Source organism: Schistocerca gregaria, chromosome 1 (genome assembly GCF_023897955.1).
Source record: "Schistocerca gregaria isolate iqSchGreg1 chromosome 1, iqSchGreg1.2, whole genome shotgun sequence".
NCBI lineage: Eukaryota > Metazoa > Arthropoda > Insecta > Orthoptera > Acrididae > Schistocerca > Schistocerca gregaria.
In genome coordinates this window covers 489831634-490119991 of record NC_064920.1, presented here as the reverse complement: position 1 = coordinate 490119991, position 288358 = coordinate 489831634, and the positions used below count along the sequence as shown (strand labels likewise).

Sequence of the window (288358 nt, the reverse complement as noted above, 5' to 3'; positions counted from 1 at the left end):
ACTGGAGCCCTAAATGGTTCACAACCTCACAACAGGCCACAGCGGTCCACCCACCCCACCGCCACCCCACACCGAACCCAGGGTTATTGTGCGATTCAGCCCCCAGCCTAAAAACTATCCACAGGCTGGCCGGCACACTGGACCTAGACACTAATCCACCGGCTGAATTCGTACCGTTCGGGAAGCAGTGCTTTAGATCGTGGAGCTAGCCAGGCAGGCATCAACAACATTAGTACATGAGTGAAATTCCACCTTCTGTGGAAAATGATTTGGGTTTCTAGCACTGACATCCCACTGCTTCAGGAGGTGCACTTGGCTGCCCTGCTGGATTTGTCTGGTTACACCTCTTACGCCTCTCCTGATGTCCACCTTGGTAACAGAGTGGCTATGTGTGTTTATTAGGGTATAGCAGTTGAGGAATTAAGTATCTGCCATCTGTAAGAAATATGGTGCTTACGAGATGGGAACCCACATTATGAACATGTACGCTCTACCCCACCTGGTTCTGGACATAGAAAGACCACAGCTCGAATTTTCTCTGAAGAGATCACTCTGCTCTTTCTTGGCCATGATGGGCATTGCCTGCTTGGTGGAAACTTCGACTGTATTTTACATCAGAAGGACCAACAACCACACGTCAACCCCTGTTAGGAACTATACTTTGTCTTCTGTGACCTTTCCTTCTGTGACACTTGGGAGATTCGATATGGTGATGCACAGGGTTCTCCGTATGAGACAGGCCACTCTGCGAGTAGCCTGGATAGGATTTTTGTCTCCCAGAGGCTCACCAGTGCTATCCAAGATGCAAATCTCTGCCCTGGGCGTTCTTTAAACACTGTAACTACATCAGCACCTTCCTCAACACATGGCAGGCAGTGTGACTCAGTCGTGTGACGTGGAAATTAAACACTGCAGACCTTACTAATCCTGACTGTCAGGTCTGGATGATGTGCGAATGCCTGCGTCTGGTATACATGACAGTGATGGCATGTTAGTTGGAGTGTGCCAAGTCTGCAATACAGTGAGTCTTGATGTAGTTTGACAGGGGGGTATCTGCTTGGAACTGCCATACAACGCACTTCTACTGTGTTGTGCTCTGGGTGACTTTGACATGTAACCACCCACTCCAGCTGCTCAGTTCGACTGGATCAGGATCAAGGTTCAAATAGTGGCGCTGACCCATCACAGATTGCAGGGACTGGTTCTGAGGATATGGTGGCAAGACACAGTGTGGCGGGAAGACCTCACAGTGCACCACATCAAGATTACCAGGAAGCATCGTCTGCAAAAAAAAATTTTGTCAGGGACCACACTCGTGTGGTCATCGGGTTACCATCCAGGCAGATATCGTGGCTGGCTTTGTGGAACACTTTCACCATATCTACCAGTATGAGCAACATGAACTTCATGATTTGAAGCTGATTTTGGCCCATATCACCTGCACCATCTCATGTGTCGAAGCAAAATCTCTGATGGAGCACATCACTTCTCACAACATCAGACATGCAATAGCGAAGGATGCTCCAAACGAGTCGCCTGACTTGCACGGTCTCTCTGTGGAATTTTACAGGGCTCTCCATGAGGTGATGGCGCCAAGGCTGACTGCAATGTGTCCCTTTTGTTGAAGGCATTATCACCTCAGTTCACAAGTCATCACCAGGGCCCACAGTTACCGTTAATGTGACCTAATCTTACTGAACATCAACTAAAAGTTATTTACACTTATTTTGGCGACATGATGCCGTCGGATCCTTCCGAATATAATATTCACCAAAGAAAAGACGCCAGGTGGGCCTGTCAGTGCCCAGACAGCAACTGGTGAAGGTTGTGACATGATTGGTCTAGTGGCTATCTATAATGCCCATGATGCATTGGTGGCTACCAACTTTGACAGCGTTTTTGATCAGGTGCAAGATGGTTACTTCTTCGCCATCATGGAGCAGATGGGCTTTATGGTCCTCGTCACTGGTACCCTAAGACATCTCTATGCCAGCACCTGCTCCCTTATCTAGGCTAATGGTCATATCATCAGACCATTATTGAACCCCTGTTCCTTATGTAAGGGATGCCTACTATCGAAGTTCCTCTATGGTCTCGCCCAGGAGCCACTTATTCGGACTTGCACAGTGCCTTGTCTGGATTCACCCTGTGGCAATACACGTTCTGCTGTCATGCCCAGGCAGATAGCCTGTTACTGCCTGTAAGGTTACAAGAAGAAACCATGTGCATACATGAACTGATCTCCACGTACAGGGATGTGGCATGTAGTGCTTTATGTGTTGCAAAGCTACACTGATTCCAATTGGCTGTGGACTCACATGAGGAGAACTGGCGCCACTACCTTGCGTCCAGAGCTTCCAATACTTTGGCACTGTCTTTACAAGCACCACATGTCGCACTGCAGTGGTCAGCTTCTGGAATGCCCATTAAGTCACCAGCGAGACTGTTCAGCAGCATTATCTACATTACCATGATACTTTGCAACATCGATGTAGTTTCTGAGCTGGTGCACACAGCACAGGTCCTTCCAATGTCGCCAGCAACTGGCCGCATCCTACAACACACGTTGGACTGCTTCCTGATGGCTGGCAACATTTTTAAGGTCAAATATGATATATTCACCCTCCCACAGAAGGCAGGGGGACTTGGACTCACAATCATCCAGCGTCGAGCTGCGTCTTATATCTGAACACCATAAACAAATAGTGGTCCAGCACAGGAACTCAGTCATGTGATAACTCTTGGACATTTACATGTTGAACCTCCATCTCCTCACCTGTGTTAACAGGACATTTTGCGTCTCTATTCATGTATCTGTCTTTTTTATGGACGTTGGCTATGAACAAGTCGGCCTCCCACGTACACACCCCGCACATCCGAATAATTTCTATGTTAAATTACTAAATTCCGTACCTTACAAAAGTATTGAGTTCAGATATCCATTAACGAGGTGGACTGTGATGTGGCGCAACCATCATCAGCCTTACCTCCCGACAACGGTCTGATCGACATGGTATCACGCCACTAACCAGCGTTTACATGTGATTGGTTTGATGGAAACACCTTTATGTTTTTCCTCTGCCACTTAGTGGACGATGATGCCCATCGCCTGACTACACCGATATCCGTGCAATCTGGACACTGGGGCAACAAATGGTCGCCTGTTTCCTCCACACCACTCCAACCATAGTTGAAATGTATACTTTCATTCGTCCAGAGGACGTGTGTTTACCTGCAACTAAGACTCATGCAATAGTCTGGGTCCAAGGATAGGTGATCACCTACTTAATGGAAATGGCTACAAAGCGTTGCTCGATCTTTGGAGCCTCCTACAGAATGAGCATGCGGTGATTGAACAACATCCATGCTACCACACCTCTTTCGCCAATTACCTGTGTGGGATTTTGCGCACTCCCCCACGTAGCTGGATTGTGCCTGGTGTGGTTGGCTCAACTGCTGTCGAGGTCCACTACTAACACTCACCCTAGTTACTTCAAGCCCCCAGCAGGTGCAGTGCCTAACACCACACTTTCCTTGTCTTCCATTTCACTTACCACCATCTACCAAATTGGAAATTTGTGGTAAGTACTATGGGGCCAAACTGCAGAGGTCATCGTCCCTAGGCCTGCACACTATTTAATACAACTTAAACAAACTTACGATAAGGACAACACACACGCTCATGCCCGAGGGAGGACTCGAATCTCCAATGGGGGAAGCAGCGCGAATCGTGACAAGACGCCTCAGACCGCACGGCTACCCTGTGCGGCCCCCTATCTACCACTGGTATGTCACACGGTGAAATTTTATAATTACAATTGAGTATCTTCTTGCTTGACTCTCCCTTCTGGTTGGTCGGTGGAGTTGCGGACTCCATGGCCAGGCACATGTGGTCGACCCCCGCCCACTCCACTCCACATCCTGACATCAAGCCAGAGGTGACTGTAAGTGCTCACCACCCGTCGGCCATACCTTCCATCTGGTTGCAATGGTTGATCACTTTTTCCTTCTTGCAATTTCTGACATTACCTACCTACTGATTTGGTGTACTGGTTTTTGTTTTGGAAATAAAGCTTATATTCTCTCTTCTGTCCCGCTAAAAATAAAAAAGAATAAGATTAAAAACAAAAAAAATTAACTAAATAAAAGATAAAAAATGTTGATAGTGTCATGACTTCTTTGAGTCGTGAAGTTTAAGTTTCACCTATAATGAAAACCTTTTTTCTCGCCTTTTGTTTTCTTTAAAGATTCTAGGTCTTTATCATTCATTTAGTAGAAGCAGTATCTCAAGAATAAATGTTATTCATTATAAATAATGTATTTGCTGGAGTTCCTGTTGCAAATGGCAAAGACTTTGATGCTTTCCCTAGGCCTAAATCTTAACTTTATTGACAGTCTATGTCAGAGTAAACACAAGTTACACGATGGAAGGTTTTACTATAATGAAACTTTCTATGTACTACATGTATCTATCTTCAGGATTATGGATTGGCTTAAGTTTGTATCTTGCCGTTCAATGCCTTTTTCAATGATGGGGAGCAGTTTCGAAAAAATCTCCTCTTGCAATCGAATAAAATTACAAAACGAATCTCGATCTTCAAATATCTGTGATGAAGACATTGTTGCAGAGTGCTGGTAGTCAACGCAACAACGAAAATAACGATATTATATATGCGCAAACTGACACTGGACACCATACCTTAATTGGGCTGAAAATCGGGACTGGGATGAAAATTCAACTGAGTATGTATCTGAGGTCGTTGCGTAGCATCACGTAATGTTCATCTACCAGCGGTTCCCAGTTCACGTCATCGATAAGTTGGTTGGTTGGTTTATTTGAGGATGGGGGGAGGGGGGGAAGGCACCAAACTGCCTGGTCATCGGTCCCCTGCTCCTATTAAAACAACTCCATAAGGGAACGAATAAAACAAACGAGACTTACAGCACAAAACGGGGGGAAAGGAAAAACCACAACAATGACAGAAGGGCAACAAACACTACAGCGGATAAAACAAGACAAGAAAACCACGGAGAGACGGAAGAAAGAGGTAGAAGGGATTAAAACAAAAGAGCAGATGACGGTGGGTGGCTGATCACGAGAATAAAAAGGATAAGCCAGCCACTCTGCAACACATTAAACCTCCAGCCTAAAATCTATAGGGTGAAGAACACAGAGAGGCAAAGGACATGCACTAAAACTTAGATAGAATAATAAATTCCCCCTCATGTATAAAATGTAAAACTAAATCAACCGATGAGGCATTGCCGGCTAAAATTAACTCTAGCGAGTCCAGTAGCCAAAGATTACATCGCAGGGCAGCCTAAGCAGGAAAGCGCAACAGAATGTGGACCACTGTCAACTGGGTGCCTCACCGACACTGAGGCGGGTCTTCACGGTGTAGGAGATAGCCCTGGGTAACCCAAGTGTGGCCAATGCGGAGATGACAGAGAACCAAATTGTCCCTGCGAGAGTCCTGTATGGAGGACTTCCAGACATTCGTAGTCCCCCTAATGGCACACGGAGTTTGTTGTGCATACTGAGAGTATACCATTCAGTCTCCCAAAGCAGAAACACCTTTCGCCGCAATACTGAACACAGTTCAGTTTCAACGATGCCGATGTCCAGAAGCGGTTTTCGCATACCCTGTTTGGCCAGCCTGTCAGCAAGTTCGTTGCCTGGGATTCCGACGTGAGCTTGGGTCCAGACCAACTCCAGTGAACGACTGTACTGTTCCAGGGCATAGACGGACTGCTGGATGGTCGCTCCAAAGAATGACGAGGGCAGCACTGGTCGATTGCTTGCAGGCTGCTCAAGGAATCACTACAGATAAGAAACGACTCACCTGAGCACCAACGGGTATGTGCAAGAGCATGAGATATCGCCACAAGCTCTGCAGTGAAAACACTGCAGCCATCTGACAAGGAGTGCTGTTCAATATGTCCTCTGTGAGCGTAGGCAAAGCCAACATGACAATCAACTATCGAGTCGTCAGTGTAAATTACTTCAGAGCCCCAGGACGCATCAAGAAACGAGAGGAAGTGACAGTGGAGAAACTCGGGAGGAACCAAGTTCTTATGGCTATGAGAAAGCAGCCGCCTATGTACACACCATGGAGGTGTGAGCAAATGGACCCAGAGAAAAGGTTGTAAAGGAAAGGACTCTAGTTCGCACAGAAGGGATTATGCGCGAATCATGATCGCAAGCCCAGACCAACATGGGAGATGAAACATTGTAGCTGGGAAAAGGAAACGGTAATTTGGATGCTCAGGAGAGGTACGAATGTGTGCAGCATAACTGGCGAGCAGTTGTGCATGCCTTATCTGCAATGGAGGGACCCCAGCTTCCACCAGTATCCTGATCATCAAACTTGTCCTAAAAGCGCCCGTCACTAGTCGAATTCCACTGTGGTGCACTGGGCCTATTAATTGCAACGCTGAGGGCGCCACTGAACCATAAACCAGACTCACATAGACAGGGCGGGATTGAACAAGGGCTCTGTAGAGAGGCAGCAGTGTAGAGCGATGTGCACCCCAGGTGGTGTTGCTCACACAGCGGAGAGCATTAAGGTGCTGCCAGCACTTCCGCTTAAGCTGACAAAGATGAGGAACCCAAGTCCTAAGAATCGATGTGTCTCCACTACAACGAGTGGATCTTCATCAAGGTAAAGTTCTGGTTCCAGATGAATGGTACATTGCTGACAGAAGTGCATGACGCACGACTTCGCAGCTGAAAACTGGAAGCCGTAGGCTAGAGCCCATGACTGCCCCTTGTGGTTGGCTCCCTGCAGGCGCCACTCAGCAACACCAGTACTGGTTGAGCAGTAGGAAATGCAAAAGTCATCTGCATACAGAGAAGGTGACAGACAGCCCACAGCTGCTCCAAGACCACTAATAGACACTAAAAATAGAGAGACACTCAATATGGAGCACTATGGGACCACATTCTCCTGAATATGAGGGCAACTATGGGAGGCACAAACTTGGACATGGAAAGTACGAAGTGAAATGAAGGAATGAAGTTTTGGATAAAAATCGGGAGTGGACTCTGGAGACGCCACTCATATAATGTGGCGAGGATATGATGTTGCCAGATTGTGTCAACCTTTCTTTAAATCAAGAAAGATGGCAACTAGATGCTGGCATCTGGAAAAGGCTGTTCAGATGGCAGACTCGAGGGACACTAGAATATCAGCGGTAGAGCATCCCTAGCAGGAAACGGCATGGCATGGGGACAGTAAGGCCCTATGATGCCAGGGGTCAACAAAACTCCCGACTCACCATACATTCTATCTGCTTAGAAAGAACGTTGGTGAGGCTGATAGGTTGATAGCTATCTACATCAAGTGGGTTTTTTACCAGGTCTGAGCACTGGAACGATGGTGCTCTCCTGCCATTGTGACAAGAATACGCCATCGCACCAGATCCGGTTGAAAATTATGAGGATATGTCACTGGTAATCTGGTAAGAGATGTTTAATGACTATGGATCCGATCTGGCCCAGGAGCTGTATTGGGGCAATGAGCAAGGGTGCTAAGGAGCTCCCAATCAGTAAATGGGGCGTTATAGGGTTCACTGTGGCGTGCAAGGAAACAAGAGCAGGTTCCCTTCCATCTGCTGTTTTAGGGTGCAAAAGGCTGGGGGGTTATTCTCTGACGCAGAGTCTCGAGCATAGTGCTTAGCAAAGTGCGCAGCAATTGCGTTTACGTCGGTAGATAACACTCCATTGATATTAAGGTCACGGGCACCTGTCGGGGTCTTATACCCAAAAACATGTCTGATCTTTGTCGAGACTTGTGAAGGCGACGTATAGTACACAATGAGATGCACTTGGCCCAACACTCCCGTTGCGGTCTTTTTATGAGCTGGTCAGCAAGGGCACAGAGTTGTTTAAAGGATATTAGGTGCTCCACGGATGGGTGCCGCTTATGTCACTGTAGAGCCCCCTACGCTCTTTAATGGTCTCAGTGATTTCTGGCGACCACCAAGGTAATGCCTGTCGCTGGGGGCACCCTTAGGAACAAGGCATCGCGTTTCCCGAGGCAGAAACGATCGGTATGGTGATTCAGTCAACCACCAAATCAATGTTACCATGTCGGGGAGACTCAACAGTGATGGCAAAGGTGAAAGCTTCCCAGTCTGCCTTGTTTGAAGCCCATCAGGGTAGGCGTCGGGGGGAATGACCTGGGGGAGTGACAGGTAGAGGGGGAAGTGGTCACTACCACACAAGTCATCGTGGACCCTTCAGTGGATAGATGGGAGATGTCCAGGCTGCAAAGTGATAAATCAATGGCCGAGTAAGTACCATGAGCCAAATTGAAATGTGTGTGTGTGGGAGGGGGCGGGCAGTATTTAAGAGGCAACAGTCAAGTTAAGATAATAAATTTTCAACATCTCTACCTCCGCCAGTAAGAATGGTGCCACCCCACAGCGGTATGGGCATTAAAATCTCCCAGTATAGAAAAGGTTTAGGTAGTTGATTAATCAGTGCAGCCAATATGTTCGTGGGTACTGCACCATCTGGAGGAAGATATACGTTGCAGACAGTTATTTCCTGTGTTGTCCTTATCCTGACAGCCACAGCTTTGAGAGGAGTTTGCAGGGGCATCGGTGCACTACATACCAAGTTCAGGACTTGGACCCATACTGCACCTGACACTCTGTTATTTGGTGATATTCTCTAGAGCCACAAAGAGCAGGGGTCCGCATTGCCAGGAACCAGGTTTCCTGGAGGGAAATGCAGAAAGCATTTGTAAAGCTGAACAGTTGTTGTAGCTCAGTCAGATGGTGGAATATACCACTGAAGGCTGATGTTATCATGAGGCTGGGAAGGCAAGAAGCGCTCAAGGAGGCAGTTTATGTCTCAAGGTCTCCTGCTGCCAGCAGTTGAGTACCTGTGCGATCAATATCCTTGTGTTTGAGGGTCCAGCGAGATTTAGATCCTCAGGGGACGCCAGAATCTCCATCTCATCCTCAGACAGAGAGCTTGTAGGGAGTGGTGGTTTGGGTGCCACAGCAATGTCTTGGTTTTTGGAAGTATTTTTCTTTTTAGATTTCTACCACTGCTCCTTAGGTTTCTGCTGCTGGCAGGGCTTCACTGATTCAGTCTCAGGGACTGGGGAGGGTTGTGAAGCCATACAACCAGCTGGCTGTGGGTGCTTCAGCCACTGGTGGGTGTCTGCTTTCTCACTGGTAGAAACCTGGGAAGGGAGTGACCAAAGAGACCTCATACTAACGAGAGGAACTGAAAAAAACTGACGCTTCTCCAGCTGAGAAGTGGGGACTGATGTTCCCAACAGTTAGGGAGGGGGGCATTGCTCCCAAAATAGGTGGTGCTGGAGCAACAAGGGTAGAAGTGCCCCCTACCATCAAGGGGGCAGGTATAGTTGTACAGCTTTGAGAGCCAGCTATAAATGACGGAACTGATGGGGCTGGAACCATTGTTGGAGGGGCGGCATAAGATGATGCCATACGCACAGGGTGGAGCCATTCAAATTTCCTCTTAGACTCAGTGTACGTCAGTCGGTCCCGGGTCTTGTATTCCATGATTTTCCTTCATTTGTGGAGAACTCTGCATTCAATCGAGCAAGGGGAATGGTACTCTCTGCAGTTAATACAGATGGGAGTCGGTGCACATGGAGTACTGGGATGTGAAGGTAATTCACAATCTCGACATGTGACCTGGGAAGTATAGCGGGAAGACATATGCTCGAACTTCCAGCGCTTAAAGCACTGCATCTGGGAGGGATATATGGCTTTACATCACAGTGGTATACCATCACTTTGATCTTATCGGGTAATGTGTCACCATCAAAGGGCAAGACGAAGGTACTGGTGGCACACTGATTATCCTTTGGACCCATATGGATGTGCCAGAGGAAATGAACACCTTGTTGCTCTAAGCTGGCGCGCAGCTCGTCATCAGACTGCAAAAGAAGGTCCCTCATGAATATAATACCCTGTACCATATTTTCCTTATGAGGTGTGATGGAAACTGAAACATCCCCCAGCTACTCACAGATGAGTAGTGCCTGTGACTGGGCGGGGATGCTGTTTTTATCAGGACTGGCACAGACCGAATATTGGATAGGCCCTCTACCTCCCCAAACTTGTCCTCTAAATACTCCACAAAAAACTGAGGCTTCATCGAGACAAAGGATTTCTCATCAGCTCTCGTAATATGAAGTTTTGGAGCAAATAAGGTTCACTGCCATCCTTAGCCTGGCATTCCTTCCATGGTGTGGCCAGGGAGGGGAACGATTTGAGGTCATACTTCCTTGCATTAAAGTGAGACCTCGAACACTTGGAGACTACTGGTGTTTGACCACCAGGAAGTGATTATGTAGTTTTCTTCACGGCATGTCATTGGCCCTGATGCCTCACACTCCAACCAGATCCCCTCCCCATGGGCACCTCCCAGCCTCAGCAAAGGCCACCTGGCAGGATGGCCTCAGCCTGGAACCCCGATGCCCCTGGGAGATGTGTATCCACGCCTTTTCATACGTGCGGTGTTAATGGCGCAGGCGTCAGCAGTGCGATCCCTGTGTAGTCAGGGGGCTACAACCAAGAGGGTACATGGCAACCCCAACATAACGGACTGGCTACAGAGCTGTATATCAGGTGCAAACAAGCAAACAGGTCATTATCATCGTCGGTCAGAAAACGACACTGCACAGTGGATGGAGGAAAACGCAGCCAGGAGGGTGACCTCGCCCAACAACTGAAGAATGAGTGGGACTGCAGATCCACGAAGACAAAGGATGTGATAGATCTCAGCACACTATGGACACGATGCACCGTGTAAGGCGCCATTTGCCAATTGGTTCGCTCTTCGGAAAAAATTTTGAAGAATGGAGGTCAAACCCTACAGGGGACCATCAGAGAAAGGCCAAAACGCTTGAGACTCCTTTTAGTCTCCTCTTACGACAGGAAGGAATACCTCGGTCGATAACTTCAGAATTTTCTTCGCGACTTTCTCCTCTCTTCTTCGAAAGTAGCTAACCGAGTTAACTCAGCTGTTTTACACGCATCCATTGTCACAAAGAAATTTGTGGTTTGCGAGCCAAATAATGCCGACGACCGCCGCTGGAGAGCGCCGAGAGCGGATGTCAAGTTAACCAGCTCCTTCCATATGTCGATGGCTTTGTCTCTAATGAGGTCGGATGTCCCGTTCCTGCCCACGTCAATGTTAGCTGCCTCGTCCCGTGTGAATAGGTTCGAATGTTATTTGTTACATTACTGTTGTAGGTCGTGAGACTAGACAGTATTATCAAGGCGAATTATTCAGTAATATCTTCAGGTGGGCACTTGTACAGTAAAAAGTACCATAACAACCAACTGAAAGAAAAAAGGAAAAAAATATGGGCACGCAATTTATCTGTGCCTACACTCAACGGTAGAGTTGCAACGTTGTTTAAAACCAGATAGGAGGATTTGGTAAAATGCGACAAAATTGGCTTTAAACCGTTTAAAAGGTGGTGCAGTTGGTGTAATTGGTTAGAATAGCAATATCAATGTATGTAAAGAAAAATAACGCATCAAAAGTGTTACAGTTGGTGTTTAATTTGTAATGGTTCCATAAAACTGCCCTGTAGCACGCCAGAGGTTACTTTAACGTCTGTAGACGTCTCTCCATTTTGTTGCTTTTCTATGAATGCTGTCCTTCACTTTATCTAACCAACTGAAAAACCCTTTTGAGGCTTTCTATAAGAATGCTTGAAAAGTTCAGGACGCACTTTCAGATCTTTCATTACCTCTAATGTGCCATGTTTCTTCCGCTTTTCAGTCTTTGTCTTATGGAGACGAATGTTCTGACCCATTCTATAGCATGGCCGTCCCCCGCCTCTGTCTGACAGAGCCGCTTCAGTGTGAATCGCTCACTTCCCGCTCGCACCTCGCTCCAGACCCGCCAGGCGTCCGAGGCGCGCCGTTTCAGCTTGAATTGCGCCTAGGCGGGTCCGGATTCATTCCGTTCATTCCAATATGATAGCCCCTGATGGCGTTGCGGCACATGCTGTTGTGTGGAGTAGCAGGTTACGTGACAACCGCGGCGAAAAGAACCATTCCTATCATTCTCACAGACTTTTAAATGGTTTAAAACAGTACTCTACAACTGAACTGTATTAAACGGTATTTTTGAAACTCTGTAAGCATGGTGACATCGTTCAGAAGACACGATATGTCGCAAAGCCGACATCTTTCCCTCTTCAACCGTTCCTAATGACCGGCCGGGATGGCCGAGCGGTTCTAGGCGCTACAGTCTGGAACCGCGCGCCACTCCGGTCGCAGGTTCGAATCCTGCCTCGGGCATGGATGTGTGTGATGCCCTTAGGTTAGTTAGGTTTAAGTAGTTCTAAGTTCCAGGGGACTGATGACGACAGATGTTGACCCATAGTGCTCAGAGCCATTTGAACCAGTTTTTTCGTGTCGTAATTCATTTCCCGGCCGTGGGAGGTGCAGTGCTTTGCCACAGCGGACTTATTAGGCTGTTCGTTGTCTGTGTAGTTTCTATGCTCGGTGCGTCTCTTGTGTAGAGACCGATCTGGTCCCTGCACTGGTTGCGGTGCAGCAGACTCTCTGTTTCCAGTGGGTGGAACACGCGCTTGACATTATGTTTCCGGAGTATTCTTCTGTCTTTTGCTGATGTGATCCCACGTATGGGATAATCGCTGTCGCAACGACTTTCTCTTCATTCTCAGCAGGCCGTAGTCTCGTATCGGCTTCTTGAGCCTTAAGGCAAGTGTGTATCCGGTGGTTACTGTAACCATTCGTAGGGAACATTGCCTATAGGTACTGCTAGACTGTCATGGTCCACGATTTCGTGTTCTGTGTGGGCTAGTGTTGTTAGGATATCTTCCCGCTGTGAAGGAGCGTGACACCTTCAGGCATGCAGGTACAAATCTGTAAGTGTTGTTTTACGGTAGCTGCTGTGTCCTATTGTGCCGTGTGGTCTTCGCTTGGTGACAGTGGCGGATACAGAAAAACCTCAAAGAGGTGGCGCTAATGATATCCTGAGCTATCTTTACATTTACCACAGTAAAACAAATAAAAAAAATCAAGTCACATGCAAAGTTTAAGGAAGTTTTATTTAAATTGATTATACATATATACAAGACAATGCCATCTTATGATATAAAAAAGTTACAATTGTGGTTCTCTTGCTTAAATGATGAATTCTATGCGCCTATTCTTCCTGGAAAATTGGTTAATTATATCGTCAATACGACACTCAATGTCAGGGTGAGGGTTCAACAGAGCTTAGCTATTACGTCGACCCTCCTTCATTGTCGACCTAGAAGGTTCTCTGTACAAGAAAACAGTAGAATATTCGCGACTTTTCTTGAACAAATGTCAGACAGAATAACGTATCGAGACTAGAGATGTTCAATGTTCAATGTGTGTGAAATCTTATGGGACTTAACTGGCCAAGGTCATCAGTCCCTAAGCTTACACACTACTTAACCTAAATTATCCTAAAGACAAACACACACACACATGCCCGAGGGAGGACTCGAACCTCCGCCGGGACCAGCCACACAGTGCATGTCTGCAGCGCCTAGACCGCTCGGCTAATCCCGCACTGCGACTAGAGATGGACAAACTCGTTTATCCTTGGGAACTAGTTCACTGGTGATGGCTCTTTTTTGATAACCGTTCATTTTTACTTGTTCACCGTTCACATGTGCTTGTTATACGGTTCTTATGAAAAATTGAAAATTAATAGCATAGGTGACTGAAGATGGAAGACGCCAAGAAGGGCCACTTGCCCTCGTCCTGGAGTAAAGAGTTTTTATTCAAAACAGAATTCTACACACATGAAATTTATGTGATTCTGCAAAAGGTCTCGTTTAGCCAACTGTAGCATTATGTGGCTGATCACAATGAAATAATGTAATGTGACGCACGAAAAACCGGCCCCGAGTACAGACTGTTCGCCAGTTACACAGGATTTGTTGACCGCTACGAGCAGAACAGATAAACATGTAATAACTAGGCGGTGAAGAAATGAGAAATAAGCTAATGCAAGCAACAACTTCTAAACAATAGATGACGAATGGTAGGCGACAATGAGCAGTCTAGTACTCAGGGCCGATTTTTCGTGCGCCACCCTGCACCACTGAAATAATATTGTAGAAGTTGTCATATTACCTTAACAAAATGTGACACCAGACACTATTGTGGTACGAGGACTTCATTCGGTTGTAAGTCGGTCTGCCTTCCATAAGAATGAACATGCTCTTATACATTGGACCAAAAAAAAGACGGAAAACGGCCACTCGTGCGTGCAGTGCCGACTTCCTTTTCATGTGTAATAAAAAAATCTTGCCTTTATATAAACATTTCATCTGCTGATTATCGAAATAGTGAAGTAAGCTGATATGCTGTCTAGTTACCTGAAAAGAGTTTGTATTACATACCACGTAGTTTTATGTAATTTACGTAAATATAAAATACATATTAATCACCGGTCATGGACGCTGAATAGAATACGAAAAGAGCCAGAAGTTCAGAGTCCAAAAAAAGGTTTGAAACAGATCTAGAATGGGCTTGAGCATCGAACGAAACGCACAACTCTATACTGAACTACACTCCCGGAAATTGAAATAAGAACACCGTGAATTCATTGTCCCAGGAAGGGGAAACTTTATTGACACATTCCTGGGGTCAGATACATCACATGATCACACTGACAGAACCACAGGCACATAGACACAGGCAACAGAGCATGCACAATGTCGGCACTAGTACAGTGTATATCCACCTTTCGCAGCAATGCAGGCTGCTATTCTCCCATGGAGACGATCGTAGAGATGCTGGATGTAGTCCTGTGGAACGGCTTGCCATGCCATTTCCACCTGGCGCCTCAGTGGAACCAGCGTTCGTGCTGGACGTGCACACCGCGTGAGACGACGCTTCATCCAGTCCCAAACATGCTCAATGGGGGACAGATCCGGAGATCTTGCTGGCCAGGGTAGTTGACTTACACCTTCTAGATCACGTTGGGCGGCACGGGATACATGCGGACGTGCATTGTCCTGTTGGAACAGCAAGTTCCCTTGCCGGTCTAGGAATGGTAGAACGATGGGTTCGATGACGGTTTGGATGTACCGTGCACTATTCAGTGTCCCCTCGACGATCACCAGAGGTGTACGGCCAGTGTAGGAGATCGCTCCCCACACCATGATGCCGGGTGTTGGCCCTGTGTGCCTCGGTCGTATGCAGTCCTGATTGTGGCGCTCACCTGCACGGCGCCAAACACGCATACGACCATCATTGGCACCAAGGCAGAAGCGACTCTCATCGCTGAAGACGACACGTCTCAATTCGTCCCTCCATTCACGCCTGTCGCGACACCACTGGAGGCTGGCTGCACGATGTTGGGGCGTGAGCGGAAGACGGCCTAACGGTGTGCGGGACCGTAGCCCAGCTTCATGGAGACGGTTGCGAATGGTCCTCGCCGATACCCCAGGAGCAACAGTGTCCCTAATTTGCTGGGAAGTGGCGGTGCGGTCTCCTACGGCACTGCGTAGGATCCTACGGTCTTGGCGTGCATCCGTGCGTCGCTGCGGTCCGGTCCCAGGTCGACAGGCACGTGCACCTTCCGCCGACCACTGGCGACAACATCGATGTACTGTGGAGACCTCAGGCCCCACGTGTTGAGCAATTCGGCGGTACGTCCACCCGGCCTCCCGCATGCCCACTATACGCCCTCGCTCAAAGTCCGTCAACTGCACATACGGTTCACGTCCACGCTGTCGCGGCATGCTACCAGTGTTAAAGACTGCGATGGAGCTCCGTATGCCACGGCAAACTGGCTGACACTGACGGCGGCGGTGCGCAAATGCTGCGCAGCTAGCGCCATTCGAAGGCCAACACCGCGGTTCCTGGTGTGTCCGCTGTGCCGTGCGAATGATCATTGCTTGTACAGCCCTCTCGCAGTGTCCGGAGGAAGTATGGTGGGTCTGACACACCGGTGTCAATGTGTTCTTTTTTCCATTTCGAGGAGTGTATGAGCAGTCGCCAGTGGAACTCCCAGTGGAACGGGACCGAGGCTGGAACGAGACAGACCGTTTCCCGTTCTCGGGAACTATAAGTAGAAAGCCGCTGCCGAAGTGAACTATGAAAGACCGGTCTTTAGAATTCGTTCATCGCTTGTTCCGTTGATCTTGAATCGTTCCTTTGGACCCGTTAGTTCGCGAACTACCCTTATCGAGACCATTGAATGGCAGCGACTTTTCTCTTAGGTATGTTCAAATGTATGTGAAATCTTACGGGACTTAATTGCTAAGGTGATCAGTCCCTAAGCTTACACACTACTTAACCTAAATTATCCTAAGGACAAACACACAAAACCATGCCCGAGGGAAGACTCGAAGCTCCGCCGGGACCAGCCGCTACAGTCCATGACTGCAGCGCCTTAGACCGCTCGGTCTTAGGTATGTGCCAGACAGAAACGTATAAAATACGGTGATGCAGACGCGCGTGCTACACAGGAAAGTTCAGCTACTAGATAACTCGATCAGTCGAGTCAACTGAGGAAAGAAATGAACGAATTGCGTGAGGGCTCACCGGCGGAGCGGCGCGGGTGCCAATGCAGCCGGCCCCGCAAGGGGAGGGGGGGACGCCATTACTTGATGAGCACATACAGAAATGGAAGTTGATTGTTTTCTTCTATTTTCATGGTGAACTTGATGTTTTGGTGCACTGAATTCAGGTGTTCCAGAAAGACTTTATGACCAGTTTACGAATGTATCGTCTACATATCGAAAAAAGCACGATGGCTTATAGACTGCCGACTTCTTCAAATGCGCCGATAAACGTGCCGTCCATGCTAGTGATAGCAGGTAGACCACCGCAACTCCATCTGTTTGTTCAGAGCAATTTCCATCGAGTATTTTCAAATGCGTGTGAAATCTTATGGGACTTGACTCCTAAGGTCATCAGTCCCTAAGCTTACACACTACTTAACTTAAATTATCCTAAGGACAAACACACACACCCATGCCCGAGGGAGAACTCGAACCTCCGCGGAGACCAGCTGTACAGTCCATGACTACAGCGCCTTAGACCCCTGGGCTAATCCCGCGCTCCATCGAGTAGAAAGTAAGTTGACATAAGGACGAGTTTAAACGGTTTCGTTAAAGCTGGCCCGAACGATTCTCTTGTGAGGCTTAGGAAGTCTCTTTGCGGTAGCAGTAGAAAGAGAGATTACCACGTCAAAGCAGACCATGAAGTCTACATGGCCCAGTCAGAAGTTCTTGAGCTGCTGGATGAAATGCACCAAATTCCGAATGTGGTGCTGGATCACTGTCAGATGTTTTGCTAATTCGTTTGTTGGTATTCCAGTGCTGCTAACTATTGGGTAGAGTGGCAGTCCTTCCTTGTGGCCTTTAGTTAGTGAAAGGGAAATGTTTGTGCATGAAGTCTCTTCACCGATGTCTGATCTGGGAATGTGTGCTAGAGAACCATGATGGCCTTGCTCTTCACTCATTTGGTAGGATCGTCTTTTATCTCTCTGTAGGCGTCGTCCGCTAATAGGTCGCACATTTTTTGTTTGTTTGCTTGATGGGGTGCCATATCGAACAGTTCCCTTTTGTCTGCTGCTCAGAATGTTCTCATAGCCACTTAAATGCCTTCCACTCTTGCTTGGCGATGCTTGGCTTCGGTGGAATAGCCATAGTAAGTGTGCTGTTTGTTTCACATCGTATAACCTCTGCAGCTTTCTGCGGAAGTGCAGCAGCAACCTTTTGCACTGTGCTGGTGAATTCTGATGTTGATAGGATCGTCAGTGTCAGTGCGAAATTCGCCCCCTTTTCTAGTGGAGATGCAGTTGTAAGTAGGCTGTTTAGGTTTTTTTTATTGGTAACGCCGCCGCCACGTAGCGCTCTGTATAAAAATCACTGGCTGTGCCGTGTGCAGTCTGTGGCTGGTTTGCATTGTTGTCTGCCATTGTAGTGTTGGGCAGCGGCAGCTGGATGCTAACAGCGCGTAGCATTGGGCAGTTGGAGGTGAGCCACCAGCAGTGGTGGATGTGAGGAGAGAGATGGCGGAGTTTTGAAATTTGTAAGAATGGATGTCATGAACTGATATACATATTATGACTATTAAGGTAAATACATTGTCTGTTCTCTATTAAAATCTTTCACTCGCTAACTATGCCTATCAGTAGTTAGTGCCTTCAGTAGTTTGAATCTTTTATTTAGCTGGCAGTAGTGGCGCTCGCTGTATTGCAGTAGTTCGAGTAATGAAGATTTTTGTGAGGTAAGTGATTTGTGAAACATATAGGTTAATGTTAGTCAGGGCCATTCTCTTGTAGGGATTATTGAAAGTCAGATTGCGTTGCGCTAAAAATATTGTGTGTCAGTTTAAGCACAGTCGTGTATAATTTTTCAAAGGGGACGTTTCATATGTCTATCCTTAGCCGAGGATACCTCACTGGAATCTTCTGATTTTTCTTGTGGTTTGTGTAATTAGTGTAGCTTTTGTTTATTGCTAGCGCGTAATCATAGAGAGAATTTCCTTTGTAGATGCAGTCTTTCATTTTTGTACAGTAAAACAGTTTTGGCATGCATGTAGTTTTGCACGAAGTATTTCGCAGCTGCGCTTGCAATTAACTAGTTATTATCTTGAGTGCTATGTTAATGTGTTTTCTTATTTTGCTCTTCAAATTGTGCTTTTCTGTGTTGTCGTGTGAAATATTGTGACTATAATGGCGTGTGAAAAACGTAATACTAGGCTCCAAAGTAAACTGAGAAATGACAGTGAAGACGAAAGCAGTGTGTTAGCGCCACCATGTAATGAATTAACTAATATTCAAAGTAGTAATTTGGTAATTGTACATAGGGAAATGGAGCGGGCTGCAAACAATGGTGTAGACAGTGAAACAATTAGTGAACAGGGAAGCATTATCGATCGATCGGTTGGCAACCGCTCGCCTCAGGAGTCCGAAATGACAGGACACATTCTTCCAAATACTGTAGATTCAGGTTTTGCGTCCTCACCGGTTTCTCAAATAAGTCAAGACACATTTTCTGTTTTTCAAACTGCGAATATTGCCGGTTCAAATACATTGCCGAAATAGCACTAAGGAACATGTTTCAGACACCAGTGCACTGTTATTACAATTAATGCAACAAATGCGACAAAAGCTTCAAAAGTTAGACACAATGGAACAAAATCAGAGACAAACACACCAAAAGCTTCAAAAGTTAAGACACAATGGAACAAAATCAGAGACAAACACAGAAACAGTTGGACACAATGGAACATAATCTTCAAAAGTTAGACACAATGGAACAAAATCAGAGACAAACACAGCAAAAGCTTCAAAAGTTAAGACACAATGGAACAAAATCTTCGGAAGTTAGACACCACACTTGAACAAACACGTGAAGATTTAACTACTGAGCTACATAACATTGAATCGAAATGTCAAAAAATATGTAATGACGTAAAAACACAAATTTGTGAGCATTTTCAACCTATTTTTTCGCGGCATGAAAACGCATTACAGAATCACGAAGCAGCCATAAAAGAATTGCAAACTGTTGTTCGTGAAAATCACGACACCTTGCAAGCTAAAATGGACTCAGTTGCATCCACCGATTCGGTTACGCAACTTGCAAGAACTCAGGAAAACTTAAAGGACACAGTAGATTCGATTTCAACACAAATGGACACTCTGAAACTTGGTTCAGAAAAACACACTGAGGAAATGTGTTCACTATCGGAGAAAGTAGCCGAACTTTCGGATCAGTTCACTAATTTATCTACGAAGGTAGATGATAATCTGAATGACACAAAACCGGTAGTCTTTAATGACACAGAAGAGTGCGAACAAATTAGGAAATTCAAACAAAGTCTGAATCAAATTAGTACGCAACACCAAAGAGAAATCCGAGAAGTACAAGATCAGCTGACACAGGTAATACAACAATTACGTATTTCAGAGGATACTCGCGCTCCAATACGGGAAGATGGACATAGAAATACGGAACAGCCACAAAATAATAACACAGGGCACTTCGGATATTATGAAAGAAATTGGCAAGGCACACCGAATTTTGAGATGAAACCGCCGAAACGACGTAACAATGACCGACATGCGACTCGCCGACATGATTTTGACTATAAGCTGTTCATTACTACACGTAAATTCAACACATTTAAGAATTCTGGCAACGACATTCATCCACAAGCGTGGCTTCATCAATTCTCTCATTGTTTTCCTCCCAACTGGTCAATAGAACACAGACTAGAATTTATGTGTGGCTACTTGGAGAATGAACCAGCTGTAAGAATGCGATCGGTCATTCACGATTGCCACAGTGAAGGAGAATTTTATCATGCTTTCCTCTCAGTATATTGGTCTCAAGCTACACAAGACCGAGTAAAACATAGCATAATGATGATGAAACACTTTGAACAATCTGAATTTTCCAGTCTTGTCAAATATTTTGAAGACATGTTGCATTAGAACCAATATCTTTCAAACCCATACAGCCCTTCAGAACTCATCCGCATTTGCATAATGAAATTGCCTGAACACTTAAGGAATATTATTTTGGCAGGGCGTTGCAAAGACGACATTGAAGCTTTTCAGGGACTCTTACAAGAATTAGAAATTGACACAGACAGTCGCGGGTTGCGAAAACAGGAAAACAATCACTACAGTTCACATCCGTCACAATTCCGTGACGACAGAAACAATAACTGGACACGACAAGTCTATTCTTACAACGCAAATCGTGACCAAAACAGACACCACCCATATGACAACCACTGGCGGAGTAATAATAGTTACAGAGAAAGATCGCATTTCCGTAGTAATGACTATCACAGAGACAATCAGAGAAACAGACAATATGGAAACCAAAATAATTATTATCAAGGGAGACAGAATAACTTAAGACGCAACGGTCCAGCGCGCAGTTACGATTCAGGGAAAAATTCTCCACCACGTGACCGACAAGAAAGAAACTATGGAATCTACCGACATGACGACAGACGATATGATCGTAACGACAGACCTGAATTGCAGCAGAACTGGCGGGATTCAAACAGAGCAGGGCCCTCTCGACAAGGTGAATTTGTAGTAGTTAAGTCTCCAAATCCCAATAACGACGCGCGCCAACAAAGACACAATAGGCAATGACTCATACCGCTGGCAGCCACAAAACGTACGCATGAAACTGACGACTCAGCTGCCGTAGCTAGTAATTACGTAAAAATGGAAGACATTAGGGACATCTTACTCCAGGAACACGACGTAAAACATAACAACATTGCATATCCTGTGATTACCATTACTGTAAATGACGTAAAATTTACGGCAGTAGTTGACTCAGGCAGTCCCATTTCAGTAATTAGTGAAACAGCATTTAGCAAATGCAATAAATCGATCGATTGCCCCACGCTTCCGTTACGCAAGATTAAATTACAAGGTGCAGTCATTGGAAAAAGTGTAGATGTACGTCAACAAACCAACTTAGAATTCTTTTGTCAAAGTCACAGCTTCCCTATGAACTTTCTTATTGTTCCATTATTGTCGACGGAAATTATACTGGGAGTAGACTTTTTGAATGAATACAAAGCAATCTTAAACTTTCACGATGCTAAAATAAGTTTAGAGAAAGAAGGTAAGTCAATAGCTTTGAAATTTGAAGATTGGCTCTCAAACCATGACGAGGAAATTAATCGGCTTTACCTTCTGTTAGACAACAGTTCGGAATTTTCTACGGAACTAGACACTAATAATCACTCTGCAAGTACTGACAGAGATGATATCGAGGGCAAATTTGAAACTAATGAGTTAATTCAGAATAAAATTCAAACAATTGAGAATTGTAATGACACTGATAGGCAGGACCTTTTTGAGATTTTACAAGCACATTCCACAGTTTTTACACACAATACAGGAACAATCAAGGGATTTCAGTACCAATTTCGTGTTCGTGAACATACTAAATTTTGTGTTAGACCATACGTAACTCCAGCACATTATAGGGACCGTGTTAGAACAGAAATACAATCTATGCTTGACGAGGGCATTATTGAGCCTGCAGTAAGCTCATACAACAATCCATTACATGTTGTTGAGAAGAAAAATGGATCGATCAGGCTTGTATTAGATTCGAGACAAATCAATACTATCATTATTCCTGAAACAGACAGGCCGCAAACGTTGGAAGAACTACTTCAAAACTTTAATGGTGTAAAAGTGTTGTCTTCCATTGATCTCAGATCCAGCTTTTATCAGATCGAACTTCACCCAGAATGTAGAAAATACACAGCTTTCCTTTGTTTCGGTGTTTGTTATCAGTTTCGGAAACTTCCTTTTGGTTTGAACATTTCTTCGGCAGCATTCATTCGCGGGCTAAATTCCATATTACCTGAGGTCTTAAAACGTCACATCACCTTATATGTGGACGATATTCTGATAGCAGAAGCCTCATGGGAACAACATAATCGCGTCCTCAACAGCGTGTTACATATTTTTGCAAATTCTGGAATTACAGTTAACTTGGAAAAGTCTGAATTCGGGAGGACAAAGGTGAAGTTTTTGGGACATATTATTTCTTCTGAAGGCATTCAGCCGGATCCTGAAAAGTTAGAAGCAATCAGAGCCATTCCAGTTCCATCCACAAAAAAACAAGTCCGCAGTTTTCTAGGCCTCGTAAATTTTTACCGTCGTTTTCTGAATATGCAAATTCTAGTTACACCAAAACTTTGTTCTCTCGCTGGAAAAAATACTATTTGGAACTGGGACGAACAAGCACAGTTGGAATTCAACTCTTTGAAAGAATCGCTACTTAACGCGCCAATACTAGCTCATCCAGATCTCTCACAAGATTTTTGCCTTAGCACGGATTCTTCTAAAGTCGGTCTTGGTGCCCATTTATTTCAAGAAGCCACAGAAAATGAAATTACTGTTCAGAAAACCATTGCTTTTGCTAGCCGAGTGCTAACAAAATCTGAAAAAAATTATTCCGTTACTGAATTAGAAGCTTTAGCTATCGTTTGGGCATTTAACAAATTCCGTTCCTTTCTTTATGGTAAGCACGTAAAAGTATACGGTGACCATAGTTCATTACAATTTCTTATGTCTTCAAAATTAAATCATGACAGGTTAAAACGTTGGGTATTGTTTCTGCAAGAATTCCACTTCACAATAGTCTACATTCCCGGCAAGGAGAAAATTGTTGCGGACGCACTGTCACGCGCACCGGCTGGGCTCGAGAAAAGTAACATAGAAAGCAACCTCGATAAAAATTTCAGTATTCTTTACATTCAGAAAGTCGCCTTTGAAAACTTCATCACCACATCTTTAAAGGACATTGCTCATGAACAAGATAAAGATCCGATTTGGAAAGACATCAAAAGTAAATGGCATGAAAAGACACACACACAGATTCGGCATTATTATCTGGTTAGGAACAACATACTGTTCAAACGCTGCACTGTTGATGACAAGCTATGGGTACTTTGCATTCCAGACGATTTCGTTAATAAGCTGATTTGGTACATTCATTTCAGCTATGCACATTTTGGTCCACGAAAATGTTATCATATTCTTCGAACGACTTGTCATTTTAACAATATGGAAAAGAGAATTCGAAGAGTCTTGTCTATTTGTAAACTTTGTCAAAAGGCGAAACCATCTACTGTCTCGCATCGTGCTCCATTGTTTCCTATCATTCCTTCTAAATTAAAAGAATTTGCTGCTGTTGATCTCTTGGGACCACTTGTCAGAACATCGAATGGATTTTCGTACGTTCTAGTCGCTGTTGAACTTACTTCAAAATTTGTTTCTTTCACTCCGTTACGTAAAGCCACTGGACGGTCTATATCCAACGCCTTTGTTAAAAATTTCTTACGTGAAGTTGGACACGTTAGTAAAGTAATTTCAGATAACGGACCGCAATTCAGATCTGCTGTTTGGTCACACATGCTTCGTAACCATAAAATCAAATCTGTTTTTATTTCATTGTACTCAGCACATTGTAACCCGTCTGAACGGATTATGAAAGAAATCAATAAGCTTTGCAGACTTTATTATCACAGAAAGCATCAGCAATGGGACAGATATTTACACTTATTTCAAAACGTGCTGAATGAAATGCCTCATGACTCCACTGCTTTACCACATGTTCTTGTACTGAAGAATAAAGAACCACCGAACAGAATCAGAGAGCTTGTACCTTTTCCGAATACACGTATCCTTCGACACAAAGACATAATTGATTTGGCTATTAAAAATTTAAATTCTGCTGCAGACAAAAGGAGAAAATTACACGGTAAAGCAAATGCAAAGAAATTATATATTGTTCAGAAAGTTCTCATTAAAGCTCATTCATTGTCACATAAGAAGAAACACTTGAGTCACAAATTCTTTCTAGTTTACAATGGACCTTACAGAATTCGACGTATACCACATGATAATTGCGTTGAAGTTGAAACTCTGCGTACTAGGAAGAGTAAAGGTTTACACCACATTTCACATGTAAAACCGTTTATTGAAAGATAATCTGCTTTTTAACTTTGTCTTTGCCATAAAATTTTTCACTTCACGCTACTAGTACAATTTGTCAGACTTAGAATCTGTTAACATGCAACCATGTTTGAAGTTAAATATCCAGTCAAGAACCAAGAGAACTTATTTAAACAGAAATTACGAATGCATTGTTATAGTGAACAGACGTCACAGTGTTATTGTGCATGTACATTCTTGCTTGTTAGTTGCACGATTACGTAACGACTATAAGGCTGACATATTTAGAACAGTTACCAGTACTGCTAATGAGACTTTAATGCAACATTTTGGTTTACTTGAAAATAAATTCTGAATTTAAAGTACTTTCTGTGAGATACCAGATGACTCAGTGGTTAGTTTATGTGACAGCTACACGATTTTATCACGACGCTACTAATGAGTGACAATTTACAATGTTGCTTTTGCACTGTATCTGTTTTATATCTGCACAGTTTTTCTGTATTATTCTGGAAGGTAAAACATGTTTTAGTAGTAACTTTGTGGTATAGCTACAATGAGACAGCCTTTTCTGTAGCACAACAATACGTTACAGTACAGTACTTACTTCATCACGGCAATAAGCGTAGTAACTACGATATCTAGACGCAAAGCATTTCACTTTTTTTTATCGTGAGGTAAGTACATTGACTTCTGTAGAACTTAGCTTTCGGAGGACGATAACTACGACACTCCCACAGAGATTATCTTACAACACGACGCACAGTTTAGCGCTACAGTACGCGTATTTGAGTGACTAACTTTGTACTTAAAACATTTATTTTTAAAGATATTTGAAATACAATGATACAAAGGTTTTCCGTGATACATTTCATTCCATTGCTGTAATCTGTAACACCTGAGGATATAATTACATTAATCCTCAGGGGGGAGGGGGAGGGGGGTACACGCCTACTTTGTGTACCATGTGTTTGGCAAGCACAAGGAGCCCTAGCTAATATGGTATTTGCTTATACAACTTTACACATCGGTACCATATTTCTCTAACACATAAATTACACAGCTATCTGATCATTTAACTGAGAGAGACAAATATTTATTTTACTACATCAGTGACAGATGTTTACATAATTACACCATTGGATAACTTCAAACTAATGAAATTGTATTTTGTCTGTACTTTGTGAAATGTTCATATTTTTTCGGAACCATTGTGATACCATTAGAGCTCTGAATGATGTATTTGGTATGAGATCATGATTTTTAAAGTACGTTTGAGGTAGATGACACTTTTGACATGAGCAGAGAATTTTTTTTTAGGCTTTGAAATAATTGCAGAAAGCTATGACGTTTTTGAGATTTGACTGAGGTGTTATGATGTTATTATTACGATGACTATGTGTATTATGCTGTTGCGGTGTGTTTATGATCAATAAGCTGATGCTATGTGAGTTATTTGATTATGCTACGTATCTGTTTGATGAAATATTGAAGAAGTGTCGACGAATAAGGTAAGGAATAATGAGTAGTGGTTAGGGACTCTGGTTTGTGAAAAAGGTTGTTGGAAACCAAGAATCGTACTTTAAGAGTTATGAAATGTATGTAAATGCGCGAATGTATTACAATGCCGACGAAAATTTTTTGGACACTGTTATATTTATAGGATTTTGTTTCTACAGATTTGTAACCCAAATTCTTGACCTGTGAAATATTTTTATATGAGACTGCCACTGTAGCGGAAACTGGTGTTGTAAATATTTCGATAAGACAGTTAAGTGACCACCTGCACGTAATGCGTCGTGGGCACCCAGCTGCGCGACAACCACCTGACAAAAGAAAGCCATTAGTGTGTGCCTTTCAGAGGCACAGGTAAAAAAAAAAAAGGAGAGCATTATCCTCGTTATTGACATTCCTTTGTAGAAAGCGCCGCAAATACGACACGCTCATTACTGAGAAAGATACTTACATCTGACACCTGATTATAACAAACGTCTTTCTACGAGAGTTGAGAGAATTCTACTAACTTATGAAATGTCACATGACTATTGAATGATATTTTTATGCTTTGTCCATAGTTGCTTATTTCATTTGATATCTGTTTTCCAGCTGTGTTACAGCATTGGTTTTATAAAATAAAATTAAATGCATTTGCTAATGTGAAAACTTTCTGTCAACAGATATGTTAAATAATAATTTTATGATCCACATTCTTCAAAAAAAGGAGCACTTGGAAAGGAAAGAACAATAAGAAGGGAGTAGTAACAGTAACTGCATATATAATTTTCTTTTCCGGTACTTGGTAATTTTTTTAGAATTAGTTTTTGTAGTGTGCCACTTTAATTACATAGAAATTAAGATGTGATTATAACTCTCCCTTGTCTGCATTGTTGTCTTTAGTATACTATTTTTTCTGCTTGTGGGTTTTTTCATGTTTAGATATAAGTTATTACATTTACTGCTGCTTGCTTTGCAAATCTGCATTTTTTTGCGTCATTGCTGTTTGTGTTAATTTGTTTTGTGCTGCTGCATTGCCTCGTCCCTTACTTTAACATCTGAGCTCAGTAGATTTAAGTTAGCTTAAGAGGGAGTAGCCTATATAAAAGAATGATTTGCGATGAATTGGAAGAAATGCACTGAGAGGTTATACAAAAATGTACAGAAAGCAGGTATAGGTAGGATTTTCTTGGAAATAAATGATGAGGTAAGATACTGGAAAATAAATAATGATTTAAGAAATATGTGAACATATAAATACAAAAAGCATGCTTGGATAGGATATTTTGGTGGAAACAAATGTTGAGATAAGACGAAAGATCTACAGAATGACGTTTTGGGTTGGACTGCAGTACCAAATGTTACACTGAAAACAAACCCTGTCCTTTCCTTGTGTTATCCCACTATGTGTTTGTGTACCCTTGTGTATTTATGTTCTTCCGGTCTTTATATGTTTATCTGATAAGATTTATGTTGCAGAATTTTTCTAATACTCAGTTACATGAACTATGATGAGGAATACTGTTATCCTCAAATATAATTTGCATTAATAATATGTTATTTACTTTGTAAAGATATTTAGACATTATTAATTCTGTTCTGTTTTAATGCTCATGTGTGAAGTTTATGTTTCAAAAGTTATTCTGATCTTTATGTATGTACTTATGTCATAATTTTTGCAACACTGATATGCATGTTTATTTCTGTTCTTTTGTAAAGCCTGTTTTACTACAAATGTTATCTGTATTATTATGTTTTAATAATGTATTTTGTACCTTTGTTGTATTCTTGTGTTATAAAATTGTAATTGCTACCAGTTCATCAAATTAAGTAACTTGTAAGCTACATTTCACTGCACATGTTTCTTTTGGTCATAGTATATGGACAATAGGTGAGAAGTAGGGACTGTTAGTGTTTACACGTGTGTTGACAATTCAGCAAGGGACTGTATAACAGCTTTTGGCGGTTCTAAGGACATTTAAAACTAATTTTTTGCGAGTGGACAAGTGGTGGTTTATGGACTTGCTATATTCTCTGCAAGACTCTTCGATGGTGATTGTGCACCTGCACAGTCGCAACAGATGGCTGCTGGCCGTCTCTACAAGGATTACAGTGGGTCAGCACCTTTGATGACCAACCAATACCATTATTTCTACAAGGGCTGCAGTGGGTCTGCACCTGTGATGACCCACCACTACCATGCTCTCTACCAGGACTACAGTGGGTCTACTCTGTGGCGACCTACCTACCAATATTCTTCAAAACTTCGACTGACTCTGCTGTGGGATTGCTCTGTTGTGGCCCATTACCTGTCTGCATGTCAAGAGTCAGCACTGTCTTTCTGTTGGAAGGACAACACTACTTCTTCAAGACTGCATGGAAATCCACTACTTCCGTGTGCATTATCTTTTACTACTCAGACTTTGAGAAAAACACTGCAATATTACTGTGATGAACGATCAGGACTGTCTTTATGGATTGTGAGAAAATTTTAGCTTTTGACCAACATTGTATCAATAAGTATGTGCATTTGATATCTTTGTTATTGTAATTATGAAAAATTTTATCAAATCCTTATTGGCCAGTGCCCAAAACAATTTGTAAAATTTTTTGTGGGGAGCATGGGGGCTATGTAAGTAGGCTGTTAAGTTTTTTTTATTGGTAACGCCGCCGCCACGTAGCGCTCTGTATAAAAATCACTGGCTGTGCCGTGTGCAGTCTGCGGCTGGTTTGCATTGTTGTCTGCCATTGTAGTGTTGGGCAGCGGCAGCTGGATGCTAACAGCGCGTAGCGTTGGGCAGCTGGAGGTGAACCGCCAGCAGTGGTGCACGTGGGGAGAGAGATGGCGGAGTTTTGTAATTTGTAAGACTGGATGTCATGAACTGCTATATATATTATGACTATGAAGGTAAATACATTGTTTGTTCTCTATCAAAATCTTTCATTTGCTAACTATGCCTGTCAGTAGTTAGTGCCTTCAGTAGTTTGAATCTTTTATTTAGCTGGCAGTAGTGGTGCTCGCTGTATTGCAGTAGTTCGAGTAATGAAGATTTTTGTGAGGTAAGTGATTTGTAAAACATATAGGTTAATGTTAGTCAGGGCCATTCTCTTGTAGGGATTATTGAAAGTCAGATTGCGTTGCGCTAAAAATATTGTGTGTCAGTTTAAGCACAGTCGTGTATAATTTTTCAAAGGGGACGTTTCAAAGTAGCATCGTGAATTTTTTTCTCTGTTCAATTCAGTTCTCCGAGGTTCTTCCTGCGGTGGTTTGCGTGCAAGTGAGCGACTGCTTTGTTCTGTTGGCTTCAGACCAACTAACTACGTGTATCTACTCCCATAAATCAGGGGAAACTTTCGACTCCAGCTGCAGGTGGAGCGTGATGAATTCTCTTAAGTTCTCGTCGAGTCTGCGTCCAGTGTATTGGGTCCTCTCCCTGGCAGGGGCCAGGCTGGTTTTTCAGGTGATCCGGTTGATGGTTTTGATTCTGATGATTCGGGCATCTCAGCAGAAGAACAAGGGAGCAGAAGGCGCTCCTTCTCGTTCTAAAACTTGTTAAGTTTTTTACTGTGCATTCCCTCTAATGAGATCTCCTAGAAGACAAAAGGAAATGAATGGTCCTGATAACACACTAAATACACAAGCAAAAACTGTACAGTCTATTAGTAACACAGCCCCTACATGACAACTGAAGACGGTCTTATCAACTGAGTGAAGAGCAACATCTCCTACACACATTCCCAGATAAGAAGGCAGTGAGTAGACCTCGTCACGAATTCCTCTCCTGTGCTAAGCTCTTCATCTCAGAGTAGAACTTGAAACCTACGTCCTCAATTATTTGCTGGATGTGTTCCCCTCTACAGTTTTTGCCCTCTACAGCTCTCTCTAATGCCATGTAAGTCATTCCCTCATGTCTTAACAGATGTCCTATCATTCTGTCCTCCTTATCAGTGTTGTCCACATGTTCCTTTCCTCTCCGATGCTGCACAAAACCTCCTCATTCCTTACCTTATCAGTCCATCTAATTTTCAACATTCGTCTGTAGCACCACATCTCAAATGCTTTGATTCTCTTCTGTTCTGGTTTTCCCACAGTCCATGTTTCACTACCATACAATGCTGTAGTCCAGACATACATTCTCAGAAATTTCTTCCTCAAATTAAGGCCGATGTTTGGTATTAGTAGACTTCTCTTGTCCAGGAATGCCCTTTTTGCTATTGCTAGTCTGCTTTTAATGTCCTCCTTGCTCCGTCTGTCAATGGTTATTTTACTGCCTATGTAGCAGAATTCCTTAACTTCATTGACTTCGTGACCATCAATCCTGATGTTAAGTTTCTCGCTGTTCTCATTTCTACTACTTCTCATTACCTTCGTCTTTCTCCGATTTACTCTCAATCCATACTCTGTTCTCATTAGACTGTTCATTCCGTTCAGCAGATTATGTAATTCTTCTTCATTTTCACTCAGGACAGCGGTGGCATTAGCGGGTCGTGTCATTGATATCCGTTTCCCTTGAATTTTAATTCCACTTCTCAACCTTTCTTTTATTTCCACCATTGCTTCCTCGATGTACAGACTGATCATAGGGGCTAAAGACTACATTAATACGAGCACTTCGTTCTTGGTCGTCCACTCTTATTATTCCCTCCTGGCTGTTGTACATATTGTGTATGACCCACCTCTCCCTAGAGCTTACCCCTACTTTTCTCAGAATTTCAACATCTTGCACCATTTTACATTGTCGAACGCTTTTTCCAGGTCGACAAATTCTATGAACGTGTCATGATTTTTCTTTAGGCTTGCTTTCATTATTAAACGCAATGTCAGAATTGCCTCTATCGTGCCTTCATCTTTCCTAAAGCCAAACTAATCGTCATCTAGCGCATCCTCAATTTTCTTTTCCATTCTTCTGTATATTATCCTTGTAACCAACTTGGATGCAAGAGCTGTTAAGCTGATTGTCCGAAGGTCAGATGTTATGTCGCCAGACTCATACATTCTACACACCAATGTGAATATTCGTTTTATTGCCACTTCCCCAATGATTTTAGAAATTCTGGTGGAATGTTATCTATCCCTTCTGCCTTATTTGAGCTTAAGTCCTCCAAAGCTCTCTTAAATTCTCGTTCTAACAATGGATTCCCCATCTCTTCTAAATCGACTCCTGTTTCTTCTTCTATCACATCAAACAAAACTTCCCACTCATAGAGGCTTTCAATGTATTCTCTCCCTTGCATTTAACAGTGGAATTCCCTTTGCACTCTTGATGTTATCACCGTTGCTTTTAATGTCACCGAAGTTTGTTTTGACTTTCCTGTATGCTGAGTCTGCCCTTCCGACAATCATTTCTTTTTCGATGTCTTCACATTTTTACTGCAACCACTTCGTCTTAGCTTCCCTGCACTATTTATTTCATTTCTCAGCGACTTGTGTTTCTGTATTCCTGAGGTTCCCAGTACATTTTTGCACTTCCTCCTTTCATCGATCAATTGAAGTATTTCTTCTATTACACATGGTTTCTTCACAGTTGCCTTCTTTGTACCTATGTTTTCCTTCCCAACTTCCGTGATGGCCCTTTTTAGAGATGTCCATTCCTCTACAACTATACTGCCTACTGATCTATTCCTTATTGCTGTATCTATAGCCTTAGAGAACTTCAACTGTATCTCGTCATTACTTAGTACTTCCGTATCCCACTTCTTTGCGCATTGGTTCTTCTTCACTAATGTATTAAACTTTAGCCTACTCTTCACCATTACTCTGAGTCTGTATCCGCTCCTGGGTACGCCTTACAGTTTGGTCTCTGATCTCAGAATCCCTGCCTGACCGTTATGTAATCTAACTGGAATCTTCCTGTATGACCCGGCCTTTTCCAAGTATACCGCCTCCTCTTGTGATTCCTGAACAGAGTATTAGCTATTACTAGCTGAAACTTGTTACAGAACTCAATCAGTTTTTCTTCTCTCTTATTTCTTGTCCCAGGCCCATATTCTCCTGTAACCTTTTCTTCTACTTCTTCCCCTACAACTGCATTCCAGTTTCCCATGACTATAATATTTTCAGAGCCCTTACACCTGACTTATCGTTGTCGGTGCTGGTTTGCTACCGATTCTGATAACAACCCCTTACTGAACTGTTCACAGTAACACACACACACTGCCCTACCTCCCTATTCACAACGAATCCTTCTCCCGTTATACCATTTTCTGCTGCTGTTGGTATTATCCTATACTCATCTGACCAGAAATTCTTGTCTTCTTTCCACTTCACTTAACTGACCCCTACTGTATTCAGACTGAGCCTTTGCATTTCCCATTTCACATTTTCCAGTTTCCCTACCAACTTCAACCTTCTGACATTCCACGCCACGACTCGTAGAAAGTTATCCTTTCGTTGATTATTATATCTTTTGCTCATGGTAACCTCCCCCTTGGCAGTCCCCGCAATCTTTTTCAAATGGGGAGATCATCATGACACTTTTCAATTACAGGCCACATGTCCTGTGGATACACATGGGTCACTAGGACACAGCGTCTACCGAAAATCGACACATACAAATTTGTACTTGCATGGCCCTTCACAACGAGAAAATGACCGAAGCACACAGAACACGAAATCTCTAACTACGACAATCAAGCAGCCGAATTGCAGCACCTACATCCTCTGTTGTGTAAGAATGGTTGAAGCAACCACCAGATACAAACATATCTTAAGATTGAAGAATCCGAGACCACAGCCTGCAGAGGACAAACAGTAACTTGTTATGACAGCGATTATCCCATATGCTGGCAACACTACAGAAAAAATCAGAAGAATTCTCTGGAAACGTAACATCAAGAGCGTTTCTGCCCACCAGCCAAGACGAAAACTTTGTTGGGATCAGCCATGGTTGACCTAGGAATCCAGACTGCATTTCCCACGACCATATCATGAATTACGACGGCAATAAGTTGTTTCAACAACTCCTGGGATTGTATTCTGGAAGAAGTTGTAGAGGTCCAACTTCAAGGCGAACTACGAGTAATAAATAAAGACAGTCCTTGAAGCGACCCCTGACGTCGCGCACCAATGCAACAGGCCCACGCCTTGAGCTGGATGACTGTTGGCTGCGGACGGGAGAGAGGGGATATAAAGTCAGGTCCCAGCAGAAAACAGTCATCTGGGCGGCAGTTCTCGTTCAGTACACATCTCCACTGCTGTCACTCTCTAAGAAAAAGCCAAATTTTTGTTCCCAGTGTTAGGGCGAACTAAAGTTTGGCTTAGTAGACTGGACAGCCAGACTTAGAGATTGATAATTAGGGTAAGCAACAGACCAGGGCCTGTCCCGGGGCAGTCAGCCCACATTTGTTGTGGCTAAGGCACAGGAGCGAGGGTCAGAACCAGAAAAAATGAATAGGTTTTGAAGGCTACTGAGTCAACCCATCTACACCATGCAGAATCAATGGCCTACACGCAAAAAAGGACAGATCTGGCACAACCACTCTGACCGAATCCCAACAGTCACCACCCGTCCTCAACAATCTCAGCAACCTTACCAATCTCCGTCCGACTCACAGCCAGATACTCATTACCAAACCAACGAATTTTTTCACGAAACGGCATCTTTTGAACTACGTGGCGACGAAGGTTTTCACATCTTACGCTCTAGGCAAAACTCGAGACGAAATTCCACTGCGTTCACTGAATCCGATGAGAAACCAGCAAATTTTAATTTGAACATCCAACCAAAAATTGCTATCATCGAAAATCTTAACCCCATGGAAAGCGCTAGACCGTTTCATATGACACTAAAACAATTCACCCTTGCACAATTTGTGACTGGTACGAGTTTCAGAAAGAATAGTGTCAAACTTACCATTTACCAAACTGACTGAAACTTAATTCTGAAAAACAATTGGCACCACTTACAAACCAGAAGCAACTACAAAGACAATAAACTCAAGCAATCTGATTGGAAACCACATGGACCCTCCCCAAGTATCGTCATTACTAATGTCGGTCACGACGTCACATATAACACTATTTGTTTATGGTTCATCTAAATTTTTATAAATTTTAGCTTTAAAATTTTCGCATATAGGTACTATATTTTCTGTATGTAAAGTAAAGCATACTGTACTGGAAGCTGAAGTATTTTGAATTATATGTGAGTAATGTATGTAAAATTCTATGTAAACTGTTTATTACTTTAAATAATTTTTTGATGACACTTTGTATTTAAAATATTTGTGTCTATAAACTGTTCATGTCGATGTAAATTGGACGATTGTAAGAAATTGTCGCGCTTAGGAACAATATAAGAAATAGGTGTTGCGCGAGAGCCAGAGTGCTTTTGTCTGAAACGAAAGTGGCTCTGGGAAGTGGGAAAGGTGACTGGCGCGCTACGTAAAGGAAGAGCTGGAAGTAAGTCCCATAGTCTGTAGGCAGTAATGATTGAGGCAACACCTTTGTGGAGCAGTAGGAGCTTTGCCTGTAAATTTGCACAAAAATGCCTTGGATGAAGACTGCAAACGGCTTACGGCATAGCTGCGTTGGGCTACTGTATGTAAAATTGAACGACGCCAAGAAGAGAAATTTATCCCATACAACAAGGTACTTGCAGGCCGTACTATGGGTAGTGTAGCCATCATAACTGTTCGCCACACCCAAGCCTCCAGCCACCAGATAAGATCTTTTTTTTGGTATTTTACTTTTATACACTGTGAACCATTAATTTAACTTTTTTTTAGTGAATAATCATTCTTGAACCTGAAGAAACTGGTTCACCCTGTTATTTCATCCTAATCGTACACCTACATAGGTGTTTGTTTAATCCGTGTATCCTTTTTTATAGACTTATCAAGTGCCAATTTAAATTGTTTTTGTGTAAATAATGAGAAAATTTTCTTAACTATTGCAAAGTGTTATAGTAAGATTTTCCTTACGTAAAATTCAATCAGAGTGAAGTTAAGTTACTAGAATCTGTTAAATGACTATACTGAGTTAGTTCATGGAATAATAGCTGGTGGTGACTTAATTTATCCTCGATATGTTGGCAAAAATACATGTTTAAATCCGGAGGTACGTATAAAATATCATCCGAAATTGTGCTACATGCAATTTGTGAAAATTATTTAGAGCAGTTAGTTCATGAGCCCATACGAATAGTAAACGGTTGTGAAAAAAAACTTCTACTCTTAGCAACAAATAATCCTGAGCTAATAACAAGTATCAAATTGGATACAGGGATCAGTGAACACAGGGTTGTCGTAGCGAGGTTGAATATTATAACCCCCAAATCCTACAAAAATAAACAAAAAATATACCTATTAAAAAAAGTAGATAAAAATTCACTTGAAGCATTCCTGAGAGGCAATCTCCACTCCTTCCAAATTAAAAATGTAACTGTAGACCAGCTGTGGCTTGAATATAAAAAAAATAGTATCGGCAGCAGTTGAGAGACTTGTACCAAACAAATTAACAAACGATGGAGCTGATCCTCCTTGGTACAAAAACGGGTCTGAATAAAAAAAAATGGTTCAAATGGCTCTGAGCACTATGGGACTCAACTGCTGTGGTCATCAGTCCCCTAGAACTTAGAACTACTTAAACCTAACTAACCTAAGGACATCACACACATCCATGCCCGAGGCAGGATTCGAACCTGCGACCGTAGCAGTCGCACGATTCCGGACTGCGCGCCTAGAACCGCGAGACCACCGCGGCCGGCGGGTCTGAATACTTGCATAAACAACGAAGAAAATATGCCAAATTTAAAGAGACGCAAAATACCCTAGATTGGCGGTCTTTTACAGAAGCTCGAAATTTAGCGCGGACTTCAATGCGGGATGCTTATAAACAACGAAACTTTGCCACGAAACCTGCCAGAAAATCCAAAGAGATTCTGGTCGTATGTGAATTTTGCTAGGGGCAAGACACAATCAATGCCTTCTCTGCGCGATAGCAATGGAGGTGCAATCGAAGACAGTTCTGCCATAGCAGCGGTACTAAACACAGTGTTCTGAAATTCCTTCATAAAAGAAGACGAAGTAACTAGTCCAGAATTCGAATCAAGAACAGCTACTAACATGAGTAAAATAGAAGTAAATATCCTCGGAGTAGTGAATCAACTTAAACCATGGTCTACTGACACACAGTCAACATGGGTTTAGGCAACTCGTTCTTGTGAAACGAAATTAGCTTTATATTCGCATGAAATGTTGAGTACTATTGACAAGGGATTTTAGATTGATTCCATATTTCTTGGTTTCCGGAAGGCTTTTGACACTGTACCACACAAGCGGCTTGTTGTGAAAATGCGTGATTAGGAATATCATCTCAGTTATGTGACTGGATTCGTGATTTACTGTCAGAGAGGTCACACTTCGTAGCAATTGACTGGGAAGTCATCGAGTAAAACAGATGAGATTTCTGGCTTTCGCTAAGGTAGTGTTAGAGACCCTTTGCTGTTCCTTATCTACATAAACGATTTGGGAGACAATATGAGCAGCCGTCTTAGGTTGTTTGTAGATGATGTTGTCGTTTATCGACTCGTAAAGTCAACAGAAGATCAAAACAAATTGCAAAACGATCTAGAAAAGATATCTGTATCGTGCAAAAATTGGCAATTGACCCCAAATAACGAAAAGTGGGAGGTCATCCACATGAGTGCTAAAAGGAATCCGTTAAACTTCGATTACATGATAAATCAGTCAAATCTAAAGGCCGTAAATTCAACTAAATGTCTCGGAATTACAGTCACGAATAGCTTAAATTGGAAGGAACACGTAGAAAACGTTGTGGGAAAGCTAAACAAAGACGTCGTTTTATTTGCAGGACACTTAGAAAATGTAACAGATCTACTACACTACGCTTGTCCGCTCTCTTTTAGAATATTGCTGCACGGTGTGGGATCCTTGCCAGATAATATAGGCGTAGTACATCGAGAAAGTTCAAAGAAGGGTAGCACGTTTTGTATTATTGTGAAATAGGAGTTAGGGTTGACGAATAGTTCTCGGGCTGCCAGCCGGGTGGCGGTAACCCGAGAACTCTTAACCAACTGTATACGCCGGGAAAGCATACAATCACAGGAGACAGAGTGTCACTGAAATGATGCAGGTTTCGTGGTGGACGCCATTAAAACAAAGGCGTTTTTCGTTACGGGAGAATCTTCTCACGAAATTTCAGTCACCAATTTTCTCTTCCCCTGCATGGGGAGAAACGATCGTCATAATAAAATAAGGGAAATAAGAGCTCGCACGGAAAGATATAGGTGTTCGTTTACACCGCGTACTGTACAATATTGGATAATAGAATAATTATTGTGAAGGTGGTTAGATGAAACCTCTGCCAGGCACTTATATGTGATTTGCAGAGTCTCCATATAGATGTAGATGTACATAAGCAAGCCGCCAGATTCGTCAGCCCAATTTTGATAATTTTTCTTTGGATTCGCGTCCAGACAGGATACGATTATTAGAACTGCCGGAACCAAATGCTTCGGCAAAGACAAAAGCTTTCTCAACTATGTGTACCAGAGATTAGCCAAACCTAAAACGGGAAGAGGAAGACATGCACAAGGAGGATTCGCCATCTTTCATACATAACAACTGGAAGTTATAACACCCACCAAGCTATTGCCCTAAAAATAGTAGAAGATATAGGAAACCGATCTTACTAGCAACTGTACAGGTAGTTCCTGCGGAAAATCTACCAGTACATCTCCTTGGATATACATCTACAACTGGCCCAGTGGTCATCGCAGGAGACCTTACTGCCAGATATTCTGTTTTTGTGTTTTTGGTGATGTTGATGTGGTCTTCAGTCCTGAGACTGGTTTGATGCAGCTCTCCATGCTACTCTATCCTTCTGAATCTGTTTAGTGTATTCATCTCTTGGTCTCCCTCTACGATTTTTACCCTCCATACTGCCCTCCAATACTAAACTGGTGATCCCTTGATGCCTCAGAATATGCCCCACCAACCGATCCCTTCTTCTGCTCAAGTTGTGCCACAAATTACTCTTCTCTCCAATTCTATTCAATACCACCTCATTAGTTATGTGATCTAGCCATCTAATCTTCAGCATTCTTCTGTAGCACCACATTTCGAAAGCTTCTATTCTCTTCTTGTCTCAACTATTTATCGTCCACGTTTCACTTCCATACATGGTTACACTCCATACAAATAATTTAAGAAACGACTTCCTATCACTTCAACCTATACTCGATGTTAACAAATTTCTCTTCTTCAGAAACGCTTTCCTTGCCATTGCCAGTCTACATTTTATATCCTCTCTACTTCGACTATCATCAGTTATTTTGCTCCCCAAATAGCAAAACTCATTTACTACTTTAAGCCTCTCATTTCCTAATCTAATTCCCGCATCATCACCCCATTTAATTCGACTACATTCCATTATCCTCGTTTTGCTTCTGTTTATGTTCATCTTATATCCTCCTTTCAAGAGGCTGTCTATTCCGCTGTCTATTCCGTTCAGCTGCTCTTCCAGGTCCTTTGCTGTCTCTGACAGAATTACGATGTCATCGGCGAACCTCAAAGTTTTTATTTCTTCTCCATGGATTTTAATTCCTGCTCCGAATTTTTCTTTTGTCTACTTTACTGCTTGCTCAATATACAGATTGAATAACATCGGGCAGAGGCTACAACCCTGTCTCACTCCCTTCCCATCCACTGCTTCCCCTCGACTCATAACTGCCATCTGATTTTTGTACAAATTGTAAATAGCCTTTCGCTCCCTATATTTTACTCCTGCCACCTTCATAAGTCATGCACAAGGAGGATTCGCCATCTTTCATACATAACAACTGGAAGTTATAACACCCACCAAGCTATTTCCCTAAAAATAGTAGAAGATATAGGAAACCGATCTTACTAGCAACTGTACAGGTAGTTCCTGCGGAAAATCTACCAGTACATCTCCTTGGATATACATCTACAACTGGCCCAGTGGTCATCGCAGGAGACCTTACTGCCAGATATTCTGTTTTTGTGTTTTTGGTGATGTTGATGTGGTCTTCAGTCCTGAGACTGGTTTGATGCAGCTCTCCATGCTACTCTATCCTTCTGAATCTGTTTAGTGTATTCATCTCTTGGTCTCCCTCTACGATTTTTACCCTCCATACTGCCCTCCAATACTAAACTGGTGATCCCTTGATGCCTCAGAATATGCCCCACCAACCGATCCCTTCTTCTGGTCAAGTTGTGCCACAAATTACTCTTCTCTCCAATTCTATTCAATACCACCTCATTAGTTATGTGATCTAGCCATCTAATCTTCAGCATTCTTCTGTAGCACCACATTTCGAAAGCTTCTATTCTCTTCTTGTCTCAACTATTTATCGTCCACGTTTCACTTCCATACATGGTTACACTCCATACAAATAATTTAAGAAACGACTTCCTGTCACTTCAACCTATACTCGATGTTAACAAATTTCTCTTCTTCAGAAACGCTTTCCTTGCCATTGCCAGTCTACATTTTATATCCTCTCTACTTCGACTATCATCAGTTATTTTGCTCCCCAAATAGCAAAACTCATTTACTACTTTAAGCCTCTCATTTCCTAATCTAATTCCCGCATCATCACCCCATTTAATTCGACTACATTCCATTATCCTCGTTTTGCTTCTGTTTATGTTCATCTTATATCCTCCTTTCAAGAGGCTGTCTATTCCGCTGTCTATTCCGTTCAGCTGCTCTTCCAGGTCCTTTGCTGTCTCTGACAGAATTACGATGTCATCGGCGAACCTCAAAGTTTTTATTTCTTCTCCATGGATTTTAATTCCTGCTCCGAATTTTTCTTTTGTCTACTTTACTGCTTGCTCAATATACAGATTGAATAACATCGGGCAGAGGCTACAACCCTGTCTCACTCCCTTCCCATCCACTGCTTCCCCTCGACTCATAACTGCCATCTGATTTTTGTACAAATTGTAAATAGCCTTTCGCTCCCTATATTTTACTCCTGCCACCTTCATAATTTGGAAGAGAGTATTCCAGTCAACATTGTCAAAAGCTTTCTCTAAGTCTACAAATGCTAGAAACGTAGGTTTGCCTTTCCTTAATCTATTTTCTAAGATAAGTCGTAGGGTCAGTGTTGCCTCACGTGTTCCAACATTTCTACGGAATCCAAACTGATCTACCCCGAGGTCGGCTTCTACCAGTTTTTCCATTCGTCTGTAAATAATTCGCGTTAGTATTTTGCAGCTGTGACTTATTAAACTGATAGTTCGGTAATTTTCACATCTGTCAACACCTGTTTTCTTTGGGATTGGAATTATTATATTCCTCTTGAAGTCTGGTGGTATTTCGCCTATCTCATACATCTTGCTCACTAGATGGTAGAGTTTTGTTGGGCCTGGCTCTCCCAAGGCTGTTAGTAGTTCTAATGGAATGTTGTCTACTCCTGGGGCCTTGTTTCGACTTAGGTCTTTCAGTGCTCTGTCAAACTCTTCACGCAGTATCATATCTCCTATTTATCTTCATCTACAGTGTCTTCCAGTTCTATAATATTGTCCTCAAGAACATCGCCCTTGTATAGACCCTCTATATAGTCCTTCCACCTTTCTGCTTTCCCTTCTTTTGGTGATAAAACCAACAATAAAAACGGCGATCTTATCATTGCAGCTGTAAACGACTTCTGATTCACCTAGAAAATAAATGAGCTAATTTCATCAATAACGTTGGAACCTCTATAGTCGATTACATTATTTGCAGAACGCAATTGCTCGTCAATGCAGTGAAATGGAAATAGGTGACAGCATCTCCAGCGACCACCTCCCAATAATCATGAAAACAGCGGCTGCACTCAGGTCAAAAACGACAATAGGAAAGGTTTAATCGATTCAAAAAAATTTAATATAGAAAACTTCGGAATAGAATATTTAAACAAAAATCTCAGCACAACAGTCATTAATACTACAGAAGATCTCGACATTTACAGCCAGCTAATCGTCCAAACGATACGATCTGCCGTCATTAACAGTAGACCTAAGAAAACCAACATAAAACACAAGGATAGACTTCCTACTCATATTCTCAACCTGATCAAAGAAAAAAGAAAATTACATAGGCAGATTAAACGACAATCTAATGAAAGGGCTAAAACGGAGTGGAACCGTCTAACCAATAAAGTCAGATCCGCGACTCGTCAATTCAGAGAAAATAGATGGGAACGTGAGTCACAAGGACTTGACCTACGTAACCCCACTTTCTTTTGGGAAAAATTGAAGATAATCATGGGAAAAACTTCGCCAACGAACCGGCTTTAAAAATCGATGTCGACGTCACTGCGGACGAAAGGAAGAAGGCTGAAATATTCCGCGTTTACTAAAAAAAAATCCACGATCACCCACTGCTCCTGGAGTGTCGCCCATGTCTTCCGTTTTTCTGCCGAGAAAACGGTCTGTATTAACTTCTGGCGCTATAAAGAGTTTCTCCCATCGTCCTTACGACTCGGCCCCGTTGCTCTCCCATTCGTGGAGACAACAAAATTTTTAGGTCTTACATTTGACAGGAAACTTAGTTGGTCTCCACATGTGTCATATTTGGCTGCCCGTTGTACCCGTTCTCTAAATGTCCTCCGTGATCTCAGTGGCACGTCGTGGGGAGCGGATCGAACCGTCCTACTTCGCCTATATCGGTCGATCGTCCGCTCCAAGCTGGATTATGGGTGCTTTGTATACTCCTCTGCACGGCCGTCCATCTTACGCCGCCTCAACTCCATACAACATCGGGGTTTACGGCTTGCGATCGGAGCGTTTTATACTAGTCCCGTCGAGAGTCTTCATGCTGAAGCCGGTGAATTGCCACTCACCTACCGGCGCGATATACTGCTTTGTCGTTACGCCTGTCGGCTACTGTCAATGCCCGACCACCCATCGTATCGTTCCTTTTTTGACGACTGTCTCGACCGTCAATACGGGTTGTATGTCTCTGCCCTGCTACCCCCTGGAGTTCGCTTTCGTCGCCTCCTTCAACACCTTGATTTTTCACTCCCTTCAACCTTTAGAGTGGGCGAGAGCCACACGCCACCTTGGCTCCAGGCTCAGGTTCGCGTTCACCTTGACCTTAGCTCGCTCCCAAAGGAGGTTACCCCCGTTTCGGTATACCACTCCCGTTTGGTCGAACTTCGTTCGAAGTTCATTAATATGACCTTCATTTACACAGATGGCTCGAAGACCAATGACGGGGTCGGGTGTTCTTTTATTGTCGGGGCAAAAAGTTTCAAATACCGGCTACATGGCCATTGTTCGGTCTTCACAGCTGAGCTCTTTGCCCTCTACCAGGCTGTTCTTTACGTCTGCCGCCACCGACATTCTGCTTATGTCATCTGCTCCGATTCTCTGAGCGCCATCCAGAGCCTCAGTGATCCGTATCCGGTTCACCCTTTCGCGCACCGGATCCAACGCTCTCTTCAGCAGCTGGCGGACGACGGGTCTCCAGTTAGCTTTATGTGGGTTCCTGGCCATGTCGGTATCCCTGGGATCGAAGCTGCAGATGCCGCGGCCAAGGCTGCGGTCCTCCAGCCTCGGACGGCTTCTTGTTGTGTCCCTTCATCAGATTGTAGCACGGTCATTTGTCGGCGAATTTTATCGCTGTGGCATGCCGATTGGGCTGCACTTACGGACAACAAGTTTCGGGCCTTGAAACCTCTTCCCGCAGCTTGGACGTCCTTCTCACGTCCTTCTCGGCGGGAGGAGGTAGTTTTGGCCCGGGTACGAATTGGACACTGCCGGTTCAGCCATCGCCATCTGCTGATGGCAGCGCCGGCGCCGTTCTGTCCATGGGGGCAATTGCTGACGGTCCGCCACATTTTAACGTCCTGTCCGGATTTTACTACGTTGCGTCTTGATCTTAGCCTGCCATGTACTCTGGATGCCATTTTAGCGGATGACCCAGGAGCTACTGCTCGCGTTCTTCGTTTTATCAACTTGACACACCTGTCTAAGGACGTTTGATTATGCTGTAGTTTTTTAATCCTATGCCTGTTAATACGTCTTTTATAGTGTTGTCCCTTTTAGTTGCTGTTTTAACCTTGTGCCTCGCGGTACATTCCTAACTTAGTCAGGTCGCTAATGACCACTGTAGTTGTGCGACCTAAAACCACAAAAAAAAAAAAAAAACAAATTTGACGACAACCACGAGGAAGGTATTTCTAGGCAACTTCATTCATTGTTACATGAAAATATCATACCAGCCGATCGTCCATTACTGGAAGAAATACACTACTGGCCATTAAAATTGAGACACCAAGAAGAAATGCAGATAATAAACAGGTATTCATTGGACAAATATATATTACTAGAACTGATATGTGGTTACATTTTCACGCAATTTGCGTGCATAGAACCTGAGAAATCAGTACCCAGAACAAAAACGTCTGGTCATAATAACGGCCTAGATACGCCTGGGCATCGAGTCAAACAGAGCTTGGATAGAGATTACAGGTACAGCTGCCCATGCAGCTTCAACACGATACCACAGTTCATCAAGAGTAGTGACTGGCGTATTGTGATGAGCCAGTTGCTCGGACACCATTGACCAGACGTTTTCAATTGGTGAGAGATCTGGAGAATGTGCTGGCCAAGGCAGCAGTCGAACATTTTCTGTATCCAGAAAGGCCCGTACAGGACCTGCAACATGCGGTCGTGCATTATCCCGCTGAAATGTAGGGTTTCGTAGGGATCGAATCAAGGGTAGAGCCACAGGTCGTAACACACCTGAAATGTAACGTCCACTGTTCAAAGTGCCGTGAACGCGAACAAGAGGTGACCGAGACGTGTAGCCAATGACACATCATACCATCACGCTGGGCGATACACAACGATGTCGCCAAACACAGATGCGACCATCATGATGCTGTAAACAGAACCTGGATTCATCCGAACAAATGACGTTTTGCTATTCGTGCACCCAGGTTCATCGTTGAGCACACCATCGCAGGCGCTCCTGTCTGTGATACAGCGTCAAGGCTAACTGCAGCCGTGATCTCCGAGCTGATAGTCCATGCTGCTGCAAACGTCGTCGAACTGTTCGCGCAGGCGGTTGTTGTCTTGCAAACGTCCCCATCTGTTGACTCAGGGATCGAGACGTGGCAGCACGATCCGTTTCAGCCATGTGGATAAGATGCCAGTCATCTCGACTGCTAGTGATACGAGACCGTTGGTATCCAGCACGGCGTTCCGTATTACCCTCCTGAACCCACCGATTCCATATTCTGCTAACAGTCGTTGGATCTCGACCAAAGCGAGCAAAAATTTCGCGATACGATAAACCGCAATCGCGGTAGGCTACAATCCGACCTTTATCAAAGTCGGAAACGTGATGGTACGCATTTCTCCTCCTTACACGAGGCATCACAACAACGTTTCACCAGGCAACACCGGTCAACTGCTGTTTGTGTACGAGAAATCGGTTGGAAACTCTCCTCATGTCAGCACGTTGTAGGTGTCGCCACCGGCGCCAACCTTGTGTGAATGCTCTGAAAAGCTAATCATTTGCATATCAGAGCATCTTCATTCTGTCGGTCAAATTTCGCGTCTGTAGCACGCCATCTTCGTGGTGTAGCAATTTTAATGGCCAGTAGTGTAACTCACTATTAACTCCTCTACTAAGCGGAAAAAATACAGTCATGGAAATGACGGCATTGGACGATTTAATGTCAAGCTACGTCTTCCACAGGGACTTGTTCAAATACTAAAACTTCTATTTACTGCAGCCTTAACTCAAAAAACTGTACCATCCCAATGAAAGCAAACACATATTTGAATGATCCAGAAACCTGGAAAACCCCAATACAACAAAGTCATATGGATCGTCCGCAATACTTGCAGTAATTGGCAAAACCTTTGAAACAATAATTAACAAGAAACTACCACAGCTCGAAAAAGATAACAATATACCACATGAGCAAGCTGGTTTGAAACAATCACCTTACCGTCGGTCCATTATTAAGACTAACTATTAAAGCAGCAGAAGTCTGTAATTTAAGAGATGTGACTTCTCCCCTCTTCCTGGCCATAGAACGCGACTTAGATAGGGTATGGTATGCCGGATTTCTTCACAAAATGCTAAAATACAACGTCCCACGTGAAATAGCACAATTAATAACAAACCTCACTGGAAATAGAAAAGTACAACTACGAGTTGTCTTACTTTATACTCATATCGGGAGTCCCTCAGGGTGCCATCATCTCCCCACTGTTACATACGATATACACACATCCAAAAAAGTTTTGCATCATCCTGGTTCCTAGAACTCCTGACGATAGACGTTTACTGTGGATATTGTATCACAGACACAGCCCCTTGACTGTTCAGAGATGTCACTAAACCCAAGATGTAAACAACCAAGCTTGAGCAGGACCTGTTACACGGCTTGGGTCTGACAGCCGATCAATTCCACTCATTCCACCAGGAAGGAGGTACACAGCTCGTGTTGTCTGTAGTTCAACCATGCCTAGTCGGCCAATAACGCGGTTCGATCGCGTCCACATTGTTACTTTGTGCCAGGAAGGGCTCTCAACGAGGGAGGTGTCCAGACGTCTTGGAGTGAACCAAAGCGATGTTGTTCGGAAATGGAGGAGATACAGAGAGGCAAGAACTTTCGATGACATGCCTCGCTCATGCCGCCCAAGGGCTACTACTGCAGTGGATGACCGTTACCTACGGATTAGGGCTCGGAGGAACCCTGACAGCAACGCCACCATGTTGAATAATGCTTTTCGTGCAGACACAGGACGTGGTGTTACGCTTCAGACTGCGCAATAGACTGCATGATAAGCAACTTCACGTCCATGGTGAGGTCCATCTTTGCAACCACGACACCATGCAGCGCGGTACTGTGGGCCCAGCAACATACCGAATGGGTCGCTCAGCACTGGCATCATGTTCTCTTCACACATGAGCGTCGCATATGCCTTCAACCAGATAATCGTTGGAGACGTGTTTGGAGGCAACTCGGCCAGGCTGAACGCCTTAGACGCACTGTCCAGCGAGTGCAGCAAGGTGGAGGTTCCCAGCTGTGTTGGGGTGGCATTATGTGGGGTCGACGTACGCCGCTGGTAGTTATGGAGGGTGCCGTAATGACTGTACGATACGTGAATGCCATCCTCCAACCGATAGTGCAACGTTATTGGCAGCATATTGACGAAGCATTCGTCTTCATGAACGACAAGTTGCGCCCCCATCGCGCACATCTTGTGAATGACTTCCTTCAGGATAACGACATCGCTCGACTAGAGTGGCCATCATGTTCTCCAGACATGAACCCTTTCGAACATGCCTGGGGTAGATTGAAAAGGGCGGTTTATGGACAAGTGACCTACCAACCACTCTGAGGGATCTACGCCGAATCGCAATTGAGGAGTGGGACAATCTGGACCAACAGTGCCTTGATGAACTTGTAGATAGTATACCACGATGAATACAGGCATGCATTAATGCAAGAGGATGTGCTACTGGGTATTAGAGGTACTGGCGCGTGCAGCAATCTGGACCATCACCTCTGAAGGTCTCGCTGTATGGTGGCACAACGTGCAATGTGCTGTTTTCATGAGCAATAAAAATAGCGGAAATGATGATTATGTTGATCTCTATTCCAATTTTCTGTACAGGTTCCGGAACTCTCGGAAACGAGGTGATGCTAAACGTTTTTCGATGTGTGTATTAGATAACATCTGTGAAGGAAGAAGAATCTATTAGGTGACTCCTGTGACGCATGCCTGTCATAAACGTGTTTGCATTTGAATATTTCTTGGTTGTGCATCCAGAAGACACAACATATCTGAGTCCCGGTTTCTTGTCATCTTCAGGCTTTCGTGAGGAATTTTTTTTTATTTGGTGTAAGTGGGTTCTTATTTCGTTTTATAGGATTTTTAATTGCAGTAGAAGCCCTTGAGCAGCCTGAGTGAGGCATATCACCTACAGTTACTGTCTCTCTGTATTCCTCCATTTTCGAACAACATCGCTTTGGTTCACTCCGAGACGCCTGGTTTTCCCTTGGTGAGAGCCCTTCCTGGCACGAAGTAACAATGCGGACGCGATCGAACGGCGGTATTGACCGTCTAGGCATGGTTGAACTACAGACAACACGAGCCGTGTACCTCCTTCCTGGTGGAATGACTGGAACTGATCGGCTGTCAGACCCCCCTCCGTGTAACAGGCGCTGCTCACGCATGGTTGTTTACATCTTGGGTTTAGTGGCATCTCTGAATAGTCAAAGGGACTATGTCTGTGATACAATATCCACAGTGAACGTCTGTCTTCAGGAGTTCTAGGAACTGGGGTGAGTCTTACTCTGTAAAAGTGATTCAAAAGGCTGGTCATTATCAAAAGAAAAATCTGCTATTCAGCTGCAAAGGACTCCTGATTTATTCTTTTCTCATTCTGTGGATACATGAGAATACTGTTACAGAATAGAATTGTATTAAGGAGAAACAAAACGATCTGAAAATCCTCTTCAGCCAGCATCAAGGCAGCGGAAGCCATGCCAACGCCCCGCTTCGCAATCAAAACGACAAACTGATAGAAAGCCGACATTTGGGAAAACAGAACAAATCCAGAAGAGGGTACCCGACTTCGCACGAGCGAGAAGCTTGAATCGTAAACTCAGCAATATGACCTCAGCGAGGAGAAGACGTCTCGTCATTGTAACAGCACACCTTGATTTCGTAAGAGAGAGTAACAGTACACAATTGCAACTATCAGCATGTTGATACGGCGGGAAAGCATAAAGCTGAATCCTTGAAAGCCATTCTTATGAAACAGAGGGATTGTGATACCGCAGGAAAGAAGGCACAGTCAGTCATGGCAGTCCTGACATAAAGTCACTGTCTCGAACCATTAGTAATAAATACTCTGGCTCTCGAGTCCTTGGATGAATCTTTACGCTGCAACTACGAGGCCAAACCATAGATGAGCTGCTACCGCTCGACAAGATGACTTCCGCCTCTGGAATGCTACCTGTTTGGTCTACCATACTCGGTCATTTGGCCTGCCGACTTTGCAATCACCAGGAGACTTCTACTCACGGGTTACTGAGCTGAACTGACGTTGTTTGCTGCTGTGGCCACCTGTACAGCATTGGGGGCTGCGCTAGCGGCTGCTGCTCCAGGCTGTAAACAGTCATCGATATCCCTGATTTCCCTTAGTGGGAGAGCTATGCTGTGGACCATCTCCACATGCAAAGTTACTGAGAGATTAGCAGAGCACATCCCCTTCAACTTCAACGAGAGTGCTCCAGTAAAACGCAGTGTCTGTCCCAGACTGCCATGCCTGTCGTATGTGCTATGTCACTCGGCTATGACCTGCCTGACACCGTGGTTACGTGAGCTGGAGGCCGAGGACGACGTCCGCTGCAGTCTGCTTATACAGCGCTAGCAAGTACCGAGTCTTTGCGCTGCACTGGCGGTGGCCTGGGCGGTGACGAAAGGAGAATATATGATTGTAAATTTTAATGAAATAAATTCTTATTTCATGCCCAGCGCGAAGACTGGCCTGCGCCTCTACACTCCATGCTATGTCATTCTGACAGCCTTAGAGGTCTCAACCCAGTTTTATACAGCAGAGCTACGCTGTAACAGAACCACGTCTGTAGCACCACTGCTGTCATCATCTGAGTTTTCATCCTGATGCAATGCAGTGGGGAGAGTGAGCATTTTTTTGCGTTGGCCGTTCTGACAGTATTTTTGTTTGTGTCCATATGAAAGCGCAGGAACATTAGTTCCACTCTGAGACCGTCATTTGTGAAACTGCTGGAGCCTGCAGACTTATTGTGTAGTGGAAATACCAGAGAAATGTACTCCACGCCAATGAGTTTCAATTTTTTTAATTTATCAGGCCATGAATTGCCATGCACTAGGTCAGTTCCGTTATATGTGATATTTGTAGAGCGGTTCTAGGCGCTACAGTCTGGAACCGCGCGACCGCTACGGTCGCAGGTTCGAATGCTGCCTCGGGCATAGGTGTGTGACATGTCCTTAGGTTAGTTAGGTTTGCGTAGTTCTAAGTCTAGGGGACTGATGACCTCAGAAGTTCAGTCCCATAGTGCTCAGAGCCATATTTGTAGAAGGTTTGGACACATGGTGCAGGACTGTTCAGAGTCACGTTGGATTATGACCTGGCGTAGGAATTAATTTGTAGTATTGTCGGTCGTAGTATAAATATAGCTTTCGTACATCTTTCTTTTGTAACGGCAGTAACAGAACCCACAAAATGGTGGAAACACGTTCTGCTACTGTGGGTGAAATTGTCATTGCTATAACAGAGCGAGTACAAATGTGTGAACAGGAAAGTGACGATCTATAGAAGCAAGTTGAAATGTTACAAGGTACGGCACAGCAACTGCAGTCAGAATCAGGAGATGTTAAGATAGTGTTCGCGCATCGCGCCCTCCTCTCTATTCGTCAGCAGCAAATTTAATAACCGTCTTTTTCCGGAAAAACAACGAAGGGTGTCACTTTGTTCATTAGAAATGTATTAGCCAACGCTGAGTTGTGCAATTGAACGAATGAAACGTGTTTGCATATTGTTAACTTACGGTTAATGGGTGAAGCTAAAGCATTCGTAATGTATCATGAGGTACTTATCTAGGCAGAATCGTACCTGAATCTAGCTGATGATTTACACAGCACTACCATAGACAAAACTGCCCGACAAGTTTTTGTGAGAAAGTGAATAGTTTAGTGCAGAAAACGATTTAATCTGTGGATTTTTTTTTATAGAATCCTAAGATCAATGCACAAACATACGAGCTTCTGGTAAAGAGCAAGAGCTGACACAATCGCCTTGCATGAAGCTGAAAATATGGCTCTCAATGTTTTTGTAAAGGGTATGTCACCCAAAGTCAGGACGGAGAATCCATCTGACCTGGCAGAAGCTGTTAGTGTCACCGCACAATTGGAGGAAACAGATAACGCTGTGAATGTTAAGCGTTACAGATGGGGACATAAGAACCATCTGCAGAAGCAATGTCGCCAACCAGATTGTTATCGGTATGGTCAAGTCGTTCGTAAGGTGTGAGTTGAAGAAAAAAGAAAAAATGGTTCAAATGTCTCTGAGCACTATGGGACTTAACATCTTAGGTCATCAGTTCCCTAGAACTTAGAACTAGTTAAACCTAACTAACTTAAGGACATCACACACATCCATGCCCGAGGCAGGATTCGAACCTGCGACCGTAGCAGTCGCGCGGTTTCGGACTGCGCGCCTAGAACCGCGAGACCACCGCGGCCGGCGAAGAAAAAAGAAAATAGGAAAGATATTGAGAAAATGTATTCATTAAACACAAACGGGAATGTGTCGCCCGTCGGAAGCCATGCCCTGTAGAACGTTATACTGCACATACGTATGCAGAGATGGATTGCTACATCGTTTTGTACCCAGAAACATAGCTTGGATTAGCAATGTAAATGGAGAGCTTATAGTTCGTGTTAGCCTAGATATTTTTTGCATGGATGAGAAACGGCTGCCAAAGGACTCGATGATTGACAATTTTGATGTTAGGAATGAAGAAGAATTGAGAGGTCATGTAACGACCAGAGCCGCAAGGCAACAGTTAATGGAAATGCAATACGTAAGAAAGTGAATTACTTGCAAGGAAGTGATCGACAAGTGACGGAAGCTTTATTACTATAATTTTTAGATTTGTTTAACACGAACGGTTCTTTACCAGTATAGCCTATTACACAATTTCATATACCCACAGGTAACATCACTCCAGCCTATAGAAAGCCATACCAGGTTTCCAAGCGTTCACAACTATTAATGGAAAAATTTATTGACCAGCAATTGGCAGAGGGAACAATAGAATATAGTCACAGTCCATGGAATGGAAATGTCATCGTCGTGTCAAAAGAGTCATCGGATAGTATAAAGAAGCACAGGTTCTGTTGTGATTACAGATATATGAACGCAAAACCTTTCACCAAAGACTGTTGGATTGCATGCTTCGTGGACTGAAACGTAAAAAAAAACATGTGGTTTATGTACATGACATTGTATTTTCGAGAAACGTGGAAGAACACTTCAAGCATTGGTAGTAGTGTCTAACAGACTACAAACAACATGTGTACCACTTAGCGCCAATAAATGCGATTTTGCACAAACAAACGTGAAATACCTTGGCTATGCAATTAGTGCAGAATGTGCAAAAACTGATCCCTGAGTAATTTTGGCAGTCTGTGACTTTGTAGCACCGCAAAAAACCAAACAACTTCTGTTTTATAGGCCTTCGCAGCTATTATAGGAAATTCATTAACGATTTTTCAAAAATTGCTGAATCATTGAACTGATTGTTACAAAAAGGTGTAAAACTCGAATGTACAACAGGTAAACAAACAAAATTTTTGGCGTTGAAGAAAATATGGACAAGAAACCCAGTACTGATATTCCAAGGTTTCGAAAAATAATTCGTCGTTTCATGTAATACTAGAAATAGTGTGCTAGGGTGCCTTCTCAAACAAAATGCAGAAGATAAAAAAATATCTGTGATCTATGTGTCTTGACAACTCAACAAGGCAGAACTGAATTAATCCATGACAGAAAAATAACTGTTAGTGATCATTTATGGAATTACATATTTCATTGCTACATGTATGGCGAAAAGTTCGAAGCATTAACAGACCATGCATTGTTAAAATGGTTGTTGTCATTAAAGTATCCTTCTAGTAGATTAATGAGATGGGTACTCAAACTGGGTGAATTCGATTATGAAGTAATCCATACACCAAGAAAGAAGTATAAAATTGTGGACACGTTACGCAGAAAAATCGGAGTACTGCAAACAATATGCAAAAGTATAGCTGAATGGCAGAAGGAACAATCAAGTAACATAGAGTGCTAGGCATTTAAATTGCAGCCCTGTTCATGACACTGGACAACTTACTCAGCAGATCGACGAAGGGCAGACCATGAAGACCTAAACCTAAACTTGCAGACCATGAAGACTATCACTGCCCAGGAGTGAAGTTTTACAATAAGCACATGACTGCATGTTAGCAGGTCATGGTGGCTGCAGAATTATGGATAGCAGAAGTGGCGAAAAATACAGGTGCAAAATTAGGAAATGTGATGTGGAAGAGTATGTAAAAAATTATATATCTTAGACACAAAACTCTGATCTTACAAGGGAACCTCCCCATCGCACCCCTCTCAGATTTAGTTATAAGTTGGCACAGTGGATAGGCCTTGGAAAACTGAACACAGATCAATCGGGAAAGCAGGAGGAAGTTGTGTGGAACTATGAAAAAAATAAGCAAAATATACAAACTGCGTAGTCCATGCTCAAGATATGCAACATCAAGGAGAGTGTGAGCTCAGGAGCGCAGTGGTCCCGTGGTTAGCGTGTTTATTTTCAGACAATTATCAAAGTTCAGGTACTCATACGTAATCAGCTTCGCTCTCCAAAATTCCAGGACATGTTCAGATTTGCTTGGACATATGCAGGATTTGACGGTCTACACAAGGACAAATTTTAAAACGTTAAAAACATATGTTTTGACAGAGCACAGGGAAAACTGTATGACTGTGAAACTCTTGCATTCATTTGTTGCAGTTTATGTGACAAACTCTTATGTTTTCATCACTTTTTTGGGAGTGATTATCACATCCACAAGAAAACCTAAATCGGGCAAGGTAGAAGAATCTTTTTACCATTCGTCAAGTGTACAAGTTAGGTGAGTCGACAACATATTCCTGTCATGTGACGCACATGCCGTCACCAGTGTCGTATAGAATATATCAGACGTGTTTTCCTGTGGAGGAATCGGTTGACCTATGACCTTGCGATCAAGTGTTTTCGGTTCCCATTGGCAAGGCACTAAACTTATTACAGTGAACAGAGACGTCAATGAACGAACGGACAGATCATAACTTCGCGAAAACAAAAAATTAAACTTTTCACTCAAGGGAAGACTTGTTCGCAGATGCTCACGCTAACCACGGGACCACGGCGCTCCTGAGCTCACACTCTCTTTGGTGTTGCCTATCTTGCGCATGGACTACTCAATCTGTATATTTTGCTTAATTTTTCACAGTTCCACACAACTTCTAAACATTCATGGTGGTGTCTGATTGTACTATATCGTGTCTCCCTACCACTTTCGCGCAACGACGCTCTGAGCGTGTTTTTTAGGGAACTAACTAGTTTGAACCTGGGACCTGTTGCTGGTAAGGAGACGCCAGACCACACATGACATGTAGAATTCAGAAGAGTTCAGTGAGACTAGCGATGATATAACCAAATACTTAATGATCTCAGCGTCAGCTCCACTGCACTCCCTGTAAAATAATCTTAATACTAACTAAATTTAGTGGAAAGGGATCAAGGCTTTCCTATTTTTAGTTAGCTGGTAAAATAACGTTGAAAAAGCAGTTAAGTTTACCATTGGAAATTTTATTCTACTCACAAAACATCGTTTATAAATTGCACTATTGATAAAAGGAAATGTTTTAATACAGGATGGTAAAAACCAACTGCGTTCAACAAAAATGTGAACGAATATTCCCTAAATGGGTTTCCAAGTTCTACAATCGATCGAAGGATGACCTATGCCATATCACATCTATAATCTAGGTTTAAATTAAGTTTCGCAAAAGAGAAAACTATCAAAATGGTCTACAGTGACCCTCAATTATCTTTAATTACTTATCTAACCTGTAGTAAAATACAGTGGCTGATGTGGCTTCTCAATAACTATAAAATAGAAAAATCATCGCGTTTCAGGTCTTTACTTCAAGTTGCAAATGTGAACACCATGAGTTTTAATTAACGATCGACACTAGTATTACGCAAAAAAGGGGTGTAACAGGTGAGACTTCTGCAGTTCTGAGTGAAGCCTTATGCGCTCAAAAATGCGGCATCGCGTGCGTTCATTACCTTGTCGGTGTTTAGGCAGCTTCAGGGCGACAGCGGCCGGCGCACCAGCCGTCCAGCTCGCCGTCTCGGAACCAACTCTACTCTAACTTCTCGTTACTACAATTTACCGAAGTTGGTTTAAAAAAACTATCTGGCTGTGTTTTCATCTGACCAATCAGGGTCTCAATGTTAACCTTAAGCTCCGCCTACAAAAATTCTGTCTATCCAATGAAAAACGTTATACTTTTCGTGGTGGGGCAATGTTTTTTTTTAAAGTTTGCAACGTAACAGAGACGCTAAAAAGTCTCACGCTAAAACCTGCAGCTGGTGTGGTCCTTTTAGCGTTATCGTGAGATCTATACTGTTCTTCTGGAGGGCTCTATCTTTTAACATGGGCTGGAGGATTTTCCTAATGTAACAGACACGCGAAAAAGTCTCACGCTAAAACTTCCGGGTGGTAGTGGCCCTTTTTGTGTTATCGTAAGATCTATACTGCTTTTCTGGAGGGCTCTAGCTTTTAACATGGGCTGGGGGTGATCCTTGACGTACCTGAGACGCGAAAAAGCCTCACGCTAAAACGTGCGGGTTGTATAGTCGTACAGGTAGGCTCGCGGCGTGGGTGCCCAGCCCCTCCCTTATCTAGCTTAACACGGTTCTGCTCTCGGCTTCTGTCCTCGTTCCTCCCCTCGGAACTGTGTCTGCCTCACGGTGGGAAGGTACGACATGCATTTAGGCATTCTTGTGTTAGTCTGTGGTATTCCATTTGCTCACTCGTTACTCGTATTACTTTGGTTAATTTAATGTCACGATTTATTCGGAGCTATGTGACATACTAGTAGATTTGCTTATTATGTCAGGGTTTTCATGGAAGGTGTTGGATTTGCCTGACACCTTACAAACTTCTTCCTGTTTTCTCGATTGATCTGGGTTCAGTTTTTCAATACCTATCCACTGTGCCAACTTATAACAAAATCTGAGGGGGGTGCGATGGGGAGGTTCCCTTGTTAGTCGCCAAGCAGCTACTGCCAGAAGCTAACAAAGTGTTTGAAAATCTTGTACTGAACGTCCCCTGCAGGAAATACGTATATATTAACAATAACCCGCTGAGGTGACAAAAGTCATGAGATACCTCCTAATACCGTGTCGGCTTCCTTTGAGCTGGCGCAGTGCAGAAGCTCTACGTGGTATGGAGTCAATAAGTCGTTGGGAGACCCGTGAAGAAATATTGAGCTAAGCTGTCTCTATAGCCATCATTTACGTTCCATAAATATTCTATGGCAGTCATGACAGGTGATCTGGGCGGCCAAATCGTTCACTTGGATGGTCAGAATGCTCATCAAACCTGTTGTGAACAATTATAGCTCAGTGACATGGAGTAGTGTCATCCCTAAAATGGATGGCTTGGTCTCCAGGTAGCCGAACATAACTATTTCCAATCAATGATCGATTCACTCGTACCAGAGGACCCAGTCCATTCCATGTAAACATAGCCCAAGTCCATTCCATGTAAACATATCCCACACTATCGTGGAGCCACCACCAGCTTGCACAATACCTTGTTAAGAATTTGACTTCGGGGGGTCTGCACCAAACTCGAACCTACCACAGCTTTTACCAAATGATTCGAGGACTCATCTGACTAGGCCTCAGTTTTCCAGTCATCTGGGGTCCAACCGATATGGTCACAAGGCCAGAAGAGGCGCTGCAGGCGACGTCGAGCTGTTAGCAAAGGCATTCGCGTCCGTCGTCTGCTGCCACAGCTCATTAACGCCATATTTCGCCGCATTGTCCTAATAGATACGTTCGTCTTACGCCCCTCGTTGATTTCTGCGGCTATTTCATGCTGTGTTGCTTGTCTATTAGTATAAGCACCTCTATGCAAACGCAACTGCTTGAAGTTTGGCATCCTCGTCTGTTAATTCCAATAATTACGTTGGAAACGTTTCCACATGAATCACCTGAGTACAATTGATTGCCCCGCCAGTGCACTGCCGTTGTATACCTTGTGTGCGTGATTCTACCACCATTTGTATATGTACATATCGCTATCCCATGACATTTGTCATCTCAGAGTAGATCACTTTCCCCAATACATCAAAAAGGTAGCAATCCCAGACCAACAAGCTGACACAGTAGCACAGGCCTTAGTAAGTAATTGGATCCTAACGTCTGGAGTATCAGATGCCATAACAACAGATCACAGAACAAATTTCATATCAGAGTTGACCAGTTGTGTCGTTTCCTTCACATACGCAACTTAAACAAGAAAGTCCTTTCCATCCACAAAGAAATGGACGAACAGAGAGAGTTCAAAGAATGGTTTCTAAAATGTTTGCTGTCATGTTAACAACCTGTACAATAATTAGGACACGTAACTAGCATTCACAACTTCGTTGCACAGTTCTAAAGTTCACATCAGTACCAATGTTTCACCATACGATGTGATATAGGCAGAAAAATGCCACCTCCTTTTCACATGGTAAAATCCAAGCTTCAAACTAACATCTAGTCAGTAACAGAGTTTGCAAAACGTTTACATGAAGTTTGCCAAGGGGTAAAACGAGCCAACACAAAAGCTTGAAAAAGTCAGAAACAAAGTTTAGGGGAAACTGCCCCAATGCAGAGTTAGTCAGTGGGTACTATTCACCAAGCCATACACACAGAAAGGTGATACCAAAAATTTTTAACTAAGTACTATAGACTGTATGGAGTAGTTGAAACGACGTCACCGGTAAATGTTAAGTTGCAAATTGTCAACTAAAACATCTGTTGTTCACATTATCAGAGTGAAACCATTCAAAGGAGCTGTTCATGTTTTACCAGAAGTTCCATCAGTTGCACCAGTCTCTGAAAAAGCGCCCAAAAACGATAAGAAACGAGAATCTATTAACGATCAAGAGATACACTATATACCTTATGCATTCGGACCGCGAAATGAGACGTTACTGTATATCAGAGTTTTTATATTGTTTTAGAGTTTGCTGTACGTTTATTATCTTTAAGTGTTGCTACGTGTTCATGCACACACAGCCACACATGATATGGTTCAAATGGCTCTGAGCACTATGGGACTTAACATCTATGGTCATCAGTCCCCTAGAACTTAGAACTACTTAAACCTAACTAACCTAAGGACATTACACACATCCATGCCCGAGGCAGGAATCGAACCTGCAACCATAGCAGTCACGCGGTTCCCATGTGCAAAAGAGCTCAGAAATTTTGTATCGATTAGGACAGAGTTTATTTTCTTTTCACGTTTATACATTTCCCGAAAAGGGAAGGAACTGATGAGACATTCGTTTCTCTTAGAAGGCGCACCACTAAGGACCTACAGGAAGGTTATCGTAGCCCTGATAGCACTTCATTTCGTCAAGGAAGGAATACCGAATACAGTTCGGAACCAACCGTTCAATTTTGGAATAGTTCTCCAGACAACCACATGTACTATTAACTAGTCATCGGTGGGCGTTAAGATTAACCTTCGACATATGGGAAATACGAACTGAAGTATGCAGGTTACAGGAGATATTCACGAAATTACACGAAGACGCGCAGAAAGAGAATATTTTGGAGGAAATACAAAATGAGAATCATGATCACAGACTTTCATATGAGAAACTGAGAGCGCAACTAAATCTACTGATAGAAACAGATGTTAACCGGAAAGAAATGAGGACATATGGGTGCAAGGTGGAAGTTACTGAAAACCGTATTCGGCACCTCAGACAATGAAGATGTACAAAATTTAAATAGTACAGTACAACAAATCAGCTGATACCCCTAGAACTGCAGCAAACTGGCGCACTACACAGGTGAATAGATGGGACAGAATGTGCTTAATAAAACGAGAATGATAAGAGGATTGATAACAGAATTGACGAACAAAAGGTGTCATGCGGCCAATGAATAACAACCTGGGAAGAATTCAGGTTCGATTTAGAGCATTAGAAGGGAGAATGAGCATAGCTAGACTGTTGCGTGCCTTAGCGGATAGCTAGAATTACGTGAGGCTAGCCGCAGCAGCGCTGCATGAAGCTGTTTACCATGCCATGCACGGACATCGGGGATCAAACGGTTCAAATGGCTCTGAGCACTATGGGACTTAACAGCTATGGTCATCAGTCCCCTAGAATTTAGAACTACTTAAACCTAACTAACCTAAGGACATCACACAACACCCAGTCATCACGAGGCAGAGAAAATTCCTGTCCCCGCCGGGAATCGAACCCGGGAACCCGGGGAACATCTGGGTTCCACACAGGAATTCCCCGCAGAACTTCAACACGCAGTACCTCTAATCGAAAAACACCTAGTCTTGTTCTGCCACTTAGCATTTGTGTTAAGTTAGTTCAGAAACAGCACAACTAAGTGTGTCCATTCAGTTTCTGGTAGTAGGCATGAATGCACAATGCCAGTGATTTACCATTCACCATTATCCGATAAAATGGGGAACTGTGAACAAATGGACCCAGATACACTACTGTCCATTAAAATTGCCACACCACGAAGATGTCGTGCTACAGACGCGAAATTTGACTGACAGAAAGAAGATGCTCTGATATGCAAATGATTAGCTTTTCAAAGCATTCACACAAAATTGGCGCCGGTGGTGACACCTACAACGTGCTGACATGAGGAGAGCTTCCAACCGATTTCTCATACACAAACAGCAGTTGACCGACGTTGCCTGGTGAAAAGTTGTTGTGATGCCTCGAGTAAGGAGGAGAAATTCGTACCATCACGTATCCGACATTGATAAAGGTCGGATTGTAGCCTATCGCGATTGCAGTTTATCGTATCGCGACATTGCTGCTCGCGTTGGTAGAGATCCAATGACTGTTAGCAGAATATGGAATCGGTGGGTTCAGGAGGGTAATGCGGAACGCCGTGCAGGATCCCAACGGCCTCGTATCACTAGCAGTTGAGATGACTGCCATCTTATCCGCATGGCTCTAACGGATCGTGCAGTCACGTCTCGATCCCTGACACATGGGGACGTTTGCAAGACAACTTCCATGTGCACGAACTGTTCGACGACGTTTGCAGCAGCATGGACTATTAGTTCGGAGACCATGGCTGTAGTTACCCTTGATGCTGCATCACAGACAGGAGCGCCTGCAATCGTGTACTCAACGATGAACCTGGGTGCACGAATGGGAAAACGTCATTTGTTCGGATGAATCCAGGTTCTGTTTACAGCACCATGATGGTCGCATCGGTGTTTGGCGACATCGCGGTGAACGCACATTGGAAGCGTGTATTCGTCATCGCCATACTGGCGTATCACCCGGCGTGATGCTATGCGCTGCCACTGGTTACACGTCTCGGTCATCTCTTGTTTGCATTGACAGCACTTAAAATAGTGGACGTTACATTTCAGATGTGTTACGACCTGTGGCTCTACCCTTGATTCGATCCCTGGGAAACCCTACATTTCAGCAGGATAATGCACGACCGCATGTTGCAGGTCCAGTACGGGCCTTTCTGGATACAGAAAATGTTCGACTGCTGCCCTGGCCAGAACATTCGCCAGATTTCTCACCAACTGAAAACGTCTGGTCAACGGTGGCCAAGCAACTGGCTCGTCACAAAACGCCAGTCACTACTCTTGATGAACTGTGGTATCGTGTTGAAGCTGCATGGGCAGCTGGACCTGTAATCGCCATCCAAGCTCTGCTTGACTCAATGCCCAGGCGTATTAAGGCCGTTATTGCTGCCAAAGGTGGTTTTTTCTGGGTACTGATTTCTTGGGATCTATGCACCCAAATTACGTGAAAATGTAATCACATGTCAGTTCTAGTATAATATATTTGTCCAATGAGTACCTGTTTATCATCTGCATTTCTTCTTAGTGTAGCAATTTTAATGGCCAGTAGTGTACAAGCGTAAAGAAGTATTATTAATTTGAGAACAAAGGGGAGCATACGTCGTCAGGTCATTAGCAGAACTACAACATTGAATAAGCTAAATGATCGCGATTTGTCAATCCAGGGCGATACAGTCTAAGTCTACTATTTTCTTTCCGCGTAACAGCTTCTAAGGACAAAATAAACTCTTGTTTACGAAACGGCAAAATTTGACTCAAAACGTGGCACAGAATGCAGAGTTTATGACACATCTGGTGGTGAATTAACAGAGTCGAGTAATTACAACGGATTAGGAAAAACCGAGTTCTAAAATCAAGATAGTGTACTTCCGGAGAAGAAATTCTCGAAATTTTTAAACAGGCAGTGATGTTAGCTGAGTAATATACTAGAAGGACCAGGAGCTCAAATTTAATTTTGCTCGAAGTTACGTGAGATAGTGGAGACTATGAAACTTAAAAAAGATTCGAAATTAAAATATCCCCATTTCATACAGCAGCCTGAAGAGAATGTATCTGAGAATATCTGTAATATGAATTCTTACGGCACACATTATCCAGGTTTGTTTTACTGAAAACAAAACTATACCAATTCATTTTTACATACTTTAAACTTCATGTATTTTAATTTTTAGTGCCTATACTTGTTTATTTATGCTTTATATATGACTATAGGATGTAGATGCCGTGTGGCGGCAGATAATGGTTGCAGTGATCGGTATACCAAGTAGAAGTCTACAGACACCAGTACTTGAATTCTGGCCCCTATTTTGACCAGATCGAAGGTGGAATCTTCCTACATGTCGATCAGGGGCCTGATGATGGCGTATCAAATCGCCGAAACTGGTAGCCAAACAAAATACGTTTGGAAATTAGACGGCAGAAAGGTGTGTGATTTGACATCCTGTTACAGATATTACGTCACCGTAAGTGAATACACCAGTACTGAACGAATTTGTAGCAAAGCAGAGGACCGATGCGGGTACTACGAAATGAACTGAAAACGAATCGCGACTGGCAAACGAAAGGAGACTGTAAACCTTTATCTTACTCCAAGGACAAATAAGCAATAAATGTGATTTCCAGTTCTTTGTCTTGTTGAACAGGACATGCTTCCTGATATTAAGAAAAAATCAATCTGAAATCACGTCTTCAACCTCGACCATAAAAATATGATGTTACGTCAAAATGTACTGCAACCAACGCTGGACATTAATTTTCAGTGTTGTTGTAGCTGCACAGTTGATCTAAATTGATGAGCAACTGAGCACATTTACTATACTTCCTATGGGCGTTTCGGAATACATGCAGTTTCTTCGAGTATGTAAACGATAGACAAAGATATTCTGGAATTATGGTTATTTTCTTTTGGTTTATTTCTGTGAACCACTGCCTTACCTGCCACTGGAGAGAATGTAGTGCATGTCATACATCACTGAATTATGTAGTGCTAACCCTAGGAGTCTTCTAAAGTGCTTTTGTTATTTAATTATTGGTATGTTGCATTTGTGAATGGAGTTGAATGCTGGGCAGGATCTTTAATCCGACTCATAGTTGTATGCGAGTCAGGTTGTTCACCTTCTTTTCTCGCATGCTAACGCTCAATGTGTTACGGCAGGGGCGTCCAAGATTTCGGTTTGCGAGCCGTGTCGGTCACGAGTGCCAAAGCTCCCTACACATTTCCGTCACTGCCACGCCACAATGTCTGAGCTCGAGGAGGGGGAAAACCGCGAACGCACTGCATTTCAGTGGCAGAGCAGCCACACTATATACGACTTGGTTTTGTATTTCATATGTCAGCAACACAGATCACAAACAGAACAAATTTTCAGTACTACTTAACCATGTTTGGCATGCTGAAGACGTAACATAATTTTTATCTGGTACTCACGGTCGTCATACGGACAAACGCAGACAATTTGACAGAGTCTCGCACTCAAATTACTTTGTAATTGTGACTGTTTGCTTCATAATCGAAAAAAACGTTCTTTCACACAAAATTGTCGTTCGAAATATTGCAGCACTTTTGCAACTTGCAAACTCTACCCGAGGAAAACATTGTAGACGTCCAGAACAGTCTTAGCGTGAAAGGAATTTGCCTTTAAAATGGCAAATATCTTGCAGATCAATCAGCTACATCTGCACATGCACATCTACATCTACGTCTACATCTATGCTACGCAAACCACCGATGTATGGCAGAGGGTACATCGCATTGTACCAGTTATTAGTGTGTCTTCATGTTCCATTCACTTATGTAGCGCGGGAAGAATGATTGCTTGAATGCCTCTGTGCGTGCTGTAATTATTATAGTCTTGTCATCATGATCCGTTTGTGAGCGATGAATTGGGTGTTGTAGTATATTCCTAGAGTAATCATTTAAAGACCATTCTCGAAACTTCGTTAGTAGACTTTCTCGGGATAGTTTACTTCTCTCTTCAAGAGCCTTCCATTTCAAAAAAATGGCTCTGAGCACTATGGGACTTAACTGCAGTGGTCATCAGTCCCCTAGAACTTAGAACTACTTAAACCTGACTAACCTAAGGACATCACACACATCCATGCCCGAGGCAGGATTCGAACCTGCGACCGCAGCGGTCGCGCGGTTCCAGACTGTAGCGCCCAGAACCGCTCGGATACTCCGGCCGGCCTTCCATTTCAGTTTCGTAAGTATCTCTGTTACACTCTCTCACGGATTAAACAAACCTGTCACAATTCGTCTTCATTCTCTGTATATGTTCAATATCCCCTGTTAGTCCTATCTGGTCCAGGTGCCATACACTTGAACAATACTCTAGAACCGGTCCCACGACTGATCGGTAAGCTATCTACGTTGTAGATTGATTGCACACCTCCAGTATTCTACCGATAAGCCATAAGTCTACCTATGTGACTATTCCATTTCATATCCCGTTACAGCCAGATATTTGTACGAGTTGGCCGTTTCCAATAGTGGCTCATTGATATTACAATCATACGACACTACGTTTCTTTTCCTTTTATGAAGTGTACAATTTTACATTGCTGAACACTTAAAGCAAGCTGTCAATCTCTGCACCAGTTTGAAATCTTACCAAGATCTGAGTGAATATTTACGCAGCTTCTTTCAGATAGTACCTCATTGTACACTACTGGCCATTACAATTGCTACACCAAGAAGAAATGCAGATGATAAACGGGTATTCATTGGACAAATATATTATACTAGAACTGACATGTGATTACATTTTCACGTAATTTGGGTGCATAGATCCTGAGAAATCAGTACCCAGAACAACCATCTCTGGCAGCAATAACGGCCTTGATACGCCTGGGCATTGAGTCAAGCAGAGCTTGGATGGCGTGCACAGGTACAGCTGCCCATGCAGCGTCAACACGATACCACAGTTCATCAAGAGTAGTGACTGGCGTATTGTGATGAGCCAGTTGCTCGGACACCATTGACCAGACGTTTTCAAATGGTGAGAGATCTGCCGGCCAGGGCAGTAGTCGAACATTTTCTGTATCCAGAAAGGCCCGTACAGGAACGTGCAACATGCGGTCGAGCATTATCCTGCTGAAATGTAGGGTTTCCCAGGGATCGAATCAAGGGTAGAGCCACAGGTCGTAACACATATGAAATGTAACGTCCACTGTTCAAAGTGCCGCCAATGCGAACAAGAGGTGACCGAGTCGTGTAACCAATGGCATCCCATACCATCACGCCGGGTGATACACCAGTATGGCGATGACGAATACACGCTTCCAATGTGCGTTCACCGCTATTTCGCCAAACACCGATGCGACCATCATGATGCTGTAAACAGAACCTGGATTCATCCGAACAAATGACTTTTTGCCATTCGTGCACCCAGGTTCGTCGTTGAGTACACGATTGCAGGCGCTCCTGTATGTGATGCAGCATCAAGGGTAACTACATCCATGGTCTCCGAGCTAATAGTCCATGCTGCTGCAAACGTCGTCGAACAGTTCGTGCACATGGAAGTTGTCTTGCAAACGTCCCCATGTGTTGACTCAGGGATCGAGACGTGACTGCACGATCCGTTACAGCCATGGGGATAAGATTCCTGTCATCTGTACTGCAAGTGATACGAGCCCGTTGGGATCCAGCACGGCGTACCGCATTACCCTCCTGAATCCATATTCTGCTAACAGTCATTGGATCTCGACCAACGCGAGCAGTAATGTCGCGATACGATAAACTGCAATCGCGATAGGCTGCAATCCGACCTTTATCAAAGTCGGAAACGTGATGGTACGAATTTCTCCTTCTTACACGAGGCATCACAACAACGTTTCACCGGGCAACGCCGGTCAACTGCTGTTTGTGTATGAGAAATCGGTTGGAAACTTTCCTCATGTCAGCACGTTGTAGGTGTCGCCACCGGCGCCAACCTTGTGTGAATGCTCTGAAAAGCTAATCACTTGCATATCGCAGCATCTTCTTCCTGTCGGCTTAATTTCGCGTCTGTAGCACGTCATCTTTGTGGTGTAGCAATTTTAATGGCCAGTTGTGTAGATAACTGCGTCTTCAAAAGCCTATTTTTACTATTGTCTACAAGATCACTGATATATAGCATGAACAGGAAGGATCCCAACACGCTTCACTGGGGCACACTAGAAGTTACTTTTACATCTGACGCTGATTCTTCATTCAAGATAACATGTTGCGTCCTCCATATCAAAAAGTCTTCAGTCCAGTCATAAATTTGACTTGATACTACATATGATCGTACTTTTGATAATACGCATAAGTGTGTCACTGAGTCAAATACTTTTCGGAAATCATGAAATACAGCATCTACCTGACTGCCTTGAACCAAAGCGTTCAGTATGTCATGTGAGAAAAGTACGGTTTGGGTTTCACATGATCGATATTTTCAAAATTCATGTTGGCTGGCATTCAGGAGGTCATTCTGTTCAATATACCTGATTATTTTTAAACTCAGAATATGTTCCAATATTCTATTGCAAATCGATGTCAAGGATATTGGATGGTAGTTTTGTGGATTGCTTCTACCGTCCTTCTTGCAGAGGGGAGTGACCTGTCCCTCTTTCCAAGAACTGGGCACGGTTTTTTGTTGAAGTGGTCTACGTTAGATTATATTTAGAAGAGGAGCCAACTCACCTCAAATTCAGTATAGAATCTGCTATGGATTCCATCGGACCGTGGAGCTTTGTTCACTTTTAATGATTTCAGCTGTTTCCCAACACTGGTGACACTAACACTTATTTCATGCATCTTTCAGTGGAATGAGGATTAAATAGGGGCAAATCTCCTGGGTTTTCCTATGTAAAGGAACATTTGGAAATGGAGTTAAGCATTTCAGCTTTTGTCCTGCTACCCTCAATTTCAGTTCATGTCTCATTCACTAGGGACTGGACACTAACTTTGACGCCACTAGCAGCTTTTACGAATGACCAGAATTTTTTTGGGTTCTGTGGAGGTTCACTTGACAATATTCTGATATGGTAGTCACTGAACGCACCACGCATTGCTGTCTTGACAGCTAGACGCGTTTCATTCAGCACCTCTCTATCTATAGCCCTGCGCTTTATTTTACATCTATTAGGCAGTAATCTTTGTTTCTTTATAAGTTTCTTTACAGTGACTGTATACCATGGACAGTCCCTCCCATAACGAACTGTTCTACTGGCCACATAGGTATCCAGTGCAGAGTTGGTTATTCTTTTAAACTTGAGCCAGTCTACATGTTCGTGCCCTGTGCAGAAAGTTTCAAGTTCCTCACTTAGATATGACACAACTAATTTTTTTATTTAGTTTCCTGAACATATATATTTTTCTCCTTCTATTACTTGTCTTTCGTAGTTTGGTAATCATTGTTGCCACTACCGTGTCTTGGTCACTGATACTAGTTTCGACGTGGACATCCTCAAAAGGTCAGGTCTGTTTGTTGCCATTAGATCCCATATATTTTCATCATTAGCGGATGTCCTAAATATTTGTTCTACGTAGCTTTCAGAAAAGGCATTTAGTAAAGTTTCACAGGATGTCTTATCACTACCACCATTAAAAAAACTTACTTCCTACTCCAAATGTTTCTTTTGTTTCCTTTACTGCTTTCTCAATATATAGATTGAATAACGTCGTAGATAGGCTACAACCCTGTCTCACTCCCTTCTCAACCACTGCTTCCCTTCCTTGCCCCTCAACTCTTATAATTGCCCTCTGGCTTCTGTACAAATTGTAAATAGCCTTTCACTTCCCCTTGCCATCTTCAGAATTTGAAAGAGTGTATTTCAGTCAACACTGTCGAAAGCTTTCTCTACCTCTACAAATGCTAGAAATGTAAGTTTACCTTTCCTTAATCTATCTTCTAAGGTAAGTCGTAGGTTCAGTATTGCCTCACGTGTTCCAACATTTCTGTGGAATCCAAACTGATCTTCCCTAAGGTCGGCTTCTACCACTTTTTCCATTCGCCTGTAAAGAGTTTTTGTTAGTATTTTGCAGCTGTGGCTTATTAAACTGTTAGTTCGGTAATTTTCACATCTGTCAACACTTTCCTTCTTTGAGGTTGGAATTATTATATTCTTCCTGACGTCTGAGGTTATTTCGAATTTCTCATATATCTTGCTTATCGGATGGTAGAGTTTTGTCGGGGCTGGCTCTCCTAAGGCCATCAGTAGTTCTAATGGAACGTTGTCTACTCCCAGGGCCTTGTTTCAACTTAGGTCTTTCAGTGCTCTGTCAGACTCTTCATGCAGTATCGTATCTCCCATTTCATATTCATCTAAGTTTTCTTCTATTTCCATAACATTGCCCTCAAGTACATCACCCTTACATAGACCCTCTATATACTCCTTCCATCTTTCTGCTTTCCCTTCTTTGCTTTGAACTGGTTTTCCATCTGAGCTCTTGATATTCATACAAGTGGTTCTCTTTTTTTCAGCAGTCTTCTTAATTTTCCTGTCGGCAGAACCTATCTTATCCTTAGTGACATATGACCCTACATCCTTACATTTGTCCTGTAGCCATCCATACCTAGCTATTTTACACTTACTGTCGATCTCATTTTTGCCTGCTTCATTTACTGCATTTGTATGTTATCTACTTTCGTCAACTAAATTCAATACCTCTTCTTTTACCCAAGGATTTCTACTAGCCCTTGTCTCTTTACCAACTTGATCCTCTGCTGCTTCACTATTTCATCTCTCAAAGCTACCCATTCTTCATCTACAGTATTTCTTTCCCCTGTTCTTGTCAATCGTCCCCCAATGCTCTTCTGAAGCTCTCTACAACCTCTGGTTCTTTCAGTTTATCCCGGTGCCATCTCCTTAAACGCCTACCTTTTTGCAATTTCTTCAATTTTAATCTACAGTTCATAACCAAGAGATTGTGATCAGAGTCCACATCTGTCCCTTGAAATGTCTCACAATTCGAAACCTGGCTCCTAAATCTCTGTCTCACGATTATATACCTACCTTACTGAAACCTTCCAGTGTCTCCAGGTCTCTTCCACGTATACAAATTTCTTGCATGGTTCTTAAACCATGTGTTAGCTATGATTAAGTTATGCTCTGTGCAAAATTCTATCAGGCGGCTTCCTCTTTCATTCCTTACCCCCATTCACATATTCACCTACTACTTTTCCTTCTCTTCCTTTTCCTATTATCGAATTCCAGTCACTCATGACTATTAAATTTTAGTCTCCCTTCTTTATCTGAATAATTTCTTTTATCTCATCATACATTTCCTCAGTCTCTTCGTCATTGCGGTGCTAGTTGGTAGCCTATATAAGCTTTTACTACAGTGGTAAGCTTGGGCTTCTTGTTTATCTTAGGTGCAGTAGTAAGTTCACTATGATGTTTGTAATAGCTTATTCGCGCTCCTGTTTTTATTCATTATTAAACCTACTCTTGCATTACACCTATTTGCTTTTGGATTTATAAACCTGTATTCATCTGACCTTAAGTCTTGTTCCTCCTGCCACCGAATTTCACTAATTACCACTATATCTAGCTTTAACCTATCCATTTCGCTTTTTAAATTTAACCTACCTGCCCGATTATCAGACATTCCACGCTTCGATCCGTAGAACGCCAGTTTTGTTTCTCCTGATAACGACGTCCTCCTGAGATTCGAAAGGCAGACTACTTTACCTCCGGGATATTTTCCCCAAGAGGACGCCATCATCATTTAACCATAAAGTAAAGCTGCATGCCCTCGGGAGAAATTACGGCTGTTGTTTCCCCTTGCTTTCAGCCGCTCGCAGTACCAGCATGGCAAGGCGGTTTTGGTTAATGTTACAAGGCCAGATGAGTCAATCATCAAGACCAGTGGTCGTCAAACTGCGGGCCGCAGGGCGCATATGGCCCAGATCATGTTTTAGTACAGCCCGCAACTCTCCTCGGCTTCGCACGGGTAGCGTTAGGTAACTTCCTGTCTGACGTAGCGGTGTTTTGTTTACGGAAACTGCGTGGAATTGTGGTTAAAGTCGGGGAAGTAATTAGGTAACTGAAAGCCATCCACCACTTTCATTTAACGCGCCACTTACCGGTGTTCCGCAGCGCTAAAGGCGTGAGTGGCTTGCTAGCAAACAATGTGAGCCGTGCATCAAAAGCGCCTGTTTTTATTACATGTTATCTTCACCTTTTTAAAACAAAGTCTGTAGGCTGAAGAGCGGCATACTAAGCTGCTGCCAGCCCGCCCCCTTCGGGGGGAATCGACATTCAAGAGAGAAAAAAAAAACAGCTTAGCATCTCCGCCCCTCCCCTGTTCTATAAAGCCCTCCAGGGCTGGTCCCGCAGCCTCATTGTTAGCTTTGTAGTGTCAGTGTGTCAGTCGTGAACTAAGTTTCGGTGCCCCTGAGCGTTCGTCGCGGATTGAGTGTATTTGTGCTCATATTTGGTGATATCATTATCAGTGGAATAAATAATGTCTGCTGTACCCTCAGGAACAGTGACTAAGAGGAAAATATGTGAAGAGAAAAGAAGGTAGTGCTACTTGCTTAATATGCCGGAATACGATTGTGGGACTGAAGAGATACAATTTATTTCGCCACTACACAAGCAAGCACAATTCATTTACAGTAGCTTTTCCTTTGAATTCAAATGAAAGAAAGGAAAAAAAATGCTCATCTAAAATCTACCATTCGTCGTCAACAAAACGTTATGTTAGCAGCAGTTGGGCAAAGTGAGGCTGTCACAAGAGCATCATACCGAGTATGTAATATTCTGGCAACAAATATGAAAGCTTTCACTCATACTGAATTAGTGAAGCAATGTATGATGACTGTTTCTGAATCGTTTAAAATTTCTCCAACAGTAAACAAATATCAGCTGAAAGGAGTAAGCTTACACTTACAGAATCTACCTGTCGACGTCATATAGAAGATATTTCAGTTATATGTTTGAGGCAGTAATTAATAACGTCAAACTATGCAAATACTTCAGACTTACATGTGATTCCAGTACAGATTTAGTTTCGATGGCTCAGTTTTCATTATTTGTGCGTTACTGCACAAATGATGGGGTAAAAGAGGAAGATATATTAGCAAATATAACCATGAAAGATCACACAAAAGGATATGATTTTGTGGATGCAATTAAAGAATTTGTAAAAAAATGACTTATCTATGAGCAAATTAATATCAGTTTGTGCAGATGGTTGAGCGTCAATGACGGGCGTCAACAATAGTTTGATAGCACTGATTAAGAAGGAATGGAATTTGCCAAATATACTCTCTATTCACAGCTTACTGTATCAAGAAAGTTTGGCATGTCAAATTTCAAATATCAAATTGAAGAATGTTATGCAAACGGTTATAAGCGTTATAAATTTCATTCGTGCCCGTGAACTTAATCACCGAGAATTTAAAGAACTTCTGCAGGAATTGCAAGCTTGTTAATGTAATATAATATTTTAAGAATACATCTATCTCATCTTGCATGAAAGTACTTTAAAATAAATTTCACGAACAAGATACACTGATTCCAGGTTTGTTTTTGGTAGTGGCTCAAAATTACTAATGATTCCATTCCTTCCCTTCACCCAACATATGCTCCTGCCTATGTACATGAATACTGTAAGATTATGCAAGTCAAATGAATTTATTTTCACAGAGAGAATTAAACTGGAATGAATTAGTCGGATGCACTGTATACTTTTTTCAGTTTATTGAAATTTGATCAGCAGCATTTTATGCAGTTTTCAACACTCGTAAACATGGTGACAGTCATTCTGTGAAAGTCTGTAAATGGCACATGTCATCATTGACTCATGCTACCACAACGATTATTCCAGTAGGTTTCAACACTTCACTCCTGTGAAGACTGACTAAAAATGTAATTGTTGACAACGTGACAACTACTCGTATGTCTCCTACGAATATATCCCTCATAATCTAATAGTTGTCAAACCGGCGGACAGGTAATTAAAAATCTTTTTCCCTTTATTGTAGAATTTCAGTGTCATAAACATGGCTTATTGTTGTCAGCAACTGCACAGCAATGTTATTTGGCGAAGGAGTCACATACATCCAACAGCTGGGAGTGATTTGTTTCCGAAAGTACTATTTCATTTTAACAGGTACTAATGTTTACAGTTTCTGAAGAACGATAAATGATATATATCCAAATCCGGTACAGAATAAATAGTTTGCAGCTGTCGGCTGTACCTGTTTCCTTCGTCAAATGAAAAGTATTCCAAGAATTGTAAGTAGGATCGCGTAAAGTTGTTCTATCACCTTTACAGGTGCCACTTGATACAGGGGCAGATAGACTTGTCGTTGCGATTGGAAGGGACGTAATAATAGAAATGTTTTCGAGTTTGTTTCTCAGTGCTGACAAAAATGGGTGCATGTGCCTTGTACCAATTAGCTGCTGTTGTATCAGTCTTAAATGAAAGTGCGTTAGATTCATGAATACGCATTATAGAGACGGTCATATGCGGTACATATTTGTTAAAAGAAATAATTAATTATTAGCTCTTAATGTGTGTGTGTGTGTGTTTTATCCTCCACTTCTCCTCCTAAACCCTCGGATCGATTTCAACCACACTGATACATGTATTATTTTCAATCTGTAAAGAAATATTATGGGGTAAGCAAAGGCAACGTCTTATTGGGGCGGGGGATGGTGATGTGGAGGGAGAAGGGGGAGGAGAACATGCATACATACAGGGGGAGTGCGAAATGGACAGATAAAGGGGTGAAGAGATGGTGGGTGAGGGAAAGTCGAGATGGACGACAGAGAGTGAGGGAAGGAAGAGACAGAATAACATAAGATTTGAATAAATACATATCTAGCCAGTACCAGGTAACTCATCTAGTATGAAATAAAATTAAGGGTGTTGTAGTTCAGCCAAGTGAGTTGAAGAAAAATAACTTTCAAAACATGTAGAAAACAGTTGTCATTGCCTAATGTTACATAATATTACATTTAGGTATGAGTCCATTTGCTGTTATTCACCATCTGTTCACAAAGACAATTCAGCAATTTTCGTCCGGCAATTACAGTGTTACAGTTTACGGGCCATTGAGGGTGGCAACAATCTGAAACAGAGAACATTCTGCACGTAGTGGTCCGAATGGTATCGACTTTAACAATAAGTGCTAGAAAGTCACTGGTAAACCTCTCGCTTCTTTACTACAGCTAGTCTATTGGAGATTAATAACGCACCATTTACGTGGTTTGCCAGTTAATAAAAAGACCTGGGAACCTGCGGCCCGAGGTGCCACATCATATTGTTAGTTTTGGCCGTTGAGCAAAAAAGTTTGACGAACACTGATCCAGAATGCTGCCGCTGCAACTACTGAAAAGGCTGCTGCCTTTCTTCAGGAACCAAACGTTTTTCTGGCCTCTCAACATATACCTTTCCGTTGTGGTTGCACCTCACCACCAACGGCAAGGTCCATGAAAGGAGAGTGGGATACTGGTGCAAAAAAGAAAGAAAAAAAGGACAGAAGTAACGTTGGCATGGAATACCTCTGTTGGCAAATACGAGTTATATCCCGAACTTCAACTGATCTATATAGATTAACTGCAATACGGGATACAAATTTAACGTATGTCGGTTTTTTCGCCTTCGCTATGGCTAGTATCCTATTTTTCAGTTGACCTATGTAGGTCAACTAAAGTATTGGATACAGTTTTTACAGGTGTTCCTTTTTTCGCCTCTGCTACCACTAGCATCCTATTACTCAGTTGATACTAGTACTAGTGAAGGCGAAAAGACCTGAACACATGAAATTTGTGTCCATACTTCAGCTGACGTATATAGGCCAACTGAAAAATAGCATATCAATGCCAGCGAAGACGAAAAAATCGACGTACGTAACATTGGAATCCTGTACTTTATGTGAAAAAATAACGACATACATGAAATTTGTGTCTCATTCTTCTGTTGACTTATACAGGTTAATTGAAGTATGAGATAAAATTTTTTTCGCCTTCGATACTAATAGCATCGACTGTAAATAATCGCAGTAGTACTAGTGAGGCGAAAAAACCTGCAACGGTAAAATTTGTATCCCGTACTTCAGTTGACCTTGTAGGTCATCTGAAGAGCAAGTTACCATCATCGTAATTCAATACCAGTGTTAGCGAAAGAGAAAAAAAAGCGACAACTGAAAAATCTGTATTCTGGGAAAATCTGTGCTCTGTACTGCAGTTGACGAACCCTGTTACCCGTCTGCCATATTCATAGCAATAGATAAATCCATACCTAAAAAAGAAAATCAAAAAGTAAAAATTGTCCATAATGAAAAACAATTCTTCTAAAATATCTCAAACTCGCTAAGAATGAACTGGAACAAAGAAATTATTTAAATTAATACAGGTGGCAAAAATCGTACACACATTCATTTATTTCAATTTATAATGATGACACCACAGTCTAACATAACAGTCGCGACACTTCGCCTCGATTTTGTTGCCTTCAGCGCCAGCAGCGTCCCAAGTGGCCGGTAGGTTGAACTGTGAGTTCGGCGCGATCGTGAAAGCGAATAGTGATTGTTTATTTTGATTTATAGAATGGTTTTTACCATCGGGAGCTTTGTAGCGCAATAAATTGCAGCAGCAACAGGAAGAACACACCACAGCCGTCTTTTTTAGGTTTCCTAAGGATGCTGAGAGATAAATACCATCATATTAGTAAACTGTATCGTCAGGATTCACTTGCAAACTGTATGTGTATAAATAATGACTGTTTCGTTTTAGGAGCAGAAAATGGCTAGTTAATAGCAGACGAGAAGACCTTATGAAGAAATACCCAGTTTACCTGTATAATAATATTAGGTTTTGCTCGCTACATTTCGAACGAAACCAGTTCATGAACGCAAACAATAACAAACTCGTGTGGAATGCAGTACCCACACAGTTTGACATTCCAAATAAGCCACCTCAGCTGACTATGAAGAGGAAACTGCCACAAAGATTCGACAATCAATCTAAAGCTGTAAAACAGTCCTATGACACAGAAGCAGCCAGTTCAGCTCTCCATGTATCAGTGCCAGATTCGTGTGAATCATCAACACAGACCTGCTTTGACGATGAAGTGGTTCGAGTAAGTGCAGCTGTTCGTGTCTTACAAAAGCGTGTGAAGTGTCAGAATGTGCAGATCGCTAGACTTCGAGCGAAACTTTTATGGGACAAGGAAAATGCCTACAGACAGATTGTTTGAAAATTATTCAAATATTTGGTTTTTCAAGAAATGTAATGTAATCAGCTCATTATAATGTTTTCAGTATATTTCTCCCACTATTTGGCAGTTGTTTGTCCCACTTAGAATAATATAAAGATGAAGGTCGTACTTGTGGCAACAGGCGACAATGACAAAACACAGTAGGCCTACAGAACGATAAACGAGCTGTCGATCGCTTTTGCATGTAGAGGTACATGTCTGTGTTTCGTACTTGTGAATCTGTGTGCTTATATTCTTTTGATATCAACGTGGTAAGCTGCAATTCTGTCCAATGTCACAAGAGTTTATTCACGAATGTGTTGTAGCTTGCCACTCTATTCATGGTTTTTGTCCATACTAGCTCTTATTTTAGAATCATTTTTAGAAACATATATGCCTTCTGATACTACACAAACTCTTGGAGGCAAGAAAATAACTCGAATAATTCGGAAATTACCTAGGAAATGGATGGAAACAAACATTATGCTTACGACGCGTCTGACGTTCACCTTACCTGCCGCATGGAGCGCTAGTGTCGCTCCATCTGTCAAACGGCAACAACTTTCACAGCAGTGAGTGTAGCGACTGTTATGTTAGACTGTGATGACACCTAGCCACAGAAGATAACGGTTGTTATCTATGGGTCAAAAATAAAGACATTAATATCTATGAGTAAACCATGACATCATTGGTCAAAGCCGACGTTAAAGTCTATAGATAATGCAGACCGCGCACGCACCAATCTCTTGCCGTGTTGACTTTAGAAACCAACATCTAAGTCACATGACTCGGGAAGCAAGCTAAACTCGTTGCAGCAAACTGAATCTCTGTCATTATGAAGTGGGGCTCACAGTTTTCGTCATTTATACCTGAATTCAAGCACACATTTTAGCAATAAAATGACTTGTAATGCTACTATTCTCTGTGTAATACTACAGTTAACTTAGTTTTTCCGAAATTCCTAATATTAATGGCATGGTTATCGTTATTACACGCGACCATTCGAAAAGTATTGACAATTCTTCTCACGAAACACAGAATTGCAATTATTTGGTGAATGCCTGTTTTCATTGCACTGTCAGTCTGAATTCACCGCTTTCACAGGATTATAAGACGAACTATATGTTTGACAGACAGCATTAATTTTCTGACAGTTTCTCAACAATACGTATGAAATATTTTATTACGGCTTTATAAGAAATGAAATCAGTTTATATCTATAATGTCCGTTTCTCCCATAATAAGCGTTATATTTTATGACTTCTGCTTAATACAGTTCAGAAAGCAAAATAGTGTACATAATTTATTAGAAAATATAGTAGAGAATTACTGTAGTGAGTAAGATATTAAAGTTCTCCCATTTTAAAACGTTAGTTTTTCACCGAGTTTTACAATTAAGGATTAACATGCATTCTAACTTTCAGCTTATGGAAATATCTCTGCGAGGGTTTTAAAGTAGTTCACTTTCACAACCGAGATTTTCGTCAGTTTACCTAATCAGTAGGATATAAAACAAGGCTTATCTGAGCACATGTGAACGTCAATAGTTCTGCTTCTAGTAAAAAAGCACAACATTTGATCTATCATAAACTGTCCACTATGAATGCGTAATGATATACACGGCTTCGTGCCCCGAGTCACATGACTTAGATGTTGGTTCCAGTAAAATGACGTCATGCGCAGTCTGTGTTATCTGTGGTCTATGGCCGACGGGTTGTATTCCATTCCTCAGTTGGCCCAGGATTTTAATACTCTCACTTATGGGAGTCATCTCTTCTGATCTTACGTTGATACTTCCAGGTTTCCTTCAGCTACCGTTATCTGGATTGGATGGAGAGTCGCCTAATTTAAAAACCCTCGTGTGCACCTCAGGCACAGTCAGCTATCTAAGTAGCAGTCTCTAATGAGTAGTGCACACCTGACCCATTTACAGGGGTTGTTTTCAACTGAAACGGCAAAGGGTCTCGAAAACAGCGGGAAAAGAGATGTAAGACTGATTGGCAGTGTCCTCAAAACGTTTAGGAAACTATCTTTGTAATTCTGTCAAGACCACAATGTATTCTTCCAACCTCTCGTTTTCTTTAACGGCAGCGAACTTGGGGAACATGACTGTGTTTGTCAGAATGTGTCCCTTCTGCAAAGCGATTTTCTTTATAAACATATCCACATCAAATAAGAAAGAAGTTATCTTGCAATGTCCTACTGTGGACAGTGTGCAGTCAAGTACACTTAAAATGCGCAGTCTGTAATCCATTTTGGATGTTCTAATTTTCATTCCTGCACTCTTTTATCCTTCATAAATACAAAAATAGCTGGTTTTGAATCGAAAAATCGTCCCAGACTTGTCTCTTCACTTATCTAAACTACTTTGCAGCAATACGAGCATATAAAGTCTTCACACACCCCGTTCAGTTCCATTGAAAACAGTTGCAATTGATAATGGAACAAAGGATGCGGTTTCAGAAATGTACCTCCAATTTCTTCACGTGCTCCATGCTTGCAAATTTAGTACAAAGTATTTCTTGATTTACAGAACAACGAATCCCGTCTGCCGATCGTAGTAATTTTTTGGTCTGTAATTGTAATGCCATTCACGGCCAATATGGAGTATTCGTCGCTTACGCAAACCGACAATTCCCATCCTCTCTTCTGTCATTTCCATTCATGTTAAAGGATTCAGATCGACAGACTGCCTCTTTTTGTGCAAACAACCACTGGACCTGTGAACGTTCTTCATACCACCGAGCAAACAGCGAAGAGTAAACTGCGCTGATGGCACTATTGTATAGAGCTCCAGAGAGTTGTGCCGACCAAAAAATGACGCTTCGAAATGCAAAATGAATGTCATGCTGTTCCGGAAACATCCGGGAAGGACCGAGCAACTCGAAATGACAGGCCAGGTCCTTGCCCTCCCGCGACCGGTACACGCTGCGCGTGTGAACTTGGCCACGCTTTGGCCTACCCTGTATAACGATAAAGGAGCATATCTTTTTCATTTCCCTAAATTAATATTTATTTTAACTTCGTAGCGGACAAACTGAAACCGTGTACGAATTCCAAAGTTTCGTTAGTAACTTTTCAGATCAACATTTGCCTTCAAGCCCCACAGAATGGTATCACGAGTACCGACTAAGACCACACCCACCATTCTCACCATCGTCACAACACCGTCACCAATGGGACTCGTGGTCCCATACTTTACCATACTTGATGATGACAGAAGCAAGTAATAACTGTCTAAGCGGTCAACCATGGCAGGTCATATTCTAAGCCGACCGACACATGCAATGTCTCCGTCAATGTAAGCAGCTGTCAATCGGCGATGAGCAAACTAAGTTAATACTAGTTCTAAGTGTACATCGGATTAGATGCCTTGTTCTTCCCATAAACATATGAGGTACCGGGGCGAATAAGGTTCACTGCCATCCTTAGCCACGCATTCTTCCCATGGTGTGAACAGGGAGGGGAATGATTTAGGACCATACTTCCTGGCATTGTACTGAGACTTGGAACACTTACGAGACTGCTGGTGTTTGATCAGCAGCAAGTGATGACGTGGTACGCTTCATTGAGCGTCTTCCATCCTGAAGCCACCCCCTCTGACCAGGGGCTCTCCCCAAAGGCACCACCCAGCCTCAGCAACGACCACCTGGCAGGATGGCCATTGCCGGGAGTCCCAATGCCCCAGGGTGACGGGCATGTACTCCTTGGCATACGTGGGGAGTTAACAGCACAGGCATCAGCAGAGCAATCCCTGTGTAGTCAGGGGGCTACAACCAACAGGGTACATGGTGGCCCCACCGCAATGGACTGGCTACTGTGCTGGATATGAGATGCAAAGAAGTCCATGGTCTTCGTTGGCACAGAAAATGACACTGCATAGTGGGTGGAGGAAAACACACTCAGGAAGGAGATGAAACATGACAGAAAAGCATAACCGTATGTAGAATATGTTATTAACACAAATTTAATGTTCATTTTCCGGATCTCTACTGAAGTGGTAAAAAATAATTGTTACAACCGTATAAACATACACCGTTCGAAAAGAGGAAATAATATATTTCCTAACATATTCTAACGAAGTATCATCAATAATCTGCGACGCATATTTATAAGGATGGAATTGCTATGATTAAGGAGTGAAGAAATCAACTGTTAACACAACACTATACTTCGTTGGTCGCTAATATTTTTATTTTTGCTAGCAGTTATTGAAAATATATGTTTCTCTGAACCAAAGTTGCCTCCAGAGATTTTATACGCAAACTGCCAGTTTACTGTTAGCACGGCAACATTAACACTCTTGTGTTGATCAACACAATCAGTGAAAAGAAAAAGAAAACGGTTTACCTATGGCGAGTGTTGCCGCTTGAGTGGTCTGTTTCACGTGTGTTCGAATGTATTGGCTCGTTTAAACTGAAGTATTCGAGAGATGATGATAGACTCCTTGCAGTATGAAAGACGTTAGTTGTAAAGTGGTATATCTTTCTGTAAAAGAGCTTCATATTGTTTCTAGGTGCTAGATAAAGGAAAGATTTTGGTAGCGAATTGTTAACTGTGAAACCAGTGAAGGAAGGATAAAATTTCACAAAAGCATACGGCAGCCACGGAATTTCTTGAGCAAAAACGAAGTAGTGAAGCACGTGTACATTTACTTGTAAGTTCCAAGAGATAATTAAAGAACAACGCAAAGAATAAAGAAATACGTAAGAGAAGAGCAATTATCAAGAGCAGTTTTCTTTAGCTCATACAGTTTCAGTGGGAAATGCCAAAAAAGGGGAAAGGTAAGAAAGACGTAACTGAAGATGGGAAAGGTGAATCCACTGAAAAGAAGAAGCATGTTTCCCTTAAATCCGAGACGGAAATGGAATTGGAAGAGGACGAAGAGGAAGGCCCACCCATGGCTATTGAAGGTATCGTGCGCCTTTGCCTGCCGTTGGAAATTCAAACCGTGCTAGAATGCGTTATAGGAGAACAATGCACTCTGGACTCGCCTTGGGTGGAAGTGCGAAAAGCTGCAATCCAAGAAAACATTGGAACCCTTAAGGCGGAGTCACCGTTCTACGACAGCAGAATTGCAATTACCACGTACCCTGGAGATAGGATGTTCATCGGGTGGGATGTGTTAGAAGAAGCAGAAAACCAATTTCTACTGTGCTTGACGAAAGAGGCTCGAGAAGAGATTCTTGAAGTGTTGGAGCAAAAGAGAATAGCTGTAGAGGAGCGCTTGGGGAACGCCGTCTTGAAGAGTATCAAGGAATGGAAGTCACTCGGAACGGAAACATTCTTAGAAGAGGCTGCTATACGGGACACGAGACCAAAACTGAAGACAAAAATGTTGACAGAACGGGACATAGACAAATCACAGGCACCCGCCGATTTTGAAGACGAAGGAGGCGACGGGGAAGACGACTTCAGTTTCAAGTTCTTCCCCAAAGAACATTTGAAATCACAACGTATCGCGAGGAAGAGGTACGATAACTTCTGTCAGGCGAGTCCACCTGTGACTAACCGAGAGGCACAGACGTACACTGCCATTCCGAGACACACCTGGTCACAGTATGAGTACACAGTGGACGTAGGAGCGGGGACGTTACAAGAAGAAGTCGTAGAAAAGCTTGAAGGCTACTTGAGTTCGGTGATGGACAATGTAGAGAGTCAACTCACTTACAACGCCGTCCTAGACTTGTACTGCGATGACTACGGCAGGATTGGCGTTGGGGCTCAAGACTATGAGGTTCGCGAGAAAGTCGTTTTCGAGGAGTACGAGAACTTTATCGATGTGCAGCACTGCAAGGAGAGGGTGGTGACGTCAGTGGCGTGGCACCCGACACTTACTGGCACAGTCGCTGTCTCCTACGCGGAGCACACACGCTTCACTTTCTACGAGAGGTCTGCGTCTAAGGGTCTGGAGCAGATGAACAGGGAGGTCAAGAATAGATTCTATGGTAACAACCTTGTTTTGCTCTGGAGCTTCACAGACAAGTACGTTGATCTGATTTCTGCATAACTCTGTAATTTATGTAGCACAAAGTCCATATCTTTGAGTCAAGTGCAAGGTTCGATTCCACCCTTGTGCTTTGACCCATGACGTCCTATGTGGCGTCATGAGTTAACGTTGAGAAGGATCTAAGCGGCCTGATATTAAATGTTATCTGTGTTTGTCTTAGTTACTAATGATCTTTGTAAACTAATCTGTTTATTCCAAATATATGGTGATGTAAGATGGTGTAGTTCGGGTGGAACCTGAGAGCAGACATTAAATTGTCGATTTAGAAACTAGTAGCGATTGTCGGAAAAATTTGGCTGTTTCTTGCTGTATTTGTCACGATTTCTGAGGGTAAGGTTAGGCAGGAACATAAGAGCACAAGTGAAATTGTTACGAGTGAAATGATTATCTATTGTAATTAACATGGTGTTTCTTACAATTATTTTTCTATTTTTGTTATGTGGCAAGTTTTGGAGAGAAATAGTAATGTTAGTTTTAGTTTTGGGTTTTACAAACATTTGTCTGCTTTTTGTGAATGTGACGTCGTTGAGACACTGCGTATATGAAATCGAGGGGTCGTGTTATTGTGACTGGTGGTTCACTCTTTTGGTGAATGTTCGATTTTGTGATGTTGCTTATACTGATGGTATAGCTGATAGGATCGAGCCTTTGGTATTTGTTTCCTTTCGGTTTTTGGCCTGGTTTTCGTTTGCAGTGAAATTTCATTTTTTTGCATATATTTTTTTCGATTTACTTCGGAGGAATTTTAGTATTATTTTTCGATTATGTGTTTGTTTTGTGGTTGTGTGTTTGGCATCGCTATTTTCGTGTGAGTTACTTAGATCAAGCGAAAATTCGAATCCAGTTGTGTTTTTTTTATTGGATTTTGGTTTATTCTGGAGGAATTTGTGTGTGTTAATCAGTTTTAGATTGTGACGTCGTTTTGGAGTGTGTGTGTTAGGTATCGCGGGTCAACTGAAGACCGGGATACAACCCGTCGGCTTTGATCAATGAGACCATATGTTATTAATAGATATTGACGTCTTTACTTTAGAGCCGCAGATAATAAATCGGCTGTCTGCTGGAGATAAGGGCCATCATTGTAAGATGAAATAAATGAGTGTGTTTTTAAAAGATAGCACTAGACATTGCGTAAGATTTTTTTTTTCGTTTGAGTTGATTTAAATAATTGGATGTTTCCAATTCATTCTGTATTTAATTTCATTCTTAGTGAGTGTGAGATAATTTGGGAGAATAGTTTTTCATGTATAAGAATTTTTAACTTTTGATTTTCATTTGTAGGAATGAATTTATCTATTCCCATGAATATGGAAGACTTAAAGCAGGTTTTGTGCGTAGACATGATGGCAACCATTAGATTTTTGCAAATGTGTGGTCTTCTAGCTGATTACGTTCGATGTCGTGAGTGCGGCGAACATGTACTCGTGATAAATTTGTCTGCTCGTCGTACTCACGACTTATTCATATGGAAGTGTAGCAAGGATCGACTATGGTGGTCAATTAGACGAGGAACATGGTTTGAGAAATCGAAGCTGGCCTTGAAGGATATAATAAAAATTACATACTGTTGGTGTTTGAGGTATCCTGTCTTGTTGTGTGTGCATGAATGTCGTGTGAGTGAACGTACTGTTTTAGACTGGTATTCATTTCGTAGGGAAGTTTGTGGGGAATATATAAAATATAGGGGGCGGGGGGGGGGGGCGGGGAGCGGATGGTATAGCCGAAATCGATGAGTCTCATTTTGGCAAAATCTGATACAACAACGAGGAAACTGCCGCGGGATTATAGATATAGTCGGATGTAATTTCGGTTCCTAATCGAACGAGGAAAATGTTGATGAAATTAATTGAAGATCATGTTGCAGAGGGTTCTGCAGTTTTTCCGAAGTTTCATATACGGATTTGGGGAATAGGGGTTTTCACAACCCTGTCGTCAGTCATAATACTGAATTCAGATTGTACCAATAGTATAGAAGGTTATTGGTCAGCCACAAAATCTGTTGCAGGGAGACAGAAACGACGCATTTCGAGACTACAGAGCCATTAAGATGAATATTCATGGAGGCGTACAGTACCCGATACATATTGCCCGTTTTAGTGTTTCCTTAAACGTGTTGGGCAAATACGTCCTCCAAAATTTGTTAGTTAATTTCAGGTTGGAATGGGGTGGGGGGGGGGGGGGGTTACTGATAATTAAGGAAAAGGATGAGATAAGTCGCGATGGTAAAAATATTGATTTGGATTTTCTGGGGTTGATCTATCATTCTTTATTTATTGTTATGTAATTTTCTTCTGTGGATATTTCTTTAATTATTTTACCTCATTTCGTTGATGTGGGCTCTGGGTTAATATATTTGTATGTAAGTATGTATGTGTTTTTTTGCGATGTTGCGTTTCTTATGTACCTGGGTATGTGATTTTCCTTGACGTCTTTAAAGGCGAGCTTTGGTTTTTTGTGGAGGAGTTTGCTTATGCTAAGTTTAGTCTTTTATGTTTTACTGAATTTGTCTATTTTGATGTATATTTTGTCGTATTATATCGTTCTGCGTTACGTATGGGTTCGTCAGCTGCAGAACGGAATACAAATTTTGCAATTGTTGTTTTTTTTTTCTTTCGTAGTATTAGTATCACTACGATTTTTTGGGGTATATACTAGCGCTACTGAAGGCGAAAAAACCGACATACGTAAGATTCGTATCCCGTACTTCAGTCGACGATTGTAGGTCAACTGAAGTACGGGGTATTGTTGTACTATCTAGACGAAAAAAGCGACATATGTAACACTACTATCATTTACCTATATACGTCAACTGAAGAATAGGATATTAGGATACTAATGCTAACGAGAACGGAGATATCGACGTACGTTTAATTTGTAACCCGTTCTGCAGCTAACCTGTACAGATCGACTGATGTTCGAGATATAACTTATATATATATGTCAGCTGAGGTATTCCATGCTAACGCTACTTCTGTCCCTTTTTTCTTTATTTTTTACAAAAGCACAAGGACCCAAACAAGTGATATCCTTAACGTTACGTTCGAAATAATAATGCATTTGACATATGTCTACCATCTGTTTTCACTCGCCTGCATTCCTTTGTTTATAAACACTCGTCTTTGCTGTTAAATCTGTGTAATAAATCATCTATGGCAAATTCTGACGGCAATGGTCAAAGCCTAGGGGTTGTATCCCGTTGTTCAGTAGTACCGATCTTCGTTTGACCTATATTGGGTGTTACAAAAAGGTACGGCCAAACTTCCCCACACACAAATAAAGAAAAGATGTTATGTGGACATGTGTCCGGAAACGCTTAATTTCCATGTTAGAGCTCATTTTAGTTTCGTCCACCTACGCTCAATGGAGCACGTTATCATGATTTCATACGGGATACTCTACCTGTGCTGCTAGAACATGTGCCTTTACAAGTACGACACAACATGTGGTTCATGCACGATGGAGCTTCTGCACATTTCAGTCGATGTGTTCGTACGCTTCTCAACAACAGATTCGGTGACCGATGGATTGGTAGAGGCGGACGACCAATTCCCAGGCCTCCATGCTCTCCTGACATCAACCCTCTTGACTTTCATTTATGGGGGCATTTGAAAGCTCTTATCTACGCAACCCCGGTACCAAATGTAGAGACTCTTCGTGCTCGTATTGTGGACGGCTGTAATACAATACGCCATTCTCCAGGGCTGCATCAGCGCATCAGGGATTCCATGCGACGGAGGGTGGATGCAGGTATCCTCGCTAACGGAGGACATTTTGAACATTTCCTGTAACAAAGTGCTTGAAGTCACGCTGGTACGTTCTGTTGCTGTGTGTTTGCATTCCATGATTAATGTGATTTGAAGAGAAGTAATAAAATGAGCTCTAACATGGACATAAGAGTTTCCGTACACGTGCCCACAACATATTTTCTTTCTTTGTGTGTGAGGAATGTTTCCTGAAAGTTTGGCCGTACCTTTTTGTAACACCCTGTATAGGTCAAGAGAGTTATTTGGTTACAATTTTTTGTGTACCGTACTGGACGGAGATGAAAAAAGGGGGAGATGGTTTTACTTCACAAACTTGATGCCAATGTCCGCCATCTTATCTAGCTCAAAATATTAGGTCCACGGCATTCATACCCTCGTAGCTCACCGTGGTGACACTGCCTTGCGAGGCCACACGAATACGCATTCGAGAACAGAAAAACGTTCGAAACTGCCTTCCTGACACTATGATATGTATGTACGCTCTATAATTTTTAATATTCAGAACAGTTATTGCGCGCGCGCAGAAATAACAAGAAGCATTGTTTTGAAGCCAGAGTGGGCGGAGACTGCCGCTATTTTAAGTAGTCCAAAACGTTAGCAGGCTACTGTATGCAGACAGTAGCCTGCTAACGTTTTGGACTACTTAAAATAGCGGCAGTCTCCGCCCACTCTGGCTTCAAAACAATGTATAGCGTGTGTTTGTGGTGCCACCTTCCTGCTTTTTTTTTACCTCCATTGTGTACTGTATATTTTTGTTCCGTTTATTGTAGAGAAATTAGTATGCATTACGTTTGGGTCTTTTGGTTGCTTTGGAATGATCTTAGCTTTATTAGACTTTTTTAAATTTGTCCCAGCCCAAAACTCCTTATTCACGCGCTTGTCCTGTTGATATCATTTTATTAGTTTATTGAAATACTTGCGGGTTTTTTTTCACTTGTTTTCGACCATAATGTCCTATCTTGTGACCGCCATCTTGAAGAACGTAACGGCCTGTCATTGCTGTCTTTATAACTCTTGTAAACTATCCTCGTTACTCGAAATATGACATGGATCTTCGTATATAAGCAAGTGCACGTAGATATTGGCAAATCTACGGGCCAGATTTACTGAAGTCAGCGCCCTAGGCCAGAAACTGTTCACCGTCCCCTCCTCCACACTTTCCCACCCCCATCTCTTATTTATTTTTGCTTTCGAAATTTTTCGTTTCCATATTCTTTTGTTGTCCTACAGAATTAAGTGTCCATATTATAGAGAATGTAATCAATAAATGTTTTGGGTTTTATACAATTGTCCTATTTGTCTTAACCGTCACATAAGTTCTGTACATTAGCTTATAAAATTTCAAAAACTGCTCTCTGAAGTAGGAAAAGCACACACCAAAAATATACAGTAAAATTTTAAATAATATCCTTAAAATAACTACAATACATCACTGTTAACACAGTCTTCTTTTTATTATTAACCAATGCCCATTCTTTCAAATATAATTTTTAACATATTACCGAACTTTTTCTTGTGATTCGAATACCTTCTAATTTTGTGGAATTCACACAGCATGTGTACCTAGAACTCTATGGTGCTCTCGGATCCTAATTTGTTAAGTACGTAATTATCAAAATTACCCAGCAACCAGTACACAGCGCTATGTTTTGTCTCTGGGAAATAACGTGCTTCAGGTCTGTGTATCAATGACAGCGATATATACTCAGGGATTTCCTTGTAATCAGAGCTATTTGCTTCCGGATCACTTCCAACAATTCATGTGACCACTTAAGTATATCTATGAATTATTGTGTCAACTAGATGGCACTGTTGACATAAATTTGTTTCACAGAGTCCAATTGCGTACAGTCTTTCATTGGTGCTAACTATGTTGTTAACTGTCTTGTACCATAATGTTTGTATATTAGACGCGAGCACATTAGAACTAATGTTTTTCCAAATATCAGTCCACTCAATGTTCGGAAACTGTCGTTTGAAAACTGTTGTTCCTTCCTTCGCTTTTCTTTCGTTCCCGCATATGGCTCTTGGTGTTAAGTGTCGTGACTGCCTGACTTCGACACTTACACAACTAAACTCAACGTAGAAAATCCTCACATACTGTAAACGACTGTTGATATTCTGCACGTCAATCGGAGGAAGCAGGCTTCGAGGTTAAATGATCTCGAAAAGTTGGCTGGTTAGGCTTTCTCGCGAGTCTCTTATTAAATTAACTTGCGTTTGATAAAAAGTGCAGAGGCTTTATCCGTTATATCAGTTAATCCTAGTTCACAATTTTTAGGATCTAAAGTGGCTACTTTAACAGGTACTCTGAACACTTCGTATCTCCACAAAAAGTTGCTGATTTTGGACATTATTCTCCTTGCTATCATTCTCGGTATTGGAAACAGCTGGGCAGTATAATAAGCTTTAGCAAGGATGCATGAGCTGATATACTTTGTTCTTTGAACTTGGTTCACATATAGAGTTAAATTCTCTATAATGGCTCCTTGCACTTTATCTACTGCAACTTTCCAATTTAAAGCCGTCATTTTCATGAGGCTGATATTATCAAAACCTCTGAGATTTAACATCTTACTTTTTTTTCGTTTGCATGGGCTCAGATGCTCTACAGTACGAATCAGTCACTGTTACTAGTGTGATTACCTCGTCATTATTCCTTATAATGACCCCTATATCGTCAGCATATGCTTTTATATTTGTTTTATTTCCTGATAATGTTAAGTCTTTTAATCTAACATGGACATGACGGAGAAAAGGTTCCAGCGAAATGGCGAAGAGCGACATGGACAGAGGACTTCCTTGAGGAACACCTCGTTGTATTTACATCGGCCTGGATTGTTGACAATTCACCGCTATTTTAGCATTTATTCCAGTTGCTACGTTCTTAATCAACTGTATGACCCTATCGTTGACGCCTATTTTCTTCAATGTCTGCAGAACATATTCATGATTTATCACATCGAACGCTTTATAAAAATCTAAAAAAAATAAGGCACACTTTATGTTTGTTACAGAAGTTATTGCAGTAATATCCCTGAATTATGCTAGATTTTTTAAAAATGGTTCTGCCTTGCGCGCATTTCTGACGTTGACTAATACTTTTATCTGTAAGGCATGAAATTCTCTTGTTTAATATTGTAGCTATTAATATATAATCAGAATTCAGCAGTGAAATTGGATGAAAATTATTTAAATCTTTGTTACCATTATTTTTTGTCTCCAGAACAATTTTACCCTTCTTAAACTCATCCGGAAGCATTTTACCCTGAATAACCTCATTTACAATGCCCGTGATTTTCGCACCTACTATTGGCCAGTAACGGAGGCAAAACCCTGCTGGCAGACCATCCGGTCCTGGGGATTTTTTTGGTGGTGAGACACACAGAGTCTCATACACGTGCTCTTCACTGACAACCTCGAGAAAATTTTCGCTGTCATCTTCTGTCAGCTGTGGGGCCAGGATGTCAAGGAATTCTTCCAAGGAAGCATCACTACTTTGATGTACAGAATATAGCTCGCAATAATAGCGATAAATCTCGTTTGATACCCTGCTGGGTTCTGAGAATCGTACCGTGTTTTGTTCGAATTTCATCAATAAATGTCCTTCTCCCGTTCTTCGTATGCTTCACTAAATGAGACAGGGAAGTAGTTTCATCTTCTGACACCGACTTTGCCTTCGATTTTATTTTCAATCCTTCCATTTGACTTCTCTTAATATTAAGTAACTTGGCTTTGACTTTTTTTATGTCTGCTATCCGAAGCGAGGAACCTGCTGAGATCATATTTCATTTCTCTTGCGCTTTGGGCACTGTATTGAACAAGAACCTTCCTCAACTTTGATTTCGCCATTTTAACCCACCTGTCGATAGCAGTAGCATATCTACTAGGAGCACGTTGGCATATTGGCCATGTTTCTTTAATCAGGTCTTCTAAATCATGATTTACTAACAAGAAAGTGTTCAAAGTCCACTTATTCTTGAATCGGAAAACTGGCTGACTTGTTAGATTTATGTAAGCTAAGACACTTTAATGGTTCAAATGGCTCTAAGCACTATGGGACTTAACATCTGAGGCCTTAAGTCCCCTACAATTGGGAACTATTTAAACCTAACTAACCTAAGGACATCACACACATCCATGCCCGTAGCGGTCGCGCGGTTCCAGACTGTAGCGCCTAGAACCGCTCGGCCACACCAGCCGGCACTTGAATGATCTGAATAGTACTATATCAGCTCATCTTTGAAGAAACTTGACCTGTCAGTTCGGTGAGAACTTCCTGAAGGGGCATTAAAGCTGATGATAGTCACATCATAGATATTTAGCCCTATTCCCTTCCGGATTCCAGTTGTTCCACCTCGCTTACTGTAATCCCTTCCGTCACCAAAACAGCTGTTCCAACACTTGTTACGGGAGACACATTTTATGTAACTGACAGAACCGGGAATTACTAAATCCGAAATTAGAACTTCTTGTAACAGGGCAATATCAGTCGCAGATTCGTACAAAAATTCCTTAAGGCCCGATAATTTGAAACCGGACGTAATGATCATAGTGGTGACAGAATAAGATTACCGTCGTTGCGCTGTCGCTATATGGTTGTTTTGATCACCTAATTTAATTTCCTGTGGTTCAAGGTTCAGTTAAGCTATAACAGTTTTCTCGGAAGGCTGAACATATAATAACACATCCATCAGATTATTAGTTTTTGTCCCGTTTTTTTTTCTGCTTCTGATGTGTTCTCTTGTACCGCAAGCAGACTGATTTCCTGGTAACCTTCCTGATTTTTCCTCCAGTGATTCGTGTAGGACCGTTTCGGACTGAACATTCTTTGGGCTTGGGTCGCCGTTACCGGATTTTCCCTTCCCTTGGTTACGAGCTACATTCTCATTTGGTTGCGTCGTTATTTTACTTCGCGGCTTATCTGGAGCAGCAGCAGACGCTTTCGCAATTTCCGTTGCCGGCGCCTGCCCTGAGGTGTTGACCGTGATTTCAGTTGGGCCAAACCTTCCTCCTTCTTTATTAATATCACTTACTCCCTGATCGAGGGAAACAAATGGAGACTGCAGTTTTGCAACCTCTCCCTGAATTTGTTTATTAACTGATAGCTGCTGATGTTTGCAATCGGCTACTGCAACTGTTGTTTCTTGCAAATTAATACTGATTACACCCCCTTCATTTTCTGGTACCGTATGTGTATTACCTTTCTGTTCATCAGTTTCCATTCGCATTTTGCCTTCCAGTTCCTCTGCCTCCCCATCGCACTGTTTTTTCTTGCGAAGTGGGGGAGCTGGACAGGACAGCTCGCCCTCTGAACAACTATCAGTTGTCTCCAGAGGTCGTTTTACTGCTTGCATTTTAGTTTCACGAGTAGTGGTAGCAGGGTTTCCCTTTGTTGTTAACGGGGGAAATTGACTGTTATCGTGAAGGGAGACATCAGCTTGGCCTGCTGCGTTAACATCCTCTACCAATTGATCCGGGCTATTCTTTGGTAACAGATCATTTAATGTAAGCTTCTGAAGCTGTATCAAATTACTTTTAAGAACAACAGTTCGCCGCGGAAATTACTGTCTGAAGTGGCCAGTTTCGTTACATATATGACATGTTGCTTCCTGACCTGTAAAAACAATTTGTGCCTTATTCCCTCAAACAGTTATGTGAGACGGAATATTTGTCTTAACGTCCATCTCTACACAGCGGACCCCTTTGAAACATTGTAGTTTAAAACGAGGCTACCATCTTTCATTTGCAATTGATTTAACATCCCCATAGTTTGAAAGAGCTTCCTTAATCTCATCATTTTCAATTTTAATGTGAAGATTCAAGACACGAACGGTTTTGTAATTTTCGCTCTGTAGATTGAAACCTTACTTTTATAACCATTCATTTGCACAAAATCTACTTCATAGCCCCACTTTCATAACACTTTACCAACAGTCGCAGCACTGAATAACTTGACAAAAACACAGTATTTTTCCTGATCCAGTTGCCAGGTATGGGCGGTTTCAGAATTGAGACTAATTACCTGTGTAATCCAGTCATCTATTTCCAGGGATGGCGGCTGAACAGGACAGGATTCCTTGTCAAAAGCAAATACCTGAGGTTCGCAGCCATGGTTAATACAGCGACCCAATTTCGGTTAAACAACCGCAGCAAGACTAGTAAGAGCGATCAAATCACAAGGAATATGAACGAACACGGAGATTAATGGACGGACAGCAATCGGCGAAGCACAAGTTGTTTTTGTTGTTGTCTTCAGTCCTGAGACTGGTTTGATGCAGCTCTCCATGCTACTCTATCCTGTGCAAGCTTCTTCATCTCCCATTACTTACTGCAACCTACATCCTTCTGAATCTGCTTGGTGTATTCATCTCTTGGTCTCTCTCTACGATTTTTACCCTCCACGCTGCCCTCCAATGATAAATCTGTGATCCCTTGATGCCTCAGAACATGTCCTACCAACCGCTCCCTTCTTCTTGTCAAGTTGTCCCACAAACTTCTATTCTCTCCACTTCTGTTCAATACCTCCTCATTACTTATCTGATCTACCATCTAATCTTCAGCATTCTTCTGTAGCACCACATTTCGAAAGCTTCTATTCTCTTCTTGTCCAAACTATTTATCGTCCATGTTTCACTTCCATACATGGCTACACTCCATACAAATACTTCCAGAAACGATTTCCTGACACTTAAATCTATACTCGATGTTAACAAATTTCTCTTCTTCAGAAACGCTTTACTTTCCATTGCCAGTCTACATTTTATATCCTCTCTACTTCGACCATCATCAGTTATTTTGCTCCCCAAATAGCAAAACTCCTTTACTACTTTAAGTGTCTCATTTTCTAATCTAATTCCCTCAGCATCACCCGACTTAATTCGACTACATTCCATTATCCTTATTTTGCTTTTGTTGATGTTCATCTTATATCCTCCTTTCAAGACATTGTCCATTCCGTTCAACTGCTCTTCCAAGTCCTTTGACGTCTCTGACAGAATTAAAATGTCATCGGTGAACCTCAACGTTTTTATTTCTTCTCCATGGACTTTAATACCTACTCCGAATTTTTCTTTTGTTTCCAACAGCGGCCACTCGCTAGCGCGGCTGAAACGGAACTACCACTTAGCTACCGGGGGCGGACTTAGGTCTACTGAAGCACGGGATACAACCAGTCCCTTTGACCAATGACGTCATAGATTACTCATAGATATTACTGTCTTTACTTTTGAACCATAGATAATAAATCGGTTGTTGGCTGCGGATAAGCTCCATCACTGCACATTAAAAAAAAAGAATGTGGTTTTAAAAGACAGCGCTAGATATTGCATAAATATTTTTTCGTGTGCGTTGTTTTAAGTAATTGGTTGTTTGCAGTTCATTCGGCATTTACTTTCATTCTTAGTGAGTCTGAGATAATTGGGACTAATACTTTTTATTTTAGGAGAATTTTTAGGTTTACGTTTTTGTTTGTAGGTATGGATTTATCTATTCCATTGAATCTGGATGATTTAAAGGAGGCTATGGGCGTGAACATGATAGCCACGATTCGATTTTTACAAATGTGTGGTCTTGTTGCCGATTACGTTCGATGTCCTGAGTGCGGCGAAATATGCGCCTGACTAGTGTGTCCGCTCGCCCTACTCACGACTTATTCGTATGACGCTGCAGCAAAGATCGTTTGTGGCGGACCATTAGACGAGGAACATGGTTCGAGAAATCTAAGCTCGCCTTGAGGGTACCATAAAAATTACATACTGTTGGTGTTTGAGGTATCCTGTGTGGGCCGGCCGAGGTGGCCGAGCGTTTCTAGGCGCTACAGTCTGGAACTGCGCGACCGCTACGGTCGCAGGCTCAAATCCTGCATGGGCATGGATGTGTGTGATGTCCTTAGGTTAGTTAGGTTTAAGTAGTTCTAAGTTCTAGGGGACTGACGACCTCAGTATTTAAGTCCCATAGTGCTCAGAGCCATTTGAAACATATCCTGTGTGGCTGTGTGTGCATGAATGTTGTGTGAGTGCGTCTATTTAAATTTGGCATATTTTCTTCGTTGTTTATGCAAGTATTCAGACCCGCCGGCCGCGGTGGTCTCGCGGTTCTAGGCGCGCAGTCCGGAACCGTGCGACTGCTACGGTCGCAGGTTCGAATCCTGCCTCGGGCATGGATGTGTGTGATGTCCTTAGGTTAGTTAGGTTTAAGTAGTTCTAAGTTCTAGGGGACTAATGACCAAAGCAGTTGAGTCCCATAGTGCTCAGTGCCATTTGAACCATTTTTGTAGATTGGTACTCCTTTTATAGGGAAGTTTGTGGGGAATATTTAAACTATAGGGGGCCGTTGGGAGGGCCGGGTGTTAGAGCTGAAATCGACGAGTCCCATTTTGGCAAAAGAAATTACAACAGAGGGGTACCTCCGGTAGGATATGGGTTTGGGGAGCTGCAGTTTCAGGTCAAGAATGTGACGTAGTTTTTAAAGTAGTTCCCAATCGAACGAAGGGAGGTTTGGTCACATTAATTGAAGATCATGTTACAGATGGTTCCGTAGTGATTTCAGATGGTTTTTTCTTCGTGTAGGGATTTGGGGAATAGGGGTTATCAGCATCTTGTTGTTAATAACAGTATTGAATTCAGATGTTTATCTTCTGGGTCTTGTATAAATAGCATAGAAGGTTATTGGTCAGCTATAAAATCTGTTGTAGGGAGAGGGTGAAACGTCCCCTTTGAAAAATTGTGCACGACTGTGCTTAAACTGACGCACAATATTTTTAGCGCAACACAGTCTGACTTTCAATAATCCCTACAAAAGAATGGCCCTGACTAACATTAACCTATACCTTTCACAAATCACTTACCTCACCAAAAATCTTCGTTACTCGAACTACTGCAATACAACGAGCGCCACTACTGCCAGCTAAATAAAAGATTCAAACTACGGAAGTCACTAACTACTGATAGGCACAGTTAGCAAATGAAAGATTTTAATAGAGAACAAACAATGTATTTACCTTAATAGTCATTATATATATATATATATATATATATATATATATATATATATATATATATATATATATCAGTTCATGACATCAGTTCTTACAAATTTCAAAACTCCGCCATCTCTCTCCCCACGTCCACCACTGCTGGTGGCTCACCTCTAACTGTGCAATGCTACGCGCTGTTAGCATCCCGCTGCCCAACACTACAATGGCAGACAACAATGCAAACCAGCCACAGACTGCACACAGCACAACCAGTGATTTTCATACAGAGCGCTATGTGGCGTTACCAATAAGAAAACCTAAACAGCCTACTTACATAGCCCCCATGCTCCCCACAAAAAAATTTACAAATTGTTTTGGACAGTGGCCAATACAGATTTCAATTTTTTTTTCATAATTACAATAACAAAGAAATGAAATGCACACACTTATCGATACAATGTTGGTCAAAAGCTAAAATTTTCTCACAGTCCATAAATACAGTCCTGATCATTCATCAAAGTAAAATTGCAGTGTTTTTCTCAATGTCTGAGTAGTAAAAGAAAATGCACACGGAAGTAGTGCATTTCCGCAGTCTTGAAGAAGTAGCGTTGTCCTTCCAACGGAAAGACAGTGCTGACTCTTGACATGTAGACAGGTAATGGGCCACAGCAGAGTCAGTCGACATTGAAGACTATCGCTAGGTAGGTCATCACAGAACAGACCCACGTAGTCCTGGTAGAGATTACGGTATTGGTGGGCCACTAGAGGTGGAGACCCTCTGCAGTCCTTGTAGAAATAATGGTATTGGTGGGCCATCAAAAATCTAGACCCACTGTAGTTCTTGTAGAGATGGCTAGCAGCCATCCGTTGCGAATGTGTCAGTGCACAATCACCATAGAAGAGTCTTGCAGACAATATTGCAAGTCCTTGAACCACCACTTGTGCACTCACAAAGTTTTTTTTAGTTGTCCTTAGAACCAGCAATGCTGTTATCCAGTCCCTTGCTGAATTATTAACATAAGTGCAAACACTATCAGTCCCTACTTCTCACATATTGTCCATATACTATGACCAACAGAAACGTGTGCAGTGAAATGTAATTTACAAGTTACTTAATTTGATGAACTGGTGTCAATTACAATTTTATAACATAAGAATACAATAACATAGGTACAAAATATATCATTAAAGCATAACAATACAAATAACATTTGTAGTAGTACAGGCTTTACAAAAGAATCGAAATAGCAAATACATCAGTGATACAAAAATTACGACATAAGTACATACATAAAAGATCAGAATAACTTTTTAAACATCAGTTTCACACATGAGCATTAGAACAAAACAGAATAAATAATGTGTAAACATCTTTACTAAGTAAATAACATGTTATTAATGCAAATTCTATTTGAGGATAACAGTATTCCTCATCATAGTGAATGTAGCTTAGTATTAGAAGAGAAAAAATTCTATGAACAGTACACAGAGACAGGAAGAAAACAAATACACAAGGGTACACAAACACATAGTGGGATAACACAAGAGGAAAGGGCAAGGTTTGTTTTTAGTGTAACATTTGGTACTGCAGTCCAACCGAAAACTTCATTCCATAGATTTTTCGTCTTATTTCAACATTTGTTTCCACCAAAAAAATCCTATCCAAGCATGCTTTCTGTGTTTATATGTGCACATATTTCTTACCTCATTATTTATTTTTCATTCTTACATCATCATTTATTTCCAAGAAAATCCTACCTAAACCTGTTGTCCCTAAACCCTACATTTCGTTCATATCCTCTTTCAAAATCCTTTTTTTTTTTTTTTGGCCAAACCAGTTTCTTATAGCAGCTTCTCAATGCTTTTCTTCCAATTCATCATAGTTAGTTTCTTATATAGTCTACCCCCTCTTAAGCTAACTTAAACCTACTGAGCTCAGATGCTAAACTAAGAGACGACGCAATGCAGCAGCACAAAACAATTAAAACAAACAGCAATGACAAAAAATGCAAATTGGCAAAAAAGCACCAATATAGGACTTAGAAAATCAAATGCAACTTTACAACTAATATGAAGCAATGAACAGCAACAAGAAAAATAAATCAGTAGTAAAACTAGCTTAACAGAATAACACAGAGTGAAATTTAGTAGCACTATGCCTGGCAAACAGCAGCAGCAAATGCAGTAAATTATATCTAAACAAGACAAAGCTGAAGCAGAAAAAATATTACAGTAAAAAAAGTTTAATACCTATGTCACATCTTAACACTAGAGTGATGCATCACGAGAACATACACTAGCAGATAAGTTACCAAATCGTAAAAAAAATTATTTTTGCAATTCCTGTGAAGGGTAATGTCTATTTGTGCCCTCTTTTCCAAGAAAGTACATCATAAAATGATAATTTACTGGGTCTGTAGACAGAAAATAGTGATATTAGTACATCTATTAAATTTTATTTTAACCAATGCTGCAGTGCAGATAGAAACTGGGTATTAAACAAAATGAGCAATCTCTCAGCTAGAAAGACAATAGATATAAAATGTTTCTCACTATTTCATTTCAGTAAATATCATAAATTAAGAACTCTACAGTGTAATCATGTTTTCAAGTTTGAGGGTGTCGTATTTACGATGCTTTCTACAAAGGAATGTCAATAGCGAGGATAATGGCCTCCTTTTTTTTTCTCTCCACCTGTGCCTCTGACAGGCACACACTAATGGCTTTCTTTTGTCAGGTGGTTGTCGCGCAGCTGGGTGCCCACGACGCATTACGTGCAGGTGGTCACTTAACTGTCTTATCGAAATATTTACGACACCAGTTTCCGCTACAGTGGCAGTCTAATATAAAAAAATTCACAGGTCAAGAATTTGCGTTACAAATCTGTAGAAATAAAATCATTTAAATATAATAGTGTCTAAAAAATTTTCGTCGGCATTGTAATACATTCACTCATGTACATACATTTCATAACTCTTCAAGTACGATTCTAGGTATATAACAACCTTTTTCACAAACCAGAGTCCCTAACCACTACTCATTATTCCTTGCTTTATTACACATATACATATTCGTAGACACTTCTTCAATATTTCATCATAATAAATACGTAGCATAATCAAATTCCTCATATAGCATCAGCTTCTTGATAATAAACACACCGCAACAGTGTAATAAACATCGTCATCGTAACATCATAAAACCTCAGCAAAATCTCAAAAAGGTTGTAGCTTTCTGCAATAATTTCAAAACCCAAAAAAATTCTCTGCTCATTTAAAAAATGTCATCTACCTCAAACGTACTTTAAAAATCATCATCCCATACCAAATAAATCATTCAAACCTCTCAAGTATCACAATGGTTCTGAAAGAATATGAACAGTTCACAAAGTACAGACAAATACAATTTCATAAGTGTGACGTTATCCAACGGTGTAATTACGTAAACATCTGTCACTGATGTAGTAAAATAAATGTTTGTCTCTCTCAGTTAAATGACCAGATAGCTGTGTAATTTATGTTTTAGAGAAATATGGTACCGATGTGTTAAGTTGTATAAGTAAATACCATATTAGCTAGGGCTCCTTGTGCTTGCCAAACACATGGTACACAAAGTAAGCGTGTACCCCCCTGAGGATTAATGTAATTATATCCTCAGGTGTTACAGATTACAGCAATGGAATGAAATGTATCACGGAAAACCTTTGTATCATTGTACTTCAAATATCTTTAAAAATAAATGTTTTAAGTACAAAATTAATCACTCAAATACGTGTACTGTAGCGCTAAACTGTGCGTCTTGTTGTAAGATAATCTCTGTGCTGTGGAAGTGTCGTAGTTATCGTCCTCCGAAAGCTAAGTTCTCCAGAAGTCAATGTACTTACCTCATGATAAACAAAAGTGAAATGCTTTGCGTATAGATATCGTAGTTACTACGCTTATTGCCGTGATGAAGTAATTACTGTACTGTAATGTATTGTTGTGCTACAGAAAAGGCTGTCTCATTGTAGCTATACCACAAAGTTACTACTAAAACATGTTTTCCTTTCCAGAAGAATTCAGAAAAACTGTGCAGATATAAAACAGATACACCGCGAAAGCACAACGTAAATTGTCACACACATTAGTAGCGTCGTGATATAATCGTGTAGCTATCAAAGAAACCAAACGCTAAGTCATCTTTAATCTCACAGAAAGTACTTCAAATAAAGAATGTCTTTTCAACTGAACCAAATTGTTGCATTAAAACCTCATTAACAGTATATGTTCTAAGTATGTAAGCCTTATAGTCGTTACGTAATCGTGCAACTAACAAGCAAGAATGTACAAATAACAACACTGTGTCGTCTGCTCACTATAACAATGCATTCGTAATTTCTGTTTAAAAATGTTCCCTAGGTTCTAGATTGGATAGTTAACTTCAAAACATTGTTGCATGTTAACAGTTTCTCAGTGTGACAAAGCATACTAGAAATGTGAAGTGAAATGTTTTATGGCAAAGACAAAGTTAAAAAGCAAATTGCCTTTCAATAACCGGTTTTACATGTGAAATGTGGTGTAAACCTTTACTTTTCCTAGTACGCAGAGTTTCAACTTGGAACGCATTTATCGTGTGGTATACGTCGGTAGAGAATACTGGAATTTTTCTCAGGGTGAGCGTCTATGTTATTTTTCGCCGATCCAGCCGGCGCACGTGGCTGCCTGCGGTGCGAGTCATTGTCTGTCTCTTTGTTGGCGCCCGCGGTTATTGGGATTAGGAGACCTAACTTCTACAAATTCACCTTGACGAGAAGGCCCTGCCCTGTTTGAAGCTCGCCAGCTCTGATGGAATTCAGGTCTGTCGTTTTGTCGGTAGTTTACATAGTTTCTTGTTTGTCGGTCATGTGGCGGAGAATTTCTCCCTGAATCGTAACTGCGCGCTGGACCGTTGCGTCTGAAGTTATTCTGTCTCCCATGATAATAATTATTTTGGTTCCCATATTGTCTGTTTCTCTGATTGTCTCTGGGATAATCACTACCGCGGAGAGGTGATCTTTCCCTCTAATTATTACTACTCTGCCAACGGTTGTCACACGGGTGGTGTCTCTTTTGGTCACGATTTACGTTGTACGAATAGCCATGTCGTGTATTATTTCTGTCATCGCGGAATTGTGACAGGTGTGACCTGTAATTGTTGTGCTCCTGTTTTCGCGTTCCGCGATTGTCAGTGTCAATTTCTAATTCTTGTAAGAGTCCCTGAAAAGCTTCAATGTCGTCTTTGCAACGTCCTGCCAAAATAATATGCCGTAAATGTTCCGGTAATTTGATTAAGCAAATGCGGATGAGTTCTGAGGGGCTGTATGGGTTTGACAGGTACTGATTCTTGTGCAACATGTCTTCAAAATATTTCACAAGACTGGAAAATCCAGATTGTTCGAAATGTTTCATCATTATGATGCCATGTTTTACTTGGTCTTGTGTAGCTTGAGACCAATATGCTGAGAGGAAGGCATGATAAAATTCTCTTTCACTGTGGCAATCGTGAATGACCGATCGCATTCTTACAGCTGGTTCATTCTCCAAGTAGCCACAAATAAATACTAATCTGTGCTCTAATGACCAGTTGGGAGGAAAACAATGAGAGAATTAATGAAGCCACGCTTGTGGATGAATGTCGTTGCCAGAATTCTTAAATGTTTTGAATTTGCGTGTAGTAATGAACAGCTTATAGGCAAAATCATCATGTCGGCGAGTCGCATGTCGGTCATTGTTACATCGTTTCGGCGGTTCTATCTCAAAATTCGGTGTACCTTGCCAATTTCTTTCATAATTTCCGAAGTTTCCTGTGTTATTATTTTGTGGTTGTTCTATATTTCTATGTCCCTCTTCCCGTACTGGAGCGCAAGTGTCCTCTGAAATATATAAATCTTGTATTACTTGAGCCAACTGATCTTGCACTTCCCGCATTTCTCTTTTGTACTGTGTGTTGATTTGATTTTGATTCTGTTTGAATTTTCTAATTTGTTCATACTCTTCAGTGTCAGTGAAGGATACAGGTTTTGTGTCATTCAGATCATCATCTACCTTTGTAGATAAATTAGTGAACTGATCTGAAAGTTCGGCTACTTTATCAGATAGTGAAATTATTTCTTCTGTGTGTTTTTCTGAACCAAGTTTCAGAGTGTCCATTTGTGTTGAAATCGTATCTACTGTGTCCTTTAAGTTTTCCTGAGTTTTTGCAAGTTGCGTAACCGAATCGGTAGATGCAACTGAGTCAATTTTACCTTGCAAGGTCTCATGATTTTCATGAACAACAGTTTGCGGTTCTTTTATGGCTGCTTCGTGATTCTGTAATGCATTTTCATGCCACAAAAAAATAGATTGAAAATGATCACAAATTTGTGTTTTTATGTCATTACAGACTTTTTGACATTTCGATTCAATGTTATGTAACTCATTAGTTAAATCTTCACGTGTTTGTTCAAGTGTGGTATCTCACTTTTGAAGCTTTTGTTCCATTGTGTCTAACTTGTGAAGCTTTTGCTGTGTTTGTCTCTGATTTTGTTCCATTGTGTCTAACTTTTGAAGCTTTTGTCCCATTTGTTGCATTAATTGTAATAACAATGCACTGGTGTCTGAAACATGTTCCTTAGTGCTATTCGGCAATGCATTTGAACCGGCAATATTCGCAGTTTGAAAAACAGGAAATGTGGCTTGACTTATTTGAGAAAACGGCGAGGACGCAAAATCTGAATCTACAGTATTTGCAAGATTGTGTCCTGTCATTTCAGAATCCTGAGGCGAGCTGTTGCCGACCGATCGATCGATAGTGCTTCCCTGTTCACTAATTGTTTCACTACCTACACCATTATTTGCAACCCGCTCCGTTTCCCTATGCACAATTACCAAATTACTACTTTGAACATTAGTTAATTCATTACATGGTGGCGCTAACACACTGCTTTCGTCTTCACTATCATTTCTCAGTTTACTTTGGAGCCTAGTATTACGTTTTTCACACGCCATTATTGTCACAATATTTCACACGATAACACAGAAAAGAACAATTTGAAGAGCAAAAATAAGAAAACACATTAACATAGCACTGAAAATAATATCTCGTTAATTGCAAGACCAACTGCGAAATACTTGGTGCAACTCTGCATGCATGCCACAACTGTTTTACTGTACAACAATGAAAGACTGCAACTACAGAGGAAATTCTCTCTACAATTACGCACTAGCAATAAACAAAGGCTACACTAACTACACAAACTACAAGAAAAAATCAGAAGATTCCAGTGAGGTATCCTGGCAGGTTCGCCATATGAAACGTCCCCTTTGAAAAATTGTGCACGGCTGTGCTTAAACTGACACACAATATTTTTAGCGCAATGCAATCTGACTTTAGAGCGCCACTACTGCCAGCTAAATAAAAGATTCAAACTATGGAAGTCACTAACTACTGATAGGCATAGTTAGCAAATGAAAGATTTTAATAGAGAACAAACAATGTATGACATCAATTCTTACAAATTTCAGAACTCCGCCATCTCTCTCCCCACGTCCACCACTGTTGGCGGCTCACCTCCAACTGCACAACGCTACACGCTGTTAGCATGCAGCTGCCGCTGCCCAACACTACAATGCCAGACAACAATGCAAACCAGCCACAGACTGCACATGGCACAACCAGTGATTTTTATACAGAGCGCTACGTGGCGTTACCAATAAGAAAATCTAAACAGCCTACTTACAAGGGGAATGAAGGATTTCGGCACTACAGAGTCACTTAGATGAATATTCATCGAATCATAGTGTACCCGATACATATTGCCCGTTTAAATGATTTTTTAAACACGTTGGGCAAATGTATCGTCCAAAATTTGATAGTTAATTTCAGATTGGGATGGGGGTGGGGGGGGGGGTGAGGGGGTGAATGTGTGTGTGTGTGTGTGTGTGTTTTCGTGATTTTGTGTTATTGTGTGTGTGGGTATGTGATTTTTGTTGATGTTTTTCTAGGTGAGCTTCGATTTTTATGCGGAGGAGTTTCCGTGTGGTAAGTTCAGTTTTTTAATTTTTTTGTTTCACTGCATTTGTCTATTTTGATGTATTTTATTGTGTTACACAGTTACGTTTATTTTCGTCAACTGCAGTACATAATACAAATTTTGCAGCTGTTGCTCTTCTCTGCTTTCCCAGCACTTGTATCAGTACGATTTTTTCGAGTCTATACTAGCACTACCAAAGGCGAAAAGACCGACACATGTAAAATTTGTAACCCGTACTTCAGTTGACGTCTAAAGGCGAACTGAAGTACTGGATACTAGTACTACTATATATGTAACATTTATGTGATTTACCTATATAGGTCAACTGAAGAGCAGGATACAAATGTTATGTATGGCGCTATTTTTTGTCTTCCGTTGCACTAGTTTGCTATTCTTCAATTGACACACGTAGGTCAATTGAAGTACTGAATACGCATGTTATAAATGTCGTTATTTCCCATTCGCCAGTGCCACCTAACCTATATAGCTCAACTAAAGAATGGGATACAAATTTCACTGCTATTGGTTTTCTTGTCGTCGTTAGCAAGACTAGTTTTCAGTCGATACTATTAGCATCCAAGGCAAAAATAATTGTATCCCATACTGAAGTACGTGATACAAATTTTATGTGTGTCATCTTCTTGCGCCTTCGCGTAGTTCAAGTGAGGTAAAGGTAACGGACGTCCATTTTCTCGTTTTCGTTAGCAGTATATATACATAGGTCAACTGAAGTAAGGGATGCAAATATTGTGTACGTAGATCTTTCTGCCATCGGTAGTACTACTATCTACGTAACAACAGACTATTATTAGTAGCGGAGGCGAAAGACGCAAGACACGTAAAATTTGTATCCCGTACTTCAGTTGACCTATACATTTGAACTGAAGAATAGGATACTAATGCTAACGAAATCGAAGAAATCGACGTACGTTAAATTTGTATCCCATACTGCAGTTAACCTATACAGATCGACTGAAACTCGAGATACAATTCATATATATATATCAACTGAGGTATTCTATGCTACCGCTACTTCCATCCCTTTTTCTACTTTATTTTTTGCTGTAGTACTAGGACTCAAACAAGCGATACCCTTAACATTATGGTCGAAATATTACTAGACTTGATATATGTCTACCATCTGTTTTCTCTCCCACATTCCTTTGGTTATGAACACTCTCTTTGCCGTTACATAAATTCTCTCTGGCAAATTCTGACGTCATTGGTCAAAGCCGACGCTTTGTATCCAGTTCTTCAGTAGACCCGGATTTTGTCATGAGGTTTTCTGTGTTATTGTCACGAATAGAAGTGTCCTTATCGGTGGTGAGAGCAAGGTTGCTAAGTTGATGAGTCACATGTTACCACTCGTAAGTACGAGAGAGGACGTCTTCTAAGAAAGGAAGTAGAACATATGTGGTTAAATCCTTTTCATATCACCTAATGTTGGTCAACATTTTTAATTTTACTGACTTTTTAATCTTGAGTTCCCTATAGGTAAACAGACAAAAGACATTGTTTTAAAAAAAATTTAGAAGCCATATTTTTTTTCTGGCAGTCATTTTTAAAATGGCCGTTGGGCAAATTTTAATAGAGAACGTGGTTTACAGAAAATTTAATTGCCAAATTATTTTCCGAGATATCAGAATAATTCAAAAACCAGTGTGACCAGCATGAAATGAACTTTAGGTATACATTTTTAAAATTTTTCTATCATGCATCTTTCTGTAAAGACTCGGAAAAATTTATCAATCATTACTTTTTAAGACCATAAATTTTTATGAAGGAAGAACATGTTATTTCTGTGTTGAATACTTAAATAACTACCTGTAGTATAAGATTTAGTCCTGAGAATGCACTCCCATTTTTTTTACAGCTTTTGAAAAATGGGCAATATCAGAAATCAGTATCTAAAAAGCGACTGAATGGAAACAAGTTAAAGTATTATGGAATGTTCTTTATACTCATAGAAGTATCTCACTAAAAAGTTATGAATGAGGCTTAACTACATTGAGAGTAATAGAGCAGTGAATTTCAGTAAAAACGCAACCCTTCCACCGGGTCCGTTTTGTGCCAAGATAGCAAACAAAGGCTTGAAATTATTATAACTGACATTGGCTGAATGATATTAAAATCACTACATACAATAAATGATAACATGTTTCTGCTTTTAAATAAAAATAGGCAGTGATAACCATAGCTAAGAATTCTAATTCTTAAACTTAACTTATCGATACATTTGTTGTACTACACTTGCGTACAGTATACATACAATAACGTTTCTCTATGTATTTAGATTTAAACATAAGTTGTAACCCCTTGCCAGCTGCAATTTTCATTAGTGAGTTAAACATACATGATAATTCATTGCATTGTTTATCAATAATGTTGTGTGTTCTACCAAACAATGGTGTGAGTTCCAACTGAGTCACTTTCCATACTATTGTCTTTGCAGACACTAAACAGTATCATTTTTCGAAAGTTGAAAGCCAATTTTTGATGCAGAAGACTGAAAAACATGCACCAAAACATCATTGTTTGTCTTCAGTTTTTTCAGACCATCGCTTCTCATCGTACATAAAAACAATAATTTCATTGTTTGTGAAAGATGACATGTTTGTAAAAAGTATTGAAGTTTAATGATCATCAAAATTTGAGCCTTTGGAAGTAACAATACATCTTATTTGATTTTCACCTATAGGAACAAATCTGTGATAGCTTCTTTTTTCTTTAACTGATAAAGAACATTCAAATATCCCAGTCAGTTTTGATTTGTTCAATTTCAGGTGAAGAGACAAGTATATATTTGGTACCAGTAATATTCTATCAACAATATCTGAACATATCTTCTGGAGTCGGGGTATGTTCTGTGTAAGATCTCTGAAGGAAGCTCGTGTAACTCCTCGTTTTTTTGTTCCACCTATCTCAACTCTTTATGTACATTTTATATACTCTTTTGATTATGAGTTTATAAGACATTATGGAAAGATTCTAGCAATTTTCGATTGACTGAGCTTGTTTTTCTTTGTAAATCTGGCAGTCACTGCCCTGTGTTAATTTTCGTTATTTTACACAAAGGAGATAAATCCAAAGTTTCACAAATTGATTCTACTTGATGCAATGAATTATCCTCAACTAATTCAAAAGGTCCTGGAAGAAATTCAGGGTCATTTTCAACACTATTTGTCGCTTCTTCATCCGTTTTTCTACAAATATTCGTGATTCACAAATTGGACATAGAGCTTGTCCAGGAATTAGGTTAATATCCACATTTTTACTGTTCCTGTTCAACTAGTACCTTACCTGTTGCTATAACTGCCACTATTATTTAAAAGTAAAAAGCATTCGGTCATTTATTGTAAGGAATGATTTACACATCATTCAACCAACGTCAGCTGCAATAATTTCAAGCCTTTGTTTGCTAACTTGGCGTAGAACGGGTGTGTGGAAAGATTGCGCTCTTACTGAAATTCACTGTTCTATACTCTCAACGTAGTTGAGATACAGTCATATTTTTTGTGAGATATTCCTATGAGTTTAAAGAACATTCTGTAAAATTTGCACTTGAATTCATTCAGTCCCTTTTTAGATACTTACTTCTGAAAATTGATGTTAAAAGGCTTTTGGTCAATTTTGAAAAAAAGCTCTAGAAAAAACAGGAGTGCTTTCTCAGGACTAAAACATATACTGCAGGTAGTTATGTAAGTCCTCAACACAGAAATAACATGTTATTAGTGAGTCTCTTTCCTTCATAAAAATTTATGGTCTTAAAAAGTAACGATTGATAAATTTTTCCAAGTCTTTACAGGAAGAGATTGACTGACTCTCTTGCATGACAGAAAAATTTGAAAATTGTATTCCTTAAGTTCATTTATGCTGAACACGTTGGTTTTTGAACTATTCTGATGGCTTGGAAAATAACTTGGTAGATAAACTTTCTGTAAACGGTTTTCCATTAAAATTTGCCCAGTCACCATTTTAAAAATGGCTACCAGAAAACTCTATGGCTTATAAATGTTTTTTAAACACTGGTTTTTGACTGTCTCCCTATAAGGACCTCATGATAAAAAATCAGGAAAATAAAAAATGCTGAGAGACAAATTTTATTTATATTGGGCGATTTGAAATGGATTGACCTGTATGGGTTTTTGGAGGTATTTAAGGGGAGTCTAGGAAGTGGTTTATTCTTCGAGTACGCTGTAGCTGCAAGAAAACATCAATGCCCCTATAAAGCACTTCATTTTGCCAGAAACGAAAGATACAACTGATGACTGAAAGACTTATAAAACTTTGAAGAAAGAAGGCAAAGATCATAAATTCGTGAACTATTTCGTTGAATCTGTATCTTCCAAAGATCCATCGGTCCTCACGCAGAATACTGAGTAGATACGAAAATCTTTGTAATCATCAGGTAAGGTATAAGGCCGACCGAGATGAATTATTATATTCCTGTATTTGTACTTCCATGATTCAAAACGGTCTGGAATTTTTCATCCTGAAGACGTCACCGGCGAGTAAAGTAAGTGATAATTACTAGTTTTCTTTGTAAATTAAATGGCTCTGAGCACTATGGGACTTAAGGACAACACACAACACCCAGCCATCACGAGGCAGAGAAAATCCCTGACCCCGCCGGGAATCGAACCCGGGCGCGGGAAGCGAGAACGCTACCGCACGACCACGAGATGCGGGCCATCGTGAATTACCTTGCTATATAATTTTCGTCATTTGTCGTCACTCTTGTCAACGTTGTAAATAGTATCCATATTTGCATCCTCGAGAGTCGCGCTTTCGATATAATTACATCGCTTGGAGGCAGGCCGTGACTTGATATGCAACACTTGTGACCTCCCAACAGTAAAAAAATAAAGTGTAATCTTCCAACAGTAAAAAATAAGTATAGCATTCACATTCAGTGTAACCTCACAACAGTTTATTATACCATAAATCGCAATAATAACGTGACTAATCTCTCAATAAAAATGTGACTCACTTATAACCTTTCAATAATTAAACGACTGTGAATCTAAACTGCTAAATTTGGACGTTAGCATTGCTGCTTCATGGCCCTGAAAGATCATACTGAATAAATTGAAAATTCTTACCTCAGTGAAATCGCCGGATAACGCCTATATATCTGCTCCTATAAGAAATTTTTCTGCCACAGCCCAGTGCACTGCTGGCCGCTAGATATGTCATGTATAAAAAGAAGCAACTGATTTTTCTTTACGATAATTGGGATGACCATGGGTTGCAGAAATTAGTAAATTCTTTAAATTCAAATGAATGATTGCCAAAAAAGTTAATTTTATAAAAAAGATTATTATTAAAAGATTTTTTAATACATTTACATGGGACTTGATATAACAATAGAACAAACTTTGTTGTAACAAACTACATATGCGCGCGGCTCTTTTAACTTATACTACATCGCTCAGGCACCGCCATCGCTCCCCACGACAGGCCTCGCGAACTCCGTACACCAGACAGCTAGCTACTACTTACGCCTACTGACACTGCTCTTACTGCAGCCAACACTGCTCTCTGGTCTGAGATTCTCTTATAGCTTACATATCGCAGGCAGCGCGTGAGCAATCCATCGAAATTACATCTGCTCGTGGGCGCTAGCAATAAATTCCTTAGTCATGGACCTCTTACACACCTCTTGGAAATTAAATTTCTAACTACTAAGGTAAAGAATGTCGAATGAATGGACAGTTTGCATTTTCCTTGTCTTTCCATTTGTTTACTGTCAATTCCAGCAAGTGACCTACACGGTGGCAGTACAAGACGGTGAAAGTAAACATACTCTGTTACGTTTTTAATAACGTCATGTTTACATCAACGGTACATTGCGATAAGTTTTTGAACAAGTCTTGAGCAGGGGAAGTGGATTACCGAATAAAAGAAATACAGTGTTATTTCAAAAACACGTACTGTTGTTCATACCATAAAGAACAAAGTTCCTTAGGCAATCCTGCTTGTTAATGTCCCCGTAGCTAAACATTTTCTTGATACATTTTCCACCTTCTGGACAAAAGGTTACTGAGGGTGGCTAAGGTAAAAGATACACCTTTTATAACGACTGTAGTATGTTAGTAAATCCATTATAACGATCAATTCTTCATACGTTTCACTCAGAATTTGTACTATAGTAGTATAAAAATAGAATGTAAAGCATAATAGGTACTTTAGGCATCGTTGTTACTGATAACAAATGGTTCAAATAGATCTAAGCACTATGGGACTTAACATCTGAAGTCATCATTCACCTAAACTTACTACTTAAAACCTAACTAACCTAAGGACATCACACACATCCATGCCCGAGGCAGGACTCGGACCTGCGACCGTAGCAGCAGCGCGGTTCCGGACTGAAGCGCCTAGAACTGCTCGGCCACATAGACAGGCTACTGATAGCAGTTCTGGGTGACAGAACAGAACAGAAATTCCAATGGAAATCACTACAAGAAAACAACTCTTACTATATACAAACTTTTTGGGAAGCGACACTGTTGAAACATCTTTGTATCATGTTACCAGGAATGTACCATGTCAAGAGGAATGTTCGATACCCAACATCGGCTTTGGCGGCTACCGTAGGAAACATGCGACAAACATTGTAAATGATATCCCGAATGTGACGTCATACCAGTGTCGATATCATGAACGTAATAAAGATAACCTGTTTCTTTCGCCTTAGTAGCTGCGAGATGAACGCGTTGGGTTGTCCGTCCTAAAGGCCTCGGTTCGAGTCCCACTCGGACCCGAGTTTTATACTCCAATCCAAATCGGATGTCATGTTGTTCTTACGTTCGTTCGGCCATCATTGACATTGAACTAGTGATGTAGCTGAATGGGCGCGACCCGAAAGCAAAGCTTTCAGTAAGAAAATTTACCACATTGTGGAATAAATGCTCCGAATTACGAATAGAGCTGTGAAAGAAATAATTATTAGAAGGAAAAAGTTATCGAGTATCTCAAATACACTCTCAGTCGTAATAGATGTCAGAACGCACAGTATGAGGGGCAAAGAAATGTTTATATTAAAAATGGAAACTATTCGAAAATACACTTCGGTTATGCATATCGGAAGAAGATTTCAGTATGAATTTACAAATACCGTCGATGAACTGTAGGTCTCTAAATCGAATCCAAACTAACAACTATCGGTATCAGTGTCTGTATAAAACGACAGAACCTATGAAAGTAAGATACATTAATTTTCTCTGAATGCTCTCTATGTAACTAAAAAAAGAAACAAAAACAAAAAATGCTACTAAACGAAAGAGGCAGAAACTATCACACAAAAGAAGTGAACTAGAAGCACACATACGGTCTCGGGAACTTTTCCAGCGTCTGCCACTGTTAATAGTGGCTCCTGCTATGAGTGAGGAAAGTCAACATAAGAAATCAGTCATATACAGAGAGCCAATCAGATTCTCGAAAACATGATATTCTCCGCAAGTAAATGTAGCTTACATTATATTCGAAAATACTGGTAGTGAAATATTTATGACAAAGAAAACCTTATAAATCGAGATACCGTATATTCGAAATTAATAGCCAAATAAGCATCACAACCAACACACTGAATACGTTCAATCGTCAGTACGTAGTCCTAAGCCAATAACAATACTCTTTCGTAAATAATATCAAACTGGTTCAAAATGTTCAAATGTTTGTGAAATCTTATGGGACTTAACTGCTGAGGTCATCAGTCCCTAAGCTTACACACTACTTAAGCTAAATTATCCTAACGACAAACACACACACCGATGCCCGAGGAAGGACTCGAACCTCCGCCGGGACCAGCCACACAGTCCATGACTGCAGCGCCTGAGACCGCTCGGCTAATCCCGCACGGCATCAAACTGGTATTTAGCACTCATAAGGCGTAACTGAAACACTTCGCCCAAACATGCGGCAAAATTAGAAGTACAAGTAGGTTATTCCAAAGAGGATCATCTGTCTGGATATGCGATACAAATGAACCAGAGTCATCGTATATTCATGTTCCCTTCGACAACTCACAACGAAATTTTCTCTCTACACCTAACACAGACCTCGGGCCACACTACAGGTGAGTTTCTCAGCGCATGTACTGTTTCTGGCTTTCACGATCAATCACGAGCAAACTGTTGGATTGTAACTTACCCTAGACCTCAGGCTACGCTACAGTTCAATTTGTCACCAGAGACAGGTTTTCCGCTATCACACTCGATGGATTCGCCAACTCACAGCCAAACTGTTACCTTTCAACCCAGTCTAGACATCAGGCTGGGCTACAGGTTACAACAGACAAGCCAGTTTTCTGCAATAGCGGAAAATAAATAGATGGCCAAATACTCAATGGTAATCATTAGTGAGAGTCTTCATAAATAGCAAAAATGCGTACACTATATAAATTACTTCAGACCAGAGTGCTACAGAACAAAATTTTCCACAATTTTGACAGATCTTATAATGAAATTAACAATCAAATCCAAGCCATTAGCTGCTCACAAGCATTGGTAAGTATCAACGGGGACAGTTGAAAAAGTGTGGCCCGACTGGGACTCAAACCCAGGATGTCCTGCTTACATGGCAAATACTCTAACCAACTGAGCCAGCGAGCACACAGAGGACAGTGCGATTGCAGGGACTTATCTCTGTCACGCTCCCCCTGAGACCCACACTTCCAACTTACTGTCCCCACACTACATTTGTAGTGTCCCTGCCCACTATACTCATCACGCGCGGCAGTCAATCTACCAATTCCCGTAAGAGTTTGAGCAATGTGAGTGCATCCACACTAAAGATCATTGGCCGTAAGCCTTATCTGTATGAAGATGGTATCTGTTCTTTCGGACATGTCCAACTGAATATGTCTGTAAGTATACTTCTAAAAAGTAGTTTTGCTTCAATTTTGCCGTATATGCACCCCGAACTCGAACAGGTACCCTAAAAAAAGATCCGTTCACACTTGTGTACCCCCCCCCCCCCCCCCCGCCCAAGACACTTCACACGCTTTTGTGAGAAACATATCGCGAAACCGATATCAGGCGCAGCATCTCATTTTACGCTCCAAAATAACGTTATTTGGAAGTCGAAATAAATATCTCTAACTCTAAACAGCATGCTCACCACTTTTCGAGTTTTAGCTGCTTGTTTGAAGGCATTTCGAGAGAGAGAAAAATTTGCGAATCCTACAGCTGTTGTGGTGTTCATAACTTTTCTGAAACAGTGAGTGGTTTTAGTTTACATTTACTAGACATTACGTTAGTCTCAGACATCACAAAACTTTCCGTAGACATCTTCCCTCTCCCCCTCCCCCACCCACGCCCCCCGTCTTGTTTGAACCAGTCTGTAGGGACTCCTATGCCATGGACAAAGGATGTCTTGTGAATGGCGCATTCTGATTGGCTCTTAGTAAATTTACCCACCAAACTGCTGCTGCTCCCACCAGTGTGGAAGCGCTGTCCGCCATTTTCTGCAGACAGACAAATAACGAGACTTCCAGTGTCAAAACTATTTACATACAGATCGTAAAAAAATATACATCAGTCATACTGCACTGACAGTTAAACTCTGCAGAAGTTGTCTACAGATAATGAAATATGGAAACCATCGCCAAAGACGTTTCATCAATTACACTGCTCTGCTACAGTTGAGGAAAGCTTGAATTTTTCGGTTATGAAACCCGCCAAACTGCTGCTGCTGCCGGTGTGGGAGACTGTTTGCCATTTTTTTCTGCAGACTAACAAATTACGAGAGTTTCAGTGGCTAAACTGTTTTGTACAGATCGCTGAAGAGAGCTTGAATGTCTTTCAGCGAGAAACAGATCTCCCACCAGGCTATATCACCACATACCATATCGATGTAGAAAATACCCTTTCTACCATGCACCATACAAAATCATCACTTCCGCATCCTGCATATAGCTGTCGGCCACCATACACACGAACATATGTCACAAAGACAGACAGATCCCAAAGAAAACAAAAGCACATGGACCTTATGTAGTCCTTGCAGCACTAGACACTTCGTGTGAGGTCCGTTGGTCATCCACCATAGCTAGTGGTCATGACTCAACCCATATACACGCTGACCCGACGTGCAATCGGAGCGCTCTCCATGGACAGTGGTGTGGTTACTCTCCAAACTGCTGTACAAAGGCTGGGCTGGTTATGCCCCCCCCCCTTTCCCCAGGCACAAAGATTTAACTGTTTCAGGCCCCGACCTGCTTGCTTGCTTGCTGCCACGCTTTCTTCACCCATCTCCATACTCTGAGATTACAAGAACATATGTATTTTCACATGGTTTGCCAGAATGTCGTACCATTTAAGCGATAGTTCCCGATATCAAGCACATAGCAGTACACTACCGATCGTTCACATTGCATAATTCCGAAGATAAAGAGTGGAAATTATTTCTCTCGAAACCCAAAACTTTAGCGAGGTTCAGCTAGCTGGAACGTACTGCAAACCATTCAGAAATTAAAACTTACCTGCGAAGATCTTTACGTGAAAACTCACATGAATACCAATGTCAATGATATTACAGATTCTAAATTATCGTTCTACTTCACTAGGTGTTTCTCACGCCTAGAGAACCATCAAACATTTCTTCCTCCTATCTTCCATCATCTATTCACACACAATACATACCACAATTGATGTTCTCTCAACCAAATAAAGACAGAAAATGTGTAGAAGCAGTCACCCAGACAATTTACATGGGAGGAAATAACAGTCCAGCGCAAACACACGCGTAAATTGAATCTTCTCAAATTTCCATGGAGAACACACGCGATCACGAAGACTGCCCACAACATACTGAATAGGCTCGCAGGAGAGCTTCTGCAAAGTTTGGAAGGTGGGGGACGAGGTACTGGCAGAAGTAAAGCTGTGAGGACAGGGCGTGAGTCGTGCTTGGGTAGGTCAGTTGGTAGAGCACTTTCCCGCGAAAGGTAAAGTCCCGAGTTCGAGTCTCGCCCCGGCACACAGTTTTAATCTGCCAGGAAGTTTCATATCAGCGCACACTCCGCTCCAGAGTGAAAATCTCATTCTGGATACTGAATATTAGTTCGCTATTCACCCACCTAGAGGGGACAGGATTAGCTCAGCTGCATTCCTGTATCCCAGCTGGCTTGTTCAGTTCGGACACCTCCCGCCATAAGTTGGAAATGTCAATTGTTCCAGCCACAGGTTACCGCCGCCACGCGCGCTCCCACACCCTAAACAGAGTCGTCCCAGAAAACCAGATACATATACTGTATTTTATCCATGTACTTACAGTTAAAGATTATAATTGCAGCCTCAATGTGACAACATTCGACAATGTTCGAAATATCGAAAATACCCGCTCCTGACGACAATGGTTCTGTAAATATAAATGTCTTATAGCTGGACGTAATTTTCCAGGTAAAAGATATCTTTCATTCGCGTTACGGCTATCGCAAATTTTCACGTCAAATCCATACCTTCCTTACGACAGGACTTGGTAATTTTCTTTGCACAAGTCGGTACGCGTACATACTTTACATGCCCATTGATCACAATGAATCTATCATGCATCCCCTACTCCTAAATTAAATACGTCGCCAGTAACTGAATGCTCGTGACATCAAAAATATTGAGTGAAAACCCGTTACGGGTAGATATGGCTCATTTGTTTTTGCTTGCGAGTGGTACAAGGGTGTCTTAGGAAGATAGACGTAATCGTCTTACAAGACACCAGAAGTTAAACAAACACAACTGCAACAGCTATGTTACTGTCACAAGCGGTTTTGGTTCTACCAGCGACAATAAGTATCGCTAAGGACATCCATGTTAAAAACTACACAAGCTTTATGAATCGAGGTATGACATTGCTTCTAAATGAAGTGGTTTCCCACACGTAGACGGTGTTCACGGGATGTGTATTCACAGATGAAAAGTGCGGGAACATGTAGCCGGTGGTCAAAGCTCATAATAAAATCACCAAATTTAGAAAGTGATTCGACTAAGGAACGTGGTTGAAGCTGGTATTTGCAACTCCATCACGCAGCTACTATATGTTTCTCCAGTATTTCTAATGCATTCTATCTTGATGCCATGTCATAGGTTCTGCAGTATAACCACTGGGTTATAGGCTATGGTTTACTGAGAATGGACACAAACAATAAATGCTGTGTTATGCAACGAATCACTTTAAAAAATTCAATACTGCATTGAGGTCGTAAGAAATGTACACTGGCTTTTCACATCTATAGTGTTACACTTTCTGGTAGAAATGGTGTCTGCGATTTGGAATCAAGTCATTTCATTCAACCACATATCTACATTGGCTCCTATAGCGATGACTTTTAATGATTACAGCTACTAGTGAATCATATTCGTAGCACTCTTACATAACGAATCACCTTTTCGAACCAGCTAACCAGCTGCTACAGTAAAACTGCAACGTGGTTTTAGAGTGTCCCTATGCATGTTGTAAATGTTCATTGGTATATGTCCAGACATTCCTGCTGCTTTCTGCTTGCGATCGTTTCAGTTTAAGTCAGAACTAAGTAGAAGACAGAGAGTACTACACTCCTGGAAATGGAAAAAAGAACACATTGACACCGGTGTGTCAGACCCACCATACTTGCTCCGGACACTGCGAGAGGGCTGTACAAACAATGATCACACGCACGGCACAGCGGACACACCAGGAACCGTGGTGTTGGCCGTCGAATGGCGCCAGCTGCGCAGCATTTGTGCACCACCGCCGTCAGTGTCAGCTAGTTTGCCGTGGCATACGGAGCTCCATCGCAGTCTTTAACACTGGTAGCATGCCGCGACAGCGTGGACGTGAACCGTATGTGCAGTTGACGGACTTTGAGCGAGGGCGTATAGTGGGCATGCGGGAGGCCGGGTGGACGTACCGCCGAATTGCTCAACACGTGGGGCGTGAGGTCTCCACAGTACATCGATGTTGTCGCCAGTGGTCGGCGGAAGGTGTACGTGCCTGTCGACCTGGGACCGGACCGCAGCGACTCACGGATGCACGCCAAGACCGTAGGATCCTACGCAGTGCCGTAGGGGACCGCACCGCCACTTCCCAGCAAACTAGGGACACTGTTGCTCCTGGGGTATCGGCGAGAACCATTCGCAACCGTCTCCATGAAGCTGGGCTACGGTCCCGCACACCGTTAGGCCGTCTTCCGCTCACGCCCCAACATCGTGCAGCCCGCCTCCAGTGGTGTCGCGACAGGCGTGAATGGAGGGACGAATGGAGACGTGTCGTCTTCAGCGATGAGAGTCGCTTCTGCCTTGGTGCGAATGATGGTCGTATGCGTGTTTGGCGCCGTGCAGGTGAGCGCCACAATCAGGACTGCATACGACCGAGGCACACAGGGCCAACACCCGGCATCATGGTGTGGGGAGCGATCTCCTACACTGGCCGTACACCTCTAGTGATCGTCGAGGGGACACTGAATAGTGCACGGTACATCCAAACCGTCATCGAACCCATCGTTCTACCATTCCTAGACCGGCAAGGGAACTTGCTGTTCCAACAGAACAATGCACGTCCGCATGTATCCCGTGCCACCCAACGTGCTCTAGAAGGTGTAAGTCACCTACCCTGGCCAGCAAGATCTCCGGATCTGTCCCCCATTGAGCATGTTTGGTGTGCACGTCCAGCACGAACGATGGTCCAACTGAGGCGCCAGGTGGAAATGGCATGGCAAGCCGTTCCACAGGACTACATCCAGCATCTCTACGATCGTCTCCATGGGAGAATAGCAGTCTGTATTGCTGCGAAAGGTGGATATACACTGTACTAGTGCCGACATTGTGCATGCTCTGTTGCCTGTGTCTATGTGCCTGTGGTTCTGTCAGTGTGATCATGTGATGTATCTGACCCCAGGAATGTGTCAATAAAGTTTCCCCTTCCTGGGACAATGAATTCACGGTGTTCTTATTTCAATTTCCAGGAGTGTATATCCACCACCTTCTGCAAGCCATGTAGAAACAGGATGACATGAATTAATGCGACAGGACTGTTTTGACCATTCGTTAGAAATAGGAACATGTTGTCGTAGCTCCACCAACTGTGTATGGTGTCTGAGATCAGCATCAAACAAAGCTTTCCCCAGCAACACAAAGTAGTTGTAGAAAAAAATTCAGTATGGGAACTGTGAGAAAGGCAAAGATTTTGCTACTGCATTGCAGTAAATCTCCAAACCACATACGGGTACAGTAGTCCAAAGGAGATCTGCGTTCTCATGGTGCATTCAGGTCTGTCATCCAAACATTCACTGTACCATGTACCATTCAACAGAGAATAAAAAAAACTTCGAACTATTTAAACTCCGCTAACATCATCTAGTAGAGAACTCCATAAGATTTTGCCGCGCTCCTGACTTCTGATATATATATTGAAAACAATTACCATATGCGAGCTGGCATTGACCATTTTCATTGACCGCTATTAAATATAGAAGTATTGATCCACTCAGAAATGGAAGTCGCTTGCACCGCCCAGTATAAAGTTTCATTGCCTGCACTGTAGGAGGACCGTATCTCACAGACTATCAGTAGCAAGTTAGGGACACTGTGTTGTTGTTTAACACATTGTTTTTTCTGCAATAATAACTCCAAGCAGTATATGACACAGCTTTGTACACCATCATATACCTTGTGTGCTCCATCATGACTTTGAGGATTTTAAGCAAAAGACAGTCGTAACATATGGAAATTGGAAGAGTTGTGCGGCATTGTGGAGCTTTTCCAAACACCTGTCTGAAGGTGGCTGATGAGCTCCGCATTTAGTCTCATCTTTCACAGTGATGGGACAGCATATAGCTCGCAGTTCCATTTCGATTGATTCCTCTTAGTGCAGTCGTACACACGATCACTATTTCAGTGCTAGCCATCCCTGGAATGTGTTTCCGACTCTATTGAGACTCTTTCTCCATCTCAAACAAGTGATGTCAGTCAATCATTATGTGGTAATCAGCAGTGTACCGGTGGATAGGATGGAAAACACACCGTCGATGTACTGTAACAATAAACATTGCAGTCGACAGTGTGATCAATTTTAGCTATTTTACCAGTTTTTCAACGCCTACCAGTGACATGGCAGCGTGCTTCCTGATTTCTGTATCGTCGCCAAAGGCAGCCCCACACTACTTTGCGAATACCATTGTGAATGTATATAGATGACTGTGTAGTATGACCATTCATTGTTAATTCTTGAACATATACATACCAAAGCATACCAGAAAGCGATAGACATACAGGGTGCGTCAGCGTTCGTAGTGTAATTTGACTTGCACAGTACAATGATGTACTGCAGGACTGCGCGCCAGCTCGTGCCGCATTCGTGTACTAATGAGCTGCCATTTCGAGTGTGACAGCGGTATGGAGCGGTTGAGTGCACACCATCGTGCCTTTCCTGTTGCTAGTTATTTCAAGAATAACGACTCTATTTCGCCAACATTTCAACTTGGGACGTCATGGGAAAGATCCAGATGGTCGGACCATTGTGAGGCGGGTAAGTGCATTTCGAACAACAGTTTTGCAATGGCAAACCGGGAAGAAGTGATAGAACTGTGCGGACACCAGAAATCATGGAAAATGTTCGTGCTGCACTATTGCATAGTCCAAAAAGATGTGACGTCGTCATGTGCAAACTGTGCCTATGTCCTGTCGCTCATTCAGGAGAATACTGCACGAAGATCTCCATTTTCACCGATGTAAGCTGCAGATTTTTCAGGAAATTAGGCCTCGCGATTGGATTTCATGCGAAACATTCTGCTTAACCATGTGTGATCACCTTCGCCAAAATCCACCAGTGTTCCCACTCTCCTGATGTCAGATGAAGGTCATTTCGAGTTATGTGGTTCAGTGAATAAACAGAATATGCGTCATTGGAGTGATGTTAGCCTGCATGAACTGCACCTCATGCCCTTGCACGGTTCTCGTGTCACAGTGTAGTGTGCAGTTGGTTTCTTTGGGATTTATGGCCCTTACTTCTTTGAGGATGACAGCGGTGTGGCTGTAACTGTCACCAGTGAATGTTACCTAAAGATGCTGCAAGACTTCGTTCTTTCCCAAGTAGGTGTGGTCGATGTGGATGTGGAACCATTATGGTTTCAACAAGACGGAGCGACCTCGCATACAGCCAGAATTTGCATGGATTTCTTGCGACAGACATTTCCCAGTAGAGTAATTTCCCATTTTGGTGATATTTCCTGGCCGCCCCACTCACCTGACCTTACATGTGCAGATTTTTTCCTTTGGGACCACGTGAAGCACGAAGTGTTCCGAACACATTGTGCCACGATTCCTGAGTTGTAGGATTGCATCAGAACTGCCGTCGGCAATGTCCCAGGGAAAGCTTCCAACGCCGCCTAGATGAATGTGTTGTGCAGAGGGGGCATCATTTGACAGAAGTCGTATTCAAAAAGTATTCCACGCAGTGACTTACACATTAGTAAATGGCATACCTTTAACTATCAATTGACGTAAGAGGTAATAAATAAATTACAGATACTGCCTGATGGTGTTTTTAATGTCCTACTATGAACGCTGCCGCACCCTTTATTTAAAGCACTTCGATCATAGTATGTAACTTACGATTACAACTGCTCACCTTTCCCTGTACGGATGGGAGTTACAGAGCATTCCACATTCTTAGCATAAATTCAGAGATTCAAAGATCTCCTCGCATTCTCTTTGACCAACGCTCTCTGCAGCACTGTCACCGATTAAATTTGCAGCTGACAAGAAGTATACTGGTACATTCCATGGCTCATGAAGGAGCAGAGCGAGTTGAGTCCCTAACTGCTGTTCTGCACCAATTTTATTCACAGGACCCATCCAATTGCCTAAGATTTCTCCAGATGCGAACATGTCGAGTAGGTTAGCAAGCCTTATCGGTGTGATATGAAAGTGTTATGATGATATAATAGACGGTTAAGAAGAAGAAACGTGCGGTTTTTATTCATGATGGAGCTCCAGATGGATGGAGTTTGAAGGAGTTTACGTAAATCAACTGCTCTGTCAATTCTAAAGTATTGGTCTACTGTCTTTCTAGTGTGAAGATATTGGTAAGAGTGGACATAAATGCATGCACTCCTAAAGCTACAGGGTTCTGCACTTAAAACACACTATACTGATAGAACGGTACGGTTTCTGACCTATTAGTCATTTGGAATACATCGCTGTTAATATTCCGGTGTATGAAATATATTTCCAGCGCACGACATACAGTCTCCTAGCAGGTTTCTCTACGATAAACTATGGTGACATACTGCAGAATGGAAATTTACTACCTTGAAACATCAATTTTTTGTGATATCTGCACAATATAGCTTTCCAGACGTGTATAGTGCACACTGCTCACACCTGACCACGGTACAGAAATTATACTATGATCCCATCAGTCCTATAAAAATGATCGTTAGTAATGGACAATGCCTCTTACAAGCAGACAAACGCATAGCACCAGTGATGCTGCCACTAACTGCTGTTCCTGATCTATATAAATGACCTGGGTGACAATCTGAGCAGTTCTCTCAGGTTGTTCGCAGATGATGCTGTAATTTGCCGTCTAGTAAGGTCATCCGAAGACCAGTATCAGTTGCAAAGCGATTTAGAAAAGATTGCTGCATGGTGTGGCAGGTGGCAGTTGTCGCTAAAAAACTAGAAGTGTGAGGTGATCCACAAGAGTTCAAAAAGAAATCCGTTGGAATTCGATTACTCGATAAATAGTACAATTCTTAAGGCTGTCAATTCAACTAAGTACCTGGGTGTTAAAATTACGAACAACTTCAGTTGGAAAGACCACATAGATAATATTGTGGGGAAGGCGAGCCAAAGGTTGCGTTTCATTGGCAGTACACTTAGAAGATGCAACAAGTCCACTAAAGAGACAACTTACACTACACTCGTTCGTCCTCTGTTAGAATATTGCTACGCGTTGTGGGATCCTTACCAGGTGGGATTGACGGAGAACATCGAAAGGGTGCAAAAAAGGCAGCTCGTTTTGTATTATCACGTAATAGGGGAGAGAGTGTGGTAGATATGATACGCGAGTTGGGATGGAGGTCATTAAAGCAAAGACGTTTTTCGTCGCGGCGAGATCTATTTACGAAATTTCAGTCACCAACTTTCTCTTGCGAATGCGAAAATATTTTGTTGAGCCCAACATACATAGGTAGGAACGATCATCAAAATAAAATAAGAGAAATCAGAGCTCGAACAGAAAGGTTTAGGTGTTCGTTTTTCCCGCGCGCTGTTCGGGAGTGGAATGGTAAAGAGATAGTATGACTGTGGTTCGAGGAACCCTCTGCCAAGAAATTAAATGTGAATTGCAGAGTAGTCATGTAGATGTATAAATCGGACGTCGGTCAGGCAGATGTATGCATGGGGAATGCAGCGTCTTAGAAACACCTGTTGCTAACTTAGAATCACCATAGTTATGAATATGATGACTCGATTTTATGCAGTAGGGGTACGAGCACAATTTTGATATCATCTTGATATCAAATTGATATGCAAATTATTTAATTGATCAATTAATTACCACCACCAATCACGCCCAACCACACCCCAGGATGACGCCATGTGTTTTCTCAACTTGTACGTGGGTACCAGCCCCTCCTCCCCTCCCCACCCCTACCTCTCCCCCCTACCCTATTGGTGGAAATTTCGAATTTTGTTGGGAATTTCGAATTCTGGCGTGAATTTCTAATTTTTGGTGAAACTTTCTTTTTCCCAGCTCTGTTCTGACGTCCCATATCACCCCTAGCCGCGAATTGGTGGCAAATTAAAAATGGTGGCGCCCTTTCTGGGACTTGAGCCCTGGTCCTCCTGGACAGAAAGCACAAATGCACCCTTGTAACACATTATACTATGAGAGGCACTTGGAACTTTCGTGAAATTAAAAATGGCGGTACACATTCCGGGGCTCTAACTCTGGTGCTTCAGAATGGAAAGTCCAAGTGCACCCCGCAGCACATTGAAACTGCCCAGATGCAGGAGAGGAAGGTTATTTATTTTGGCTGGAAAACTGATGTAAACACCACTCCTAATTACGAAATTTATCATAGAGATTGGCGCTAATTACACAACTATATGCATAGTGCTACACAAGGAATGCCTAAAATCGTAATACAGCTACAAATTTGACGACGCCATACAACTGGTATTACCGTGCTAGAAAAAAACTTCACAGTATCATTCGACACTAGTGAGAGACACACTCAAAGTCTACCCTTCACCTACAAGCTGGCACGAAAGAGGCTGGGATGTAAGGTTCTACCTTTATTTTATTTTGGCGGAAAATACGTTCAAATGACGAGATGCTGGTGTTGGACAGAGAGGAGTTTAATAAGTGTTTTACCTGTAGGCATATAGCTGAGAACAGTATCTAATGCTGTTTGACAACAGATTACACTGCAGATGCATGCTCGACAGTCATCCTGTAGACCAGGTACCAAAGCCAATACATACTACCGCAACCGATGGGAAAAATGCATCACTGTTCTAATTACACTTCGAAATTGTCATGAAAAAAACAGTATTTATAACGAATGAGTCATAATTCAACACATGTACTGGGGAAAATTGTCATCCCAAAAGACAGCAGAGGGGGCGGTAGTTGAATATGCATTTCCCTCCACAAAATAACCGACTTGTTAGGCAGTCTTACCCCCTTCCACACATCATTGCTGCCTTCTTCCCTCTCCTCTCCATTGCAGGGGGGCGCACCTGTGGAGGCGACCTCACAGACTAGGCACGCCACAATACCTCCGATAGGCCTGTCATTCTGCGATGGAGAACACTTTTATTTAGCTTCAATGCAATTCTTTCTTGCATTTTGTTAAACAGATTTTTCGGAAAGACCGGACACCGTTGGAACAACAACAAAATTCCGGAGAAGGCTCCAGATGGCTTTTTCAAAAATCGACTGTTTGGAAAACAGGAAGCCTTTCGCCTAAAGATACTGCAGACACTAGAGCAGCCTCACATCACTGTGTCTTCAGTGCAATGCGACCCCATGAGCACGTGGCTGGGCAGTCAGTGTTATCGACGACGACAAAAGCCACACACACAATAGAACATGACGCCGGCATTCCTCACAACAAAACTGTGATAAATGAGGTCTATCCTTATGGCTGGTTGTTTGTCTAAAAGGACATCTACCACCTCCTACAGAACTCATCCACCGCGCCATTCTAAGCACTGCACTTTAACATCAACGCATCTCCCATCTCCTTTCTATTAAAAAAGGAAACTACAATCTCGACGATAATAAATGTCCTCTTTCTACAAAAATAGGAGCAGTCCATATTCTTTTAGTTTTATGAGCAAAATCTCTATAGTTTTTATGTTCAACTATAGGATAATATATGCATGTCATTATTTTGCGACGTTCAACGGAGTTCACCTCCGCCGATTATAGATGATCAGCAGAGACATGTTCACCCCGCGTGAAATTGGGAAAAAAGCTTTTACAATTTTGATGCGAAAATTATCGATCACCAAAGAATGTTCTCGTTATTTCTAAACCGTCATCGGAATGAAGAAAAAGCGAGAATTTAAACTCCAAAGAAATACGTCTATGTTAAGCAGTTTCTTTCAACTTGATGGACAATTTACACGCCCTGAGAGCGTCTGTCGCGTTCAAATCAGTGTCTGTAAATAAACTGTCATGCACCTATGTATTACAGATATTTCAGACATGTGAAGTAACATTAGAGAATACAATCTTTCACACCGTGCCTAGTCTGTGAGGTCGCCTCCACAGTTGCCTCCCTCCCCCTTTTCGATGGAGGCAGCGTCTGGGGGTGGAGCTGTGTTGCTATATTTTAGATGAACTGGTTGCACTTGGGGTGGCCATTTTTTTATCTTTTATTGTTTAGTTGACTATCCATGCTTTTGTGTTGGCGTAGGACCGTCGCCTCAAGGACGGTGGGCCGCAGAAAAGCCGTGAGGCGCTCGGCAGAGCAGCTGGCCTCGTGGATGCCCATCAAGAAGAACGCACATTCAACTACCGCCCCCTCTGAGTCTTTTGGGACAAGGATTTTCTCCAGTACATGTGTTGCGTTATGACCTATTCATTATGAGTGCTGGTTTTTTCACGACAGTTTCGAAGTGTAGTTGGAACAGAGATGCATTTTTTTCCGTGGTAGCGTGTATTGTCATTCGTTACCTGATATGCAGGATAATTGTGGAGCAGGCGTCTGTAGTGCCGTCTGTTAGATACTGTTCTCATCTGTAATTCAATTATTAAACTCCTCTCTGTCCAACAGCAGCATCCCCTAATTTGAACATATTTCCTGCCAAAAAGATTAAGATAGAATCTTACATCCCAGCCTTTTTCGTGCCAGCTTGTAGGTGAAGAGTAGAGTTTGAGTGTGTCTGTCACTAGTTTAGAGTGATATTGTGAAAATTTTTCCCAAAAGCATAACACCAGTTGTATGGCGTTGTCAAATTTTTAGCTGTATTGTGATTTTAGGCATTCCTTGTATAGTGCTATGCATATAGTTAAGTAATTAGCCCCCATTTTCTTCATGATTAATTTCGTAATTAGAATCGATATTTACGTCAATTTTCCAATCAAAATAAATAGAGTACACTAACCTAACCTTCCTCTCCTCCATCTGGATATTTTCCATGAGTTGCGGAGTGCACTTGAGCTTTCCATCCTGAAACACCAGGATTCGAGTCCCAGAAAGTGCACCGCCATTTTTAATTTCCCGCCAATTCCCGTATGGGTGGTGAAATGGGTCGTCAGCACATCCTTGGGAGAAAGAAACTCACCCCAAAATTCGAAATTTCCGCCAAAATTCGAAATTACCTCCAAAATTCGAAATTCCTGCCGATAGGGTAGGTGGGGGAGGGGAAGTCGGAGGGTGTGGAGGTAGAGGAAGGAGAGTGGGCGGGTGGGGAGGGGTGGATGGACTGGAGCTCACGAGCGGGCTGAGAAAAGCACATGATGTCATCTGGGGATAGGGGTGGGTGTGGTTGAGTGGGTAATTAATCGATCAGTTTAATTAGCTTGTATATTAATTTGGTAGCATAATTTCGCTCTAGCCCCCACTACCCTACCTCTTGGAGTATGTCACATAAATCTTCGTTCGTCTAGAGGAGGTTGCCAAAACAGGATTCACATGTTTCATCATCATCACACATAAGTTGAAAGTCCTCTGATGATTGTGCACGTAGATAGCGCTCTAAGTCACACACAGAACACACAGTTGTATATGAGTCGAATGCAGGTTATGCCACACAACTGATTCACCCTGACAGAACAATGGAAAAGAATGGTTAAATGATTTGCAGCAACATCTCCCTCTCTCTAAAATGCATCTACCATTAAATCATACCTCGTTACAAACCCATTTCAACCGACGACTTCATCCACTTTCTGTCATCCTTTAACGCAGATACGAGTCCATTTAGAGATAGATGGTTCTCTTTTTTCCAGGAACCATCAATGGAAGCAGTAAACTTTCTTGTGTTAACTATTACCTTAATAGCCACACAGTAGAACGTCGCCATATAGCAACTGTTTGTTAGCTGACAACGCAAGGTTGTGATTGGTGGATAATGCAGAGAAACACAGTGTAAATACTTTTGTTGGAATTTTCAACACCTAATCAATCCTGCACAGGGTTAAACACGCAATCCATTCCATAGTTGTGTTTTGCTGTCCCTCGACTTGTAATAGTATCAGCATTACTGCTGCTACGTATTTGTTTCCTTGCAAGAGGCTTTCTCTCTTACTGATGACCATTTCTTATAGGACTGGTGCAAGCACAGTATAATTTCTGAACCATGATTGGATGTGAACAGTGGACGCTATACACCTCTGGAAAGCTACATTGCGCATGTATCACAAAGAATCGATGTTTAAGATAATTTTTTTCATTTTACAGTATGTCACCATAGTTTATCGTAGAGAAATCTACAAAGAGAATCTATGTCATGCACTGGAAATATATTTCTTACATTGGTATATTAACAGCATGGATTCCAAACGACTAACAGGTGGGAAACCATACCATTCCAACAATATAGTTTGATGTAAGTGCTGCCTGAGAAGTGCATGTGTTTATGTCCGCTCTTACCAATATCTTCTCGGTACTGACGCCAGACACTAGAGCAATACTTTAGAATTGAAAGCGTAGTTAATATATGTAAAATCCTTCAGACTCCATCCATCTGGAGCTCCACCATGCATAAAAACCGCACGTTTCTTCTTAACCGTCTGTTATATCATCACAACACTTTCATATCTACTATACATCGATAAGGCTTGATAACTTCCTCGAAATGCGCGCATCTGGAGAAATCTTGTGCCTTGGTTGCATCCCCCGAGTAAAACTGGTGCGGAACAGTAGTTAGGCACGCAGCTCGCTGTGCTCCTCATGAGATATCGAATGTATCGGTCTACTTATAGTCAGCTGCAAATTTAATTGTTGCAGGGATAGTTGGTCAAAGAGAATACGAGGAGATGTTTCAATCTGTAAATTTGATCTAAGAATGTGGGAATGTTATGTGACTCCCATCCGTATAGGGATATCGTAATCGTAAATTACGGCTTATGATCGAAGTGCTAGTAATATGTAGATCACATTGTGGTATACTTTGGTATGTATATGTTCGAGAATTAAAAATGAATGGACGTACTGCACAGTCATCTCTCTATTCGCAAAGTAGAGGAGGACCTGTTTTAGCGACGATATAGAAATTGATCGCACTATACACTCTGATGTTTGTTATTACAGTATATTGACTATCCATCCATTGGTACGCTGTTGATTATCAGATAATGATTGACTGGCATCATTTGTTTGGAATGGAAAGTGGAGTGGGCAAAAAATTCTGGCGATGGCTAGCACCGAAACAGTGATCGTGTGTACGACTGCACTATGAGGAATCAATTGAAATGGAACCCTGAGCCATCTGCTAGCCAGTCATTGTGAAATATGAGTTTAAATGTAAAGGTCATTAATCACCTTCAGACAGCTGTTTGGGAACGCTCAACAATGCCACAAAAGCTCAACAATGCCAAAAAACTCTTCCAGTTTCCATGTATTGTGACTGTCTATTATTTAAAGTCAGGTGTGTGTGTGTGTGTGTGTGTGTGTGTGTGTGTGTGTGTGTGTGTGTGTGTGTGTGTGAGCAGCAGCATGATTTACACTGTGTGATGTCCTGCTTTTAGTCAGAGATAATGTACAAAGCTGTGTCATATGCTGCATGGATGTGTTACAGCAGAAAAAAAGCAATGCGTCAAACAACAACACAGGGACCTCGTCTTGCGACCGATTGTCTGCGGGATATGGGCCTCCTACAGTACAGGCAATGAAACTTTAAACTGGTCTGTGTAGGCGACTTCAGTCACTAAGTGGATCAACACCTGTATGTTTAATAGAATCGTTGCATATGCTCAATACCAAAACACAGATGACATTTCTTTTCAATTCATATATTGAAAGATAGGGGCTCTGTAATATCTTATTGAATTCTCTACTGGATGGCGTTAGTGGAACTTTTATAGTTTGTAGTTTTTTATTCTCTGTTGGATGGCACATCATAGAGAGAATGTTTGGGTGACACACGTGAACGCACTCCGAGAGATACAGGTCCCTTTTGGAATGCAGCACCTGTTTATGATTTGGAGATGTACCGCATACAGTACTTCTCCTTCTCGCAGTTTCGGTACTGTATTTCTTTTCTGTAACTACCTTGTGTTGTTGGAGAAAGCTTCGTTTGGCGCTGACACTACACATCGTATGCAGTTGACGTGCTACGACAACATGTTCCTATTTCCACCAAATAGCCAAAACACAGTCCTGTCACATTAATTCAGCTCATCCTGTTTCTACACGGGTTGCAGGAGGTGGCAGACATAGTAATCTCTGACATCTGCTCAGTTCCGATTTAAATTGGAAGGATGACATGCAGAAAGCTGCAAGGATGGCTGGGCATAGACTGATGAACAGTTGCAAGTTGCATTGGGACTGTCTAAAACCACGCTGGAGTTTTACTGTAGCAGAGAGGTTCGAAAAAGGTGATTCGTTTTGAGTTGTAAGAGTGCCACGAATATGATTTACTAGTGGCTGTAATCATTAAAAGTCATCTCCATAGGATCCGACGTAAGTATGTGGCTGAACAGAAAGACTTGATTCCAAATCGCAGACAGCATTTCTACCAGAAAACGTAACACTATAGATCTGAAAAGCCACTGCACATTTCTTATGACGTCAACGTAACATTGCATTTTTTAAATGATTCATCGCATAGCACATCATCTGCTACATGTAAACATTCTCAGTAAATCATAGACTATAACTCAGTGGATGTATCACAGAAACTATGACATAGTATTGGAATAGAATGCATTACAAATACTGTAGAAATACACGCCCGGGTTCCCGGGTTCGATTCCTGGCGGGGTCAGGGATTTTCTCTGCCTCGTGATGACTGGGTGTTGTGTGATGTCCTTAGGTTACTTAGGTTTAAGTAGTTCTTAGTTCTAGGGTACTGATGACCACAGATGTTAAGTCCCATAGTGCTCAGAGCCATTTGAATCATTTTAGCCACTGTAGAAATATCGAACAGCGGCGTGAGGGAGTAGCAAATACTGGCTTCAAACCATGTTCCTTAGATGAATCACTTTCTAGATTCATTGATTTTATTGTGAGCTTAGATAGCTGGCGACATGCACCCACACTTTTCATCTGTTAATACACATCCTGTGAACACCGTTTACATTAAATGTCGAGGTATTTGTGTGGGAAACCACTTAATTTGGAAGCAATGCCATATTTCGATTTATAAAGCTTGTATAGTTTTCTAACATGTATATTGTTAGCAATACTTGTATGTGCCTGTAGAACCAAGACCGCCTGTGACAGTAACATAGCCGTTGCGATCGTGTTTTTAACATCTTGGGGCTTGTAAAACGACTAAATCTCTCTTTCTAAGACACACTGGTACCACTCGCAAAAAGAACCCAATGAGACATATCCATCTATCCCGCATTTTCGCTCAGTATTGTTTGGTATCGCCAGCATCCAGTTATTGGCGATGTATTATACTTAGCAGTAGGGGATACATGACATTCGCTGTGATCAGCAGCCTTATAAAGTACGTGTGTGTCCCGACATGTGCATAGAAAATGGCTTTACCCTGCTATAAGGGAAGGTATGGATTTGACATGGAAAATTGTGATAGCCATAAGGGGAATGAAATATTTTTTTATGTGAAAAATTAAGTCCAGTCATAAGAATGACACAGATACTTATATTTCCAGAACCACCATCGTCAGGAGTAGGTATTTACGATATTTCGAACATTGTCGAATGTTGTCAGATTGAATCATCAATTGTAATATTTAAATGTAAGTACATAAATAAAATATATGTGTCTGCTTTCCGAAAACGACTCTGCATGGGGTGCGGGAACAGGTGTTGTGGCGATAGCGTGCAGCATTGAACAACTAACATTTCCGACTTAGGCGGGAGCTGTCTGAACTGGAGAATCCAGCTGGGATACAGAAATGCACATGACCTAACCCTGTCGCCCTCTGGGTGGGTGAATGGCGGACTAATACTCAGTATGTTGTGGGCAGTCTTCGTGATCGCTTGTGTTCTCCATGGAAATTTGAGAAGATTCAATATGGGCATGTGTCTGCACTTGGACAGGTATTTCCTCCCATGTAAATTGTCTGGGTGACTGCTTCTACACATTTTCCGGTTTTATTTGGTTGAGCGATCATCACACTTGTGGTGTGTATTGTGTGCGTCTAGTCGGTGGAACATAGGAGGAAGAAATGTTTGCTAGTTCTCTAGACATGAGAAACACCTAGTGTAGTAGAAGGATAATTTAGAATCTGTTATATCATTGACATTGATATTAATGTGTGGAACTATCTGTTTCCTCCATTTTTTCGAGTTTTCACGTTAAGATCTTCCAGGACGCGATAAGATTTAGTTTCTGAGTGGTTTGCAGTATGTTCCACCTCGCTGCACCTCGCCAAAGTTTTGGGTTTCGAGAGCAATAATTTCAAGTCTTTATCTTCGGAATTATACTATGCGAACGATCGGTGGTGTACTGCTATGTGTTTGATATCGGGAACTATCGCTTAAATGGTACGATATTCTGGCAAACCATTTGAAAATACATATGTTCTTGTAATCTCAGAGTATGGAGATGGGTGAAGAAAGCAAGGAAGCAAGCAAGCACGTCGGGGCCTGAATCAGTTAAGTCTTTGTGCCGGGGGCAACCAGCCCAGCCTTTGCACTACAGTTTGGAGAGTAACCACTGTCATGGAGGGCGCTCAAATTGCACATCGGGTCAGTATGTATGCGGCGTCAGTTGGCTCGTGGCCACTGACCGTGGTGGATGACCAACCGACCTTGTGGGAAATGTCTAGTGCTGCGAGGACTATATAAGGTCCATGCACTTATGTTTTTTTTTGGGATCTGTCTGTCTTCGAGCTATACGTGCGGGTGTATCGTGGTCGATATCTATATGCAGGTAGCAGAAGTGATGATTTTGCATGATGCAGGATACGAATTGTGTTACTACAGCTATATTGCATGTGGTGACATAGCCCAGTTGGAGATCGGTTTCACGTTACAAAAATTCAAGCTTTCCTTGACAGTAGTCTACAGAAAAGTAGTATCACACGAAAGTTGTGAACAAATCAGTTAGCCCAGAATGAGATTTTTACTCTGCAGGGGAGTGTGCGCTGATATGAAACTTCCTGGCAGATTAAAACTGAGTGCCGGACCGAGACTCGAACTCGGGAGTGAGTCGTGTTTTGGTAGCTCAGATGGTAGAGCACTGCCCGCGAAAGGCATAGGTCCCGAGTTCGAGTCTCGGTCCACACTCAGTTTTAATCTGCCAGGAAGTTTCAAATCAATGAGGATTTGCAGAAAATAAATGCATGGTGTAATGACTGCAGTTACCTCTCAATATTACTAAATGTAACAGACTGTGTATAACAAAGCGAAAATCCCCATTAATGTACGAGTACAAAATAAATGCCCAGTCTTTGGAAGTGGTCACATCCGTCAAGTATCTGGGTGTGACTATTCGAAGTGATCTCAAATAGAGCGATCAGATTACACAAGTAAGGAGTGAGGCGAACTCCAGATTGCGGTTTATTGGTAGAATCCTGGAGCGATACAGTCCTTCAACAAAGAAAATTGCTTACAATACTTTAGTCTGCCCAGTCTTGGAGTATTGTTCGTCTGTATGGGACCCTTACCAGTTGGGTCTGATACAAGAGATTGAGAAGGTCCAAAGAAGAGCGGCAAGATTTGTGACTGGTACATTTATCCATCGCAAGAGCGTTGCAAATCTCATAGAAAGTTTGAAGTGGGACACACTTGCAGATAGACGACGCGCCAATCGGAAGGGGCTACTCACTAAATTCCAAAATCCGATCTTCGTCGAGGATGTAGCGCATATATTATTACCACCAACTTTCAAATCGCGCGACGATTACCATTCAAAGATAAGGGAAATTAGTGCTCGTACTGAGGCACATAGACAGTCGTTTTTCCCTCGCGCGATCCGCGAGTGGAACAGAGGGGGGGAGGGGGGACGGGGGGGGGGGGGGGGGGGAAATTATGACTTTGGCGCGAATAGTGCCCTCCGCCACACACCCCTTGGTGGCTAGTGGAGTATATATGTAGATGTACATATGGTAGAGCAGTGGGACTGAGGAAGTGTCTGTGGCCATAGTTTCGTATTTCATGATCTGTTGACCACTTTTGCAGTGTTTAACTGTCAGTCCAATTTGACCGCTGTATGTTTTTTTTTTTCAATCTGTACAAAAATAGTTTTGCTGCTGAAAGACTCGTAACTTGTCTGGCTGCAGAAAATGGCGGACAGTGCTCCCATAGCGGCAGCAGCAGCAGCAGCAGTTTGGCGGATAAATTCAGTAAGAGCCAGTCAGAATGCTCCATTTGCAAGACTTCATTTGTGCGGGGCATAAGAGCCTCTACTGAATGGTTCGAACAACATCTAAGAGAAACGTGATGTCTTCTGCGATCGAGTGTTCAGAGACACATTCAAGCAGACCATCCATCCCTGGCGCAATGCTGTCCCTCACCTGTCATTGTGACTTAAGAGTATCTCCACTCCGGGTGCAGGACACCGAAAATTCAGTCCATTTTTCTCGTTTGTAGGACTGTCCTCCATAAACTGTTTGTGTAGTTGTTCTGATTCTTCCGTTTGTGCGTAGACTCCAGAGTGTGCGTCAAGAAGTGAGGAAAAATTACGCTCCTGACTCGAGCAGCAGCAGCAAATATACATAAGCTTACTCACTGTTTTAGAAAAATGATATACACCACAGCAGCTGTAGAACTCAGAAATTTTCTTCTCTCTCTCTCTCTCTCTCTCTCTCTCTCTCTCTCTCTCTCTCTCTCTGGTAGTGCCTTAAAACAAGCAGCTAAAACACAAAAAGCGGTGAATGTTCAGTTTAAACTTATAGAGATATTTATTTAGACTTTCGAATATCGTCGTTTTGGTGTGTAAAAATGATATCGGTTTCGGGATCTGTTTCTCTCAAAAGCGTGTGAAGTGTCTCAGGGAGGCTTCATAAGTGTGCTGCAATCTTTTTTTAGAGTGTATGTTCAAGTGTAGTGTACACACTGCAAAATTGAGGTAAATGCTGTGCAACGATCTTTTTGAAAGAGTATTTTAGAGACATATTCAACTTGATTTAGTAAATCCTGGAGAAGTTCATGCTAAAAAGAGGAAGGTATTTTCCTCAACAGCGCGCGAAGTGTCTCTCGAAGTTTCACAAGTGTGTCGTGTTTTTTTCTTAGAGTCTGTGGCGCTATACATCGCAAAATTGAAGCAAACTACTGTGGAACAATCTTTTTGAAGTGTATTTAGTCCCATATTCAGTTGGATTTAGCACACGAAATGTCTCTGGGATGGTTTCACAAGTGTGTCGCGATCTTTTTACAGTCTTGTGTTCCAAGTGTGGCGGTGGTGGCATTCCTCGGAATAAAACGTGTAATTGTTTAAATGTTCTAGCGCCATCTGCAAATCTCTCTCTTTGTACAATGATATATTTGGTTCCTGTGACATCTTCAAGTTATGTGACAATATTCCGCAATACCACATGGGATAACTCCTGAAGCAGTTTGTGTTCAACAACAAAGGGTATCATTGAGCCGGGGATGGGAAGGAGGAAGGGCGCCAGTATTTATAATCCGACAGGAAATGTGTGTCCATTCCTACAGGTACCGCGTGGCCATGCCGTAAGCCAGCGTGTGGCGTCTCTGCCAGTGGAGCACGAGCTCCAGAGTAAACGTCTTGCCTGTTGCGCTTTGGAAGACTGAATGATCTACAGTTACTCCACATGCATTGATCAGTATGAGTTGTAAAGTGTAACTTAGGCCCATCCTGCTGCATCTTAATTATTTCATGACACGTATTTGTCTTCACCAAACATCATTGCTATCAACACAGTTCTCAGATGCGTGGTTGCTGCCCAAAATGGTTCAAATGGCTCTGAGCACCATGGGACTTAAAATCTGAGGTCATCAGTCCCCTAGAACTTAGAACTACCTAAACCTAACTAACCTAAGACACCACACTCATCCATGCCCGAGGCAGGATTCGAACCTGCGACCATAGCGGTCTCGCGGTTCCAGACTAAAGCGCCTAGTCCCCGCTCGGTCACAGTGGCCGGCTACAGCTAATATACTCCTTCTTTGTGAGCACACACACCTCATCCAATGAACACAGTAAACAAATATGTCCGTCTTCCCAGTTCGGCAGCTACATGCAGACTGTCCTTTTCCCGCCATTTTTGCCTAGACCGCCATCTTTGATTTAGTCCCAGGAGGTTGGGTTGTTTTGGGGGGAGGAGCCCAGACAGCGAGGTCATCGGTCTCATCGGATTAGGAAAGGAAGTCGGTCGTGCGCTTTCGAAGGAACCATCCCGGCAAACCTAAACCAGGATAGCCGGACACGCGATTGAACCGTCGTACTCCCTAATGCTAGTCACAGGGGGGCGGGGGGGGGGGGGGGAGGGGGGGGGGCGAGGGGGAGGGACGACAGCACCCTCTGGTTGTATTGTGAACTAGATCAGCTGGACTCCAGACCTCATGGTGAACACACCAGATGAAGCTACTGCCCATGACAACTCGCATTGTTTAAATAAACAATGCATGCTTATGTCCATCCTATGTGGCAGCTCAGCATAGACTGGGTTCTTTCCCCACCAGTTTCCAGATGAGGGAGGGAAGGGGAGGGGAGCAATGTATAGAAAAATAAGGATTTACATCTATCCCATCTGTCAGCCCAGCACAGACTGAGTCCTTTTGCCGCCGATTTCCAGATGAGGAAGGGGAGGGGGAAGGTGGGGGGGGGTATGTTTGTGCAGGTAGCCCAATTGACTATTTTCCCTATAAAATTTGAAGTTCCCACCATAATGTCATTGCAATGTTGACACTTCTATAGCCGCCAACTTGGATCCGCTATGTTGAATAAATCTGGCAACAATTCAACATAGTGTGGCGTCCTTGTTGCTCTACTACAAACATATCATGTCTCAGATGTTGGCATATTAGTACCTACATGTAGGCAAGGGATTAGTATGCCATTCATGTATTTCCCACGTATGTGCGGTAAATGCAGAAACATGTACTGTGGCAATGTTATACACCAGAAAATGAAGAATGTCTGTTGAAAGCTGAGACAAGGTGTGCTGTTGCCAAGGAGGTATAAGAAGGGAAGCTGGCGATACAGACTTACACTGATGTGACAAAAGTTATGGGATATCGATATGCACGTACACAGATGGTGGTGGTATCGCATACACAAGGTATAAAAGGATGGTATGTTGGCGGAACTGTCAATTGTACCCACGTGATTCATGTGCACATGTTGCCACACGATGGGAATTAACAGACTTTAAAGCGGAAAGGTAGTTGGAGCTAGACGCATGGGACATTTCATTTCGAAAATCGTTAGGGAATTCAATATTCTGAGATTCACAGTGTTACGTTTGTGACGAGAATACCAGATTTCAGGCGTTATCTCTCATCACAGACAACGCAGTGGCCGATGGTGTTCCGGTCTTCATTTAACGACCGAAAGCAGCGGCTTTTGCGTAGAATTGTCAGTGCTAGCAGACAAGCAACGCTGTGTGGAATAACGGCAGAAATCAGCATCGGACTTACGACGAACGTATCCGTTAGGACAGTGCGGCACAATGCAGGTGCCTTTGTTAACAATATGGCAGCACCTGCAACGCCTGTGCTGGGTTCGTGACCATATCGGTGGAACCCTAGGCAACTGGAGAACCATGGCCTGGTCAGATGAGTCCCGATTTAAGTTGGTAAGAGCTGATAGGAGGGTTTGAGTGTGACGCAGACCCCACGAAGCCATGGAGCCAAGTCGTCAACGAGGCACTGTGCAAGCTGCTGGTGGCTTAATAGTGGTGTGGATCCTCTGGTCCAACTGAACCGATCACTGGCGGGAAGTAATTATATTCGGCTAATTTGAGACCGTTTAAAGCCTCCTCATTGGCTTTATGTTCCCAAACAACAATGGAATTTTTATAGATGTCAGTGTGCAAATTACTGGGCCACAGTTGTTTGCAATAGGTCTGAAGAACATTCTGGACAATTCGGGCGAATGATTTGACCACTCAGATCGTAGGACTTGAGTCCCATCGAACATTTATGGGAAATAATCGGGAAGTCAGTTGGTGCACAAAATCCTGCGCCGGCAAGACTTCCGCAATTATGGATGCGTATAAAGGCAGCATGGCTCAATATTTCTGCAAGGGACTTTCAACTCTTTGTTGAGTCTATGCCTCTCTGGACAAAAGGAGGTTCGATACGATTTTAGGAGGTATCATATGACTTTTGTCACATCAGTGTACATTGCTTTGTAACCGGCGACGCCATGTTAGTATTCGTAGCTCCTAAAAATTAGCAGACTAGTGTTCAGAGCTGTTTCTTGTCCTTAATTTCCACGTAACGTTTGTTTTAAATAGTAAACATTGCAGTGCTTTCTTGAGTAACACAGTCTCAAAAAGGCATTTTCAGTCATGTTTCTGGTCTTAAAGGCATATCTGATCCAGTAATATGATGCACTTGGCATCGTTAATGTAATTTTGTTTTGGTTACTCGTTTCGAATAACCAAGAAGCAAAGTGACGTGAAAAGACTACTTTCTTAATCCACTAATTTCATGAATAAAGAATGACGAGACTGATGTTCCATCTACAGTATGTCTTCTTACTGAAAATTCTAAGGCCGTATTTTCTGCTGTCTGGACGGTATGCAGTATTTTCTTCTCTCAGTGTTCAACCAGAGCACTCTCCGAGCTGTACTACTAGAAAATCTAAAGTCAAATAACAGAAATACAACCAACACAATAAAAGACCAGCATAACTGAAATTCTTGTATTTAAAAGCAAATATCACTTTAACGACTTCATTTACGAGTGAAATAATATTCCTTTACACTTTAGACTGCAATTAGAACGACTAGTACCCTGTAAATGATGCAAGGTGGTAATTTTTTTAAAGTGCTTTCACCAGAGACTAATGCTTGGCGCTGCTAACATGAAGGATGTCGGATTATAATTTGTGATGTCATGACAACTCCTCTTACTACATACTCATGGGTGTCCGTTTCATGATAACGCATGTTCCCATACCGATTATGGGCTGCACGGCTTTCGAACGGAAACCTTTTAATCGCCCCGTATAATGATGTGCATGTAACAACCAACAACCGAATCCAAAAACGTCAAGCAACGTTAAGAGCTTTTTAAGAGAGTACTTTTCCTGCTCAGTTTCAAACAAAAATACTTACAAAGACAGTAATATTTTAAGAAGTGCTTAATTTTAACTGACGTTGGTGAACTGGGACATGAGCTAAGTAAAGGTAGCCGTTTACGTCGTCGGCGGAGGGGTAGTGCGGGGGAAGGGAAATGTATTATTGATTGTCGTCCAGTACTGACAACTTACGGGCATGCGCGACCATACCAGTCAATTGCTATAGTATGAATGTTAACATGGAAGTAACATGGATTCGTGAATAAACATTACAGAAACAGTTATCTCAAATGCGGTACTTATTTGTAATAGGCAATATGAAATTAATAAAGCTGCTGTAATACAACGAAAGAGCAGAACAAAAATTACGGTTAGTAAACGCGGGTGATCGTTTATCATATTGCATGATGCAGTTCAATATCATTATAATCACTGTTATTAATCAATTACTCTTCCATTCACACAGACAACACAACAACACTGCATGAGGCAATTACAGTGTCACATCACTGGAGTCGCTGAGGGTGTCAGCAATTTGGAACAGAGAACATTTCACACGAAATGTTTCGAATGGTACCGTCTTTTAACGATCAGAACTTTGGGGCCAGCGGCCAACTGATCGCGCTCTTGCTGTAGTTAGTCTGTGGGGGACTAATAACATACTAATTTATGTAGGTGACGAATTAATACCAACATCGATACAAGCGCATTCCGAGGTACCGTCCCACAATGTCAGTCTTGGCACTTGACCACAAAAATTTGGCGACCACTGGTATGGTAGCAGCTATCATCTCTGGATGTACCTATATTGAATTTTTAGTGTATTTTGGGGCAGCAGTTACATTGGAATATGAGATTTTCCTTAAACAATGGCGTTGGACTCGCATAATGCTATACTCCTCTTAGAATTATTTGCATTCATATTGTGCGTATCTGTCGACAATTTTTTATTGCACGTGCTATTAGGTATGTGCGATAGCATCTAAACATCCATGCTGGTATCATTTCCATTATCGACGTCTAAACATCGATGTATGGTAATAATCGACCTCTAGAGCATCGGCATTTAACAATTAACACTTATAGACTGACGTTAAAGTGACATACAAATACATCGAATATCGTATTTATTAATCAATAACTGTAACAGAAATTAACATTGTACACTGTATCTCATAACTAGAGTCCTGATTTTCATGCACCATCGAATCGTAAAACAAGCATGCATTCATGCATCATCGGATCGCTAATCATGCACAATTAGGCAGCAAAACATTAAAAATGTATGGTGTCAAAATTCCATTCCACGTTTATTTCTACTTTCGTCTAAAACAGTACAGATCACCAATTACTCCAAATTTTCTTCGCTTTGGCTCATGTGTAGAACAGTTCTGCGTAAAGAAAATACCCTGTATAGGTTACAAGAAGTGACAGTTGGATATTTATGTGAAAAAATTTGTGAGAAAATCAGATCAAATTGACCATACGGATCACGAGCGTGGAATGAACCTCCACAAAAAAAACCTTCAATCTCAAGATGTGCTGCACGCTGATGAGATGCATGGCTGTTGAGGTGGAACACTTCTGGGGCGGCTTCTGGGGAACCTGCCGTACCAGAGTTGTACAAGGCTTGCTCAGGCATGCAGGGCTCTGTCTGTGTCGATCCTTATTTCCCTAGCTGCTCGTGTGGCCAAGATGGAACCCTAGAAATCTTCTTCTTCTTCTCCTACTCTCAGTTCGAAGGGCGTACCACCTGGGACTACTCACACCCACTCATCCAAACGACTGACGGAGGCTAATCCTCCTGGTAATCAACCTGTTGTTAGTAACAGAGCTCAAGCAGTCATAAATCAGAATGTCTTTGTAGTGATCAAGAGGAAGGAGGGTACGTTTGAAAAAGTGTCCCCCTTCTACGTCCTTAAAGGCTTAGAAGGGCTTGCTGGTACTCTAAAGTCTATTAAGCGGTTGCCCAGTGGTTCCTTGCTGACAGACTGAACAGGCAAATTAGGTGGAACTACGATAAAGATCGAAGCAGAAGAAATCAATTATAATTTGTGCCTTGGCTGGGACTCGAAAACGGGTCTGCTTGCTTGCTTGCTAGGTAGAAACGCTAACCATTACACCACCACAACACAATGGTTAACATTGCTGCACGATACCGAAGTTGAGTGCCGTGCCTAACACAAATACCAGTTCATATCTTCAGCTAATTCTCCCTTACATTGTCACTACTTCCAGGGCCCTCCGGTATTGGAATAGCACCCCAGCGTTGGACGTAATGGAAAAGTCCTGTACTATAGGTGATCTTACAGATCTTGTAATTAAATGTTTCCCTGAGACATTTAAGTTTCTCCGTTATCTATGATAAGATCATATATGGTACATGACTTCCCCATTACGTCCAACGCTGGGGTGCTGTTCCAATACCGGAGAGCTTTGGCAGCAGTGACAATGTAAGGGAAAATAAGCTGAAGATATGAAATGAAGTTTGTGTTGGGGAGGGCACTCTACTTGAGTAGTTCGTGCAGCAATGTTGACCATTGTATTGTGGTGGTTTAATGGTTAGCATTTCTACCTAGTGAACAAGAAGACCTGAGTGCGAGTCCCAGCCATGCCACAAATTTTAATTCATTTCTTCTGCTTCGATCATTTTAGTAGATAACGAAGAGACTTAAATGTCTCAGGGAAACATTTAATTATAAGATCTATAGATGAACTAGTTAGGACGTCACAAAAATTGGGTCATTATGACATCATTAATGAGTGGTATAACTTCCTTAACTCCAGCGAAGGTGTGATCACCTGCCGTGACATTATGGACATCACGTTACCGAATTCAAACAAGAATGGTCATCATAGGCGATATGTGGAGCAAAGGACGCTTAAGAATAATGGAGAAATTGAGAAGACTGCCACCTTCATTGTGAACTTCAATTCTCCGACGCTACCTGAACACATCTTGGCGGGTTTCCTCCGACACTGGGGTAGCCTCAATGTACCTAACCCTATCCGCTGCTTCAAATGCTATACAACGCTGCGGTGCAGACGCACAGTGACCCGTGGGAAGGTAGCCCATGATGCTGGTAATGACTGTCCATCTCCAGCAGTCTGCATTAATTGTTCTAGGAGCCATCCAGTCTGGAGCTGAGACTGCCTGTTTTTGCAAAGGAGCACAAAATTCAGGAAATAAAAGTGACCAAGCATATCCTCTACACAGGAACTAAAAAGGAATACAAGACTATGAAACCCTTTGCCACTTCTTATGCTTCCTTGGTGTAGAAACCTGTTCATAAGGTTGACACTTCAACTCAGGCGACATCTAGCGAATCATTATCCACCACCAGCACTGTACATGCCAAAGCAAAGTTACAGGCATAGCTACCTAGGTAGCTATGACAGAAGAGACCAGTAATGCTTTTGCAGCGAGCATCCCAAAGGCAACCCAAAACCAGAGTGCCTTTCAAAATACACTGTCTTAAAAGAAAAATGGCTCTCACAGCACCCTTTCCCCTTCACCCTTGCTTGGAAATGGAGTGTGGAAACGATCTCAGCATCCAGGTCGAGAGCTGTCCAAGGTGTCGCCAGATATCTTCTGGTATGTCTGGCTGATGATGGGGATATCAGAGATTTTGGGGCGTCATCACCAGTCCCAGGCAGCATGTCCACCCTAACTCGATCTACAAGCACCTAACCACCCAAGTGCAAGGACAGGGGTAGGTCAAGACAGCACTGATGAAATGGCTCCCATACTCCAATGGGATACTAATGGATACAGCTTGGAAATGGAGCTGGGAAACTATCTCAGCATTCAGGTATAAAGCTGTCCCAAGTGTCGTCAGATGTGTCCTGGTATGTCTGACTGATGATGAGGTCATCACAGATTTTGGAGCGTCATCACCAGTCCCAGGAGCACGTCCACCTCAACTCGATCTACGAGTACAAGCACCTAACCACCCCAGTGCAAGGAGAGGGGTAGGTCAAGACCACACTGATGAAATGGCTCCCATGCTCCAATGGGATACTAATGGATGCAGGACTCATCTGGAGGAACTGAGGCTCCTTGTACAGGCAGACCCCTTTGCTTCTGGCTTCAAGAGATTCATTTTAAATAGACTTACACACCTGCACTGAGAGGCTATCACCTCTACAGAAAATACTGGTGACAGGGTGAAAGGCGGGTTTGCAGTGTTCGTCAAAGACACTTTTCAGTCCTCACGTGTTCCCTTAACCACAACAGTACAAGCAGTTGCTTTTCAGATAGTGGCTAATGTGCCATTGTGGTGTGTTCTGTGTACCTACAGCCCTCTGAGCCTCTTTGCTGTAGAATCCTCTCATGATCTTGATGAACTACCCCATCCCTTTCTCCTGTTAGGGGACTTCAGTGTAGACACTGCAGTAAGAGATTCTAACCCCACTTGCCCCAAAGGTCAGATACTTAAGGATCTGATACACACTACCAACATCATACTGATGAGCATGGGTCAAGCTACTCATTTTAGAACCACTACAGGCTCGTCTACAGCCATAGACCTCTACTTCTGCTCGCCTGCCCCAGCAGATACTGCTCAGTGGGGAGGGGGGGGGGGGGGGTGAAATGTAGCCTTCATGGTACCGATCACTACCCTATCTAGATCCATCTGCCTGACGAAGCAGAACCCGAAAGGAAGCCACCGAGATGGTTGTTCAAAAAGGCTAACTGAATGCTTAATAGGCAGTTAGCTATTTTCGAGCAGTGTAGCAGCGTCCAGAACTGGGCGAATAACACTACAGATGTGATTCACCACGCCACCGATGCATCCATCCCAAAGTCAACGGAAAGGACTAGGAGGCGACCTGTCTCTTGGTGGAATGTTGAGCGTCGGTCTGCAATCAGACGCAGGAGGGCGGCTAAGTGCAGATTCAATCGGTGCCCTACAGATAAGAATCCTGCAAACATCCGAGTGGCGCGTGAAAAGGCGAGGCGAATAATTCGGGAGAGTAAACTGAGGTCTTGGCAAGAGTTCCTGAACCTCGTCAACAGGTCCACATCTGCAATTAAAGTTTGCGAAGGATGAGGATGAGGATGAGGATCTCAAGGTGCAACTCTCGACCGTCGATACAGGAGTCTCGTGACATCGCCAAGAGACATAGCTCAGACAATGGCTGAATGATATAAGTCTCTTACAGCCGATTCTAGCCAGGATCCTACTGTCTATCGATATCGGGAGACACAGGAGAAGGCTGCTTCTGATTTCTGTTTCACCAACATGGAGGAATACAACCAGCCTCTCTCTCTGTGGGAGCTAGATTCTGCGTTGTCAGTAGCTTATGATAGGACCCCTGGAAACGACCTGATAACTTAGAGTATGTTGAAACAGTTGGACCGGCGGTCGAAGGAGGTCCTCCTTCAGCTCTTTAATGAAACTTGAATGACAGGCGACTTCCTCAACTCATGGAAAGAATCTCTTTTGATCATAATTTTAAAAGCAGGGAAGGACCCGACAGACCCCTGTAATTATCGTATTTTTAACCTAACAAGCTGCGTAGGAAAGACAGTGGAGCATATGGTCAATTGGCGCGTAGTGTGGGTTCTCGAAATCAGGTCCCTGCTTAGTCACTTCCAGTGTGAGTTCAGGAGATATAACTCCAAGTTCCATAAGCTGACCTGCACAACATAGCAATTCAAAAAGCCTTCCTTCACAGCCGGGCGGAGTGGTCGTGCGGTTCTAGGCGCTACAGTCTGGAACCGAGCGACCGCTACGGTCGCAGGTTCGAATCCTGCCTCGGGCATGGATGTGTGTGATGTCCTTAGGTTAGTTAGGTTTAATTAGTTCTAAGTTCTAGGCGACTGATGACCTCAGATGTTAAGTCGCATAGTGCTCAGAGCCATTTGAACCATTTCCTTCACAAGCAACACCTTATCGGCGTTTTTTTTCAATTTGGAAAAAGTTTGCGATACTACCTGGAAACATAATACAGTATTTTGTCGCAGCCCTGTCAGCAGGGGATTCTGTGGATGTCTACCCACCTTCATACGGTCCTTTCTCTCGGACAGATATGTTCGATACAAGCTTGGCAATGTCCTGTCTCACCGTTTTAATTAGGTGAATGATGTCCCTCAAGGGAGTGTTTTCATTATCACAACATTTGCCATTGTAATAAACAGTATTACGTCCACAGTGCGACGTCCTTTACCATATTCCTCGTTTGTGGACGACTTCTACATCTTCTGCGCATCCTCCAGCCTCGCGACAGCTACTCGACAATTGCAACTGACGATGAGGCAGTTGGAGGAATGTGGTCTTACACGGGAGGTTTCAAATTCTCTTTGGAGAAAACAGGTTGTGTCGATTTTAATCGTTTCCTCTGTCTGTTTAATTTACCCTTTTTAAAACTGGGGGACACCGTGTCCTCTCTTTTAAGGAAAAGGTGAAGTATCTGGGCCTTACTTTTGATGAGAAGTTAACATGGCTGCCACATCTTAAAGAACTGACTGAGATGCTTCAGGGCCTTAAACATCCTTAAACGTGTCAGTCATAACTCTTGGGGAGCCGTCAGAGTATGTCACTCCAACTTTATAAAATCTTTGTGCGATCCCGGCTTGAATACATATGCCAGATTTATGGGTCAGGAAGGCCTTCATACCTCAAAATACTGGATGCGGTTCACCACGAGAGTATTAGGCTGTCAGCCAGGCCCTATCGCATGAGCCCCGCTGTCAGCTTGTGTGCAGAGGCTGGTGAGCCTCCATTGTATATTCGATGTCCTCTTCTCGTGGTATGTCAAGCATATAGAGAACTGTCCGTTCCTGCATCGTCAACATCCAGCTACACTCTACAGCCCCCACTGGAACAGCTGTTCAGTCATCGGCCACAAGCAACAAGACCATTTGGTGTCCGTGCAAGGGAAAACCTTGAGTTCTTAAGGTCCTAAGCCAGGGGTGAAGTAAGGCATCCCCCTGGCTACTACCGAGATTCAGACTGCTTTTAGAATTAACTGCTTACAGGAAACACTGTACCCCGGACTATATTTTTAAAATTAAATTTAAAGATATTCTACATAGCCACCCAGATTTTATTTCTGTCTACGGGGATGGTTCTAAGCAGGGAGGTTTTCTCGGTTGTTCCCGACATTTTCCTCAAGATAGGACTCCCAGAACAGTTTTCAATTTATTACGCGGAATTGTTTGTAATCCTAAGGACAATGGAGCAGATGAGACGGCATCATGATAAGAAATTCCTCATATGCTCAGACTCTCTAACTGCCCTTCTCGATATTGGACAGTTGTACCCAGCACATCGGATGGTGCAACAAGTGTAGGACGCTCTCCTTATACTGCAAAGGCAAAATAAGGGAATAATTTTCTTCTGGGTTCCAGGGCACACAGGATTCAGGGAAACAAACTCGCTGATGCGGCTGCCCAAGAAGCTTGCTCTCCTCCTGCACGCTGTTCAGTCCTCCTGCCGGCTCTCACTTCATTTGTGACCAGGAAGGCCGTATGTTGGTGGGAATATCAGTGACTGGAAGTGAGGTATAACAAACTATGTTCCATAAAAACTTCAGTTTGACCTTGGTTTACCTCCCACCCTCGACGACCTGAAGAACTAGCCATCACACGCCTTAGTGTGGGACATGGTGCTGGCCGCGGTGGCCGAGCGGTTCTAGGCGCTTCAGTCCGGATCCGCGTGACTGCTACGTCGCAGGTTCGTATTCTGTCTCGGGCATGGATGTGTGTGTTATCCTTAGGTTAGTTAGGTTGAAGTAGTTCTAAGTTCTAGGGGGCTGATGACCTCAGATGTTAAGTCCCATAGTGCTCAGAGCCATTTGAACCATTTTTGGGACACAGTCCATTGACGTATGGCTTGCTCTTACGCCGCGATGAGACTCCCGCATGTCAGAGATGCTGGACACAGCTGTTAATACGACATATTTTAACTGAGAATGCTTTAGATGATGACCTGAGGTTTGAACTGGGTCTCCCATAAGATCGGACATCTATTTTAATTGATAATGAGGCGAGTGGCGTTCTTATTTTGAGATTTTGTGTGGTGTCCGGAATACTTTCCAAAATATTGGGTGTGAGATCTTAATCTGTCACCAAGTGGCTGGGTCACTTATAATTTATAAGTAGCCATCCAGCCGCAGTTATTTGCCCCTCTTTAAACCGCGACTTTACAGGTGTTTTATCCATGATTTTATGTAGTTATTCTGTTGTGTGTCGTTGGCATTTTACTATGGGCTTTTCTGAAGCTCAGCATACTGTTGCTGCCTTGCTATTTTTGTGGGTGAATGAAACTCGATTTTCGGGTTTATTGAACTTTTACCATAGGTTTTCACAATGTTCATCGGTATATCATTAACGCAAGGGCGCTGATAATCTTGCTGTTTAGAGCCCTCCGTCATAAATCACCATCATCGGATCACGTTGAACATCTTTCGCATTTTGGTCACAAAATATTTTTTGGTCAACGTCATAAACTCAGTATTATGCTTGATCAGCTAATCTCTTGCTGCAACTTCAACTGATACATGGGATTATTATAAAAAATTTTCAGACTCTTCAATAACGGCGAAAGATTCCACCAGTCGTAAATCTATTGCTTCCAACTTCCTTATTGCCACAAGCAAATATGCAACATTTGATTTGTTGTAAATCGGGTCTTGCTTCAAAACTGTTTTCTTGAATGCCACTTGCGCCTCCGTAATGCAAACTTAATAAGTGACTCTGAAAGTGTCTACGATCTAAATTGGAAAAATATTAATTACAGGTCCGTAACTTAAAGCTTATCAATAGAACGAAGGAATCAGATGCCAACTACGAGGGCCGTTCAATAAGTAATGCAACACAGTTTTTTTCTATTGAAAAAATGCGGAATTTGTTGTGAGACATCGCGGAATCCTGCGTCAGCCTCTATACTTACATGAAGTTCGATACGTGATTGCGTTACGCGTAGCTTTCACAAAATGGCGTCTGTAACGGAGGTGCGTTCCAGTCAGAGAGCTGTCATTGAGTTCCTTTTGGTGGGAAACCAGATCATCGCAGATGTTCATAAGCGCTTGCAACTGCACACAGCTGTGTCTCCTGCCGTTCTGCGGCCAGCCGTTGTGGCCGCGTGGTTCTAGGCACTTCAGTCCGGAACCGCGCTGCTGCTACGGTCGCAGGTTCGATTCCTGCCGCGGGCATGGATGTGTGTGCTGTCCTTAGGTTAGTTAGGTTTAAGTAGTTCTAAGTCTAGGGGACTGATGACCTCCCATAGTGCTTAGAGCCATTTGAACCCTATTTTTGCGTTCTCCGTGAGAACTCAAGGCCTCACAAAGTCTGCGCACCCGAGAGGCACAAACAAAGACTTCATTGGATTTTTCTTCCTCATCCACCCTACATCCCGGATTTTGCACCTTTCCACTTCCATTTTTTTCGGCCAATGAAGGATGCACTCCGCGGTAAGCAGTGCGTGGATGACAGGTAGGACATCAATGCAACAAGACGTTGGCTTCGACGTCGAGCAGTACCGTGAGGACATACAGCCCTCTTATTAAGTTGGTGTAATCCTGTCGCATCGAACGGAGGTTATATTGAACACTATGGTTTTGTAGCGCAAAGAGTGGGGAATAATATGATGCACTGGAATCTTGAATAAAACCAACCTGCTTTCACAGAAAAAAATGTGTTGCGTCACTTATTGAACACCCCTTGTAAAATAAATTTGCAGGGATTCAAAGTCTCTTACTCACTTAATTTCATCAAAATTATCTCAGTAAAAGGTGGCATATTTATTCAGATACTCAATCTGGTTAAAATACAATACGGTGACAAATCTAAATCTGACAGTATGTCTCTAAATGCTGGAACGTGGGCAGCAACTTTTAAGAATACCTATAACAGGGACACACAATTCTACGTAGCAACAATCTCCTTAAAAACACTTAAATGTTCCGCTTCTAAAATAATAAATTGGTATACAGTCTGTAAGTTTCATATGGAGCTCACCTCGGAGGCGATTCCAGTGAGAGGGTAAGGAGCGAGAGAGCGAGTAAGTTATTATAATATATGCACTGACGGCCAGAGAAATAATATAATATGCACTATAAAAGTCTAAATTCATGGAGTCTTGGAAATAAGTATCTGCTCCCCGAATGGACAAAACGTGCAGACATACGTGCAACATGCATTTGCATGAAAAATCCACGCGCTACTCTTAAATTTTTACCTACAGACTGTAACATTTTTAGAGACGTTTCCCTTTCAAACTATTACGTTGCTGACAGAGTGCACAGTATACTACTATTGAGAGCAGCCGGTGATATGGTTAATTATTCAGCTCAGACATTTAAGTGCAGTTTTTGTAGCTTTGGATAGAAAGCACCCAGGATGCGACTTCATACTTCTAATAGATCCAGTGGGTAATCTTCCATATACTATCGGAACTGAGATGGCAGGACTTTTTGTGTTCCAGTTTCAATTGATTCTCTGCTTTTTATTGTATTTTATAATATTAACTCTAAAAATCAAATCCGCTCTCTCTGTTGTCCAGTGATGTATTAACGTTTTTCCCATCCACACAGACAGTTTTATCAGCTACAAGCAAATCCTTGATGGTTTTGATTGCCTACGAACATGCTGACGCAAAAGTGTATGTCCGTGAAGCTAGCATAGATCGATGATGATATGGCTAATTTGTTAACTCATTCAGTTGGTAGTAAGCGCTTTCTGATTTCTGTTATGATGTTACTTTTCAGATTCTCTCTAGTAGTCTGCATTAGTTGTATGCCAGATACTGTATATTGATATTTAACATACTCGTTACTCGTAATGCTTTACTGCTTGAAAAGTACTTTTCTATGCAAATTTTAGAATATTCATTTCTATAGGTCGCAAAATGTCACAGAGATGTGCCAATTTCACAATATGTGCGGCTGTTAATATGGGTTTTGCGCTAGTATGCCAAGTAATGATATTATTAATCACTGGACGCAGCTTCAGAAATCATTTAAAACATTGAATTCCATTTAGTAGATATTTCTTGAATTAGTTTGAGGCCTGATACCTTTTTAGCTCATCACCTTGTTTAACCCAGCTTAAGTCCTTTTCAGAGTACTAATAAACTCTGATAGTTCGTCAATCTTTTCAGTATACTTTTCTGTCACTGAAACTTGAGCGCCGGTCTTGTGGATGATCGGTTCTAGGCGCTTCAGTCTGGAGCCGAGCGACCGCTACGGTCGCAGGTTCGAATACTTCCTCAGGGATGGATGTGTGTGATGTCCTTAGATTAGTTAGGTTTAAGTAGTTCTAAGTTATAGGAAACTGATGACCTCAGATGTTAAGTCCCATAGTGCTCAGAGCCATTTGAACCATATGAAGCTTGAGCATATGTACGAAACAACGTAAATGACTTCTTACAATTTCTGTTTCTAATTCCTTTAAGCCTATTAGCTCCCACAGGACTCACCACTTCCTTTACTATGCTGGTTCCCCGTTCGTTACCGGTCTGCAATGATATGCTCGAAATTTGTTGATATGTAAGTAATCCTGACAACTCATAGATACCAAGAACAGCAGTTTTTATTTTTTAATCATCAAAGTAATAAACGGCAATCCAAGAAAATTTTACAGTGCGTTAGACAGTCCATATACCTATATTGAGTGCTAAACTTTCCACGTTACGAATTTTATTTTTGAAGTAGTTCTGAGTTACTTTTAATTGGTTTTTCAGCATCGTCTTGAACGTATGTCTCGATGTTACTTTGCACAAAGGTGCGGAGACTTTCAGCAGATTTAAAAAGAATTAATTCTGAACAATTTAAAAAGGTTATTTATCTTTACAAATCATGCAAAAAATTGCTTTTCAAAAATAGACATCTTTCTTCACAGTTCCACATATTCAGAAACACATTCAGACATAGATCGAAAAATTGAAGACAGTGTAGTGAAGAGAATTTTTACACACTGAAACTGAAATACTGTTTTTATCTGATTCGCTGTCACTAAAATATTGCTTGGTTTTCCCCTTCCGAACCCTCCACTCTCCACCCTTCCATTGTCACGTCTGAGGTGCCGCAAATGCGTTGCACTGGTGACGGTAGACTCCAAACTTATTGCTAAAAGAACTCCGTTGCACACCCACGGAGTCAACCGAAGAATGGGATACAACTCGTCGTCTTTGATCAATGACGTCATATTTTAATCATAGATATAATACATCGGTTATCTTGTGTGGTTAACCGTCATAATCGTAAATAGAAATAAATGAATATGTTAATAAAAGATAGATATTGTGTACGCTTTTGCTGTTTCCTCTGCAATCGGTTCGTGTCTTGTACTATGTAGGTCAATTCAAGAATAGGATACTAGTACTAGCGAAAGCTGTCAACTGAAGTACACGATACAAATTCGACGTTTGTCGCTTTTTTCGTCTTTGCTAATACCAGTGTTAGTATCTTATCGTGCAGTTGACCTATATGGATACAAATTTGACGTTTCAGTTGATGTACAGAGGTCAGCTGAAGTATAGGATACAAATTTGACGTTTGTCGCCATTTTTGCTTTCGCAAGTACTAGTATCCTATTGTTAAGTTGATACTACTGCTAGCGAAGGCGAAAAAAAAAAACCCACATACGTTAAATTCACACACACACACACACACACACACACACACACACACACACACACACACATATATATATATATATATATATATATATATATATATATATATATAACTTAGGCACTCCATGCCAATGTAACGTATATAGCTTTATACTAGGTTTTCTACTGTGAACAAAGCGATACACGTAACATTAAGTTCGAAACATTGACGTAAATGATACACGTCCACGATCTGTTTTGTCTGTTCTACAATCGTGTGTTTGTCAACATTCGTCTATGCTTTTAAACCCTTGCAACGCATCATCTATGGTAACTTCTGACGTCATTGTTCAAAGCCGACGGGTTGTATCCCATTCTTCAGTGTTCCCCAATAATGGCACGTCAAAGCGAACACATGAGCGCGTCAACCGTCCATTGCACACAGTTCAAGATGGCTCTGAGCACTATGGGACTTAACATCTATGGTCATCAGTCCCCTAGAACGTAGAACTACTTAAACCTAACTAACCTAAGGACATCACACAACACCCAGTCATCACGAGGCAGAGAAAATCCCTGACCCCGCCGGGAATCGAACCCGGGAACCCGGGCGTGGGAAGCGAAAACGCTACCGCACGACCACGAGCTGCGGACTTGCACACAGCCGTGCTAAAAAAAAGAGATTGGTAGATCAAAGGGATGTTGTGCATTTCCTGACACCGGAAGTGTTGCGGAGAACGGAAATTCATGAAAGAATGGCACAAGTGTACGACGAGCACTGCATGTTCGTTGCATGGGTCAAGCCGTGGCACAAACGATTCAAGGAAGGACGGATATCGTTGGCCGATGACGCTCGATCTGGAAAGCCACACCGCATTACCGATACCATTGTCTAGCATGTAGATGACTACATTATCGAAGACCAGTGAGTTACCGTGCCAGCCATTGCCCCACAGGTCGCACTGGGCATCGTAATTACAACGAAAACTCAATGTTGTTCGTACACTTGTACCATATTTCAATGAGTGTGCGTTCCCTGCACTCCTTCAGCTGTAAGGGAACGCACTAAAACCCTTTGCTTGTCTTTTTTAAGTCTCCAATTCTCTGTTTTCAGCAGGAGCGGGTGCAGCGGACGGTCGACGCATGCACGTGCTCTCTCTGTCGTCACGTGGCTATGCGACTGTGCGCCCTTGTCCTTCTAGAGGCGAGTTTGTGGCCTCGTCACTCTTGTAGGGTCCATATGTTCTTCCTCAGGCAAAGGGATTACGGTCCCTTCAGTGATTTTTATTTTACAGCCTCTGGCTCGATTCATTTTGAATGACCCCAATACACAAGGTGTTTCAAAAACACTTTTACAAATTTTTAGGACAGGTTCCTAACACCAAACAGGAAAAAAAGCTGGTATAAACGTCAGTCTGAAAATCCTTCGCTTTTCGAGTTAGCAATGGAAGTTTACAATTTAGGTATTCGGAATTGACCAACACACAAATTCACAATAAATGCTCTAAATCTCTTCCTCTTGCTTCTAAACACGACTGCACTTGTGGACTCATTGCCTGTCGCACAATGCCAAATACTCCCTGACCGTTTCGAATAGTTTCGCAGGCTTTCATGGCACTTTATGAAGAATTTCTGCCACCAGATGGTATTCTGCATAGACCAATTGTTTAAGGTGTCCCCAGAGATAAATATTCAAAGGACTGAGGTCGGGGGTACGTGCAAGCCGTGGAACAGGTCCTCCTTTACGTATCCATCTGTCATGAAAGGTATGGGGGGGGGGGGGGGGAGCGTATCGTCTAGTAGGGCTTCGGGGGAGGGGTGTTCTAAATACAGTCTTAATAAAGATGGCACACGTAATACTTATGGGGAGAACAGTGGCCCTACATACAATTCCGGCTCAAGCGTTAAACTGATGCTGACATATAGCCTGTACTGTAAAATGAGGATTTCGATTGGTTCTTTTGTACTGGTTGTGCAAATTTCTTATTCTCTCTCCTCCACACGTCGCCACACTTGTAAACAAAACCGAAGAGACGAGCAACAAATCAAATGGTTCTGAGCATTATGGGACTTAACCTCTGTGGTCATCAGTCCCCTAGAACTTAGAACTACTTAAACCTAACTAACCTAAGGACATCACATGCATCCATGCCCGAGGCAGGATTCGAACCTGCGACCGTAGCAGTCGCGCGGTTCCGGACTGCGCGCCTAGAACCGCGAGACCAGACGAACAACAGATTAGCAGTTTGTGCAACAAACCGTTGGCAAAAGTTCTTCAGTGGTAGATGATGGACAAGTGTAAGATCCCGCATACATTGAATATGATACAGATACTTGTGAAGTATCCTCCATGCTGAACTTGGAGGTGTACCACATGCCAGAGCCACTTGTCTTGCGCTGATAACTGGCCCTTCTTCGATAGTCCGCAGAATGCGCTCTTCCTAATCAAGCGTACGAGCAAAATGTGGAATTCCTCGATCAATAGTCTGTTGTTACGGATCGTGTCTCGGTAACGCGGTGAAATACGGCACTAAAGGTGCGGCCTGCAAACGCCGTCTTATATAACCGTGCTGCCTCGTGTCCATTACTATTCGCGCAACCGTACACAAAAATCATGTCTGCCTGCTCACGGGATGAATATACCGCCAGGTCTGAACTGAACACTTTCAGTTAACTCACTACTGTAGTACATCTACGCAACGCACACGTTGAAGACAGACGAATGATGAATGTTAACAATTCTCCCTGCCAACACAACATCATCTAGAAGCCGTGGCTCAAACGGGAGCATAGATAAGTGAAGTAGATGTGTTGTACCTGGAAAGCCGCTAAACATCAGCTTTTATTAATAACTCGAAAACGAAAAACTTACGGACATATGTATATGAATTTTTTTCTTGTTTTGGTGTAAGGAACATGACCGTAAATTTTTTAAGAATATTTTTTTAAACATCGCTTGTGTATGGGTGTGTGTTTTCTATGTACAGCGTTGAAATGTTAATGGCTAGTGATGTACCAAATGTGTTTGACGACATGTAAAATTACAGCTCTAAACTATGGTTTGCAAGAGTAATAAATTTCATGTAAAAAAATGTTGCTCCAGTGCTGTAAAATGTTCTAGGAAACAGTTTGGAATTCGATGTAAGGCAGAATTTTCAATATTAATTCACAGGAGGTGGGGTACAAAAAGTATCCCGTTGTGTATGTGTGTGCAGGTTCACGCCCAAGTTACGGCTGGAGAGCCCGCATGAAGTGCACTCACTGGCGTTCTGCCCCACGGACGGCGATCTTCTGGTGGGAGGACTCGCCTGTGGCCAGGTGAGTTTACTCAGAGCCGATGGTCTGGCGCGGAAAGACTAAGCAGGTGGGGTGAAGTAGGCTCTGCCACTATCAACGCTACCGCCTATTCGGGAAACGCAGCAAGTACTCGTGATCAAGACGCTTAACTCACAATCGGACGAGTGGGACTCAAATGCGCGCCCTGCGATTCATATTCAGGTTTTGCTTGGCCTTCGCAAAGCGATCAAGGTAAATGCCAGAATGGTTTCTTTGAAAAGGACACATATCTTTGCACTCACTCTTTCAATTTGAGCTTGTTCTCGTCTCTAATAATCTACTCGTTGACAGGAACTTTTTTCTGTTTTAGCGAAAAATAAATGTGACTAGAAGAGACTAGACGCTGAGAGATCCCTTGCTGCTGATCAGCCACCAACAACAGATGCTGTCTGACTCGTGTTAATATCCAGTATCCGGATAAAGAGTGAAGTGCCTTAAGTAAATATTCAGTGTAGTCTCGTGTGAATTGTGGAGTGTACTGTTGTAGTCACGGATTGGGAGAGGGCGAAAATCCGTTTTAAAAAACGTTGATGTGGGGCTGGTAGAATTCACATTCACTTTCAGTGGACAGATAACGATCAATAGCTTCTTCATGATATGACTACAGTAGACATTAAGGCGCGTCAGTCACACAATATTGTGTGACCGACGCTAACTTATGTCTTATTTACTTTTATTTCATTCATTTAGTTAGGAGCACGCTGTAGAAGGATTTGAAATCATGTTGCCACCAAGTCGCCCAAGGTGTTGCGCGCCAGAAAGTCTGGAGATATTTTTCACCCACGTGCTTGTCTGCGGTATCAGGAGACGCCAGGATGTGTTAGAACTGACTGTGCAAAGCGGAGAGGATGGACAACTGCTGTATCAATTAGGTGCGGTTCCCACCGTGACGACTCAACGAGTCTGAAAAAAAAAAACTAGTTACTGTAAATGTAGGCCATATATTGCTATTTACAAAATGCAGCTAACAAATTTTGACGGGTCTCAAACATGCTGTAGGTGAAATTGGGCCGCAACTTTTTCTTCATTAAAATAAATGGTTGGATTCCATCATATGTTGCAGTAAGAAGTATCCTCTATTTATTGGTGGTGACTAGTTTCGGACATTGCGCCTGTTCTCAAACTAGCCATCTTCGTAAGTAACTGATGTACAGTCAAGTATGCATGCTTCGAGTAGCTAATGTTTGCTGTAACTTGCCTAGTCTAAGTTAAACTATCTGCCGCAGCTGCTCCACACATGCACGCTTCCCTGTATTTCAATTACTTATGAAGACGGACGGTTTGAGAATAAACAATGTCAAATTAGGCACTACCACAAATAAAAAAAATACTTAATGCAACTTACGACGGAATTCCAACTGTTTATTTCAGCACATGAATTGAGCGGTTTTTTTCAGAACTCGATAAGTGCGTTTTCAGATAGATATGTTTGGGCATTTCAGTTTTTGGATGACTACTAGATCTCACTGACTTTATTAAAGTGTTGTAATGAAAGACATAAAAATTTAATTTTTGTAACAGTTTTGTTAAGGCGCGAATTTTCCACTTTTTTTTCAGAAGTCGACAAATGCTTATAATTGTTGCTGATACCAGTTATGTTATCCTTTAATTCCGTATATTTTTGCCACAACTAATTTTATGTTGTTCCCGATATCGTAGGACTGGAGGGCTGGATTATTAAGTGTCGAGGTTGGCATGGAATTAAGTGTTTAAATGGATTTCGACAAATAAAAATCCAGCTCTCTTGGATGTTCAACACCCGTCGCCCGCTGTGTGATGACAGGAAGCGAACGCCGTCTCGGTCCTGGTGGATCTCTTAATGTTGGCCGACGTCCCAGGAAGACCTGTGGTGAGCCAGGCCAAACGTGCAACACGCTGACCACAGTCACTACCTTCGTCGTGGAAGTAACTTTGCGCAAACTTAGCAGCGGTCTTAAAAGCTTAGGCTTCCAATGAATAGTTAAATTTTTTATCGGCCCTGTTTAGTTCTAATGGGCGTGACCCATGCCCGAAGCCCAACTACTTAACTCTGCGATGACTATAAATAACACAAAAGAAAAGGCGGTAGGCAGCTTCAGTACTAGAGAAGGCTTTAACCATCAAACACAAAGGGCATGCGAGACAGTCAAGTTTTGCCAACAAGGTTCTTACAACTTGAACTTTGTGGGCAAGCGCATGATAACTAAATTAAGCTAACAGTGCCCGGCTCTAGCAACAAGTCTTTGAAATCGCACTATTAAAAAAAAAAAAATCCTGGACAAGCGCATGATTACTACATTCAGACAATAGGCTAACAGGGCTTAGTAACAAGGCTTTTAAAACTTACTATACTAAATATTGGCCAAGATCAGTCACCACCACATTCAAACAATAAGCTACTGTTAACCCAGACGCGCTATACTCTCAAAGGGCCACAACCGCAATACATAGCTTAACCTTAACGGGGAGCAGCCACGCAAGCGAGGCCGAACACCGGCCAAGTTGTAACCGTGCGGACACTAAGGCACTGCACAAAACAATATTAATTAAGCCCGTGCGATCTTATCCAGTTCATGAGTTGCCGCAAGCACTGTACATAAGATTTACTAACTGCGGTGGTGCACCACTTTCTCATTCTACGGAACCAAAGTGCGGTACTGCAAAGAACACACTCCGCAGTATAACCACCTCAAAGGTTAACCTGTACACTTTATAATAAAACCTTAGAGCCAGTGCAGAGGAACAATACTATAAAAGCCCTAACTATACAACGCCCTGCAATGCCAGGACATTGTGACCACACAACAGCACAGGAGCGACTCAACTTCCCACAGCTCAAGCTTCAATTTTCTAAAAGCGTACCCACCAGACAGACCACCAGTACCTACCCCTTTTGTGTTACATCAGTAGCAACAACCAGGTATAGACGATCCAGAATTGCCACAGCCAAGAATAGTATCACTGCTGAATGACGATCCCTTCTGGCAACCAACTACGCCGGGTCCATGTGCTACCACTCCGTTACAACTGATGAAACTTTCGCCACCAACTTTGCAGCCGATAATCCTTACAACATTTCATTACGGGCCTCACCATGCCACAACACGACAAGGAGAATCAAACGTAGCATCTCTAGAATGGTAGCAGCTACCCCGTAATGGTCGTTTCCATCACTTTACTGCGGTGGTGGACATGCTTTTGTGGTTTTCCTTAGCAACAAGGTGGTTATCAAGCACAGCTGTTCTCGGTGCCAGTCCTTGCAATAACTCACAACGGCCGCACCACAAAACTAGGCAAGGAAATCAACACAATTGCAGAAAACGCTAACAAAAAAATGGTTCAAATGGCTCTGAGCACTATGGGACTTAACCTCTGTGGTCATCAGTCCCCTAGAACTTGGAACTACTTAAACCTAACTAAGCTAAGGACATCACACACATCCATGCCCGAGGCAGGATTCGAACCTGCGACTGTAGCAGTCGCGCGGTTTCGGACTGAGCGCCTAGAACCGCGAGACCACCGCGGCCGGCATACCGCTAACAATTCTCAGTCGTTATTGGCGCTTTAATACGATAGAAAACACGACCAAGAAGCTAAGGAACCAACGCAGCTATCCTAGCCAGTCCTCTTAGTCAAGCACCTTGGCAACACCACACTTCCTTATCGTCGGCGTGGTCTATCGGCTTTGTCTTGGTAGAAATAAACCTTACAACGACGCTATTCATCACTTAACCGAACCCGGCGGCAATGTTGAGGAAAGACAACGGGAACGATCAGCAAGGTCGAACCACAGTCTTGGCTTCAAGTCACTCTCTCCAGTATCCTGAGAGTCCAACTAATAACCAAAACAACGGCATCGTAGAAATTAACCGCCACAGACGTGTCTCAATACTTTCGCAGAGCTTCACTTCACACACTTTCGGCAGCTGCGACCCCGGCCAACACAACTATGGCTCGTCGCTGCAGTGCCCCTAGGCAACGATGCGGCCGTGAGCACCAGCAGTGAAGAACTGAGCCACCTGACCCAGCTTGCAACACCTTTGACGCCGCTAGCGCCATCACAGTCACTCGCCCGCCTAGGCACAACCGACACTCCGTGGGATACAGAGGAACTGTGGCAGAACCGCAGCAGCGCGAAATGCAAATTGCCGGAGGGGAAACCAACCGGCAGGACGTGCCGTAGTGCTTATTATATGCCTACATTGTTGTAAAATGCATATTTTCACATAGATTATTACGTACAAAACTTTTTAATTTACAGTTTTTTATTTTATTGCGAATACAAACAATAACAATATAAATACAGTGGCATGATACAATAATAGCAACGATAACTGTTTTAACATAATTGTTTAGTTTATATCATTATTATCAATACTACATGAAGTATGAAATGAATAAAACAAAAAGTATTGCATGTTACAAACTCATTGATATTGTCAAGTTTTCCCTCTTACATCTACACATTATTCGTCTTAGACATCTTTGTGAAACTCCTTTGCATCATCTAGAATTTCTAAATACTTTAAAAGTCAGACACATCTTTCTTCTTTTCTTTGCTTGCAACATTTTGTTTTATTAATAGGATGGATGTTAGTACTGTTGGGTGGCTTGGTTTATTTCGTCTCAGACTGTCAACTTGTACTGGGTCTCCAGAGTATGTATCACTTACTGACAAATTAACAATTTTCTTTGCTTTCTTGTGTGACATGACATGTGGGTTGTTCATTTTGAATGGTAGCTTGAATTTTAGTACTTTCTGTGCATTACCTGTAGATTTTTAACAGTCCAATTTGCGTTTAGAACTTTGAGAATACCATAATCTTCTACATCTACATCTACATCTACATGACTACTCTGCAATTCACATTTAAGTGCTTGGCAGAGGGTTCATCGAACCACAATCATACTATCTCTCTACAATTCCACTCCCGAACAGCGAGCGGGAAAAACGAACACCTAAACCTTTCTGTTCGAGCTCTGATTTCTCTTATTTTATTTTGATGATCATTCCTACCTATGTAGGTTGGGCTCAACAAAATATTTTCGCATTCGGAAGAGAAAGTTGGTGACTGAAATTTCGTAAAAAGGTCTCGCCGCGACGAAAAACGTCTATGCTGTAATGACTTCCATCCCAACTCGTGTATCATATCTGCCACACTCTCTCCCCTATAACGCGATAATACAAAACGAGCTGCCCTTTTTTGCACCCTTTCGATGTCCTCCGTCAATCCCACCTGGTAAGGATCCCACACCGCGCAGCAATATTCTAACAGAGGACGAACGAGTGTAGTGTAAGCTGTCTCTTTAGTGGACTTGTTGCATCTTCTAAGTGTCCTGCCAATGAAACGCAACCTTTGGCTCGCCTTCCCGACAATATTATCTATGTGGTCCTTCCAACTGAAGTTGTTCGTAATTTTAACACCCAGGTACTTAGTTGAATTGACAGCCTTGAGAATTGTACTATTTATCGAGTAATCGAATTCCAACGGATTTCTTTTGGAACTCATGTGGATCATCTCACACTTTTCGTTATTTAGCGTCAGCTGCCACCTGACACACCATACAGCAATCTTTTCTAAATCGCTTTGCAGCTGATACTGATCTTCGGATGACCTTACTAGACGGTAAATTACAGCATCATCTGCGAACAGTCTAAGAGAACTGCTCAGATTGTCACCCAGGTTATTTATATAGATCAGGAACAGTAGAGGTCCCAGGACGCTTCCCTGGGGAACACCTGATATCACTTCAGTTTTACTCGATGATTTGCCGTCTATTACTACGAACTGCGACCTTCCTGACAGGAAATCACGAATCCAGTCGCACAACTGAGACGATACCCCATAGCTCCGCAGCTTGATTAGAAGTCGCTTGTGAGGAACGGTGTCAAAAGCTTTCCGGAAATCTAGAAATACGGAATCAACTTGAGATCCCCTGTCGATAGCGGCCATTACTTCGTGCGAATAAAGAGCTAGCTGCGTTGCACAAGAACGATGTTTTCTGAAGCCATGCTGATTACGTGTCAATAGATCGTTCCCTTCGAGGTGATTCATAATGTTTGAATACAGTATATGCTCCAAAACCCTACTGCAAACCGACGTCAATGATATAGGTCTGTAGTTAAATGGATTACTCCTACTACCCTTCTTGAACACTGGTGCGACCTGCGCAATTTTCCAATCTATAGGTACAGATCTATCGGTGAGCGAGCGGTTGTATATGAGTGCTAAGTAGGGAGCTATAGTATCAGCGTAATCTGAAAGGAACCTAATCGGTATACAATCTGGACCTGAAGACTTGCCCGTATCAAGCGATATGAGTTGCTTCGCAACCCCTAAGGTATCTACTTCTAAGAAACTCATGCTAGCAGATGTTCGTGTTTCAAATTCTGGAATATTCCATTCGTCTTCCCTGGTGAAGGAATTTCGGAAAACTGCGTTCAATAACTCCGCTTTATCGGCACAGTCGTCGATAACAGTACCATCGGCACTGCACAGCGAAGGTATTGACTGCGTCTTGCCGCTTGTGTACTTTACATACGACCAGAATTTCTTCGGATTTTCTACCAAATTTCGAGACAATGTTTCGTTGTGGAACCTATTAAAGGCATCTCGCATCGAAGTACGTGCCAAATTTCTAAAATATCATAATATTCTTTAAGAGACAAGATCTTTTCTTTTTTCTGTACGGCTTCTCACTTCTGCCAAACACTCAGTGTGGAGGCACAAACAGGGAAGACGTAACAGATATTATTGAATTTTGTGCTCTTTTCTAAGAACGCTGTAATAATTGTCATCATACAACTGTTTGTATTTTGGCTGCTGATAGAATCTGAAGTAAATGTATATTATTCGTGTCATCATTTGGCTATTTTTTATCTAAATCAGGAAGGTAGTTCAGCAAAACCGAAGCAATTTGATTGTATCCTTTTGAAGACTCTGTTTCCAATCACATGTAGAAAATCTTTTTTTGCTCCTTAGTTTGGATCACGGTTTACAGATTGTAAAATCATACTCAGTGAAGGACGGTTTTGGAATAGGCTGGTTTTGCTTCAAGTCAACGCAAATGCAAATCTTAATGACAGTTTGATTATTTTCCTTTATTAAATCATAAAACAGATTTGCACGAATTTTATGTAGTCTGTGTCCAGTTCGTGGTTCATACTTCTTCTGCAGACATGTTTCTGCTTTTATTTCTATTAAAACAACCTTATACACGAAGCAGATATCGGTAACAGATGCCCTGAACTATAGAATGAAATGTTTCTAAAATATATGCTTGTATATTGATAAGGGGCATTGTGGCAGTCTTAATTTTTTTCGTTCTTCACAGAATCTATTGAACATTTTATTGACTGTAAGATCTGAAGACAAGTAACCTTTCGTAGACTTCGCCCTTCCATGTTGGCTCTCGCTCCATCTACATTTTTTATATCATTCTTAATGGCGAAGGTTATCTCCTTATGATCCTTTCCCGTTCTGTTTCCTCCTCTCCTTTCCTTTGGCAGCCTTCCTCCTTCGTGGAACCTGCTTGCTAGATAGGATAACCTAATCTTTGACATGCCAGATACTTCTTGGAAAGTATCAGCACCAACAGACCAGTACTTCACCATCTCTTTTACTAATTGTATACTTCACTGTCACTATTTTCCTCCTTTTTGCACTCTGGGTCTCCACTACTTTGGGCCGAGATGAAGAAATATTAAGGAATTTTCACAAAAACTTATCTTGATCAATGACGATGAAAGTGGGAAAAACCTTCATAGCAGAGTTCAGGAGCTTTGCATTCTTTAATTCCTTTAGCTTTTGGAGGCGAAACCTCAAGTGTCTGCTTGCAAACCATTCAACGAAACATCATCGATACGGGCTTTCAGAGCATTACGCCTCGACGGGGCCCATCGACACCGACATTAGAAAATGTTAAAATGTGTGAGAAATCTTACGGGACTTAACTGCTAAGGTCATCAGTCCCTAAGCTTACACACTACTTAACCTAAATTATCCTAAGGACAAACACACACACCCATTCCTGAGGGAACACTCGAACCACGGCCGAAACCAGCTGCACACTCCATGACTGCAGCGCCCCAGAGCGCGCGGATAATCCCGCGCGGCCACCGACATTAGACTGTTGAGACTGAAAACATGTTGCCTGGTACGACGAGTCTCGTTTCAAATTGTATGGAGTTGATGGACTTGTACACTTATGGAGACAACCTCATGAATCCATGGACCCTGAAAGTCAGCAGGGGCTATTAAAACTGGTGGAGGTCCTGTACTGGCTTGGGGCGTGTGCAGTTGAGGTGACGTGGGAACCCTGATACGTCTAGATACGTTTCTGACAGGTGACACGTACGTAAGCATCCTGTCGGATCACCTGCATCCATTCATGTCCATTGTGCATTCCAATGGACTTGGGCAATTCCGGCAGGTCAATGCGACACCCCACATGTCCAGAATTGCTACAGAGTAGCTTCAGGAACGCTCTTCTGAGTTTAAACACTACCGCTGGCCACCAAACTCCCCAGACATGAACATTATTGAGCATATCTGGGATGCCTTGCAACGTGTTGGTCAGAAGAGATCTCCACCCTCTAGTACTCTTACGGATTTATGGACAGCCGGGCAGGGTTCATGGTGTCAATCCCCTCCAGCTCTACTTCAGACATTAATCGAGTCCATGCCACGTCGTGTTACGGCAGTTCTGCGTGTTCGCAGTGGCCCTACACGATGTTAGGCAGGTGTTCCACTTTCCTTGGTTTTCAGTGTATTAGAAGTGCTGCATTTTCCAAGAACAGCTATTATTTTCAGTTGTTTGACATTACTATTTTCATTTTCGTGGTGACTGATGGGGATGAATGCAGAAAACTGAAAGTTGTTGGACGTTATTATTTTCATTTATTTCGTTATCAGAATGAATGAGGGGGTGAATGCAGAAAACTGAAGACTTTACGTAGCTTATACTATTCTGAACAAGATACTCTTTAACTAACTATTTAGCAACAAAGTGTTTAGTTTAATTCATTCTCTCATGTAACAAATCTGGATGTTTATTTTGGAAAAAGGTTTTTGGAAATTTGTGGTAAGTTCCTATGGGACCAGATTGCTGAGGTCATCGGTGCCCAGTCTTACGCACGACTTAATCTAACTTAAACTAACTTATTCTAAGGACAGTACATACACCAATGTCCGAGGGAGGACTGGAACCTCCGATGGAGAGAGCTTCGCGAACCATGGCAAGGCGCCCTAGGCTGGGTGGCTACCCAGCGCGGCTGATGTTTCTTTTAACAGGAAATTATAAGATTTAGATCTTAGGTAATTTTGAATCACTCCAAAATTATTCCAGGTATAAAATTAAAACATACAGGAGTTAAATATTGTTATTTTGAAAGGCTACATAAGGTTTCATTGCGATTGTTCTACGGAGAATAACTTTATTAATTTACGGATTGGTGTTTGATTTACAAAGTTTGTGGTCTCGATGCTTGTCATATGGCTCCAATGGAACACGAGGGTCGCACGGATAAGCAGCAAGTCGTATCGCATATCGTATTGCTACATAGGGAACCGTGCCTTATGCATGACGTGTATGACGTGATTCTCTGCATGACAAAACGAATACGATACTATTTGAAAGTCCCTGAGTAGGTCCGCAAACTGACGCAAGTGAAGGTATGAATAAGTCATTTTTAATCAAACAAATGATGATACATGTAGATTGTTGGTGTTGTGGTCGTCAGCTCTTCCTGTCTGTAGCTTCTTGAATCATACTGTAGCCACATATTACAGACACCAAGTTAAAAGGCGGATGCCCAACAAAATGGTCTTTACCAGGCCTTACCAACTATAACGCCCTTAAGGAAAAAAACAAGTGTCATTGCGCGCGGTTTGAGGTGCCATGTCAAGGACTGCGCGGCACCTTCCGCCGGAGGTTCGAGTCCTCCCTCGGGCATGGGGGTGTATGTTGTTCTTAGCGTAAGTTAACTGAAGTAGTGTATAAGTCTAGGGACCGATGGCCTCAGCAGTTTGGTCCCTTAGAAATTCACACACATTTGAACATTTTTTGGAAAAAAAAGTTCCTCCACGAGGAATTATCCGAATGAGACAGAGATCAGTAGACGTGATGTACATATACAGACAAACAAATGATTACAATTCCACAAAAACTGAAAAATTTATTTAAGAGAAAGAGCTTCACAAACTGAGCAAGACAATGACGCGTTACTCTACCTCTGGCCCTTATGCAAGCAGTTATTCGGCTTGGCATTGACTGAATGAGTTATTTGATGTCATCCTGAGGGATATCGTGCCAAATTCTGCCCAACTGCGGCGTCAGATCGTCAAAATTTTGAGTTGGTTGAAGGGCTTCGCCCATAATGCTCCAAACACTCTCAACTAGGAAGAGATCCAGCAACCTTGCTGGCCAAGATAGGGTTTGGCGAGCACGAAGACAAGCAGTGGAAACGCTCGTCGTGTGCAACCAGTCACAATTCAGCTGAAATGTAAGTCCAGGATTACTTCCCACAGCGGGCAACAAAAGGGAGCGTAGAATATCGTCGACTTACCGCTGTGCTGTAAGACTGCCACAGATGACAACCAAAGGAATCCGGCTGTGAAAATAAATGACACCTCAGACCGTCACTCCTGGTTGATGAGCCGTATGGCGGGCGACAGTTAGGTTGGTACCCCACCTCTTTCCAGGACATTTCCAGACACGTCTTCGACCTGGAATCTCATTGGTTGGAGTAGAATTGTGTTCAGTGATGGGTCGCGCTTCTAACTGAGGCCCGATGACCAACAAAGACGTGTATCCCCAGACAGCAGAGGGATACCAGCAAAACTGTCGCCTGCATTACGTTCCAAGGGCCAGGAGTGATGGTCTGGGGTGATTATAGAGAGTGAAGCAAATTTTGATAGTCCAAAGACACAAATTTTACGTGACTGTTTTGTGCAGAATGAGCTGGGGCATTGTTGTGGAGTAAGGAAAGCCTATTGGACAAGTTCCTGTGACGCTTTGTATTGACACAAAAATGGTTCAAATGGCTCTAAGCACCATGGGACTTAACATCTGAGGTAATCAGCCCCATAGACTTAGAACTACTTACACCTAACTAACCTAAGGACATCACACACATCCATGCCCGAGGCAGGATTCGAACCTGCGACCGTAGCCGCCTCGTGGTTCCGGACAGTAGCGCCTAGAACCGCTCGGCCACAGCTGCTGGCGTCTTGGCAGACTCCAGTATTTTCATCTGTAGATTTCGGTAGTACGCTCCTGTGATGGTTTACCCCTTATAGCCATAATCTCTGAGCATGTACCACGACTGTCCCAAAGGACGTTCAGCATCACGTTGCCCGAAAACAGTCAAGTCTCCGTCTTTTTCAGGGATGGTGAAACCACAAGTGTTCACTATTTGCTTAGCTCCTTTGTCTCAGAGTCGTAGGAAAACGTACATCACTCACACATAATACCTAACCTGCTTAGGAAGACATAGCTGGTTGGCCTGACACAGCTTCAAAAATACCTCTGCTGCCTTCGTTCGATGGGCTTTTTGAATGGTTGTGAACAGTCCTGAAACCAGCGGGCGGCGACTTTAGTCATATTCAAAATGTAGTGCAAGATGTAGAAAACTGACCCATGACTTATTTTCACTTTTTTCCACTATAGCCTTTATTTTGAGACACCGCTCTACGAGGACCAGGGCCTCTACTTCTTCAGGTACTCCACAGAGAACCAGTCTGCCTCTTCGTTCAGACTTGTTCGACCACACTGGCAATGTCTGCGCCATCTAACGATTTTGTCATACGATGTTGCATTATTGCAGGACAGTTCGACCAACTCGTGTGGATTGGATCATTCTTGTTCCCCTTCAAATGCAGAAACCGACTTCGATGCTCCGCTTGACCAATGAGCTGTGATATTTTGTTTGGGCCGCTTTAGCGCCGTTCTACGGTACTGAAAGTGTACCTGGACTGCGTTTACCAGCATACAAACAAACACTTAACTACCTAACTTTATTTTTTCGAAGTGATAAAAATTTGACAGCTCATCACATGCTGGTGTTCTTATGCTCTAAGAGTGTCAGTGTAATGTTTTTAATGCTGCCGTATTGCGTCGGCTCAAGTTGTGACGCGCTCTTGCGTGACGTCAGATTGTGGTGTGGGACTTGGCGGGTCGGCTGGAGCGCGTGGAGCAGCGCGAGCAGCTGACGGAGAAACAGCAGGCGCACCGCACCGCCATGATGGCCCACCTGGCGTTCATGCGGCCGCTCGCGCCGGCGCACATCGTGGCGCCCGCCTTCGTCTCCTCCATTGAGTTCTCCCAGGATTCCTCCATCACGCACATCCAGTGGATCTGCCCGCGCTGGACGGTACGTTCATTTTAATCACATTGTCACAGAGCCTCCGTCTGTCCTGAATGTAACTGGACACCAAACAGCCTAGAAGCCTTGTGTCTTTGACAAATGTGGAGAACGAAGTAGGAAAGCAAAATAATGATCGTAAAGAATAAGTGCGAATGGATTCGGAACAGATCACAAGTATCAACATTTTGAAAATTATTTTACTTCAGAAGTCACGTAGATTGTTACACTAAATGTATGGCAATTGAAAGGACTAGGACTTGACTGTGTTCATATTTGGTTTATCTGACATTGTCAGAAAAGGTAAACTCGAGATACAAATTTCTTGAAATTTAAAAAAAAATTGTAATTGTCCAGATCGCATGCAATATGAAAACCAAATGAGGTGGTGCAGTAGTTAGCACACTGGACTCGCATTCGAGAGGAGGATGGTTCAAACCCGCGTCCGGACATCCTGATTTATGTTTTCTGTGATTTCCTTAAATCACTTTAGGCAAATTCCGGGATCGTTCCTTTGCCGACTTCCTTCCCCATCCTTCCCTAATCCGATGCGACCTCCCGCAAATCAACCAACCAAACAACTAAAATATAAAACATTGAAATGTGGTGACTGGTTTCAGGTGACTAAGCAATCATCTTCAGACATGAGAATAAGCAAAGAACAGGAAATTGCCGTAAGTTAACTTTTATCAACAAGGCCTCGAAATTACGAAAGTTTGAAAATGAGGAAATAAATAAAAGTAATAGTGTACCACTCATGGTAAAATATGTGTCAGTGTATGGCGTATTGAAAACCACGCATCGACTATGTAGCTGGGAGCTACTTAAGAGAACAGAAGAGACCACCAGAGGTTTTCAACTAGTTGGTTTTACCGTACTGGTATATCCACTTTTTATTCTTTATAACTGAAAGTGTTACTCATTCAGACATACTATGTTTTACACATTACCTCTTTGATGTAATTTTGCTAGTTTATTTGTTGTCCATGCCTATCCGACGGTCATTTTCGTTCTCTTAAATAGCTCCCAGCTATGTACACGAAGGCAGAGTTTGCTATAAGCTTCACATATCAAAAAAAGTTTTGCATCACTCCGGTTCCCAGATCTCCTGAAGATAGACGTTGACTGTTCAGAGATGTCACTAAACCCGGCCAAAATTGTAAACAACCATGCATGAGCAGCGCCTATTAGACGGAGGAGTTACGACAGCCGATCAGTTCCACTCATTCCACCAGGAAGGAGGTACATGTCATGTGTTGTCTGCAGTTCAACCATGCCTAGAAGCTCAACACCGCGGTTAGATCGCTTCCGCATTGTTATTTTGTACCAGAAAGGGCTCTCAACAAGGGAAGTGTCCCGTCGTCTCGGAGTGAAACAAAGCGATGTTGTTCGGGCATGGAGGAGATACAGAGAGACAGGAACTGTCGATGACATGTCTCGCTCAGGCCGATCAACAGTTAAAATGGCAGTGAATGACCGCTACCCACTGATTGTGGCTCGGAGGAACCAAGACAGCAACGCCACCATGTTGAATAACGCTTTTCGTACAGCCACAGAACGAAGTGTTACGACTCAAACTGTGTGCTATAGGCTGCATGATGCGCAACTTTACTCCCGATGGGGAGGTCCATCTTCGAAACCACGATACCATGCAACACGGTACAGAGGGGCCCACCAACATTCCGAATGAACCGCTCAGGATTGGCATCACGTTTTCTGCACCGATGAGTGTCGCGTGTGCTTTCAACCAGACAATCGTCGGAGACATGTATGGAGGCAACCCGGTCGGGCTAAACGCCCTAGACACACGAGATACGCCGCTGGTGGTCATGGAAGACACCGTAATCGCTGTACGATACGGGAATGCCATCCTCCGACCGATAGTGCAACCATATCGGCAGCATATTGGCGAGGCATTCGTCTTTGTGGACAACAATTCGCGCCCCTATAGTGCACATCTTGTGAATGACTTCCTTCAGAATAACGACATCGCTCGACTAGAGTGGCCAGCATGTTCTCCAGACATGAACCCTATTCAACATCCTTGGGATAGATTGAAAAAGGGTTGTTTATGGATGACGTGACCCACCAACGACTCTGAGGGATCTACACCGAATCGCCGTTGAGGAGTGTGATAATCTGGACCAACAGTGTCTTGCTGTACTTGTGGATAGTATGCCACGGTAAATACAGGCATGCATCAATTCAAGAGAACTTGATACTGGGTATTAGAGGTACCGGTGCGTACAGGAATCTGGATCACCACCTCTGAAGGTCTCGCTGTATGGTGGTACAAAATGCAATGTGTGGTTTTCATTAGCAATAAAAAGGGCGGAAATGATGTTTATGTTGATCTCTATTCCAATTTACTGTACTGGTTCCGGAACTCTCGGAACCGAGGTGATGCAAAATTTTTTTTGGTGTGTGTATATGCTGTCATATATTTTCCCATGAGCGGTACGTTATTATTTGTATTTATTTCCCCTGTTTCAGACTTCTTTAAGTCATAGATGTAGTTCGTAAAATGTAACTTAAGGCAATTTTCTGTTCTTTGCTTTTCTTAGGTTTGAAGATTGTTGCTTAGTCACCTGAAACTACTCGTCGCATTTTAATATTTTGTGCTGTAAACGTGCTCGACACTAATAAAAAATTATTTTTTTAATTTTGAGAAATGTTTATATTTGACAGGTTATTCGTGGATGGCACCCATGATTTAATTAATTTTGGCTTTTAAGTTTATAACAGTCAATGTTTACACAAATTTTATTTATTAGGTGTACCGTTTCCGACTATTCAGCCATTATTAACAGCAGTATAAAATAAAAAAAACAGTGTACACAAACACATATGTCGTATATAAACAAATTAAATAAACAACTAACTACACTACCTAGCATTAAAAGTGTGGCCTTAATGTATCTTGGTCGCTGACTGTGTCAAAATACGGCAACAGTGAACATATCCTAGAGGTACTTGCTGAAAGTGGAGTAATAAATGAAAGTTCTTATATAACTATATATCTTTTTCGATGTTATTATAACTTGATTTACCCCAAGACATTTAAGTCTTACCTTTATCTACGATAATGATGGAAACAGAAGAAATGAGTTAAAATTTGTGCCGACTCCGGGACTCCTTGCTTTCTTGGCAGAAATGCTAAGCATAAAACCACTGCAGCACTGTGGTGAAACTTGCCGCACGAACTACCTAAGTCGAGTGCCCTCCCCACCACATACTTCAGTTCATATCTTCAGCTTATTTTCCCCCTTATATTGTCACTATTGCCAGCGCTCTCCATCACTGGAATAGCACCCCAGTGTTTGACGTAATGGGGAAGTCCTGTACCATGGATGATCTTACAGATTTTACAATTAAATTTACCCCGAGACATTTAAGTCTCATATGTAAGGGGGAAAATAAGCTAAAGATATAAATTGCAGTTTGTGTTGAGGAGAGCTCTCGACTTAAGTAGTTCGTGCAACAATGTTGACAATAGTTGCGGTGGTGTAAAGCTTAGCATTTTTGCCACATAAGCGAAGAAAATCCGGGTTCGAGTCCCGGCTGCGGCACAAATTTCAATTCATTTCCTCTGCTTCCATCATTACAGTTTGGTTTGTATACGTGATTTAGTAGTAAGCTGAAAAAAAAATAATTATGAGGTATCAACAGTTGTAAAAATGTTTCGAAAATTATGAAATACTGAAATTGTGTCGCCATGTTGGTCTACAACCAATGACGAGTAAACAGATGACGTAATCTCGTAGACGATCAAGATGTAAATAAAGAAGTTACCGACGTACTCTGCTGGCTGGGCTGCCGAGTGAACTGCCTGATGGAAGTGCCCATATCATCACAGAACGTAACTGACCTAAGCTGTAAACTGTGAGAAATTAAAAAACGCAAGATAGTAGTTCTGATTTCTTCCAGTTGTATGTTATTTGTGATGGCACTTAAATCACGTCACCACCCCTCTGACATAAAAATTACGTGTGCTTAGTTAAAATAACAGGGAAATTTGAAAAGGCAAGAAGCACAATTATGCTTTAGCTCACACCGAAAATTAGTGGAGAATTCAAAAGTGCCCCAAATTTACAGTGGCCAAGGGGCTCACATTTTGGGCTCACATTTACTTCCTATTGCACACTGTTATTTCAGTTGTACAGATAGGTAATTAAAAAAGCTTAAGCACTGTTGTTCTTTGGGAGAATTTGTTGTATGGAACATTCAGGTACAGCGTTTTTGGAATTGGCTGTCAATAAATGAATGCTCGGGAGATGTGGCAGTTGTCAAACAATCTGGCCATGTTCGTATCTAAGGCTCAGTTTCACCAAAAATATATTAGTCTTATATACATCCACCATGGATCCACCACATTTGAGAAGGAAACATGCTAATACCGATTTATAAGTCGCTTGTGACCATAAAAAAAGATGGCAAATACATCCAATGAAGAGAAAGACATGTGTATGATGTCTGAGTGGTTTTACTTTCATTTTAAAGTGCAACACTTGGTGATGATTTAAGTCCGACATTTAGGCTACAAAAGTGGATAAGTCCCAATTAATGTGGTGCAATCTGCCTACTCTCAGTTATGGTTCTTCAGACACTGATACTTAAATAGCACAAGAGAACATTGTATGTAGCTCTTGAATTGTTTTAATTCACTAAGGGGGAAAAATCGCAACAACTACAAATAATTACGTAGAGTAATGAAATTTCGGGAATACATACGTCTCCATAACATAATTAGGTTATTAACTTTACAAGCTCGTAGGTTAATGTAAGCGTGAGGTAAGGCGTTGCAAAATGTGAAATGCTGGTACATTAATAACTGGTAAAACCGCCAGAACGTTGAATGCAAGGATGCAGACGCGCACGCATAGTGTCGTAGATGTGCCGGATGTCAGTTTGTGGGATGCAGTTCCATGCTTGGAACTTGGTCGGCTCTTCGTTGATGACACTGCACTTGTCGTCCGATGATGTCCCATATGTGCTCGATCGGAGACAGATCTGGTGATCGAGCAGGCCAAGGCAACATGTTTACACTCTGTAGAGCATGCTGGGTCACAACAACGGTATGTGGGCGAGCGCTGTCCTGTTGGAAAACAGCCCTTGGAATGCTGTTCATGAATGGTAGCACAACAGGTCGAATCACCAGACTGATCTACAAGCTTGCAGTCAGGGACCGTGGGAAAACCACGAAAGTGCTCCTGCTAGCATATAGAATCGCACCCCAGGTCATAACTCCGCGCGTACATCTAGTGTGTCTAGGCTGTAGATGGGTTTGCAGGCCGGTGTGGCCGAGCGGTTCTAGGCGCTTCAGTCTGGAACCGCGCGACCGCTACGGCCGCAGGTTCGAATCCTGCCTCGGGCATGGATGTGTGTGATGTCCTTAGGTTAGTTAGGTTTAAGTAGTTCTGTTCTAGGGGACTGATGACCTCAGATGTTAAGTCCCATAGTGCTCAGAGCTATTTGAACCATTTTGTATATGGGTTTGTTGTAGGCCCTCACTGGCACCGGGGCAGAAGTAGCATTCATTAGAAAATACAACAGATCTCCTCTCCGCCCTCCAATGAGCTCTCGCTTGACACCACTGAAATCGCAAATGTCAGTGGTTTGGGCTCAGTGGAATGCACGCTACACGGCTGCCCTTGAAGTAACCGACTTGTAACAGTTCGCTGCGTCACTGTGGTGTTCAAATAGCTACTGCTGATGCAGTACGATACGCCGGAGCCATACGCCAAACACAGTTTTCCCTTTGTGTAACACCACGTGGCCGTCCAGATCTCAGTCTTTTGCGGCCGAACTCACACTTACCTTCCGTGACCGTGAAGCAGCTTAATGAAGGCAAGTAGTGGCCTATTTCTGAACTTTCATTACAGTCAAAAGTGATGCTGAGCTAAAGATTGATTGGATTAGTTCCAAAAATTTTTAGTTTAACTACTCCCACGTATAGTATTGTGCAGAGTATTATAGCAGTTGCTCACATCTGTAACCTAACTAAATACAAGAAGGTGAGGATTTGAAATAAAGGTGTAAGATTCACCATAATTTTGGATTGTTATTGTGCCTTAAACATACAGAAGTATACATAGCCCACGGTGATTAAAGTTACATGAAACTCGTGCTATCTTTAACACACCCATACAAAGACAAGCTCTCCATTGTACATCGGAAAATCATGTAAGGCGCACAGCCTGGTGCGATGAATGAAATACCGAGTTACTAAAGCTGATTTCAATATAAATAGAGTTCATAAACAGCATGGAAACTACCTCACTAAACTGTATTCACAAGAACCATCTTGCTACAACATTCGATATTTGAGCTACATACATCTCAACGAACTAAAATGGCTTGTCCAGCAGTTAGTAATGCAGAAATGTCCACAGGCGTCGTATGACAGGAGCTTTATTTTAACAAAATACCTCTCACATACAAACCATTGCTGCTTTCACACACACACCGAGAGAGAAAGACAGACGGCTTAGCATGTATAAATGCACATCAATAGGACACTCGTGCCTAGGCGTCTAATTGGCTAGGTCACTCACGCGCCAAAGAACTTCAGCAGCTAGACTACCGTAGCGGACGCCATAACGAACGTCGATCTGTATTTTCGAAGATAGAGCAAAGGTTGTTCGTGGATAATCGACAAGGAACAAACTGAATGTTTATCACTGAGGCCTGGAAGTGCCAACACCGCATTGAGATTAGCGCACGGCAGTAAACTTCACCTGGTGTATCAGCAGTGGTTACGTGTTTTGCCTGTGTTTCCATTCTTGCAGCTAACAAATCATTCATAACGAGTCTTTGCCGTAAGACGCTGGGAGATTGCGATGATTAAAATGGTATACCATCGAGCTAGTCGTGGCGCAGTCTTCGTCAAGCGGTGCAAATTACAAATTGGTTCAAATGGCTCTAAACACTATGGGACTTAACTTCAGAGGTTATCAGTCCCCTAGAACTTAGAACTACTTAAACCTAACCAACCTAAGGACATCACACACATCCATGCCCGACGAAGGATTCGAACCTGCGACTGCAAATTACAGACCAGCGTCAGTTAGGTAGGGTCCACAAAGGACACGGTGGTCGATGCGCGTTGACCAATTTTCGTCCAAAGCGCTTGAGCGAGTTCATTCGTTTGTTCGGAAGGCGGGGCGGGGGGGGGGGGGGGGGGGGGGGGGGAGGGAAGGACGATACTGCCTGCCACCTTTCGGACCTACAATCTTTCTCAGACGATCTTTCAGAAATTGTTTGTTAAAAAAAGTAGTTTTTGCTATGCTCTTAGCCATATGTGTCAGGTCCATCATGATGTACCCATCAATTACGTTAATGGTCATAGTTACTGTGATATTTACATGGAAATAATATGCTGCGCAAAATTCGGAAAAGTTTGCAATGAAAAACAGGGCTCGCTGTCATTTTGGGTTTGGTGTACATTACATAATATGTAGCTGCGTATGAAATTTAGCTAACATGTCGATTTTTTCTTTAGACGTGGCTGGAGGTCTCTATCTGTCACGGAATCTCCAGAAAATTGATCTGAGGTAGCTCATTAATTCGGGATCGCTCCGCTCCAGCGATAAAACCAGAGCGAAGTATCCAGACAGAGTGAAATAACTGACATGACTCCTTTTTTTGTATTTGTAGAAGGCGGAAATCATAATGTGGGGAAGTTAGATCTGATGGTTCTGGTAAGAATGTTGCTTAAAGAATGTAACAATTCTTAATATTTCAGCTAGTGGCAGAAACAAGCACAAAATTCAAACCAAAACAGAGCAGTCAGCAAACAAGTTAAGGTTGCTTGATGTCTTGAGGCAGAAAGGTATGGACGCTTACATCCCTAATTTTCTGACAAAGAGGTGGGGCGTTATTCAAGATATTGATACTGGCTTAACCTTCGAAGACATCCTTGCAGAAGTTTGCATTTTTAGTCACCTACGTGAGAAGATTCCCAAAGAAAGTAGTTGAAGATGGAGATGTGAAATTCCTTCCTACACCTAAATGCATCGTAACATTTAAATCTCAGCAACTTTCTCAGTATGTATATTTTTACATTGTGGGATGCCCAGCTGCACCGTTCATCCAGTCAGTTTTGCGTTGTCATACTAGATGTTTTAATTTAAGTACACAGTATTGTAGAAGTGCTCGTTGTACCAAATACACGGGAGTCCACGAGCCTTCACATTGCTTAAACAGCGGAGAGCTCACGTGGAATGCACGATCGCCTGTTTCGAACAGAGAAATTCTTCATTTGCGAAACTGGGTTTGAGTCATCCCACCGAATTCAATCCAAAGGCTACGCAGGGCTCAGACACTACAGAGAGGGTGGAAAAGGAGGCGTTGTCATTTTACTTAGGGGTACAATTCAGTTTAGAAAGACTGACATCAAACTTAGGTCGACAGATTGCATGCAGAGGGCGCTGTAATTTACTCTTTTAATGGCGCATTTACCATTGTCACCATTTACAAACCACCGAAGTGTAAATTACAAAACTTTATTCTGGGTCTGATTATTGGCCAGCTTCAAACGCCACTTCACCTTCTATCTACAATTACATCTAAATCTTCATGATTATTGTGCAATTCCCAATAAATTGCTAGGCAGAAGGTTCATCGAACCACCTTAAAGCTACTTCTCTACCGTTCCACTCTCTAACAACGCGCTGGAAAAACGAACACATATATTTTTCCGCGAGAGCTCTGATTTGTTTTATTTTATTATCATGATTATTTCCCCCTATGTAGGTTGGCGCCAACAAAATAATTTCACACTCTGAGGAGAAAGGTGGCGATTGAAATTTTGTAAGAGGGTCTTGCCTCAGCTAAAAACGCCTTTATTTTAACGACTGCTACCCGAATTCATGTATCATACCCGTGGCATTCTCTCGCCTGTTTCGCTATAATACAAAACGATCTGCTCTTCTTTGAAATTTTTCGATGTCCTCCATCAATCCTGTCTGATGCGGATCTCATACCGGATAGCAATATGCCATAAGAGGGCGGACAAACGTAGGGCAAACAGTCCCTTTAATAGACCTGTTACATTTTCTAAGCCTTTTATGACCGGAAATCACAAATTAGTCATACAAATGAGGCTTTACTGATAGGCACGCAATTTAATTTGATGTCGCTTGTGATGAACGGTGTCAAAGCCTTCGAAATCTAAAAATATGGGATCAATTTGACGTCCCCTGTTGATAGCAGTCATTACTTCGAGAGAATAGAGTTAGTTGCGTTTCACAAGAACGTATTTTCTGAACCAATATTGGCTGTTTGTCAATAAATCGTTTCCTTAGAGGTGATTCATAAAAGACAACTTCCACCATAAAGACATACACTGCTGGCAAAAAAATGGAGCATCCAGAAGGGGAGGAGGGAACGAAATAACGAAATCAAACTTCGCGTGTTGACAGCGTATCTGACGTTTTTTCGGTGATTACACAATCGAGTAAAGTTTATAAAAAACTTGGCAGTATGAGTCAGCTTATCAGTGTGATGTTGTCCCTCTTTTGGCCAGGATGCTCCGATTGAGTTGGAAAGGGCGTCATAAAGTCCTTGGATCCTCTGCCGAGGCAAGCCGACCTACAACTTCTGTAAACGGTGTCTGATACCCTGGATGCTGGCACTGGGACGGATGCTGGCCTCACGTACTTTCTTTCATAAGGACCACATAACATCTGTCGCTCTTCATACCCATTATATAGCCTGCTAGGAATAGTAAAACACACGAACAGTAATAAGGCACTCTAGTGGTTGTTCTGTCTCCCGCACTGATGACCTCAGATGTGAAGTCCCATAGTGCTTAGACCCATTTGAACCATTTTTTTGTCTCCCGCAGACAATTGCAACTCTAATCATTTACATGCCCGCCAACGGTATCTACATATACGAAAGTACATTGGCATCTGATCATGTTTTCTGGGTGCTTCACTTCTTTTGTCAGGCGGTATATACGGCTGTCAGGAACTTACTATTTACACCCCAACCGTCTTGTTTTCAATATTGACTGGTTTTTAATTCATAAAAGTAGTTTTATCTTCTCTGTACCCTTCAATATCACCTACGAGGTTTAGGTCTGCGGAGTACATTGGTCATGCTACACGTTCAATATCTTCACTACGCAGTGTGTAGCAGGGGTCCTGTGTGTGTGTGTGTGGGGGGGGGGGGGGGGGGGACATCGTCGTCCTCAAACTGGAAATGGGGATTTACCGCATCCTCAGACAGATAGACGTGATCCAGAACAAACTTTTTGTAACATCTTTGTGCTGCGATGGCACCTCGCTCAAATTTACGCAGCTGTGTTTGCCCATTACCCACACCATAAAGCCTAGGCCATACCGATCACATGAAATGTACTGAACCACTTCTAGCTATACAATCTGATGAAGACAATGAAAATTTGTGCCGAACCGCGACTCGAACCTGATTTCCCGCTTTACGCGAGTGGTCGCCTTAATCGTTTCAGCTAATTTTAAATCTAACTTAAAATCATTTTTCCTTGACATCTCCTTCTATTCCACTGACGAATTTCTACTTAAACACTGGTAGCGAGTGGGAAAAAACACATTGTTTTTAAATGTAGTTGCATGAATAGGACTAAAAAGACAATGTGTTCACTAACGAAAAACTAATTATGTACACATATCGTGTAAAATGACTCGTTCCACATTATTTAGATAAAAGAATCGTTCAAATGAGCTATGGAACATGTAGTACTAACTTACCAAGAATTAACATTTTACTGTTGTCCCTCGACGACGTAACTGATGCGACGTGATCGTGAGAGGTCACTTGAGCTGATTGGGTGTAAATATTGTTGAATAATCCGATCAGCGTAGTTTGCATCTGGTCATTTACGAGTTATCGTACGGTGTGCGTGTTATTAGCTTGGTCAAACCAAGCGTGTACCCTTATTGTACAATATTTGTGTGGGATGTAGTCTGCGATACTTCCGCGAAGTAGTACACTATGTGATCAAAAGTATCCGGACACCCCCAAAAACATACGTTTTTCACATTAGGTGTATCGTGCTGCCACAAACTCCATGTCAGTGACCTCAGTAGTCATTAGATATCGTGAGAGCAGAATGGGCCCTCCGCGGAACTCACGGACTTCGAACGTAGTCAGGTGATTGGGTGTCACCTGTGTCAACGTCTGTACGCGAGATTTCCACACTCGTAAACATCCCTTGGTGCACTGTTTCCGATGTGATAGTGAAGTGGAAACTTGAAGGGACACGTGCAGCACAAAAGCGTACAGGCCGACCTTGTCTGTTGACTGACAGAGACTGACGACAGTTGAAGAGGGTCGTAATGTCTAATAGACAGACATCTATTCAACCCATCACACAGGAATTCCAAACTGCATCAGGATCCACTGCAAGTACTATGACAGGCGGGAGGTGAGAAAACTTGGATTTCATGTTCGAGCAGCTGCTCATAAGCCACACATCACGCCGGTAATTGCCAAACGACGCCTCGCTTGATGTAAGGAGCGTACACATTGGACGATTGAACAGTGGAAAAACGTTGTGTGGAGCGATGCCTCACGGTACACATTGTGGCGATCCGATGGCAGGGTGTGGCTATAGCGAATGCCCGGTGAACGCCATCTGTCAGCGTGTGTAGTGCTAACAGTAAAATTCGGAGGCTGTGGTGTTACAGTGTGGTCGTGTTTTTCATGGAGGGGGCTTGCAGTCCTTGTTGTTTCGCGTGGCACTATCACAGCACAGACCTACATTGATGTTTTAAGCAGCTTCTTGCTTCCCACTGTTGAAGAGCAATTCAGGGATAGCGACTGCATCTTGCAACACGATCGAGCACTTGTTCATAATGCACAGGCTGTGGCGGAGTGGCTACACAAAAATAACATCCCTGTAATGGGCTGGTCTGCACAGAGTCCTTGCCTGAATTCTATAAAACACCTTTGGGGTGTTTTGGAATACCGTTTTCGTGCCAGGTCTCAACGCCTGACATCGATACCTCTTCTCAGTGTAGCACTCCGTTAAGAATGGGCTGCCATTCCCCAAGGAACCTTTCAGCACCTGACTGAACGTATGCCTGCGAGGGTGGAAGCTGTCATCAAGGTTAAGGTGGGGCACCACCATATTGAATTCCAGCATTACCGATGGGGGGCGCCACGAACTTGTTAGTCATTTTCAGCCAGGTGTCCGGATACTTTTGATCACTTAGGGTATATCCATCAAGAAGAAGGCCTAGAACTGGAAATGGTTCAAATGACTCTAAGCACTATGGAACTTAACATCTGAGGTTATCAGTCCCTTAGACTTAGAACTACTTAAACCTAACTAACCTAAGGACATCACACACATCCATGCCCGAGGCAGGATTCGAACCTGCGACCGTAGCAGCAGCGCGGTTCCGGACTGAAATGCCTAGAACCTCTCGGCCACAGCGTCCGGCCCAGAATCACACAAAACACCGACGCTTGTGGATGAGAGCAGTGGCGGAAGACGTACGACATGGCAGAGAGAACGAAATAAGGTACATCAATCTTAAACACCCGGATGGGACGAAAATCTGATGAGTGGTCAAAGTGAGCATCTCCCTAGAGAGGTACCAGGGTGTGGAAGATATTCGGCAATGTTAAGAGTGAATTATTCTATTTGAGATGCAATTTTCTGGTGAAGAGTAAACTGTCGTGTCTTCTCCAGCAGGCGTTCATTTTGTTTGTGTGTGTGTGTGTGTGTGTGTGTGTGACGCGCGGAGTGGCCGCGCGGTCTGGGGTACCATGATTACGCGGCTCCTCCCGCCGGAGGTTCGAGTCCTCCCTCGGACATGGGTGTGTGTGTTGTTCTTAGCATAAGTTAGTTTAAGTTGGTCTACGGACCGATGACGTTAGGACGTGTTTATCAACGAACATGCTCTGCCATAGCCCTGCAAGAAATGAAAACCCCCTTGAAAGAGGAGTGGGAAAATATCCCCCAAGGATCCCCTCCGCCCCCCCCTCCGCCACCAAAAAAAAAAAAAATATGTTCAAATGGCTCTGAGCACTATGGGACTTAACATATGAGGTCATCAGTCCCCTAGAACTTAGAACTTCTTCAGCCTAACTAACCTAAGGACATCACACACATCCATGCCCGACGCAGGATTCGAACCTGCGACCGTAGCGGTCGCGCGGTTCCAGACTGAAGCGCCTAGAGCCGCTCGCGAAAACCGGCCGGCCCCAAGGACTCCTCAATACTTTGGTAGCCGGCACGAATAAAGATACAAAACGTGCATTAGTGTCCAAGGAGGGCGTATTCATCACTGAGAGTCCTATAGCGACTTTTGTATTGGGAGTTTGACACTGACGTCATTTATGCCTGTTATCCTGCTTTCCGATGTTGTGAAATCTCTAGGCTTTTTCGTTATAAATACACCACTCTACCTCTATTACGCACGTACTGTCTTTCACGTCGTTCGTCATTGCCCGTGATTATTCCTGTCCGACATCTCTGTTCTTTAGCAGTCGTCAAGCAGTGTACAGTCTCCGTACATAGAAGGTACTAGGGTAGTGCTAGCTCGCATCGTGCCGCAGGTGTCGAACCGCGGCAAGCTGGCGTCTGTGGTTGAGGACGCTTCGCCGTCGCTGGCGCTGCTGACGGGCTGCGAGGACGGCACGGTGGCGCTGTGGGACCTGGAGGCCCGCCAGCCGACCGTCGAGACGGCGCTGGTGCAGCCCAAGGCTCGCGGCGGCCGCAAGGCGCGCATGCGGCCAGCCGCGCTGGACGCGGACGCCCCTCGCTACCGGCCGCTGCACCTCGTGCTCAGGCCGCAGTTCAGCGTCATCAACCAGGCGCCCGACGACGCCAGCCCGACTCCCGTCTCCTGCATAGCCTTCGACCCGCCGTTCGTCAGGTTACTCCCACTAAACAAAACTACCAAGTGTTGACGTCTGCTAATGAAAATGCGCTGCAATTATACTGCTGGTCTTTAAAACAGCAGCACCAGGGTGAACAGCAGATAATAAAATTTTATGAAGATGTAGGCCCTCCCGCGCGACTACTGTTTGTGAAAATCTCTCAGGCTTCCAGTCAGGTGACAGTGTTAAAATACCGAGACGTTTCGACGATAGTCATAATCATCTGGCGAAGTGTCGACATATGCAGATGCTGTAATATGTGTACTATAGTTGAATTCTTTTATCTTGGCGGTTCGCGCATGCCCGCCCAGACGCGGGAGATTGCTGCGTTGCCAGTTGTACGCGCCAAGAGAAGCAGCGCCATAGTATAGTTCGCAAACTTACGTTTAGGGGGGAGCGCGCACTTTATGAAGTAAAGCCACCATGGCCACATTAAGCCTTTCGCTGCTACAGAGACGTGCTCCGCGTATTCAGCGCTGTGCGCGATTTTGTCATCACTGCACTGCTCGCCTGTGCAGACACATGGTGTTTCGACTGCTTTGACACACTTTATCATTCGATTTCACAAAAACTATTTGGCCTAAAAATTTGATTTTTACGCATTTTCTTGACTGATACATTCCCCCCATAAATGAATTAATTTTGTTTCGGTGTTCAAAGCAGTTATTGTGCAGCATTTGATGCAGTAAACCATTGCACAAAATTTTGAAGAATTTCCGGAGGTTAAAGTCCATAGCGTATACATTCCGTATAGTAGATTTTAGTTGCCACCAGAAATTTCAAAAAAATTACATTCAAACGAATAAAATTCATGAAGTAAGACATTTCCATACTGTTTTTAAATAAAGAAAATTTTAAGCACCAAACAAGGTTTCAACTCAGAACCTTTCACTTAGCAGCAATACACTTTAACCATTACGCTAACACAACTTTTTTTTTCGTGTTCGTTGTTGATCGCTGGGTGTGGTCGTTGCAGACATCACATGACATCCGGTAAGTTCGTTTGTTGATCCTTCCACTCAGTTTTTTATAACAGAGCCCGACCAGCTCTCTGACCGAACACGCTGAGCTGCCTTGCCGGCGCACAACTCGTCACTCAAAAGATCTCCCGGCAGATGGCTTCAAAATATCACGCTAAATACCAACAAACACTGTTGGTATGACTATGAGTTACTCACGTTTCGTCGAAGTACAATAGGAAATAAACAATTACCACTGTTCTTTATTGCGAAAAAGCGGTTAGTGAGAATGATACACACACCTTTCCATGCTATCGCCTGAATTAGAAGGCTTATTGCTTGTTTGGTTTAATTAATTAATAGAATATGAAGCAATTAGTATAAAGAATGCTTTTCCCAAACTTTCTATAAAAGTTAGTCTGCTATCAAGACATTACTTTTGTTCAATTCCTTTATTTATTACTGCAGTCCAGCTCTGGCAACGTCGTTCTCTGTTCATTGGCTGACTGTGTTTTGTGACTTCAGATGCGCAGAACGAACCTAAACTCGCCCGTCGTCGTAAATGATGCGCACTTTAGCAGAGTGCCCCTTTCCACCTGGCTACGGGCGGTTGTGTAGTCTTGGGGTGGTGGGCCGGGAGAGACGTGACGCTGCGGTAGAAGGGGTAGCGGGTGCGCCATTAGCATCTCTCTGCGGGCATTCAGACAGCATCTTGTCAGTTGAACGATGCCGACCGCGCTCTCGCCACACTGCCGCTGACGCCATATTCCATGTCGCACTTACAGTACTGGCCTTTAAAATTGCCACACCACGAAGGCGACGTGCTACAGACGCGAAATTTAACCGACAGGAAGAAGATGCTGTGATATGCAAATGATTAGCTTTCAGAGCATTCACACAAGGGTGGCGCCGCTGGCGACACCTACAACATGCTGACATGAGGAAAGTTTCCAACCGATTTCTCATGCACAAACAGCAGTTGACCGGCGTTGCCTGGTGAAACGTTGTTGTGATGCCTCGTGTAAGGAGGAGAAATGCGTACCATCAAGTTTCCGACTTTGATAAAGGTCGGATTGTAGCCTATCGCGGTTGCGGTTTATCGTATCGCGACATTGCTGCTCGCGTTGGTCGAGATCCAATTACTGTTAGCAGAATATGGAATCGGTGGCTTCAGGAGGGTACTACCGACCGCCGTGCTGGATCCCAACGGCCCCGTATCACTAGCAGTCGAGATGACAGGCACCTTATCCGCATGGCTGTAGCGGATCGTGCAGCCACGTCTCGATCCCTGAGTCAACAGATGGGGACGTTTGCAAGACAACAACTATCTGCACGAACAGTTCGACGACGTTTGCAGCAGCACGGATTATCAGCTCGGAGTCCATGGCTACAGTTACCCTTGACGCTGCATCACAGACAGGAGTGCCTGCGATGGTGTACTCAAAGACGAACCTGAGCGCATGAATAGCAAAACATCATTTTTTTCGGATGAATCCAGGTTCTGTTTACAGCATCATGATGGTCGCATCCGTGTTTGGCGACATCGCGGTGAACGCACATTGGAAGCGTGTATTCGTCATCGCCATACTGGCGTATCACCCGGCGTTATGGTATGGAGTGCCATTGGTTACACGTGTCGCACTGACAGCACTTTGAACAGTGGACGTTACATTTCATGTGTGTTACGACCTCTGGCTTTACCCTCCATTCGATCCCTGTGAAACTCTACATTTTAGCAGGATAATGCATGACCGCATGTTGCAGGTCCTGTATGGGCCTTTCTGGATACAGAATATGTTCGACTCCTGCCCTGGTCAGCACATATTCCAGATCTCTCACCAATTGAAAACGTCTGGTCAATGGAAGCCGAGCAACTGGCTCGTCACAATAAGCCAGTCACTACTCTTTATGAACTGTGGTATCGTGTTGAAGCTGCATGGCCAGCTGTATCTGTACACGCCATCCAAGCTCTGTTTGACTCAATGCCCAGGCGTATCAAGGCCGTTATTACGGTCAGAGGTGGTTGTTCTGGGTACTGATTTCTCAGGATCTATGCATCGAAACTGCGTGAAAATGCAATCACATGTCAGTTGTAGTATAATACATTTGTCAATGAATACCGTTTATCATATGCATTTCTTCTTGGTGTAGCAATTTCAATGGCCAGTAGCGTATATTCCAAAGGATTCCTTCATGACGCTGTCCCATTAGTCACTTGCTAATGGAATGTTGTCTACTCCCGGGGCCTTGTTTCGACTCAGGTCTTTCAGTGCTCTGTCGAACTCTTCACGCAGTATCGTATCTCCCATTTCATCTTCATCTACATCCTCTTCCATTTCCATAATATTGTCCTCAAGAGCTTCGCCCTTGTATAGACCCTCTATAGACTCCTTCCACCTTTCTGCTTTCCCTTCTTTGCTTAGCACTGAGTTTCCATCTGAGCTCTTGATATTCATGCAAGTGGTTCCCTTTTCTCCAAAGATCTCTTTAGCTTTCCTGTATGCAATATCTATCTTACTCCTAGTGATATACGCCTCTAAATCCTTACATTTGTCCTCTAGCCATCCATGCGTAGCCATTTTGCACTTCCTGACGATCTCATTTTTGAGACGTCTGTATTCCTTTTTGCCTGCTTCATTTACTGCATTTTTATATTTTCTCCTTTCATCAATTAAATTCAATATCTCTTCTGTTACCCAAGGATTTCTATTATCCCTCGTCATTTTACCTACTTGATCCTCTCCTGCCTTCACTATTTCATCTCTCAAAGCTACCCATTCTTCTTCTACTGTATTTCTTTCCCCCATTCTTGTCAATGTTTCCTAATTCTCTCCCTGAAACTCTCTACAACCTCTGTTTCTGTCAGTTTATCCAGGTCCCACCTCCTTAAATTCCCACCTTTTTGCTGTTTCTTTAGTTTTAATCTACAGGTCATAAGTAATAAATTGTGGTCAGAGTCCACATCTGCCCCTGCAAAAACCTTACAATTTAAAACCTGGTTCCTACGTATCTGTCTTACCATTATATAATCTATCTGAAACCTGTCAGTATACCTTTGTGTATTTCCATAAAAATTCAGATGTTTCAACTGAAAGTTGAAAGGAGGATATAAGATGAACATCAACAAAAGCAAAACGAGGATAATGGAATGTAGTCAAATTAAATCGCATGATGCTGAGGGAATTAGATTAGGAAATGAGACACTTAAAGTAGTAAAGGTGTTTTGCTATTTAGGAAGTAAAATAACTGATGATGGTCGAAGTAGAGACGATATAAAATTTAGACTGGCAATGGCAAGGAAAGCGTTTCTGAAGAAGAGAAATTTGTTAACATCGAGTATAGATTTATGTATCAGGAAGTCGTTTCTGAAAGTATTTGTATGGAGTGTAGCCATGTATGAAAGTGAAACATGGACGATAAATAGTCTGGACGAGAAGAGAATAGAAGCTTTCGAAATGTGGTGCTACAGAAGAATGCTGAAGATAAGGTGGATAGATCACGTAACTAATGAGGAGGTATTGAATAGGATTGGGGAGAAGAGAAGTTTGTGGCACAACGTGACTAGAAGAAGGGATCGGTTGGTAGGACATGTTTTGAGGCATCAAGGGATCACAAATTTAGCATTGGAGGGCAGCGTGGAGGGTAAAAATCGTAGAGGGAGACCAAGAGATGAATACACTAAGCAGATTCAGAAGGATGTAGGTTGCAGTAGGTACTAGGAGATGAAGAAGCTTGCACAGGACAGAGTAGCATGGAGAGCTGCATCAAACCAGTCTCAGGACTGAAGACCACAACAACAACAAGAACATAGTTTTACAACAGAGAATAATAAGTAGGTGTGGGGTAGCGGTAGCGAATACAGTTCAGAAATGTGTGACAGCAGAATGTCCTGGGTTCAATTCCCCTCCGTCCTTACAGTTTTACTGACAGTTACGATTCTGTATACTAAGTTTTATGTATAGTGTTTGCACTGCATCGCTAAGTATATTTTTAAGGTCTTGCCAAAGAACTTGATCTTCACACCTATCCCAGTATATAATACACATTTAATTCCTAATAAATTACAATGAACCATGAAATTTTATAGATATTTGATGTTCCGAACGTATTCATCAGCAGTCAGTGTAAAGCCAAGCGTTTCAATTACTCTAAATAGTCTGTGAAAGTGACGCTTACAAAATTTTTGAAAAGAAAGTCAAACGTTTTGTGTAATGATTTGTCTAAAAGTATGAAATAAAAAATATTAGGGAAACTTTTTGTGAAACTCATTTTTTGTTCATGATTTCGAGCACCATTCAAAGGCACATAGAATGTTTCTCTTATCTACTTATTTCTGTCAGACAAATCAATTCATAAAATATTTGACTGATTTCTTCCATTTTTGTATTTCAAGTTTTATCCAGAAAGCATGATCTTACTGACTCCTCATTTGCCTTCCTGACATGCTTGATTCTAAGGAAGCCTTTTTGACATTTAAATACCGCACCAATGTATCTTTTATGTGCAAAATAGCTAGGTCTTGAACAGATGACATTTTTGACACTTCATTTACAACAGCGTTTCGTGAAATTTTTCAATTTTTCCTCAGCTTATGAATTAAGTTTTCGTACATTACTCTGATTATTTTCAAGCAGTTAAATATTTCATGCCAAACTAGATCTAATGCTGGTTACTTTGATACCCCGTTTACCTTTTTCTCTCCCTTTGTTTGGATATGAAAATTTGGACAAAATCTCATTGGAGTCTTGTTTTTGCTCTGCTCACGCGTTATCAAAAGCGTATCGAGTGTTAATCATATGATGAAATAGTCCTTCCTGCGTGCTGTCATTTCCAAAATTCGTCGTTTCGATATCTTGAACCTTTATGAGATATGACGATTTTTACGACCACTTGATTCCCGAAGCGCAGGAAAGTTTCGGACGCGCCGTGAGCGACCCGTCCGCGGATGTAACAATCAATATATCAAGAATGAGAAGGGAGATCATTCCGATCTCAACTTTAAATACAATTTAGTTATATTGGTTACATTTCATACGCAATAATGTATGGCCTTAAATGAACTATACGGAAAGTCTACAATGTGATTTTACCTCTGCAAATTCTTAAAAATTTCTTGCAGCCATGCACTCAATTTCGTGCAGCACAGTAACTATGACGAATAACGAAAATAAATTCTGACCTTTATCATTTAGTGATATCAAGCTATACGTTGCGGAAGAATCAAATTTTTTCATCAAAATATTTTCTTAAAATCGGATGTTAAGTAATTCATAGCTGCCGTCGAGTCCACTCCACTGCTTTGCCAAGAAGACACGTGAGTGTCGCTCTGTGTAGCGCGTGCTGCAGCGAAAAGATTGAAACAAGCTTGAACTCAAACGCCGCCAGTTGCAGCGCGAGACAGGCAGCGACAGAGATGTCGCTCACGTATGACACTTTCGTAACTACACCTGCGGTTGTGTTTTGTCGCTTGAAGCTGTAGCTCGCTTCTGTCGCTCACGCAGGACACGGCCTAAGTGACGGCTACTATGCCCTGTATTCGTAGAAGTACCTAAGTGTACCACTAGATATCTGTGTCTTACAACGACAGTGGTGGTTTGCTGCTAATGGTTCCGGGACTTTGAAACAAAATTAATAAAAGCTACTGGCTCAAAAGGTTAAGAGACCCCCACCCTCACCTACCTTAGTCTCACCATTGACCGTCACCTCACCTGGATCTCTCATCTCCGCTCCATCCAATCCAAAGCCCACAACCGTCTCTGACTCCTCAAACTCCTCTCTGGCCGGACATGGGGGTTGCACAGCTCTACCATCCTCCACACCTACAAATCCTTAATCCGTGCCATCTTCTGTTATGCCAGTCCCGCCTGGATATCTACCCCTCCCCCCAAATTCTATAAGTCCCTCCAGATCCTTGAGCGTCATGCACTCCACCTCGCCTTCTGTATACACCTCCCGTTCCCCACGCGGTTCCTCTATGACCTCATTCCTTTCCCCCATCTGCTCCTATTCCTCGAACATATCCGCATACTCTACACCTCCCGCCGCCTTGATCCCCTTCACCCCCTGGTTGCTCCTCTCCTCTCCCATCCCCGCCCCCTACCACGTCTTCACTGTTGTGTCCCTCCTACCCTCCATCTCTAAACCCTTCATCTCCTTTCCCGAGGTGGCTTCCATCAACTACCGGATAATGCCCTCTCTTCCTCCTTCTATCCCTCCTATCAACTCTGATCCTCACCCCCCCCCCCTCGTTACCTCCGTCCTTTCCCTGGGCTCCCTCTTCCCCCCCCCCCCCCCTTCCATCTTGTTTTCTCCCCACCAAAGTTCTCGCTACTTCCCTTCTCTCGCTCGCCCCCCGGTCCTTTTGTATTCCCCTCCTCTGCCTTCTCCACTCCCTGTCTCGTCTGCCCAGCACCCCCACGCCTCTTATGGGTCCTCGTCCTCCATCGTCTCCTTTCCCCCCTCCCCCCCTTCGCTTTTACTTTCCTTCCCTCCCTTTTTTTATTTTCCCATCATCTGTCCAGTTCCCCCCACCTGCTCTCAACTGTGGTATGTCACATTTGCCAACTTTTTAGTGCAGTGTCCCAATGATTGTTCAGTGTTGTTCGTCTTTCTAGTGTTGCAAACAGAAATCGTGCTGTCGCTGGGTGTGAATTTTATGTCTTTTGCGAACAGACACCAGACTGTCGCCGTGTTTTTTTTTTAATTGTCTGTCTATTATTTTACCTGTCTGCTTCTTATGTATTTTATTTGTATCATCATCCCTTTGTTCTATGTTTTAAGTTCCACGATTTTTTTCGCCGTGTTCCTATTTAAGTCTCCGATTTTATCGCCGGTTTTTATTATTTATTCTCTTCATTCTCTTAACAAAGTGTGTGGGCTGAAGAGCGGCATACTACGCTGCTGCCATCCCACCCCCTTTAGGGGGAATCGAAATTCAATAAAGAAAAAAAGAAGATTAAGAGCAGCCGTGCTGCTGGGGGCAGGTACGAGCTGCTGGCGCGCGCGGACTGCGACCCGTCGGTGGCGCTGGCGGCGGGCGGCGGCGTGGCGACGGACGCGGCGCGGCGCGACCGCTACGAGGGCCGGTGCGAGCTGCCGGAGGGCGAGGGCGCAGAGCCGCGCCAGCAGCTGGGCATGGGCACCGCCACGGGCGCCGTGCTGCGCCTCGCCTGGGACGGCATCGAGACGCGCTCGGGCGCGCCCGTCGACTCGCAGGCGGGCACCTACCTGTGGCACGCCACGCTGCACGACGGGCCCGTCTCCTGCATCGCGCGCAACCCCTTCTGCAACGAGGTGCTCGCCAGCGCCGGCGGCCACGTCTGGGCGCTCTGGAGCGACACGTACGGTGAGGGCGCTGCCGGCACTCGGCGGTAGGCAGCGTGTCGCTGAAAACGCAATCTGTCTCTTCCGAGAGCGACATAGCATGGAAGTGAAACATGGACAATAAATAGTTTAGACAAGAAGAGAATAGAAGCCTTAGAAATGTGGTGCTACAGAAGAATGTTGAAGATTAGGTGGGTACATCACGCAACTAATGAGGAGGTACTGAATAGAACTGGGGAGAAAAGAAGTTTGTGGCACAACTTGACTAGAAGAAGTGATCGGTTGGTAGGACACGTACTAAGGCGTCAAGGGATCACCAGTTTAGTATTGGAGGGTAGCGTGGAGGCTAAGAATCGCAGAGGGCGACCAAGAGATGAATACAATAAGCAGATTCAAAAGGATATTGGTTGCAATAGTTATTCCGAGGTGAAGAAGCTTTTCTAAAAGTGTTTGTATGGAGCGTAGCCATGTATGGAAGTGAAATAGTTTGGACAAAAAGAGAATAGAAGCTTTGGAAATGTGCTGCTATAGAAGAATGCTGAAGATTAGATGGGAAGATCACATAAGTAATGGGAAGGTATTGAATAGAATTGGGGAGAAGAGAAATTTGTGGCACAACTTGACTAGAAGTGATCGGTTGGTAGGACATGTTCTGAGGCATCAAGGGATCACAAATTTAGCATTGGAGGGCAGCGTGGAGGGTAAAAATCGTAGACGGAGACCGAGAGATGAATACACTAAGCAGAATCAGAAGGATGTAGGTTGCAGTAAGTACTGGGAGATGAAGCAGTTTGCACAGGATAGAGTAGCATGGAGAGCTGCATCAAACCAGTCTCAGGACTGAAGACCACAACAACAACAACAACAACAGCTTCGCGACGTTGCAATCACATCCTCAGGCAACCAAACTTTGACCTAAAGAAGCTGCAGTGACTGTAATCCTAATAAAATGTCTAACTGATAAAATTCTGAGGGACATGTGAGATATATGGACCTTTCAAAAAATAATGCCCTTAAAACTCCATATCGGCAAATAATAGTTCTCTACCTTCCACACGAAATTGCCGTCAGAGAGTACGCAGCCGTAATAAATAAAGTAACCGGAGCAAGACACAGCCCAGAAACAAGGATTTTTGAATAAGAACAGGCATCCGAAAGGCGGAAGCAATCCTACATCTACATCTACATCTACATCTACATGACTACTCTGCAATTCACATTTAAGTGCTTGGCAGAGGGTTCATCGAACCACAATCATACTATCTCACTACTATTCCACTCCCGAACAGCGAGCGGGAAAAACGAACACCTAAACCTTTCTGTTCGAGCTCTGATTTCTCTTATTTTATTTTGATGATCATTCCTACCTATGTAGGTTGGGCTCAACAAAATATTTTCGCATTCGGAAGAGAAAGTTGGTGACTGAAATTTCGTAAAAAGGTCTCGCCGCGACGAAAAACGTCTATGCTGTAATGACTTCCATCCCAACTCGTGTATCATATCTGCCACACTCTCTCCCCTATAACGCGATAATACAAAACGAGCTGCCCTTCTTTGCACCCTCTCGATGTCCTCCGTCAATCCCACCTGGTAAGGATCCCACACCGCGCAGCAATATTCTAACAGAGGACGAACGAGTGTAGTGTAAGCTGTCTCTTTAGTGGACTTGTTGCATCTTCTAAGTGTCCTGCCAATGAAACGCAACCTTTGGCTCGCCTTCCCGACAATATTATCTATGTGGTCCTTCCAACTGAAGTTGTTTGTAATTTTAACACCCAGGTACTTAGTTGAATTGACAGCCTTGAGAATTGTACTATTTATCGAGTAATCGAATTCCAACGGATTTCTTTTGGAACTCATGTGGATCATCTCACACTTTTCGTTATTTAGCGTCAACTGCCACCTGACACACCATACAGCAATCTTTTCTAAATCGCTTTGCAGCTGATACTGGTCTTCGGATGACCTTACTAGACGGTAAATTACAGCATCATCTGCGAACAACCTAAGAGAACTGCTCAGATTGTCACCCAGGTCATTTATATAGATCAGGAACAGTAGAGGTCCCAGGACGCTTCCCTGGGGAACACCTGATATCACTTCAGTTTTACTCGATGATTTGCCGTCTATTACTACGAACTGCGACCTTCCTGACAGGAAATCACGAATCCAGTCGCACAACTGAGACGATACCCCATAGCTCCGCAGCTTGATTAGAAGTCGCTTGTGAGGAACGGTGTCAAAAGCTTTCCGGAAATCTAGAAATACGGAATCAACTTGAGATCCCCTGTCGATAGCGGCCATTACTTCGTGCGAATAAAGAGCTAGCTGCGTTGCACAAGAGCGATGTTTTCTGAAGCCATGCTGATTACGTGTCAATAGATCGTTCCCTTCGAGGTGATTCATAATGTTTGAATACAGTATATGCTCCAAAACCCTACTGCAAACCGACGTCAATGATATAGGTCTGTAGTTAAATGGATTACTCCTACTACCCTTCTTGAACACTGGTGCGACCTGCGCAATTTTCCAATCTGTAGGTACAGATCTATCGGTGAGCGAGCGGTTGTATATGAGTGCTAAGTAGGGAGCTATAGTATCAGCGTAATCTGAAAGGAACCTAATCGGTATACAATCTGGACCTGAAGACTTGCCCGTATCAAGCGATTTGAGTTGCTTCGCAACCCCTAAGGTATCTACTTCTAAGAAACTCATGCTAGCAGATGTTCGTGTTTCAAATTCTGGAATATTCCATTCGTCTTCCCTGGTGAAGGAATTTCGGAAAACTGCGTTCAATAACTCCGCTTTAGCGGCGCAGTCGTCGATAACAGTACCATCGGCACTGCGCAGCGAAGGTATTGACTGCGTCTTGCCGCTTGTGTACTTTACATACGACCAGAATTTCTTCGGATTTTCTACCAAATTTCGAGACAATGTTTCGTTGTGGAACCTATTAAAGGCATCTCGCATCGAAGTACGTGCCAAATTTCGCGCGTCTGTAAATTTTAGCCCATCTTCAGGATTTCGCGTTCTTCTGAACTTCGCATGCTTTTTCCGTTGCCTCTGCAACAGCGTTCGGACCTTTTTTGTGTACCACGGGGGATCCGTTCCATCTCTTACCAATTTATGAGGTATGAATATCTCAATTGCTGTTGCTACTATATCTTTGAATTTGAGCCACATCTCGTCTACATTCGCATAGTCAGTTCGGAAGGAATGGAAATTGTCTTTTAGGAAGGCTTCTAGTGGTACTTTATCCGCTTTTTTAAATAAAATTATTTTGCGTTTGTTTCTGATGGATTTGGAAGAAATGGTATTGAGCCTAGCTACAATGACCTTGTGATCACTAATCCCTGTATCAGTCATGATGCTCTCTATCAGCTCTGGATTGTTTGTGGCCAAGAGGTCAAGTGTGTTTTCGCAACCATTTACAATTCGCGTGGGTTCGTGGACTAACTGCTCTAAATAATTTTCGGAGAATGCATTTAGGACAATCTCGGAAGACGTTTTGTGCCTACCACCGGTTTTGAACAAGTATTTTTGCCAACATACCGAGGGTAGGTTGAAGTCCCCACCAACTATAACCGTATGAGTGGGGTATTTATTTGTTACGAGACTCAAACTTTCTCTGAACTGTTCCGCAACTGTATCATCGGAGTCTGGGGGTCGGTAGAAGGAGCCAATTATTAACTTAATTCGGCTGTTAAGTATAACCTCCACCCACACCAATTCGCACAGAGTATCTACTTCGACTTCACTACAAGATAAACCACTACTGACAGACACCAACACTCCACCACCAATTCTGCCTAATCTATCTTTCCTGAACACCGTCTGAGACTTCGTAAAAATTTCTGCAGAACTTATTTCAGGCTTTAGCCAGCTTTCTGTACCTATAACGATATCAGCTTCTGTGCTTTCTATTAGCGCTTGAAGCTCAGGGACTTTTCCAGCGCAACTACAACAATTTACAACTATAATTCCGACTGTTCCTTGATCCAAGCACGTCCTGTAATTGCCAAGCACCCTTTGACATTGCAGCCCATCCCGCACTTTCCCGAGGCCTTCTAACCTAAAAAACCGCCCAGTCCACGCCACACAGCCTCCGCTACCCGTGTAGCCGCCAGCTGAGTGTAGTGAACTCCTGACCTATTCAGCGGAACCCGAAACCCCACCACCCTATGGCGCAAGTCAAGGAATCTGCAGCCAACCCAAAACAAGCCTACCGGACATACGTGGCACGTCTTCTCAAGCAATGTGTCTTTACTAGTGTCACAACGAAATAATGAGCATCTGCATCTTAGGAAGACTCCACAAATGTAAATTTTATCACTTTGGTGTTTTATTTTAAGGTAATTCTACTTAAGGTTATTGAATCTTCTTTAGGACAACAATTTGTTACCTGAATATGTGACTATGAAATCATGAAACTAGACGTGATTAATAAATCATTCTGACGCAACTGTTGCGGTTTTCATCAGCTTGAAAGATACCAATAGTGTTTTAAAAGTAGATTAAAGCTGCTTCCCCTTAACAACTCCTCTTATACCATACAAGAATTCTTGAATAAAAATAATTAGTCATTTATAGAGGAAAAAACCGCAAATAGCTCTAACATGTAGCCATATAAATACTTTTTCATTTTAATTAACTCGTTAGTTATGTTTTCGAAGAAAGGAGCAATAACGTTATTAGCACTGCTCTACCTTGCACTGATTGACTGTTAATTTTTTGTGCCTATAAATTATATAATGAAGTTATCATTTGGAATGGCTCAGTAATGTAAATCAGAAATGTGTGACAAGTTTTTGTTTTCAAACAATAATCGAAAGAGTAATCAACTTGCCATTGCTCCATCATATTAATAGGTTGATGCATAATTCTGTAGCGTTTTTGACTTGCATTTTGGTATTACAATTGCTGTGAGTTTATTTATCGATTGCATTTTTATGTGTAGTTCACTGTTGCTATTTCAGTTTACATATTGTCATTTGGAGATAGCGAGTGGAGCTGTGTCATATCCGACATATTCTTCTGTTTGAGATCAATAGTGGGGTGATAGCAGCGGAGGCTACCAGAAACATTCGCGCTGTGTTTGGTAATAGTTTCATCGCACAGAGCACAGCAAGAAAATGATTTTCTCATTTCGAGGAGGATCGTTTTGACATAAGTGACTCTCGAAGTTCAGGAAGACCTTCGTGGTTATATGGAAATCGTTGAAAGGGATTAGTCCACAATGATCCACGTCAGTGTGCTTGAGAAATGTCAGATGTGATTAGTGATTAATGGTGATCATTCCACCATCGTGCGACATTTTCACGCAATGGGGAAGAGTCCCAAATCGTGTGTATGAGTACCACATGCTTTAAGCCAAAATCGTAAAAATTAGCGGGTGGTCATATGTGCATTTCCGATTACTCATCATCAGTTGTCCCGTGAATGCACCGACCATTCTTATCCTACATCGTTACTGAAGATGAGAAATGTTGTCATTATGCGAAAATAAGGAAAAGAAAGAAATGATTGAGCGCAAACAAAGCTGCAACTCCCCATAAAAAGGACTGAATGTATCCACAAAACAGCGACGGTGCAGTGTATTACGAATTGTTCCCCCGAGATTTGACACTGCTAACATTTATTGTCAATTACTGAGACGTCTTGCAGAGGCAATCCACGAATAACTAAGGAAAAGGCTGTGTGAAGTGGTGCTACTCCACAATAACACCCGCCCGCATCATACCACCGACTAAGAACACTAAGAGTTGCGTTGGAAAGTCAGGCCGCACCCATCTTATTCACCTGATCTTGCGCTCTCAGACTTTCACCTTTTACTCTCTGTATCCAACAAGCTTCAAGAGACATCCTTTCCAGATGAAAATGCGCTCAGAACGTGACTCGACGAGTTCTTCATTTCAAAACCACTGATTTCTACAGTCGCGGAATGTTACCCTGGTGTTGCTGGACTGTTGCACATAGTAATACGGAATACATTATTGATGACTAAGGTCTTTGTTATGTGTGTCTATTAAACTTATGGAAAAACACTGTGAACTTATGCAATCCGAAAACAAAGGAAGTAGATTACAGTACGCTTGTTCGCCCACTGCTTGAATACTGCTCAGCAGTGTGGGATCCGTACCAGATAGGTTTGATAGAAGAGATAGCGAAGATCCAACGGAGAGCAGCGCGCTTCGTTACAGGATCATTTAGTAATCGCGAAAGCGTTACGGAGATGATAAATAAACTCCAGTGGCAGACTCTGCAGGAGAGACGCTCGGTAGCTCGGTACGGACTTTTGTTGAAGTTTCGACAACATACCTTCACCGAGGAATTAAGCAGTATCCCTCCTACGTATATCTCGCGAAGAGACCATGAGGATAAAATCAGAGAGATTAGAGCCCACACAGAAGCATACCGACAGTCCTTCTCCTTCTTTCCACGAACAATACGAGACTGGAATAGAAGGGAGAACCGATAGAGGTACTCAAGGTACCCTCCGCCGCACACCGTCAGGTGGCTTGCGGAGTATGGATGTAGATATAGATGTAGAACCTAACACGTAAAATTTTCAATTTAAGTAGTTTGATTATAACTGAAGAATGATTCTATCAGTTGTCGAAAAGTTGGGGCTGCATAACATAGTCCATCGTTTCCTAGCCAACGATGTGTGGTAGCCCTCTCCGTTCTTGTAGTCTCCTCCGTTAGTTTCCAGCTGCAAGAGGAAGGAGGTTTTCGTTCAGTCCGTAGATGATCAGCTACTCTTTCTGTAATCCTCCTAAATGGTTGGTGGTCGGAGCTGACCGGTTTGCCATCTGCGGCAGTGAAACATAAACCCTGCCAAGAAGCGGTGCCTGACAGAAGCTCTATTAGGAGCAGCAGGAAATGGCCAATGAGAAGGCGTACAGTCTGCTCTTAACTCTCATTGGCTGAAAGGTTTATATGTTAAATAATTTCGTGAAGCAGTTTAGGAGCTCACAGAACTGAGCTGACCAACAACCTTCTTGTTCCCCTTGCGGACGCGTGGATTTCGGGCTGAAAGATTCCAGTTTTTTCTAGGCGAATTTTGCTCCACGGTGTCCAGCGAAACAGCCCTGATCTCAAAAACTAAGATCGATAGACAATTACAACAAAAGAGATATTCACTGTAAAAGTTATAAGGATTTTATACAGAAGTTTCGAAATAGTTCGAAAACTTGCTAACAGATGGCACAGTACGCTGTGGAGCACATACAGTGTTAGCGTGCATAATTAAATTCGTCCTCTGCAAGCAGGTCTTTGCAATCGCATCAGAACTTTTTCAAAATATTCATCACTCGAAGTAGACACATGACACAAACGAACAACAAAATTTTCCATTACATCCTGTTGTGCCTCAACTCAAATTGACTCCGACGGCACACAGATCGCCGATTCAAACTCGCTCAGAGAGGTGGAATGGTTCCGACAGACAGTATCTTTCAATGTGCCCCACAAAAAGTGGTCACAAGGAGTCAGATCGAACGAATATGGAAGCCAGTCCATCCCTGCGCCAGGTAATTTGTAATAATGCAACACAATGCGGTTTGCCCCCATTTTGCACGAACCAATCGGTGCTTGGTCGTTCCTTCATTGTGGCGACAAACTGTTTCAACGTAACGTACACTAACGATCGCTTCTCGCATGAAAAAAGGGCCGATAATGCCTCAGCTGCATACTAGGTTTCACTTGACTCCGTTCAGGTGCAAGTGTGCCTCTCCTGAACCAAATGCATCCAGCACCGAATCCTTCATTATAAATCACTGTGAAAATCTGGTTCCCAATATCAGCCCTCTGTAGCACAGCTCGTACACGTATGGCCAGGTGGCTTTTGGATTTTGTATGGAAAGGTGTGAGGACCCTGTCTCAGTACTTTCTGTGTGCTGGAACTCTTCGAATCAGTCTCTGTTGCAGTTCTTCTGACGGGTTTCCTTGCCTGTTGCTGAATAATTCCAGAAACCCTGGCGACATTTTTAGATGTTGGAGTTTGGCGAAGAGCTTGCGAATGGTTTTCGCATCGGGTTCTTTTGCAACATTAAATGGTGTAAGAAAACTGCACCTTTTTGCGGTATTCCAGTACCAGAAAAACACGTTGTGCAATGCAACACGCGATTTCAACCTCTTCCTTCACTGCGCTAACCTACTTTTACTTTTCAACGGTGGTATTGATAGCTCTGATCTGCAGCGCGCTATTTGTAGGCACTAGTATTGGAATACAGCGTCATTTGTTAGTAGAACTATTTCGAAACTTATGTGTAAAATTCTTACAGATTTCACAATAAACATACCTTCTGTTGCATTCGCCTATCGATCTTAGTTTTCGATATATTTAATTCTGAAATCAGGGACTCTTCCGCTGGACACCCTGTATTTAGCGAGTGTACAGACTCCAAATTAGGTTGTGGAGGCAAGTAGGAAGCTGGAGGCTGGCGTATAGTGAATGAAGCGGACTTGACGAGGTTTTCGTTGAAGTTAGTAAATCATATTCGTTTCCGAGGACTTCTGAGCCTGGTGTTTTTGTGTCACTCCTCCTCTACAACTTTTTTTAAAATACCGGTAACCAATTTTTTGGTCCGCTTGACATCGGTTTAATAGATTTTATATCCTGATCATCGTTAACGTTTAGCATAAGAAACTGCATACTGTGGTCTGAGAACCTTTTGATTATTGGTTTTGCAATACGTTTTTGTTCGATAAAACTGTCTGTAAAGATGTCAGCAATGCCCGGTTTCAATCGGTTAGCTACCCTAGTTGGAAATTTCACGTGAGGAAGTAAGTTGAATGATAACATTACTAACTGCATAAAATACTTGATGGAAGATTTTTCAAGATTATCTAAGTGAACAGCTCCACCAACCACTATTTATTAGTTCTTCCCGCTACATACGTTACGAGATATGCACACACAGTTCGCCAAACATTGGAGACTTCACCCCAAAGAGCTTTCTTCTGCATTCAGCAAAAGTAAGTTGCAATAATGCTTTGTACATTGCACCGGTGCCCCCCTCCCCCTCGTCTCCCCAACCTCCACATTCGTTTCTCAATCTTCCCCTTCCTTCTGTATCCACATTTTCTAGAGGAATGATCTCCTGCATACTCGAATACGCCAGTTTGTTCCTCTCCTGTCTTATGACGCAATGAGGCAGTTAATCTGGCCGCAATCCCAAGTGCTCAACCAGAGAGCAAAGACTGCTCTCCTGGGTCTACTGTAGCGATATAGCGCTCTTGCCCGTAGTTTGGGTTCAAATGGAGTAGTCTGCAATTTTTACATGTGTTATATCACGACTCGCAACATATTTAATGGTCAGTCAGGTGCTCCACCAAGGGCACCTCACTGTTCTTCTACCACGGGTGGCACCAGGAGGAAACGTTAGAGTTTCTCTGCCACATATAAACTGCCGTGCCTCCCGGGGACTGAGCTTATTCCATGGATGCCAGGACAACAATGCTTATGCACGGATTATCGACGGTGATTTGGCTTCTCTCTGGTACTTCGATGATGTTGGTTCCGTTGTGTGTTTAGATTTCTCCAGCAAAATTGCACCTGACAAAATATAAAACCTTGCGTCGTCTAGTCCTATTTCTCAGTCATTAGAGGTAACTTAACTTCTTCTTCTTCTGCTAGCTCTTTAAGGAACATATCACTTATGGTACGACGAAGCCCCCATCAATGTAATTTAATCTACTCTTTTTTTAAATTTTTTTGCACTCCACTGTTGGGAAACTAAAAATGAGGACTGGCTATTCAAACACCGTACCTCGTCGAAGTGCCATTTCGTACCTATTCCAGTTACTCGTTGGAATTTCGTCATTCTCATCCTTGCTCTGGTTATGTTACATCTATGTCAACTTGGGCTGCGTAAAGTGACAGGTGACAAATACGAAAAGCCACATAGCTTAATACGAGGGCTATTTGGAAAGTAAGGTCCGTTCGGTAGCGAAAAAGGAAACCACTGTGGAAAGCAACAGAGTTTTATTTCTAACTGTTAGCTACAGTTTCCGGCTACTTCTGTACATAATCGCCGCTTTGACTGTGCTTTCCACCAGTTTTCTACGCTGGTCTACAGCTCATTGTTTGTGCCAAAATGTTGGTCCTCATAACCAGTGGTTCATGGGAGAAGAGATGAAACGCAAGGGGAGCCAATTACGGACTGTGATCTGGGTAATCAAGCACGTCCCATCTAAAACGCTGCAGGAGCATCTTCATTGCTCTGCAGAGTGCGACCGAGAATTGTCATGAAGGAGGATCCCCAAGACAGTTATTTTTTGTGGGCTGCATGACATCAGGCGAGATCTCTCACCAGGCCCTCGTACTTGGCGGGAGAGGCTATTTTCAAGCCGTGTTTACGTGCTCACTGTGCGCTCAGAACTAAAAAAACCGACATGACGCGATCGACGGGCGTACTAGAGACGCTGCCCAACACACCTGTGTAAAGCTTCATCGGATTTTCACTGTGGTTTCAGTTTCGAACCCGATCGGACCTTACTTTCCAAACAGCCCTCGTATTACCCAACAAATCGAACCGCGGACTTAGCTGTAGCTGAAACTAACCTCTTCACGTTGCTAGGTATAGCAACGTTTTAGTTCAGAGCAGCCAACCACCTTGCATCGTTGAATACACCGGTTCCAGTCAGACCATCCAAGTCGGGCGTGGCCGATACTTGGATGGGTAACAGCCTTGGTACACTAGGTACTGTTGGCAGTTTTCCCTTTGCCTTTCGGCCAAAGGAGAGGAGGGTAGTGGCGCAAAGTTCCTGATCCCCAGACTTTTGCGCCAGCGTCCTAGATTAAACTTCAGATCTTTGTGCACTGTCTCAAGGAGTGTTTTGGTGGTGATCTTTCCTCCTCCTCGGTGATATTCGAGAGGAATGGGCTATGTACCGGCACCAGGTTTCACTCTCTCATCTCTGCTCATCAAACAACACAAGTCACATGCGCGAATCAGTGCACTTAACATACAACTGTCACACTTCTCAAAATAAAGCTGTCAGTGTGGGCAAAGAATATGAAAAGACTGCGCGTGAGGGTCTCCCAGCAAACCATACCATATGATTTTACCTTGCCTTAATTCAAAAAAATGGTTCAAATGGCTCTGAGCACTATGGGACTTAACATCTGAGGTCATCAGTCCCCTAGAACTGAGAACTACTTAAACCTAACTAACCTAAGGACATCACACACATCCATGCCCGAGGCAGGATTCGAACCTGCGACCGTAGCGGTCGCGCGGTTCCAGACTGAAGATCCATACCGGCCGGCCTTAATTCAAGGCAATGCGTTTTCTTACTTCTCAGTGCAAGCATGGAGAGTGTGAGTGGAAAATGCGTTCGTAGGCAGCCGCGACGGCTTGCTTTTAGCGTCATTAAATTTGTAAATGATGAGAAAAGGAGATTCGTACAAGCATAATAGATAAGTCAATCATGCCCAGATTACAGCAGGAGGGAACGGTGCCCAGCGGAGTGGGATTCTTGTATCTGGAAGCAAAGTTCACAAGAGAAACACCCCATTGAATATGTGGAAAATAATTTATTCTGTAGAATTTTCTATGATATTATTAAAAATATAAAGAAACAGCATGTTTGCGAAAACTCCATAGCTTTTGTTGCACGGAACTGGACAGTAATTCTAGCAAGGAAACTGAGAAAAATTATTGTGTCTGGTTTTTCCAAGGAGTGGTTTCTTCAGATAAAACGTAGGTATTACTGATTACACTGTGAATATACTTTGTTGCCCTATAAAACAATCTGACCTGATCGCCCCGGTGAAGCTGACACGATACCCCGTCGCCAGACGTAGAACCTGATTTTCTCTGTGCTTCTGGTTGCTGTGGATAACAGTCGCGGCTCGGGCCCAAAAGAAAAGAGAATCAGCATTGCACTGATAACGCATTTAGACGCGCCATAAGTACAAAACAGAAAGATTTGGGATAAGAAAATGCTTATTGAAGCCCGCATCTCGTGGTCGTGCGGTAGCGTTCTCGCTGCCCACGCCCGGGTTTCCGGGTGCAATTCCCGGCGGCGTCAGGGATTTTCTCTGTCTCGTGATGGCTGGGTGTTGTGTGCTGTCCTTAGGTTAGTTAGGTTTAAGTAGTTCTAGGGGACTGATGACCATAGATGTTAAGTCCCATAGTGCTCAGAGCCTTTTTTTTTTTTTTTTTTGTTTATTGAAACGAAACCTGTTTATTTATCTGACGTCGTTGAAACAACAGAATGATGACGATATTTGCATTATCTGATAATAGGCTACTACAGTTTCATTAGATTGCCGTTTTTCGTGACTCCACTGATTGTGAAGCAGGAACCGTTACAAAAGAACCCGTTACTGCTGATGAAAGTCAGGTTGCTTCTTCATGGCTCTTGGCTACTGGAAAGGCTCATGCAAAACCATGGGCGCCCGCAGAAGTTTGCCCAGGGCGGACGGATGACAAGACTAAAATTGCCGTTTTTGAGATAAATGAGTTAGACAGTTGTGAATCGTGTTACGTCACACGAACTGAATTCTGTAGGTGACACTATAAGCTTATTATACGCAAATAATTGATGGTTATTCACTCAGTATTTGTTATCGGTACATTACTTCCATACTTAAAAGGTAATCATGATTACGTGGTTATTGTGGTGTATTGTAGCAAGTATATTACTTCAAGAGGAGGTCGAACATATACTACACCACACATACTAATTATTAGGAATTGATGAAAACTTGAACATGGTAATTACTGAACTTTGGAAGCAATTAGCGCCCACACAGATGACATGTATCTAATACGCTCGCTGACACATACAACATTCATCACTTGATCATTGCATTGAGTAACGTGATATAAAGTTCTATTCGCACGCAGCCGGATCTGTGCTAAGACGATACTGTCGTCGTTAGCCACGATTACAAGTGGTCGCTGATTACATAGAGACTGGGCGTTAACGTAGGAACTAGACGCTGAACAGCACTGCACTCGGACATAAATAACTTCCTGCCTGCGGCAGCGGAAGGAAACGCCTCGGAGAGTGTCTGTGCTGATGTCTCCGATTCGTTGCTGTGTTTGGCAGCTATTGTCTTTACTTGCGGTATCGTCGTGAGGTACCAACTTTTGCATGTGACTTCGTACTGTGCACTACACCACCGTTATCTTCAAAGTACACATTTTAGTATTATTAAAATTCTTGATGTGACACTTTTTTAAGTTGGTGATCTGAAATTACTTTAAATTAGAAATTATATCAGGCATGTATCTGACAATGACTAGTGAGTTAGGAAATAAAGCAGGGAGGGAAGAAGGGGAACAAGGCAAGTGTCCCTCCTTCCCACCCTCCCCCACTGGGCATATCTTCAATACAGCACTACAATTTCTCCGCAGACACTTTCAGAAATGAGTCCTGACTCTTGTAAATATTATTTCCGCTAATAAAGACAAACATTACAGATTGTTGATTTTGTATACCTTCATATATGTTTATTCATTGTCTCTCGTAGTCCACCCCCGGTAGCTGAATGGTCAGCATGACATATTGTCAATCCTTTGGTCCCGGGTTCGATTCCCGGCTGGGGCGGGGAATTTTCTCCGCCCAGGGACTGGGTGTTGTGCTGTCCTCATCATCATCCTATTATCCTCATCGACTGCAGGTCGCCGAAGTGGCGTCAAATTGAAAGACCGGCACCCGTCGAACGGTCTGCCCGAGGACAGGGGGGCTAGCCATACGATAAAAAAAAAAGAAAAAAAACTCACTCTTATGCAGTGATAGTTTTTTCTAATTTCTCTTCTACTGTTGCTGCATTACTATCAGGTTCGGTTGTCTTCATTTCTTAAGCTAGTTTGTCAAGTGCTTGATTCCTTGTATCCTTACAGCATTCTGCTTGTCTGGGCGGTCCAACAACTATGAAACATCTTTCTAGAGTTCCAAGAACTCCACAGTCACGTCCTCTATAATGACACGATTGTTCGGCGCCTGCTCACGACGTTCGCACTTGAAAACTCACAGCACGACAGCGCCACAGACGGCCAGATCTGGTCAATAGACGAGTAGCATGGGCGGCCACAACACCCGACAATCAGTCTGTCGGACGACAAGCTTATAACCGTCCCGCCAAATCGGATCGCCTGTGGTGTCTTTATTACACTACTGGCCATTAAAATTGCTAAACCACGGAGATAATGTGCTACAGACGCGAAATTTAACCGACAGGAAGAAGACGCTGTGATATGCAAATGAAGAGCTTTTCGGAGCAGCCGGCCGAAGTGGCCGTGCGGTTCTAGGCGCTGTAGTCTGGAACTGCGAGACCGCTACGGTCGCAGATTCGTATACTGCCTCGTGCATGGATGCGTGTGATGTCTTTTTGTTAGTTAGGTTTAACTAGTTCTAAGGTCTAGGGGACTAATGACCTGAGAAGTTGAGTCCCGTAGTGCTCAGAGCCATTTGACCATTTTCAGAGCAGTCAAACAAGGTTGGCGCCGGTGGCGACACCTACAACGTGCTGACATGAAGAAAGCTTCCAACCGATTTCTCATACACAAACAGCAGTTGACCAGCGTTTCCTGGTGAAACGTTGTTGTGATGCCTCGTGTGAGGAGGAGAAATGCATACCATCACGTTTCCGACTTTGATAAAGGTCGGATTGTAGCCTATCGCGATCGCGGTATATCGTATCGCGACATTGCTGCTCGCGTTGGTCGAGATCCAATGACTGTTAGCAGAATATGGAATCGGTGGGTTCAGGAGAGTAATACGGAACGCCGAGCTGGATCCCAACGGCCTCGTATCACTAGCAGTCGAGATGACAGGCATCTTATCCGCATGGCTGTAACAGATAGTGCAGCCACGTCTCGATCCCTAAGTCAACAACCATCTGCACGAACAGTTAGACGACATTTGCAGCAGCATGGACTATCAGCTCGGAGACCATGGCTGCGGTTACCCTTGACGCTGCGTCACAGACAGGAACGCCTGCGATGGTGTACTCAACGACGAATCTGGGAGCACGAATGGCAAAACGTCATTGTTTTGGATGAATCCAGGTTCTGTTTACAGCATCATGATAGTCGCATCCGTGTTTGGCGACATCGCGGTGAACGCACATTGGAATCGTGTATTCATCATCGCCATACTGGCATATCACCATGCGTGATGGTATGAGGTGTCATTGTCACCTCTTGTTCGCATTGACGGCACTTTGAACAGTGGACGTTACATTTCAGATATGTTACGGCCCGTGGCTCTAACCTTCATTCGATCCCTGCGAAACCCTACATTTCAGAAGGATAATGCACGACTGCATGTTGCTCTTCACAATACGCCAGTCACTACTCTTGATGAACTGCGGTATTATGTTGAAGCTGCATGGGCAGCTGTACCTGTACACGCCATTCAAGCTCTGTTTGACTTAATGCCCAGGCCGTTCTTACGGCCAGAGGTGGTTGTTCTGGGTACTGATTTCTCAGGATCTATACACCGAAATGAATACCCGTTTGTGATCTGCATTTCTTCTTGGTGTAGCAATTTTAATGGTCAGTAGTGTACTACGTCTTCTCCCCTGTTCCTCGTTCATAAACACGGCTGTACGACGGACTGCGCAGAGCCGGGCGGGCAGCCGCTGCTGTGGCGCTGCAACACGGCGCCGGTGTCGTGGTGCGCGTGGTCGGTGCACCGGCCGTCGCTGCTGCTGGTGGCGCTGGCGGACGGCTCGCTGCAGGCCTGGCACCTGCGCGACAGCACGAGCGCGCCGGCGCTGGCGCAGAGCATCTCCGGCCGCGTGCTCAACACGGTCTGCCCGCACCACCTGCCCCTGGCCAGGGACGTGGTCGCCGTCGCGGACTACAACGGTTCGCTGCGCGTCTTCATCCTGCCACCCGGCTTCGCCTCCGACGTCTCGCACGGCAATGTCGAGAAGGAGCGCCTCAAGCTGCGAGAATTTGTCACAGTGAGCGCTCCGCAGTTCTGAACTTCCACCACTTTCTCATCGTTTATTTCAAAGAGGCTGTCGGTCACAAATTTATATGAGGCAACCGTAAATCATTTACTTGAAGGGTGCGCCTCACATGCAGATTGTTGTGGTTATCAAAAACTACACTTCATTTAGTGTATAACCAAAGCTGCTGAGATCCAGGACTGGGCCTGGAGACAGAATGTGTGATTGAGCCCCGTGTACAAACACAGCAACCCTGTGTTATTGTTATTTTGCAGAAGTTTGACGTGACTTAAACATCTACATGGATACTCTGCAAATCACATTCAAGTGCCTGGCAGAGGGTTCATCGAACCACCTTCAGAATTCTCTATTATTCCAATCTTGAATAGCGCGCGGAAAGAATGGAGACCTATATCTTTCCGCACGAGCTTGGATTTCCCTTATTTTATCGTGGTGATCGTTCCTCCCTATGTAGGTCGGTGTCAACAAAATATTTTCGCATTCGGAGGAGAAAGTGGGATATTGGAATTTCGTGAGAAGATTTCGTCGCAATGAAAAACGCCTTTCTTTTAATGATTTACAGCCCAAATCCTGTATCATTTCTGTTACACACTCTCCCATATTTCGTGATAATACAAAACGTGCTGCCTTTCTTTGAACTTTTTCGATGTACTCCGTGAGTCCTCCCTGGAAAACAGGACAGACAAGTGTAGTGTAGGCAGTCTCCTTAGTAGGTCTGTTACATTTTCTAAGTGTCCTGCAGCCTTTGGTTAGCCTTCTCCACAACATTTTCTATCTGTTCCTTCCAGTATAAGTTGTTCGTAATTGTAATGCCTAGGTATTTAGTTCAATTTACGGATTTTAGATTACACTGATTTATCATGTAACCGTAGTTTAACGAGTTCTTTTTAGCACTCATGTGGATGACTTTTCACTTTTCGTTATTTAGGGTCAACTGCCACTTTTCCTACCATTCAGATATTTTTTGTAAATCATTTTGCAGTTTGTTTTGATCTTCTGATGACTTTATTAGTCGATAAACGACAGCGTCATCTGCAAACAACCGAAAAACTGGAGACACACAAAAATACCACGGCTATTTGGAAAGTAAGGAACGCTAAGTCAGGAAATGAAAACCACAGCGAAAATCCGATGAAGTTTTCCACAGATATGTTGGGTGGTGTTTCTACTATGTCCGTAGATAGCGGCAGGTGGCTATTCTCAGTTTTGAGCGCACAGTGAACACGTAAAGAAGCGTACATAAATAGTGTGTCCCGCCAAGTATGGGTGCCTTCCGAGAGACTCCGTCTGATTTCACGCAACCCCACATAACGTAAGTGTCATGCACTTCCTTCTTCATGACAGTTCTCCCCTGCACACTGCATTGGCAATGAAGGCGCTCCTGCAGCTTTTGAGCTGGGAAGGGATCACCCGTTATACTGCCCAAACTCACCTCCCTCTGATTGTCATCTCTGCTGGCACGAACTGCTGTCTATGAAGACACCATTTTTCCAGAGACAACGAGCTACAGCTTAGGGTAGAAAATCGTCGAAAAACACAGGAGACTGCGTTATATGACGAGGGTATTGGAATGTTGGTACAACGCTACGACAGGTGCCGAAGTCAGAGCAGTGACTAAGTAGTGAAGTAACTGGAAAATGTACCTAACTGTTTCATATAAAACAGTTTTGATTTTCACTGTGGTTTCCATTTCGCGATCGATCGTTCCTCACTTTCAGAATAAGCTTCACGGGGATGAAATATAGAATAATTATAATTTCTTACTAAAGAATAAATAAATATTCACAAATGCCATTTACACAGAGGTATAATACGTTGTACGAGATACTGCCAGCGGAATTCGAGCGAATTAACTGTTGTTCATGGTGCAAAAAGTTGAATCGTGTTGCAGCGAGCCTCTATGAACAGCGTTGAGCTTGGGTGCATGTTGGAGGCAGAGTTAACCTGTAATGTACAGCCTGCGAACGTTCGAGGAAATTATTCGGACTGGGGCGCGTTATTGCACTTTATTTAGGACGCAGATGCCCCTGAAGAAATGGTGCAGAGCAGAAGATCTATATAGGGTGAGCCATAATTGAGGAAAAATATGTCGTGCACACACTGAGCTACAAACACAAATTCGTTTTCCGTATGTTCCTATGTCAATAAATGACAATGCAATTGAATGGTGAAAATCTGGGAATATGAAGTGGACTCTTGGGTGTTAATGTGCGCAGACATTGGCCAAGGGGACAGATCGACAACAGGGCACAACATGCGAGTGTTGCAGGTAGTCTAGCCGCTCACGAGAAGGCGAGGCATGCGGCGTGAAGCGATGGTCTGCGTGAGACTGCGAGCAATGTCAGCGGCCACATCTGTCTGGTAGCGCGGTTACGCTGGCCGGTATTACGTACCGTGGCTAATTGGCATAGGGAAAGGAACGTGAGGAGCGGCTGCACGACTGTACATGCATGTTTTATAATTTGGTTTTTGTGTCCCAGACTTAGTTTTAAGAAGCGAGTACATAGACGCAGAGTACAAAATACAACTACACAGGTATGTGGCAGTTAATACAAACGAATACAATACAGTTGTACAAATCGAAACTAACATAGAAACACATGACCAGAAGCTGCAGTGGTGGTTTATAAGTACTGTTCGAAATGACGGCCACGATGTGTGTGGCAAAGATGTACTCTTCGCAGGAAGGATTGCTGAAAACGATCCAACATGTCTGTATGTCTTTGCGTAATATCATAGGCATATTGTACTCTGCGTTGAAGGGTGTTCACATTAACAACCTCTCTTTCATAAATCATGATTTCAGATGGCCTCACAAAAAGAAATCCAGTGGACTCAGGTTTGGCGATCGTGCTGGCCATGCTACAGGGCCTCCACGACCGATCCATTTCGAAGGGAAGGCATTGTCCAGGTGGCGTCGCACTGTGCACTGAAGTGAGCAAGGTGGTGGGGGGGGGGGGGGGGGGGCACGATCATGCATGTACCACTGGTTCCTACAATACTACAAGAGGCCAAACTAACTTCTTCCAACAATTCCGGTAACGTAGCATCCAGGAAACGCAGATACCGTTCTCCTGCAAGCCTTTGGCCGGCCGAAGTGGCCATGCGGTTCTAGGCGCTGCAGGCTGGAACCGCGAGACCGCTCCGGTCGCAGATCGAATCCTGCCTCGGGCATGGATGAGTGTGATGTCCTTAGGTTAGTTATGGGTAACTAGTTCTAAGTTCTAGGGGACTAATGACCTGAGAAGTTGAGTTCCATAGTGCTCAGAGCCATTTGAACCATTCTTGCAAGCCTTTGTGGTAGCACATGTGGCCCTATGAGATGGTGATCAATAATACCACACCAGGTATTGACACTGTTGGTACCCTAGTATCACTGTGCTGTGGGGACTTTCTTCCACCCACTCGTGCCAATTATGCGAATTCACTATACCCTCCTTCGTGAAATAGTCTTCCTCGGTGAACAGTATTGTTCTTGAAAAATGCTGGTGGTGGGTGTGACGCCGTAGGATAAAGTTGCAGAAGTCCAGCCTCCTCTGTTAGTCTTCCGGCAATAATGCCTGTACCTTCTGCATGTGAAAGGGGTGGTAATGGTTTCTATGGAGCACTCGCATAACAGTAGATTGTGACATTCCGACCGCAGTGGCGAGAGACCTGATGCTCATTGTTCGGTCCTCCGCAACAGTTTGTAACACTTTTTCTTCGTCATCCTCACTCTACGTCGACGGTCGGCCGCGACCACTAAATCCTGGAGCTGCTACACATGCACCATACTCCCTCAAGCGCCTGTCCACAGAGTAAAACGTTTTTTCATATGGAAGGCGCCGGCAAGGAAACGTTTCGTGATACAGTTGCCTTGCAACGTCAACTCTTCCATCTGCAAGCCCGTAGGTGAGGTGGATGTCGGCGTTTTTCTCGTTCGTGAAACTTGCCATGGTACTGTAGTAACACTGCGACGAGGCCGTTAGCAGCTGTCGACACGGCGAGTATCGGGCAGAGTGAGCAGCGCAGAGGTGTTGTAAACACGTCATGCATGCCGCGGTTTTACTTCCGCCGTTGACCACTCTTTCCGCTTACAGGACACACATTCCCTAACATGGGACTGTACACTCCGGTAGCGCCGGCAACGTGCGATTCACAAGTTCTGATACAATTTCACATACATTACGATGGGATTTGTTCTTTCTCGTATCTTTCAAACGCTGGCAGATACACGATGGCTCATTGGTGTGTCATGTGTTTTATCTATGGGTGAGTACATGTCGTGATCGTGAGCCTCTTCGGTATCTCGTCCAATGTTTAACAGGTATTTTTGTTTTACGTAAACAGTACACCAAGGAGACCGAAATTAACAACGGTGCGTCGCGTGTTACGCATAGCAGTATGCGGTCGTCGACATATTTCTCCTCATTTATGACTCACCCTGTATACAGTTGTATCAGAATAGCTGTTCCTGCCGCAGAAGAGGAACATAAACATTACTTATTAATAATACAGTGTCTGCTAATGCTTCATTCTCTATACAAAATCCAATGCTCATCTCTCAGAGTTAGGTGCTGTTGTTTCAGCTCTTATTCTTACAGTGGAAACAATGAACTACTGAAGCTAGCTTCTTATTATGAGTCACAGAATACCTTTTTGAAATTTGTTTACTTAGTTTCCGGTATTAAAATACGTGACATTGTTTTCCCACGTAAGTGCGGAAAGACAGGGTTCCTAATTACATAACTGACACTTAAAGTTAAATCTCCTGTCTCCAGTACGTAATTTTTTCAGGGCGTTTTGATCTTCATTCACATTTCACTTTTCCGCGCAAATTATCTAGCAAAATTGGAGCAAACTGCGGTAGTTGTAGATTTAAATAACATTTCTAAATATATCTGCAATTTTGATAACATTAAATTAAAATAATTTCATTGAAAGAAAAGAGTTTGTAGTGTGTGATGCGCCATAAGTAAGATCGTGTTCTAAATTTCACACACGCTTTTCAATGAAGTCCTTCCAGCACTTTTATTACAATATAAAGTTTCCTTCATCCCTGTACAATTTCAAAATGACGTATTACCGGACATTGCTTTATTGAGAACAAAGTTAAATCTAATGCCCTCTGTTAGTTCAGAAAATAGAAATATCTATGATACACCTAGTAAAATGTTCTATCACAATCAACATAATTTGGAATGTAGTAAAACAAAAAATAGTCCTAAACCATATCTCTAGTTTCCCCATTGTGGTTCTGAAAGAACTAACACACCAGTTGGGTGGATCATGAATGAATGTTCAAAGGTTAAATATAAGGGGCGTCCAATAAGTAAGTTTCCCTGTTTTGTATACAAAAAAATTACACACAAATTATCATATTGAAATAATTTTACTGGCATTCTGCAATGCTTCTGCCACTTTTCTATATAGTCGTCATGTTTTTCCAAGCAGTGTTGGTAACGTGACACAAGTTTTTCCAAACCAGTGTTGTACCAGGTCGAGTGCTGTGCTCCTAACCAGCTGCTCACTGTTGATGTGACTTTGTCGTCGGTATTGGAATGCTTAGGTCCTAGTTGACTTTGAGTTGGGTGAACACATGAAAATCACTTGGGGGCAAGATCTGATAAATATGGAAGATGCGGGAACACTTCCCAATTGAATATTCCGAGCTCCATGCGGGGTCCTTAGAGCTGTTTAAAACCGAGCAATCACATGAAGGAAGAGAACTTTGCGAGACGAAAATCCAGGACGCCTTCTCTTGATGGCAACATGGAGATACTTAAGAAAATATAGTACCTCTCTACATTCATTGTGATGTTGCGCGATAGATAGTAAACGAGCAAAATCCCCTGACTGTTTCAAAATTCGGATGGCATAAGTTTCACTGCCGAATGTGTGAGCTTTGCCAATTTGGGGCACTTTTCCCAGGTTTCTTCCACACAATGCGCTCACGTTTAGCAGCAGGTTTTGTATGTCCGACCTTGTGACTGGAGGTTTGAGGGACTTTGGCCGTTCACTTATGTAATAAAATGGAAAAAGTATAGGCGTCCTCACGGTGTTATTATTATACAGCTTCCAGCTTCGGTGTTTCAGTGCACCATCTTCAGGCCTTAACTGACGCTGAGGATGTTAACTTACAGGTAGTCTGCGAAAGCCAATTCATAGATGTTGGCCAATGATGAACCGTTATACAGATGGAGTTAAACTCCTCAACATCAGTTAAGGTCTGAAGGTATGCACTGAAGCACCGAAACTGGTAGCCATCTAATAAATAACATCGCAAGAACGGCTGTAGTGGTAACACAAAGATAGTCCTTCACAATACTGAGAATTGCAATAATGACGTCATTACATGTCGTTGTAGTGGAGCTCCCTCTGCGCTGTTCGTCTTGCTCTTCTCCCCGACCTTCCACATACGGTACGCGTCAACGTCGAATCAGTTACATGATCGTACAGCCTTCCCCATAGGAAGAGGTTAACACTCTATGGATATCGACAGCGGATATTTGTTTTGTGAAAAAATGAATGACAGAGCGCAGCTCACAAGCGGACACACATTGTAGTGGTAACTCGATGGTTGCTGGCAGCATACTGGCAAGATGCTCCGGTATGCATCGTAAGCCAGTGTCAGCGTTGTCAACACATAACCAGTGGAGCTGGCCAGCCCTCGCATGTCATGAGCACAGTTTATTTTGCAGAAAAGTGAACTAGGTGTGGTGTGGGTACTGTAAACCTTCGGTACACACACGATCAGATTATTTGACTTGTCGCTCTAACGAAGCAGGCGGATGTCAGCAATATGTCTCGTGGTCTTATTATGGCGTGTTTATCTTCTGCCGTTAGGTCACACAATAGAAATGCCACTTGCACGCTTAGGGTAGCAGATTGAAGGTGACCAACTTTAAACAGAACTTGATTAATTTTCACACACATTTATTAAAATAATAAAAAGCGTATACATTATGTAACTTGATTCTGGATGCTGTTTACAATTGACAATCTGAACTTCCTTTGGACTTTGTACGTTAATCTTATTCTCACATATCTCTGATACTTGACAAAGTGTCTATTCATTTATTTTCATGGCTATGTACAGGAACATGGTAATCTTATTAGGCATAGACTGAAACTTGACTATAGACTGGTACAGACTAATGCAGACTGGTACAGACTGGTGCAGACAAATGCAGATTGACTAATCGGAGGTCTGTACACTCATTATAATACCTCGCTCGTTCAGGTATCACTGCGCGAGTGTGATCCGCAAGGAGAAAAGGTTCTACGTTAGCAGCAAACTCAGTGGCTGCGTTACATATTAATACGCGGATCGGCAGAAGCAGAATTTGGTCCATCTCTAAGGCAGCGCCATCTCGTAGTGCGGAGATGGACGAGCGCTGCACCTGCGCTGTTGTGCTTAGCGGGCCGCACTCTAGTGGGAAAGTTGTGTACACGCTCACTACGCGGAACTATGTACACAACACTAGTTAACTTACTTACTGGCCGAGACTCACACACCAAGAAAGACTATCAGTACCATAACGCTTTCGTGGAGAAGGAGACTGAAAGAAGAACAGTAAATATTGGTTTGATAAGTTATGATGAAGACAATAGTTAGGGCCGCAAGACCACCACAGCTATGGAACTGGATGATAGCTCAACAGGGCTCATACTGCAAGAGAGCAAATTGATTAGACTCATGAAGTTACAAGTTTGACTTTGGATGATACTCAATAATTCATTAGTGTAAAATATAAGTAAGTGTAATTTACTTTTATTTTTTAAACCTGTTCATTTATTTTCACTTCACTTTCTAAAAAAGGCTAAATATTATACTGATTTGTACATTGAAGAAATGTCTGGTGCCAGTGCCCACAAATGTCAGTAAACAGACATCAGTACCATTGCATGCAAACCGCAACGAATCGTGCAACGGGTAACATATAACCTATTTGTCCTAACACTATCAATGGCGCTTTGCGACCCTTTGGTTCAGCAGATGTTTGAATCACAGTATCAAAGTGTTGTTGCGTTGCCGAATTACATTAAGTTGCCGAGGTCCTCAGATCTGTGACGCGCTGTTACTCCACCGTTATCTGAGATAATTTTCTAATTCGAACCAGAGTATTGAAAGTACTTCCTGCTTAAGCTATAGTCACTGGAAGATTGTAAAAGATGTACATAGCTAGACATATACGCGAGAATAAGCTTGAAATTTGAAGGTCGTGCGTTATTCGAGATGAAAATGGCTCCAGTGTAATGAATTCACAGTTTGAAGTCTGAATAGTTCTCAAATATTTATTTTCTACTAGTAAATCTATTGTAACATCATGGATAAATAACTGTAATGCCTCGCGACCTAATCGTGAGTCATCTTTGAGTAAATGAATCCAAATCTCTAATCGTTGCCGAAGTGCAGCCATGTTCAAAATATTCATCTTTGTGTTGTTGTTGTAGTCTTCAGTCCTGAGACTGGTTTGATGCAGCTCTCTATGCTACTCTATCCTGTCCAAGCTTCTACAGCTCCCAGTACCTACTGCAACCTACATCCTTCTGAATCGGCTTTGTGTATTCATGCCGGCCGCGGTGGTCTCGCGGTTCTAGGCGCGCAGTCCGGAGCCGTGCGACTGCTACGGTCGCAGGTTCGAATCCTGCCTCGGGCATGGATGTGTGTGATGTCCTTAGGTTAGTTAGGTTTAAGTAGTTCTAGGTTCTAGGGGACTAATGACCACAGCAGTTGAGTCCCATAGTGCTCAGAGCCATTTTTTTTGTGTATTCATTTCTTGGTCTCCCTCTACGATTTTTACCCTCCACGCTGCCCTCCAGTACTAAATTGGTGATCTCTTGATGCCTCATAACATGTCCTACCAACCGATCCCTTCTTCTGGTCAAGTTGTGCCACAAACTTCTCTTCTCCCCAATCCTATTCAATATTTCCTCATTAGTTATGTGATCTACCCATCTAATCTTCAGCATTCTTCTGTAGCACCACATTTCCAAAGCTTCTATTCTCTTCTTGTCCAAACTATTTATCCTCCATGTTTCACTTCCATACATGGCTACACTCCATACAAATACTTTCATGAAAGACTTCCTGACACTTGAATCTATACTCGATGTTAACAAATTTCTCTTCTTCAGAAACGCCTTGCTTGCCATTGCCAGTCTACATTTTATATCTTATCTGCTTCGACCGTCATCAGTTATTTTGCTCCCCAAATAGCAATACTCATTTACTACTTTAAGTGTCTCATTTCCTAATCTAATCCCCTCAGCATCACTCGACTTAATTCGACCACATTCCATTATCCTCGTTTTCCTTTTGTTGATGTTCATCTTATATCCTCCTTTCAAGACACTGCCCATTCCGTTCAACAGCTCTTCCAAGTCCTTTGCTGTCTCTGACAGAATTACAATGTCATCAGCGAACCTCACAGTTTTTATTTCTTCTCCATGGATTTTAATACCTACTCCGAATTTTTCTTTTGTTTCCTTTACTGCATGTTCAATATACAGATTGAATAACATCGGGGAAAGGCTACAACCCTGTCTCACTTCCTTCCCGACCACTGCCTCCCTTTCATGCCCCTCGGCTCTTATAACTGCCATCTGGTTTCTGTACAAATTGTAAACAGCCTTTTGCTCCCTGTATTTTACCCCTGCCACCTTCAGAATTTTAAAAAGAGTATTCCAGTCAACATTGTCAAAAGCTTTCTCTAAGTCTACAAATTCTAGAAACGTAGGTTTGCCTCTGCTTAACCTAATTTCTAAGATAAGTCGTTAGGGTTAGTATTGCCTTACATGTTCCAACATTTCTACGGAATCCAAACTGATATTCCCCGAGGTCGGCTTCTACCAGTTTTCCCATTCGTCTGTAAATACTTCGCGTTAGTATTTTGCAGCTGTGACTTATTAAACTGATTGTTCGGTAATTTTCACATCTGTCAACACCTGCTTTCTTTGGGATTTGAATTATTATATTCTTCTTGAAGTCTGAAGGTATTTCGCCTGTCTCGTACATCTTGCTCACCAGATGGTAGAGTTTTGTCAGGTCTGGCTCTCCCAAGGCCGTCAGTAGTTATAATGGAATGTTGTCTACTCCCGGGGCCTTGTTTCGACTCAGGTCTTTCAGTGCTGTGTCAAACTTTTCACGCAGTATCGTATCTCCCATTTCATCTTCATCTACATCCTCTTCCATTTCCATAATATTGTCCTCAAGAGCATCGCCCTTGTATAGACCCTCTATAGACTCCTTCCACCTTTCTGATTTCCCTTCTTTGCTTAGCACTGAGTTTCCATCTGAGCTCTTGATATTCATGCAAGTGGTTCCCTTTTCTCCAAAGGTCTCTTTAGCTTTCCTGTATGCAATATCTATCTTACTCCTAGTGATATACGCCTCTACATCCTTACATTTGTCCTGTAGCCATCCCTGCGTAGCCATTTTGCACTTCCTGACGATCTCATTTTTGAGACGTCTGTATTCCTTTTTGCCTGCTTCATTTACTGCATTTTTATATTTTCTCCTTTCATCAATTAAATTCAATATCTCTTATGTTACGCAAGGATATCTATTATCCCTCGTCTTTTTACCTACTTGATCCTCTCCTGCCTTCACTATTTCATCTCTTAAAGCTACCCATTCTTCTTCTACTGTATTTCTTTCCCCCATTCTTGTCAATGTTCCCTAATTCTCTCCCTGAAACTCTGTACAACCTCTGGCTTAGTCAGTTTATCCAGGTCCCACCTCCTTAAATTCCCACCTTTTTGCAGTTTCTTTAGTTTTAATCTACAGGTCATAAGCAATAGATTGTGGTCAGAGTCCACATCTGCCCCTGGAAAAGCCTTACAATTTAAAACCTGGTTCCTACATGTCTGTCTTACCATTATATAATCTATCTGAAACCTGTCAATATATCTTTGTGTATTTCCATAAAAATTCAGATGTTTCAACTGAAATGTTTGCTGTTTTATGTTGGTTATTCAAGTTAGTCAGTAAATTGTCAACAACGACATAAAAATATATACTTTGAATAAATCTTCTGAATTCAGTCTGTCGCATCTTTCCTGGTGTCAACATGAAATGATTTCCGCTTCTTTGTGCACACCTCAGGAAATTCAGAATCGATATTAATTGCACTGGCAACAACTTACATACAGAGAAAATAGTGTCCCAATTTTCGCGAAGATATTTTAAATTACATAATAAAGTCTCAACAAAAAAAAATGGCTCTGAGCACTATGGGACTTAACATCTATGGTCATCAGTCCCCTAGAACTTAGAACTACTTAAACCTGACTAACGTAAGGGACAACACACAACACCCAGCCATCACGAGGCAGAGAAAATCCCTGACCCCGACGGGAATCGAACCCGGGCACGGGAAGCGAGAACGCTACCGCACGACCACGAGATGCGGGCTAATAAAGTCTCAAAATGTTTACGTCAACCTCTGTGGTAGTATTGTGAGCTTTTAGTAATTTGTTTCTGTAGTCAGTAGTACCAACAACTTTAGCCAAATGTGTGTCATGATTAAGCAGTTGGAAATCTCACATAATGCAAAACAGGCCGGGCCATAGGAAGTGTTTCAGCTGGCAAATTTAACTTACTGCGAGTTTCAGCAGCTGGTATAATGTTCTTTTGTTTGTTATACGATACATAATTTATTTTACAGTAGCAGCCTGATGTCTACCAATTGAGCGCCTTTGAGGGACTTGAGCCCCCAACAGTCTTGGGCTCCGAGGATTTAGCCCTCCCCTCCCCCGCCCTCTCACGTCGAGCTTGTGTGTAACTCTCACGCACGACAAGTACTATGTACGAGAACCCATGCATTAGACGTAATTAGTCGTCAACAGGGGGGAATTAAGATAATTCACAATACGAGCCCACACAGAAAATAAAAGGTAGGAACGCGACATTGTGAAGCAGAATAATTCTTCCCAAATGTGAGTCCGTACTCCGCAGGCTGGAGCAGGTCGATGTCAGATAGGTACCGGGCACTTATTGACGTTCAGCAGCTGCTTGCAGTTTACTGGCCGATGCTCGGGGCACGTCCCGCTAGTGGCACCGATGTCTGCCAGCGCCACACTTCTGTTTGCGAGCCATGCTCATCGGTAGCAGAGCAAGGCTACACGTCGCTTGATCTGTCTCATACAGCACAAATAAACAAACGACAGTTAAAAGCTGTGACCGCCTGCCTAGTACGCCCCTCCCCCCCACCCACACCCCAATATTCTGCTTCGATTTAAATGTACGTTGATCTGCATCTACATCTACGTGGTTACTCTGCAATTCACAATTAAGTGCCTGACAGAGGGTTATTCTAACTACCTTTGAGCTACTTCTCTATTGTTCCACTCTCGATAAGCGCGAGAGAAAAACGAACACTTAAACCTTTCCGTGAGGCGCTCTGATTTCTCTTATTTTATTATGATCATTATTTCTGCCTATGTACGAGCGCCAACAAAATATTTGCACACTCCGAGGAGAAAGTTGACCATTGAAATTTCGCGAGAATGTCCTACCGCAGCGAAACATGCCTTTGTTTTTATGACTGCCACTCCCTATTCGTGTATCATATCCGTGGCACTCTCTCCCCTGTTCCGCGAAAATACAAAACGAGCTGCACTTCTTTGAAATCCTTTTTCGAAATCCTCCGTCAGTCCTGTCTGATGCTGATCCAACACAACACAGTATTACTCCAGAAGCAGTCAAACGTATAACGTTATCTATGTGACTGTTCCAGTTTAAGTTGTTCGTAATTGTCACTGCGCTGCTGCTACTGTCGCAGGTTAGAATCCTGCCTCGGGCATGGATGTGTGTGATGTCCTTAGGTTAGTCAGGTTTAAGAAGTTCTAAGTCTAGGGGACTGCTGACCTCAGATGTTAAGTCCCATCGTGCTTCGAGCCATTTGATTTGTAACTGTAATTCCTAGGTATTTAATTCAGTTTACAGCATTTACATTTGTGTGATTTATAGTCTAACTGGAACTTAGTAGATTATTTTCAGTGACTTAACACTTTTCATGATTTAAAGTCAATTACCATATTTATCACTATACAAGTGACACATTTTGATCGTTTGATTAGATGAGAGATGTCGTGTGACTAGGGCCTCCCGTCGGGTAGACCGTTCGCCAGGTGCAACTATTTCGATCTGATGCCACTTCGGCGACTTGCGCGTCGATGGGGATGAAATGATCATGATTAGGACAACATAACGCACAGTCCCTGAGCGGAGAAAATCTCCAACCCAGCCGGGAATCGAACCCGGGCCCTTAGGATTGACATTCTGTCTCGCTGGCCACTGAGCTACCGGGGACGGACGATCGTCTCATGATTTTACATGACGGTAAATGAAAGCATCATCTGCAAATAATCTGCGATGGATGCTCATATTGTCTCCTAAATCGTTTATGCAGATCAGGAACAGCTGAGGACCCGTAACACTTTCTTCTGTAATGTCAGATATTACTTTTGTTTTACTCAATCACTTTCCGTCAATGATTACCAACGGTGACCTTTCTGGCAGGAAATCATGAACCCAGTCATACAACTGAGACGATACTCCATAGGCACGCTTGTGAGGAACGATGTCAAAAGCCTTCTGGAAATCTAAAAATATTGAATCAATCTGACGTCCGCTGTCGATAGCACTAATGACTTCTTGAGCATAAAGAGCTACTTGTGCTTCAAGACCGATATGTTCTGAATCCGTGTTGGCTATTTGTCAATAAATCGTTTTCATCGAAGTGATTCACAATGTTCGAGCACAGCATATGTTCCATAAACCTACTGCAAACCGACGTTAGAGATGTGGATCTGTAATTCAGTGGATTACTACTATTTTCTTTCTTGGGTATTAGCGTGACTTAACAACTTTCTAGTCCTTGTGTACGGATTTTTCTACGAGCGAGCGGTTGTATACAATTACCAGGTATGGAGATATTTTATCAGCATACGTGACTGGTATACAATCTGGACAGGAACCCTTGTTTTCTTAATTTTTTAAAGCTGCTTCGCTACACCAAGGGTATCTGCTTCTAAGTTACTCACGTTGGTAGTTGTTCTTGATTAAAACTCTAGAATATTTACTTCGTCTTCATTTGTGAAGGAATTTCGGAAAACCGTTTTCAGTAACTCTGCTGTAGTGGCACTGTCGTCAATAATACGACCATTGTTAATGGCGCAGGGAGGCTATTGAGTGCCTCTTGCCGCTTGTGTACCTTATATACGACCAGAATCTCTTTGGGTTTTCTGCCATATTTCGAGGCACAGTTTTGTTGTGGAAACTGTTAAAAGCATCTCGCATTGAAGTTCGTGCAAAATTTCGAGCTTCTGTAAAAATATGCAGACTTTTAGGATTTAGCGTTCTTTTAAATTTGGCATACTTTTCTCGTTGCTTCTGCGATATTGTTTTGTACACCATGGTGGATCAGTACCAACCACTATTAATTTATTTGGTATATATCTCTCAACTGCCGTCAATATTATTTCTTTGAATTTAAACCACATCTGGTTTACGATTACACAGTCATACTGGAAGGACTGGAGACTGTCTCTTAGAAAGGTGACAAGCGAATTTTATCTGCTTTTTTTAAAAATAGATATATCTTGTGTTTATTTTTGGTGGGTTTGGATGTTACGATTTTCAGTCTAGCTACAACCACCATGTGATCACTAATCCCTGTATCCGTTACGATGCTCCCTATTTGGTCAGGGTTATTTGTTACTAAGAAGTCAAGAGCATTTTCGTAACCATTTACACTTTAAGTGAGCTCCCGAGCTAGTTGATCAAAATAATTTTCTGAGAGGGTATTCAGTATGATTTCGGATGACGTTTTACGCCTACCATCGACTACAAACATGTGTTTTCACCAAGATATCGAGTGTAGATTGAAGTCGACACCAACTAAAATTGTATGAATGGAGTGCCTGTTTGATCATCCGTTATACTAATTCAAATTATACTAGGATCGACATTAAGTGAACTTTCCGTCGCTGCTTGGAAGAACATAACAATATTAAGTAGGATACACTTGCCCTGTTGATAAACGGATGTTATTTGTATTTATAGACAAGGAACTGGTTGCTTGTTTTTTTTTCATTTTAATTCTTCCCTGCCGGTATCTATGTACATCAACGATCGTGTATTTTTATCGCCTCACAGAATTTTTTGCGGATAATGCAATTTTAACTGGTTTCCAGCACGTCCTCGTATGTGTATGAATCAGGCTCAGCACAGAGGATATAAAAATAAAAAATAATAATGTCATTTACAGGCTACACAAAAGCTTTCACCATGAGTATAAAACTTCCTAATGTTCTGCAACAGAACGAGAAGAGTTTCGCGAGCTCTCTCTTTGCAGAATCTAATGTGATTTTCATAAAGAATCTTCGTTTACAAAGAATGTCTTAATGCTGTGGTAAGAAACGACCAGTTGTCATAAGATTTTGTCACCTTTAAATAACAAAGTTAAGTAATTTTTTGTTTGTTTGCACCATTACAAAAAATGAATGAAATAGATATTACTGTCAATTGTGTTGAGAAACATCCCAAGTCGCTAAAATCGAATGAAACTCCAGAGCCCGAATCCCTAACAGATTCTACGATGAACACCCAGCTAAGTTATCCCCAATTTTAAAGATAGTTGTTATTGTTCTGGTCGTCAGTCCTGAGACTCGTTTGGTGCAGCTCTCCATGCTAATCTATCCTATGCAAGCTCCTTTATCTCCCAGTACCTACTGCAACCTACATCCTTCTGAATCTGCTTAGTGTATTCATCTCTTGGTCTCCCTCTACGATTTTTACCCTCCACACTGCCCTCCAATGCTAAATTTGTGATCCCTTGATGCCTGAGAACATGTCCTACCAGCCCATCCCTTCTTCTAGTCAAGTTGTGCCACAAACTTCTCTTCTCCCCAATCCTATTCAATACCTCCTCATTAGTTACGTGATCTACCCACCTAATCTTCAACATACTTCTGTAGCACCACATTTCCAAAGCTTCTACTCTCTTCTTGTCCAAACTATTTATCCTCAATGTTTCACTTCCATACATGGCTACACTCCATACAAAAACTTTCAGACACGTTTTCCTCACACTTAAATCTATACCCGATGTTAGCAAATTTCTCGTCTTCAGAAACGCTTTCCTTGCCATTGCCAGTCTACATTTTATCCTCTCTAATTCGACCATCGTCAGTTATTTTGCTCCCCAAATAGCAAAACTCCTTTACTACTTTAATTGTCTCATTTCCTAAACTAAATCCCTCAGCATCAACAGACTTAATTCGAATACATTCTATTATCCTCGTTTTGCTTTCGTTGGTGTTCATCTTATATCCTCCATTCAAGACACTGTCCATTCCGTTCAACTGCGCTTCCAAATGTTTTCTGTCTCTGACAGAATTACAATGACATCGAAGAACCTCAAAGTTTTTATTTCTTCTCCATGGATTTTAATACCTACTCCGAATTTTTCTTTTGTTTCCTACACTGCTTGCTCAATATACAGATTGAATAGCATCGGGGAGAGGCTACAACCCTGTCTCACTCCCTTTGCGAACACTGCTTCCCTTTCATGCCCCTCGACTCTTATAACTGCCATCTGGTTTCTGTACAAATTGTAAATAGCCTTTTGCTCCCTGTATTTTACCCCTGCCACCTTCAGAATTTGAAAGAGAGTATTCCAGTCACCATTGTCAAAAGCTTTCTCTAAGTCTACAAATGCTAGAAACGTAGGCTTGCCCTTCCTTAATCTAGCTTCTAAGATAAGTCGTAGGGTCAGTATTGCCTCACGTGTTTCTGCGGAATCCAAACTGATCTTCCCCGAGGTCGGCTTCTACAAGTTTTTCCATTCGTCTGTAAATAATTCGCGTTAGTATTTTGTAGCTGTGACTTATTAAACTGATAGTTCGGTAATTTTCACATCTGCCAACACCTGCTTTCTTTGGGATTGGAATTATTATATTCTCCTTGAAGTTTGGGGGTATTTTGCCTGTCTCGTACATCTTGCTCACCAGATGGTAGAGTTTTGTCAGGACTGGTTCTCCCAAGGCTGTCAGTAGTTCAAATGGAATGTTGTCTACTCCTGGCGCCTTGTTTCGACTTAGGTCTTTCAGTGCTCTATCAAACTCTTCACGCAATATCGTATCTCCCATTTCATCTTCATCTACATCCTCTTCCATTTCCATAATATAGTCCTCAAGTACATCACCCTTGTATAGACCCTCTATATACTCCTTCCACCTTTCTGCTTTCCCTTTTTTGCTTAGAACTGGGTTTCCATCTGTGCTCTTGATGTTCATACAAGTGGCTCTCTTTTCTCCAAAGGTCTTTTTAATTTTCCTGTAGGCAGTATCTATCTTACCCCTAGTGAGATAAGCCTCTACATCCTTACATTTGTCCTCTAGCCATCCCTGCTTAGCCATTTTGCATTTCCTGTCGATCTCATTTTTGAGACGTTTGTATTCCTTTTTGCCTGCTTCATTTACTGCATTTTTATATTTTCTCCTTTCATCAATTAAATTCAATATTTCTTCTGTTACCCAAGGATTTCCACTAGTCCTCGTCTTTTTATTTACTTGATTCTAAGCTGCCTTCACTACTTCATTCCTCAGAGCTACCCATTCGTCTTCTACTGTATTCCTTTCCCCCATTCCTGTCAATTGTTCCCTTATGCTGTCCCTGAAACTCTGTACAACTTCTGGCTTAGTCAGTTTATCCAGGTCCCATCTCCTTAAATTCTCACATTTTTGCAATTTTTTCAGTTTTAATCTACAGTTCATAACCAATAGATTGTGGTCAGAGTCCGCATCTGCCCCCGGAAATGTCCTACAATTTAAAACCTGGATCCTAAATCGCTGATTTCCATTCTATAATCTGTCTGATACCTTTTAGTATCTCCAGGATTCTTCCATGTATACAACCTTCTTTTATGATTCTTGAACCAAGTGTTAGCTATGATTAAGTTATGCTCTGTGCAAAATTCTACCAGACAGCTTCCTCTTTCATTTATTATCCCCAATCCATATTCACCTACTATGTTTCCTTCTCTCCCTTTTCCTACTGTCTAATTCCATTCACCCATGACTATTAAATATTCGTCACCCTTCACTACCTGAATAATTTCTTTTATCTCATCATACATTTCTTCAATTTCTTCGTCATCTGCAGAGCTAGTTGGCATATAAACTTGTACTACTGTAGTAGGCATGGGCTTCGTGTCTATCTTGGCCACTATAATACGTTCACTATGCTGTTTGTAGTAGCTTACCCACACTCTTATTTTTTTATTCACTATTAAACCTACTCATGCATGACCCCTATTTGATTTTGTATTTATAACCCTGTAATCACCTGACCAAAAGTCTTGTTCCTCCTGCTACCGAACTTCACTAATTCCCACTATATCTAACTTTAACCTGTCCGTTTCCCTTTTTAAATTTTCTAACCTACCTGCCCGATTAAGGGATCTGACATTCCACACTCCGATGCATAGAATGCCAGTTTTCTTTCTCCTGATAACGACGTCCTCTTGAGTAGTCCCCAATCGGAGATCCGAATGGGGGACTATTTTACCTCCGGAATATTTTACCCAAGAGGGCCCCATCATCATTTAACCATACAGTAAAGCTGCATGTCCTCGGGAAAAATTACGGCTGTAGTTTCCCCTTGCTTTCAGCAGTTTGCAGTACCACAACAGCACGGCCGTTTTGGTTAGTGTTACAAGGCCAGATCAGTCAATCATCCAGACTTTTGCCCCTGCAACTACTGAAAAGGCTGCTGCCCCTCTTCAGGAACCACACGTTTGTCTGGCCTCTCAACAGATACCCCTCCGTTGTGGTGGCACCTATGGTACGGCTATCTGTATCGTTGAGGCATGCAAGCCTCCCCACCAACGGCAAGGTCCATGGTTCATGGGGGGGGGGGGTGGGGGGGGGGGGGTGGAGGGGAGACTAGCAGTAGTGATCGACAAAATTACCTTCCGGTATCCTTGACATCCACTTGTTGTACAATTTTAGAACATGCTCTAAGCTCAAACATGCTGAGATATCTCGAAAAGAATGACCTCCTTCATGCTTTAAAATATCGATCGTGTGAAACCGAACTCGCACCTTTCTCGCGTAACATCCAGAAAGTCGTAGCTCAAGTCAGTCAGATAGATACAGTGTCTCTTGATTTCAAAAAATGTTCAATTGTGTGTGAAATCTTATGGGACTTAAGTGCTAAGGTCATCAGTCCCTAAGCTTACACTCTACTTAACCTAAATTGTCCTAAGGACAAACACACACACATGCCCGAGGGAGGACTCGAACCTCCGCAGGGACCAGCCGCACAGTCCATGACTGCAGCGCCTAAGACAATTCGGCTTATCCCGCGCTTACCCACTTTTCAAATGATAGAGGATCCAATGAGGCTTTCAAGCTACAGTGTGTGTGAAGAATGTACTTGAGGCTAGAGATGGGTCTGCGATCTTTTGTGGGTAACGACGGGTGGGGGGGGGGGGGGGGGTAGAGGGGGAGGAGTAGTGTGACTAATTTTAGGTGGTCCGGTGTGTTTGACTGGACCTGTTTGTCTTGTGTATTTCGTCACTCGGCTACTGGACGGTGGCGTACTTTGCAGAGGGAGCAGCACCGGCGGCAAGCGCAGCGGGAGTGGGTGACGGAGTGGCTGGAGGGGTACGCGGCGGCGCAGGCGCTGCTGGAGGCGGCGCAGCGCGCGCAGCGCGAGGAGGAGGAGAGGCGGGAAATAGAGGCCGCCCAGGAGGAGATGGCGATGCCGCGCCGCGTCGACCGCGCCAAGTGGCTCGACATGGAGTACCAGCGCCTGCTCAAGGTAGGCTGCACGTGCGCGGCAGACTGGTACGTGCTAATGCTGGGGATAGTAGGATCTACATCTGCATCTACATCTATACTCCGCAAGCCACCCAACGGTGTGTGGCGGAGGGCACTTTACGTGCCACTGTCATTACCTCCCTTTCCTGTTCCAGTCGGGTATGGTTCGCGGGAAGAACGACTGTCTGAAAGCCTCCGTGCGCGCTCTAATCTCTCTAATTTTACGTTCGTGATCTCCTCTGGAGGTATAAGTAGGGGGAAGCACTATATTCGATACCTCATCCAGAAACGCACCCTCTCGACACCTGGACAACAAGCTACACCGCGATGCAGAGCGCCTCTCTTGCAGAGTCTGCCACTTGAGTTTGCTAAACATTTCCGTAACGCTATCACACTTACCAAATAACCCTGCGACGAAACGCGCCGCTCTTCTTTGGATCTTCTCTATCTCTTCCGTCAACCCGATCTGGTACGGATCCGACACTGATGAGCAATACTCAAGTATAGGTCGAACGAGTGTTTTGTAAGCCACTTCCTTGGTTGATGGACTACATTTTCTAAGGACTCTCCCAATGAATCTCAACCTGGTACCCCCCTTACCAACAATTTTATATGATCATTCCACTTCAAATCGTTCCGCACGCATACTCCCAGATATTTTACAGAAGTAACTGCTACCAGTGTTTGTTCCGCTATCATATAATCATACAATAAAGTATCCTTCTTTCTATGTATTCTCAACACATTACATATGTCTATGTTAAGGGTTTGTTGCTACTCCCTGCACCAAGTGCCTATCCGCTGCAGATCTTCCTGCATTTCGCTACAATTTTCTAATGCTGCAACTTCTCTGTATACTACAGCATCATCCGTGAAAAGCCTCATGGAACTTCCGACCGTATCTACTAGGTCATTTATATACAGGGTGATTCAAAAAGAATACCACAACTTTAAAAATGTGTATTTAATGAAAGAAACCTAATATAATCTTCTGTTATACATCATTACAAAGAGTATTTAAAAAGGTTTTTTTTTTTACTCAAAAACAAGTTCAGAGATGTTCAATATGGCCCCCTCCAGACACTCGAGAAATATCAACCCAATACTCCAACTCGTTCCACACTCTCTGTAGCATATCAGGCGTAACAGTTTGGATAGCTGCTGTTATTTCTCGTTTCAAATCATCAATGGTGGCTGTGAGAGGTGGCCGAAACACCATATCCTTAACATACCCCCATAAGAAAAAATCGCATAAGGTAAGATCAGGGCTTCTGGGAGGCCAGTGATGAAGTGCTCTGTCACGGGCTGCCTGGCGGCCAATCCATCGCCTCGGGTAGTTGACGTTCAGGTAGTTACGGACAGATAAGTGCACAAACTTTTTCCCTTTGCACAAACACCCATTCTCTGTAAACTGTTTATACCAACGTTTAATACACCACATATCAGGAGGTTTAACACCATACTTCGTTCGAAATGCACGCTGAACAACTGTCGTCGATTCACTTCTGCCGTACTCAATAACACAAAAAGCTTTCTGTTGAGCGGTCGCCATCTTAGCATCAACTGACGCTGACGCCTAGTCAACAGAGCCTCAAGCGAACAAATGTACAACTAAATTAAATTTTATAGCTCCCTTAATTCGCCGACAGATAATGCTTAGCTCTGCCTTTTGTCGTTGCAGAGTTTTAAATTCCTAAAGTTGTGGTATTCTTTTTGAATCACCCTGTATATTGTGAAAAGCAATGGTCCCATAACACTCCCCTGTGGCACGCCGGAGGTTACTTTAACGTCTGTAGACGTCTCTCCATTGATAACAACATGCTGTGTTCTGTTTGCTAAAAACTCTTCAATCCAGCCACACAGCTGGTCTGATATTCCGTAGGCTCTTACTTAGTTTATCAGGCGACAGTGCGGAACTGTATTGAACGCCTTCCGGAAGTCAAGGTAAATAGCATCTACCTGGGAGCCTGTATCTAATATTTTCTGGGTCTCATGAACAAATAAAGCGAGTTGGGTCTCACGCGATCGCTGTTTCCGGAATCCATGTTGATTCCTACAGAGTAGATTCTGGGTCTCCAGACGCAGGATGACGTAGGAAATCGTACATCTTGTGCATCGTTGCTTCTCTGCAACTATCGAATCTGAGCGCGCCTTTGTCTTGCCTCGTTATTACGTTCAACAATGTTCGAACGCTACCGGTCACGCGACATTATACAAGTAAAGGGTAAATCAGCCGAATAATTACATCCTAATTATCGATTAGTCGATTATTATCTTGCGTCTTTATTTTTAGACCAGTGCATGAAAATCGGAAGCGCATCTGGCATTCGGGTGAAATCTGACAGTGGTCACTGACGTCCCTCGTTCACGTGGTGTGATATTTGTCTTCACCCACAAATTAACGAAAGCGTTGGTAAGGATTCGATTGCTGCAAAATATTTGTGTCAAACAAGACTATAAATATTTAAGTAGTGCTCTTAGGTTTCTACCAAGTACATCCTCGAAAATAGCGACATACAGTATTCCGAATAAACAGCAAACCACTGGTGACAGGCGAGACTATAAAAATCATTGTCTGTCGTTTTACTCGAAGAATTTTAAACTGTACTCTTAGAGTACTACCCACCAAACAGCCAAATATTTGTGACATTGAAGAAAACGTGTATCACTGCTGCTCGTTTCACTCGCGACAGTTTAAGCTGTAGCCGTTTAATAGATTCCTGCCTAATCGTACTCTTGGAAATCGCGTTATATTCGGAAAAAAGGGACAAACATTTGTGATAAGAAGGAATATAAATGTCGCTGATGGTTGTATCTACTAGCAGCAATTTTATCTTCCATTTTTTAATTAGGCTGAAGTCACAAAATGGAAGAAACTGTTACCGAGAGAGCACACTCTTATATCCATAACATCGAATATTGTAGATTATATTTCTGTTACACGAATAAGAAGCTCCCAGGATATGTTAAAAACAGAAAGATGAAAAAAATATTGGCATGTGTCTAAACGGGAACCTACTTCATCGACTCTACGTGTGTAACCACATACATGACCACCACATATGCATAAATGTTAATGCCTTAAAACTGTTGATAGTAAATTTTCTTAGACAATGTGTAATTTATTGACATTTAACTATAACAAATCTCACCCAGAGTGATAAATCTTCATTGCACCTTTGTCTCAAAATGGCACACTGCCGGAACATGCAAGTTATAGTACAGAAATGACAGAAATACGATGAATCTAATATGGCGTATAGAGAGTAGCGAGCAAAGGACTTCACATAACTGCTTTCAACTTCTGCCAAATGCAAGACACACTTCCGAATTTTAGCACTCATATTTCTAGGCTTTTATACTAAAAATATTTGTTCTACAAAGATCAAGGTGACGCTATCACACTAATATTTCTCTTTTTGTAACTAATAAAAGATGCCAGATCACTTGCCTGCGAAAGGCAAAGGTCCAGAGTTCGAGCCTCATCCAGCACACGGTTTCAATCTGCCAAGAAATTTCGTTCTGAAATGTTGCTAATTTTGGTGAAACTACCATTTCTTATTTTCTGCACAAATACACATTTATTTAACAGTTATTAGTAAAGCTAATTAATATCGTTGTCTTTAATACAAATACTGCAGTGAATACGCTTACGAGCCCAAAAACATTTTCGGAAATTGGACTGAAGAACAGTAAGCTGTTACTGGGTCTCTCACATTAGAAAACAGTCTTCAGAAGAAATGGAGGATTCTACCATTTCCAGATATTTAAGAGCCATGCTGCACAAAACAGGATACAGTGTTTCGTTGTTATTTATTTCTGAACTGACGCACACAACACAAAACTTTGCCTCACTACTTAAGAGGCACTATTGTTAGATCGCTAATATTGTCAGCAATCTTGATTCGTAAACAGAACGTAGCCAACAAGAAATGTTCTGCCTTGGTCCGGCATTGTACTATGAGCACTAGCAGACAGTCGGGTTCCTTTCCATTTTCTTCTTCTTTGTCTTCAGTGTTCGTTCCATCTTGGGGCAGGGGCAGCTGAGTAGATTCGCTGTCTCCATTTTGTTCTATTGTGGACCATGTCTGGATGAAGATTTACAGCCTTCAGGTGGTTGTGCAGAGTGTCTTGGTTGTCCATTGGATATCTTTTGTTGGTGGTTACAATACCTCCACTTTGACAGCTGCCACTCATTCCGTTCTGAGAAGTCCCTTCCATACAGACTAGCCACTCATGCGTGTCACATCCATAGTGATGAGCAGTGCCTCTCCAAATATACTAAGGATCTCACTGAGGTCTTCACAGACCAAAATTATCCATGTAACATTGTGCAGAAACAGAGTTCCCACGCCTCATCTCTCCAGCCACCTACCACCTCCCACACACCCAACACCTGGGCACAAGGGAACACTCCTCATGAATCAGTACTACACAGAACTGGAGCAACTGAATCACATTCTCCACCAAGGTTTCAATTACCTCTTGTCATTCCCTGAAATGAGAAATATCCTACCCACTATCCTTCCCACCCTCCCCCAGTGATATTCTGTTGCCTCTAAAAAACATACACAGTATCCTTGTACATCCCTCCTCCACCCTTGCTCCCAACCCCTTGCCTCATGTTTCATATCTCTGCTATATCCCTAGATGCAAGGTCTGTCCCATATATCCTCCTGACACTACTTTGTCCAGCGTGTGAAAGTAGTCAAGTGATTTACAAACTAAGCTGCAACCATGGTGCTGCTTTCTATGTGGCCATGACAATGAAAAAGCCATCTATCCATGTGAATGGCCTGTGACAAACAGTGACCAAGAGACAACTGGACTACCTACCTGCTGGACACACTGCCCAACACAATGTGCTTCAGTTCAATAACTGCTTCACAAGCCAGTGCCATCTGAATACTTCTGTACTGCACAGGTGGGAACTGTACCTTCCATATAGCCTACATTCCTGTTACCCCCATGGCCTCAAACTTTGCTAGTCCCCATCCTTCACTTACCTATCCCTTTCCCTACTGCCACTCCAGCCCTGCACAGCCTTCTTATTTAACAAATGTGCTCACTAATCTGTTTCCCCTCCTTTATTTCTCTCCTTTTCCATCCCTCCCCCCCTCTCCCCCTCAAACCTTTCAACTGCAACCTGCAACCCAACTCTGTCCCCACCACATCTATGCACAAGCTCATAAGTAGCACTATACCTTCCCTCACCCCTACCTGGCTACCATTCCTCCTCCTTGGTCCCACCTCCTCCTTATTGCTATCATCCACAGATTGCTTTCCCATCAGGTGCAGTTGCTATACATAGTCTGGCCTCAGTAGCCAGAGACAGTGGTCACATGGGTGTGAGTTGTGCTTGTGTGTGTGTGTGTGTGTGTGTGTGTGTGTGTGTGTGTGTGTGTGTGTGTGTGTTTGTTTTCTACTTTAAAAGAAGGCCTTGTGGCCAAAAGCCCAAATGTATAGAAGTCTTTTTGTTGTGCATGTCTGCTACCCAAGTTCTATTTGATTATTCGATGTTGAATAAATATTATTATTATTATTATTATTATTATTATATTAGACAACAAAAAGTCATGGATTAAGGCAAACAGAGAGTTGCAGGATTTCTTGACTTTGAAAAACTGAAATCAGTACACACCAGTCGTTAATAATGAAAGTACTATCATATGGGGTATCAGTTGAAATTTGTGTATTAGGTAAAATTTGTGACTGGATTGAGGATTTTTTGATAGTGTGAATGCAGCATGTTGTCTTGAATGGAAAGTCAGTGACAGATGTAGAAGGAACTTTAGACATGCCCTGGATAACTGTGTGGGGCCCCTTGCTGCTGATGTTATGTATTAATGAGCTGACAGACAATATTAATAGCATCCTCAGAACTTTTGCTGGTGGTGTATTTATCTGTAGTGAAACACTGTTTCAAAATTAAGTGCACAGATATTCAATCTGACTTTGACACGATTTCCTAATGGTGCAATATCAGAAGATAATCACAGAAATGCTGATAAGCATGAAATAGAACTCTTTCAACAGATGCTTAAAGACAAACTTCAGCTATACCCAGAAAGCATGCTTACATCATCTCAAGAACCAGTATTGAGATATCTAGGAATATTCTACAGTGATGCTCTTAGTGAGCATAAAGACAAAATTAGACTTATTACAGTTTGTACAGAGGCATTTAAGCAGTCATTCTTCCCGCACTCCATACCTGAATTGAATGGGAAGAAACCTAATATGTAGTACAGTACCCTTCATATTGATTTACACAGTATGTATGTACACACAGATGTATATTTACAAAGCTGAAACACAAGGGAATTCTCTTGAAATGGAGAAAGACTTTTAGAATATTGACAGATTGGCAATTGACCCTCAACTCAAAGAAATGTTATATTTACATCATGCCTAAAGAGGAAGGAAATCCACATTGCTGTTTGATTACAACACTGGCAAGCAACCACTGAAAACATTTACAACTATAAAATATGTAGGAATATCTATATGGAGCTATCTAAGGTAGAAGGACTCATTAAACAAGTTGTAGTAAAGGTAGATACAAGACTGAGATTGTATGGAAGGATCTGAAATAAATGTAATTAATTCATAAAGAAAGTACCTTACAAAACACCCTTCTGACCATTCTTGAGTTATTTTCATTAACCTGCGCCTGTACTGTGTAGGATTCATAACATCGTGTGTTCTTACTGAAGTGTTCATCCAACTCCAGTGCTAGAAAGCAATTATGTATCATGGGGAAGCTTTTGTTAAAGAGCATATGTTCCGAGAAGAGTCAAGCGACTTACTTCTCACATGAGGATTACCAATGTGAAGTGTAATCATAAAGTGTTCATCATTAACTTGAAAAGTTATGTACCAGTAATTTTATTTTTTCTCCAGAATGAAATTTTCACTCTGCTGCAGAATGTGTGCTGATATGAAACTTCCTGGCAGATTAAAATTATGTGCTGGACCTGTACTCAAACTTGGGGCCTTTGCCTTTAGGGGGCAAGTGCTCTACCAACTGAGCTACACAAGCATGACTCATAACCTGCCCTCACAGCTTTACTTCCACCAGTAGTCTGTAAGGTAGGTTATGAGGTACTGGCAGAAGTAAAACTGTGAGAATGGGCCATGAGTCGTGCTTCGTGAATAGCTCAGTCGGTAGAGGCGAAGGTCCTGAGATCAAGTATCAGTCTGGCATACAGTTTTAATCTGCCAAGAAATTTCAGTTTTTTTTGTTTTTGTACATTGAAATCCTCATGTCACAGTATGGTAGCACACTCCTAGAGGAGCCAAAACAAAATGACACAGCCCATTGATAAAGTAGAAAGTGCATTGTGCACTAAATCATTTTCTGTATTCGAAGGGGAACAAAATTACAACAATCTATGATTAGTTGGTGGAATTGTATGGAAACAATGTTTAAGCCAAGCAGAAGCCTGAGTGACAAAGAACAAAGTGGCACACAGTCTCTCTGTGAGGAACCAGGAATCACAAGAAAAGTTGAGACCCCACTTCTCTAAGACTGTACTACAATTTGAGGTAATAGTGGAAAAAGTGAAAATCACTTTTGTATCATCTTGCATGATGTTTCAAAAGTGACAGAGGTCATTGTCCAGTGGGTTCTGGAACTATTCACACCCAATCAAAAATCCTACTGAATTGAGGCAGCAATAGAAATGTTGCAGCTGTATTAAGCCAATCCAGATGACTTCTTTGTGTGGATTCTCCACATAAACACATCCAAAAAAGGTGAACTGCTGATAAAGTAATCCCGCACCCCTCCCCTCCTTCTACTTTTCCCTCCATGATTCTCTATAGTAGACAATGCCTACATAATATGTCCCATCCAAGAGGTTTTCCTCTTCTGTATCATTCCCATCCTTGTGATGTTCCTCTCCTCTCCTACCCTGCTCAGGACCACCTCATTTCTCATACAGTCACTCCATTTCATTTTCTCCACTCTTCCCCATAACCACATTTCAAAACTTTCTAAATGTTTTTGCTCCTTCTGTCTAACTGTCCACATTTTTGAACAATAAAACACCACAGTCCACACAAAACATTTGTTGAGGCTCTCCATTAATGTAATAAGAAGGCTTCTAACTGTCAGCAAACCTTTCACTCTCCCAAAATGTCTGTTTCCCATGGAGGTTCCGCATATCATTTTGTCTGTATGACCTCTGCTGGAAGCTATCAAGCTTCCCAAATAATGGAATGACCAAACCTGTTCTAATACTATTCCATCTAGTGATGTATAAATTGTGTCATCATCATATCTGATTTTCATTACTTTGCTCTTGCCAATATTCAGCTTCATTCCAAACACTTTACCCACATTTTGCACTATGAATTAATTTTACTTAATGACTATACATACTTCACTGTAGCTATTAAATTTATGATTCTGATTACTCGTGTACCCTAGCTGTAGTGCCCTATGCTAGCCTCAGTTATTTGTATAAATACTAGACACATCTTGGCCATTACCATCACTTACTATGTACCTGGCTGTATAGATTTTGTCGTTGATGCCTACATCATAATATTTTATGGTATGTATGGCTGGTATGCATGGCTGTTAACCATGTAAATATTTATTTTTCTTAGATGGTTACATCATTGTTTTTCTATTTATAACTGATCTGAAGATGGAAGTAGCCAAAAAATAATAGTGAAACATAAAATTTGTGTGATCAATAATGACCTTTAAAAGTAATTTGATTATAGCATTACAAGAAAACTAGGGCCAACATATAGCTCTGATTCAATTTTAATTGCTTTTGTAAAAGACTGGATTGATTAATAATGCTATTAACTTTCATTTACTTTGTTGTTGTTATTGTTGTGGTTTTCAGTCCAAAGACTGGTTTTATGCAGCTCTTCATGCCACTCTATCCTGTGCAAGCCTCTTCATCTCTGAGTAACTACTACTGCAACCTACATACCTATGAATCTGCCAACTGTCTTCATACCTAGGTCACCCTCTACAATTTTTACCGCCAACACTTCCCTACAGTATTAAACTAGTGATCCCTTGATGCCTCACAAAGTGTCCTATCAACTGATCTCTTCTTTTTGTCAGGTTGTACCACAAATTTCTCTTCTCCCCAACTCTCTTCAATACCTCCTCATTAGTTATGTCTTCAACTCTTCTAATCTTCACAATTCTTCTGTAGCACTACATTTCAAAAGCTTCTACTCTCTTCTTGTCTGAATCATTTATCGTACATGTTTCACAGCCACACATGGCTACACTTCATACAAATACTTTCAGAAAGGGTTTCCTGACACTTAAATGTGCATTTCTTCTTCAGAAACTTTTTTCTTGCCATTGCCAATCTACATTTTATATCCTCCATACTTTGACCATGACCTGTTAATTTGTTTCTCAAATAGCAAAACTCTTTTAAAACTTCAAGTGTCTCATTTCCTAATCTAATTCCCTTAGCATCACCTCATTTAATTTGAATACATTCCATTGTCCTTATTTTGCTTTTGTTGATGTTCATCTTATATCTTCCTTTCAAGACACTGTCCATTCTGTTCAGCTGTTCTTCAAGGTCCTTTGCTGTCTCTGAGAGAATTACAGTGGCATTGGCATATCTCAAATTTTGGATTTGTTTTCCCTGAAATTTAATTCCTACTCTAAATCTTTCTTTGGCTTTCTTTACTTGCTTGTTCAGTGTACAGATTAAATAACAACAGGGATAGGCTACAACCCCATCTTACTCCCTTTTCAACCACTGCTTCCCTTTCATGCCCCTCGTCTCTCATAACTGCCATCTGGTTTCTGCACAAATTGTAGATAGTCTTTCACTCCCTGTATTTTACCTCTCTTATCTTTAGAATTTGAAAGACAGTGGTCCAATCAACATTGTCAAAAGTTTTCTCTAAATCTACAAATGCTATAAATGTAGGTTTGCCTTTCCTTAACCTATCTTCTATGAGAAGTCATTGGGTCAGTATTGCCTCATGTGTTCCTACAATTCTATGGAATCGAAACTGATCTTCCTTGAGAATGGCTTCTACCAGTTTTTCAATTCTTCTGTAAAGATTTCATGTTCAGATTTTACAGCGTTGTCTTATTAAACTGATAGTTCGGTAATTTTCACACCTGTCTTCTTCAAGTCTGATGGAATTTGGAATGTTGTCTGCTCCCAGGGTCTTGTTTCAACTTAAGTCTTTCAGTACTTCATCAAAATTCTACTTTTTTGCAGTTTCTTCAGTTTTAATCTGTAGTTCGTAACCAATACATTGTCGTCAAAGTCCACATCTGCCCCTGAAAATGTCTTACTATTTAAAATCTAGTTACTAAATCTCTGTCTTACCATTGTATAAGCAATCTGAAACCTTCTAGTGTCTCCAGGTCTCTCTGAATACAAGTATTAGCTATGATTAAATTATGCTCTTTGCTAGATTCTACCAGGTAGCTTCCTCTTTCATTCCTTTCCCCTAGTCCATATTCATCTACTATTTTTCCTTCTCTTCCTTTACTACTATAAAAATCCAGTTCCCAATGGCTATTAAATTTTCAGCACCCTTAAGTATCTGAATAATTTCTTTTATCTCATCATGCATTTTCTCAATCTTCTGCTCATCTGCAGAGCCAGTAGGCATATAAACTTGTACTACTGTGGTGGGTGTGGGCTTTGTATCTATCTTGGCTACAATAATACATTCACTATGCTGTTCATAGTAACTTATCTGCATTCCTATTTTTTTACTCATTATTAAACCTGCTCCTGCATTACCCCTATTTGACTGTGTATTTATAACCTGACCAGAAGTCCTGTTCCTCCTGCCACCAAACTTCACTGATTCCCACTATATGTAACTTTAACCTATCCATTTCCCTTTTTAAGTTTTCTAACCTACCAGTCTGATTAAGGGATCTGACATTCCAAGTTCCAGTCCATAGATTGACAGTTTTGTTTCTCCTGGTAACGATGTCCTACTGATTAGTCCACACCCGGATATCCAAGAGGCTGCTATCATCATATAACAATACAGTAGAGCTGCATGCCCCTGGGAAAAATAACAACTGTAGTTTCCCCTTGCTTTCAGCCGTTTGCAGTACCAGCACAGCAAGGCCATTTTGGTTGATATTACAAGGCCAGATCAGTCAATCATCCACATTGTTGCCCCTGTAACTATTGGGAAGGCTGCTGCTCCTTTTCAGGAACCACATATTTGTCTGGCCTCTCACCAGATACCCCTCCATTATGCTTGCACCTACGGTAGGGCTATATGTATCGCTGAGGCAGGCAAGTCTGGTGTAAATTATTTTAAAACTGAAAAATATAGCTGCAGCCCACAGTTAGTTTGGACTCAATTAATTTGGTAATTTGAATGACTGTGAAATCGAGTTTCCTTTTGGAAGAAGTGTACTCAGAAATGTTATTGGACTTTGTGCTAATAAATTACTCCAGGTTCTAATGAATGTGAGAATCAAATCGTAATTACACACAAAATGACATTTAAAATTATTGTGGACCAAACAAAATGCTTCCATATTTAAATATTTCACTTTCACTGCAAATAATTTAATTTTCTTCTGACATGAAAAGCTTTTTAAATGACATGGTTATAATGCAAGAAATACTTTTTAATATTCTTTGACCTACACAGAAAAATAAGACTCACATAAAATGATACAACTTGGTAACAACAGGCACTGATCAAGCAACACAAAAGAAGTGGTTCTTTTTGCATTGATGTGTCATATATGTAATTAATTAACACTAATATCTTTGTTTTTTACAAGTGATAATGTTAATGATTATAAAGTTCACATATCACTAGATTTCACAGACGACAAATCACCAGTAAATTACATATTATTTCAATTATTTACACTTAACACCATCATTATACAGATGATTATCTGGGTAAAGCAGGGAAAATTCTTGAATACGGCTCCTTCTTGATTTTTGCTAGCACAATCATATCATCAGCAATCTTCATGGATTTTATTCTTTCTCCTCCCACTACAAATCCTTCTGATTTTTCCAAGCTTTATTAATTAGCTTTTCAGTGTGTATATTGAAAAATGCTTTTAACATACAGCAACTGTGTCTCACACTCTTCCAATACCCATGTCTTCAGTTTCATCTTCTACTACTCAAACTACCACATTCAGTCCCATATATAGTTTGCTTTATCAACAACCTATCCTTTGAACCCATACCAATATCTTTCATAATCTTCATGCATACAACAATCAGTTCTGTTAAATGCTTTTTCCCCGTTGACAAAACAACTGTACGTTTCTTTATTCGTATCCAAAAATCTTTCTTCCATCATCCTCGGACACCCAGCTGCATCTCCTGCCCATCTTTCTTTTCTAAATGCAAACTGATCTTCTTCTGTATTCTCCTCTATTTTCCTTTCTATTCTTCTCAGCACTACTCTGTCCATGGCCTTAGTAACATGGCTTATAAAACAAGCTGTAACACAATCTTTACAATGATTGGCAGTGCATTTCTTTGGTAAGGAAAGCGTTAGGGTCCTAGGGAGACCTTCAAGCCAGATATCTATGTCATATATTCTGTTGATCAGATTTGTAGCTCTATTTATAGTATCATTCCATAAGGCCTTCAGTGCCTTGGATGGCATTTGATCACAACCCACCACTTTCCTTTCCTTAAGATCCTGGGTCACTTTCTCCACCTCCCATTTTTCTATTATTAGTCCCCAGTGATTTTTGTCACATTTTTGGTCATGCTCTAAGACTAATCCTCCACACATAGATCTTCAATGTACTCTTTCCATACATCTTGATTTTCATTCATTGTTGCTTTTCCCTGCTTGTGTAGCATTTCTTGCATGCTAATTTTTCATGGTTCTTTCATTGTTCTACACTTTCCTCACTTTGTTTTTTCATCCTGTCTTCTCCTACTTTCTCAGTAGCCCCCCTCAATTCGTTATTCAGTTTTCTATATTGTCATTTTCTTTCTTGTGAAGAGTCATTTTTCCATTGTCTCCACTTAGCAGTTTTATATAATACATTTTCTATGATTTATTCCTGTTCATTCCTCCAGTTTTGCAACTTCTTACTCCAAAATTTCCAGCATTTCATCTGTGATGGTAAACTGTTTTTCTGATATATCCAAACTTGGTATTAGACTTCCATGTTTCCTTCCATACTATTTTTAAAGAACTTGCCATCTCCATTTTTTAGTTTAGCCAGATTTGACTTCCTCACAGGTTGTTTCTTTTTAATTTGCACCAGCCTAGTTCTTGTGTCTGTTACAAATAAGTTCTGATCTGGATTGGTATCTACCCCAGGGGTAGTTTTAGACAGTCTGATGATGTTTTTAAATCTTTGATTGTTTAAATTTTAAATTATCTGGGTTTTCCATGTAAATAGTCTTCATTTATGATTCCTGAATCCGATGTTGGTAATCTAAAAGCTAAGACCCTTCAAAATCCCACCAGTTTATCTTATCTTCAATTTTGTCATCCTAGTCCATAATCTCCAACACCATTTCCATCCATACATCTTGCCATCATGCTGTTCCAATCTCCCATCATCACTTTTCTTATTTAACCTTTTCCATTTTCTTTAAACACATCTTCTCTCTGTTCATATATATCTTGTCCATCTCTTCCTCATCTGATTCCAATGCAGGCAGTTATGTGCACTTGAACAAATAAGGTATCTACAGGGTCACTCAGTATCTTCATTATGTTTGTATTCAGATTCTTCTTGTACAATAAGTCAACTTCTCCTTCTTTTCCCTTCCACATCACCGTATACCATAAAAAGGAGTAATACCATTTTGGTTGTTTTTACTGGTATTTGCCATGCTATTACAACTGAACTTATGTTATTTTATATTTAAAGTGAGTGGCTCTTTCTAGTCCATTTGATAATAATACAAAATTGAAGCAGGTGAACATATCATGAGTATGGGAAAGTGCTGGTTGGGGTTACCAATGGTGTGGGGTAATTCTGATCAGGGGTTTATTTTGCTTGACTATTGGGGTTACACTTTTCCATAGCTTACAACGATAAAAATTTTACTGTAGTTACGAAATAATTAAATAGGCCTACACGTTTAAATGTACGAACAAGAATAATTTCAAAAATTAAGACATGATTCAATACTCATATTTAAACACTTGTTTCAATACAATCAGTCCTATTCCACAATGCTAACATCAGTGTCAGGGAAAGTAAACGTCCCTCATTTGCAAGACATCAGATTCAGCTCTGTGACAGTTTGTTCTTTTGCTATGTCCATTGTGTCTGCAGAACTTGGGAATACAAAAGAGGTTGTGGCTCCAATGTTACTTTTTCTCGTGAAGTTACTTCATGTCTTTCTTATTATATGGTCAATGAAATGTCAAATTGTTTTCTTCCCTGCTAGCGTGACAAGAACAAGAGCACCACTCAACAGCTGCTGTTCCTTTTTCTGTTTTGACTGAAGTTGAAGTAGTATCTTTGAGGAAGAAGTGACATGATTCTAGCAATTCGGAGCCTGAGTTTCTTGTTTCCAGCATATTTTCATCTTCTTCTGATTCCATATTTTCCTTGTTGTTCTCCATATCACCAGCAACCAAATCCTTAATCACAATGCCTTTTCGGGAGGCACAGTCAAGCACTTCGCAAGACAGACAGGTCTGCTCATATCTGGGTCACCAACTCGAGCTCGCTGGAGATGTTCTTCAAAGGATGCAGTACAGGAGGGTTTATCGCTGCTAACACCATTCTCATTTTGTGAAATCTAACACAACACTTCTTCAGAACAGAAAGGCACAATATCAGTTTTTTAAACCTTGATAATATGTTGGTTGCAGAATTCATACCTATTTTCATCAAAGTTTCTTTCAACAGTTTAGGATATGCTGCATCAGTCCTCTATTGGTTTTCTTCCACTCATCTAATACATATTGCAAAAGAGTGCCATGTCAAGAGGCTGATAACAGTGGGTTGAATTTGGACGCAGGAGGAAATATCTAATGTCATATTCCTCACAAAGTTTGATGACGCTTATCAAGAGGTGACTGTATAAGTCATCCCCAATCATATTCGTAGGTTCTTGCAACTTCTTGGCATAGGGCAACAAAATTTTCATGAACCATGATTCAAACATGTTGAGATTGAACCACCCATTCACATTTCTGTTGTAAACAGCCCCATTGACACCTCCTTCAGTCCAAGTATCATACAGGTGCTTACTTTTGTAAATAGAAAATGGCTGTAACCAAGTTCCACCCTCATATGCTGTCATCATAACACTGATACTAGTTTTAGCTGTGTCTAAAATTCTTTTGGGATGCTTCATGCCTCTTTTGACAAGCATCTTCATCTGTCCTCTGTCATCAGAAAAATTTGTTCCATTTAGTTAACTCCTGCTTGATTAAGGTAACCCTGTATGATGTGATGTACAGCCATATTTCTGAGTGGAAAACCATTCTTGGCACACATCAGTAGATCCTCAACAAGCATTTTCTCCTCTTTGCTATTTAAAGCTGTTGGTGCACCCACCTTGTGTTTATACTTACTCCATAACTTATTGTTAAAGGTTGTGTACAGTACAGCACACTCTTTTGATGCTCTCCTCATGCTCATTTTCCCCTGACCATGGCCTTTACTGAATTTTTTTAGGAAAATGGAACTGTATTTGCACCTTTCAATGGACCCAAGCTTTTTGACATATGTTTTCACCAAGGTCGTTATTACCCTATAACAAGACAACTTTCCATATAAAGCACACTGTAACTTCACAATAGTATTACTTAGAAAATTATGTAAATGTTCATATGATACCCAACCAACTAAGGAATAGTTAACAGTATTAATTTACTCTATTTGTACAGCCTTTAAAACCGAGCAAGGTGACACAGTGGCTTAGCACACTGGACTCGCATTTGGGAGGATGATGCTCCAAACCCGCTTCCGGCCACCCTGATTTAGGTTTTCTGTGATTTACCTAAATCACTTCAGGCAAATGTTGGGATGGGTCCTTTGAAAGGACATGGCCAGCTTCCTTCCCCATCCTTCCCTGATCCATGATTGTGCTCCATCTCTAATGACTTCAATGTCAATGGGACGTTAAACACTAATCTCGTCCTCCTCCCCGCTCTCCCCGCCTGTACAACTTTTCATCTGTAGTTTTCACTGTTAACATTTCTACATGCAATAGATTGTTTATCACAACATTTACTGGCCAATTGTAGGTGACACCTGAGCGAATCCTCGGCACTCAACTAAGTGAACAAAAATGTTACCTTTGTTAATACATTGCACGTTGGCTCCATTATTGTTGCAGTTTTACATGAGAGTTCAACTACAGGCCAAATAATCACTATTGCCCCACTACTCAGTATTGCTCCATTCCATGGCACTCTCTCATGACACATCACAAAGTCCTAAAATACTGACACTATATCTTTTCATTTCCTTCTTCACCTTTTTTTAGTTTATCTTTCTCGTTCATCATTCCCATATTCCAAGTGTAGTGCCAATGGATCGTGCTGACAAGGAGCAAACTGACACAGGAGCATACTACCAAAATCACCCGATGAGGTCACAGGAACCTGTCAAGATGAAACATTGCACGAACCTATCCAAAGAAGCATTTCCACTCTGTGGCTCCATTGTATGTCAGATAGCTACAGAATGACAAGATTAATTTCAAAATGGTATTTTTCCTGAACAGAGAAAACACAGATTATTACAACCAACATCATTGTCAAGTCACCCATCATTGGGAAAAATGTGTTGATTGAAGGGTGAATGTGATGAATATGTACAGAAGGAGTAATAAACTCAGCAAACTTGAAGGTCTCCACTTTTTTCTTAAAGTGACAAAGCCTTATGACGACCCCTCGTAATCATTCTTCCCATGCACCTTTCATGAACTGAACAAATGGTACTCAAAGTATTCCCAACACTGTACTGTGGCTTTCAGACTACAAATGTAGTCATTTCTTTTGTTCTTTTTCAAATTACATGAGTAATCAAAAATTTTGGTCACTACTTGTAGATCAAGCATGATTTCATTTTAAAGACTGTATGTTTTTCAGGCCAAAAAACCTGCACGTTTTGCTGTGGGTGACACAGAGGTGGAGCAACATGGTGCAGACAGGTTTCGACGGAGGTACCTGTCCCGTGTAGGCGGCGGGGCAGCACGAGAGGGTGGTGGGCTATCAGAAGCACAGAAGCCTCTGCAGCAGCTCAGGGAACAGGAGCGCCTCAAGAGGCAGCGATTGAAGGCCAGGCAACGTGACAGGTCCAACATACTGGCCAACACACTCGCACTTGCCTTCCCAGATATGGCCAGGGTGGAGACCCAGGTGGAGGAAGCCATACTCGAAGAGGTGCAGTCAGAGCGCCAGATTGAAGAACTCAAGATGCTCTTCATTGAAGACTACCAGGTTAGTAGCCTTCAGAAGCCTTCTAACAAATCTCCTCCCAAAGTGGACCAGGGAAAACTTTGAGGTCCAGAAACCCCCTACCCACCCCAAAGCAAAAACAGCTGAATTGCAGATCAGATGAATGGGCTCTTTGGAGGAAACTACAAGGTCAACAGTCCTCCCTTCTGAGTGTGGTTATGATTGTGACCAAGGTGCAGCAAGCCTTCCAGAAATAGGGGCAGTTGAATGAATTCAAGATGCTCTTTGTGGAAGATCACCCGGTGAGTAATTTTCAGATATAAGACATTCTGATCAATCTCTTCCAAAACATGATAATGACCAACATCAAACCAGAGTAGAGTCTGAGGAAGGGGAAGTAGTGCTCAGATAGGTGCAGTCAGTCTGCCAAAAGCTGAATTAAATAGCAGAATTAAATATGGTCTTCATTGAAGACTACCATGTTAGTACCCTCAAAGGCGATCCAATAAGACTCCTTCCCTAGATAACCAGGGCTGACTGTGAGATCAAAAAGTCACCCCTCATGCTAAAGCAGTTGGATCATCAGACCAACTAAACAAACTCTTTGAAAGAAACTACCAGGTCAGTAGCTCCATTCTGAAGGCATTCTGAAAATCTGTACCCAAGGATGGTGGCAGCTGAATTCAAGGTCCAAAAAGCCACTTACAAAGAGATTTAGTTGGATGAACTCAAGCCATTCTTTGTGAAAAGCTAACAGGCATGTACTTTTCAGTCAAAAGACATTCTATAAATCTCTTCCCAGATATGGTAGGAACCAATACCAAGCTCTTTGATGACATACTTGAAGAAATGGTATTGCATTGCCAAACTGACAAAAAACCAACAGGCCAGTGACCTCTAGTCCCAAGACATTTGAAAAAATTCACATGTTGACCTTCGCTTTCATTATCTCTCTCTCTTTCATTTTATAAATAAGTTATCAAGCTTTTTACATTACATTTATCCTCTGCTAATCTTTTCATCCCTGAATGTTGATTACACCCAGCATCCTCTGCAATGTAATTTAATTTCTTAAGGGTAACTACAGTATGGAACTGTATGAATACTGTTTTCCTTTAATAAATATTGTTGCCTTCCTTTAAGAAAAGTTGTCAAAATGTTTATTGTATCAAAAGCGAAACTTGCTTGACAGAAATGTAATATTATGACAAGAACCTTCACAAGGGAAATTTTTAAGTACTGCCAATAGACACGTTAGACACATTTAAGAGATTTTTTTTAAAAAAACTGCTTATATCTTTTGGAGCACTTAGTTTCTTTTTCCAAGAAGAGAGAGATGTGTAGTTTGGAAAAAGCTAGAGTAGAAGAGGTGGACTGCTCACAACATAGGTTCAGAGGGACGTATCTGTTCTGAGGATAATGGTAGACAAAGAAAAGCTTTTTATTTTAAATATTATTATTTTCTACTTTCATATGTGTCTATTAACATTTTCTGTAATTTATCCCCCTGCAGATAAGCAATGACCAGCTGTTAAGTCTGCTTGTAATTTTACAATTAAATAAAAAAGTATGCAAATTATGTCCAAAATTAATCACTGTGTTGGATACCAAGGCATATTTGAATTCAGGACAATTAACTGCCAGATACAGTGGCCAGAGAACCGGAAATATCCCTACTGCAGCTGATTGTGACAGCCACAGCAGGGATAATTCAGGTGTCATCACTGTTGAGGCACAGGGGTATTTGTCTTTGGTCAGTTGACAGTCATGAAGCTAATGGATTAACTGTGAGTTTCCTGTAGTGTCTGCCTAGTTTGGCAGACAAGAACTTGTTCATTTAGATTTGGTAGAACAAAGATAATAACAGCCAAGTCAAATGCTGATGGGACAATCTAAAATTAAAGTTTTTTAAACTTGGACACCATACAAGTTAAAGTTCCCGAAGAAGATTTCAGTTTCAGAGTTAATGAAACAAAGTCAAAGTCTGGGGTAGAAACAAAGAAGAGAAGCCTTGCAAGTACAGAAGCTGATCCCTGACACAAGACATGGCATCATCATTACAGCAGCTCCAAGATGATTTCCTGACTGAAGAAATGCACAAGCATTTGGCGTCTGGCCCAGAAAGCTTAGTCAGAGTGAACTGGCTGTGTGCCAGCCTAAATACAGCCCTTGGCATCAGAATACATTTGGTCTTGCTAGCATCAGAATACATTCAGTCTTGTTGATCTAAGAAAGAAGTCCATGGCACCAGTGACCCCTGCTGACACTTTGCTCATCTGATTGTAGAGTGTGTCAGGGGATCCCTTGAACATCTTCTTTAAGAAAGCAGACTGCTTCCATAACTTGGACATAGCTTGGGTTGCTAGCTGGGTAGGCACAAGGCCTACCAAAAGCTTATCTTCTGCTCCCCCTCCCTGAAGAAGCCCGGATGTCTGCTAGTAGTGTGTAGAGCAGCTGAGAGTCCTCAAAACTGTTCAGCTGCAAATGGATGCCAAGATGGGCTGGCACTCACCTGGATATCCATGACTGAGGCCATGCAGCAGATGTAGTTGGATCCAAAGGGGCCAGCAAAACTGATAGCAGTGGAGAAATAGGCAGCTCATAGCCAGTCTGTAAGGAAACCATGTAATGTAAGAGACAAGAGAAGACTGTGTGAGAAAACACGGAAAAGAAGATGGGCGAAACATTTTGCCAAAGCACCTGGAATGTATAGGCATTGATGAAAATGTGCAGGAAGGTAATCTACTGTGTGCAAGCATGCAATTAAATGTGTGGGGAATAGGAGGGGGGGGGGGGGGAGGCACAGCAATGCAAGTGTCCTTGGTACAGTCAGAGGATTTACCATAAGGGAGAATCAATGTGGATGAAGGCTCAGGTGCCGCATCTGAAGGTGGAAGCTGTTGTGGTGTAATCCATTGACAGCAGACCCTGGTGGAGCAATGGGGATGGTGACAGGAGGCATCCAGTGCCGCAATGCTGCTGGCCGCAGGGTATAGCTAAGCTTTGCACCAGATGCAGGAAGCAGTGACAATGGTGTCTGGAGGTGCTCAGCACTGGTGTCATGTTGGTGGTGGCAACTGGATACCTCCAGAGCTGTGAAGACACTGGCCTCAAGTTTGGAGGGACCGGAGACTGTGGACTGAGACTGGAGGAGAGGAACTACACAGGGCAACTCTGATGTCCTGGGCCCTGCAGGCCTGTAAGGTGGTATTGCACCTGCCAGTAGTTGCACAGTAAGGAGAAGATAGATGAGTGTTCCACTGCTGCACTAGCAACGCTGGAATGGGAGTCTCAAAATCTTTTGGTGCAAATGGGTTGAGCACAAATACTGAGGGCCAGTGATGGAAGCTATTGTTTGCTGAAAAAACTGAAGGTCACATGAATGAGAAGAGGCCCACAACATCCACTGTGGACACATGTGAAAAAAGGGCAGACATACCTCATCACCAACATGTATGGGACAAGAGAGTAGACAGCAGGCCCCCCCATGCCACCCCTTCCCCCCCCCCTCCCAAAAAAAAAAAAAAAAAAAACAGAGAGAGAGAGAGAGAGAGAGAGAGAGAGAGAGAGAGAGAGAGAGAGAGAGAGAAAGGAAAAAAAGAAGTTTAAGAAATTGTTTGTATGGATTTGTTAGAACAAAATTTATTTAACAAAAGTGAATATATATATTCCAACATGTGGCTTAGTAGAACGTAAAAATTAATCACCTGACTAAGCCAATTACTTCTTGAGTAAAGAAGAAACATTATTGAAAAGAAAGTCTCTTCACAAATAGAGAAATAACTATAATATTTATAGGGAGGTTGAAGGACTGGACAAGATGGTCACTGGTTGTGGAAGAATGAATAAACATAAATGTTGTTTAAAGCAGGAGGTCCTTAAGAAGAATACAAACACTGTTAGAAAACATATCTAACTAGTAAATACACAAAGCTTAATGATAGCCATTTCACGTCCTGATGGGACAGTCTAAAGTTAAAGTCCTACGAACTTAGACAGACACCTTACAAGTTAAAGTCCCAGAAGGACAGTTCAGCTTCAGAGTTCTGACATGATCGAACACAGTGAGGTCTCAGATAGAAACAAAGTCCAGAAATCAATTCTAGAAACTCAACACTGACACAAAAGATGGTGCTGTTAGTGTGATGGCACTAGAGTGAGTTCCTGATTGAGGAAATGCATAAGCATTCAGCACTGGCTCTCCAGGGCCCATTTGCTGGCCTAAATACAGTGCCCGGCACCAGGACACGTTTGGTCTTTTTTTCCATCCTGTGACTGTCCACAGTGCCAACAACCTACACTGGTGCTTTGGTCACCATCTGGTTGTTGAAAGTATCATGGGAGCCCTTGAGTGTCTTTCAAAGAAAGCAGGCTGCCAGTGTAACTTAAATGTAGTTCATGTTGCTGGTTGCACTTACCTTACATCTTTTTGTACAGAAGATCTATGGATTGAATTTTTCAGTAGCAAAGTTTTCAGTAATGCTAATTTTAAATTTATGATTGCTAATAAGTTGTTTAATCAGGGTTTTTTCTGTGGTTATCATGCAGAGAGAACTTATCACTCGTCATTGAATTGTAATGGCAATTTTTAATCATTTTATTAAGGGTCCTCATACTTCCTTCAGAATACGCTGTAGGGACAGAGAATACAAAAACCAATTTGATAAGCTTTGTTAGTTTCTTATAAATATTTTGAAGATCATTGTCCACTATGAATTTACAAAATTCTGCAGATGTTAAATATTTATGTTGTCAATATAAATTTTTTGTTACAATATTATGAAAAGGATAGTTGCTGCTCACCACACAGATTTGAGTCAGAGAAAGGCACAACAAAATAACTGTTAGTTTTTTTAGTTATGCCTATCAAAAACTCAGCATTTCCACCATATGCTGAGAAGCAACTATGCTTCTCATAGCACTGTCACATTCCATCCTAGATTTTCCATTGTTTAAATTCTTCCTAACTCTTTCATGTCACTCTTTGTTGAAGAATGAGTAAATTGTGAGAAGACCATTCAGTTGCGTTGTTGGGAAATTTGATTTATAAATCCCAAACTAATTTTTAAGAAGCAGATATCATAAGATAACATCTTAATGGATTGGAAGTCACACCTACTAACATTCATTCCATTGTGGAATTTCTTGTTACAGCTTTCAGTAGATGAGGCCACAGTTTTTTTCCAACATCATATCCTTTAACAAGTGGAAGGTCTTCTTTATTTCAGCATAGCACATATCGATATCAAATGCAATTTTGTGTTATGAAGTGCTTAGCGATGGTTAATATATACAAATATTTCTTTGTCAAGGCAAAGCAGGAATAAGAACTGTATTTTATTAAGACTACTACACAGGCTACAAGCACTGTTGAATGACTGTTTCACAAACTTCATCATCTGTGATGGTATTTTGGAACATGTCTTTCAACTCATAGTATTTAAGATATATTGCCTGAACAGGTTGTGAACTGACATTCAAGTGTGTAAAACATGTTTGAGGCATTCTGCATTCTTTATTTTCTAAAAATTGTGTGCTGTTCAAGGACTTGCTTAAAGTGAATGGGAATACCACACAATTGTATGTAACAGCACTAGATTGTTTTTTATCCTAACAGTCCAAAAAAACAGCTCATGGGCATTTTCACTTAAAAATTTTTCGTCACGTTTAGCTGTTGTTACTGAAGCTCCACCACATATTTGCCTCACTGTTTTGTCACTACCTCCCAAAACATCAAGTGAATTGAGTATAACTTCTGATAAATGCTAAGCAGTTTTGTCTCTAGAAACATTACCAAACATAATGGGGCAGTCTTGTGTACAAAACCAGAGAATAATACTCATTTGTGACTTACAAGAAACATTCAGGGTTTCATCTGGTTGCACTCCAACAAATGCACATGGCAGTAACTCTTCTTTAATGTGATTGTTAATGAGCTCAGTAACCAATTCAATTAATTCATCTTGAATTGTGCTTGATGTTCCTTTTGATTCCAGATGTACTCTGCAAGTGTTCAGGAATAAACTGTTGCTGACTATACAATAGTTCGAATAAGTCAGAGTAATTCCCTTTATTGTCAGACCTTTCAGCTTCAAAGTTTCCCCTGAATTCAAGCTCTTGCCTGAGAAACAAACATCAATAAGTCTCTCAATCATGAATCTGTTTTGTTTCACAACCACATTATGTTCCATGGCTATAAGTTTGGCTCCTGCAGAAACTGAACTTTCAATTTTTCCATGACTCAACAACTGAAAACTCTCTTGATTCCAATGATGTCCTCATGAATTCTGATGTTTCTCATTTTTACTATCCTTTTTTTTTCACACATTCTCCTAAAGGAACTGCCATTCACTCTTTTTCAGTCCCACGCCTGCCAAAGCAATTTATTTGTTACAGAGCAACCTGCAAGCCAAGGAGACTTTTTATAACAAGAAAATTCAAATGTTCTGTTTGGTTTCCCATAAACCATTTTTAATGTCAAAGTGTGGTGTGAATTGCTTATCTTTATAAGTGCACTCTGTTTCTAAGTCTAGTTTGAAAATGTTTTGTCATCTAATTCACAAAGTAAAGACACAATTACTCCCTCTTTCACAAGGCATAATATAAGCCATTAATCATATACACTCATGAATTATACCACTAAAACCAAGTTTTGTTAAACCAGAACTGAAAAGCATGTGACATAACACCCAATTTCACAGCTGAGGTAAGCCTCACTGTCACACTACTATGACACATGACTGGCTGCTGCCCTGCCAGCTGCTGTGTGGAAACAAAGGACTATTTCTAGATGCTTCCAGTGAACTCTCAACTCATGGATTGAGTGAATAAAACTGTAGTAACATACAAAACAGACTTACACTGTTTTCAATGAATTGTTATATTGTAAATGTAAGATTTCTACCAAATTTTGAGTAGGCGAAGCCTCGAAAGCCTCTGAAGAACTTCCCCACTGCCAGCTGAACTGCTTAGAGTGACAAACGAGCTGCAGTAGGTGAATCATCTACCCTGACATGACACACCACCTTCGAGCTATTTCCCTTCAAATTTACTCCTTTCTTGCTTTTAGACTGAACAGTACCCTTTTCTGCATGAGGACTGCATTTAGTCCTTCTGGGGTGCAAACAGATGTATGGTCCATGCTGGAAGATGTACAGGGTTGCATGTGAGATGACAATACATGACTTGAATACAGACTTGAACTTTTAGTGCTGTCACTGAAACTACTAAAATACTGGAAGGAAGTTTCCCCTTGTCAGTACTTCTTTTACAATCTCCCAAAACTTTCATATTACTTAGGGCCTTCATAAACTGCAGATTCTGCACACCAGAAGTAAATGTTATAGTTAGTCTCTTGTCAGTTGTTTTTAATTTAGTTCAAGCCCCGCAACAGTCAAATAATAAAAAAAATTGTGTTTCATTCAGAAATTAGAAAGACTAAAGATATCATTTCAAAATTGGGGGCACTTTTCTGAAAATGTGAAACTACATATTTTTCTAATTTAGCAAAAGTGGCTAGGATATCTATAACAAATTTACAACTTGTGATGTGATTGTGACATGATAATTTAACAAATAATCTCAAATCAAAGTATCCTGTCTTCCTTATGTTTTTCATTTCTGGTACTTTTAGTTAAGAAATGTATTTAATGAAACATTTCATGCAAGTTGGAGTATACTACAAAGGATTAATAACAACACTATAAAGAAATTACAGAATATGTCTGGTAAAATATATTAGTCAAAATTTGACATTGTGTCCACTCCCATCTCCAATAGCCACCAACATCTTTGGTAAAGTTTCTCTTCTCAGTGACAGTATTCTCTTAAAATGACAGGGTATAATGAGTCACCCACCTGTAACATTATCTTTTTTATAAATACACTCCTGGAAATTGAAATAATAACACCATGAATTCATTGTCCCAGGAAGGGGAAAATTTATTGACACATTCCTGGGGTCAGGTACATCGCATGATCACACTGACAGAACCACAGGCACATACACAGGCAACAGAGCATGCACAATGTCGGCACTAGTACAGTGTATATCCACCTTTCGCAACAATGCAGGCTGCTATTCTCCCATGGAGACGATCGTAGAGATGCTGGATGTAGTCCTGTGGAACAGCTTGCCATGCCATTTCCACCTGGCGCCTCAGTTGGACCAGCGTTCGTGCTGGATGTGCAGACCGCGTGAGACGACGCTTCATCCAATCCCAAACATGCTCAATGGGGGACAGATCCGGAGATCTTGCTGGCCAGGGTAGTTGACTTACACCTTCTAGAGCACGTTGGGTGGCACGGGATACATGCGGACGTGCATTGTCCTGTCTAGGAATGGTAGAACGATGGGTTCGATGACGGTTTGGATGTACCGTGCACTATTCAGCGTCCCCTCGACAATCACCAGAGGTGTACGGCCAGTGTAGGAGATCGCTCCCCACACCATGATGCCGGGTGTTGGCCCTGTGTGCCTCGGTCATATGCAGTCCTGATTGTGGCGCTCACCTGCACGGCGCCAAACACGCATACGACCATCATTGGCACCAAGGCAGAAGCGACTCTCATCGCTGAAGACGACACGTCTCCAATCGTCCCTCCATTCACGCCTGTCACGACACCACTGGAGGCGGGCTGCACGATGTTGGGGCGTGAGCGGAAGATGGCCTAACGGTGTGCGGGACCGTAGCCCAGCTTCATGGAGACGGTTGCGAATGGTCCTCGCCGATACCCCAGAAGCAACAGTGTCCCTAATTTGCTGGGAAGTGGTGGTGCGGTCCCCTACGGCACTGCGTAGGATCCAACGGTCTTGGCGTGCATCCGTGCGTCGCTGCGGTCCGGTCCCAGGTCGACGGGCACGTGCACCTTCCGCCGACCACTGGCGACAACATCGATGTACTGTGGAGACCTCACGCCCCACGTGTTGAGAAATTCGGCGGTACGTCCACCCGGCCTCCCGCATGCCCACTATACGCCCTCGCTCAAAGTCCGTCAACTGCACATATGGTTCACGTCCACGTTGTCGCGGCATGCTACCAGTGTTAAAGACTGCGATGGAGCTCCGTATGCCACGGCAAACTGGCTGACACTGACGGCGGCGGTGCACAAATGCTGCGCAGCTAGCGCCATTCGACGGCCAACACCGCGGTTCCTGGTGTGTCCGCTGTGCCGTGCGTGTGATCATTGCTTGTACAGCCCTCTCGCAGTGTCCGGAGCAAGTATGGTGGGTCTAACACACTGTTGTCAATGTGTTCTTTTTTCCATTTCCAGAAGTGTATAAACAACTAATACCATATATACTATAGTTCTTGCATAGCTTAAAATTATCACAGCTGTTTCACTAAAAGAATTCATATGATTTTGTATACAATGTATTATATTTCAGACTAAAATGTATAAAAACGAAATTAATGTGTTACAATCGATATGTACTAACATTTAAAATTACTCTTCTTTTAAAAACAATTGAAATTACATAATTTGTGTCATACTTAAAATTCATATTATTAATTGCGCAATCTAATGCTAATTATTAATTTATTTCTAGATTGATTCATAAAATAATGATATAGTGTAGTGATGATTCATATTTTGTCTTGTAAACCTTTTTTCTTTGTAAACTCTTTGGGAATTGTGAGTACCACAGAATTTAAGTAGTAGTGGGCATGTCGCAGATGGAAGAATACGTTTTTATATCTGTCACCAACAACACACTTATTGGTTTTTTGAATGTGGAAATTATAAAGTTGGTGTGATTTAGAAGAATGGGATAAAATAAAAGAAAATCATAGCAACAAGCAAATCTTCATCAGCTATTTTGTCTGCAGGATCCATTAAATCAAAATTTCAGCAGCAAGAATGTACTCCTGGACTTAGAGCCTACAACAACAACAACAACAACAACAACAACAACAACAATGAGATAATCAAGATGAATAAAAAGTTCTTCTTTTGTAACCTTACTTCTCTCAAAGTTTTCAAAATTTGTGCAAAGAATGAAACTTTAATGGTGATGTGTGGGAGAGTAAGATTACAAGTGGTGGCTCATCCACGATCTGTTGACTGATAACGAAGTTTTGTCTGTTGCACAAGAAGAATGGATTTTGGATATGTTTATTTGCAGTTTTTATGTAAATGAAGATTTGGAAGCTCCAATTACTCGACAAAAGAAGATACGCAACAAAATCGTATAAGCAGTGACGAGAAATTGATATAATATCATCAATGACAGACCAGATGTATTGAAAGGGGACTTAACAACTGTGATAAAGTACATCAGAAAAGATAAGCTCAAATGATTTGCGAAATTAATTCTTCTTGGTGGACTCTTGTAATTGCTAGCAAAATGAAGAAAGACGAGGGTAGTGGTGATGAAGTGAAAGCTGTAGCACCAAACCTAGACGTGTTTGAACCAAGTGAAAATATAGTTAGCAAAGAAACAGTGAAAACTGATATTTTGCAGTTGATTTCAGTAAAATTGGAGGAGATGAAGATGGGCAACAATAACAAATTTAGTGCAGTCAATGATCAGTTAACAGAAATTCAAACTGAAAACTATAGTAAAATGGACGAGGTACAACACCAAATACACCAACTTAGTAACCTGATTTTGGAACTAAAAGAAATGGGTTATCAGATGGATTAAAAAGGTGAATGAAAAAGTAAGTATATTAGAAGATAAATTTATTGTTTTGGAAAATGAGTTCATGGCCCAATCTGCACAACAAGCAAAGAATGTTAATGACATCAGAGTTCAACAGAAAGCCACAGCAGAAAGAATGGAACAGAACTTTATTAGATCAAAAAATTTTAAATGTTGAAAACAGTATGCTAACTAACATAAATGTTTTCGATCACAAATTTCAGTACTCCAGGAAAATTATATTCACAATAATCTGTATTCAAACAATGGTACTGCATGGTCCAACATTACAATCAAAAGTTTTCCATCAGACAATTTACATCCAATGGATTTTCTGCACCACTGTAGAGATAGTTTTGTGTCAGATATGAGTGACGAGCAAAAGATTAAATTTGTTAAATGAGGTCTTGAAGACGAAGCTTTGTCTTAGGGTAAATCTAAATTTAAGTCAGTGGGAGACATACCAAAATTTAGAAAAAAGGTTTTTAAATAAATTTTGGTCAGATGCTGAACGAGAGAGAGTTAAAAGTGAATTTCTGAATGGCTCAAACTATAGGAATAGAGATGATACACTGATAGAATTTTGTAAGAATCAACTTAAGAAATTAGCACACGTTGACAGACCACTTGACGAAAAGACATTAATTGATGCACTAAAGAGGAGATTACCAGAAAGGTTGCAGTGGGATTTAGTATACAGACCTAACAGTTGTATAGAACAATTTTTACAATATATAGACAGGCTGGATAGGACAGTAGAAAGAAACATGTACCATAATAACCGAAATCATAGAGATCACAATGGCAACAACTACAGAAACAGAGATAGTGGTAACTTTAATCAGGGTCAACATGGTAATAGAGACAGAAACTTTGAACATCAGCAGAATAAGAACAATGGAGATAACTATGGGCAATATAATAAGAGAAACAATCATAAAGGCAACTATTCGGGAAACGGTGGTCCGCCTGAATGAGGGTCCACAGTTTTCGGGTGAGGAGACCCAACAATTTACACACACATTTAGAGAATAGTAGTATTAATACTGTAGGACAAATATCTGAATGTGAACAGAAGGAACATCAGAGTTCTAATTTTATGTTTCGATCAAAAGTTTTGGAATACTATGTTTAATTATAATTATGTAGATACTAATCACAAACCTGAATGTCAGTGTAATGAGAATTTTGATGTAGTGTGTGCTAATGATTTCTTCTCTTGGTCAGAAAACAGTGTTATTGATATATGCCAAACAAGTGATGACTATATTGGATCTGAATCAGGTGGTATTTTTGATGTAGGTGTGAATGAGAACTGTGAAATGACTGAGGTTGGTGAGTCTGAGACTGGTAGCTTATTGCAAATGAATGTAAGCGAGGAGTGTGACTTTGATAGTGATGATAATTGTGTTGTTAATCATTTTATTGATGAAGTAAATCTGGAAGAATATGATGACGATAATGATGGTGATGATGATGAGTATCAGTTTTGCGGAGTTTAAGAATAGTATTATAAATAATATAATATATAATAATAATAATTAATAATATATATATAATAGTTCCATAGTTATTCGTGAATGCAGCTAACATAACTGATGTTTGTTATAATGAAAGTGAGAGTTATGGAATACCAGTCCAGTCAAAGCAGTTTTTCGTTCATGTCATGCAAAGTAATGATCCAAACAGTGAAGGTGAGTTATCTGTAAGCCTAGAGAATAAAGGTGATTTTTTTGTAATTTGTTTGGTACCAAATTGATGATAATGTAGATAAATTTCCATTGTGGACTAAGTTAGCTGTAGTTAGTCAAAACTTATATCCATATTGGTGGAATGAAGTGAAAGAAGATCTAAGTAGGGAATGTAATTTTGACAGTAATGTATTTTGTGTTCCTTCTGTAATAAGTAATGTTAATTGTGCTGTGAAACCTATTCAGTATGTTCAATGTTTACCTGTCAACATGTGTAACCAAAGTAATGTTATGATACCAATAAAGTTGAAAAACCCTCCAAAAGCAGTGTAGATGTAGCATTTGATGAAACTGAAAGTGATCTTTTACATGAAGTTTCTAATAACAAAGATGATAATTCAGATTTTGGATGTCCTTACATTAAGATTTATCAGTGGGAAGGGAACTGTTTGACTGATACAGGTAGTCCAGTTTATGACATATCTGAACAATTTAGAGACAAGATTAAATATAGTAATAATTTTGTGGAAATGTCCATTGCACTTGTACAGATAAGAGGAGTAACTGGTAAGCGAAGCAAGTATGTAAAATGTCAAGTACTGTTGACGTTTAGTATAGAGGACAAGAGATATGCCCATGGATGCATAGTGATACCTAGTCTAGAAGAAAATATTCACTATGTCTGTAGATTTATAATACTATATAATTGTGTTTTCCTTGCCCTGAATGTAGTATGTAAGATCATGTAGTTTTTAAAGTTGTGTCTTATCTATTGACTAAGGGAGATGATGAAACAGCAGCGGTAAAGGAGAAAGCAGACACATGATGGTAAAGGTAGATTTTCTATGTTTGAAGTAGGAGATCTTATGTTGGTGACAGCCCAAGAGAAATCTAAAGTGTTGATAGAAATTATCCATAAATATCTAATTTTACTTCGTTTTTTTTTTCCATTGTCATGAATTTAGTGTATAAGACGATATGATTTCTAGAGTTCTATTTTATCCATTGACTGAGTTTAAATCTATCTGTAGATTCATATGACTACATAACTGTGTTTTGTTTGTCTGGAATTTATAATACTATATAATTGTGTTTTCCTTGCCCTGAATGTAGTATGTAAGATCATGTAGTTTTTAAAGTTGTGTCTTATCTATTGACTAAGGGAGATGATGAAACAGCAGGGGTAAAGGAGAAAGCAGACACATGATGGTAAAGGTAGATTTTCTATGTTTGAAGTAGGAGATCTTATGTTGGTGACAGCCCAAGAGAAATCTAAAGTGTTGATAGAAATTATCCATAAATATCTAATTTTACTTCGTTTTTTTTTTTTTTTTCCATTGTCATGAATTTAGTGTATAAGACGATATGATTTCTAGAGTTCTATTTTATCCATTGACTGAGTTTAAATCTACCTGTAGATTCATATGACTACATAACTGTTTTTTGTTTGTCTGGAATTTAGTATGTAAGATGATGTGATTTTTAAAGTTTTGTCTTATCTATTGACTGGATTAAAATCTATGATACACTTTATAATTATGCTCTGTAATAGATTTATGCTTTAGAATTTAATATACACTTCTGGAAATTGAAATAAGAACACCATGAATTCATTGTCACAGGAAGGGGAAACTTTATTGACACATTCCTGGGGTCAGATACATCACATGATCACACTGACAGAACCACAGGCACATAGACACAGGCAGCAGAGCATGCACAATGTCGGCACTAGTACAGTGTATATCCACCTTTCGCAGCAATGCAGGCTGCTATTCTCCCATGGAGATGATCGTAGAGATGCTGGATGTAGTCCTGTGGAACAGCTTGCCATGCCATTTCCACCTGGCGCTTCAGTTGGACCAGCGTTCGTGCTGGACATGCAGACCGCGTGAGACGACGCTTCATCCAGTCCCAAACATGCTCAATGGGGGACAGATCCGGAGATCTTGCTGGCCAGGGTAGTTGACTTAAACCTTGTAGAACACGTTGGGTGTTACGGGATACATGCGGACGTGCATTGTCCTGTTGGAACAGCAAGTTCCTTGCCGGTCTAGGAATGGTAGAACGATGGGTTCGATGACGGTTTGGATATACCGTGCACTATTCAGTGTCCCCTCGACGATCACCAGAGGTGTACGGCCAGTGTAGGAGATCGCTCCCCACACCATGATGCCGGGTGTTGGCCCTGTGTGCCTCGGTCGTATGCAGTCCTGATTGTGGCGCTCACCTGCACGGCGCCAAACACGCATACGACCATCATTGGCACCAAGGCAGAAGCGACTCTCATCGCTGAAGACGACACGTCTCCATTCGTCCCTCAATTCACGCCTGTCGCGACGCCACTGGAGGCGGGCTGCACGATGTTGGGGCGTGAGCGGAAGACGGCCTAACGGTGTGCGGGACCGTAGCCCAGCTTCATGGAGACGGTTGCGAATGGTCCTCGCCGATACCCCAGGAGCAACAGTGTCCCTAATTTGCTGGGAAGTGGCGGTGCGGTCCCCTACGGCACTGCGTAGGATCCTACAGTCTTGGCGTGCATCCGTGCGTCGCTGCGGTCCGGTCCCAGGTCGACAGGCACGTGCACCTTCCGCCGACCACTGGCAATAACATCGATGTACTGTGGAGACCTCACGCCCCACATGTTGAGCAATTCGGCGGTACGTCCACCCGGCCTCCCGCATGCCCACTATACGCCCTCGCTCAAAGTCCGTCAACTGCACATACGGTTCACGTCCACGCTGTCGCGGCATGCTACCAGTGTTAAAGACTGCGATGGAGCTCCGCATGCCATGGCAAACTGGCTGACACTGACGGCGGCGGTGCACAAATGCTGCGCAGCCAGCGCCATTCGACGGCCAACACCGCGGTTCCTGGTGTGTCCGCTGTGCCGTGCGTGTGATCATTGCTTGTACAGCCCTCTCGCAGTGTCCGGAGCAAGTATAGTGGGTCTGACACACCGGTGTCAATGTGTTCTTTTTTCCATTTCCAGGAGTGTATAAATACCATGAGACTAAATGAGTAGAGCTTTTTACAGTTTTGAAATGGGACAATAATCATAATTTGTACTGTAAACATTAGAAATAGTATCTGAGAATATCTGTGTGTATTACCTTATTAGTCCATTCTTTTCATTGCATTTAACTTTGTTTGTTCATGTTTCTTACGTGAACACTTTTTAATTTTACCTGACATAAATCCCATGACTATGTAAAATGAAGATGGAGAGCATATCTCATGTGATGTGAAGGATGTATTGAACAACATATTTAGTACACAAAACAATGTTTCAAGATTTGATGTGAATGCTAGACAGGAAGTTATCTATCTGCTGCAGCATGTGATGAGAACTCTAAAGAGGAAGCTAGAGGATGTTGGTGGATCCATTCCCCACACTGCTGTATGGCTGTACACTGCTGGACCAGTCATCTTGCAAGAGACTGAGAAGTCCATATATCAGTGGTTTGATTTGGTATAACAAGCTACCAAACTCTCTAAGAACGTACACGGGAAATCTTTTTAAAACAAAATTAAAATCTTTTCTAACAGAAAAATGTTTATATTGTTTCAATGAATTTTAAGATAGTGATTGTAACATGAGGCATTAGCATATCAGTTGTAATGTGATGAATGTAAAAAATAGACATAAGAAGCAACAGCTACAGAATATAGTGTATTTTATAAGTATAAATATAACCATAGTATTAATTCTGATGTTTGCAAAAGCCATCATTATGATGGCTCCATGCAAAGAAAATGTAAATAAATAAATAAAAAATAAATAACAATCATAGATGACGGATAACATACTCAAGCATCTGTCAACTAGAATGTGTGTTATGTCTGATATTTGTGAATTGTTAACCAAGGCTGCTAAAGACAGTGTTACTCAGAATAAATGCATGTTTTTTGTTTTATTGGGTGACTGACCCTCCAATCATTATGTAACTTTAAATCAGTGTACTTTTTTTTATCAATTTTAAATGAATTTTCTAGGTCTTTGTGTGGTCATCATGACTGTTTTTTTTTTTGTGTGTGTGTGTGTGTGTCAGAGAGAGAGAGAGAGAGAGAGAGAGAGAGAGAGAGAGAGAGAGAGAGAGAGAGAGAGAGAGAGAGAGTGTACCCAAGGAGAAAGTACAACCATTGATTGAATCTAGATGCTTCTCACAATTACTCACACATAATTGAACTCATTGATATGATTATGGCTTTCATTCATTTTGTTGTGTGGAAATATTTTGCTGGTTTGTACCCAGTGGCGTTTGGAATCATGGGTCAATCCCCACATTGTAAACTTAGGCCCTAATATTTTTCCATTATTTTGTCCTTTCATGAGTCAACATATCTGTAAATACTATAGTTTATATTGCTGATTAATTGCTACTCATGATCGAGTATATTCTTCTGGTCTGTACCCATCATTGAGAGTTTTTCGAGTTGGCTCACTCGTTGTACACATAGCCTCTGAAATTTTTTATCTTCTTTTTTGAAGATTTTGAAGGTTTGATTTCTTGTAATTTACATTGTCTCTGTAATTATTTCTGTAGTTTAGTGGTGCAATGTTGTAGTTTTGATCTTGTATTATTTGCCTTGTGATGGTATGTTCCACAGATATGAAAATCTGAATGCCATATCCTGATAAATGTATAGTTTATGATTTGTACAGTATATATTTTTCTTATGTTCTCTGTAATATGTTACGTATCAGATACTGCTATACATCTATCAGCTATCCTCGACATATTTTGAATGCCGCTTGGCAAACCTTATAGTCTGTCACAGGGGGATATTATAATGAATCACCCTCCTCTAACATTACCTTTTTTTACAGAAATAACTGATACCATGTATACTATCAATTCTTACATGGGTTAAAATTATCTCAGCTGATTCACTAAAGGAATTCATATGATTTTGTATACAATGTATTTATTTCAGGCTAAAATGTATAAAAAAGAAATAAATGTTTTACAGTTGATATGTACTAACAGTTAAAATTACTCTTTTTTTAAAAATAATTGAAATTTCAAAATTTGTGTCATACTTAAAATTCATATTGCTAATTGCACAATCTAACACTAATTATTAAAATTAATTTCTAGAACAATTTATAAAATAATGATATATTTTACTGATTATTCATCTTTTGTTTTGTAAAGTCTTTTGCTTTTTAGGCTCTTTGGAAATTGTGAGTACTGCAGAATGTAAGTATTAGTGGGCATGTCTCTGAGGGAAGTAGATGTTTTTATAAGTGTATCACCAACAATGTAATTATTGGTTTTTTGAATGTGGAAATTGTGAAGTTGGTGTAATTTAGAAGAATGGGCTAAAATAAAAGAACATATAAGCAACAGGCAAATCTCCATCAGTTATTTCACCTGCAGGAACCTGTTAAATAAAAATTTCAGCAGCAAGAATGTACCCCTGGACTTGGAGCCTAATTTTACTCCTCTCGAAGTTTTCAAAATTTGTGCAAAGAATGAGAACATTAATGGTGATGTGTGGGAGGGAAAGGTTATAAGGGTCAATAAAATGACCATACACAAAAAGCACCAGGTGGTTATGATTAATGTGCAGCACTTGACAGTGGTCCAGTGTGAGTTTTAATTATCATCATCATCATCATCATCATGATGTGGTCTTCAGTCCTGAGACTGGTTTGATGCAGCTCTCCATGCTACTCTATCCTGTGCAAGCTTCTTCATCTCCCAGTACCTACTGCAACATACATCCTTCTGAATCTGCTTAGTGTATTCATCTCTTGGTCTCCCTCTACGATTTTTACCCTCCACACTACCCTCCAATACTAAATTTGTGATCCCTTGATGCCTCAACACATGTCCTACCAACCGATCCCTTCTTTTAGTCAAGTTGTGCCACAAATTTCTCTGCTCCCCAATCCTATTCAATACTTCCTCATTAACTATGTGATCTACCCATCTAATCTTCAGCATTCTTCTGTAGCACCACATTTCAAAAGCAAAACTTCTTTACCACTTTAAGTGTCTCATTTCCTAATCTAATTCCCTCAGCATCACCCGACTTAATTCGAATACATTCCATTATCCTCGTTTTGCTTTTGTTGATGTTCATCTTATACCCTCCTTTCAAGACACTATCCATTCCATTCAACTGCTCTTCCAAGTCTTTTGCTGTCTCTGACAGAATTACAGTGTCATCAGCAAACCTCAAAGTTTTTATTTCTTCTCCATGGATTTTAGTACCTACTCCTAATTTTTCTTTTGTTTCCTTCACTGCTTGCTCAATATACAGATTGAATAACATCGGGGAGAGACTACAACCCTGTCTCACTCCCTTCCCGACCACTGCTTCCCTTTCATACCCCTTGACTCTTATAACTGCCATCTGGTTTCTGAACAAATTGTAAATAGCCATTCGTCCCTGTATTTTACTCCTGCCACCTTCAGAATTTGAAAGAGCGTATTCCAGGTAACATTGTCAAAAGCTTTCTCTAAGTCTACAAATGCTAGAAACGTAGGTTTGCCTTTCCTTAATCTAGCTTCTAAGATAAGTCGTAGGGTCAGTATTGCCTCACGTGTTCCAACATTTCTATGGAATCCAAACTGATCTTCCCCAAGGTCGGCTTCTACTAGTTTATCCATTCGTCTGTAAAGAATCCATGTTAGTATTTTGCAGGCGTGACTTATTAAACTGATAGTTTAGTAATTTTCACATTTGTCAACACCGGATTTCTTTGGGATTAGAATTATTATATTCTTCTTGAAGCCTGAGGGTATTTTGCCTGTTTCATATATCTTGCTCTCCAGATGGTAGAGTTTCATCAGAACTGGCTCTCCCAAGGCTGTCAGTAGTTCTAATGGAATGTTGTCTATTCCCAGGGCCTTGTTTCGACTCAGGTCTTTCAGTGCTCTGTCAAACTCTTCACGCAGTATTATATCTCCCATTTCATCTTCATCAACGTCCTCTTCCATTTCCATAATATTGTCCTCAAGTACATCGCCCTTGTATAGACCCTCTATATACTCCTTCCACCTTTCTGCTTTCCCTTCTTTGCTTAGAACTGGGTTTCCATCTGAGCTTTTGATATTCATACAAGTGGCTCTATTTTCTCCATAGGTCTCTTTAATTTTCCTGTAGGCAGTATCTATCTTACCTCTAGTGAGATAAGCCTCTACATCCTTACATTTGTCCTCTAGCCATCCCTGCTTAGCCATTTTGCACTTCCTGTCGATCTCATTTTTGAGACGTTTGTATTCCTTTTTGCCTGCTTCATTTACTGCATTTTAATATTTTCTCCTTTCATCAATTAAATTCAGTATTTCTTCTGTCACCTAAGGATTTCTATTAGCCCTCGTCTTTTTACCTACTTGATCCTCAGCTGCCTTCACTACTTCATTCCTCAAAGCTACCCATTCTTCTTCTACTGTATTTCTTTCCCCCATTCCTGTCAATTGTTCCCTTATGCGCTCCCTGAAACTCTGTACAACCTCTGGTTTAGTCAGTTTATCCAGGTCCCATCTCCTTAAATTCTTACCTTTTTGCAGTTTCTTCAGTTTTAATCTACAGGTCATAACCAATAGATTGTGGTCAGAGTCCACATCTGCCCCTGGTAATGTCTTACAATTGAAAACCTGGTTCCTAAATCTCTGTCTTACCATTATATAATCTATTTGATACCTTTTAGTATCATATGGCAGCAAAACTTGGTAGATTGCTACTGTGTTAATGTAAAACCGATTTACAGTGGAAAAAGATTACTTCAAATTTTGGCCACCAGATGCAAATTTGGCACTGTGGGTGCAAGAAAGATGTATAGAATTGTTTCCATATGTAATGGATTAAGAATGGGGCGTGGGGAGGAAATGTCAAACGAGTGAGAATGCTATCATGTTAATTTTGTTATTAAGCACCAGTCAAATATTTTGTTCAACATGAGCACCAGAGACATCAAAGAGATGCTGCATCTATGAAATTACATGGTCAACAGTTGCTTACAGGTGTTCTGGTGTAAAACATACAAAATGTTCTTGTATTCTGGTCTTCAGATCAAGTAGAGACCAAATGTGTCCCTGGTAAATGAGTTCTTTTAGATATTGCCAGAGCAAAAAGTCTATATATGGGTTCAGATCATGTGATCTTACATGTCATACATATGGAAAACCTCTGGAGATAACATGTTCATGGAATGTTGTGTTAAGCACATCTTTCACTGTGCAGGTGACATGTTGTGTTGCCCCATCTTGCATGAAAATGGTGGTTCCCACACAGTTGCACTGTTACAAAGCAGGAATCACATGTTGTAGAAGGAGGTCTCAACAATGTGCAACTTGATAGGCCCTGTGGGTGTTTTCTCCTCAAAGAAGAATAGACCAAGAATAATTGTGCTTGTGAATCCACACCACACAGACACATACAATGAGTGCATTGGCTCTTCATGCATAACATGTGGTTTAATTCAATAGTTCTGTGTGTTCACTGCATCCTGTAGGGTAAAATATGCCTTGTCAGCTCCATAAAATATAGCCTGGCCACATGTTATCAACTCTGATCTATGCCAGAAACCAAAGACAAATTCGTTACATTACTGGGGACCATGGCATTTCAGTTGCTGCACCCCAAAACTTTCCACACTTTTGACCATGGGATAGACTACTCTCATGACACTGCGTGAGTACTAGCACTAACTAGGGTATATGGTGCATTCCTCTCCCAGATGCCACAGAAAACTCACTTGTGTTTTTGAGTTTTACCGTCTTTAAACTATTTAATGGCAGTGAGCCTCTCCTCAGACCTCCTCATTTATAATCGTATCAATGCTGCACTGTAATTTCTGCTGTTCATATGAAACAGTACCACTAACAGCACATGATCTCTCTTCTCAATAACCACTGTTCACTCATGTTATGGCTTTTCAAATGGCAGTGTGGATGTCATACCATCACACAAATAGTCTAGAGCATCAGATTTACACCTGTTGGCCAAAATTAGAAATAATTTTTTTCCAGCATAAATCAGTTACACATTAACACATTAGCATATCTACCAAGTTTTGCTGCCACATTATAATTACAGCCCATACTGAACCTCCATGAACAGCTGCTCTTTAATTATCTCCTGATAGCTCATAAATTAAAGGATTAAGTGGGGCACATTTCTACAACAGATGAATGCAGCCAAATGCATAACTGAAGTGCTCAGTACTTGATCAAGACTTGTGCAGCACTTTGTGGAAGGTAATACTGCCAGGCAACAACAACATCAGTCACTTGCATTTAAAACAGGCAGTCCTAACCACATCAACATAAATAATGAATACAGTGTCCTGGTCAGAGAAACTGGTAACTGTATATTTCTTGGCGTGTTCATAGTTGAAGACATTCAGTGGGCAAATCATATTAATTTTATATATAATGAAACAAGTTGTGGCTCATTTCATCTTAACCAGATGACAAAATTAGTCTCTAGTCAAACATTCAGAATTGTATGCTATGCACAGTTTATCCTTTCCTTCGCTGTGGAGTTAAGTAATAGGGCTGTGCAGAATATTGCTGTTAAGAAAATGGCAATGAGACTTATACATGGAGCAAACCATAAGGTATCTTGTCATGAGGTGTCTGTACAGCATAAATATTTAACAATGTATTCTTTATGCCCTTTTAAATTACCATTCCTTCATTTTTTGATTAACAAATTAAACAGCATGACTGTACTATGTGATATGACCACAGTATCACTACAAAATTATAATATTTTTGACAAATAACAAAATTAAAACTGACAGATTGAAGCCCATAGATAAATAGTTCTATCTGGTTTAATAAGCTGCCACATTCCCTAAGAATTTGCAAAGGGAACAATGTCAACACAAAGTTAAGTTCTGTTTTTATTTGGAGAAAAATGTTTTCATGCATTTCAAGATTTGCAAGTGGGAGTTTCATGCATAACATGATACTACTTGTGCTGTGAATTGATTTGAAACAGCAATATGTGAATTGTAGTTGAATAAATACATAAAGTATAATGTGAATCAATAATTTCATGCAATACATTTTTGTACATATAGGTATTGTACCACTACTACTACTTCAAACTTTTGCAGAAACCATCATTTTGACTACTCCAGGAAAAAACACTGACTATAGCAATGTTTAATACCTAAGGAAATAAATGTAGCTGTATTGTTCACAAGAAGTTCTTTGAAGGGTTCACTTTGCACTTTGGCAGGAAGTTACTCTGTTTGCACTCATGATTATGAATACCAGTTCCAATTTGTGGCACAACTGTGTATATTCTTATGTGTTCATGTACTAATTCCATTATTAAGTTTTTGATATCTAATATTTTTTGTAGGACTGTGAGGAGGATGCTTTGAATATTATCACAGAACATGGCTTTGAATATGAGTTTGACTGGTTAAAATTTCTTGCTGAAGGTGAACTGCGGCATAGGATTTTACATGGACAAATTGGTGTTGATACTACAGATAACATGATGTTTTCAGATATGAATGTAAGTGTGGTAATTTGTATATGATAGGTTATGATAGGCAGCTTTGTTGATTGTATATTCCATGTTCAATCTTTTTCATGTGCAGACATTGTAACTATTTCATAATTTTACTATTTTTGTGACAGTCTGGTATCATTTGAGTAGCCCGGATGCAAAAGCCACTAACTGCATGCTAAGCATAACAGATAATTGTGAGAAACTTGACCCATCCAAACTATTAAAGTTAAAGATTTCATTTCTTTTCTAAAAATAAGCAAAACAATCAATTAATCACACGCTATTAATGGCTGAACCGACAGGAAGAAGATGCTGTGATATGCAAATGATTAGCTTCTCAGAGCATTCACACAAGGTTGGCGCCAGTGGCAAAACCTACAATGTGCTGACATAAAATGTAGAGATCAACCAATACAGAATGTTGAAGATACAAAATTCCTGGGTGCTTATACAGACAGTAAATGTAATTGGTCAGTTCACATTCTACATCTATGCAAGAAACTTAGCTCGGCAACATTTGAATTACGGGTAATTTCTTCAGTGGCTGAAGTTGACGCCATTAAGGTTGCCTACTTTGGCTACTTACACTCATTGATGTCATATGCTATCATGTTCTGGGGGAACCAACCACTTGAAAAAAAGTTTTCACCGTCCAAAAAAAAGCAATCAGAATAATGTGTGGGGTCCATCAAAGACACACTTGCAGCACTTGTTTCGAAAGATAGGTATCCTAACAACTGCCTCACAGTATATTTTTTCCTTGCTGACCTTTGTGTGCAAAAATTATTCTATCTACCAAGACAACAGTAAATTCCATGGCTATAACACCAGAAACAAAAACAATCTACATGTCGAAATGAAACGTCTCACTCTGGTACAAAAAGGAGTTTACTACTCCAGCATTAAGCTGTTCAATGCTCTCCCACTACATATCAAATGTGTTCATACAGAACTGCCAAAATTTAAACAAGTTCTCAAAGATTACCTGACAGAGAGATCTTTTTATACTGTGGATGAATATTTGAAAGAAAGTGTACATCATTACTAAACTTAATGTGTCTAGAACTAGTTCAATTGATTTTATTGAGCATTTGAGCATAATCACAGTTTTTGCAACAACAAATTGGCTGTACCTGTATTTACTCATGTAGGCCTAATGTCTGATTTAACCTTGTGCTCTTATTTGTAACCTTTATTTGAAACTTTTTTCTGTTAAATAGTTGTTATGTTATTTAGCTGACATTGTATATATTACTGTATTTATAGTATGTCTTACTTAGACTATGTACAATTTGGCATTGAATTGCCCTTGTATTTATTGTAAGTTTAAATTGAAACATGTACAATTTGACACGTTCCATATCCTTGTGATTGACTCACTAACTGGATCTACGGAACATGAAATTAATAAATAAATAAATAAATGACGAAAGTTTACAACCGATTTCTAATACACAAACAGCAGTTGACTGGCGTTGCCTGGTGAAACATTGTTGTGATGCCTCGTCTAAGGAGGAGAAATGCATAACATCACATTTCTGCCTTTGATAAAGGTCAGACTGTAGGTTATCGCAATTGCGGTTTATTGCTGCTCGCGTTGGTAGAAATCCAATGACTGTTACCACAATATGGTATCGATGGGTTCAGGAAGGTAATATGGAATACCGTGCTGGATCCCAATGGCCTCATATCATTAGCAGTCGAGATGACAGGCATCTTATCCGCATGGCTGTAATGGATCGTGCAGCCATGTCTCGATCCCTGAGTCAACAGATGGGGACATTTGCAAGACAAAACCATCTGCACTAACAGTACGACAATGTTTGCAGCAGCATGGACTATCAGTTCAGAGACCATGGCTGTGGTTACCCTTGGTGCTGCATCACAGACAATGCAGCCAACATAATTCTAAAAATGTTCAAATTTGTGTGAAATCTTATGGGACTTAACTGTTAAGGTAATCAGTCCCTAAGCTTACACACTACTTAACCTAAATTATCCTAAGGACAAACACACACACACCCATGCCTGAGGGAGGACTCGAACCTCCGCCGGGACCAGCCGCACAGTCCATGACTGCAGCGCCTTAGATCGCTCGACTAATCCCACTCAGCAACATAGTCCTGAACAAGAAAAATATCCCTTTGAATTGCAAACACAGTGAAAGGTAGTTTTGAATGTCTAGATTGGTAAGTCTGATGTCATTTAGCATTCCTTGCATCCGGACATGACATGGTGACTGCCATGCTTATTGGGTTTTGCAAACATTTGACATTTAGCGGGCTTTGCGCCTGAAGACAACATGCAGTTAGTGGCTTTTGCAATCAAACACAAGTTTTTACAACCAATTACAATGGTTTGTAGCAGTTTTGCACCCTGAAACCTGTTCCACCATGTCGGCAATGAAAAAATCTATACAGTAGTGTGCTCAACTCAAAATCGTCAAAAAATGCATTTAGTGGCTTTTGCATCTGGGCTACTCATTTGAAGCTCTCTGAGGATGACACAGCAGCTGGTCAGTACCATTGAGCTTTCATGGCCTGTTCAGGTGGTGTTTAGTTTTTAGTTTTTTATTACTTTGAAGTAGTTGTGCAGAGACAGAGACTTGCACAGGATTAGCTAATATGGAGAGCTGTATCAAACCAGTCTTCAGACTGAGACCACATAACAATAATCTGTGGTCAACATATACAAACGTCCATTCTTGCCTCAGAAACAATTAGCATTGTCTGCACACATGTCCTTCACTTTGAAGCACAAGAAAATTTACAGTGCCCCACATGAAACCATAAACTCCTCCATTAAGTTACTGAAATTTCAACATGCACTAGTGCTCTGCCTGAACATATCACCATAGTCCAAACGAATCTACAATGAGCTATTGAAACTTTTCTGTAATGTAAGTTTGACATATGTTCTCAAAATATCAACTACATGTAGTAAGAAGGGGAATTCCAGCCTCAGTGGTCAGAAGACATTATTGCTCCTGCATTTAAATCAGAGAAAAATCCAAATTTCATTAATAGTTTCAATCCATTCTGCCCTGACCAAAGGATTATGCAGGCTGCTTGAAAGGATGGTTAACTGTGATCTGCACAGGTACCTCAGTTTCTAAGTCCTCTTTTTACAGGTGCAGATTGTTTTCCACATTTCCAACAGATTGGAGTGCTCCAATCATAAACACATGACTTACATTTGGGATGACAACTGTTCAGATTCCTTTCTGGTGATCCATATTTGGATTTGTGTGGTTTCTGTTAATTTATTCAGTATATTGCTGGAATGGTTTCTTTGAAAAGGACATGTGCGATTTCCTTCTCCATCCTTCCCCTGTAACAGCTTGTTATTCATCTCTAATGACCTTGACATAGTTGTGACATAGATGTTATAGTTCTTGTTGTCTTCAGTCTCAGGATGCTTTGAAGCAGCTTTTCACAGCAGACTATCCTGTGCAAGACTCTTTACTTTTGCATTACTACTACAGACTACATACAATCCACTTGAACCTGCTTGCTACAGTCAAGCTTCAGTTCCCCTCTAAAATTCTTCCCTCCTTCCCAACTTCCCTCCATTTTCATATTGACCATCTTTTGATGCCTCAGGAGGTATCCTATCAACCAATGGCTTCTATTATACAATCACATTTCAGAACTTTCTGTGTACTTCTGGTGTGTACTGTTTATAGTACACTTTTCAGCCACATTCAGGACTACACTTCAGGCAAATACTTTCAGAAAAAAAAAACTTCCTAATGCTTAAATATAAATTAGATGTTAAAAGATGTCTCCTTTTTGAAAGTATCTTAAGTTCTACTGCCAATCTGGTGTTATCCTCTCTAGTTTGGTCATTGCCAATCATTTCACTCTCCAAATAGCAATACTGCTTTTACTGTGTCAGTTCTTAATTTAATTCCCTCATTACCAGAAGATTTAATTTACTTTACTCCATTATAATTGTTTTATTTTTGTCAATTTTCATCTTATACGTCTCATCAACAAACTACCCATTCCCTTCAATTGCTCTACAAAGTCATTTTCCCTCTCTGACAGAATTATAGTCTCATCAGCAGACATCAAACTTTTTTTTCTTTTCCATGAACATGAACTCCCTTTCAGAATTTCTTCTTGATCTTCTTTATTGCTTTCTCAATGCACAGACTAAATAATTTGGGGAACTGGCTACAATCCTGACTTACTGCCTACATTTCAGGTCCCTCAGTTCTTATAACTACAGTCTGGTTTTTGTACATATTGTAGGTAACTTCTTGCCCACTGTATCTTATCCCTGCTGACTTCAGAATTTTGAAGAGTGTATTCCATTGCTGAAAGCTTTCTCCATATGTAAAAATGCTATATACATAGATTTATCTTTCTTCAGTCTAATAGACTCATAGGGTCAGTATTGCCTCAGATGTACCTACATTTCTCTGTAACTGTGACTGAACTTTCCTGGAACAAATTCAAGTCATAATAATGAAGGCTCTGAGGGAGATCAGTTGTTATAAGAGACAGGGGTACATCCTTAATTATGACATCAAAAGAGTACTGAATTTCTCTCCAAACTAGAAACCGACAGATGTGAAAACTGAACAATCAGCTGAATAAGTCATGGTTGCAAAATACTGACACACATTCTTTACAGAAGAATGGAAAAACTGATCTCATAGAAATCAGTTTGAATTTCAGATAAATATAGGAACATGTGAATTAATACTGACCCTATGACTTATCTTAGAAGGTAGGTTAAGGAAAGGCAAACCTACATTTATAGCATTTGTAGACTTTGAGAAAACCTTTGAAAATGTTGACTGGAGTATGGTCTTTGAAGTTCTGAAGGTAGCAGGGGAAAATACAGGGAGAAAAAGGCTATTTACAACTTTCCCAGAAACCACATGGGAATTGTAAGAGTCGAGGAGCATGAAAGGAAAGCAGTGATTGAGAAGGGACTGATTATAGCCTGTTCCCAACGTTATTCAGTCCGTACACTGAGCGAGCAGTAAAGGAAACCAAAGAAAAATTTGGAGTAGGAAGAAACAAAAACTTTGAGATTTGCTGGTGACTCTTAAATTCTCTCAGACAGAGTAAATGATATAGACAAGCAGTTGAACAGAGGGGACAATGTGCTGAAAGGAGGATATAAGATGAACATCAACTAAAGCAAAACAAGGATAATGGAATATAGTTGAATTAAATAAGGTGATGCTGACAGAATTACATTAGGAAATGAGATGCTTAAAGTAATAGATTAGTTTCACTATCTGGGCTGCAGAATAATAGATGATGGCCAAAGCAGAGAGGATATAAAATGTAGATTGGCACTTGCAATAAAAGCATTTCTGAAGAAGAGAAATATGCTAACACTGAACATAAATTTAAGTAGTAGGAAGTCTAGCCTGCCCGGCTAGCCGTGTGGTCTAATACACTGCTTCCTGAGCAGGAAGGCATGCTGGTCCCCGGCATGAATCTGCCCGGCGTATTAGTGTTGAGGTCCGGTGTGCCGGCCAGCCTGTGGATGGTTTTTAAGGCAGTTTTCCATCTGCCTCAGCAAATGCGGGCTGGTTCCCTTTACCGGTATTCCGCCTCAATTACACTGTGTCGGCAATTGCTGTGCAAGCACTGTATCCACATATGTGTACACAATAATTACTCTACCATTAAAACATTTGGGGTAACACTCATCTCCTGTTGTGAATCACTGAGGGCTATATCGGGGACGAAGCCTCTCCATCATTTCTAGTTCCCCTGTTCAATACACACAGACAACACACACAACACACACACTAGGAAATCTTTTCTGAATTGTTTATTTGGGGTGAAGCCATTTATGGAAATGAAACATGGATGATTAATAGTTTAGACAAGAGGAGAACAGAAGATTTTGAAATGTGATGCTACAGAAGAATGCTGAAGATTAGGTGGCACGATCACATAATGGAGGCACTGAGTAGAATTGGAGAGAAAAGAAATTTGTGGCACAACCTGACTAGAAGACAGGATCAGTTGATAGGACAAAGTCTGAGATATCAAGGGATCATCAATTTAGTATTGGAGGATGGTGTGGAGTGTAAAAATCATAGAGAGAGAGAGAGACATAGAGATGAATACAGTAAGCAGATTCAGAAGACTGTAGGTTGAAGTAATTATTTGAAGATGAAGAGGCTTGCACAAGAAAGAGTAACATACAAAGCTGCATTAAACCAGCCTTCATACTGAATACCACAACAACAGCAACTAGAAAAATCAAAGAGTGCTCATAAAAATGACTCAATCGTGTCCTATAATTTGACAATGAGCAACTATGAAAACAACCTACTGAATTATAATTAATGGCCAAGAGAAGCTTGAGGGTTTGTTTGTCTGGAAGAGGACTAAACAGAACTGATAATTTTTATCAAAACATTGATAGTAACACCTTGTTCTGCCATGTGCACAACTCCAGCATTTACAAAAACAAACACTTCAAAACACTTCAGCTCCACACATAGATGGTGGTAGGTCAACTAATTCCAAGTGTCAGAGGTTCCTAGAAAAAGGACCCATCAGTACCACCATTCCATGAATGCAGAAGATTTCAGTTTTATAGCTTTTTGCTTAAAACTACGAGTACTTAGCTGAGTTCAAAACTGGATAAAAAATATGTATAAAATATATATAAATGTAGGAAGAAAAAAATTTGCATGCTCGCTAAACACTAATTTTTGAAGTAGTATAATGTTTGTCAAAAAGAAAGACATAACAGTGGACATGTTTAACAGATCAATGAAATTCCTGGACAATAACAAAATCCTCACTGATACCCAGCATGTTTTCCAGAAAAATGAATCTATGACTCGTGTCATTCGTAATTTTTTACAAAACATACTAGAAACAATGGACAGAAAAGAAAATGCTGCTGGCATTTTGTCAAATCTAAGCTAAGCTTCTGAAATCTTGGAACACAATATCCTGTTGGAAAAGCTCCAACTTAGAGGCACTACACTAAAATGGTTCCCATCATACCTACCAAATTGGAAACAGAAAGTAGTAATGAAGTATGAACTAAATGATAGCACTAGAACATATTTGTCAGCTGCAGGAATAATAAAAAGTGTAGTCTCTCAAGGATCTGTTCTTGGGCCCATTTATTTCCTTCTTTACATAAATGACCAAGATCTATGCACTGAATCATGAATAAGCATCTTCTTTTCATATTGCACTAAATTCCTTTCTACAGGGAAAACCCAAAGACCACTACATACAGACGGGCAAAATGACTCATTTGAAGGAAATACACTAATAATAAATATGTACATCTGAAACAACTATTTTAAACTTCTGTTTTAAGGTGGAAGATTCCAACACCTCTCTGGCCATAAATGCTAGAGGAATTACACCAGAAATAAAATGTTTAGGCATATGACTTCAACATGATTTTAAATGACAACTACACATAACAAAAACAATTGTGACACTGAAGAAAGTATGCTACAGTCTATGTTTATGTGCACACGCAACTTGTTGGCACAAATGAGCTGTAAGAGCTATGCACCATGTAGGACTGTCAGATTCCTGCAGACCCCTCTTTCTACAGTCTTTATCCTTCCACTCTCCTCCATTTTAATTCTAGAAACATGTAAATATGTGAGAAAGAATTTAAAAGAAATAAATAAAAATTTATGATGTAAATAAAATAGAAAGAAACTTCCACATGGGAAAAATGTATTAAAAACAAAGATTCCAAGACTTACCAAGCGGGAAAGCGCCAGTAGAGAGGCACAATAAAATAACACACAAACACACACACAAAATTTCGAGCTTTCGCAACCGGCAGTTGCTTCGTCAGGAAAGAGGGAAGGAAAAGGAAAGATGAAAGGATGTGGGTTTTAAGGGTAAGGAGTCATTCCAATCCTGGGAGCGGAAAGACCTCATAATGGAGGTACTGTTGCTTGTTGGTGGGTTTGATGACAGCTGCCACACATTCCATATCAAACAGTCCCTTCCCTACAGCATAGGCCTTCATGTCAAATGAATCTGCTCCAGTCCTGAATCCCTGAACCATTACACCAACAACCTGAAAACAGCTTTCGCATCCCGCAACTACCCTCCCGACCTGGTACAGAAGCAAATAACCAGAGCCACTTCCTCATCCCCTCAAACCCAGAACCTCTCACAGAAGAACCCCAAAAGTGCCCACTTGTGACAGGATACTTCCCGGGACTGGATCAGTTTCTGAATATGGCTCTCCAGTAGCGATACAACTTCCTAAAATCCTGCCCCAAAATGAGATCCATCCTTCATGAAATCCTCCCCTCTCCACCAAGAGTGTCTTTCCGCCATCCACCTAACCTTCGTAACCTCTTGGTTCATCCCTATGAAATCCCCAAACCACCTTCCCTACCCTCTGGCTCCTACCCTTATAACCGCCCCCCGGTGTAAAACCTGTCCTATTCACCCTTCCACCACCACCTACTACAGTCCTGTAACCTGGAAGGTGTACACGATCAAAGGCAAAGCCAAGTGTGAAAGCACCCACATGATTTACCAACTGACCTGCCTACACTGTGACGCTTTCTATGTGGGAATGACCAGCAACAAACTGTCCATTCGCATGAATGGACACAGGCAGACAGTGTTTGTTAGTAATGAGGATCACCCTGTGGCTACACATGCCTTGGTGCACGCCCAGCACACCTTGGCACAGTGTTACACCGTCTGGGTTACCTGGATACTTCCCACCAACACCAACCTATCCGAACTCCGGAGATGGGAACTTGCCCTTCAATATATCCTCTCTTCACGTTATCCACCAGGCCTCAATCTCCGCTAATTTCAAGTTGCCACCACTCATACCTCACCTGTCATTCAACATCATCTTTGCCTCTGCACTTCCACCTCGACTAACATCTCTGCCCAAACTCTTTGCCTTTAAATATGTCTGCTTGTGTCTGTATATATATGGATGGATATGTGTGTGTGTGTGTGTGTGTGTGTGTGTGTGAGAGAGAGAGAGAGTATATACCTATCCTTTTTTCCCCCTTAAGGTAAGTCTTTCCGCTCCCGGGATTGGAATGACTCCTTACCTTTAAAACCCACATTCTTTCATCTTTCCTTTTCCTTCCCTCTTTCCTGACGAAGCAACCGCCGGTTGCGAAAGCTCGAAATTTTGTCTGTGTGTTTGTGTGTTGTTTTATTGTGCCTGTCTACCAGCGCTTTCCCGCTTGGTAAGTCTTGGAATTTTTGTTTTTAAATAAAAATTTTAATATACATGAACATGATACGAGGCAAAAAGCTAAACAACATGTCCAGTCAGTAAGAATATCAGTCATTGAAACGTCCACTACAAATAGTGCTATATAAATGTACAATGATATGCCACATGAAAGTTATTTCCTCATTTTTCACTATTTTATAAATCCCTAAGGCCTTTCTTATTAGATCACTGCTTCTATTCAGTGGCAGAATTTTTAGACTATGTGAATTACATATAACAAACTTGAAGTAAGAATATGCAAAAGCTGCTAATTTTCCTAAAGTAAGATCTAATTCAAAATAAGCACAGGATCTATCAAAGATAAAAGATGACTTCACTGGCTAAGTATCTCATGATCCTAACAGTGTATGTCCTCCAAAGAGGATGGAAAATAAAAATATTGACCATGCATGAAGAACCATAAGATGTAAAACTAATGTAAAGGGTTTGTGAAATGCTGTCAGCAGGAAATTCAAAACACATAAAATAATCCCTCATAACTATGTTAGTTATGACAGAAGAGCAAGCAGAAAAACATGTTTCAGTTAAAATTTTCCTGTTCGTTCAAATTTTAATGAGACATTCTTTAAGCATATTAAAGCAAAAGATGGTACACAGCAATGTAGTTGTGAAGTGGAAGTAATATTGCATGATTTAGAATTCTGGGCCTCTTTGCGTTTCCTTCTGAGAATGAAAATTACCATTACAAGACACCATATTGAAATTTCTACAGAGATTAAGAAAAATTGACTGCAAACTCTTCCACAACTAATTGCAGTGTTCATATGATTTAGACTTATTCTTTCTGAGGATGAAATTTACCATTACAGAAGATCATTTTGAAACATCAGAAAAGATTATGGGAGATTTGCTGCCAACTCTTCCCTGAACTCCATGTACAGAAGAGACACAAGTAAATCTCTTAGCAGTGTAACACACTGCTTCATAAGTTTGCACTCAAGTTAAATAAAATAATGTTTGGTTTCTTTTTGGATAGATATTGAGAACCATACCATACAAAATTAAGCTGCTAGTCACACTTCATTATCATTCTATTTGTATCAATAATTTTGTGTTGTTATATCAAGAAACTTTCAGTTTGTCAGCATCAATATTTCATGTGCAGGTACTTGTTGGTAGGAGAGCAGCTCCACCTGAAGCTATGGAAACTATAGAAGAACAATTAGCAAGTGAAGAACAAGAAAAACCTGAAGAATCTGAAGAACCTGATTTACTTGAAGCAGACCAGTAAACAGCAGGTGAAGAAAATAAAAACAATAAAATAACAGAAGAAGGCTGATGCTAAGATGTCTGATAGGGAATTGTGGTTTGAGCAAAGGTTGATGCTAATGATAACTCAGGGCACAAACTGGGACCTTAACAGACTAAATATATAATATGCTCATAAATACATAATATGCTATAGTTATATCAAACAAATTGTTTACATTCATTATTTTACTTGTTTGTGCATAATATGAAATGTGTTAATAGACATGGTAAGTTAGATTTTTTGTCTGTAAATCAAGGGGATATGAGCATTATTGATCATCCTCGTGTTTTATGTCTTACTGAGCAACACATGACAGTGGGAATTGATGGGCTGCAGCTTAATGGGTATGATCTAGCTACTCATTATTGCAGAACAATTAAAGAGAAAGGTGGAGGTGTAATTTATATAGACAGTAAAATCATTTTTCAATTCAAGTAATTATTGTGTAGGTCAGAGGTTCCCAAACTTTATTTCTCTTAGACCACTTTCAAAGTTTTACTGTTTTCGGTAGACAACCATATTCCCAATTCTCCTAAAAAATGTCAGGGATGAGCAACCCTAAATTTGTAGTGGTAAAAAATAAAAATAAAAATAGCACATTTTCTTGTGTTTTATTTATTAAAATAATACTTATGATTATATATGTAATATGATTAAAAATAAACATTGAAAGTGTACTAATCAACAATCGACAAAACATCAACAATCACCTCTAACATGCAAATAAACAATTTTTAAAAAATAGTTATAATTTTAATGAGGCAGCTGTACTTGATGAATTGACAGCAAATTATCAATATTTGGCTTCAGTTTTGTAAGGAATAACCTCAAATCTCCCTGTTCTCTGATGTTCAATCTGCTCCCTTTTTTTGTTAATAGGCTGGTAGTGACACTAAAACTTTTTTCAGCAAGATATGATGAGGGGAACACTATCAAAAATTTTCTCCCAATTTCCCACAGCCCAGGATATTTTTTGGGTATTTCTGCCTGCGGCCAAAATGTTGCCTTTTTTAAATTTCACCTTCAGCTCCTCATTGGTGCTAAGCTCAAGCAGCTCCTCTTGTAATACCACATTCGTCACTTCTGTTTCATCAAATGTATTTATGATCCATGGTGCTATTTCCATCATCAGAATATCTTCAAATCTGTTTCTGAAATCATCATGCACGGTAATTAAATGTTGAGCATATGTCTGAATATCCTCATCAAGACATTCTGCCATGACAACTTTGGAAACTGGGCGAATTTGCACCGACTAACACTTTGCTTCATAAATTTCAATTTACCAAGAAAAGCCAAAATTACACCCTTTGTTTTTATTAAATTTAAGCTGTCACCTTGTAACTGCAAGTTAACATCATTAAATTTGTTGAATGAATCTGTCAAGTACACAATGTCTGCTTTAAGTCTGATCAGATTTTCTTTTAAATTTGGATCTTTAGTTTCCAGAAATTGTATAACGGATTCGAAAAGTGACTAAAATCTTGATAAACATGCACCTTTTGACAACCAGCCCACTTTAGTATGTAAAAGCAATCAGAAATTTTCATCGCATAATAGTGCAAATAAACCTGTATTCATTGCATAGCTTCTTACTTTGTAAACTGCATCAATCACAAATTGAAGTGATTGGTGCAATTTATCACTCAATTTTTTTGCTACAAGGTGTTGTCAGTGGATGACACAGTGAATTTCTGTTAGTCCTGGTATCATTCTTTTAAGATGGCTTATAAGCTCATGATATCGCACAAACATGGCAGGCACTCCATCTACTGCCACTGAAATAGTGTTTGTAAATGGAATCAATTTTTTTCTTAAAAAAATCACTCAGGACATTAAATATTGATTCGCCTTTAGTGTCTGTTTTCAAAGTTTTCGTGAATAGCAGCTCTTCATGGATTTCTTCATCCATAACAAATCAAACATATGCCAATAATAATGCTTCATTATCAGGTAGAGTGGACTCATCCAGTTGAATACAAAAATGAGTGGTTTGTAGATAATTCCACTAGAAACTTTCAATATCAGAGCTCATTTCACCAGTACATCTTTGTACAGTGTTGTACTTAAAGGAATTCTTTTGAGTACATCAAATGGAGGTCTGTGCAGAATAGTTTTTAAAACCCCTTCAACAGTGAGTAATATTAACTGTTCTGTGATGGTATGTGGTATTCCAGATTTCGCTATAAGCAATGAGATACGTGTAGACCACAACATTCTCTTACAGAATGTTAATTCTTATGGCTTGGAAGCTAGATTAAATCATATCTACAAAACAGAAAACAGAAGGTGATAATTAATAGTGCCAATGATAGCCCCGTCTCATCTGATTGAGGCACATTTAAGTGTGGATTCCTCAAGGATGCTTTTTCTAATCTTCATCTATGATCTCCCATTTTGTACAGACACCGAGTGTAAATTTACTCTTTTTGCTGATGATACCACTATTCTGCTTGAAAGTTGGACCAACAATGACCTAGAAAATAAATACAATGCTGTACTTGTTGACATCCTACAATGGTTTAAGTGCAATGGACTAACTCTAAATTTGGAAAAATCTCAGTTTATGCAATTTCATACATCTTAGCAAGAAAATGAAGTACACCACTTAAACTGTGGTATCATGTCCTATGGCATAATATTTTGGAGTAACCAGTGTTTAGCCAAAAAATATTTAATGCGCAGAAGAGAGTTGTGAGAATCATGAGTGGTGTTCATCCAAGATATTCTTGCAAAAATCTGTTCTGTAAGTTACAAATATTAACAGTAACTTCTCAATACATATTTTCTTTGATGATTTTTGTTTCTAATAACCAGTTGTGTTGAATGTCATCATCATGATACTAGGTCAAAAAATGATTTACACGGGAATCTGAAACATTTAAGTCTTGTTATAAAAGGTGTTCATTAATCTGCCACAAAAATTTTCAGCTTACTACCTGCACATATTAAAGTTCACATTAATGTCTTACCTACTTTTAAACATAAATTAAGAGAATACCTAGTGGGAATTCCTTCTATTATCGTGATGAGTACCTGCAGATAAAGGATATTTTTTTTTTTTTTTTACTCATAAAACTTTGTTTTGATGTGTTTTGCTATAACTCATCTTAACTGTTTAAGTATGACAATGTTCCATATTTTCTTTTTCTGTAATAGTTTTATGGTACTTGAGCTATACCTATGATTTGTTTTTAACTGTCATGGTGCATTTTGTCATTTTATATACATGTATTATATCTGTGTTATGTAATCATGACTCATTCCACAGCCTTGTGATTTATCACAATATGGATTAATGGAATATGTAATAAATAAAAAAATATAAAAATTACACAAACTAGGAAATTAGTTTAGCTGTGCAAGGGATTTTAGGTGGTCATTAAAGGTAACAGCTAAAAAATTGTCAGTTAAGTAGTGACATTGGGTTTATTAAACATTTAGTGTATGATAATTGCAAGAACATTCCTGCTTATTCTAAGGCTCCCACAACTTCTGAAGGCTGTAGAATTAAGTGAAGAGCTAATGAAGTCAACCTACATTTTCTTTTTTACCTATTTTGTCCATCACAAGATGAATGTATTTTTCAAACAACTGTTTTTGATGATTAGGAAATAAACTATCTATATGATAGCATAGGCTTCAGCAGCCAGGGTCAGTGATGTAAAAGTTTTCTGTATACAGTGCCATGTTGTATTTTAAAACAACTGTCAGCTGATAAAACAAATGTTTCAGCCAATGTTGTTATGGCCTTCTGGATCTACTGTTGTATTTTGTTGTCCAGTTTGCCTTATATTTCACCATGACTGAGCGTGAAATTATATTGTAATTTTAAAAATTTGGATGTTGTTAGTCTCTTCTTGTGGAAGAACTGAGAAACATTATTGCAATTGGTTTGCTGTGCTTGTGAGAGTGGATGTCTGCTGCTGCTTATTTCCTTTTCTGTGTGTGCCATGACTGGTAGTCATTGGTGAATGAGATGTAATGTTTTCCTCATGTGGGATGTGGGTCATGAGGCAGCAGTAACTTGACAGTAATGCTTGTATCTCAAGTTGATTGTATGGCCTGTTTGGCTCTGATAACTGGTAGCCAAGTTGGTGTAGCCTAAGGCCACCCTCTCTATTCATACTGTTATAGTGTTTTAATATTTCCATGACCTCTCTGCTCCTGCCTTTCACCATCCCTGGCTACTTGGTAAATATAAAAGTTTCATTGAATTTTATTTTCTACTCACTGTCGTTTTGATGTTTGAGCACTGACAATTCATTTTGGTGCCCAAGTTGAATGTACCACTCATGCTTCCAGATGTGTGTTCGTTCTTACCTGCCAGTTTTGTTGCTGTAGTCTTCTCCACAGTCCATCTTGTACATTCCTTGCAGAGAATCTATCTTCTCTTGGTGGAGCCTAATGTATCCTAGATCTTGTGGTTGTTGTAGATAATGGGATGGACACAAAATGCACAATGTCCTGTCTGTCTTATTTATTGCCATGCCTGTGATTATCAATTTGGGATTGTAGCCATTGGCCAAGAATATTGTTCACAGCCTTGAACTCACTTAAGAACTGGATGCAAATTGTCAGCAAATGGATGACTGAATTGTTCTGCACTGAGTGGAAGTATGTAGGACATTGGATGACACACTAGAGCACAGAGTACATTGAAAGCCAGCACAAGCAGTAAGGTATTTTAATGCTGACTCCAGCCACTACCCTGCTTGAAAGAACTTGGTCATCTATTTGCACGCATTGCACAAGTGATCTTCACAATATAGCACTTGAACTTAAAAAACTGTGGGAAAAATGAATGAAATAAAATATGAAGTGCAGGGAAGTTAATGTGAAAAGGCTGCAGGAAAAATGTGAAGAAATCGAAGAAGAAATGGTTATCAGGACTGATTCAGCATAGAAAACAGTATGCTTAACACCTCTATGACATGGAGGAACTGAGGAATTCATAGAAGCAGAAATGGGAGTCTGTATAGGTGACATAGAGAGCCAGCATTAAAGTCAGAAGACTTACAATTATACACGGCAGAAGGCATACTTAACATTTCTTTAGATTTCCTAAAACCATTTGGGGAAGTGTCTAGCAAGCAACTATTCAAGCTGATGTGTAGAGTCTATCCTACTGGAGGCATGCATCAGCTTTTCAGATGAATGTCACCCACACAATCCCAAAGATTGTGTGGAAAGGTAAGTGTGAGAATTATAGTGCCATCAGCTTAACATCTCATACATCCCAGATATAGGCACAACTAAGATACAGAAGAATCAAAAAGAAAATTAAAGATATGTTTGATGACAATGAATTCAGCTTTAGAAAATGTAAAGGCACCAGAATGGTAGTTCTAAGAGTGCACTTGAATAACATAAGCAAGACTTAAGAAAAATCAAGGCAAGTTCATAGAATTTGTTACCATGGAAGAACTATCTGACACTGAAAAATAGTACAGGATATTCAAATTCTCAGGAAAATAGGTGTTAGCTTTAGGGGAAGATGGATAACATACAATATGTACAAGAACCAAGAAGGAAAAATAAGAATGGAAGACCAAGTGCAAATGCTCAAATTAGAAAGGGTACATGACAGGGATGTAGTCTTTCACCCCTACTGTTCAGTTTATTCATCAAAGAAGCTAGGACAGAAATAAAAGGATAGTTCAGAACTGGGATGAAAATACTGGATCAAATGATATCAGGTATAAGATTCACTGATGACATTGCCATCCTCAATGAAAGTGAGAAAGAATTATAGGACCTTTAGGACAGAATGATGTCCAGTGAGCATACACTATGGACTGGTAATAAACCAAAAAAAAGGCAAAAGTAATGAGGACCAGTAGAAATAATATTATTGATAAACTTAACATCAAAATTGAGGACCATGAAGAACATGAAGTGAAGGAATTCTGCTATCTTGCAAGCAAAAACTACATGATTATTGAGACAAGGGGACTTAAAAAATAGAAAGTGGATATTTCCGATCAAAACAAATCCACTAGTATCTAGCATCAGCCTTAATTTGAGCAATAAATTGCTAAGTTTGTGCATCTGGAGCATAGAATTGTATGGAAGTGAATCATGGGCCATGGGTAAACCAGAAAAGAAGAAAATCAAAGTGTCTGAGACATGGTGCTATAGAAGGATGTTAAAAATTATGTGGTCAGATATAATATGACCTGAGGTGGTTCTCGGTAGAATCAATGAGTAGAGGAACATGTAAAAATAACTGACAAGAAGATGGGACATGACAATAGGACACATTTTAAGACATTAAGGAATAACTTTCAGGGAAGGGTTCTTGAGGGAACTGTAGAGGGTAAAAACTGTAGGGGAAGACAGAGATTGAAATATAAGCAACAGGAAATTCTGGAAATGGGATGCAAGTGTTACTCTGAGGTGAAGAGACTGGCACAGGAGAGGAATTCCTGGTACGTCACATCAAACTAGTCAGAAGACTGATGAAGAAAAAAATCTTTCTGTGATTACTGATGAATACACCTTGTATCTGCATTTTTTTCAGTCTGCTGGTTTTTTTTTCCATGCTGAGCAAATGTATTTATAAAATACAGTTAAATATTTCTTATGATGTGTCAGAGTGGGTTTTGGTTTTTGTGTGGAATACCTGAGCTATTACAAACTTGAAAGCAGTTGGGCATTTTGTGCAGTATAAGGTAACTGCTGAAGTAATCAAAACTTCTACAGAGCCTCTGAATAATGAGTTTTAATGAATGTTTGGTAAAGAAATTAGATACCCAAAAAGTCCAAAGTGGTGTGTGTGAAATATCAAAGGACCTATTTTACGAATTACAAATTTATTCTGGACAAAAATCAGTGATGAACTCGTACCAAAGTATTGTAATCTCTGCATGATGGAAATAACATCTAACAAGTAACATGACTCATATGTTTGTCATTTTATTTCACAAGTTGTACGTGCAGTAGTACATTGGTGATAGCTATCTAACACAAATCATTATAAAATACATGGCATATCTCCACATTGCATGTTGACGTAAATGGTGATGCCTGAGTTCTGCTTCATTTTCTGTGATTCAAACTTTCTGTGAGAAAAGCTGATAATGTTTGAGCTGTGGGTTGTCAAATTCAACCACCTTCATGGCATTATGTAAATCTGTTCAACATTACTTGAAGGCTAAGTCTGCACTGTAGGAAATCAGCAGAGCTGGGAAGGTAACTTTTTGAAAGTAACTAAGCTAAAGTTACTTACCAGGAAAAGTAACTTGGTTTCAGGTACAGTAACTATACACCAAAAGTAATGGTATCAGTTGCAGCTATAATTACAATTACTTTTACAGTTATAGTTTGTAGTTAGAGATGTCAAGAATATTTCCTGTTTAAACAAAACAATGGAATCAATCACATCTTTATGTAAATACAATGGCAAGCAAAAGACATATCTGTACATTTCTTTAAGTTATCTGTGAGTCCTAACTAGTCTGTATTCTTTTCCTGCTGGTGCACAAGTTCCAACAAAAAGAATAATTTTTTTCCATTTGACATTGAAACTGCAAACACTTCAGCATAAGTTGGCCAAGGCATTTGTATCTCTGCTTCCTTCTCCATGTATGTAAGATGTGGAAATGGAAATGAATGTGACATCAGAGATTGCATGTCATTCATGTGTGGCATGTCACATGACTGCAATATGTTTATTTTTGTGTAAACAATTTTTAAATAAAGATATTACCACTACAGCATGGAAATACTGTAACAAATATCACTGGAAAGGTCACTGGCAGACTTATGGTTTGGGGAGGTCTTGGTGCTCGGTCCCTGTTTGAACTAGGAACACGGGGGTAAAAAGTTTTTCATTTAGTCTAGACAATTGATCATTTGTATAGCCATTCAAACATCTGTCTTACTGTAGCTACATTACAGTATATTAAGCAAGGTTAGAATAATGAATCACTGCTGGTGCCTAGGTAAATTTTGTGAATCGATTAATTCCTTTTGCAAAATATTTTATTTTGGTTGAAATTAACCCTCAGCTAATGGCACCACTTGTATGCATAATGTTTAGATTTTACATGCAAAACCTAGCAAAAAACATGTTTTTATAGAATATGTTTTAAGTGCACCACTTCTATACTTTAAACATGTATAAATCAGTTGAAACTTTGCACGGAGCTATAGAAATGGATTTTTTTATCTGGTAATCTTTATCTGTTGTTGCTAAATGGAGCATGTAAAATCTGTTCTTATGTGAATTCAATGTGTTGAAATGGTTGAAAGTGAATCACTTAAAAAGATTCACTCATATGAAACTCACTTTCAAAAATCTAGCTTCATTCAGTTTTTACATGCAAAAAACATATTTTTGTGAGTTTTTTACATGTGCCACTATTTACATGTGGTTTTTGAAGCCTTCCACTTGTATATTTTGAACTTGTACAAATAGATTCAAACTTCGCATGAAGGTAGATAAATGTTTAAAGTCAATATGATTTTTTCCCAATAATCTTTATCTATTTTTGAGGTCTTATGGTTTAAAGATGAGCCAAGTGGAGAATGTAAAATTTGTTCCTACATGAACTGAATATGCAGACATTGTTTAAAAGTGAATGAAATAAATAAAAAATGCACTTATAAAAATTGAAAACTCTCTTTCAAAAATCTAGTTTCATCTGAGTATACATGTAAACAACACATTTTTATGAGTTTTTTAATGAGTGCCACTTCTGTGTTTCAGACTTGTGTGAAACAGTTCCAATTTTGTAAGAAGGTAGATAAATAAATATAATTAATAGTTGTTCTGTTGTTGTCTGAAAGCCACATCCGTTACCACAATATAAGTAACTTGGTTTAAACGATAACAGAAAAACATATACCAGATCAGTTGTCACCCAAGTCAACAAAAATCTACATTGGTTGCTAAGCTAGGGCTGTCTAATGTCAGAAACATGTCAATTGAAGGCCAGCACTGCTGTCAGCTGCAGTGGGGCATTACATGGAATCAGCCGTAATGGGTGAAAATGTGTGCTGGACCAGGATTCGAACCTGGGATTTCCTGCTTACTAGGCAAGTGCATCAACCAATTCCCCATCCAGGACATAGCATTATCACAACTGCGTGGACTATTTCTGCACGTCTCATAACTGATCCACACTCTCATCTGTTCGCAGTCCCTGGCCATTGACTCCATGTTCACTACTCTTAGATTCACACAGGAGATCAGACACATTTGTGCATCCACACTGAAGAAGATGGATCCATTGCCCAGCTGGGTGTATCAATTAGTAATAAGCAGGAGATCCAGGCTTTGAATTCTGGTGAAGTACACATTTTCACTTGTTGCCACTGATTCTGCGTTGTGTCCTGTTGCAGTTGGCAGCAGTGATCCTCTTCAATGTATATGAAATGTTTCTCAACTGCAGATTCTGCATGGTGTCTGTTCTTTCAGAATAATGCCAGAAAGTTGGAAACAAGATTGACAAAATGCTCCTACAGTAGCACAAAAGAAGGCAAATATGCCCTGGGCAAAATTAGGGATATAAAAGAGGGAAACTAGCTTTTCAACTTATCTTGCAGCTTCAGAAACATTTAAGTCAAAACATCTTGACATATTTGCCTATTGCCCCAGTGCAGTGAGCTCTCTTAGATGCAACATGTTGGCAGTCCCACATCTTACAATTTATAAGCATTAAATGTGAGGGACCGATGACCCTTGTAGTCTGGCCCCTTCAAATCCTATTAACCAACCAACCAACCATTAAACATGACCTGATGGCATATGTCATGCTCCACAACATGCCATTACATATAATGCAAAAACAAAATAAAGGAAAGCAAAGGGAAAGGACAGGTAGGACATGTCCAACAGAAGAGACACCACTCAGATATATACATTTCTGGAAAAGAGAGTACAGCTCCTAAAAGTTTGTTTCAGTGTGAATGCACAGATATCATCCGAACTCTGTGCTTAACAAATTGTACTCTGCAAGGTAATGGTCCTTGTTCCATGAACTGGGCTACTTTGCAGGCATTAATATGGAAATATTCTGGAGTACGCCATTTCTTGTTGTCTGAAGGCATATTGCTTCATTACATGTCAAACTTCCTGATGGGCCAATAGGCAGCAGGAGAGGACATCTGTATTGCCTTATTGAGAGGTAGGAAACGTAATACATGTCATGCAACATGACTCATGACGTGTCCTCACAACTTCAATTCTGCCAGTATCTCATTTCCTGCCTTACTAACTTCACAGAAGCAGTCCTGTGAACCTTGCAAGTCCAGCACACCAGCAAGAAAGGATAATGTGGAGACATGGCTTAACCACAGCCTGGGGGACTTTTACAGAATGAAAGTTTCACTCCATGGGGGAATGCACACTGATATGAAACTTCCTGATAGATTAAACCATCTGCCAGACTGAGACTCAAACTCAGAATCTCTGCTATTCAGGGAAAAATGTTCTACCAGCTGAGCTCCAAAGTATGACTCACAAACCATGCTCACATTTTTATTTCTGTCAGCAACTCACCTCCTACCTTCAAAACCTCACAGAAGCTCTCCCATGAATCTTACAAGACTAGTACTCCTGGAAGAAAGGACATTGCAGAGACATAGCATAGCTACAGCCTGGGGAATGTTTCCAGAACGAGATTTTCCCTCTGCAGTTTCATATCAGTGCACACTTCACTGCAGAGTGAAAATGTCATTCTAGAAATATCCTATGAACTGTGACTAAAACATGTCTGTGATAGCCTTTCTCTCAGAAGTATTAGTCTTGTGAGGTTCACACAGGAGCTTCTGTGAACTTTGGAGGGTAGGAGATGAGGTACTGGCAGAAGCAATGTTGTGAGGATGGGTTGTAAGTTCTGCTTGGATAGTTCAGTTGGTAGACCACTTGTCCATGAAAATCAAGGGTCCTCGAGTTTGGGTCTCAGTCGAGCACCATCTTTTAATCTGCCAGGAAGTTTCATATCAGTGCACACCCCATTGCACAGTGAAAATCTTATTCTGAAAACATCCCTTGGGTTTGTACTATGCTACATCTCTACATTATTCATTCTTCCAGGTGGATCATTATTGAAAAGTTCACAGGAGAACTACAGTGAAGTTTGGAAGGTAAGAGAAGAGATACTGGCAAAAGTAAAGCTGTGAGGATGGGTCATGAGTCATGCTTGGGTGCTCAACTTGTAGAGCACTTTCCGCAAAAGGCAAAGGTCTGACATTGAGTCTTGGTCTGGTACACAGTTTTAATCTGCCAGGAAATTTCATATCAGCACACACTCCATTTCAGGGTGAAAATCTCATTCTGGAGATGTTCTCTAGGCTGTGACTAAGCTGTATCTCCACAATATCCTTCCTTTCAGGAGTGCTGGTCTTGTTAAGTTTTCAAGGATAGCTTCTTCAAAGTTTGAAAGGGGGAAATGAGGTACTGTTGGAAGTAAAGTTGTGAGGACAGGTCATGTGTCATTCTTGGGTAGCTCAGCTGATAGAGGACTTGCCCATGAAAGGCTATGGTCCCAAGTTTGAGTCTTGGTCCAGAACATTTTTAATCTTCCAAAGAGTTTTAATAGATGTCATACTGGTAATTGTTTGGGACATAAACTTAATGGCCATCATTACACTGGCTTTTCCAAAAGTTTAGACCATGGATTGAAGAGGGACAGAAGTGGCTTTGAAATGTGAGTTGGTGAAATCTTGTTCCAAACAGATGTACCTGAAACTCCTTATCCCCATATATTATCATTAATGCCTCCTTCTTTGGGGGTAATTAAATTCGACCATTGACAATGTTGTTGGTGTAACAGTGATTGGCTGATCTGTGCCATTGGAATTTCTACATCAGAAATCAGCATCCATGCCATGTGGGATGATAGGCTAGTATTTGAAATTGAAATCTGAGGCCTATCTTCCTGAGATGCTTTAACTGACTGACTGTTTTGCATCATCATTTCATCATAGTAATGTGAGGATTACTTTTAAATTTTTAAAAAACAATGAAAGACAACAGGTTTTTCGTATGAACCATTGTACTGTTTGCCAAAATATTTGACTTTTAAATTTTTACACAGTGTATGCTTTCAAACCAATTCTAGAAACCACCTCTTTTATCTCCTCTGATGTTAGTAAATCAGAAACATAGTTTTTGAAGGATTAGACATCTTATTGAGGTAATGAGAATCACTGTCCACAAATTTCTTATTTGACATAAGAAAAGAAAAGCAAGCAATTTGCTGATGAATCAGGTGAATGTCGACAAGGAAACATTATCTTTTTTGTTTTTTCTGACTAACAGTCAACTGGTTGCTTTGCAAAGAAACCACTTTTGGTGGTTTTTATCCATTTCAGAATATCCAAACAGTTGGTTGCTGCTTAGTTTCCCACTCTAATGAATGTATGCAACTTTAATCTCCTTTTAACATGTTGTAAAAGGATTTTGAGCTTCCTTGGTTGAATTTTAGGATCATTTTCTTACACCAATTTAGACAAGCCTATTTCTGACCCTGAATCAAATTATGTGGAACCCATCAGAAATAGATCTTTTTAATAGCTAAATGTTCATGCAGAATTGAATGTGGTGCAGTCTTTGGTATGCATAAAGATACTTCTGTCTCTTGGTAAGTTACATTCCAATGCTTTCGAATTAACTTTTTCTGGAGCAACTACCAATTTTGGTTGACATTCACAAAATTCACCCTGATGAAAGTACGACCATGACAGACTCTGCAAACCAGCTGCAAACACTCTTTTACTGTGATATTGATTACTAACTGTTGAATAAAGCATTTTTTAGGCATATTGTCATATTAGGCCTATATAAAAATCATAAAAAAACATCCAGCAAAAATATTCGCATGAGTATTCCATTTTTTATAACATTGTTACTTTAAACCATCACTGCAGACAAATTATTCACACAATTTCTGAGGTGCCATTCTTTTTAACAACAGCATACGTGAAATTAGTAATGTCACCAGTAGCACCTTCTAGTGGTTGTTCATAAAGAATTAAAAGGTATGTCTCATAAATTTTCTATAACAATTAACCCTGACAAGAAGAGCTACATTTTAAGTTTTTGAACCCTGGTACTAGTACAGTGTCTATTGCTTCTAGATTCTCAGACGTGGGCCTAAGTCCTCCTTTAGTTTGTGTGTGGCCTAGGTATTTGTACTTGTCTCACAGAACTTGCATTTACACCAGCATGCAGCATAAGCTGTTGCTTTGGAACCACTTGAATAACATTGAACAAATGCTGCTTTCACATGGTGTAGTACAATAATATCACCATCAAGGTAGATGAAACGTTGGAGAATATAATATGTTGAACAAATTGCTCTTTCAAAGTGATAGGCACACTTGCGACTCCAAACAGCAAGCAATTATATCTCAAACAATGGGAAATCCAGGATGGAATGTAACAATATCATGAAAAGGAAAGTTGCCACTCACCATATAGCGGAAATGCTGAGTTGCAGATAGACACAACAAAAAGACTCTTACAATTACTAACAAAGATATAGAGGGGAAAAAAGGAAAGAAGGGAAAGTGGATTCAGTTACTCACAACCCTCTCTCCTCCCTGACGAAGGAACAAAGTTCCAAAAGCTAGGAACATAAATTTTCTGTTCTGTTTTGTGCATGTATCAGCTGTACTGAGGTGAGGTAAGTACTGGCCAGCCCCTCTATCTCTTTGTTAGTATTTGTTCCACATCTTTATATAAGATTTTCCATTAATCATTTAGATTCTTACAATTAAAGCTTTCAGCTGTTAAGGCCTTCGTCAACAATAGACACCCACACACACCCACACACACACACTCACTCATGCAAATGCATCTCACACTGAGAGTTGTGTGTGCGGGTTGCGTTTGCATGTGTGTGTGTGTGTGTGTGTGTGTGTGTGTGTGTGTGTGTGTCTGTGTGATCTATTGTTGACTAACAAAGGCCTTAATGGCAAAAGCTTTAATTGTAAGAGTATTTTTGTTGTGCCTATCTGCAAATCAGCATCTCCACTACATGGTGAGTGGCAACAAGCAATTATATCTGTATGTTCTAAATGGCATATTTAGGCCTGGGACTTGTTTTGTCTCCTTATCAAGTGGCAGTTATTCATATATCAGCCAAATGAATGTGTGAGATGTTGGCTAATAATTTATTAGGATAAGATACCAGAAACTGTTCTATGTTGGAGTGGACATTCATAGTGCCTTTGAAATGACTACAAATTTTTACTGTACAACTTGTTGGTGTTACCCAATGACAAAAAAGGACACACAATGTGTTGTAGCAGGTCCACATCCGCTTTTACCACATACGAGTGTGGACTAAAATAAGTGTCCACAGTTCCTACACAGACTTTAAACTGAAAAATTTGTTACAGGATGCCAAATTAATGCACTTCTTAATCTGGAAACCAAGCTCTGAAAAGGTATGTACATTAATCAGTTAGTTACTTACTTGAGGAGCTCCATTTACCAAATTTAGATTTCAAGTGATTCCAGTGGTACTTTTTAATTTGAATCTTAATTAATCTTCTCAATTTTCAATAATGGATTGGAACATGTTTAGAATGAATCTGAATCATGATTTATGGAACAAAATTCAGCCAACTCCATTACATTTCAGCTTCATATTTGACCACCTCCAGCAAAAATCAATAAGAGAACAGGAATGCCTCTCTAGCATCCCCTTACTGCAAAGCATACCCAACATAGTAGAACCCTTGTTTAGTAAGACATTGTATTTAAAGTCATACGTTACACTATTAATTTAACATACTAAAGTGCAGTCATGCAAGAGAAGGTAAGTTCATTATAAACCAACAAGAAAAGCTGAGGGATAAAATCAACTGCATATTGACCAAAGAATGCTCACCCTGCAACAAAACTGGATAACAATTTATTTAAAAATTTCAGCTTTGTTATTCACTGTGTATTAAACAATGAACTGAAATTCACTTTTAAGGTATCACAAGAATCATCTGAAAAATATTCGGCACTCCACAACTTATACATGACCAGAAAGGAAAATTAGTACATCAGGAAAGACAAAGTCAATTTTGATCTGACGATGGCATGTGCCACCTGGGGGATAGAAGATGTTCTGATCATCAAGAATGTGTGGGATATCATAGGATGGGAAGTGACTCAAGCAAATCATCAGCCAACATCTCTTACAGAACTAAATGAACAGTGTTCTGGTGTAACCACAATGATGTCAGCCATTGGTACACAGATTCAGACCACGCCATGACAGGAGAGACACTTGCAAGAAGTGAAAATAAGCGCCACTCCTGCCAACCTCGGCAGGACGTTAGTGCTCCGATCGGCTCTATATACAGATGTTAGCAGACATTAGTGGAATGTATTTGTGGAGCATAGCACGGCCTAGGAGAGAGTGAAACGAGTTCAGTGTTGCTGATCCACAAACTGTATGAAGAATTTGCATGAACTCTGACTTGGTTGCATGTCACCCTTAGTTTGCAACACCTTTGTAATACAAGTTAAGTATTGTCATTCTGCTTCACAGAAATAAAACTACTAATGTTATTTGCCTGAATTGTTGTATAGCATTCCGTTAACACAGCATCCCTTAAGCACCTATATGAGACGAGTGGGCAAGACCCAACAAACAGATCAAGCAGGCAGCATTACATATCCAAGGACAGTATTTGGAATCTGTGCAACTGACAGGATGCCAGAGTCAGCACCTGCGTTATCACCTGTGGAGAGTACACCACATACTTACATGCGTCTTTCAGCATGGGTCAATTCTTGGTACCTCAAACTCTTTGTACAACTGATTTGCAAATGTAATCATTTCATGTAATCCTCATGTGTTATTGCAACAATAAATCTTGAATGAATTGTAAATGTCTAAAAGGGCATACTATTTTTTTTCCAGCAGTGCAAAATTTTCAAATGTGTGTGAATTCCTGAGGGACCAAACTGCTGAGGTCATCAGTCCCTAGATTTACACACAACTTAAACTAATTTAACCTATCTTATTGCAGGAACAACACATACACCCATGTCCAAGGGAGGACTTGAACCTCCAGTAGGAGGAGCAGTGCTGTCCGTGACATGGCTCCTCAAACCGTGCGGCCACTCTGTCCGGTCCAGCAGTATCGACCTCTATATATTACACTATCCAATAGTGAAAATGTGACTGGGATGAAATAAATGTTTGTTAACTATATCAACTACACTGATAACAAAGAAGATAATGAAAAACTCAGGTTACCTCTCATTCCCAAGTTAAAGAGGTGTGCATTTAATTATAATTACATTTTATTTGCATTCATTGTTCATCCCTTCCCAGTTGGACTCCAAAATCTCACTGATGGTAGACAGGGTGATGAAGTTTCAGACACATCCTGTGTGTATTTCATCACTATTCTTAGTATGGGCCCTTAGCAACAAGGGAAAGAGAAAGGGAGGGGCAGGATATGTTTCACTTAAGCATAGTTTCAGTTTGTTCCGAGCTGTGTTCTGTCCATTCGCTGGAAGAATGTGTTATTGAAGTGTACTTAGAGCATGTGGTCATTGTCATTCCTGTTGTTTAATATGCCTTGCAAATGCATAAACAGTGCTGACAATTTTTGCTACATTTGTGCACAGACTACACTGAAATCGCAAAGGAGACCAATGCCTTATATTAGGAAAGAGTAAAGATTGTACTTCAACTGCGGATTTGGGAACCAGAACGAGCTCTGGGCTTCTCATGCATGTTGCATACCTTGTCTCAAGCCCTCAGGTGCCTAAATCATAAAAGCTCTTCCATTGGCTTTGCTGTAGACATAAATTGGCAAGAACCATCAAACCATGAGACTGACTGTTACTTTTGTATGACAGCTCCATTGACATATGTTACTTTCAAGAAGAAAGTGTCTTCCTTGACATATGGCCATGGGACCAGTGCCTCATGGAGATAGACTGCCTGTTCCTGTCCCACCTGACTGTGATACTGCTGAGGGCAGTAGTGCAACAAGTGCTGTATTATCACCTCCAACACCCAATTCTTCAAAAGATCCCGATTTTTGTGTAACAATGGGTGTACAGAGGTTCACATATTAGCACGGTGTTAACCTAATGTCCTATTGAGAGATGTGGAATTACTGGAAGGTGAAGCTGTACTGATGGCAACAAGCCTACAGCAGTGTAATTTTCTTGATAAAATGGTAAATGTGATGTTCTGTAACAACCATGTCCCACTCCTTCCACTTCTCGAAAGTGAAAAGAATTTGGTATTTTGTAGTGATATACAGACACTAATGGCAGCTAAGGGCATTGACTATAAAAGAGGAAATTGTCCATTGACTACTCCAAAGTAAGTCTCAAGAGTGTGCTACTGCATAATGATGTGTTATCATTGATTCCAAATTGCTATGCACCTTATATGAAAGAAACAAATGATAACATGGAACAATTTATTGTTATTGAGATTGAACTACGACAAGTTTAAATGGCAGAAATCTATGGATCTGAAAGTCATGAGCACATTCCTTGGACTACAACACAGCTACACCAAATTCTGTTGCTTCCTGTACCTCTGGGATAGCTGGGCCAAAGCTCTTCATTATAAAGATTGGCCTAAGCATCAATCACTTGAACCAGGATCTTAAAATGTTAGGCTCAAA

At 41.6% G+C, this 288358-nt stretch overlaps 1 protein-coding gene across 1 annotated transcript; it reads left to right on the top strand.

Annotated features, from left to right (window-relative positions):
- Nucleotides 1-71578: 71578 nt before the first annotated feature.
- On the top strand, nucleotides 71579-270724 carry LOC126355025 (dynein axonemal intermediate chain 3-like). Its single transcript, XM_050005208.1, has 12 exons — nucleotides 71579-71630; nucleotides 78131-79331; nucleotides 149693-149795; nucleotides 161947-162165; nucleotides 162777-162830; nucleotides 175636-176022; nucleotides 184071-184335; nucleotides 199901-200244; nucleotides 219857-220069; nucleotides 237112-237462; nucleotides 260089-260247; nucleotides 270599-270724. The coding sequence occupies exons 1-12, from the start codon at nucleotides 71579-71581 to the stop codon at nucleotides 270722-270724; spliced, it is 3474 nt and encodes a 1157-aa protein (XP_049861165.1).
- Nucleotides 270725-288358: the final 17634 nt, after the last annotated feature.

What these genes read in the sequence shown, in the direction of transcription:
- LOC126355025 (XM_050005208.1), top strand. Translation starts at nt 71,579, where the DNA reads ATGAAAGGAGAGTGGGATACTGGTGCAAAAAAGAAAGAAAAAAAGGAC. An exon ending in GCAAAGAACAGGAAATTGCC is followed by an intron (nt 162,831 to 175,635) that starts GTAAGTTAACTT and finishes TCTGTTCTTTAG; the next exon opens with CAGTCGTCAAGCAGTGTACA. An exon ending in TGATGTTTTCAGATATGAAT is followed by an intron (nt 260,248 to 270,598) that starts GTAAGTGTGGTA and finishes TTTCATGTGCAG; the next exon opens with GTACTTGTTGGTAGGAGAGC.